Source organism: Chrysemys picta, chromosome 10 (assembly GCF_011386835.1).
Source record: "Chrysemys picta bellii isolate R12L10 chromosome 10, ASM1138683v2, whole genome shotgun sequence".
In the NCBI taxonomy this organism is placed as follows: Eukaryota; Metazoa; Chordata; order Testudines; family Emydidae; genus Chrysemys; species Chrysemys picta.
In genome coordinates, this window is record NC_088800.1 from 15,410,208 (window position 1) to 15,674,379 (window position 264,172).

At 49.0% G+C, this 264,172-nt stretch overlaps 7 protein-coding genes across 17 annotated transcripts; 3 read left to right on the forward strand and 4 right to left on the reverse strand.

Moving 5' to 3' along the window:
* Positions 1-1,101: 1,101 nt before the first annotated feature.
* Positions 1,102-50,895, reverse strand: RHCG (Rh family C glycoprotein). Of its 2 annotated transcripts, none has more exons than XM_065559302.1 (11): positions 50,675-50,895; positions 13,961-14,147; positions 11,595-11,745; positions 8,671-8,818; positions 7,588-7,754; positions 6,529-6,666; positions 6,305-6,441; positions 5,550-5,674; positions 3,141-3,214; positions 2,630-2,707; positions 1,102-1,994 (listed from the first exon to the last, which is right to left on the reverse strand). In XM_065559302.1, the coding sequence occupies exons 1-10, from the start codon at positions 50,718-50,720 to the stop codon at positions 2,639-2,641; spliced, it is 1,242 nt and encodes a 413-aa protein (XP_065415374.1). In that variant the 5' UTR covers positions 50,721-50,895; the 3' UTR covers positions 1,102-1,994; positions 2,630-2,638. The 2 variants fall into 2 exon arrangements, with proteins under 2 accessions (XP_065415374.1, XP_005294956.2); XM_005294899.4 differs by lacking the exon at positions 50,675-50,895 and adding an exon at positions 24,530-24,793.
* A 526-nt stretch (positions 50,896-51,421) lies between these two features.
* On the forward strand, positions 51,422-76,774 carry TICRR (TOPBP1 interacting checkpoint and replication regulator). 2 transcript variants are annotated; one of them, XM_024107519.3, is made up of 22 exons: positions 51,422-52,170; positions 52,886-53,171; positions 54,577-54,815; positions 55,123-55,366; positions 55,675-55,807; positions 56,920-57,083; positions 59,104-59,313; positions 60,725-60,876; positions 62,654-62,754; positions 63,109-63,202; positions 63,360-63,439; positions 64,181-64,423; positions 65,434-65,530; positions 65,757-65,829; positions 66,751-66,897; positions 68,389-68,485; positions 69,064-69,125; positions 70,075-70,230; positions 70,976-71,130; positions 71,529-73,821; positions 75,804-75,914; positions 76,266-76,774. In XM_024107519.3, the coding sequence occupies exons 1-22, from the start codon at positions 51,511-51,513 to the stop codon at positions 76,382-76,384; spliced, it is 5,916 nt and encodes a 1,971-aa protein (XP_023963287.2). In that variant the 5' UTR covers positions 51,422-51,510; the 3' UTR covers positions 76,385-76,774. The 2 variants fall into 2 exon arrangements, with proteins under 2 accessions (XP_023963287.2, XP_008169086.2); XM_008170864.4 differs by having other exon boundaries at positions 56,920-57,062.
* Positions 76,775-77,757: 983 nt separating this feature from the next.
* Positions 77,758-94,647, reverse strand: KIF7 (kinesin family member 7). 4 transcript variants are annotated; one of them, XM_024107521.3, is made up of 19 exons: positions 94,402-94,647; positions 93,085-93,480; positions 90,805-91,005; positions 89,071-89,488; positions 87,682-88,216; positions 86,564-86,701; positions 85,873-86,100; positions 85,308-85,459; positions 84,515-84,624; positions 83,954-84,106; positions 82,843-83,045; positions 82,426-82,623; positions 82,047-82,172; positions 81,218-81,394; positions 80,600-80,815; positions 79,987-80,193; positions 79,321-79,519; positions 78,982-79,128; positions 77,758-78,668 (listed from the first exon to the last, which is right to left on the reverse strand). In XM_024107521.3, the coding sequence occupies exons 2-19, from the start codon at positions 93,410-93,412 to the stop codon at positions 78,271-78,273; spliced, it is 4,134 nt and encodes a 1,377-aa protein (XP_023963289.2). In that variant the 5' UTR covers positions 93,413-93,480; positions 94,402-94,647; the 3' UTR covers positions 77,758-78,270. The 4 variants fall into 4 exon arrangements, with proteins under 4 accessions (XP_023963289.2, XP_042712599.2, XP_065415376.1 ...); XM_042856665.2 differs by having other exon boundaries at positions 77,758-78,671; positions 94,402-94,538; XM_065559304.1 differs by having other exon boundaries at positions 94,249-94,404.
* Positions 94,648-95,252: 605 nt separating this feature from the next.
* LOC101948886 (ras-related and estrogen-regulated growth inhibitor-like protein) lies at positions 95,253-101,022 on the forward strand. 2 transcript variants are annotated; one of them, XM_065559308.1, is made up of 5 exons: positions 95,253-95,362; positions 96,354-96,551; positions 97,157-97,246; positions 97,813-97,889; positions 99,057-101,022. In XM_065559308.1, exons 2-5 carry the CDS (start codon positions 96,413-96,415, stop codon positions 99,480-99,482), a joined length of 732 nt encoding a protein of 243 aa, XP_065415380.1. In that variant the 5' UTR covers positions 95,253-95,362; positions 96,354-96,412; the 3' UTR covers positions 99,483-101,022. The 2 variants fall into 2 exon arrangements, with proteins under 2 accessions (XP_065415380.1, XP_008169087.3); XM_008170865.4 differs by having other exon boundaries at positions 97,193-97,246.
* A 1,648-nt stretch (positions 101,023-102,670) lies between these two features.
* Positions 102,671-119,105, reverse strand: PLIN1 (perilipin 1). Of its 4 annotated transcripts, none has more exons than XM_024107525.3 (9): positions 118,977-119,105; positions 117,834-117,892; positions 116,126-116,212; positions 114,489-114,571; positions 113,618-113,882; positions 112,321-112,502; positions 110,073-110,228; positions 108,114-108,359; positions 102,671-104,680 (listed from the first exon to the last, which is right to left on the reverse strand). In XM_024107525.3, exons 2-9 carry the CDS (start codon positions 117,886-117,888, stop codon positions 104,276-104,278), a joined length of 1,479 nt encoding a protein of 492 aa, XP_023963293.2. In that variant the 5' UTR covers positions 117,889-117,892; positions 118,977-119,105; the 3' UTR covers positions 102,671-104,275. The 4 variants fall into 4 exon arrangements, with proteins under 4 accessions (XP_023963293.2, XP_008169089.2, XP_042712600.2 ...); XM_008170867.4 differs by having other exon boundaries at positions 116,014-116,212; XM_042856666.2 differs by having other exon boundaries at positions 117,834-117,929; positions 118,977-119,103.
* A 2,460-nt stretch (positions 119,106-121,565) lies between these two features.
* PEX11A (peroxisomal biogenesis factor 11 alpha) lies at positions 121,566-127,066 on the reverse strand. Its single transcript, XM_005301688.5, has 3 exons — positions 126,926-127,066; positions 125,188-125,303; positions 121,566-124,277 (listed from the first exon to the last, which is right to left on the reverse strand). Exons 1-3 carry the CDS (start codon positions 126,979-126,981, stop codon positions 123,706-123,708), a joined length of 744 nt encoding a protein of 247 aa, XP_005301745.2. The 5' UTR covers positions 126,982-127,066; the 3' UTR covers positions 121,566-123,705.
* WDR93 (WD repeat domain 93) lies at positions 127,055-147,477 on the forward strand. Of its 2 annotated transcripts, XM_065559305.1 has the most exons (17): positions 127,055-127,184; positions 128,604-128,964; positions 129,731-129,926; positions 131,238-131,302; positions 132,733-132,815; positions 133,672-133,795; positions 134,406-134,444; positions 136,247-136,334; positions 137,186-137,369; positions 137,622-137,692; positions 139,790-139,876; positions 140,713-140,844; positions 141,844-142,039; positions 142,738-142,798; positions 143,355-143,511; positions 144,729-144,912; positions 146,943-147,477. In XM_065559305.1, exons 2-17 carry the CDS (start codon positions 128,698-128,700, stop codon positions 147,040-147,042), a joined length of 2,034 nt encoding a protein of 677 aa, XP_065415377.1. In that variant the 5' UTR covers positions 127,055-127,184; positions 128,604-128,697; the 3' UTR covers positions 147,043-147,477. The 2 variants fall into 2 exon arrangements, with proteins under 2 accessions (XP_065415377.1, XP_065415378.1); XM_065559306.1 differs by lacking the exon at positions 139,790-139,876.
* Positions 147,478-264,172: the final 116,695 nt, after the last annotated feature.

Genomic DNA, 264,172 nt, shown 5'->3' on the forward strand with positions numbered 1-264,172 from the left:
AGAGGCTGCAGTTCTGCTCAGACTGGAAGAGCAAAGTGACCCATTTTCGCAAGGGATCATTGTGCAGCAAAAATATTTCCACCAAGCAGCCAGCACAACACCATGTGGACCCAAACACCGGCAGTTTGGAGAAGCAGAGGCAGGACACCAATGAGCCACAAGGCAGTCCTAGGCCCAGATCATCAGAACCATACAGGTGCAATATCTGTGTGCATGGTTATTGTGATTTCACATGCAGCAAGTACAGCTCTGCACCCAAATGCCCAGCCAGACCTCAAACCAGTCACTGATATGGGCACTGGCTGAGAATGTGAGCACAGCTGGGATGGTTGTGCCTACGGAGTACGGGCCTGATTTTCAAGTGCTCAGCATTTGCCATCAGGGCCAGATTTCCAAAAGGGCCCAGCACCCCGCATGCTGAGCAATTTGGAAAATCTGGCCCTTTATTTTGGTGCCAATGGGAGCTGAGCTCTCTGGGAAATCTGAGCCCATGTAAGTGCTCGGCTCTAAGCAGCTAGGCCCTGATATGTGCCAGGCACAACAGCATTGTCAACCCCTGGTGTTCAAAACACACAACGTGTCTGAAGTCAGTCTGAAACCAGACCATGTGGGCCCAATTCCCTGAGGTGCGGAGCTTCCCAGCTCCCCTGACTCCAGTGGGAGTTGAGGGGAGGGGGCTCAGCACCTGGGAAAAGATGGATTGCAATGTATTTCAGGAACATGGTGCTGGGCCCATAGGCCAACTGGTTCCCCTCACCCCATGTCCTTGGATTTTAGATGCTCGCTCCTTTGTTTTCACCAGCAGTATTCCCATTCCCCGCCCCACTATAGTGGCAGGAGGGAGCTGTTGGCCTGCTCAAGGAGGCTGGTAGCATGGGACTCTGTGCAACAAAAACAGGGATCAACCTGCCCTCTTCCCCCACCCCAAACCTTCCATTGAGGGCTGAAAGATTCCCATGAACCAATCACGTGGCAAGTGAATCTGTCTCTATCCCAGCATCCTCCCACAATGGCTCCCTTTGTATTGCTACTGGGGGAAATGGGGCAACGGCCAGAGTCCCACCTGACTCTCACTGCTCATTACCCAACGGTGCTCAGCGCTGGAAAGAATAACACGGAACTTTTTATTCACACATCCAAGGAGCAAGAGCTAATGACAAAGAGGCAGGAGAGAGAAGGGCAGCCGAATTCCAGGTGTCAGGGACCTGGTGGTCAGGCCAAGAAAGCAAACACTTGTTTTGAGTCAGCGTCGCAAAGGAACTGAGAAAGGGGGTAGGCACCCAGACTCCTTGGTTCTAATCCCTGGAGCAAGTCATTTTCTTTCCTTGTGCCCCTTGTTCCCCATCTGCCAAATGGGGGTAATGATGCTTACCCACCTCACAGGGGTGTTGGGAGGGTTAATTATTAACGATTGCAAAGCACTGGATATGTGCCAAGTATGCTTATCTCCTCTAAGTGTAACAGCGCCCCCCAGCTGCAAGGACGGGCTTCTCTTACCCCCAAACTGGATCCATTATTATTGTCCCTTCATCCTCCACAATCCCCAGCATCCAAGGTGTCGTGGGGCCCAGTTAACTCTGGGCCCAGGCACGGCGCCAGCTGAATTGTTCCAGTGTAAAATCTGGGAACTTGAAACCTGAGAGATCCCACCCAACAAGCTCCTAGTAAAAGAACTCCCCAGAGGTGCTAAGCCCTCTCCCACTGCTGCTGCCCCGGGCAGTGCTAAGGGAGATGCCCCAGTGTCCGTTTCAAACCTCTGGCCCTGTGCACAGACGTATGGCTTCACTGGCTGTTCTCCAGTGTGTTGCTTAGTGTAAACAGGGACTCTTCCAGGCTATCCCACCACGGAGGGGAATGTGGGAAAGGAAATGGGGCTTTTGGAAGCTCTCAAAGAGTCTGTGTCCAGATGGGGATTGGCGCAGGGCACCTCCTTTTCTAGAAATACACCAATGGCTTCTCTGGAGAGCGAGACTGAGGAGGAGTCCGAATGCCACCTAAAGGAAACGCAGAGGGAGAGGCAGGTCAGGGGTCTGTTTGTGACCTCTTAACAGCAGGATGATGGAGAGTATCCCTCCCTCTCACCGGCCACCTGGCACATTCCCCTGGCAGTTGCCCGGCACCCACCCCCCTCCCCGCCATCTGCCTCCTCCCCGCAACTGAGCTAGTGACTGAGCAGCCGCCTTTGGGGTAAGGTTTCACCACGCTGGGCACGGCCTGAGACACAGGAGCTGTGCCGCTTAGCACCTCTCCTTACCCTTCTCCTGGTGAAATCCTGCCCTTTACTGTGATACCAACAACAGGAAGTTAGTACAGTCACACCGCACACCCATATACACCCACTCCCCAACCCCCTTCCTGCCATTCCCACACCAAAGAGGTCTCGGTGCCCAGCATTTCTGCCACGAGGCAAACATGCTGCCGTGGATCCCTGATGGATGAGCCCATGTGTGCATGGCACTGGCCAGTGCCCTGTGCTTGTGTGTTGCCACGAGGGCAACTAGAATCCACTAGTCCCTGTCCATGCAGTGCTTTCAGGTGCTGGGTGCTAGTGCTCTAGGGGCACCCTCTGCCCGCCCAGCTCTTGGGCTCTCCAAGGCCTGCCCTCCCCATGCGTCTCAGCCCTGCCTACCCAGGTGGGTTAGGAAGTCACAGGTTTGAGGGTGGGGTCATGCATGTGGTACAGGCCGCTCTCCTCATCCTCAGGCACCTGCAAAGACAACGAAACTTCCATCAGGCCCCGATGCCCTGTCATGAAGGTATCGACAGAACCTGCTTTCCTGCCAGTGGGGGGTGCCATAGCCACACAGATGGGGAGGAAAACTATAAACAATGATGCGGCGATGTCATGGACAATAGCGCCATCTTGTGACACACCACAACTCCCAAACAGTCCACATAGCTCAGGTCCAAAGCCACAAACATGATCCCAACACCTCCCCCTGCCACTCCCCCCCCCCCCCCCCCCCCCGTCACCAAACCCCATTCCCCCAGCCGAGTGCTGGACACCGAGTCCCAAATCCCCGTCAGCCGAAGGGCACCTGACTGCGACACCCTCCCCCCCACTTTCAGCAAACAGGCCACGAGGCCCCAAAGCCCCTCTGCCCTGGCCACAGTGACAAGGACCAGCCCCCATAGCTCACCTCCCAGTAGACATCATCCTCAAAGCAGTTCTCATCGGCAGGGTCCCCCAAGAACGGCATTTTCAAAATAGCACCTTCAAGCCACAAAACAGAGAGTGAGATGGGAAATGCCTCAATCAGTGAGAAACAAGTGGGCCAGGGCCAGGGGCAAGCGGCCAGGGATGAGTTCCGCTGGGGTGAGCAGTTGGGGCAGGGACGGGTCAGGGAAACTATTCACTCCCAGTGTTGTAGGTGAAGTGAGGTTGGGTCAGTTGTGAGCATGTCTAGCCCTGGCCCTTCATATTGTTTCGGGGAACTTCAATGTTATTCAGTGGAGTTCACAGGCTGGGGGTAATTTTAAAGGGTGAATCATGTGGTGCATTATAGCAATGTGGGCAACCCTATAGGAAACAGCTGGGGAAGGGGCCATCTCCTCTCCTACTATCTGTTAGACCAGAGGAGGGCAAACTACAGCCCGCAGGCCACATCCCGCAAGCCCTTGAGCTCCCGGCCGGGGAGGCTAGCCCCTCCCCCGCTGTCCCCCTTCTCCCGCAGCCTCAGCGCGATGTGCCGCCAGCGCGGGAGGGGGCTGCACTGCGGGGGCAGGGGAGAGCAGGAAGGGAGGCTCACCTGCAGCCTCAGGGGAGCAGACGGACGGTGCGGGTGGCGGGAGCACGGCGAACGCGGGCGGAGGACTCAGGAGGAGCACCGGGCGGCCGCGCAGCCGGCCGGAGAGAGGTGGCGCTTTGAAGGTGAAACCGCCGCTTCTCTCCGGCTGCATGGCTGCCCCTGCTCCTCCTGAGTCCTCCACCCATGTTCGCAGGGCCGCATCCTGAAAGGGGCTTTAGAGGGGGGGTGGGATAGAGGGTGGGGTTCCAGGGGGCTGTCAGGGGGCAGGGGTGTGGATAGGGGTTGGGGCAGTCAGGGAGCTGGGGGGGTTGGATAGGGGGTGGAGTCCCAAGGGGGCGGTTAGGGGCAGGGGGTCCCAGGAGGGGGTGGTCAGGGGACAAGGAGTAGGGGGGTTGGATGGGTCGGAGGTTCTGAGGGGGGCAGTCAGGGGGCGGGAAGTGGGACGGGGCAGATAGGGTTAGGGTTTGGGGAGGCACAGCCTTCTCTACCAGGCCCTCCATACAGTTTTGGAACCCCGATGTGGCCCTCAGGCCAAAATGTTTGCCCACCCCTGTGTTAGATGCTGAAAGCAGAAAAGCGCTTCCTAGAATGGAGACCTGCTTGTGAGCGAACTGCTCTGAAAGAAGCCGAGATCCCTGGGAGGCAGTGGGAGAGGCTTGGGCTAGAATTCTGCCGTACCCCAACCGCCCACAGGATGGTAGCAGCAAAACATCAAATGGGGAAATGCAGAGCATCTGACCGCAAGTGTAACAGCCAATCAGAGGCAGAAAAAATTAGAACTAGAGCTCACCCCTAGCTCAGCACTGAATCAAACCAGACTCATAACTAACCCAACCAACCACAAACTGAACCAGACCCAGTCAGAGACAACCCCAAATGAACCTCTAAGTTGGACCCAACCCCACTCAGAGACAACCTCAAATGAATCCACAGCCACCTCCAAACCGGCCCAAGGGCTCAGGCTGAACCTGCTGAGATTCAGGGTTCTACATTTGCTGGTCTATTTCCTCTCCCCCTTCTGTGCTTGTGGGGTTCAGCTGGAAGCCGAAGCTTTGGGGACCTCACAAGCCTGGGCCTGTTTTCCCTGGAAATGCTCAGCCCTGTTTGGGATACAGAACTGATCCCCTAAAATTGTTATGTTCCCCATTCATTGCAGCCTTCTTGGTTCTTGATAATATTTTCCAGCCCCCCTTTTGGTTCATAACATGCCCCAAAGTCTCATCCTGCCAGGCCTGCCTGTTAAAAGGGGATGGAGTGGCAGATGGGGCTGCAGAACATCTGGGCAATTCCCTGCCCCAGGCTGTCAAAGATGTGCCTTACCCCAGTGTGTCTCGTGGTGGACTATATGCAAGAGCCAGGATCTGCCCATTCTGCTGGGGACCTGCAGGGCACAGAGCAGCGCTGCCGCACGAGGAAGGCCCACCTCCAGAGGGCAGTACTTTTGGAAATGACATCATAGTTTCAACCAATCAATACTTTCCACATGACATCATTACATCTGGAAGTGCCACATGTGGAGGTCGGACTTCCTGCAATGCTGGGGTGGGAGAGGTATTAAGGGGCTGTTGTGATAGGGCCAGTGGGGAACAAAATAGTCTTGGTATGCCACATGTTTGCAAGCCTTAGGGCTCGTCTCAATTTCAGGGGCTGCATGTGGGAGCAGAAGGGTTCTTCTAGCTCAGGAGATGGACCTTTCCTGTAAGCCAGGGTGTGAGCAATTCGAATGGCTGAGCCGGCCACTCTACAACCACAGCCTGGACCTGGGCCTTCTCCTCCATTCCCTGCACCCCACTCACTCACCCACAATGGCCCCCCCAGCCAAGGCCATGGCCAGGGACACGAAAATGCCAGCTGCCTGGAAGCCCCCTTGGACACTGGGCGTCCGATCCTTGTAGTCACCCGTGAAGTCAAAGGCACTGATGAGCCTGCGAGGAGGGGAAATGATGAGACCAGCTGTCAGAGAGACACTCCTCTGAGCCGGGGAGTCCGTGCTGTGGAGGACGGGGGAGCTGCATTCACAGCCCCTTCAAACCATCTCCCTGGCACTGAGAGCTCACGTTCCCATTGAGGAGTGGGGAGATTGTAGCAACATAGCCCAGCCTCTTTGCTTTTATTCCTTCTTTTCCAGCCGTCCCCCTCCCCCAGAGGCCTCAGCCTGGACCAACAGGCTGCAAACTAGGGGGGTCCAAAAACAATGAGACCCGGGGTGGCTTCCAGACCTTCACGGTTTATCCTGGAGTCTGACCCAGAAAAGGAAGCAACAGGGATAAAGAGATGCCCCTTCATGAACCCAATTGCCCCTACTCAGAGTCCTCCAAGACCCAGAATGAAGGTGGGCCTTGGAGTTATAGGGGCTCCCAACAGGGGGCAGCTGGAAGAGGCTGCAATCCTCCAAGCCTGACTCAGCCTTACAGGCCCAGCACCACTCAGGATGCATATCTGTAAGGGGGCCCTCAGCTGCTGCCACTGACTCATCTCTCATCTTCCTCCTGCCCAACACACACGCTGGCCCATAACCCACCCCACTGCCACGGGAGAGATGTAAGCAATCTTACCCTTCCTTTCCATACACCTCTTCAGTGGCTGCAGCTGCGGTGACAGCGCCCACAATGCCTCCAATAAGCCCCGGCATGGCATGTAGGTTGTGGATGCCGCAGGTGTCCTGGATGTGCAGCTTGGACTCCAGGAATGGCTGGAGGGAATGGAGGAGGGAGGGAGAGAGAGATTATTTCCTCTCCCTAAGAGGCAACAGACTGGAATTCCTCTGAGCAGCGCTTACCATGAGGTAGACGAACCCAACGGTGGACACAATGCCACAGAGGAATCCAACGATGAGGGATCCGTATGGAGTCAGCATCATCTCCGCGCCGGTCCCCACAGCCACGCCACCGGCCAGCGTTGCATTCTGGATATGAACCTGCGCAAATAACGCTCATGTCTTACCACTTCGTCTTTGGGACAAGAGAGTTTTAAACCCATTAGTGGCAACATTTCAAGCCAAGCAAGGAGAAAAGCAGGGGAACTGGCTGAGAAAATGTTTCAAGAAAAAATGAAGATCTGGGCCCATTTTCATTTGCACTGGGATTGGCTCCCTGCCCATCACAAATTCCCAATGACTGGATTTGCCTGAAGCCAGAGATTTTTAACCACCAAAAGTTACATGAATGGAAGGAGATTGAAGACGAAATATCAACAGCTGATGGGCTGGGGTATCATTTTCATGTAGTGGAAACAAAAAACTGCATACACACATGCGCATTGCTGCACAGATATGCCCAAAGTTTGGTGCTGGCACAAGCACAGCATTGTATGGGGCCTGCTGTCTCTCACATACACACGCATGTAGCACCCAGAAAACACCGTATGGGCCCTGCTCTGACACACACGTCACTGTGTGGGCCCCTCTCCCTCATAAACACACACATCTAACACCATATGCTTGCATGACACCGTACAGTTCAACCCTGGAACATGCCCACCACCATGGGACCATTCCCACCGGCTCTGCAGCACAGGTATCTGCATGGCTCTGCTGTCCTATGGGTCCACCAGCACACAGATGATCACACATATCCGCTCCTCCATTTGCCCAAGCATGCCTACACACCTGCTTATGCACATACCGTACCGCACATCTTTGCAAAAGATTCATCCCACTAACATGGCTCAAGCTGCTGTTGCATCCAGAGCTCCTACCCTCAGAGGCTTTGCCTCTTCCGCACCCCATGAAATCCAGTGCACACTCAGCAAAGGAAGCAGCCCCCAATCAGACTGCCTGGCCCTTCAGTCATCCATGAGCCAGGAAAGGGCACAGCAGGCGTCTCCAGCCCGTGCTTACCATGTCGAGCTTGCCTTTCTTCTGCAGCAGGCTGGAGAAGGCCACGGTGGTGAGGACACAGGAGGCCAGGGAGCAGTAGGTGTTAATGGCGGCTCGGTGCTGCGCATCCCCGTGGTTTGAAACAGCTGAGTTAAAACTGGGCCAGTACATCCACAGGTACAGGGTACCTGGGAGAGGAAGGGCAGGAGTGGGACAGTGTGGGGGAGGAGTAGGAGGGAGGGGAAGGAAAACAGGGAGCAGGGGGGTTAAAAAGAAACCACAAGAGATGATAGTTCTATGGAGAGGAGGCTAAAGCCGGCTGTGCCCCAAACTCCTAGCTCCGCCTCCACTGCCAACTCTTCCCGAAACACTCCAACCAGGAACTCAAAGCTGCAGTAGCACGTGGAGCCTTTCATTTCTAGGGCACCAATTCCAGTCGGACCCCAGGCTGGGGGGAGTGGCGGGCTCTGGGGTGTCTGGGAATGGCACATGGAACCTCTCACCTCACAGCAGCACTTCCAGTCGGACCCCAGGCTGGGAGTACGGGGCTCTGGGGTGTCTGGGAATGGCACATGGAGCTTTACAATTCTAGGGCACTAGTTTTAATCTTATCCGGCCTTTGGGGGGTGGGGGGAACTGGCCAGCTCTGGGGTGTCAGGATTCGGAAATGGGATACACAGTTTTTCACCACTAGGGCACTGGCAGGGCCGGCTCTGGCTTTTTTGCCTTGCGCGGCAAAAAAGCCTCCCGCTGCCCCCTCCCACCCCACCCCCCAGCGCTGCAGGGGATGGCGCTGAGCCAGGCCGTGGGCCGCTCTCCCCGGCGGCCAGAGCGCCGGGAGGAGGGCAGAGAGCCTGGCCGGAGAGCCCAGCCGGGGCTCCGCTCTCCCCGGCGGCCAGAGCGCCGGGGGAGGGCGGCGAGCCCACTGTGGCTCCGCTCTCCCCGGCGGCCGGAGCGCCGCGCCGCCCACGTCCAGGTGCCGCCCCAAGCACAAGCTTGGTGGGCTGGTGCCTGGAGCCGGCCCTGGGCACTGGCTCCAGTCGGGTTTCACACAGTCTGTGGGATGCAGCTTTCATGAAGTCTCCAAGTCCGCAGTTAACTCACCGATCATAGCAAAGAGGTCGGAGTGGTACACAGAGCCTTGCTTGTCTTTACTCTGTTCCAGGTTGGGCCGGTACAAAATTCTGGTCACTGTCAGGCCAAAATAGGCTCCAAAGGTATGAATGGTCATGGACCCACCAGCATCTTTAACCTGTGGACACAGAGCAGAGGAAAATTCACATGTTGGGAGTATTCTGGCCAATCAACTAACCATCTATCTGTCCAGCCTAGGTTGGGTCACTACAGGAGGGGAACAGAAATGCTCCTGGTCCCTCCAACTGGCAGGCAGAACATCTCAGCCACATCCTTCCAATTAGCCTCCTTTGTGGAAGGCATCATGGCAAAAGGGCATTTCTGGCCCCTCCATCATGTGACTTCATGGCGCATGGGTTCCAACAGCATCCCCAGAGTAGAACTACCCTGAGGTGGCAGGTAAATGGTAGACAAAGAACAGGGCTTTTAAATAGAGTTTATTGCCCCTTGCAACCTGGGGCTTTTAGAACAAGCCACAAAACTCCCAGTAAAGGCCATGAGCAGAGATCAGCAGTTCCAGAACTACAGACCCATTGGCAAAGCTCAGATCTGGATCCAAACTTCCCAGCTGGCCCTTATCTCTCTAAGGGGCTGACTCAGAACTCCAGGTGTAAACACCCCAGAACTTCGGGGGAAGGGAGTAATCAGGATCTGGCCACCGTGAACAATGAAGCCCAGTCATCTCTGTCCTCAGCTCTTACTTGGGCTTTCCTCCTTTCCCCCCCTCTTCCCTTCACTGCTGCTGCCTCCCAGCCTTGTGCTTGTTGTTTTCCCTCCTCTTCTTCGTCCTCAACACAAACACACAGCTGCTGAGATGAACTCTCCTGGAAGGGAGCTTTCCAAAGGCATTCTCCCAAGCTAAGTTCACCCAGAGCATTGGTGTCAGGAGGAACGACTATGCCGATGGAAATGATGGACAGTTCCCCAAAATGAAAAGGGTTGAACGTAGGGTTACCATATTTCAACAAGCAAAAAAGAGGACAGGAGGAGCCCCGCCCTAGCCCCGCCCCTGCCCCTCCCACTTCCCGCCCCCCCAGAACCCCCAACCCTCCCCCCGTTCCTTGTCCCCTGACTGCCCCCTCCTGGGACCCCTGCCCCTAACTGCCCCCCAGGACTCCACTCCCTATCTAAGCCTCCTTGCCTCTTGTCCCCTGACTGCCCCAACCCTTATCCACCCCCCCACCCCCAGACAGACCCCTGGGACTCCCACGCCCCATCCAACCACTTCCCACCCCCTGACAGCCCCCCCCAGAACTCCCAACCCATCTAAACCCCTCTGCTCCCTGTCCCCTGACTGCTCCGATCCCTCTCCCCACTCCTGCCCCCTGACAGCTCCCCCCCAGAACTCCCAGCCCCCTACCCCCCCGCTCCTTGTCCCCTGACTGCTCCGATCCCTCTCCCCACTCCTGCCCCCTGACAGCTCCCCCCCCAGAACTCCCAGCCCCCCACCCCCCCACTCCTTGTCCCCTAACTGCCCCCTCCTAAGACCCCCCCCAACTGCCCCCCAGGACCCTACCCCCTACCTGTACCCTGACTGCCCAAAACTTTCTCCACTCCCCCCAAAAAGCCCCCCCCCGTTTCTTGACTGCCACCTCCAGAACCTTCCTGCCCCCTGGCCCCTTTACCCTGCTGCTCAGAACAGGGTGTTGGGCTCTGTGTGAGCCGAGCCGGACACATGGCTGAGCTCCCCAGCACAACAAAACCTGGTCCCTGGCCCTGCACAGGGCTGCGGGACCGGGCTGCAGGAGGAGGAGCTGCTGCCGGCTCAGAATGCAGGGAGGGGGGGGTGGGAGGAGGAAGCTGCTCCGGAGTCCAGCCCGGGACTTTCCTGCAGCCCTCCCAGCCACTCGCTCTGCTCTGCCAGGGGAGGGAGAAATCCCGGACATTGTGAGTGCTTTACAAATTCCCCCCGGACGCTATTTTTAGAACAAAAAGGAGGACATGTCCGGGTAAATCCGGACGAATGGTAACCCTAGTGAACATCCATCCCCACGCCCAAGCTCCAGTCTGACCCCACCTGCACTTAGGATCGAGGTGAATGGGTTCCCCTTTCAGAACAAATCTCTTTTCCTCCACCAGAGCAAAAAATCTCTTGTATGCTGCCAGAGGCCCTGTGCTCCTTTACCAGACAGCTCTTCACTTTATGGCGTGCTCTGATTTTCTTCAACCAAAGGAATATTACAGCAGGGGAAGGAGCCAAGAGGGAAATACTGTGCAGCCATAAAGGGTCTGGCTACCCCGCGGCAGCGAGTCTCAGAGTCCAGGCCAATGGACCCGGGCTTGCACTACAGGGCTCAAAATAACAGTGTAGATGTTCCCGATGTGGCTGGAGCCCGGGCTCTGAGACGCTCCCTGCTTTGCTGGGTTTCGGAGCCCAGGCTCCAGCCTGAATGGGAATGTCTACACTGTTACTTTTAGTCAGTTGGCCCAGGCTCCGAGTCTTGCTGCTGCTGGGGTTTTCTGTGGTGTAGACGTACCCAAAGAGAGCGTCAGGCCCTTTGTGTGGAGATGCCCTGGCTGTCTTAGTCTTAGTGCTCTCAAGTCACTGCCGCTGCTTGCAGAACCCGGGGAGATTTCCCGTTCCCAGACTAAGGTAGGAGGGAAGCCAAAGGGCGGGGAAAGTAGCCCCGGCTGTTTGCTCATTGATGCGTTTGGAATCTTTTTACATTTCTGCTTAAATTGTTGTGGCTGGAATTAACCCCGTGTGTTTACTCAAACAAGGAGCTGATGGACCTGACTGGAGCCAGGCACTGTACGATAGCCTACAGACAGCTCTGCTGCTGCACCTCACTCCTGACCTGCATCCCCCCCCACCCGGCAGTGACACCCCGTTTGCACTGCCGGAGAGGAAGGGCAGGAGGCTGCCGATTTTGCTGATTCAAGGGGAGCCTTACGTGGAGCAGGCTGATGAGGATGTACTCATTCACAGCAAAGAGCGTGACTTGAAACAACGTCAGGATGAGCAGCTGCACGGGGCTGGTTTTGCCCAGGATGGCCCCAAAGGCGATGCAGACAGAACCCACGCAGAAATCTGCATTGATCAGGCTGGGGAGCGGGGGATGGGAGAGAAAACAACCTGCAAGTTAGTAATGGAGATTCTCCCTCTCCACCATTCCCAAATCTAGAGAGCCTCACCCTTGCCCGGACACGAACCTCATCCTGGCTTCCTCACCAGCACCCCACTTGCTGGGTGTGACTAGAATACTGTCCCTTTAAGGGACAGTACCACTTTTGCATCCCCCTCCTGGTGGGCTAGATTCATAGATGGAAGGCCAGAAGCGACCATTGTGATCATCTGGTCTGATCTTCTGTCTAACACAGGCCACAGAACTTCCCCACAATAACTCCTAGAGCAGATCTGTTAGGAAAACATCCAGTCTTGATTTAAAAATGGCCAGTGATGGAGAATCCCCCACAACCCTGGGTAAACTGTTCCTCTGGTTAATTGCCATCATTGTACTCGGTATATGCATGGCTAAGGGTGAGATGAGTTATGGGTCTCTCTTCACTGGGCTCCCCAGAGGAGCTCCCAGTGGGAAGTTAGGAGCCCCTTTGTAAGGATAAAGCCTTTTTTCTGTTGCCATATTGTAAGGTCTGAGGCCTTTGTCTGCAGCCATATTAGGAGAGCAGCCAGGATCTAAGCAACAGAAAGTCACATCTTCACATGCTATCTAAATTACATTAAAAGAACGTAATATCGGGCTGTTAAGAAGGCGCTCCTGTCCTAATAGTAACCATCATCACCAGATAAAGAACCAGATCTTAAGATGGTTAAAGAAAACTTTGTTTGGTAGCATTCTGTCTGGCAACGTATCAACAAGCTGTGGTTGTGAAATCTCTACTTCTTTATTGTTTTGTCTTTATGGTCCCCGCTTCTCTGTTGTTTATCGGTATGATCTCTTCTTGGCTGGTTTGTTGCATAACGAATTTTACTAGGTGTAAATCAATGAAGGTGGTGGGGTACGATTGGTTAAAGGATTGTTTTACAGTATGTTAGGATTGGTTCGAAAATTATTTCGTAACATTTTAGTTAAATGATTGGTTAAGGTACAGTTAAGCAGGACTCAAGTTTCACTATTTAAACTGGATCCAAAAGGAAGTTCGTGGGAACCAACTCCAGGACACAGCCCCAAGATCAGAGCTGCCAGACCAAAACACCCTGCCAATTATACCGTGCAGAAACTGGAGTCCCCTAGATAACCTGATCCTGACTGGCCAGCTGGAAAAGTTCGTCTGCCTTATTGGGAGTGGTGAACACTGTATGCCTAGCGTGTGCATTCTGTTTTGGTGATTGTTAATAAATAGAGGTTAAGTAGGATATTACTGTGTAAGGCTCTTTCCCTGGTGGAAGACCCCGTAAACCCGCAAAAGATTAAGCCCTGAGTCCACAGGGAACGGGTGTTTGCTCTCAGTCCACAGGGAATGGGTGTTTGCTCTCAGTCCACAGGGAATGGGTGTTTACCCAGAGCCCACGAAGGAGTAGAGCCTGGAGCCCATGGAGGGGTAAAGTTAGGTGCCTTTCGCCTGGAGCCCTAGGAACTGGGAAAGGGTGGAGGTGCCTAAATCAACCGGGTTATGCCTTGAGCCCTAGGAACTAGGTAGAGGTGGGATGTCCTAGAATGTGCAGGCAACAAATTTAGGGTAAAGTTGGGTGCCTTATATTTGGAGCCCTAAGAACTGGAAAAGGGTGGAGGTGCCTAAGTTAACAGGGCTACGCCTTGAGCCCATGGAAGGGTAAAGGTGGGTGCCCTAGAGTGTGTGTAACAGAGGATTTTGTGCGGGTAACACCCTAGCCCTCAGCATGTGGAGAATGGCATAATGAAGTTTCATCAGATATGAGGCTGTTTGTCCAAAAGGACCTGAGCAATGAAAGTCCCAAGACTGAGGGCAAACAATGGACCGGGCACTTGGAGCTTGGCCTGGGGTCTGTGAGAATTGGTCTCATGTGGCTGGTTTCACCTGGCTCCTTCCTCACCATCCACCAGAGCCAGCCACCCCTGGAGTGGAGGGTGGAACCCAGCCAGAAGTACACAGCACCTTGCGCAGCTGAGGAGCGGAGGGGGAATTGAGACCAAAGACCTTTTCTTATGAAACAGGCTCCATGGGGTCTTTAACAGCAGGCAGGGCAGAAGATGTAATATGATCTGGAGCGCCCTTTCTCCACATAGAGCAGGGGCCGAAGCTCCAGGCTGCTTGGTCCCCTCCCTGCATCTCCACTGTCCAGCAGGAGATGGCTTCCATCAGTCCAAAACCCTCTTACTTTTCCACTCCAATGAGTATCTTTCCATTCTCGAAAGAATGGAACCAGCCCTGCATCAGGAGAGCCCACTGGATCCCGAAGGCGGCAAGGAGGAAGTTGAAGCCAACAGCTCCAAAGCCATAGCGCTGGAGGAATGTCATCAGGAAGCCAAAACCCACGAAGATCATCACGTGAACATCCTGGAAAGCTGTGTCGGGGAGGAGAATTCACCATTAGCGTTGGGGGTGGGGGTGGGGGACTCCTCCAGCCTAGGAACTCGGCACTAGCTCTAGTTCAGAAATACCAATGATTTTTCAGGAGAAATGTTGAAAAAAAAATTCATTTTAAATTTTGAACAAACATTTTAAAAACAAACTGAAAAATGAAAAAACTTCAGTTTTTGGAAATGCTTTTTGGTAAAATATTTTGGCTTTGAGGGAAAACCATCAGTCTTTGGAAAGCCCTTTCAGTAAACATCGTTGGTTTTCATTTCACTAAAAATATTCAGTTTTGAAAACAAAACACTTATCAAAATAACCTAAGCTGTAAAGCACAGACATCTACCAACACATTTTTTTCTTTTCAATCTCCATTTTTTAACCAAAAAAGAGACTTTGAATCAGAATTAACATTTTCCGTGCACACTTTTGCTTTACTAACAAACCCTTTTTCATTTAAAAAAACATAAGTTTTGATAATTTTTTACCCAACAACCTGTCTATGCTGGGTCAGAACCCAGTGTCACTGACTGCTCTCCCCCTTCCTGCTCTGGGAACTATTATTATTAGCAGCCATTATTTGTATTATCAGAGCACATACAAATGAGCCCCAGTCATGGACCCAGGTCCCCATTGTGCTAGGCGCTGTACAAACACAGAACAAAAAGACAGTCCCTGCCCCCAGGGGCTTACAATCTAAGTACAGGACAAGAGAGAACAGATGGACAGAGGCACACACTCTGCTCACTTCAATGGAGGGTGAAATCCGATCCCAATGAAGTCAATAGCAAAACTCCCATTTACTTCGGTGGAGTCAGGATTTCACCCAGAGACTTTCATTCTTTGTTTCATTGTTTTCTTAATCTAAAGTGAACCTTCGTCTGACTGGAGGTGCACAGCCGCTTTACTGGACACGTGTACTAAGTAAGCCTGGCACTCAGGGCATGGCAGCTCAGACACCGCTCCATACGTTCTGGCACTGATGAGCCTCTAGAGAGGAATTCTTGATGTGATAAACCTGGAGTGGATGTCAGCACTGCTGGTTTCTTTTCGATAACGATCAGCCCCAACAATGTAAAGTGAAACTTGGCACAGTTATAAATTAAACTATAAAAACCATGTGTGCAAAAGCCTCCTGAGCCCCGGAGTAAGAGGAGGACGACGAGGGCCGGTTCCCTCCGCCAGTTCCCAGGGGGATCCCACAAGCAAACCAGCATACGCTGCACTCTGCCACTGTGGAATGGAATGGGTAAACATGCCATATTGCTCAGGTACGTCAATGTCTGTACTACACAGTGTGCAGAATATTGCACAACAGCATAGCACATTTGTTGTTTAAGTGCTTGGGCACTGTCAGCTTGGCTTAGAGAATGGCTAGCTCAGAGAAAGGAAAACACCGTACAGCTAAATCATGTGGAGTCCGGTCTAGGCTCTGACACCTACAGTGGATTTTCCAGCCCTTTTCCCAGCGTTCAGAGGGAAGGCTGGCTGCGTTTTTGAGGCTAGTTTGCCATCTAGTGAAAGCGCACATCTTGAGAGGTGTGCGACGAGAGTCTGATCCAGCTCCCACTGAGGCCAATGGGATTCTTTCCATTGACTTCAGTGGGAGTCGGATCAGGCCTTGAATGAAGCATGGCTCTGCAGGAGTCCTGGTTTCAGTTACTGTGCACTTTACAAGCTCTACCAAGGTGTGGGGGGAAGCACATGTGGATGGGATCCAGTCACACTGTGCCAGACTCTGGCTTTTATTTGTTCTTTCGGCAAAACCTAGGAAAATCCATACAGACGAGCTACAGGGCCAGATCCGCAGCTGGTGTAAGTCAGCATAGTTCCACTCACTCTAATGCAGCCGTGCTGATTGATCCCAGCCGAGGATCCAGCCCATATAGGTCTCAAATGCCAATCTGCATCCGAAGAAGTGGGCTGTAGTCCACGAAAGCTTATGCTCTAATAAATTTGTTAGTCTCTAAGGTGCCACAAGTCCTCCTGTTCTTTTTGCACTCTCCCCTATTAGACTACCTATCCAACACCATTCTCAAAAAAAAAAGGAAGCAATAAATACGCCTATTGCCAATTAAATAATATTAACTGACATTTCTCACTTTAACGAAAATATTTAGGCAAAAATCAAGATTATGAGAAATAACACAAAAATAAGGCCCAAAAGTCATAGTTCAGGTGTTGAGATGTTAATTATATTATTTTATTATTATTTATCTGTATTGTGGTAGCACGAAGGAGCCCTACTCATAGGCCAGGACCCTATCGTGCTAGGAGCTGTACAATCTCAGAACAAAAAGACCATCCCCATCCCAAAGAGTTTACAATCTAAGAACTTTGTACTTTGTTTGCCCTTGAGACGAGTAATGTGTCTGCGTCTCACATGGGCAGAGTAGGTGTCACGATGCCATTAAGTTTTTATTACATAACTTGGGTTTTAGCTTGTTGTCATTTAGTAACCTTCACGGTTTACTGACAGGAAGAGTATGGCCCCTGGAATACTGTCTACACTGAAGAATCTTTCAGCCCTTCTCCCCCACACTCAGAACAGATGATTCATCCTCCAGGGAATTTCACCAGCTGATTTTAAATTCAAGTGAATTTTAGTGCTGCTGCTGAACGTGGTTGAATTGACAGCCCTGGAAATGGGCACCCCAAAACAGTTATACACCCCTTCTTCCCTGCCCACATTTTTCAACCATACCCAGGAGGAACCATGTCTAGGGCCAGAAGAGAGAGTTTCCCAGGCCTGTTCACTCTTTATCTGCTGCTACTTTGTAAGCACCTTCTACCACTGCACAAACCAGGTCAATTCCACTGTGGTACCAAGGATGGAAACTCTAATGAAAACCATCCCTCAGGCTTTCAACCACCTAGATTTGCTCTAAGCAGAGGTGACACAGAAAAAATGCCAGTGCCCTATCTACACTAGTGTGGCCCTCATTGCCACTACACACATAGCCACACTGGGGCTAATGCCACCATGGGAGATTTTAACAAATAGCTCAGTGTAGACACAGTGGCTACCCCTACACAATGAGCTGGGGTGTCATTCCCAGCTCAGGTGCATATATTTGAACTTGCACCATGAGAGTTAGTGTGCATGACTTGTAGCGTAAACATGGTCAACCTTGGACTAACACTGTTTGGACACATGGTTTTCATAAGTAAATCCTTTTCTGAAAGACATAATCCTTAGAGGCAACTGGGCTGGTCTCTCGTTTCTAGCCTCCTTTGTTTTAACTAGAACACACTGTATTTGTAATGGAAATGTTCTAAACCAGGGGTTCTCAACCCTTTTCTTTCTGCGGCCCTCCCAACATGCTATAAAAACTCCACAGCCCAACTGTGTCACAATAATGGGGTTTCTGCATATAAAGAGCCAGGGCCAGCATTAGTGGGTAGCAACCAGGGCAATTGCCTGGGGCCTCATGCCACAGGAACCCCTGCAAAGCTACATTGCTCAGGCTTCGGCTTCAGCCTCGGGTGGCAGGGCTCAGGGCCCGGGCTTCAACCCCATGTGGCAGGGCTTCAGCTTTCTACCCTGGGCTCCAGTGGGTCTAATGCTGGCCCTGCTCGCAGTCCCCCAGGGGACCTCGGACCCCTTGTTGAGAACAACTGTTCTAAACAGATCCATGGCTCAGTCCCTCATTCATCCTTGGAAACAATCTCCCATCTGGGCAGACTCTTCTGAGCTGCCACCCACCAGGGTGACTCCAGCCGGATGGCTTGCACCGGGGCTCAGGCCAGTCGTAAAGGGGTTAGCCAGCTGAGTGATCCCTGTGGCAACATGAGACAATGGCCCGAGTGCACAGGGAAGCTGCTGTGAGCCAGGGAGGACTCAGACACCAGAATGGGATCAGCAATCCAGGAGAGTTTCTCTAGGAAGCTAGACCTCCCCATCTGAGAATGGCAGGTATTTTGTGTCCCATTTGCCCTAGCTTAGGACAAGACGAATCTAGAAGGGGTTAATCAGTGGCCTAGCCTTTGGCCTTCAGAGCACATCCAGTATATTAAACAAGACAAAACGCGTTTGGCGTTTCAGCCTGGTCGTCACTCCCTCCCTGGCAGACACCTGCACGCCTCCCAGCTTGGTGTGGCATGTCTGCTCCCGCCTCCCTGGGCCTTGTGTCGGTGGCCCTCATAAACTTAACACAAATCTTGCATGCGCTTGGTGACGATAAGGACATGACCTAATGAGGAAGCTGCCAGCCTGAGATGCTTCCTTGGGTTGGGACCTGCAAGCCTCTTTGAGGGATTTGTATCTGAAATCCTCAAGGTCAGCTGCAGTTTGTCACATTTACTGCAGCTGTAATGACAATATTGCAAGGAAGGGGGAGTGTACTACTGTCATCTCCTGGACAGAATCAGAACAGCGCCATGTGGCATAGGTCCCCTACAGCCAACAGACATGCTCTGTTAGTCCAAGTGGTGGGGCTGGAATTTTAGAGAATGCAGATCTGACTCCTAAAGCAACTGTCACTTCGTAGTTCCAAGTGGTCAGCATGTGCAATGCAGGGACCCTCGCAAGCATCTAGGTGCCCACATATTCTGACACACTCCCACCAAGGGGTCCTTTTGTCTCACTGAAATACCGGAGTTGCCCAGGCAGTATGCCTGAAGGCCTTGGATGATCTTGCTCTCTCCCCTGTGACTTGCTCAAACACCAAAGTAATTTTCATTTGCCTTTCATGTCTCCCTGATCTTATGTCAAACAGTCCTGGCCCTGTATTGTACTCCCCTACCGTGTCCTCTCAGGTGGAATTTCCTGTCAACAGAGCTTGGTGGAGTCGGTTTTTTCTGGCTGCAGATGCTGCTGCTGCCCCCTGTCCTCATGCACCCAGTTCACCCTCCACATACCTGCCTCCGTCCCTTCCCCCACTATACACCACAGCTGGTTTGTTCCAGAGAAATGGCTCATCCCCTAGCTGCCTTGCCTATGGGAGGTGTATGCTCTCCCCTCCTCAAGTGATCCAAAGGCTGGTGTCTGTCACACTGTGTTCAGGGGCACAGTCCCTCCCCCTATCTCTGAAAGAGCTGAGTGTCCCACTCCTGGGAGTGCTGCCCGCAGAAGCAGTGCTGGCTAGCTGGTGGCACTTGGCCCTGCTCCCAGTGCTATACTCAGGTGGGACAGCACAGGAAACTGGCTTTGGTTACCTATTGCTGGGGAGAGGGGGCATCTCACCCGCCCCCACTAATCTTCTGATGCCAGCTAAACCCAGAGCAATTGAAACCCTCCCATCTAAGGAAAAGGGGCCCCCTATGACACCGCTTGTATTGCCATGTCCACCCCCCACAGGAGTTCAAATAATACCAACGCCTGAATCTGCTCAAAGGTTTCCACAGAGATCATTTGCACCAGGAACCACCTCACACACGCCCTGAGGTACTGGGGTTCCTTAGGGGACACGCAGAGGAACAGTCTCGGCTCTGTCAGCGGAAGAGCCCTCACCTGGTGCTGGTGTGTCAGCTGAGAGTTTGCCCAAAGCTCTTGGGGCTGGATGTGAACGTGACCCTAATGAATGCTCCTTGACCAGGGAAGACCTTGCCACCTGCCTACGCTGCACCTTTTCCATTGCAGTCCTAATGCAGCTGTGTCCATCCCAGCTGACAGCCCCCTGCTGCAAGTGCCAGGGCGTCTCCTCCAAGCCGTGAGGTGCTGTGCACACAGCCCCCATCATCTGGCCATTTTACACACACAATGTTTTAAATCCTCCCTGTGTTGGCTCCGACTTCCATCCCCATAAGCTCCTGCCACCCTCTCTGCTGCCTGCCTCACTCTCTGGCTTTCCACCCCCCATAGCTGGTCAGCCTCCCACCCACCCTCACCCTGCACCTCGGTGCTACCACTGCGTATTTTAAACCGGCTAGTAAGGGGCTAAGGAGTCCCAACCTAGGTGTGCATGAGGGAAATGGAGCTAGTCCCTATTCGCTAGCTGTAAAAGAGGATACATTGTTGCAGCATATGCTAGGCTGCAGCAGTTTAATTAGCGGGAGCGAGGCTTTGTCAGAGAGCAGAGCGCTGCTGCTTCAGAGCACGCGGAGCTGTCTGGGAGCTGGTGGGACTGGCCCACTCTCACTGTTAGCTCCTGGTTTAGCAAAGCGAAACAAGGGTGTTAAGGCAAAGACCTGAGCTCCTCAGATGTCTCTGCCAGCCCTGAGCGACTGGGAAGGGCCCTGATGCAAGGGAAGGGAATGCCACAAAGACACCGGAGGCAGATCAAACTTCTTTGTTACACCCATGAGTCATTATTGGGGCCCCCATCAGTCATCTCCCAGAATGTGTGCCTCTGTCCTCAGCTGAGCTCAGGGCAAAGCAGCCAGCGTTAAGGACATCAGAGCCCTTCATTCAGCACCTGTTTACTTATTCTGGGTGGCACAGCACTTCCTCATTCTACCCAGCCCAGTGAGCTTGGAGCAGCAAAGGTGTTTTTTGCTACTGCTTGCCCAGAATGCTAGCCTCTGCCTTGAGTCAACTTTCCACAGCACTGAACTCCAGGGAAAACAGCCTTCCCTCCTCCACCGCAAGTGACAAGGGCAGGGGCTGCTCCTGGGAGAGGGGAATCTCAGGGCAGCTAGAGGGCAGTGACAGCTAGAGGAAAATGGAGTCAGGGTTCACTGTGCGGCCCGCGGGGGTTGAGTAGGTGGGCTCACTGTGTGGCCTGCGAGGGGGCGTGAGTAGGTAAGCAGCGGGTGAGGGAGCAGGGCTGAGTAGGTGAGCGGTCAGGCAGTGGCGGGGAGTGAGTAGGCGAGCTGGGGAGGTGGAGGGGGGGCTGAGGAGGTGAGTGGGCAGGCAGTGGTGGGGGGTAAGTAGGCGAGCCAAGGGGGAGGGGGAGCTGAGGAGGCGAGCGGGCGGGCAGTGGCGGGGGGGCAGGTGAGCCGGCGAGCCTGAGGAGGCGAATGGCGAATCGGTGGCTGACCTGTTCTACTGATCTGGTCTGGCTCCCATCCCCTCTCCCAGGGCCAGCTCCAGGCACCAGCAAAACAAGCAGATGCTTGGGGCGGCACATTTCTAGAGACGGCATTCTGGTGCCGGCCATCAAAGGCGCCGACTCCGGGGCATGGGGACAAAGTGCCGCCGCCGCCCCAGTTTGCCACCCCAGCTCGCCTCCGCTCTGCCTGCTCCGCTTCTCCCCGCTCCCTCCCAGGCTTGCTGCGCATGAAACCGCTGTTTCGCGCAGCAAGGCTGGGAGGGAGGAGAAGCCTAGCGGCGGGGTGCTCAGGGGAGGTGGCAGAGGTGAGCTGGAGCGGGGAGTGGTTCCTCTACCCCCCCGTTACTTCCTGTGCAACCCCACCCTAGCTCACCTCCGCTCCACCTGCTCCCCTGAATGCGCTGCCGCTCCGCTTCTCCCCCCTCCCTCCCATGCTTGCCACGCGCCCAACCGCAATTTCACTCAGCAAGGCTGGGAGGGAGGAGAAGTCGAGCGGCAGGCGCTCGGGGGAGGGGGAGGCGGCGGTGGTGGAGCGGAGGTGAGCTGGAGTGGGGAGCGGTTCCTCTACCCCCCGTTACTTCTTGCGCCCTGCCACCCTAGCTCACCTCTGCTCCGCCTGCTCCCCTGAACGCCCTGCTGCTCCGCTTCCTCGCCCTCCCTCGCCTGAGAGGGAAGGGGGAGAAGCGGAGTGGCGGCACGCCTGGGGGAGCAGGCAGAGCAGAGGTGAGCTAGGGCGGGAGGTCGCGGGGGGGCCCGCCGGAAGCAATGGGGGGGGGGGGAATGCAGCACACCGGGGGAGGAGGTGGGGCTGGGGATTTGGGGAAGGGGTTCGGAAGGGGTGGAGTTGGGGCGGGGCTGGGGGCAGAGGGGCACGAAAAAAAAGGGGGGGGTGGCCAAAATTTTTTTTTGCTTGGGGCAGCAAAAATCCTAGAGCCAGCCCTACCCTCTCCAAGGGTTGCAGCTGTCTGGAGGTGTCTGCCTTCCACGCCTTCCTCATTCACACCTCATTCATTCAACAGGGCAATTGATTACAAAGTGGGGGGAAGATCTTATTCTACTTCTAGCAAAAAGACATTTTTCTTTTACCTTAATTATACTACTCTAAGGGCCTGCTATAACAAATTACTGAGGTTCAATACTGCTGTTTCGGTGGGGCGGCGCTGGGGAAGGAGGGTTTGTTTCCGCAGGGCAGGTAGCGCTGAGGGGATTGCTTCAGTGGGGCGGGTGGGCGGCGCTGGGGGGGGTTGTGTTTTGGGGGGGCTGGGTGACGCTGGGGGAGGGTTGGCGGCACTTGGGGTGTTTCGGCCCTCAGCTGTTTTCTTTGGAGTAATATGGCCCTCGCCACTTTATGAGTTGTGCAGGCCTGCTCTAGGGTCTGGCCTGCTGATCAGTGAGGTGCTGCCACACCCATCTCCACTCAGCTCCATGGGGCAGGGTGGGAACATGACACTGGCATGGCAAAGTGCTCCAGTCATAGGGCCTGAAGAGTTTGTGGGAGGCCACACACCTTTGGTGTAACCAGCCCAGTTTCTGGGCAAAAGCGCTGCCCCTTAGGAAGATGCGATAAGTCCTCTCTGGCAGGAATAATGGGGCTGAGGCCAGAAGGGGTGTGGGTGACTCACCAGAGGCAGGGAACCATCCTTTCAATCTGGTGGCAGGATTGTATGAAGCAAGGACTGACGGGCAGCCATGTGCGCTGTCCTGGGCTGGATGTGCTGGGGGGAGGGGAGATGCCACAAGCACCTGTGCTGCTTGGCCAGGTAACAGCCACCAGCACCTTTCCTCCCAAAGGATCTCCAGGCACGTCTGAAACTATATACGTAGAGCAGAGGGTGAATGCAGACACCTCTGGGTATGTGGATCTCTGCCTACACGCGTCCTCACAGAGCTGGAACCCAGCAGGGACAGGCTACAGAATATTAACCCTGCGTCCCACATACCACATTCCAACTGCTATGGACTCATACACAGTTTCCTCCTCTTTTCCTTAGTGCAGGAGTCTGAAACTCGCGGCCTGCGGGCCTCCCCAATGTGCCCCGCGGGGCTCCAGCAGTTTTGGGGCCGGGTCTCTCCCTTGGCCCCACCTGCCGCCCCCAGGCGCTCCCCCCACCCCCCGCAGCACAGCAGAGCTGAGTGGTGTCTGCCTGCGTACTCCACGTGTCTGCCAGCCCTTCCCTGAGGCCCAGGGGCGGGGCTGTGCCTCCGTGCTCTGCCCCCGCCCTGAGCGCCCCTGTGGCCAATGGAGCCCTAGGTAAGACCCCCACCCCCAAACTGCCTCCCAGAGCCTGCACCCCCTCCCCCAGCCCCCAAACTCCCTCCCACAGCCTCCACCCCCTCCCATCCCCAAACTCCCTCCCAGAGCCTGCACCCCCTCCCCATACCCCCAAACCCCCTCCTAGAGCCTGCACCCCCATCCCACACTCCCCAGCCCCCAAACTGCATCCCAGAGTCTGCTCCCCAGGCCCCCTCCCCCACCCAAACTCCCTCCCAGAGCCTGCACCCCAATCCCTTACCCCAGACCTCCTCCCCCACCCAAGCTCCCTCCCAGAGCCTTAGGCAGGTGGGGGGCAGAGTTTTGGGGGGGCAGGTTCTGGGCAGCATGAGTGACATTGTTGGCCCGCTGGAAGGATTTGAGGACTGGCACTGGCCTAAGGTAAATTGAGTTTGAGACCCCTGCCTTAGTGTGTTTCACTGGACAAGCAGAGAGCTCTTCTGATGTCCTACAGCCTGCTAAGCCGGGGGGCCTAGGCTTAGGCTCAAGGATCCCAGCAGTACATAAAACATTCCCACATTCCTTTAGCCCTGCAGTTGCTCCCCTCCGCCCCCGCGGTTGCAGGTAATGCAGATTCACGTGACTGTGAAATGAGCTCAGTCCTACTTGCGCTCTAGCAGGCATATATCTAAATCCCTAAACCAGCCAGTCTGAAAGTCTCTCCCCACAAGAGGTTCGGTGTTTGCTGCAGGTGCACTGGCAGAGCTGGGTGAGCAGCACAGGACTGGAATGGGGGGGGAGCTGCAGGTCAGGACTGAGGTGCACTGGCAGAGCTGGGGGAGCAGCACAGGTCTGGGATGGGGTGAGGGGGAGCTGCAGGTCAGGACTGAGGTGCTCTGGGAGGGCTTTGCTGGGGAGCCTAATACTGGGATAGAACAGGGAGATGTGGAGCAAGATTGGGCAGAACTGGGGGGCAGGGGCAGTGCGGGGGGACTCAGAGCTGCAATAGCCAGGGGTACTGCAGGCTGGGATGGAGGTGCATGAGCAGAGCTGCCGGGGGAAGTTCCCGCAGCACCTGCCTTCACAATCCTGGGGCTGTTTGTCTTGGACTTTCACGAGCCCTTTCAGAACTTCAGTGACATCGGTCTCATTTGCCTCCCTCCTGGCTAGCCTGTACGGGGTGTGGCATTTACCAGTGCAGAGGCTGGTGCTTGCCAGCCGTACTCACATGGATACCTGAAGTAGAAATCGTTCTCTATGTCACTGGTGAGATTCTTCTGGCGCTGCTCCTCCTTCCAGTGCGCATCGGCTTCGGGGTCAAAGCGCACAAAGACCCCAAAGAGGACGATCATAGCGACCTCCCAGAGGAGGCAGACGAGCGGCAGCCGCCAGCGCATGTATGTGTTCTTCACCATCCCAGACCAGCTCGCCTGTTCAGGTGGAGGGGGTCCAGGCACCTAGACAGCAAGAGCTCCAGTCCTGATGCCTGGGGAGACTCAGTCCATTTATAGAAGTCTGGTGATGTGGGGTGTGGTGCTGGGAGCTGTCAGTCCTCACAGCTGCCTGGGGCAGGCTCACATTTCAGTTCATGGCAAGTTTAATAGATTTGAACTCTCTGCTTCCAGCCAAAAGAAGGGGGGTTGGGAACACGGAGGCATATCTCCAGCACCTTCTCTCTGAGGAGCTCAAACCCACCTAGGAGAGTTATACTTATACCTGCTTTACAGATGGGGAAACCGAGGCACAAAAAGGGGCAACAGTCACACAGTGAGTCGGCTGCAGAGCTGGGAACAGAACCCAGGACTCTTGACTCCACCCCCTTGCTCTAGCCACTAGACAGCACTGTCCCACAGGAATACAGCCAGGGAGTCCTGAGCCTCATGTCCCTTGCTCTAACCACTAGATCACTCTTCCTTCCTGGAGTCTGGAATAGAACCCAGGAGTCCTGAACCCCTCCCTGCTCTAACCACTAGGCTAGGGGTTCTCACAACAAATTTTTTGGTGGCCTCGCTGACCCTTGCTGGTAGCCGCACTGACACTTTTTCCTAAAATTATCTATTTTTCCTAAATTAATAAAGTAATATGCACATATATATACAAATCATTGTAATTTATTTATGTAAGGTTTTGGGTTGGGTTTTTTTGCAGACTCAATAATAAAAATAATGCCCAGTTATCTCTATTCTTTACTGGATCTAACAGATTAGAAACACAAATAAGGTGCTTCGCATGTTCTTGTGTTTTTTTTTTATTGTTTCTTTTGCTTTTTTGGTAAAAGTGGATGTACAACAATTCTGAAGTACATTTAAAAATGTTTTGACATAATAGAAGTCCAAATAATAATGAAAAACATATCTGGGTGTCTTGGGTCTGGGGACGGGAGAGGCACGGCTGTGGCTGCAGCTGGCCCCGGGGCTCCTCCGGGCAGGTGGTGGGGTGCGGGGCTTTGGCCAGCCCTGAGCATCTCTGGCTGTGGGCGAGGAGCACGCGCCGGGCTTCAGCCAGTTCAGGGCTCCTCCAGGCAGGTGTGTGTGGGGGGGGGAAGATGCTCGGGGCTTCAGCCAGCCTGGGCTCCTCCAGCCAAAGGGGGGGGGGGGGCGTGCACTCGGGGGGCTTGTGGCTCCAGCCGTAAGGAGGGGAAGGGGATCTTGGCACTCTGGCTGCTGGGGGGAGGGGGGTGGTCAGAAGGGGTGGAGTCAGGAGGCTAGCCTTCCCAAAGACGGGCTCCACCCACTGCCCATGTGCCCGCCGCTCACCTCCTCACCCCCCACCTGCCTCCTGCGTCCCTCCTCAGTCTCCCACCCACCACTCACCTCCTCACTCCCCTGCCTGTTGTGAGAATCCCCGCTCACTGGTGGCTCACTGCTCACCTCCTCACTCTCCCGCTCACAGCCAGACACCCCTGCCCAGCTCCTTACCCTGCTGCTGGTTTGCCGCTTGCCTCCTTACTCCCCCACCAGGCCCTGCCCCTGCCACTCGCCTTGCTGCTTGCCTCCTCACCCCCCTGCCACTTGCCTCCTGCATTCCTCCTCTCACCCCCACACCCGCCGCTCTCCTCCTCTCACCCCTCCCACCCACCGCTTGCCTCCTCACTTGTCTGCCACAGACATTCCCCTGCCTGCCACGAGAACCCTCACTCACTGGTGGCTCACGATGCTCTCAATGAACTCACACAGGAAAATGACAAAAGACAAAAACACCACATCAGCTGTGTGTGAACACTTTTCACAAAGCAATCACTCTGTGTCTGAACTATCAGTCCCCATCCTGCACAACACTTTCAAAAGACGAGCCTGAGACCTTAAATTCATAACTTTGCTAGACACTAAAAATCATGGACTGAATAGAGACACTGGTTTTAAGGCTTATCACACCAATCTAAAACCCACTAACAAACCCCTAAGATGCTTCCCCCTTCCTTTCCACCTTGTGATTGGAGTGCTGTTAACAGGCCCCTTCACCTTGAACGGTCCCTTAAAATATGAGTTAACTACTTATGCCAAACAATCTGTTCCACCTTGTATTGAGCTTTGACATTTAAAATTTCCCAGACCTGAAGAAGAACTCTGTGTAACTCAAAAGAGTATCTCTCTCACCAAGAGACACTGATACAATAAATTATATTACCTCACCCAGCTTGTCTCGCTAAAAGAACCCTTTATACTCCCGAGATTGAGCTAATTAGACACAGCTGGACTGGCTGCCAAGTGAGTCAGCATAGAATCATAGAATATCAGGGTTGGAAGGGACCTCAGGAGGTCATCTAGTCCAACCCCCTGCTCAAAGCAGGACCAATTCCCAACTAAATCATCCCAACCAGGGCTTTCTCAAGCCGGGCCTTAAAAACCACCAAGGAAGGAGATTCCACCACCTCCCTAGGTAACGCATTCCAGTGCTTCACCACCCTCCTAGTGAAATAATGTTTCCTAATATCCAACCTAGACCTCCCCCACTGCAACTTGAGACCATTGCTCCTTGTTAGGTCATCTGCCACCACTGAGAACAGCCAAACTCCATCCTCTTTGGAACCCCCCTTCAGGTAGTTGAAGGCTGCTATCCCCCCTCATTCTTCTCTTCTGGAGACTAAACAATCCCAGTTCCCTCAGCCTCTCCTCATAAGTCATGTGCTCCAGACCCCTAATCATTTTTGTTGCCCTCCGCTGGACTCTTTCCAATTTTTCCACATCCTTCTTGTAGTGCGGGGCCCAAAACTGGACACAGTACTCCAGATGAGGCCTCACCAATGTCGAATAAAGGGGAACGATCACGTTCTTCGATCTGCTGGCAATGCCCCTACTTATACAGCCCAAAATGCCGTTAGCCTTCTTGGCAACAAGAGCACACTGTTGACTCATATCCAGCTTCTCGTCCACTGTGACCCCTAGGTCCTTTTCTGCAGAACTGCTATCTAGCCATTCGGTTCCTAGTCTGTAGCAGTGCATAGGATTCTTCCGTCCTAAGTGCAGGACTCTGCACTTGTCCTTGTTGAACCTCATCAGGTTTTTTTTGGCCCAATCCTCTAATTTGTCTAGGTCCCTCTGTATCCGATCCCTACCCTCCAGTGTATCTACCACGCCTCCCAGTTTAGTGTCATCTGCAAACTTGCTGAGAGTGCAGTCCACACCATTCTTCAGATCATTAATAAAGATATAAAACAAAACTGGCCCCAGGACCGACCCTTGGGACACTCTGCTTGAAACCGGCTGCCAACTAGACATGGAGCCATTGATCACTACCCATTGAGCCCGACGATCTAGCCAGCTTTCTATCCACCTTACAGTCCATTCATCCAGCCCATACTTCTTTAACTTGGCGGCAAGAATACTGTGGGAGACCGTATCAAAAGCTTTGCTAAAGTCAAGGAATAACACATCCACTGCTTTCCCCTCATCCACAGAGCCAGTAATCTCATCATAGAAGATAATTAGGTTAGCCAGGCACGACTTCCCCTTGGTGAATCCATGCTGACTGTTCCTGATCACTTTCCTCTCCTCTAAGTGTTTCATAATTGATTCCTTCAGGACCTGCTCCATGATTTTTCAAAGGACTGAGGTGAGGCTGACTGGCCTGTAGTTCCCCAGATCCTCCTTCTTCCCTTTTTTAAAGATGGGCACAACACTAGCCTTTTTCCAGTTATCTGGGACCTTCCCCGATCGCCATGAGTTTTCAAAAATGATGGCCAATGGCTCCACAATCACATCCGCCAACTCCTTTAGCACCCTCGGATGCAGCGCATCCGGCCCCATGGATTTGTGCTCATCCAGTTTTTCTAAATAGTCCCGAACCACTTCTTTCTCCACGGAGGACAGGTCACCTCCTCCCCATACTATGCTGCCCAGTCCAGCAGTCTGGGTGCTGACCTTGTTTGTGAAGACAGGCAAAAAAAGCATTGAGTACATTAGCTTTTTCCACATCCTCTGTCACTAGGTTGCCTCCCTCATTCAGTAAGGGGCCCACACTTTCCTTGACTTTCTTCTTGTTGCTAACATACCTGAAGAAACCCTTCTTGTTACTCTTAACATCTCTTGCTAGCTGCAACTCCAAGTGCGATTTGGCCTTCCTGATTTCACTCTTGCATGCCTGAGCAATATTTTTATACTCCTCCCTGGTCATTTGTCCAATCTTCCACTTCTTGTAAGCTTCTTTTTTGCGTTTAAGGTCAGCAAGGATTTCACTGTTAAGCCAAGCTGGTCGCCTGCCATATTTACTATTCTTTCTACACATCGGGATGGTTTGTTCCTGCAACCGCAATAAGGATTCTTTAAAATACAGCCAGCTCTCCTGGACCCCTTTGCCCTTCATGTTATTCTCCCAGGGGATCTGCCCATCTGTTCCCTGAGGGAGTCAAAGTCTGCTTTTCTGAAGTCCAGGGTCCGTATTCTGCTGCTCTCCTTTCTTCCTTGTGTCAGGATCCTGAACTCGACCATCTCATGGTCACTGCCTCCCAGGTTCCCATCCACTTTTGCTTCTCCTACTAATTCTTCCCTGTTTGTGAGCAGCAGGTCAAGAAAAGCTCTGCCCCTAGTTGGTTCCTCCAGCACTTGCACCAGGAAATTGTCCCCTTCATCTCTGTGCAGGGTCCTAGCACCTGACACTCTGATTCACTCACACAAGATGCTAAACTTAAACCAGCTCTTTTCATCAAGATTGCATTTGGCTCCAAATCTTCAAAATAAAGGACAGCTATTAACCTTATTGCCTGCTTCTAGACTGCCAATTTAGCCTGAGAGAGTATGGTCCTGTCCTGAGGGCTTGATAGCACCATCCATCCTAAACAATCCCCTAAGATAGGTCCTGCATGCATCGTGCAGCTGCACAGCCATTAACACATTATACCATTATTGCAAATAGCTGTCCTAACACAACAGCTCACTGCGGTGTTCCAGATTGTAACCATACACTGTTGGAGTATTTCTCATAAGGGAGAAAGACCAAAGCAAGCTTGTATATCTGATCACAGCTCCTTCCTCCATGGCTGTGCATCTCCCACATATGATAGGGGCCATTCTGCATCAGGTAGGACCCATGAATGAGAGGCACTGGCACCCAGGCAGATAGCCCAGTTTTTTCAGCCTGGCATAAAAATGGCAGATGGCATCTAATTCTGGGTCTTCCACCTGAGTAAGCTATCCTGCAATTCCTGCACAGATTTGCCCATACTTACAGCTGCAATTATTTCATGCTTATAGTCTTGTTAAATGCCATTGGCCAGTCTGTGATGGAGGCTGATGGCCAGACAAAAATCGGCTTCAAACCCCATTCATAGTCTAGGAAGCCAGCGGATCAGGTACCTCTCTGCACATGGTTGAAGGGAAGGTGATTCAGAAGTGCAGGGAACCTCTGCACATTTCTGTGAGGAGCTGAAAGGGAATTAGGGAATCAATCAGCAAATGCAAAGGCACCATAGAGGGTCACATGGAACCTGTGCAGCAGGTGACGAGAACACATGGCTGACGGGGAACTTGGGCAAATCCATCAAAAGTACACACACACACACACACACACAATTGAGAATCCCCAAGAAACTACATTGCACATTTTCCTTCCCACTCTTACTCCAAATCTGAAATCATGTGGCTCTTCCCCTCTCACTAAAACATCTTCTTAGGGGCCTGGGCCCACTCCCCAGACTCCTCACTTTCACGGGGAGGGGGTCAGGATTTGAACCTATACGCAAATTTCACACCCAGCCCTCTCCCTCTAATGGACTGAACTAAACCCCACATACTTCGAGGGCTTGGTGATGAAGAGAGCTCAGATCCAGGGCTGAATCTGGGGGCTCAGGACCCCTCCAGCTATGACAACATGAAATACTGTGGCTGGAAATTGAACAGTCCGGTGCCAGCTGAGCCAGCTGGAATGTGGTGGCCAGTCTCTGATCCTGGGCTCCTCCCCACACTGCTGCTGGGGTCATCAATACAGGTGGCATTGGGAGCATCCGCAGTGATAATTGTTTGCTTTTTTCCAGTAATCCTTTACTGGAGGGTTTACTCAGCACGTTGTGTGCTTACCCACACATTGTGTTCTGGACTGTGGCTGACAATGGTTTTGAATTCCCCATCTGACTATACCACCCTGACTCCTGTCTATGGTACTGAGGTGTACCTGCCACTTCCTGTCCCAGGGAGTCTGTCTAGCTAGCCTGGGGGTGGAGTAGCCTCCTGGAATGCTACAGCTAGCAGCATCTGTCTTGGCTTATTCCAGCGCCCAGATCACAACATGCATGTAGAGATTGTGTTTGTCCTTTTGCCGGTTCCCACCGAAGGCCAAGCACCTTCCCTGAAGGAGGATCTTTGGAGGACCAGCTTAGTTGCTCTGAGGAGCTGGCACTCCCTGTAGGGAGGCTGTTCAGAGTCCTACCCCTAATGCCTTCATGTGACTCTGGTTGCATTTGCATGCCTGCGCGACACGCATACCTGGAGCTCCAGTGCAGGGCATGACCTGGGCCATGATCCAGACAGAGTTCAGATCCCTTCATGATGTCCCTCCCAGCCAGTCCTGGCAGGCACCTGCTCCCTGCATTAGCTAAGGGAATGAGCACTGGTCTGTAGGATTGTTAAGCCCCCTGTCAGAGATATGGGGGAACCAGCCCTTTGGCCTGCAGCCCAGTCCAGATGTTTTCTTCTGCTGCCAAAGTGACTTCTGGAAGGTCTCTGGTAAATGAGCGTGCAGGGTTCAAGAGAGAATCTTGTAACACAAGGAGTCCTGTCCCAGCTGGCTATGCTGCTGTGAGGCATGGTGTGCGTGACTGCCCTCTAGCTGGGTAGGACAGAATTGCTTGTGTATATCGATTCTGCAAAGCTGGATCTCTAGCTCACCGGGGAAAGGCCTGCGTCCTGGGGACCATCCCGCTGCCTTTGGTAATGATGCTATTGGCTCGGCTCATTAGAGGGTCATTGGGGAGATTAGCTGATGCAGGCAGTGGTATAGAATCATCATTTCCCTGGGCATATAATGACTGCAATAGTCATCAATTGTTTGCCAGGCACCAGCATTGGCATCCTATGGAGTAAGCACCAAAGCGCAGGGCCCTGCGCTACAGGGGACACAAGTGGAGAGGCATTTTTGCAGAGAACTGGGCTCCTTTGGTGCCCGAAGGTGTCAGTCTCTGAGTAGGGGGTTTGAGTTAGGGATCTGCGGCTGTGCTAGGCCTGTGTTCTTTGGCACTGGCACCCAGTGCTAGGCTTCCCTGACCCCTGCCAGCCCTCTCCTGCCCTGGGAGCGAGACCTGGGCATTCCTTTGCGATACCATCCTATGTGCTGTAAGGCACATGCTGGCACCATCTCACTTCCATAACCTCCAGTGTCAGCCTCACGCCAGCTGGGCCAGAAGTGTCGGTCATTGGCTAACTATTGATTCTGAGCCCAATTCTTCCCTGGCACAAGTCCAGCTACATCCATTGAGTTACACCAAGGACAAATTTGGCCCATTGCAGTTACTATAAGAACTTGGAAGCAAGAGGTGCACACGTGTGTGGGGAGAGGGAAAGGGGGAGAAATCAGTGTGATTATACTGCAACTAAGCCTCATGGGTTTGGCTTAGGGCCCATGGGTGCCTCTCCTTGTCCCCATTGGAAACTATAACTAACAGAGCATTAGAAGAATCATAGAATATCAGGGTTAGAAGGGACCTCAGGAGGTCATCTAGTCCAACCCCCTGCTCAAAGCAGGACCAATTCCCAACTAAATCATCCCAGCCAAGGCTTTGTCAAGCCTGACCTTAAAAACCTCTAAGGAAGGAGATTCCACCACCTCCCCAGGTAACCCATTCCAGTGCTTCACCACCCTCCTAGTGAAAAAGTTTTTCCTAATATCCAACCTAAACCTCCCCCACTGCAACTTGAGACCATTGCTCCTTGTTCTGTTACCTGCCACCACTGAGAACAGTCTAGATCCATCCTCTTTGGAACCCCCTTTCAGGTAGTTGAAGGCTGCTATCAAATTCCCCCCCATTCTTCTCTTCTGCAGACTAAATAACCCCAGTTCCCTCAGCCTCTCCTCATAAGTCATGTGCTCCAGCCCCCTAATCATTTTTGTTGCCCTCCGCTGGACTCTTTCCAATTTTTCCACATCCTTCTTGTAGTGTGGGGCCCAAAATTGGACATAGTACTCCAGATGAAAGTGAAGTGACATTTTCTCACAGTCCACATGTCCTAACCCACCTCTTCAGCCCCATCAGGGTGCTGGGAACAGGCAGGGCCGGCTCCAGGCACCAGCTTTTCAAGCAGGTGCTTGGGGCGGCCGCTTGGGAGAGGGGTGGCAGGTCCAGGTATTCGGCGGCAATTCGGCGGACGGTCCCTCACTCCGGCTCGGAGTGAAGGACCTCCTGCCGAATTGCCGCCGCAGATCGCGATCGCAGCTTTTTTTGTTTTGTTTTTTGGTTTTGGCTGCTTGGGGCGGCCAAAACCCTGGAGCCGGCCCTGGGAACAGGGCAGGGATGGGAGGCTCCCGGTGAGGAATGAACAGGCTCTGCAGACTTCTCTAGGGCCTGGCACTTGCCCAGAAAGCCCCAATGCCTCACTTATTCTTCTGGGCAGGGGGTTGAGTGGAGCTTTTATGGAGAGCATTTATTATTGTGTGTATTGCAGTAGTGCCCAGTCACAGACCAGGAGCCATTGTGCTAGGCGCTGTACAAATGGAACAAAAAGGCAGTCCCTGCCTCCAAGAGTGTACAATAAAACTTCAGCTAATTATAGGCAGCTGGGAAGAAAGCATTCAACAGGGCTTGCATGGCAGATCATTTCCATATAAAGGCCCCAAGGGGAGCTGGGTTTCAGGGGAGGAAACGGTTCATTCCATTCACTGCCCTTTTCATTTCTGCTTCATTTTGCAGGGCTGGGCTTACATAATTAGAAGCGGCAACAGCTTTTCACACTGATGAATGTGTGTCACAGGGGCCCGTGCCATGATATGCATCAGTCCTATGAGTCTGTAGCGCAGTGTGTGATGGGAGCTAGGGTGCAGGAAGCATAGCCATTTGGACAATTATGGTTGGATTTATCAGAGATCAACGACGTCCTACAGAACTTCCTGACATTTCAGTGCTGGGTTTCCCCCCCACACAGCTGGGCTGCTGCTCCTCTGTCCTAACCCCAACACCCCCTTATTCTAGTCCTGGGCTCCCCATGCTGCCATCCCACCTCCTGCACTAAGACCCAACACATTCATTTCAAATGTGCCCAAGTCCACATTTGAACCCAGCTACCCTGAAGCGGAAGGCATGACTCACTACGTCATCTCAGTTCATCTCCAGGGCTTTGAACCAAACATCTTTGGCCAGACACTTTACAGAGGTTTTCAGTTCAGAGCCTGATTGAATAGCAGCATCCTCTGAAAACCACCCCGAGATGCTCTCTATCCCTACTGAGATCATTAGATCTGTGCAAACAGCCAGAGAGACACAGGCATTAGCTCCTTCCCTAGACCCTACAAATACCACACTCTGGAATTCATGGATCATAACAGCTTCATTTACTGACCCCCTCTCTTTCCACCCGGCCTCCCCCCTTCCTCACCGGCCGTTTGAGCACGGAGCTCCCATTATGGGAGAGTGGGGCAAAAGGTAATGGCTTTTCCACTGGCCTGATAGTCTCACCTTGCTGCACTGCCCAGCATTCCCACCTTATCAGCCTGCAGATCAGTGCTTTGCCACCAGAGTCCAGTCAGGGCCTGCATGCTCCAATGGCTTCTCTGAACACGTGCTCCCGCTCTCACCTGAAAAGCCCCTATGAATGACTGCTAAAGGGACAGTCTCCCTTCAGGCTTCTAGCCATGGGAACAGTGCTGCTGGAGCGGCTGAAACAGGAGCAGCATTGTTAACTGCTTAAGTGCCGCAGAGCTTGAACAGTCCTGAAAGGGAGAGGTTGTGCAGTGTCACATCTGGGAGGGGGTTCACCAGACAGCCTCTTGGAATCCATGGGCTTGATCAGATTCCCCCTCTCACGGTAGAGATTCTGTCCCTGGCTAGGAGTTCACTGTTATTATCCTCTGCTGTCGGTCTGCAGCATGGAAGCTCCTAAATCAGTGATCCCCAACCTTTTTGTGGCCAGCAGCACATTCATGTTTTCAGAAGGGTGTGGCGGGCGCCAACAATTTTTCAAGGCTTATTTTGTATTTGTACATTAAATAATTCAAAAAATATCATATTTAATATTACATAATATATTAATCCAGAGAGAAGAGAGAAGCCGGAGAGAAGCCGCGAGGACAGAGAACACCGGCGCCCGCAGCCCTGGAGTTCTCTGTCCCCAGCAGGCGCAGGGCCCCAGCTTCTCTCCCCTGCTGGACACTAGGCGGGCCCCGCGCCTGCCGGGGACACAGAACACCGGCACCAGCAGCCTGCAGCCCCGGAGTTCTCTGTCCCCAGCAGGCGCAGGGCTGCGGCTTCTCTCCGGCTTAAGCTGGGGCCCCGTGCCTGCCTGGGACTGAGAACAGCAGAGCCTGCAGCCTGAATTCTCTGTCCCCATCAGGCGTGGGGCCGTGGCTTCTCTCCCCTGCTGGGCACTAGGTGGGTGCACATAAATGGCCCGGCGGGCGCCATGGCACCTGTGGGCACCGCCTTGGGGACCACTGTCCTAAATGACCTCTTCCCCCACAGCAGCCTCCCACCTCTCCAAGACCTAGTTGGCCTCATCTGTTGGGACAGCTCCATCTCTGGAGGGGACACTTGTCATGGGCCAGATTCTGGCCCTCACTAGATCCCCTTTTTGCTGCTCCAGGAGCAGGGAAGAGTGAAAGCTCTGGTGATTGTGTGCTGCAGAGCAGCCTGTCGGTCGGGACACAAGGCGGTCATAGGTTAGAGTGTGCCCTGGAGCATCTCTTATTTACACTGGGAGCTGCACCAGCCCCCAAATCAGCCAAGATTAGGAAGGTGCAAAGATGGCATTAAGGTGCCTTTGCCCCATTCCCTGAGTGACATCTCCTGGGAGAAGCAGCCTGGAATCTGGTCCCTGCTGTCCCACTGCTTCTCAACATGGTCTGTGAATTTGTCTTGGAATAAGCTGGCCCAAAGGCCTCACTGACATGAGAGCTGGAGGATCTCTCTGACCATGGATGAATGCAGGACTCGAAACGGCAGAGGAACAGGGGATTCACTAGAGTGGACTAGACCAACAGTCCCCCTTTCTGAACTCCTGTCTCCAACTGTGGCTTGATCCCATAATGCACCTGTACTGCACCATCCCATGGGATTCAATCTTAAGCCTTAGGTCACTTTGGGTATGTCTACTCTACAATTAGACACCTGCAGCTGGCCCGTGCCAGCAGCTCACATTGGCCTGGAGCAGCGAACCGCGGCCAGTGGGAGCCGCGATCGGCTGGACCTGCGGACGCGGCAGGTAAACAAACCGGCCCCGGCCCACCAGGGGCTTTCCCTACACAAGCGGCGTCCCAAGTTTGGGAAACACTGCCTTACAATATGGGATACAGAGGCTATAAATTAGATTAATGCAGGCAGCAAACTCACAAGCATTCAATCAAGTCTAAACACTACACACATTCTTATACTTCTAATTCCTCTTTTTACAATACTAACACTCAGGTGAGCCAGACTGATTCCAGCCGTGTATTTGTCAGGGTTCCCTTGAGGCATGGGGACCTTGGAATGAGCTGGCACCTGGTCTGCCGGTGTCATAATATGGTATTAGGCTTTTTATGGCAGCATAGCAGCTAGGATTGGGGAGGTTACTGAGGTGGTAATAAGGTGCTAAAAGGTGTGGGTTCCTGCTGCAGGCTATCACCATGCTCTCTGCTCAGGCCTGAGCCAGTGCCCTAGCGTCTTAGCACACATTCCTCTGTGACAGCCTAGGGATAAATCAATCCACCAGGAGGCAGTTTGCTGACTCCAGGGAGTACAGTAATCCCTTGAGGGGAAAGATCTGGTATTTATTTATGGTTCCAGGGCAGGACGGAAGGGCTGAGACAGTTGGAGGACTCTTCAGGTCAGAATTTGCCATAGATCTCATGGGGAAATCAGCTGGGTGACTCTGGCAGACATTGGTCCAAAGTATGGCCCTACCACACAGTTTGGAAATATTGGTCATTTCTGCTCAGGAGAAACAGGACAGGAACCGCAGAAGGGACTGCGGGTCAGGCCTGAGGTTCACTGGCAGAGCTGAGTAGGGGGGGTGTCTGCACTGTGCCTGGCCACAGCTGGATCTCTCAGTCCCTCACTTTTACAAGCATTAAAGTTATTTTAAAAAGAAGATAGAACCCCTCCCCGTTTGCCTGGGGCCAGTGGGTAGAATCCCCATGGAGGCGGGGGAGGAAAGAGGCTCTTCGGTTGGCTGTGAGCTGTCTCAGCACATCCCCTTGCAGTGAATTCCAGGAGACAGAGACTGACAGAGAGAGTGGACCCCAGAAGGTTCATGTGGCAGCAGGCTGCTCTTATTCCAAGGGGACGTGGTGAGCCATGTCCTGATGCAGCTTGCAGGCAGGTGTCAGTTAGGGTTACCACATTTGAACATTCAAAAAAGAGGACACTCCACGGGGGTGTCGGCCCTGCCGACAGCTCACCCCCGCTCCGCCCCCACTCTACCCCAGGTCCCACCCCCTCCCCGCTCGGCCCCGCCACCGCACCCCTCCTCACCCCCTGGCCCACCGCTGGCTTGCTCCCCTACCCACCGCTCGCCTCCTCCCACCTGCCACTGACCTCCTCACTTCCCTGCCAGAAACCCCCATGCCCACTCTGAACCCCCGCCTGCCGCTGGCTCACCACTTCTTGCCTCCTCACCCCCGACTGCCTGCTGGTGGCTCCCTCGCCACTTGCCTCTTCCACCCCCGCTGCCCGCCACTGGCCTTTTCACACCACCACCCCCCGCCTGCCGCTGGCTCGCTGCCCGAACAAGACAGTTTATTTAAGAATGAGGATTTAACTAGAAACAAGAGTGATGGAAACAAAGGATTACACTATAAAACAAAATCATAAAACGTGAACCTGGGCCTACACTTATCAAGAGTTCTCTTTCTTACCTCAAAGTAGGTTCCTCCTCTCCCCACAAAGTTCAGTCTGTTTGCAGAGTTGGCTGGTTTCCCAAACACCAGGATCCAAACATTCATGAAAGCAGCCTTGTTTCACAAGGGGTTTCCTCAGTGAAAGCATACTCCCTCCTCTGTGTTGTACTGAAAACAGCCTTTGTTTTTATTTGCACACAGGGTGAACCCCAGTCCTGTTGTTATGTTTCTTTATTACCTTTAAGGCGTTTCAGTTGTTTGCCATTGCCTCTGATGGTGTCCCATTCAAAGTCTTACTACTGTGCAAAGCTAAACAATTGAGCCTTGCATTGCATCACCAGCCAGGTTAGGCAGGGTGACAAATTCCCCTCGCCCCAAAGGGCCATTATCCCCTGGTGACTAATTTCTACTCCAAGTCTATAAAGCAGACTTTTAAGATAAATACATTATTTCTTCAATATTACCCATGCACACATCTCAAAGATTCTCACTCTTGACAAGTTACCAGCCTTGTGTAGATCCCTTCCACGTTCCTCTTTGTGGGTAAGTGCCCTGTAAGACACGTGTGGGGTGCAGTGAGTTTGTCAGGCCTGTGGTGACAGCTGTTTGTGAAAATCAGGGGCCCTTTGCCAAGGGGTGCTGGTGTCACAGTGAGATTGGGGTGGTTGACAGTATGGGGCAGGGCACTGAGGCTGGTGGGGCAGGTAACACTCACTGGGCTGGGAGGCAGGTGGTGCCGGGATGGGGCAGGGGCAGGTACCTGTCAATCTCCAGCGCTCGGGCCGTGCCAGGGCCAGCAGCCTCTTCACCTCGGAGTATCCCCTGCTTGTCCAGGGGCCGCTCCTCCTCTCGGGCTCCCCGGCTGCTGCCACCGCAGCCGCCCCGGAGGACGCAGAGCAGGGGCGCCGCCGCGGAGGAGACGCAAGGGGCTGGACTCGGCTGGGGCCCCGCACCTGCCAGCCGAGAGCAGCAGGAACCGGGCGCTGCTCGGGGGAGCAGGGCAGCCTGCTCAGTTACCACAGCAGCAGGAGCAGCTGGGGGTCGTAGCCCGCCATGGGGCAGGACAGGCCACGCTGCTGCTGCTGTTTCCTGGCCCTGCCGGGAGGCGCCTACAACCACTGCCCCCTGCCACCCATGGAGCCGGAGCACAGGGCCGGTGGCCCAGCCCCACCTGCCGCCTGCTGATAAGGGCCAGGCTGTGGCTTCCTGCTCATCGCCACAACGCCAGGCCAGGAGTGAACCCAGCCCCCAGCCAGCACCCCCTGCTGCCCCTGCCCGGCTCACCCCAGCAGCCTCCGCTCCCCCCCGCTCAGCCTAGGGTTACCATACGTCCGGATTTTCCCGGACATGTCCGGCTTTTTGGGCCTCAAATCCCCATCCGGGGGGAAATCCCAAAAAACCGAACATGTCCGGGAAAATAGGGACATGCGGGGCTGGGGGTGCTGGACCGGGGACCGGCGGTGCTGGGCCGGGGGCCGGCGGGGCGGGGCCGGTACCCCAGGGCCCGAGCCGAGCCAGGCTGGAGATGCTGGGGCCGGGGCCGGCTGCCGGAGGGAGCTGCTCGGTTGGCGGGGGGGGGGGGGGGGGGTAGACTGGGCCGCGCCTCCTCCCCCACCCCAGCTTACCTGCTGCCTGCTTCAGGCTTCCCGCGAATCAAATGTTCGCAGGAAGCAGGGGAGGGGGCAGAGTTGGGGCGGGGACTTTGGGGAAGGGGTGGAGTTGGGACGGGGGCATGGGCGGGGCTGGGGCAGGGCCAGGGCCCCATGGAGTGTCCTCTTTTTGGACACTCAAAATATGGTAACCCTAGCTCAGCCCCACATCACTTCCACGGTAGGGTTACCATAGGTCCCTATTTTCCCAGACATTTTTACTTATTTAAAAATTCCTCCCGGACGACAATTTAACAGCTAAAAAGCCAGACATGTCCTAGAAAATACGGACCTATGGTAACCCTATGCCAGTGATCTGGGAGGACACAGCCCTGCAGGGCTGCAGGCTCCTGAGAATGAGACCTGTCTTCTGTTTACCATGTTCGGGTGAATTTGCTTCTCATGCAAGTGGCTGGAACTTCCTGCAGCAGCCAGCAATGCAGACCAGGCTGGGGCCTTGCAAAGCACTTTGGAGAGGGAGAACTGGAAGCACGGTGTCCTAGCGGATGCCTGATGCACCTGGGGGATCCCTGCCTGGGCAGCTGCAGCCTTGGCCGCAAGGCAGCCGGGGCATCTCTGCCTGGGCAGCCACATCCATGGCCCCAAAGCACATCCCTTCCCTGGCAGTCCTGTCCCTAAGGCAGCTGGGGGCATCCCTGTGCAGGCATCCCCAGTCCTGGCAGCACTGGCCTGGCGTCAGCCGGGGGCAGCCCTGGCTCAGGGAGCTGGTGGCATTCCTGCCTGTGCAGCCCTTGCCCTGTTTAGCTCTCACTTCTACTTTCATTAACTTCTGATAGCTCCCTGGGATCTGCTGGAATGAGGAGAATGAGGTAAATGCAGCCAAGATCTGAATCTTCTCTGAGCAAGAACACAAGGGCAGATGAGGAAGAAGATAGGGTCAGCATGGGCAGTGGGGCAGATCCTTCCTAGGCATAACTCCAGGGACATCATTGGATTTACACCAGGGATTAATTTGGCCCAGTGTGTTTTAGTAAGACTTGAGTGGAGACTGCTCAAATCCCTTCACAGGAAGATGGTGCTGAATGACCCCCTCTGGGAATTCCCCTTCCCAGAACCTGATTGTTGCATCTGCCTGGATCTGGGGGCCAGGGTGTGGACAGGGTGTCAGTGAACCAGGGATGTGGTAACTGAATCTTCACCCGGTCAGGAGAGGGCAATTGCTGGAATCTTAGTGCCAAGGCAGTTTAGTCAATCCCCCCCACTTGCCCAGTGCCCCAGTTCTTTTCCTGGAGCTCAGTCACACTCACAAGGGACAGGGTTGATTACTTATTTCCTGCCTCTGAAAACATCCAAGAACCTCTTGTCCATTCTGACCCCACACCCCAAAGCCTGACAAAACCCAGCAGCACCCACTAGAACTGGCCTTTGGGCATCAAGATATGGGATCAGATGTGGCCATGGTATAGGTGGGCACAGCTCCATTCAGTCCAGAACAGCAGGGGTGAATGCTGAATGCTCTCCGTGAGCAGGAGTCAGTATCCCTTCATGCACTCATCTGGGGTCAGGAGCCACCTATGATTATTATTTACTACCAAAAGCATCACAAGGTGCCTCCTACTATGGATCAAAGGAATGATCCTTACAGATGAACTTGATGACATGATGCCAGCAGGAGGAGATGGGGAGGGGTGATGAAAGCATGGAGTGGTGGGGGAAGAAGCAGGAGGTGACCCCAAGGATGTTATTCAATTGCTCGGTGAGTGATGATTTGATCTTTGCCCTGCCTTCAAAGGTGGCTCATTTCCTGCCGGTTCTGCACAACACAAGGTCAGTGCTTAATTGTAATGAAAGAGGTGCCGGGGCGCAAGCAATTTTTTTACATTCATAACTGATGCAGCAGGTGCTGGGGCTATAACCCGCCAAGCCTAGAGGTGGCGGGGCTCAGCCCTGGCACAAATTAAGCACTGCACCTGGGTCTTGAGGAGCATCTGTAAAGAGGAAAGGGCAGCGTCCTTGCAGACTAGCATGGAAAGGCTGAGCGTCTCCTAGGGGCAGCATGAGAGAGGCATAGACACAGTTGTGGGAGATGCAGACAAGCAGGCAGTCCAGTCTGGCATCACTGGCAGAGCAGGTGCCTCGCCAAGGGCCAGCTCCAACTCCTCTTGAAGTCAATGGGAGTCTTTCAATTGACTTCTTTGGGAGTTGGCTCAGGCTGTAAAATTCAGGCACAGTTAAGCTGGGAGGGCCAGGTGAGGACAAAGAGCTTGAACTTGGAGAGGGAGGATTCAAAGGTGAGTGGCCAATGGAGAGGATCTTGATGGCTGTGCTTTGTGCGGACCAAAGGAGGGGCAATGTCAGTGAGGGAAGCTAGACAGGAGAAGTTAATGTGATCAACATGAGAGGAGTAAAGAGACTTCAGTGACGCGCTCCAGCAGGATAACTCTGTTGGAGCAGCCCCGGCTCTGGAGGCCACATTAGCCGCTGTGGACTCTGGCAATCAATCCAGGGAGTTTGCAAACAGCATCTTTCAAGGAGACATCCATGAGAAACTCTGTGCTGGGCTCAGCTTGTTTTTCGTCCTCAAGCAATTCCCGATAAGGCAGGTCTTGGTCACACCTCGCTAAGTGCCCTTCTTGAGCTGTTGGGACAGGATTGGCCTGGAGGGAAGCCTGCTAAATGCACACAGGGCACCTTTGCTGGACAGGAGCCATCTGGTGTTCCCATGGGCGAGTGGCGGTTGGTGCAGGGAAGGATTCTGCTACCTGCTGTGGGGTCCTAACCCCACTGTGGGTGTGAGGCTTTATTAACAGAAAGTAAGTGCTGGCTTTTGAGAGGCCAAACACAACTTTCCACGGTAGACTAAGCAGGGAAAGGAGGGGTGGTGGAGCCCATAGCTGCTGAGAGCACAAGGAGCTATAGTATGGCCAGTCAATGACACTCAATCTTGGCTCCGCTGAGAGCCCGGGGAGATTCACTGAAAGCTCAGGTTTGAACACAAGTCACTCTCGCCGGGCTGGGTTTATTGCAGAGATTCTGCTTTAGCCCAAACTGACACCCATGCAGCAGAAAACACAAGACACTTAAGCACCCCCCCACCCCAAGTACAAATCAGACAGGGCAGCTCCTAGGTTCCCCAGGGCTCACTGGCCCAGCTTCTGGCTAGCTTAAACCCCCCATCTGCACTAGGAAAACAAGCCATTGCTGACAACAGGGGCCAACAAGTGGCACAGTTGATCTGGTGCTAAACACGGTTCAGCTGCAACTCTAGCCATGGACAAAGCGTTTCAGCTGTACCTGTTAGTGGCCTCTCTGCAGCTAGCAATGGGTCACATTTCTGAGTGAAACACCCCCTTCTTTTAAAGTGCTTAACTGCATCTAACTAGCTCCCAGCTGAGGGCCTGGTTCATCCCCGGGACAACACTCCATGGTGGACAGTCAGTCGTGGGCAGCCTACTGTGCACACCCATTCCACCAAAAAGATGTCATGGGGCCAGGGGCCCTCCTGTGGCCTCCAGCCCATCAAAATGACTGAATATGGGTGGCGTGAAGGGCCCAACAGCCAATACCCTCCAATAACTTCAAGGGTCTGGTGGGGAAGAAGTGAGGTTCTTACCCACGAAAGCTTATGCTCCCAATACTTCTGTTAGTCTCAAAGGTGCCACAGGACCCTCTGTTGCTATTTCCAGTGGGGTCTCTCCAGAACTACACATGACATTCATTCTGCCACATCACTTAATTATCTGACTGTTCGATGGAAGGGGGACTGTGAATCAAAGTATCAGCACATTGAGCAAGTTCCAAATCCGGGAATCATCTCACCCCTCATTATTACTGCCGCATTTTTCAGAGCAGGACACTGAGGTACAGAAAGGTTTTGCCCACATACAGACAGTGGGCCTGGCTCTCCATTGCCCTCCACCTTGTACAGTCTTTTCCACCAGTGCAAAGCAGACGCCAGACAGCAGCCATTTGGACCTGATCGCATTTGATTCCTGCTTTGCATGGATCAGATCACTCCTCTCTGGCTGAACTCAGAAAGCCATGAATACCCAGTTCCATGCCATGTAATATCTGATATATTCCATGGTCTAATACCAGATGTCATATCTCAGGAGGGATTAGCTTCTCTAGGGAGCCACTTTGCTACATACAAAAGGCTAACAGAGACCTGGTATCCTTGAGTTACTTCTGGCTGGTAGTTTCTTCTTAGCCCCTGACTGGACCAGCTCCTGGTTCTGGGCCATTAAAAGCACCTGCTTCCATAGACAATAATAAATCTGATTGGGCCGTTTACTGCACACTTATCTCTGTTGCTCTATAAATACAACTGGTTGCTGGTGACACCGGTTTAAACTGGGGTGTGCAAGCTCTGGAGAGAAGCAAGGCATAGACATGCAGGTGGCTCCAGTCTGCACCGTTACCTCCTCTCCGATACACCTCCCAGCCTCTCTGTTTCTCCACTGAGAAGAACCATCAGTATCTGGACTGAACCTAAATCTTACTCTCCAGACTGAGGCAGACAGGGTCTGACCTGGGATGCTGAGGAGAGGAGCAATGGAGCTAGAGGACACAGCATACAGTGGGGAGTGGAGTCAGGGGAGGTAGGGTGGACTACAGTGGAAAAAGTGGGAGGGCAGCTGTGATCAGGACACAGTGTATAGATATTACACCGGACTATTCTATTGTACCCTCTCTGGCTCCAACTCACCCATTATCCATTCACCCTTATTTCCTATCCATAAGAACATAAGAATGGCCATACTGGGTCAGACCAAAGGGCATCCAGCCCAGTATCCTGTCTACCGACAGTGGCCAATGCCAGGTGTCCCAGAGGGAGTGAACCTAACAAGTAATGATCAAGTGATCTCTCTCCTGCCATCCATCTCCATGCTCTGACAAACAGAGGCTAGGGACACCATTCCTTACCCATCCTGGCTAATAGCCATTAATGGACTTAACCCCCATGAATGTATCTAGTTCTCTTTTAAACCCTGTGATAGTTCTAGCCTTCACAACCACCTCAGGCAAGGAGTTCCACAGGTTGACTGTGGGAAGAACTTCCTTTTATTTGTTTTAAACCTGCTGCCCATTAATTTCATTTGGTGGCCCCTAGTTCTTATATTATGGGAACAAGTAAATAACGTTTTCCTTATTCACTTTCTCCACACCACTCATGATTTTATATACCTCTATCATATCCCCCCTTAGTCTCCTCTTTTCCAAGATGAAAAGTCCTAGCCTCTTTAATCTCTCCTCACATGGGACCTGTTCCAAACCCCTAATCATTTTAGTTGCCCTTCCCTGAACCTTTTCTAATGCCAGTATATCTTTTTTGAGATGAGGAGACCACATCTGTACGCAGTATTCAAGATGTGGGCGTACCATAGATTTATATAAGGGCAATAAGATATTCTCCGTCTTATTCTCTATCCCAGTGTTTCCCAAACTTGGGACGCCGATTGTGTAGGGAAAGCCCCTGGCGGGCTGGGCCAGTTTGTTTACCTGCCGCGTCCACAGGTCTGGCCGATCGTGGCTCCCACTGGCCGTGGTTCGCCACTCCAGGCCAATGGAAGCTGCGGGAAGCGGCGCGGGCCGAGGGACGTACTGGCCGCCGCTTCCAGCAGCTTCCATTGGCCTGGAGCAGCAAACCGCGGCCAGTGGGAGCCGCGATCGGCCGGACCTGCGGACGCAGCAGGTAAACAAACCGGCCCGCCAGGGGCTTTCCCTACACAAGCGGCGTCCCAAGTTTGGGAAACACTGCTCTATCCCTGTTTTAATGATTCCTAACATCCTGTTTCCTTTTTTGACTGCCGCTGCACACTGCATATGGACATCTTCAGAGAACTATCCATGATGACTCCAAGATCTCTTTCCTGATTAGCTGTAGCTAAATTAGCCCCCCATCATATTGTATGTATAGTTGAGGATATTTTTTCCAATGTGCATTACTTTACATTTATCCACATTAAATTTCATTTGCCATTTTGTTGCCCAACCACTTAGTTTTGTGAGATCTTTCTGAAGTTCTTCAGTTTGCTGTGGTCTTAACTATCTTGAGCAGTTTAGTATCGTCTGCTAACTTTGTCACCTCACTGTTTACTCTTTTCTCCAGATCATTTAGGAATAAGTTGAATAGGATTGGTTCTAGGACTGACCCTTGGGGAACACCACTAGTTACCCCTCTCCATTCTGAAAATTTACCATTTATTCCTACCCTTTGTTCCCTGTCTCTTAACCAGTGCTCAGTCCATGAAAGGATCTTCCTTCTTATCCCGTGACAACTAAATTTACGTAAGAGCCTTTGGTGAGGGACCTTGCCAAAGGCTTTCTGGAAATCTAAGTACACTATGTCCACTGGATCCTCCTTGTCCACATGTTTGTTGACCCCTTCAAAGAACTCTAATAGATTAGTAAGACATGATTTCCCTTTACAGAAACCATGTTGACTTTTGCCTAACAATTTATATTCTTCTGAGTATCTGACAATTTTATTCTTTACTATTGTTTCAACTAATTTGCCTGGTACTGACATTAGACTTACCGGTCTGTAATTGCCGGGATCACCTCTAGAGCCCTTTTTAAATATTGGCGTTACATTAGCTATCGTCCAGTCATTGGGTATAGAAACTGATTTAAAGGACAGGTTACAAACCATAGTAAATAGTTCAGCAATTTCACATTTGAGTTCTTTCAGAACTCTTGGGTGAATGCCATCTGGTCCCAGTGACTTGTTACTGTTCAGTTTATCAATTAATTCCAAAACCTCCTCTAGTGACACTTCAATCTGTGACAATTCCTCAGATTTGTCACCTACAAAGGATGGCTCAGGTTTGGGAATCTCCCTAACATCCTCAGCCGTGAAGACTGAAGCAAAGAATTCATTTAGCTTCTCCGCAATGACTTTATCGTCTTTAAGTGCTCCTTTTGTATCTCGATCATTCAGGGGCCCCACTGGTTGTTTAGCAGGCTTCCTGCTTCTGATGTACTTAAAAAACATTTTGTTATTACCTTTGGAGGTTTTGGCTAGCTGTTCTTTTTTCTTATTACATTTTTACACTTAATTTGGCAGTGTATGCTCCCTTCTATTTACCTCACTAGGATTTGACTTCCATATTTTAAAAGATGCCTTTTTATCTCTCACTGCTTCTTTTACATGGTTGTTAAGCCACGGTGGCTCTTTTTTAGTTCTTTTACTGTGTTTTTTAATTTGGGGTATACATTTAAGTTGGGCCTCTATTATGGTGTCTTTGAAAAGTGTCCATGCAGCTTGCAAGGATTTCACTCTAGTCACTGTACCTTTTGATTTCTGTTTAACTAACCTCCTCATTTTTGCATAGTTCCCCTTTCTGAAATTAAATGCCACAGTGTTGGGCTGTTGAGGTGTTCTTCCCACCACAGGGATGTTAAATGTTATTATATTATGGTTACTATTTCCAAGCGGTCCTGTTATAGTTACCTCTTGGGCCAGATTCTGCACTCCCCACTCAGGACTAAATCGAGAATTGCCTCTCTCCTTGTGGGTTCCTGTACCAAGAAGCAGTCATTTAAAGTATCGAGAAATTTTGACTCTGCATTTTGTCCTGAGGTGACATGTACCCAGTCGATAGGGGATAATTGAAATCCCCCACTATTATTGAGTTCTTTATTTTGATAGCCTCTCTAATCTCCCTTAGCATTTCATAGTCACTATCACTGTCCTGGTCATGTGGTCGATAATAGAGCTCTACTGTTATATTCTTATTAGAGCATGGAATTACTATCCATAGAGATTCTATGGAACATGTGGCCATTCCTGGCCTCATTCCTCCCACCCCCATATCTCAGCCCTTCCAGCTCCTTCCCCCTGCCTCCTATGAGTCCATTAATTTGCTCCCTCCCCCTAAGCCCACCCCCTCAATTTCTCCAGTATACTGTTTCCTCTGGCTGCATTCATCCTCCTCACTAACCATCTCACTTACCCTGGCATATTCAGCTAGTACTGTATTATGCCTCCATTCCTCCTTTTTCCACAGTAGTCCACGCTCCATCCCCTGACTCCTCTTCCCACTGTACGTTGTCCCCTCCAGCTCCATCCCCCTCCCTACTAGCATCCCATGCACTTGGACTCTGCACCCCCACTCGGGTCCCATTTCCTCAGAGCTGCCTGGGGTCAGCACTGTCAGACACTATCCCAGGAGACCTGGCCATCCATCAGATATATGAGGGTGAGCTCTAGGGAGTGGCCGCTCTCCCTACCATGCTACCCCCAACAGGTGCCCCGCAATGGACCTGATTCCTCCCCGCTCTGCAGGATCTTTAGAGTAGCTGAGCAGGGCTCCTTTATTCCCAGCCTCTTTCCGTCCTGTGTCACGGAGATGGAGTACTAGATTATTTCCCAGCTTTGTTCATTAATAACACATGAGCCAGGCCTCCACATGAAAACTGTGAGGATTGGAGTGATGGAGAAGGCCATCTCCATGCATAGGACCCGAGCTCTGATTTTTGAGTGTGTAGTGACCTCTAGTGGGGAACACGTGTATGTTTAAAGTAGCCACATATGGTGAAAGGCAAAGGGAGTAGTATAAGGAGAGAAAATGCCAAAGCAGCAAAAAGGGTGCAAGAGTGGGTAGAAAACAGCGTAATGAGAAAAGCAGTAAAATCACATGCCCAGCACAAAGCAATCCAGAATTTTCTGGTGCCTCGCTCTAGAATGTTATAAAAGTCAAATATCTAGCAACTGGGAGAGGGGACTGTGGCTCTTGGGTTCTCATGTCTGTATAGGCTGTTATGATCCCCAAATCTTAGCAGCAAACTGAAAGACGAAAATAAATTCTGCTGCTGAGCCCATAAGAATCATGGGAGAGCGAGGGAACATGACTGGACCAGCAGGTGGTTCTACAGGTCGAGAGGAAGTACACTGGGAGAAGAGTAGAGGGCCTGGAACTGGATTAGCAAAGGGTTCTGCAGGTCAGGACTGGATTAGTAGAAAAGTCAGTACAAATACCAAAGATCTTGATTCAAACAGTCCAGCGGTTTCAAGGAATACACAATTAGCATTGTTAGAATAGCTCAGCACACCTCAAAATGCTTGATCGTTCAAACAGTCGTGGGTAGAATGACAACATCTAAGAAGCTTCCTGAGCCAAAGACAATTAACCCTGAAGTAGTTACAAAAAAAGCTATATGCCAAGAAACTAGAGTAGAAGAAACACCATGACAAGAATGCCAAGCCTCCATCCCTGCTAGGGGAGAATGTTAGATTCTAAATAGAAGGCTGCTGGCAATCTTCTGCCAAAGTAACAGCTACACCATCCAAACTAAGGTCATTCATCATAGTTACCCTGAGAGTCATGCCTATAGGAACACTGAAGCATCTAAACAAAATCAAGGAGAACACTAGTTCTCTGTTGAGGAAATCCAGAATCCTGCTGACAGAAATAACATACACCCACCCCAGCCACTGACCAGAAATAACATACGGTGCAGCAAACACACATTGCAGGTGGTGGATCCACCTCAGCAGCCAAACAGAGCCCTGCTGAAGGAACTGTTCTGAGAACAAATGACCGTGAGATCACAAAGCCATTGAGAGTAAGAATTGGTGGCTACTGACAGATGTCCACTAAGAGGCAGCATAATCCTCATGCCTCCCCACCCCCACCCCAGTGGGAGTTCAGGTTATCTCAATTTTTCATCTCATTGTACTAGTCTGTGATTATTGTTTCTGGCTGTTATGTTTTGTTTGCCTTTGATTTTTTTTAAAATGGAAAGATCTCCCTCCACCATGACACCAGAGTGTTAGTCTTTGTAACCCTAACCCATGTCACATGGGCTGCATCACTGCTGATCCCAAGTGTTCAAAAATCAGGAGTCAGGCTCCCAAATCATGAAATTATTTTAAAAATCACAAGATTTCAAAAATATTAAATGCAGGATTCTTTTAATTTGCCTCCTGGAGTCGGTGCTTCTAGGGGTCACATTTTCAAGCTTTTCTCCACCAAATATGACAAGATTTGAGATAAAAATCATGAAGGTTGGCAACACTTCCAGGTCGCCAATTTTGGCTGGACGTATTGCTGGGGGGTTTCATCACACGACATAATATTTAAATAAAGATTAATCTTTAATTCCTGGAGACTCCAGGACAATCCTGGAGGGTTGGCAACCCTACAACCAGCTCAGGGGACTCATTCCCAAATGTGACTAGGGTTGCCAACTCTCCTGGTTTTGCCGGGAGTCTCCCAGAATCAGACTCTATTTCCCAGAGGCTACTGAAGCCAAATTTCAGGCACTAAAAGTGTGGTGGCGCAGCAGGGCTAAGGCAGGCTCCCTGACTCTGCGTCATTCCCGGAAGCAGCTGGCATGTCTCTGTGGCCCCTGGGGGGGGCTAGGAGGTCTCTGCACGCTGCCCCCGCCCCGAGCGCTGACTCCGCAGCTCCTATTGGCTGGGAACTGTGGCCAATGGGAGCTGAGGGGCGGTGCCTGCAGGCAGGGCAGCGTGCAGAACTCCCTGACCCACCCCCAGCCCCAGGTGTCGCAGGGACGTGCCAGCTGCTTCCGGGAGCAAGGCGGGGCCAGGGCAGGCAGGGAGCCTGCCTTAGCCCCGCTGCACCACTGACTGGGAGCTGCCCAAGGTAAGCACCGCTCGGCTGGAGTCTGCACCCCTCACCTCCTCCCGCACCCTAACCCCCTGCCCCAGTCCAGAGCCTGCATCCCACACCCAAACTCCCTCCCAGAGCCTGCAGCTCGCACTCCCTCCTGCACGCCAACCCCTGCCGCAGCCCAGAGCTAGGACCCAACACCCAATCTCCCTCCCAGAGCTCGCACCCCATCCGGCACCCAATCTCCCTCCCAGAGCCCGCACCCCCTCCTACCTCTACCCAGAGCCCACCCCACACCCAAACTCCCTCCCAGAGCCCGCAACCCAGCCTAGGGTTGCCAGGTGTCCAGTTTTCAACTGAACACCCGGGGCCTCAGAGAAGAGGCGTGGCAGGGGGTGGGGCAAGGGTGTTTGGGTTTGTGCAATTAGACAATTGGCAACCCTAAATGTGAGGTCACTGAGGGTGCTGTAAACGTTCCCCAGGGGGCTGGGCAGCAAGAGGGCTGGCCCGAGGGGCAGTGTCACTGGAGACCAAGGAAGGCTCTGACACGCCAGTGATGGAGACCATCATAGTGACATCACAATTACATCAGAGTTTAAGAGACCAATGAGCGCATGGCAGCATCCCTGCCGTCCAGGCAGCTAGGGTGGGAAGGGCGAGGGCAGACACCACGTGGTCGCCGAGCCCGGCCAGGGCGGCAGACGGCATAGAAGTCCCTAGCAATTACCTCACCTTTGCCCAGCGATGACGTCATCACACCAGTCTCCGTATTTACCATCCTCGCGCTTCCTCCAATTCCAGCCTTTAAATTTTAAACTCAGGGCAGCAGCCAATCAGTGGCTCTCTCCCACAGGCTGACCCTGTACGTCGCGGATGACGGCCAATCGCAGCCAGAATCCCTTGCGGTCGGACCTATCAACGTGGAGTGGAATAGGGACTCCTGAGGAGACTGCGCCGCCCGGGTACTTCCGCCCGGAGCCTATTCAGCAGGAGCCAATCAGAAGCCCGAGAGGTGAGGACGGGGTCACACAAACATCGCGAGAGGGCGGGGCTTGAGGGGATTCGGCCCAATGCAGAAGCGGGATGGGAGTAGCCGGGAGCCAATGGGAGCACGGGGAAGCTGAGCGCGCGAGCAGTTGGAGTGGGGCAAAAAAGGATTGCAATGGCGGTGGTGGCCCCTTGAGAGGGGCCCGGGACAGCCGCGTGGGGGCGGCGGGAGAGGCAGGGGGGCAGCGAGTACGCGGGGCGACAAGGGGCCCATGGGGTGGAGTCGAGGAGGCCCCTGGGGGAGTCGTTGGCTCTGGGGCTAGGGAGCCCCTCTAGCCATACGGGGGGGGGGGAGGCAGCAGGGGGGGCGCAACTGAGGGACAACAGCCTGTGTGCGTGGGAGGGAGCAGGGTGTGTGCGGGGGAGTAGCTGGGGGGTGGGCAGCCTGTGTACGTTTGGGGGGGCTAGCTTGGGGGGCAGCAAGGTGCGTGCGTGGGGGGAAGGGAAGAGCCGGGTGTGAGCGGGGTTGGGGGGTTGCCGCCGGAGGTGCTTTGTGACCGGACAGCTCTTTCAGTGGCAACATGACCTGTTCCCACAATGTGGTTTTTCTACTGGATGTGGCCAGCTCCCTGCAGAAGAACCAGCTCCAGCTGAGCTGCCTGAGGATTCTGAACTACTTGGGCTGCAGGTTTGGCCTGGCCAAGGTCCGATGGGGTTTCAAGTTCTTTGACTCGCTGGGCGCCCGAGGCAGAGCCTCACGGGTGGGTGATTTCCGTGAGCTTGGGCCCCGCAGCTGGGAAGACTTTGAGGAAGAACTGGAGTCCAGGTTTGGGGTGCAAAGCCACAAATCTCACTTACCTGGGCCAGCACCCAGAGCCACCCTCACCCAGAACGTGCTGAAGGAAACACTACTGGATTACCAATGGGATCGACCTGAGATTACCTCACCAGCCAAACCATTCTTGAGGAGCCAGAAGAGCAGGTTGATTGTGGCCCCAGATGAGCCACTTGAGAGCCACATGCCCTCTGCGGGCTTTGTGAATGCCATCTTTCTTTTCTCTCCCTGCCCTCATTCTCAGAGGGAGCTACTGCAGTTTGTATCTGGAAGTGATGTCCATTCCTGCTGTGATTTGCCCTCTTCTCAAGAGGTGGCAGAGAAACTTTTACCCAAGAGAGTCCAGGAGATGATTGCAGGCCAGAAAATTACCCTGTATTGGGTGGACACTGCTGAATGGTCCAAGGTAATGCAAGAGACTGCAGCAGAGGATTTAAGCCCAGTGATAGTGTACCACCCTCTAGCAGTTATCTAACTGCGCAGGCTGATGTCAGGTGGCTTTATAGTTTAACCTTTTGGTGGGAGATGACTTTCATTACAAATGAAATGAGTAGAATTAGCTGCTTAATAGTTAATGGGCATCCCTGCTCAGCTGAGGCCCATGACTGGAATGGCAATTACCTTTGTTCAGATTTAGGTACACTGGAAGATGGCGAACCATGTCAAAGTGCTTATTTATTAAAGTACCTCCGCTCCCACTTAAGTCAATGGATGAGACATTGACTTAAGTGGGAGAGCAGGTGCTTTAATAAACAGCCTACAGGTGCTTAAATACGTGGGTGCCTAAATTCAGGCATCCAAGCTTGAAAACTGGCCTTACCTTCTTAAATAGGGATGATAATACCTTCCTTGCAGGGTGGTTGTGTGGATTTGCTAGATAGTGATTGTAAAGCACTTGAAAAACCCTGGTGTATTGAAGTGCCAAGTATAATTATGCATAAAAGTTAAGGAGGCAGGAAGCTATATTTAAGAAGGAAAAAGACAAATAGGCCATCCCTCGCCCCAGTACCTTCTTAGACATTCTCTTGCAACATTTTCTCTAAAAACATGACAAATATTTCAATTTCCTCATAGTGATCGTCTTATTGCCAGTACTAATTTGTTTCCTTGTTTCATTTCAGGTGCTAGACTCTCCAGATCATTCTGGGTACTGGACCATCTTTGAACTGATCCGCCTGGTGGGAGGCACCGTTTTGCCATCCGAGACCTTAATTCAGGGTTTGAGTCACCACAGAACAGAAGCAGCCCCTCTCTTTTGTAGAGAGTCCAGCTCCTCTAAGCCACAATTTGTGCCATGGACCGCAATCCTGCCCTTTGCTTCAACCTTGAACTGCCTGCTCTCTAAGCCTTCTGTATTCCAAGCATCATTCCCACAGCAGGAAGGAGCATTATTCCTCAGCAAGCATGGTAATGGAAGGGGTGGCCAGGCTATAATTAATAATGGATTCTGTGTTAAGAGACCAGAGCCATGATGCTTTCCTCTTGCTAAGAGCACATGTAGAGGACTCCAGTTATTTAAGGAGATTTCAAATGATAAAATAGCAAGACAGCACCCTGAACAAACTCCAAAGGGGTCACTCATATGTAAGCCAACAAAACTAGGCTTGGAAGGATTAAGTTTTTACGGGTAAATGTTGGTGAATGTCAGTTTCACCATATACACACAAACCAAAGAAACAATATTTCCATCTATAATAATCAAAATTTACCGATGGATGAAGTATGAAAAATGCTTCTTGAGAACTTCTTAGAGTTTGATTCAAGGGTATTTACGGTGTATATTTTGACATGTGATGTTGATGAATTGTATTATCAGTTATAAAGCTTTAACTTTTTGAATCTGTGTCTGCCATTAAATAATTAGGGTCTGACTTCCTCTATTGCAGGGGTCAGCAACATTCGGCACACAGCTCGCCAGGGTAAGCACCCTGGCGGGCCGGGCCAGTTTTATTTACTTGCTGACGCGGCAGGTTCGGCCGATCATGGCCCCCACTGGCCGCGGTTCGCCGTCCCGGGCCAATGGGGGCGGCGAGAAGCCGCGGCCAGCACATCGCTCGCCCGCGCTGCTTCTCGCCGCTCACATTGGCCCGGGATGGCGAACCGCGGCGAGTGGGGGTCGCGATCGGCCGAACCTGCCACGTCAGCAGGTAAATAAACTGGCCCGGCCCGCCAGGGTGCTTACCCTGGTGAGCCGCGTGCCGAACATTGCCGACCCCTGCTCTATTGTTTGACACCCCCCATTGTGAAAATTTAAATAAAAAATTAAAAATGCTTTAAAATAAATGAATATCTGTTGACATTATAAAAAATACAAATTGAATTCTGCCCAGCCTAAATATAACTGTCGGCCTCTGTTGCACTGTTTCTGAATGAATATAGATAAGTAATGGACAGGAGCCTGATTTGGGACCTTCTGAAGTACCTGTACCTATTGCAGAGCCTTGTGCACATGCATGTGTGTGGGTTCCTGTGTGGAGGTCCCCTCTCTTTAATCTGCACCACTTTCCCTTTGCTTTCCTCTGGACAAAGAGAGCTGAATGGGAGACCTCCTTCAAAGCTGATCAGATCAGCTTGCAGGGTGTAGCTTTCCAAGAGATATGCAGTGCTTGTTTTTCCCCAACATGAGCTGAGCTTGCTGTTTCCACAGTGCTCTCAGCCCTTGTGCTCAGGACCACAAAAGCTCAGATCTTCCCTGTGGTCCCATAGCATACTTACCACAGAGCCACTGCCTGCCTAATCCATGAGCTTTTTGTACACTTGCTGCTGAGTCTTCTGTTCCTTCGCCCATTGTTTGTTTTTTCACCTTGAATAGGAGTAGAGAAGCAGTGGAGATGTGCAGTGATTTTGGAGCCCATAGCCATGAACCAGAGACACTTCCAGAGTCCAGTCAGCATCTTCCTGAAAGGCACCTTGACAGACTGGAATTTGGTGAAGGCTGACAGCTTCCTCACTGAGAGCTGGATACTGCAGAGCTCCCAGGAAGGACAATCCGAACAGGACACATTGTTTCAACAGCTTGTAAGAGGGCTAATTACTGAAGAACTACACATGGTAAATGTTCCTTCCTGTACTTAGCTGTCTAGAATTTGCCAAAAAATAGCAGACACTTGTATTACAGTGATGAGGGCTATCTTAGTAGTTTGATAAATATTATGATAGTCTGCTCCACAAACTAATTTTTTGTTCTAAATTTAGAAGCTTTTTAAAAAAATTCAGTCTCTAACCTAGTTGTGAGCTGCCCCTTCTGCCTTCCGAAGGCTCGGCTCCCTAGAGCTAAGATCAAAGTGTAGTGTCTGTTCTTATCAGTTTAATGTCTGTGTATTTCTAGATAACCTAGATGTCTTTTCCCTTCATACAGATTGCTGAAGTGTCTCCATCTGAAGTTTGGTGCCCCTGCACTGGAATTTTATCCCCTGTCTCTGACACCGTTGCAGTCCTTACCCTATTCTGCACTGAAAAGGCTGCTGAAGTTCAGAGATGTCTCCTCCAAGGAGCTGTGACCGAGAGTTCTTCCCAGGACTATGCCTTTCATCTTCCAGAAGTTGTGAGCAGTGTGTTGAGTCAAGTTGATACTTCAATCAGAGATGATCTAGCTAGTTCTGGTAAGTGTGTAGAATGCAAAATGAATCTCCTTTTCATAGTCCCTAGGTCTGAATTCTTAGAGATTGAAAATTGGTGTTCCTAGTGGAGTGTCTCTGGGCGGTGGGGCTTGCTCCCGCTGATTATCTGCCACGGTCCAAGTTTGCTGGACCCAGGCTACTGTGGTGGTGAGTGTTGTTGACTGAGCATTTGCTTTATTACGCTTATTGGTAAGGCTCGGTGACATGTGCCAGGTAGTAGAAGGCTTTGGGAGTGCTGAGGCCACTTGAAATTTCCTTAGTTTCATTCTAACGTTTGCCTTTCTGTCCAGAAGAGACTTCAGTTCCAGAATGGGTACAGCAAGAACTGTCCTGCACAGATGGCTGGAATCCTGCAGTAGTTGAAGGGTGGTACTCTCTATCGAACATCTGCGGAGCAAGTTCAGATTTAATGGAGTCATTCAGGTAATTCTCTTTCACCTATCCCTGTATATCATTTGGACATTGTTACTTTAGTCCAGGAAATGTCACTTACATTTCTCTAACTAGTCTCTAAAACTCTACATAATTATCTAATACTTGCAATGCTTGTTAAATAGATAGATGTTACTGTACCGGCTTTACAGAGGGGTAAGAACCAGGGCTAGAATCCAGGAATCCTGACTAGACCAGCAGTTCTCAAACTGGGTTGGGAACCCATTTTAATGGGGTCATCAGGGCTGGTTTAGACTTGCTGGGGCCTGAAGCTGAAACTGAATGAAGCCTGAGTCCCACCGCCCAAGGCCAAGGCTGAAGCCTGAGGCCTTCAGCGCTAGGTGGTGGGACTCAGATTACAGGACCCCTGCCTGGGACTGAAGCGCTTTGGCTTTGCCCTGCCCATGCCCAAGATAGCAGGGCTCTGGCAGGCTCAGACTTCAGTTCCCCATCCTGGGGTGACGTCGTAATTTTTGTTGTCAGAGAGGAGTCACGGTTTAATGAAGTTTGAGAACCCCTGAACTAGACCTATGTCCTTTGATGCTGTGATGATCGGTATTTCTAGGACACCAAAATGAGACAGAGATACCGCAGACTTCACCCCTTAAGATTTAGTAAAATCCAGGGCAATACAGTGAAGTCAATTGGCTCATTAAGAAGGAACTTTGTTCCTATTTATGCTTACTGCTGCCCCGTGAATGCTGACTGACTCTAATGAAATCATCCAAAAGGGCTTGCTGTGTGAAATATGCAAAAATACTTATTGAGGATCGGGATATGATTAGATTATCTGAAACTGTGTTCTTGGCATTGGTCAGTGACATGTCTGCTTTATGAGAGGAATTCTTATTTTTTTCTGAGCATCACTGCCTTAGCATAAACTAAAAATGTTTTCCTTTTTCTCTGTGCCAGCACACACACTCTAGGTTTTGAGAGCAAGGGGTTTGGAGAAAGTGGGGGTTCTCTAGTAGGTACTGTGCAGGGGATCAGGCTGAACTTTCCTGAGATGAGGGTGGGTGGGCAACCTGCAGTGGGAGTAAGGAATTCCTCTCGTTCCCTGCTTCTGCTGACATCTGTTTTTAATTGCTTTGACTTCTGTACAGGTTGCTGCAGGCTGTTTCTGCTACTGAGAAGGAAGAGGCCTCCCAGCCTGAAATGGAGCTGACACACTGTCTGTCTGAGTTCTACCAGAGAAAATCTAGTGAAGCATCTGCCACAGCTGAGCCAAGGGACCACAAAAAAAGACGTATGTCTAGACTAGGATTGCGTGAGTGCTGAGCATTTCCCATCATCCTATGGTCTTCTACAATTTGCAGCAACATTCTTGGTAACATGAAATTTGAACACCTGACCTTCCCTGAGCAAAGGCACAGTTCTGAGCTGCCTCAGATGGTGGCAGTGTAGCGTGTTTATTAAAGGGCAATATTATTTATGCATAAAATGAACCCTGCGCCCCAGTTGGAGCCAAGCGAAGCTGTACGGATATTGGCAAAACCATTTTCAATAACCATGCAATATGCAAATCTTTGCACTTTAGTTGCCTATTGCTTTCTGGACTTCTCATCTATATGCCCACAACTACCATGACCTCACATCTTCTCCATTTTGTTCTAATTTTAAAAAATTAAGAAAACATTTTAACCAACTTTCTTCTCACAATATTTAAGCATTAGACATTTCAGTATAATAATTCAGGGATACTTTATGAATCTCTTGGGCTGCTAATCCCCTACCTTTTCAGGGGAAGTTTACCTAGCTGGGATATAGTGGTGGAGTTATATAAATAAGAAACAGCCTCATATTACAGAAATTGAATTCTTTCTGACATAGGGAAGGATGCTTTAGTCTCTAATGCAGAACTACGGTTTTTACCCAGTTAAGCAGCTCCACTCTGGGAGCATCTGAATCATATAATCCCTGTATAGCTATTTCTCAGTGACATTTCAGTTAATATGCAGATTTCCATGCTCTGTATTATAAACCCTCTGCTCTAATTAGACTCTGTACGCAGGATTTTCAAGCTGCTTGCCTGCAACAAATATACCGCTTAATCATCATTCTCTCTTCAGTGAAGCAGAAAATCCCTAAAATGTACATTAAAAATTAAGAGAAAATGCCCAAAAAGCATTGAAAAATGGGGTTTGCTTTTTAAAATTAAAAAACTGTATCTCACTGTTTACAAGTCAGTCGGGCGCTTGTCCCCACCATAACTCCTATACACCGTTACCTCGGTATAACGCGACCCGATATAACACGAATTCGGATACAACGCGGTAAAGCAGTGCTCCGGGGGGGGCGGGGCTGTGCACTCTGGTGGATCAAAGCAAGTTCAATATAACGCGGTTTTACCTATAACGCAGTAAGATTTTTTTGGCTCCTGAGGACAGTGTTATATCGAGGTAGAGGTGTATATGGATTTATATTGTCCATCCGTCACTGTTGGTAAACAAAAATGTATTGAAATTATTCAGAAGACATGAGCCTGACTCTTAAGGAGAGGGAGGCAGGAATGACAGAACCTTTAAAGAATTTTTAATTTTTTAAGCCATTTTCCCCTCTCAATTTGAGAGCTCATTTTGAAACAAGACTGGAGAAGCCTTTTGTTAAGCTGGTAAAATTTATGTTCTGAGCTAGAAACAGTTTAGCTTACAGCCTGGTTTTTAGTCCAGGATACAGCTGTTGTCTTGAAAACAGGAAGCTGAGCTTTCTCTAACGTTTCCCCCACCCCCTCCCCTTGTGTAACATGATACTCTCATCCTTACTCTAAGATGAAGCTACTTACCCTTGGCTCCTTTTTGAATCACTAGTGGGGTTGCCCCTCTAGTACCATTTCTCTTGTAGAAAGCACTGAGCACAGTCCAAAGGCCAGGTGCCCGGAATAATTGTTTGAGAGCAGTGTACCTATACGTTACGATTACGTTGGGTATGTGTATTGCATACGTTCCAAGATCATAATGTGGCAAGCTAACTGAAAACAGTTAGCAGTCTCTGTTCCTTCCTAGGTGAACTGGAGATCCACTCTTCAAAAAGGAGGCTGAGCCTAGTGAAACAGGCAGAACCATCTGCCTGAGTCTTTCCCTCACGTTCTGAATTCTTATTGCCCCATCACTGTGCTGAAGGAAGCTAACGTTGCTGTACTGAAATTTATATTTTAAACAGCCAAAAATGTATTTTAACAATGCAGCATCTGGCCTGTCTCGTGGTGCCAGTGTTCTGCTGGATGGTGTCTTGTCTGAATTCCAACTCCTCTGTGCCAGATGAGAATTTAACCTTTTGTGATCCTGCAGGGGGGGTCCCCCGGACTCCCGTCAGGCAGAAGATGAAGACCATGTCCCGCTCCCTGCAGATGTTGAATGTAGCAAGGCTGAATGTAAAAGCTCAAAAGTTTCAGCCAGATGGAGTGCCACCAGCAGCTGGTGAGAAGGTGCCCCAGAAGCTGTTCCGGAGATCAGATGATAAGCTGGAAGAAAATCGAAGAGTGCTGAAAATCTCCATAGGTACATGTCAGACAGGTTTATCAGCTCTGGTGTTTGTGACGGAGCAGAGCAATTCGGTAAAGTGCACAGCTAGGCAGCAGATTCAGGTTTGGGGCACTCTCTTGAGATTCCATCTCTTCACACCAGTGGGGGTGAAGCTCTTTCCCTCTTGAGGTTTGCTTTGTAGACCTTTATACTGATCTATTGGACTGCATAGTTGTAGCATAGGATGTGGTTAGTTACTCCTCCAATTGCAAAATAATTGAAAACAATGTGAGACTGCATATGGGAGGAAATAAAGATGTCCAAGCATCTAGGTGTAGGTGGAAATATACCCATATTCCTTAGTTATGCCCATGATATGTGAGGCTTTCTTGTCTTAAGCTTTATTCTAAGGCAAAGAAAGGCCCTGTGACGCTACCTCTGGTGTTGATCTATTCCTGTCCTCCCTCTTGGGATTTTGAGGAGGGATGTGACTGGGTGGCACTGAGGCTAAAGCCCCAGGAGCCCAGGCAGGATTTCATTTGAATCTGATGTGTTGGCTTTTGTTTTCATAATTTGGAAGTGAAGGCTGTGCCAGCTATAGTACTATAGCTTTTTACTGCTATTATGTATAGCAGAGGTGGGCAAACTACAGCCCGCGGGATGCTCCTGGCCCGGGAGGCTAGCCCCCGGCCCCTCCCCCACTGTTCCAGCGCAGTAAGGGGGCGGGGAGCGGGGGGGTTCGGGGTGGTGGTCAGGGGGCGGGGTGGTCAGAGGGCGGGGAATGGGTTGAATGGGGGCAGGGGTCCCAGGGGGGCCGTCAGGAAGGAGGGGGGAGTTGGATTGGGGGGCGGGGGGGCAGTCAGGGGCAGGGGTTCTGGGGGCTGTTGGGACAGGGTGTGTGTGGATGGGGCAGGAGTCTGGGGGGGGCTGTCAGAGGGTGAGAAGCAGGGGGGCTTGAATAGGGGGCGGGGCCGGGTCATACCTTGCTGTTTGGGGAGGCACAGGCTCCCCTAACCTGCCCTCCATACAATTTCCGAAACCCGATGTGGCTTTCGGGCCAAAAAGTTTGCCCGCCCCGATGTATAGTAATAGTCCTGTGCACATGTGGGGAGGCTAGCATAGCGCCTGCCACTCCAGACAGTAGGTCTTTCAGGGCCTTGCTGCCCCCAGGGCTTGGTGTCTGTCACTGGCATATTAGAGGTAGTCTGGAAGCCTGTTTTGGTCTGAGAAGGACTAAGAGCTTTATCGGTTCACCTGCCTTGGGCCTTAGTTGAGGATTCCTGAGGGACTTCTTTTGTAAATCTTCTGTTGGCCTGGCCATCATGTTGCAAGAGAACTGCTGTTACAACCCCATTCTGTTACGTGGGCCTGGTTATTGGAGAGGACAGCTATATCTGCCCATTCGTTACCTCTTGCTTACAGTTAGTTTGCTCTGCTTAACTTGCAGATTTCAAAACTGAGGAGGAGATGCTTTCCCATTTAACTGCCAATTACCAAGAGGCTGTGGTTAATGGAGAATTTCTGATGTTTGTGTGTGCACGGAATATGGTCACAGCCATTCAAAGCTTTCTGAAACTAAAAGATGCCAAAGAAAGAGAGGTAGGCAAATCTGTCGACAAATGCATATGCTGAGGCTGTGCTTTCAGTGAACAGGGCTCTCCAGTTACTTCTACATGTGGATAAAGCTCTATGTCTCCAGGCTCTTAAACTCTAGAAATGTGAGTGTTTGGTTAAAATTACATGCCGGGATCACTGCTGAAGTACGAGATTAAAGAAAACTCACTAAATTCTAGAACGGGGTCGGCAACCTTTCAGAAGTGGTGTGCCGAGTCTTCATTTATTCACTCTCATTTAAAGTTTTGTGTGCCAGTAATACATTTTAACGTTTTTAGGTCTCTTTCTATAAGTCTATAATATATAACTAAACTATTGTTGTATGTAAAGTAAATAAGGTTTTAAAAATGTTTAAGAAGCTTAATTTAAAATTAAATTAAAATGCAGAAGCCCCTGGACCAGTGGCCAGGATCCGGGCAGTGTGAGTGCCACTGAAAATCAGCTCGCGTGCTGCCTTTGGCATGGCTGCCATAGGTTGTCTATCCCTGTTCTAGAATTATTTCAGAGAGAGAGTGTGTGTGTGTGTGTGTGTGTGTGTGTGTGTGTGTGTGTAAATGAGCCAGTTCACGCACGCACACACAAAAACCTGAGCTCTTCTGCCTGAACTGGCTCATTTATACAAGAATCAGACAGTTATAAGAAATGTACAGGGGAGTCGCATCTTACGCGGGGGTTAGGTTCTAAAGGCAGCACGTAAGGCGAAAATTGCGTATAGTCAAACGCTCATTGAGTGGAATGGCGGGCGAAATCGCCCGCACTACAGGTCCAGTATTTAAATTATTTTTCTCTTTTTTGTTTTTTGTTTTGCCGAGCGCATATAGTTAAAATTGGGTAAGTTAAATGCGCCTATGATGCGACTCCACTGTACTGCCATGGAGTTCTCTGGAAAATTGTTTGTAAACTAAAAACTGATTTGGTACTGTTTCAAAAGAACATGTATTTAAGTTCATATCTGGAGAGTTGTGGGTTCATAAGGTTATTTAGAAACAAAAATTGGTCAGTTCACAAATAATTGAAGGGGGGGAATACTGTTTGGCAGATACAAAATTCCAAAGTTCTTTTGAGGGTCCTCCAGTCAAAACCAGATCTATGTCTGCATACTTTCCTGCCTCCTAATGCTTACATTAGCTACATTTTAGTACAGATAAGCCCACATGTGTGGATGAACTGCAATAATATTGAATTGGTTTCCTTTCAGACACACCAGATTATTCATAGACATTAGAGATGGAAAAGGCCTATCGTGTCACATTTAGTTCTTCCTCTGCCAGAGGCCAGTGCAGGATTGTTTGCCACAAGTGGTTTGGGTTTTTTTTTTTTTAATCTCTTCCCACTAAAATGTCTGCCACTTCTGTTGGGAATTATTCTGTCTGCTGTTCTCAGTCCGTGGCCCAATCAGCACATAGCTGTGGCCCATGTGACTTCCTCAGGGCTATACAGGTTGTGTATATATTTTGCGGCTGAGGCCCACATAACAGAGAGAGAGCTGCATATGTGGCCCACAATGGTAAATAGGATGAGAACCACTGGTCTAACTGATCTGAGTCTCAGGCAGGTTTTCCTGGTAGTCTAAATTTTCCTTGCTTATTTTCATCCCATTACTCCTTATTGTACATTCTTGTACTACTTTACTAGCTTCAAGACCTGGATTTTTTTATTGAGTTGTTTTCCATAGTACTGAACAAGTTAGAATGAGAACTTCCTGCATGATGAGAGAGAAAGTACCTTGGAGCCCCTGTGCTATGTTTCTGTGTATTTGCAGGTGGCCTGTCTGGACGGAGTCCGAAGTCATCTCCTGAAGACCAGCAAAACCCTCCGACAACAGTATGATGTCAATCCTGACAAGGAAACCAAAGTCAGAGAGTAAGAGGCACAATATTCTATTTACTGCAACTTAAAAACCACTGCCGTTTTGATTAGCTATTTTAGAGGTCATTTTACAGTACAACTAGAGATGTATTTCTATGGGCAAATCTTCTGGGATAATTTCTGTATCAAAGTGAGTGAATATCCACTGCAGTGAAAGTTTTACTACAGCAAGATACTACAGTGTTTGAGAGCATGTCACTCCTTTCAAGGAAAACTAACCAAATGAATTTTGTATTAATAACCTCCCTCTTCCCCCCGCAACTTTGAAAGGTCTAGTCAGTGAGCAGTAACTTGAATGTGACTGTTTGACTAGAAAGAGGGTAATAATTACTTACTGTTTCTGTGTAGGTGTCAGCTTCAGGTATTTCTGCGCCTTGAGATGTGTCTGCAGTGTCCCTCGCTACAGAGCAGCACAGATGAAATGGAGCAACTGGTGGAGGAGGCAAGTAAATAGGGCTGGGCTGGGCTTCTAGATGGGAATGGAAATGTTGACCTGGATCACGTAGCTTTCCCAGCCCAATTTTCTTTGCTCACACCATAAGGCTGGTCTTGGAGTGTTTGATCTGTGACACTTCTCCCCATCTGATCTTCTCTTACAGATGACCGATATGCTGCGCATTTTGTCTCTCACTGAAGACCCAGGGTATCTTACAAAGTTTCTTGAGGAAGTCTTAGTATCGTAAGTGCTTTATGGTGATGATTAAATATTAAATGTTATCCCTGAAATATAGGCTTGGTTAGGTACCTGTCATAGGTAAATGGCAAACTTTTGAGCACGGATTTCAGGTAGCTTTGTAAAGCTGTCATGAAAATGTACTAGCTCAGATGCAATCCACTTGCCATACTTTATCCTGATTGTTAAAGAAAAGACACGTGATATTTTACTTGCCCATCAAAAACGGCTACTTGCCTAGGGCGAGTAGAATTTTAAGTCATGGTAAAGGCACAGGTACAAAAGTTGGAAGTGAAATCTCACAGGGATGGATTTTGTGGCTTTTGCTACCTATTGTGTGTTTGACATGTATTTAGGCTTGGAAGGGTTAGATTATTTTTTTTTCCCCAGTAAATGCTGATTTCACCATAGGCACACAAATTGATGAGAAATATTTACATGGATGCTAACTGAAATTTACAGATAGACAAAGCAATAAACAGGCTGCTTGAGAACTTATTAAAATTTGATTTAAGACTATTTTGACAAGCTGCAGTTCAGCAGTTATAAAGCTTTAACTTTTTGAATTGTATTGGTTGTTAAATAATTGTCTGACCCATCCCATAATTTCCCCCATTGTGAAAATTTAAATAGATTAAAATAAAATGCTTAAAAATAAACATTGATATCTGTCAAAAGTTAAAAGTAAAAATTAAAATTGAATTCTGCCAAGCTTACCTATATTGTATATCTGGTGGTACCTTCTAGATATATAGACTCCATACCGAAGACCCTTGGGGGTCTTTACTACAGTCTGGGTACGCAGATTCCTCCGAAGTTGGCATCTGTTCTGCCTGCAGACTTCTTCAGTGATGACTCTATGACTCTGGATAGCAGATCTCCAACTCTTCCTCCATCTGTGACATCAGTCCCAGCTCACAGCACAGCTTCCTTAAGCACTGAGACGGATCAGTTGGAGGAGCTGCGCACTAGATCTGCCAAAAAGAGAAGGTGATATTTCCTAAGGGAGAGGGTTTTATTTTGTTCACAGCCCTGTGATTGAGTAGCCCCCATCATGGTGAGCTCAGTTGCTGGATAACTAACCAGGGCTGATCTTGGTAAGTATCTAATGGATTAGTTCATGCTATTTAGGCCCTCAGTTAAATTACATTAAAAGCTGTGCCATGCTTCTGGGAATATGGTTGTTTTGTCCATGGAAATGGAACTGTGCTGTGATGGGCTTGTAAGAGAGAATTGTGGCTTGGGCCTTTGACCTAAATTAAACCCAGAAGACACATTAGTTAAAAATTTGTCAAACTACTTTCTTTAAAACTAGCATTAGTCATTAATCCAGATATAAACAACATAATCATGCTCCATGGCTGGGAACAATCATGGCCTACTGTGTAAATTGATTAGCCAGGTAAATGAGTTGGAATCCTGCCTTTGTGATCTGTTGCCCAATTTCTCTTCTGGGAGGGGTTCCATACCCCAGGTTGGTGTGTGTGTGTTTATTTTTTAAAAGAAATCAAATCACCACCAGATTTCTTAGTTAGACTACAATGGAGTTGAATGAAACCCACACAAACAAAGAATTTGCAGTCTAACTCCATGTGTGCTGAATGTTTTGCACACGCTGGGATATCCTGCAGTTTTAATAGTGTCACTGATCTGTACAGATACCAAGTCCATAAGTGCGTTCTGGGCGGAATCACACTGTGCAATATATTTCTTTGGGAACCTGAGGCGTTAAAGACGAGACTGGATTACTTGTTGCAGTGGCTGAGCCTAGGTGATACGGTTTTTTTTAATCAAAACACCCAAAGGCTCCTTGCCGTATAGATAAGGTCCCTGTCCCAAAGAGCTTGCAGTCCTAATACAGATGGAGTCCATAATATGACCTGCCTGCCTCACTAGAAACAAACTCAAGTTATGTTCCATATAAGAACCGATATCAGTAGAGCTGATACTTACATTTGTCTGTCTTTATTGTATCTTTGTTTCTTGTATCCTTTCTAAAGGAATAATGCATTAGCCAGACACAGGAGCATGACAGAAGCATCGCAGAATTTACGCCAGATTGAAATTCCCCAAATACCCAAGAATCCCATCAGAAAGGTAAAGCTTTCCTAGGGGATTGGGTGTGGGTATCTGCTGCACCCTTGCAGCAGCATTGTGATACCACACATGGGTGCATGTGTTCTTTGCCTGCTAAGTGCCCTGTATCAGCTGCACAAGGCCAAAATCATTCTGAGGCAGAATTTTTTGAGAACTGAAACGCTTGTCTAAATGTTTCACACTTATGATTTTGAGTATAAACGAGCAGTGTAACACTTCTTTTCAGGAAAACTCTCACTGTTACTTGGCCACTGAGAAAGCCCAACAGCTGCTTCCCCTGCAGAAGGAGGCAGTGCAAGGTATGACAACTAGCTTCTCCATAGAAAGCTGATTGGTTCCCCACACAGCTGATTTCATTGTACATTGTAGTGAGCCAGGAGTGTTCCACAAATAGAGAGATGGGAAATCTGCAGGGAATGTTCCCGCAGTCTGTGGAAACTTCTGGGAAAACTATTGGCGTTCATGAGTGAATTCACTCAACACGCTGATAGGCCGTTGAGTAAGTTACTGAATAATTTTATAAAAAGTGACTAATTTCAATAAGTTTAGTCTCAAAAAACATACAAAATGTCAGTCTCCCTTGATCTGCCAATTTCCTTAGATCTTCTGTCCTTCTGCGTCACTCCTGCACAGAGGATCAAAAAGATATTTGATAGAACAACCATTGGGCTTCAGTCACCACCCCATTGAGATGAAGGGGGCAGTTCATACTCCATTCTTCTCAAAGCTCTCATATGTGTCATGTTCGGGAGGATATCTTTGCAACTAGAAACTTGTTAATGTCTGTTTCAAAATTCAAGTGTTCTATCAAATGTAAGGTAACAAACCCCACGACCACCTGTGCTGCAGCTCAGATTCTCTATGGTGGATATTTCCCATGGTCCTAATCATGATCCTTTTGGTGCTTTGAATTCAGTCTTCCTTCCTTAGGGTTCCCTTGACTGTAACCTACAGAAAGAGGCTAAGTAGCTGACAAGTGTAAATAAAAAGGAACCCTCATAAGAGAACTCCAGGGTGGGTTTGGGGAAGGGCATAGATAGTGACTGTTTTCACCAGTACAAACTACCTCTTCAGTTATTTGGCTTTTTCACACCTTTGAAAAGTTTTATTTGCTTTCATCAGTGTTGGGTCTGTTTACATTCTTCCTACCTCCAGTGCCCCATGAGAGAATTACCTTTGTGGTATAGCTACTCACTTTTTGCTCTTTCTCGTGCTTTCAGAGGTGACAAAGGTGCGACGGAACCTCTTCAATGAAGAGATGCTTTCTCCATCAAAAAGGTCCCTGAAGAAGATGCCTCGAAGCCAGTCAGTATCGGCTGTGGAAGGCCTGAGACACAAACGCAGCTGCTCTGATGAGGATGGTAGAGGTGGGATATGAGCTTACGCAATTGCCTATGTCTGGGATCTGCAAGAGAATCTTGCATTTACTTCCCCCCCGATCCCCTAACTCCCCTCCCCCCCAAAAAAATTCTGGCATCTCTTGTTACTAGTAAAATGAATTTGCTTCCTGTTATGAAGGAGATGGTGTTTTTAGCTCAATGCTGCAGTGTTTGGGTTGCAAATGGTGCAGGGTAATATTTAAATCCAAACCTGTTTTCATCTGTAAGTTAAATATCTTCTCACAAAGAAAGAAACTGTTAATCAGTTAAGATTGCTTGAAGTGAACACCTATCCACACAAACCCTTACATGCAGTGTTTCCCAAACTTGGGACGCCACTTGTGTAGGGAAAGCCCCTGGTGGGCCGGTTTGTTTACCTGCCACGTCCTCATGTTCGGCCGATCGCGGCTCTCATCGGCCGCGGTTCGCTGCTCCAGGCCAATGGGAGCTGCTGGAAGTGGTGCAGGCCGAGGGACATACTGGCCACCGCTTACCGCAGCTCCCATTGGCCTGGAGCAGCGAACCGCAGCCAGTGGGAGCCGCGATTGGCCGAACCTGCGGACGCGGCAGGTAAACAAACTGGCCCACCAGGGGCTTTCCCTACACAAGCGACGTCCCAAGTTTGGGAAACACTGCTTACATGGATGTTTCCTTTAAGAGATGCTTTAGCGTACCTTAACTCTCAGACATCACATTCAACTTTCACTGACTTCACGCCTCTATAAAAGGGATGGAATCTGTGCAAATAACTGACAGTCCTGTCTTGAAGGCAGATTTGATCTTTTAATCTTTTTTCATGTGTCTGGCTGCTTTGGCACAAGAAAAATGAGAGATGGTCGAATCCTTGTATAGACAGTTAAAATGTGGATGTCTGTGAGGGTACTGTGCATGCATCTGTCCCTAAACTCAATTCAATAGATAGCAGGGTTAGCCCCTGAAGTCCAATGTGTCTGTATTTCTATACTATTAAGTCCCATAATTATACAACTAAAGTTAAGCACAAACCAGACTCCTTTTACATTAATGCTACCTATTATTTCTATAGCACTATAGGTGTACTGGTGCATTACAGATCTATGGGAAGACAAGGTTCCTTCCCCAAACAGCTAACAACTTAAGTAGTTATTGGGGCTATTTGCAAGATAAGGACTTAAATTAGGTCTAATAAATGAGGGAACAAAGGGATATAACATAAAAGTTATGTGAATGGACTGTGTGCCCTGCTGGTTGCAAGATTTTATATATAAAACTCCCCTTTAACTGTAAAATTTATATTGTATGTGAGGTGAACCATGAGAGTAGCGTGGCTGTTGTTTTAATGGTTCAAACTGAAGTGTACAATTGCCCACCTGCCCTGAATAGAGACTAAATAATATGTAGATGTGATCTGTAAGTCTCTAAAATCTTCACACTGCTGGCTCAATCCTATCCAAGCCACCTCACAGGCTTGTTTTAAATGTCTGATTGCGGCTTCATCAGTTTCAGATCATCGCAAGCTACTGACCAAGAGAGTCTCAGAGACGCCGCTGCACAAACAGATCTCCAGGAGGCTGCTTCATAAACAAATCAAAGGCCGGTGAGTGAATGGTATTTGGTAGTTCTGAAATGTTTTTAACCTAGTGCTGGGTGGCCAGGATGTGGACTGCAGACCAAACAAGTACTATGGAATTTAGCAGTGTGGATACAGCAAGACAACTTGTGGAGACTACAGGTCCCAGCATTTAAGTGAGGACAACCACCACTTGCTTCATCGTGCATATTAAGTGCATCTCTCATGCTTGCATCAAGTTGCCATTGTGCTCCTCAGGCAAAGTTGGGTGCCACTTCTTAGGGTTCCCCTACAAAGGCTGGTTTGGTGGTGTTTTATACAGAGTGTTATTAATGAGAACCAGGGGAAATCTCAGCTGAAGTTGGGCCTGTTCTCCTGTCTGTTACGTGTTTGTGCCACAGCTGGAAGGACATCCTGTGGCCAGATTGATCTCTTGATGGGAGGCAATGCCTACTAATCATACATTGAGACTACCCTGCAACTTGTTGATGTGGCCTTGTTAGCAAATGGTGCTCTCTGCAGCTCTGAAAAACAAATGTTTAGTTTACTCACAAACCAGGCATGGTGTTATGGGGAGTCTGAAACATTTTCACTGTTTCTCCAAGGTGTTCTGATCCTGGCTCTGACATCAGTATTGTGGAAGAATCTCCAGAGAAAGCCATGAGTGGTAGGTATTAATTTAATACATACTGATCACTTTCCTTTTTTTAACCTTGCTGCAGTTCATACTAAGATAGCACACTTCAGTCTGGATGATCCCCAAGGACCCTAAACTACAATATATAGAGAACATTGCAACCACCCCTGGAGTGGAAGGCAACAGTGAACTATACAGAGCTTTTAAGAAAAATGAGAACTTTAGGGAGGCAGAACATAATTCTCCAAACTGGCCATATCACAACTATGAACATCTCAACTTTTGCCAGGAGTGCTTTGGGACCTCTGAAACGGTATTTAAAAGACAGTACCTCCTAGCCTTGTGCTGGGACTTCCTCGTTTCTCTCCTCTAATATACTACAGCATAGTGTTTGAGGTTCTACAGAGTGTTAAGTGACCATGTGGTACCAGCTGCAGTGTCTTGCCCCCAGCTAAGGAACAGAACAGCACGGTGGTTTTGGGGTGAGATGAAATGAAGAGCAAAAACCAACAGTGGGATTAACTAGTCAAAAAACAAAACTCTTACTATCCAAAGAAGCCAAAAACACGTTTTCCTAATATTACTTTTCTCTATAAACAACTGTTGTAGTTGCCACAGAATGTTGAATGATTATGAATGGGAGGAGACGTGGCCTAGAGGCACCTGTTTAGATGGGGTGGGTGGGGTCTTTGCTATGAAGAAGTTTGGACTGGAAGGAAGCACATGTTGTCGTATTAGAAGTTCCCACTGAAGTTGGGGAGTTGGGTTTCCTTTTAACCCTTTTCATCTTCTGATTTTGTCGAATGTTCCACAAACTAGCCCCTTCCCTGCCTGAGACAGTGTTAGTGAACAAATCATTGTTGGACAGCTGCAGAGAGATCCCTTCCAGAGACACTTGTCTGCCAGCTGTAGCTTCCTTTGGGAAGTGGTGTGTGTTTTTGAGAGAGAAGGCCCTGATAGTATTACTCTTGACTTCCAGAAGTGGGTTTAAGAAGAAGTCCGCGCATCAAACAGCTGTCGCTGAATAGGACACACTCAGGCTCTTTCTACTCCACTGCACAGCCCAGCTCACGGAATATGCAACGAGTACACTTGGTACAGCGAGAAGTGACATGTGTTAAGCAGGACATAACAGGTACTGGGGTTGGCGATCACACTTACTTACCTGGCATTAACTGCCATAGGTAATCTAGCTGCCAGATTCCGGTGCAGAAGCATTTGCTGATTGGCACTACAGACAGAACTCTTAAGGGTTCTGAGGCATCTGTTGTGGTGAGACCTGCCAGATAGCATCCATTATAGCCATCAGAATATAGCATTTTTGTAATGGGAATCTCTGTGTTAGGAACCACTGTAGTTCCATTCTCCTATGAGAAAAGGAAGGTCTTATTACTCAGCCAGCCAAGAAACAATCAGACCCAAACCAATAAACCGCCTTACCCATTAAATGTAACATGACCCTGTCAGCAGCAGGAGTCCTAAAGCTGCTGCTAAACCCAGGTCTTCTATGTGGGAGCATAATGCAGTGCTTGATGGACTCTTCCAGATTTCCTTCTTCAGAAGGATTATAAACTGATTCCATGGAGAAGTTCAGGAGTTAATTGTGCCATTCATCCGAACAGCTTTGTCCTTGAGGACTTTTTCCACATGTGTATGTTCATCTATTAGTAACAGCTGTTTAGTGTTAGTTATTTTCCTGGGATAGTACAAAAAACAGTAATACTTAGCTCAGGATGTGAAACTTTGGGTAGCCAGCAAAGAGCAAATGGTGCCAATACTGTAGCCCTTTAATTGTCTCTGACCATCTGAGTGCCAGGAACAACTGTGCCCATCACATGTCAATGCTTGGTGCCAATCTAACTGCACTATGCTTTTTGAAGGCATTCCACAGTATCCTGATAACCCAACTATCCAGTCTCCCAAGAGGCTTCTCTTTGGAGCAGTTCTTGAAGGGAGCAGCCCTAAAGTGAAGGAGTCACTTGGAACAAGGAAAACAAGAAACAGCTCAGACTTGGAGGAACCAATTGCCTATCAGGTAAAACATCTTCCCACACTCTCCCCCTCTGCTTGTATGTACTTAGAGAGACAAGGTGGGTGAGGAAATAGCTTTTACTGAGCCAGCTTCTCTTTGGTGAGAGAGACAAGACTCAGTGTAGCTCGAAAGCTTGTCTCACCAACAGAAGTTGGTCCAATAAAAGAGAGTGCTTCACGCATCTTGTCTCTCTAATAGCCTGGGACCGACATGGCTACAGCTACACTGCATACACGTACTTAGTCAGACTTGTGCATCTTTAAATAGCTACTTCTGTTTGTGTGTGACTTAAATTGTGCATCTCTAGTCAAACAGCTTCTATGTTTTTATCGCCAGAAATGAGTGTTAAGATGCCATTACATACTAGTATTAAGCATGTTCTGTTCTTACTCTTTCCTCAGACTCCCCAGAAGCCCCGGAGCTCTGCCAGTAGAATGCCAAGGAAATCCCCTCGTACTCCACACAGAACACCAAAAACATTGGAGAAGATCCCTGGCAAAAGTCCAGCTGCTAAGCAGACTGCAGCTAAATGTTTGGGAAGGTACTTCTCTCCTTCCAGACAGGAGAAGCCACCACCTGAGCCTAATGAAAGGAAGAGGGATCATTTAGCACAAGTAACTCCTCAGAAAGACTCTTCTCCGGTGAGATTTCCCTCCCCTTACAAGGAGGTGGGGTTACAGACTCCAGAAAAGCAGGCTGGGAATGAAGTGTTTGATGATGTTTTTGGGTCACCTCTAAAAGATTCCAGTCCAGCAACTGCTTCATATATAGCAGCACAATTACTTTGTACTACCAAGGAAAAATCTATCACAGACCCACAAACTCAAAGACGCTCCTTGAGATCCTCCCAGAAAACAGCATCTCCAGCTTCTATTCGTAGGCAGACTCTTCACGTGGAGATTCAGAGAAATCCACAGCCAAATTTCCATTTAGAGTCCGTGTCACAGCCAATGGAAGCAACTCCCAGGAAGGTCAGATGTGCAGCTCCAAAATCTTTGAGTCCAGTGGGTGTAGTGGCTGCTGCTTTATCTCCAGAAGCCCAAGCCACTTTGAGAACAGTGTCTTCATTTAATTCTCCTTTTGAATCTTCCATAAAGACTCTGTCCATAGATTCGCCTCCTCACTGTAAAACAAGAGAACTTGACGGGGAGTCTAATACACCTAAAAACCCTCCTTTGAAATCTCAAAACATTGCAGGCACATCCCCAAGGAAAGCCCTAGGGTCTCCTATCTGCGCACCTGAGCACATCAAACCTGGAGAAGAAAATCCTGCTCTTCCGCTCTCGAAGTCTGCTAGAAATAAGCAGAAACATCATAGTAATGGTAACACTAGGCTTCCTGCACAAAGCTCTCTGATCCATGAGCCCAAGGCTTCTGAAAGTGTCCACATGTTAGAGAGAAGTGAACTAGTGGGTACAGATGCTCAGGGCTCTTCCCCAAGAAAGGATCAGAGTTTGGAAAAGCAACTGTCTCCTGAGCTTTCTGCTAAAGGACATGTGCAGATCTCAGATGTTGTGAGTGAGTGTGAGCCCTTAGATTCCTCATCCTTAGGCAGCAGAAAGAGTGATGCCTCAGAAGCTAGAGTTTTGCCATCAGAAGAGCCTAAAGAGTCAAAGACTCTTACTGTTAAGAAACCCTCCAGATCTGATGTTCTGAATGCTTTGCCTGCTACCTCAAAGTCTGCCTCTCCGGCCTATTCATTGCGCTGCACCCCAGACAGAATGCAGCGGGAGGCTGCAGCACGCCTAGGGAATCCTGAACTTCCAGCAAAGTTTTCTACTCCTAAAAGTCATTACAAGTTGGCTTCTGCTAGTCCACCTACTTATGAGGTTGAACTTGAGATGCAAGCTTCTGGCCTACCTAAGCTTCGCATTAAGAGGGTTGGTTCTGGCTCAGCCATGGAAGTACAGTCACAACTGAAAACTGGCAAACCCAGTGGAGAGGAAAGTCCCTTTAGTGAACTTGCCGTGGCCTGGTGTGCTAGACACCCAGGAAAACTAGCAGCTGCCTGTGTTTCACCGTCCTGCTTTCGCTCTTCCAATAGCACGCCTGGGAAGGGTGGAGGGCAGACCTACATTTGCCAGTCATACACTCCAACTAGCTGTGCTTCTAACACCACCTCCCCATCTCATGTGGATGCTGGAGTTCCCTGGACACCGTCTCCAAAGCACAAAGGGAAGACTACCCCCGATGCCATCAAGGACTGGCCCCGAAGAAAAAAAGCAGCAAACAGCAATGCCAATGGTGGGTGTGGTCGATGTGAGAAGCATGTAGAATGTACAGGGAATGTGTCAGCAAGTGAAGAGGGAGGAACAATTTCTGACCAGTGCAGCAGCAGTAAAGCTCTGCTGCTGGCTGACTTTGAACTGGAAGGGGTTTACAGGCTTCAGGACCAGTCACCTACCAGCGACACTGAGCCCAGAGCTGATGACTGTGCTTCCACAGGGACTTTTGGCCTGAAATCCAGGAAGCGGACCTTTGACCTCCTGTCTCCAGAGGAGGAAACCAAATGGGAGGCTAAGAGGTCTTGCACAGCTAGAGACTACCTGGATCTGGTCAGCTCTTCCACAGATGAGAATAGCACAAGCAAAAGGAGGATATCCACAATGCCTCCTGGTAGAACCACTGTGTCTTCAAACAGAACTCCTGGGCAACAAAGTTCCATAGGGGATGACGATGTCTTCGGTGTTTCAGGTAATCAATTGTCAAGTGTTACCCTACTGAAATTCAGAGATGCTAAATTTGGAGGCGCTGTAAGAACAGAATACAGGGGACTAGAAACATAGGCAGGAAACAAAGTGAGATGCAGCTGGGAACATGCAGCTAATACATCAGAAGAAATTTGAAAGGCAGATCCATTGGAATGAGATGGAAGAGTGATAATGGATAGCAAATTACATGAGTCATAATGCCATATTGCAGCTAAAAAGGCCAGTGCTGATTGGGGTGTATATGCAGTCATGTTGTGGACTGGGTAGTTAGCGCTGCAGCATCAGCATATTTGCCTCCGTTGTGGGAAACTCTAACAGAATATTGACAAATTGGAGAGAGATCAGAGAAAAGGATAAACTGACTGGCAGCTGGAGGCTCTTACAGGGAGGGATTAAGGGCTAAAATGATTGTGGAGTCACATCCCTGTCCCTATTCTTAACATAGTGAAAGGGTATTAAAACCCATGATAGGAGAGTTGTAATTTGGGGTGGTAGCAATGTGGTGTAGCTAGGAGTAACGGAGTGGGGAGGAATGTAAGCTGCATATGACTGGGGAATCTCCCTGACATACGTATTAGGCTGGGGTGTAATAGCCTCAGGCCTTGGCCATTTTAAATTAAATTGAGCAATATATTAGCCATCTGGAAGAATGCTGCATTGGTTCATGGGATACAGAGTATGATTCTATGCTTCTCACCCCTAGGCTTGCCTGCTCTGGAACCAATAGCTTTCTTTATTACCGCTCACCCTTTTTCAGCATTATGCATTTCGCTCTTTAAACTCTTTAAGATTTTTTTTTTTTTCTGAAGTAGGCACATGCAAGAACGTATTAATTGTACATGCAAGCATCACAACTGTATGCAGATGGCCATGTCGACAACTGGCCCTGAGCACCTGCAGTTTCTTCTTTTCAGATGCAGTCATGGCAACTGCACACTCAAATAAGATGTGCAATTATATGCACATGTCCTTAACAGACTTGGAAATTACAACTAACTTTATTACGGGGGTTGGCAGTCAGTATGGTAAGCAAGGCCCCAGGGATTTCATGTCCTTGGAATCCATCCCTTGTTCTACAACTTAAGATGTTTTTTTAATAATTGTTTCTATTCCTTATGGTTGCAAAGAGCCCCTTAACGGTGATGCTAGTGTAAGTGATGCAGTGTCTGAGTCTGCAAACAGCCTGAAACAATACGCACTAAAAGTTACAAACTGACCATTCTTCCTGGGTATTCTGTTACCTCGAAAGCTTAGTTATGTGCTTAAGGGAAAAGGGAAGTGTTGCTTACTCCTTCACACAAGAACCAGGGGTCACCCAGTGAAATTAATAGGCAGCAGTTTTAAAACAAACCCAAAGGAAGTACTTTTTCACACAATGCACAGAGCTCCTGTGGAACTCGTTGGCAGGGATATGGTGAAAGCCAAAAGTATAACTGGGTTCAAAAGAAAAATAGATAAGTCCATGGAGTGTAGGTCCATCATTGGCCATTAGCCAAGATGGCCAAGGACACAACCGCATGCTCTGGGTGTCCCTAAACCTCTGACTACCAGAAGCTGGGACTGGATGATGGGGATAGATCACTTGATAATTGCCCTGTTCTGTTCAATCCCTCTGAAGCATCTGGCACTGGCCTGACCGAAGACAGGATACTGGATTAGATGAGCTAATGGTCTGACCCATTATGGTGGTTCTTACATTCTCTGCTGATCACTTCAGTAAAATCATTCACATGTGCATATCCCAAATTGTCTCCTCCTCCTTCCTAGACTTCTCAATTTCCCCTGACAACCTCAGAACAGCAGTTGTTGAAGACCTAGGGCAAAGTAAAAGCCAGCTCTTGACTGACTTGAAAATTTCCATTGTGCCACACCAGTGTGCTGCAGTAACCAGGGGCCTTGGCTACTGCCCAGAGGGCAGGACTTGGTGGGAATGCTGCAGTTTCACGTCTCATTGTGCTTCTCCAGGTTCAACTCCACCACTGAAGGGCTCCCTCTCCGCTAGTGGTCTTCGAGCACTGACGCAGTCCCCCCTGCTCTACCAGGGACAAACACCGTCTCGGAAGAAGTGTGCCAAAGGTAACCACCTGTCATTTCATAAAGCCTTGCACTCAAATAGATTGTAGACCTGCGACCTGCCTGTGGTTAAGTGAGGTGGAAAGAGCACAGGCTCTGTACCCAGAAAAGGGGGTGTGGGGAAAGGGTGGAGGATTTGCTGTCTGTGCCCAGCAGGCTCCTGTTGCCAAGGAGTTTGGCCTTAGACCACGAAGGTAAAACTGAGCTACATTTGCTTGGGATGGTGGGGAAGTAGCTTGGGGCTAACAGGATTTAAAGGGAAATGGAGTTTACTGGTAGTGGGTTTCCTGAGACAGGTGCTGAGCTGTAACCCTGAAAGGGTAGATTTTCACCAACCCTTTCTGCCCTCTCCAGAAGATGAGTTGGACGTCTTTCACAGCATTACAGACCAAGAAGTGTCTCCATTCTCCAACGCAGGCTCCCGGAGGCGGCCCCTTAGCAGGACTTATTCACGGAAGAAGCTACTCAGCTGAATTCTGCAGCCAGAGAAAGAGTACTTGAATAATGATACACAGGTTCTCTTGCCCACTGTGTAGTACATGCTGCTGTCCGTCCCTGAGAGAGCGAGCTTGTTTTTGAACAAATGGGGGGCTCGTTGCTATTGGGAGTTGGCTGTAGCAGTGTGTGGGAATCCCCATCTCCACACCTGTGGGGTTTAATGAGGAATCAAGTGTTTGAATCAGCCCTACAAGCTCCTCCTCCTTCCATGGAGCTGGGAAAGAGGCAGTGGGAACAGGGTGGGCCGCTTAGGGTACACTAGAAAGTCTGCTGGGGTTTGTGCCCCACAGATTCAGTCCGACCAGGTGAAGAGAATGGTCACTATTTTAGCGTTCTTTTGTAAAAATAAACTAATCTGAACTGCTGCTTTGTGCTGTGTTAGGAATTGTGGACCTGGCTCTGGGAGCTTGAAGGGCTGTTGGAGGAGCTAGTGAAGTCTTCTAAGCCTGAGCAGCAGGGGGGGAATATACTGTGTATTGCTCTTACATCACATGCACTTCCTCACCGCGAATCTAGTCTAATAGAAGGCTGACAGCTTTCTCCTCTCCCAAATTTACAATGGGTGCGCTGGCCATAATCATCCAACAGCTGTATTCTCTGAGCAACTATCCCTTTGAGAGGGATACTGCAGGGGAACACTTGAGATTACAGTTCAGACAATGCTACTTCTTTCTACTAAATGACAGTAGAAAGGTGTGCAAATCTCCCTGCCCTGAAAAGCAAGGTGGCTAAGTGCTATGTGGATTGTACTTGTTGTGTGTAACTTCTCTCTCCTGTAAAATCTCATTGTTTGGGGTTGGGGACGATGAAGTGCACTTCCATAGCATGATAGGCTCCTTCCAAGCTCCAGCCTCACTGATTCTCATTTCAGTTTCCCCTGGGTAAGGAAGATCAGATGGCACTTAACAAATGCTATTAGTGGTCAGTCCCATGACTGCTTGGAGATGCTGCACCTCCCTCCCTTGGGACTATGTACAAATAGGGCATTTGTAGCAACTACTCCTGAAGCAGAATGCAATGGATTCTCCTCGGTGGGAGGCTATTCCATACAGAAGGAGAAAAATCAACTGAGTTAAAAGCTTAGGGAAAGAAACAGCTGTGAAGCCTGGACTGTCCTAACCCAGCCTCTGAAATGAATATTCAAGACCCTTGGAGCGATGTTTAACGTGCTGCTATCAAATGGCAATACAAGAAAAAAAGTTTAAGTCAAGTCTGGTCATAAGGGTCAGGTTATGGATAAGACATAGACAGAAGTGTTGCCCTACCATAACTGTTTGAGAGGCTCCATGTTCCCAAGCCAGTGCCTCATCCTCAGGGGTTAAGTAAGTACAGGAGGCTATGTGACAAGTGATTTAATAAAACTCTGCTTTATTAGAAAGTTACAGCAGAAATGTAAAAAAGTTACTACAAAGAGATTGACAAGTCCCCCACACTGGCTGCTAGTGTCAGAAAGCAGCTCCCCCTGCTGCAGCCAATAGAGGCTTTCCCTTGGGGAGACACCCACCTAGGAGCAGGCAGGCTCCAGAACTGTAAACTTAAGTCCATAGTGGTAGAGGCCCTGATCAGAGCTCTGTCCCTCATTCTGCCATGGGACGCTGTTGTGGATTGGGGACAGGGAAGATTGCCCAGCTAACACTACTGTGCTGGGAACACCAAAGTGGAACTGACTACACCTCCCCTCAGCTGCCTTTTTAGCAGTTTTTCCTGGTGGTGAAAATGTCTTAACTCCCACTCCAGTCCTCAGTGAAATGCAGTGTGTTTGTAGCCAAGCTGCCTGGGCAGAGCAGGAAGGTATTTCCTAGCTACACAGGGCAGTGCTTGCTTCTTCCAGGGCCGTGCAGTTAGTGTTCAAAGCTTAAGTCTAGACTGGGTTTCTCCTGACATCAATCATTCCTGGATGGGAGGGCACTGGAGCAACATTGAGGCTGGCTCTGCGCGGCTCCCTCCAGGGTTTGGGCAGAGGAGCCAGGTTCCATGGCAGGGCCATGTCATGGGGCTGCCCCAGTCTCAGCAGGTACTCTGCCTCTCTCTGCTGCATCCCCTCTGTGCCCAAGGGGTTGTCACTGGGCAGTGAAGAGCGCCTCCATGTGGATGGTAAAGGTACATGCACCAAATCCCTATTCTCATCCCGGCACTTATGGCTTCCTTCAGTGACAACCAGCTGCACCTGCTGTTCCACAATACCAGTGCCTGATTCTTCACAGGTCCCAGGTACAGCAGGTGGTCTGTCCCCAGCTCCAAGCATGCTTCTCTCCACTCCTGCTGGAGAAGACAGGTGGTTAGAGAAGTGGTTCTCAGGAGAGTTACTGCTGGCCCTTAGATAAGTCAGGGAAACTCAAGTGTGTGCCAGTTACAGCAAGAGATTGCTGAAGGGCACCCTCCCCTCTGCACTGAAAGAGTGGGCATGGATAATAATCCAGAGGCAACTGCCCCGGCATAGGCTCTGTCCTGCCCCTCAACCTCTTGCTGCTACAGGAATGGGAGTTTCTACCTGGTCACATGCAGGCAAATGAAAGCATGTCTGGGGGGTAAAGCTGCACTCCCTACCCCGCCCAGCAGGAGGTTTCCTCACCTTTGCTCTGTCCTGGGTGGCTCAGATTACTCAGCCTCTGGTTCAGCACCTGGTTTGCCCACATGTAGCGGCTCAATTCTTTTTCCAGCACTTGGATTCTTCCCTCAAACTGTAGCTTGCTGCTGGCCAGCCCCTCACCCATGTGCTCTACCAAGAGAAGGAGCGTTATTACAGGCTGTGGGGCTTGGAAACCGCGCTGCAGTTGCCCTGCAAAGGATCCATGAAGCGGAGGAGCCATTGGGCCACAGAACTCCATCATGGAAGAGTTAACTAAGGCATGGGTATCAATGAGCCCACTTGGCTTGAGGGAAGAACAGGGTCCATCTCCATGGGCGTTACCTTGGCTCTGCTGGAGCAGGAACTGGATGTTCTGCTCGTGCTCCTTCTGTTGCAGGGTGAGCTGGCGGTCCATCTCCAGGCGCTGGCGCTCCACCGCTACCTCCAGCCAGTACACCAGCTGCTGTTGCTCCTCCAGCTGCATTTCCAGCTCAGAGAAAGCAATGTGCTGCCTGTGCTGCTCTTCTCGCAGGGTCACCACCTGCCCCGGGCCCAAGAGCAGGCCACATGTCAAACTCTTACTGAAACCTGGAAGCTTCACTCTTCCCCACTGATCAGGTCAGTTTCTTGCTAAGGAGCAAAAAGGGGCTTGGTCTTCAATAGAGCCCAGCACTTACAAAGGGCAACAGCTGCCTCACTGCCACCAGGGGGAGCCATGCAGCAGCTGAGAGCAACGTCAGGTGGCCAGCTAGAGCAGAGCCAAGCTGGGGTACCCAGCACTTCTGCCCCAGTCAGAGTGCTTGCAACACTGGGGGCTTTTGTGTCATAGGGAAACCAGGCTACAAAAGGAACAGAGGGGGGCTGCCCCCCTCACAGTAGAAAGCCAGCAAAGGACCAGGACTCCTGGGCAAAGGTACAGCAGAGAGCAGGAGGGAAGTACCCTTTGATTAGACACCACGGTCCCAAGCTGAGCGGAGGGCTGGGGCAAGGCACCTCTCTGGATCCTACCTTATCGAAGTACTTGCAGAGCAGAGCTCGGGTCTCTGAGGAGGAGAGGTAGCTGAGCTTGGCCATGAGGTTCATTTCGCACTGGGAGAGCAGGCTGGCCGAGGCCCGCAGGACCCGCTGCCTGCATGTGATTGACTCATTCTTGTACTCGATCGCAGCATCCAGAGCCTCAATAGCCTCGTCCAGCTGGAACAGGATCCGCTCTTCCTGCCGCCCAGGGGGGGGGAAGGGAGTTGCAGTTACTCCTGGGTTAGAATGAGGGGGAGCGGAACCCACCCAGAACAGTCAGGTAGGTGATCTGCAAGCTACACCCGGGCTTCAGCCCTACCAGGGCTCCCATTCCATATCCAACACACACAGAGTTCTGCCAATGCCCCTTACTACAGACGCAGGCCTCCCGCCGCAGATCTGTCCAGCCTCAGGCCTCTTCCCAGGTGACAATTGTACTCAACTGTGCTAGATTTGGAGCGACTGTGATGTGCAAAAATCAGGCCCATCACAGTCTTCTTCCATGTGACCAACGTTGCTCTGAGGCTAGGCGCACAGCCCTTTGCTAGACACCCTCTCACTATCTACACGAGCTGTGGGGTGGGCCCAAAAGGCAGCTGGTTACCTCCGGGGATAGCAGGGTGCCCTGGCGCAGCTTGTTGTCTATCTCCAGCCTTTGTTTGAGCAGCTGGTCCTTCTCCTGGCGCAAGCTGTCAATCTCCTGCCGGATCTGCTGCTGATCGTGGGCGCTGCCATGACGGAGCTGCCCGTTTTTCTCCGTCAGCTCCTTTTCCAGGAGTTCCAGGCGGCTGGACACCCGCACGATATCATCTGTCAAGGCCTGGAGGAGTAGGAGGAACAAGGCCTCACCTGAGCATTTCCCCAAGGGAAACCAGCCCCGCAACTGCCCTCCACGACACCCATACAAGCCAAGGGCAATTAACCCAAACCACCCCCCAAGCCACAGGGAGAGGAGATTCCAAGGCAGGAGTTTAATGGAGAGGCTGATGTGGCTCAGATTAAAGGTCAGGACATAGCAGAGTCAGCAGAAGTCACAGTGTAGGCACTATTCTCTACCCCAAACTCTGCTGATGCTGCCTCAGGCCAGACCACAGCCCTGACCTGGGGGTCCTATCTCCAGCCCCGCCAAGGCACCTCACTCCTGCAAGCGTAGAGCTAACACTCTCCCGCTCCCCATTCCCCAGCAGGTGCAGCTGTGTCCGAGGGACCTCCCGCATCCCACCTGGCTGGAGCGGCGTCTCTTGTTCTCCAGGCCATTCTTCTCCTGCAGCAGCGCTTCCTTTTTGGCCACTATGGCTTCCCGTTTCCTCAGCTCGTCCTCCAGCTCGTCCAGGGCGCGATGCTGCTCAAGGACTTTGTCCATTTCCAGATCCAGCCACTTCTTCTGCTCCTCGATTTTCTGATGGAAAGAAAGGGGGAGGATGGGGGAAGGATGTGGTCACTGACAGGAGGGAAGTTAGGTCGGGGGGGGGGGGGGGGGGGGGCAGAAGCTTCTACTAGCTACTCCTCTGGCCCCATCACTGCAGTTCTGAATGCTTCACCCCTTCATGGAATGATCCTCACACACCCCTCTGAGCTAGGGCAGTGCCTTTGACACCAGTGCACCGAGGAGGAACTGAGGCACGCAGAGGCTAAGTGACTTGCCAAAAGGCACACAGGAAGTCTGTGGCAGAATAGAGACTAGAACCCAGGTTTATGTCCTAAGCGCCTGTCATCCGTCTGACCGACAAGGCTTAATCACAGCTGCTCCATGCCCCAGCCATTTGGGATTACTGGGGCTCAGGAGGGTCCTGGCTAGGACAGGTCAGTGCACTTCAAGTCCCAGGAATATGTGGGGCTCAGAGCAGAGGCTGCATGTGAGCTTTGCCCCATACGGAAGGAGGATACAGTGAATGTTAGGAGATGTGGGTCAAGCTCAGTCTGTCCTTCCTGGGGGGCGATTCCAGGGACAGCTGCCAATCAGGGCATGGGGGCCAGACACCTTTGCTGACATTACCAATCTGGTGCAGGACTCCTCACCCCATTGGAACAGGCGGGTCACCACTAGGTACCTGCTGCTGTTCCAGACTGACCACAGAGCCGTTGCTGCCGCTCCTCCGTTTCCTCTGGAAAGCTGCAATCTCCTCCGTCTTGATGCGCAGGATCTTCTGATGCTGCTCATGCTTCAGTTCCAGCTCCTGCACAGCGGGGGAGCAGCCGTTAGTTTGGGGGTGAAGTGGGGGGAGAACAGGTTGATCCCAAGCCCAGGAGCTCAGACTGACAGACGGGGCTGGAGCCCTCACAGCCTCAGACTCAACTCATTGGGCCAAGCTGTTACTCCAGAAAATTCAGTACAGGCTCCCTTCGGCAACCTGCTGCTGGTGAGGACACACGGACACACACCAGCGCTACCCTCTGCCCTTGGCTGGCCCCCTGGGGTCGAGCTCTTACCTTGACTCGGTGCTGCCGCTTGTGCATCTCCGTCTCCAGGCGGCGTTTCTGCTCCGTCTCCTCACGCAGGCGTCTCTGCAGCTGCCCCTGCTGCCGCCGCATCAGCTGGACGTTCCTTTCCAGCTCCCGCACCCGCTTCTCGCTCTGGGCAGACAGCGACACCAGCCTCTCCGTCACTTGCTTCTTCTCTCGCAGCACCTGCCACGGGACGGCTGCCCTTAAGACTCGAGGCCAGGAAATCGGATACCACCCGGCCCTTCGGAGAACCCGATAGCCTTGAGAGAGAGAGAGCGAGCCCCCAACCCTGCTCCTTCGACAACCCCACAGCCCCGGGGCAAGCAAGCTGTGCTCAGCCTGCAAGTGCTTCAACTCCTCCTAGCTGGGGCAGAGAGGCGAGGACCCCGCGCTCACACTGACCCGGGCCTTGCTCTGGGCTGCTGCAACCCTCGTGCGATATTCCTGCAGTTTGCATTTCTCTCCGGCGTCCTGGGGCTCCTTCCCCTCCAGTTCCTGCAGCTGCTTCTGGCCGCTGCTCAGCTCCGCTCGCACCTGCTCCGCCTCCTGCTCCAGCTCAAAGATCTTCTGGCAGTACTGTCTGTTCATGGCCTGGGCATCCTTGCCTGAAACCACCAGGGAATCCACAGTCACCAACTGCTCTGCCCCCTTCCAGGCGGCACAGCAACGCCAAGGGCCTGTATGGACCTGCAGCTTCAGGCGTTCGCCAGCCCCTCAGGAGCAGCAGTTGTTGCATTGGGACACTGGGCTGTGCTAGAATAGCCTCCGCAGGGCACGAGCTGGTGCTGTCCCAGGTGCACAGACAAAGAGTCACTTCCCTTTCCTGGGGATCAGATTTCCCACCTCGCCCCACCCTTCTCTTGGCTCATCCTGCAGGAAGCCCCACTGCAGCATACCCTGCTGGTCTGATCCCCAGCAATCCCAGCTCTAGCTTTTGTGACAGCTGGTCAGAGTAGATGGGGCTGGATCCTGTGACTCCTCCCCTTCTTCCAGTCAGCCCCCTTCCTTACCTCAGCTCCTCCAATGAGAGACCCTGAGGGAGCTGGAGGAGAAGCCAAGAGGAAGGTGGTGGCAGAAGCAGCACTAGCGTGGACAGAGGGGGAGCGAGATGGCTGAGGGGGGACTGGCTTATACGGCATGCAAGGGTTCAGTCAGTATTTGCTGAGGCCAGGCAAGCAGCTGGGCACAGGGCCCCCTTCCCTGCTGAGGAGAGAGAGTCCCCTTGCTAGCAGTAAGAGCAAACCCCACACGATGCAAGCGAGCATGGCCCAGATCCAGGGAGTGGGGCTATGCTCATGGTAACAAGTATGGCAGGGAAGGTCACTCAGCACACCGCAAACCTGGCCTAATGGGGAAGGTGCACAGGGAGGGAAGCAGAGTTGGAGGAACAGAAGGAACAAGGTCCCTCCAGGAGAGAAGACAGGCAGAGATTCAGCACCTCCTCTCATAGGTGTAATCCCAAGAGCCCCCAAGCCTCCCTGACAGGAACATCACCACACCAGCAGCTCTGCACCTGTCTTGATGAGCTCTGCGATCAGCTCCTCCTTCATGCGAATGTTTATTGCAAGCTCCCGGATCTTCTGCTGGGCTTGCACCAGCCGCCGCTCCGAGTCCTTCCCTGAAAGGCCTTCCCTGGGACCAGCCAGCTCCCTCCTCCTGCAGGCCTCTGCAACACAGAGCGAGCCTGCTTCAGGACCTCGCCCAGGAAGCTGCCGGCCCAAAAGCAAGGTGGAGAGGGGACATCAAGCCAATAATGCTGTGGCCCAGATCTGGCGGAACGCTGTCCATGGTTGCCCTCATCTTTAATACATCGCTACAACCCTCAGAGACTACAGATCCCAGCATGCAATGCTCCATCTTGAGAAAAGCGGCTGGGCCACAATCTGCTCTGTTCTGCACTAGTCATGGTAGCCCTCAGGCTCTGGCCTAGGTTGGGCAGTCTGGATGCCCCTGCACCACCTTTCTTTTCCAGAGCAGAGCACATGGCAGCGGTGAGGAGCCCAGCCAACAGGGGCTGAGGGCATCACCAGCCTTCAGAAAATTCTCCCCTCCGCCGGATACAGTCTCCACTTACCTTTGGGCAGCTCTGGGGACTCCTCCTGCGTGGGCACCGAGTTGCCTCTGCTCTGCTCCTCACACCCCTTGCTGGAAACGTCCTTCTTGCTCCAGCTTCGGATCCCATTTCTAGAATAGCAGCAAATCAGTTTAGCTGGGTGCTGGCTCAGCTACAACTGAGGGAAGAAGGAACCCGCTCCAAGCCTGCCACGTGGCACTAGCCCAGCAGAGAGGGACGAGGCTGCCCTTGTGCTCCGTGGGAACGGGTTTCAGGGGGGCTGGGATCAGAAATGAAGCAGCAGACTCAAATCCATCTCAGTCCACTTCCCAGTGAACAGATGCTCACATTCCCCAAGCCAGCAGTTGGCCAAGGGCTGAATGGCCCCAGAGATGGAGCTCACCTTTCAACTCTAAAAATGGCCCCTCCAAATCAGGGCCGAGATACAGAAGGAGGAAGCTTGAACTGCCCCGGCTTGTGCTGTGCAGGGTGGGCTCAGTCTCTGGGGCCATCGGCCAGCACCTCTGCCCTCCGCCAGCACCAGCCTCGCCGAGCAGTTAGACGCTAATCTGCGTTTGGCCATTACAAACACACGCGCTTTTCCTGACTCCGTAGTTCTACAAGTGCCTCTCGGGCTTAGGGGACATGGCACCCGCCTGGCTAAGGGCTCCGAGGGGGCTCATTTAGAGCCAGCCCAATTCCTGGTGCAGGAGTCTCTGGCTGGCGGTGGGACAAGTCAATAATCAGGGCAAGCAGACATGGTGTTCAGTGAGCGGCCCTGGCCGACGTTCCCGTGCGTGCAGCCTCCGCTCACCTGCGCTGGTGCAGGGACCGTTTCTGCTCCCCCTCTTCCTCCCAGGATGGCTCAGAGTCCTCACTGCTCTCCCTCATCTGCATCACGTCTTTGGCCTCCAGGCCGCAGGCACGGCTTTGGTCCTCCCCCCGGTGGGCTGGGCTGCTGCCGAGCTGCTCGGGACAGAGGAGGGGGGGTCATGCACGGAAAGATGGACACACTGCGCAAGGGCCAGGGCTCTGGAGCGGGCACTGAGTTATAAAGAGGGGAGACAATGTGGAGCTCAGTGGCTTTGTGAGCAGGGCTGGTGAGTTCCTGGACCCAGCCAGCTGCTCCCAGCTGTGCAGCACACAAGGCTTTACCTGCAGCCTGCGCTCGGGATGCGATTTGTAAGTGCTCAGACTTGGTTGAGACCAGTTTTTCCCCAAACTGAGCAAAGGCTCCACAGCTGGGAGGACAACACCCACGCCTAGGGCCGAGATAGAGACTGACCGTGGCAAAGGCCAGCTGCTCTGGTCAGGGGAGCCAGACCAGAAACCAGCCCTTCCCAAGAGCAAGCACCCGTGGAAATGACTTCCACACCCACCTTTCCACAATGGACTCTCCTGCTCTGGCTGGTGAGGGGCAGCCTCGACTGGACCAGGCTGAGGCCATGGGACCGCGCGGTATCCAGCGGGGCCGTGTGAGGTCTCTGGGTGAGCTCCACCAGGTGAACGTTTTGCAGCAACTCGGGCACCTGCAGGTTTGGCATCGCCATCTCCAGGCGCACGTGGAGCTCTGAGATGGCATCCTGCTGCTCCTGCAACTTGTCGCTCTGAAAAACAACGGAAGATGGGGTTTCCCCCACGCGTCTCTCAGGCCTGCTGCTAGCACAGTAGCAAACAGGACATGCTGCACTCTCCCTGATTGCCCGCCCCCGCTGTCTGTGCCATCCAGAAGAGGGGTGGCAGATTAATAGGAGAGATGAGATAGGCAGGGAGATTTGGCTGGGTTTGGCGAGTGTGTGGGGGGCACTAAAAACCCAACAGGAAAATCCCACCGCAGAAGGGAGAATCTACAGCACAGGCCAGGCAGCATTTGAAATTAAAGGCTCCCTAGCTGGGCCCATTCTCTGAGGAATAAAGGTGCGTGAAGGTTGAAAAGGGAGCAAGTGTCCCCAGGAGGGTACAGGGAGGGTTTGCCCATCAGGCCAGAGAGGTGCAGGTTGCAGGCAACAGGAAGGGGAGGGGACGGCTGGGTCAGAGACTCCCCTGGGTATGGGCGGAGGCCAACAGTACCTGCAGTTTGTACTGCTCCATGGCGTCCTCCAAGGCAGCTAGGAAGTCCCGGTTCTCCTCCTCCAGACGCTCCACCTGTCTCTGCAGCTGGGCCAGGTGCTCGTCTCTGGCTGCCTCACGCGCTTGCTCTGGGCTCACCTGCCCCCAGGGAAGGGAAGAGAGACGGCATCAGTAACCCCCCAAATGTCACTGTGCTCCTCTCCCTGCCCCGCACGCAGCACAAACAGGTATGTCTGCTGTACGGTGTCTCACCAGTCAGACACAAAGACCGGTTTACTCCTCCCCGAGCGATTGGGGTGACAGGCCTGAGGGGAAAGATGTTATTTAGACCATTACTAAGTCAGGCTGCACTGGGGGACGCTGCTGGGAGGAAAGAGTTGCAGTGCTGGCCATTCCCTCAGCAGGATGTGCTCCCCCAACACACACACTCCCGCCCCGACTCATTGAAATAACTTCTCTAGCTCTACGGCCGCTTTCCCCACCAAAGGAGTAGGTACGTTCCAAACAACATTTGAAGCTAGTTTAATTTCACGTTTAAAAAAATCCCACCGGTACCCAGCCACCGTTCTGCCTCGCTACCGTCTGCCAACAGGATCCAGGCTTCTCCCTCACTCCCCGGCCACACTCCCTGTGTGGATGCTGCTTTCCACCCCAACAGCAGCTGCCTTTCAGTGAGAAGGCAGGCAGGAGGGACCTCAGAGGGATTGGGAAGCTTTTCTAGTTGATGTCTGAGAAGCACTTTCTCCTCTGTGGAGGACAGGGACTGCTGAGTTATTCAGAGGGAACCGAAACTGAACCTATGTCTCCCAAGTCCCAGGCTAGCCCTAACCATTGGCCCATCTTTCCTCTCTCATAGGGAGTACTACTCCCCTCTACCCCAGGAGGCTGCGCCCGCCCACAGATGGGCTCTAATGAGGGCCTAATACAGAGACAACCTCATCTCATTCTCTTCTTTCCCTCTGTCAGTGCAGCTTTTCCTTTACTGTCCTCCCCAGGGGCTTCCTAGCACTCTGCTCTAGCACCAAGCATCACTGCCTGTGTACCCTGGCCTGGGGCAGGCGATACCATACTGACACTTCTCACTGCCCACTGCCCAAACAAGGGTGACACCCCAATACCTGAGTCCGTGGCAACTTTGAGCCTTGTGCCTTGGGGTGCCGATCCTCTGCCGAGGTGCTCTCAATGCCACTATCCAGTCCAGAGGCAGAGGTCAGCTCGCTCCTCTCGCTCTCCACCGCACACAACCACTCCTTCACCCGCAGGATCTGCTCCACGGTCAGGTTGCTCTCCCCCTGCAGTTCCATCAGGAGCTGGTAGGCAGCGTCCGTGCAAGTCCTGTAGTGAGCGCACTCTGCCAGCAAGCGGGCCGGGTGCTCTTGTGGGCACCGCTTGGCTGTGTTGGAGCGGTTTATGATACGGGTCTCCGAGCGGTGCCGCTGCTCCAGCGCCCTCTGCAGGTTCTTTATTTGAAGCTGCAGCTCCTCTACGTGCTCCGTCTCCCTGCGGCAGTTGACCATGGCCTTGTTCTTGATGTTCTGAGCTCGGCTGGCATAGTTCAGCGTGTTGAGACTCTCATCGAAGTCAGAGGAGGAAGGGCTGACACAGGCGATCATGACAGTCTGGGCATTCCCGCCAAGGGAGTCTTTCAGGATCCTAAGAAGAGCGGAGACATCAGATCAGAGCTAGGGGCTGCAGCCCACACTACAGCAGACATGCCAGGGGCTGACAGGGTATTCACAGCACCACCCCTCCGACAGGGTAAACCCAGGGGTACAAAACGCTTTATCATCAGCTCAGTGCTGGGGAAAGGGGCCAGGACAACAGCCCTGAGTTGCTGTATGTTCCTACGGGAGAGGGAGAGCACAGCCTGAAGCACTGCAAGCATCCCTCATACTGGCGAAAATGCCTCCAGAGCAGCAGCCACTTCTGGGGGTAAGAGGGGCTCCAATAACCTCTGCTGGGCATGCCATAAGGGGGCCGGTTGTGTGATCCTGTCCGGGCTAGGAACTAGACTGAGACCACCTTACAGGCCCCAAACCGCCATCTGATGGGAGCATCTGCTAGTCACTGCTAGGCAGGAACGGATAGGAGCCTCCATACCCCACTCCCAGTGCCCTGAGCCACAGCAGCGCAGGCCACCCAGCCTAATGTTTTACAGAGAAGCAGCATTGGAACAAGCTGGACTTTCACGCTTATCCTTGGCTCCCTGCTTCTCAGCGACCCCCCCAGCCAAACAGGATGGACTGACAGGCCTGGATACCCGTGGCCTTTTGGAGAGATGGCCAGCTGACCCCTTCAGAACCAGTCAGAGAGCCTCCAAGTAAGAGCAGCAGGGACAAGAGACCTGGCAAATTCAACTGTGACAGCCAGGCAAGGGTGGCCAAGACCCAGCCAAACCCCTCGGCATGCTGGGAAGGAGTAAACAAGGCTGGTGTCCTTGCTACGGGGCTAAGAGAGCACCAGCCGGATGAGCAGAGTGATGAGGGTGGCCAGGCACCATGGGGTACCTGGTGATTTTGGAATCCCTGTAGGGAATGTGGCTGCATTTCCTGCGGGGGTCTCCCAAGGCGCTGATCACATTGCCCAGAGCCAGCAGACCACTGTTGATCTGGATACTCTCCTTCAGGCGCTCCCCTGTGTTTCCAGTCTTCACCACCCGCTCTGAGCCCGCTAGGTCCACAAAGTGGAATTTGGAAGCCAGGACTTGGCCGGAGGCCGGAACTGAGGCCCTGTCGTGGAGGGTGAGGTGGGTGAGCCGGCCAGCACCGCGCCGCTGCTCCATGGTTACTGTGAAGATGGTGTGCGAACGGCTCGACTGTGTGTTGATGTGGGTGGCTCCCGTGTGCTTGACCGTGTTGCCCATTTCCAGCAGGCTCAGGACCTCATCCAGCCCCTCCACTTCTGTTTCCTTCACCCCATACAACACTGCAATGAGATAAACACGGCAGTGACGGCGCTGGAACAGATACTCACACACTGCCAGGGAAAGCCACACAAAGACAGCTAGGATGTTCAGCGGGGGTGAAAGAGCAGTTGGGACTCTCAGAAGGGAAATCTGTTTCCTACCCAAAGGGTTTTCCTCCTGTCAGCAGGGTACACCGGTTTGTTATTGTAGGGTTGCTTGAAAGGGCCAGACTGTACACCCGGCTAATTCATCATGGGCCACGCCCCCGCCTTCAGCCATAGGCATCTGTTTTAAGCAACCAATGCTGGCTCATTTGTTTGGGGGACAAACCCTTCCACCCCAGCCTCACCAAATAAATAATGAGCGTAGCACAGATGTAGCGAAGCAGAAAAATGAGGTTGCTTAGCTACCCTTGGGAACAGCCCCAGGACTGAAATATTGGTCCCTTTAGGGGCCTCCACAGCACACCCCGGCTGAGCTTCTCAGAGCCGACGGTGCCTGAGAAAGGCGAGGGGCCACAAATCTCAAGTGTTGCTGAAAATGGAGACCTGCACCCTGAGGGCGTCCCTTTAGACCCCTTCCATGCCGACTGCTGCCCTCACCATCACACGGTGCCGCTGGAACCCAGGAATTTCAGAGGGAACGGACCAGACACACCAGGCAGCAATGCCAAATGCCCTTCAAATATTCCACTAGCCTAAGAGAATATGTAATCCGGAGCTGCCCCTAGAAGACAGGGAACCCACCCCAAGGCTAGTGTGGGTTTGTTTGGCCACAATTACTTTCTGTGCATAAGGTAACTACTGGGCACGTGGCTAGTGTTCAAAGGTGAGAGCCCAGTGCCGATGGGGCTATAGGAAAGCTCTCCTCGCACTGTTCAGCAGAGCCTGCTAGCCAAGGTCAGCTGCATGGACAGCGAGTGAGATATCAGGCGCCAGGAGACTTCCTTTTGCCCCCACGTTAAATGGCCACCTGTGAAATGCATTTCCAGCCCCAGGGGACCTGCACAGCTGAGTTACTGAAGATGTTGGAAGGGATGTTGCTCCACCCACATTTAGAAAAAAAGGCCCTTAGATAAAGCCTCACAGCTGGGACCCCCCAGTCAGAGCACATATTATGCCCCGTATTCAGTAACTGCATGTTATAGTAGCCAAAAACCTGAGTCCCAGCCGTGGTCACCAGTCATAAGTTTCAGAGTAAGGGCTGGGGGAGAGTAATGGAGGCAATCGCTTCTTTGTCAGGGCAGAAGCACGGTGCACTGCTTTGCAGGAACACACGTCCTGCCCTGGCCATGGGAGTCAGTCCAGGAGGGGAGTCTAAAAGCAGTCACATGTACCAATATTGCCCTTGTCGTCCTCACGGATCTGGATGTCCTTGCTGGCCGTTTCCACTTGCAGCAGGTCCTGGAACTCCTCCTTATACACCTCCAGGTAGGAGACTCTGACCGTGTAGTCAATCAGGTCATTCTCATCAATGAGTTTGAAGGTCTCCGCCATGGCACGTGGGATGATGCCCTGCTCATCCTCATTGATAGAAGCTGGCAGGGAGAGACAGACACAATCATCAGAAGCAGTGGATGCCCAGAGAGCCAACTCCAGCGTGGTGTGCAGCAGGGGGCAATCAAAGCAGAGCACATCTCATGCCGCAAGGACAGTATGCCACAGGGACCAGCCTCACACCATCCCATGTGCTCAGCAGTGAGGTCCATATTAAAGGCCCCAAGGAGCACTTCTCATAGGAGGTCCTAGGGTCCTTGTCCAAAATTCTCCTCAACCCACTATTGCATTCCTGCTGCCCTTCACCCAGAGCTAGTGCATCTTAGGGTATGTCTTCACAGTACAGTTAACCTAACCTGGGTGTGAGTGTTCCCACAGCCAACTATGCCCATGTCCTCACTGTTTCTGCACTCGCCCTTGTGTCTGGAGGCATATCCCACAGTTCTTTGTACTGAGATGTTCTAGGATTCTTTCCCAGCCAGTTGTGCCAATTGCAGGAAAATTTGTCTGTCTTTTGGGGGGAATTGTGGGAAGGTACTGGAGGATTATCAACATTCGAGTGATTTAGCCTGAATCCTCTCTGCAAAATGGACAGGCTGCAGCCTAAGTGAAAGCAAGGTCTGGGCTCTAACCCACACCCCTAGCCATGTAAGCTGGTCCAGGTTTAACCTGGGTCCGAGATTTTTCTGTGTGGAAAGTCCTGTGGGGGTTGGGCTAAAACATGGTGAAGAACCCAGGTTAACTGTGCAGTGAAGACACATCCTTAGTGGTACTGCATGTATGGAGCTGTAAAGTGCTCTCTTAAGGAGAGAAAAGTAAATTATAATATCCGTAGGTCGCAACCATTATGGCTGAGGCTGAAATGTGATTGCCTTTGAATCCAGCACCGCTCAGAACTTTCTCCAATAAAAAAAAAAAATGTTCTTCTGGGCTGAGAATTTCTTTAAACTAAATTAAGTTTTACATTGATTTTTTTGGGGGGGGAGGAGGGGGGAAGGATATCCTCCATCTCCCCAAACCATCTGAAGTTATAAGACTCAAACTTGGCATGAAGACTCCTAACTGCAAAAGAAGAAGTCAAGCCAAACTTGAACACATAAAAGCAATTCGGTATTTTATAGCTATCTTTCTGCACATGCGCAGTAAATATTTTAAGGAGCCTTAGGTACCAAAACAGCCAACCCTTCAGTGTAAAAGCATTTATGGAAACTGAACAGCGGAAGCTCAAGAAAAGGGGAAAAAAGGAAATTGCAACAACAAAAACCTACAATGACATTAAATGCAAAACTCCTTCTGTTAAGGCTGAGTTAGGGTCTGTTACACTTAAACAGCTATAGCAGTACTGCTGTAGCACTTCAGCATAGACACTTGCTACAGCGGCGGGAGGGTTTCTCCCGTCGGTCTAGTTAATCCACCTCCCTGAGAGGCAGTAGCTAGATTGATGGAAGAATTCTTCCATTGACCTAACACTGTCCAGACTGTGGGTTAGGTCGGCATCGCTGAGGGGTGTGGATTTTTCACACTCCGAGAGATGTAGCTATGCTGATGTAAGTTTTTAGTGTAGAACAGCTCTGAGAAATAAAGGAAGCAAGGCTCAGGGAAGTCAAAGGTGAAGACACCCTTAGAAAAATCACAAAACAATCTCCTTGCTTGACCTTCCCAAGATAACCAAGTGGCAACCATACTTCATGGGCTGCTCAAACACAGTTATTGATCTCAAGCCAGTGGATGAATAGTTTTGCAAAAGTTACATCAGGTTCCTATGGGAATATTACATCAGACACAGAAAAATACTATGTACGTGCAGTGTCTAGTTTTGCAGCTAAACATAAAAGCTTACTATCAACTGGGCACCAGAAAGAGATGTGTCCTCTCTTGGTACAGGTGCAGGACAAGCTGAGGAGCCTTCGAATTTCCTCAACGTTTTGCCTGCTTCATTTCTCAGCCTTGAGGTTGCACTATCACCAGCTTTTCATGCTATTATTACTAAACTAGCCCAAGAAGTGCCATCTGCCCTGCTCACAACCAGGCCCTGGGCAGTGGATGGAGGAGGGAACCATTGCTACACATGCATCAAGGGGGGACAAGACTAGGAAGGTGCTACTTCTCCAGATACTCACAGACACTTGCTTCCCCAATGGTGTAGGTTTTGCCCGAGCCTGTCTGGCCATAAGCAAACACAGTAACATTGAAGCCTTCAAAGAAGGCCTCGACCAGCGGCTGCACGCAGGCGCCATACACCGACTCCTGGTTTGAGGATTCAGTGAAGACAGCATCAAAGTGGAAATGGCGGTTACGCCCCAGGGTCACCTCGTTGGTCTCTGGGTCTCCATGCAGGCAGGCCTCGTGCCCGTGCAACAGCTCCTTGGGCAGCAGGGGTCGAATGCGCACAGCCACTCTGACGGGAGTCTCTTCAGCTCGAGACTGGGCCTCAGCTTTCAGACCCATGGTCAGCAATCGCAGCAAAGTCAGGAGAGCCCGAAGTCAGGTGCCGGCACCAGCTCTCTGCCCACATGCTGTAAGGAGAGAATCTGGGTTAATGTAGATCCATGCCAGCAATTGCCTTTGAGCAACCATCGAGAAAGGTTCCTGATGATCTGACTGAGGGATGCAGAGTGGGGCTGGAAAAATACCCGGATCCAGCTACCCGGTGTCGGTGCAGGGCTAGGACCTACTGTACATTTACTAGAGCTTTATCCAGTCTTGTTTCACACATGCATTAGTTTTGGAGCTCCCACACATTTCTTGGGGGGCCATTCCCCAGCCAGCTCAACCCCAGAGCCAGGACTTTATCCCCATAGTCAGTCTGCATTTCCACACTGTGAATCTCCACCAGCTCCCCATGCACAGCCTGAACGATGCCTCTCGTCCCTGGAGTTCATCCACTTCACCTTGACTCTGCCCTGATGACATGTGGGTCACTCCCTTCCCCCACTCATCTGATTAAAATGGGGATAGGCTGGGGACATGGGCACAACTGGTAATCTGTGCCTCTTGGTGCCACCTACCAAGGCCTCTGGGCACCACCACTAACAGGGAGGGCAGCACTCTCCATAACTACCCGGGGCCCTAGCAAATCCCCACCCCCGCAGGTACACACAGACCCTTAAGTCTCCCCAAGGGCTTCGGGAGCTGGGGGGGGGGGGGGAAGTGCTGCCCCACTGAGCCAGCTGGAGACAGGAGGGGTGCCCTGAGTCCCTCCAGATGGGAGAAGAGGGTCACCACACTGATCCCAGGGCAGTGGCGTGGGGTGATGCCAAGGGACCCTGGGGTGGTGGGTGTACCATGCTGGGCCTGTACCCCCATCGCAGGGCACTGAGCCCCCTAGGGTGCTGGGCATGACGGGAGTACCGGGCTGAGCCCCAGGGAAGGGGTCACCGAGCGCCCCAGGGAAGTCCCACCCCGCAGCGCTCAGCCCAGGCAGCCCCCGCACTCACCCCGCGAGCCGGCCGGACAATAACAAGCCCCAGGCCGGGCGGAGGGGCCTGGCGCACGGGGATGGCGTCAGGCGCGCGCCCCGGGATGGGGGGTCTCGAGTCCCGTCCCGCCCCGCTAGCGCCGCCCCCACTAGGGGCGTCAACTCCGCCAGCCCGGCCCGTGCTAGGGCCAGTGTCCCCGGCCGGGACATCGACATGATCCCCCCGCAGAGTCCGACTCCAGCATCATCAGCCCCCCAACCCTGCCACCCACCCCCTGCCCTGCTACCCCCACCCCCAGGGTCATCACCCGCCAGGGGCCTGCCCCCCCCAGCCCTGCCATCCCTCGCCAGGGTCATCAGCCACCCCAACCAGTATCATCAGCTTCCCCCAGCCCTGCCACACACCCCAACCAGTGTCATCATCCTTCCCTGCCCCAACCAGGGTTATAACCCCCACCAGCCCTGCCACCCCCCACCGCATCATCAGACATCCTCCTCCCCTCCACTCCTGCCACACCTCCCCAACCAGGGTTATCACACACACACCAGCCCTGCCACCCCCAACCAGCATCATCAGACACCCCCCATTCCTGCCACCCCTCCCCAACCAGGGGTATCATCCCCACAGTCCTGCCATCCCCCTACCAGAGTCATCAGCCCCCTATCCATGCCATCCCCTCCCCAGCTCTGCCAACCCCCACCAAGCCCTGCCACCATCCTATTCCAACCAGGGTCATCAGCTCCCCCAACCCAGCCACCCCCTTTCCCCAACCACCCCTGGTGCCAGCCAGCCAAACACTGCCTGATTTGGTGTAGGTACTCTGGCTGTCAGGAGTGATGGGGCGGGCTCACATGGCGGTGTCTTTGTAGCTCAGTGCAGAGTTGTGAAGGGCCCTGAAGGGTTGGGGCAAGAAGCTTGAAGTTGGTGCAGTAGAGGAGGGGGAGCCAGTGGAGGAAGTCAAGGAGGTGGAGGTGACATGGTGAGAGTGCTGGGCAAGGCAGCATTGTGGACTGAGGAGGGGCGACGTGGGTGAGATTGGCACAAAGACACCTCCTCAATTTGCCATCCCTGACAGGGGTCTGGGAGTCCGCTCAGCCAGTACAAATCCCCTCATTTAAAATACGGTGCAGTCTCGGCCCTGGTGAGAGGTCATGGGCGGGAGTCATAGGCTGAATGACCGCTCTGGACAACTGGGTTAATTGTGCTCATGACACAAGTGACATGAGCTTGGTGATCTCAACTAGTGAGTGTTTGGCCACATCACAGAGTCATTGCACATAATGGCACAATTAGAAGTCCCTACATGTGCGACAGACTAGGTCAGGGAGTGTTATAGTCAGGAATGAAGTGTGCGTGTTGGGGGGCGGGGAGTTGGTGGCAGACTGGAACAGGAGTAGGGAGCTGCATGTCATAACAGATGTATCAGCAGAGTGGGGGCGCGGAGCACTGGAATTGCAGGGAGTGCTGCAGGTCAAGATCAAGGTGGCTTAGTGGAGTTATGGGGAGGAACATACCTGCCTTCCTCATCAGAAACCCCATAATTCATCCTGTAAGAGCAAAGTGGGAAGAATGCAGCCCTGTGATGCCTGCTGGGTGAGGTCCCATGGATGGATTGTCCTTCCAAGTGACATGCCCAATGCCTGGAAGGAGCTGGCAGCCTGCTCAGCTGAGGATCCACTATAGGACATGGTTTGGAGAACAGCTGCTGAAGTCAGACACTCTTTAGCCCCATCAGGCTCCCCCCAGCCCTGCGTTACTGCAGGGTCAGGTTTGGGGTCTTTCTTTTAGGATGATTTGATTGGTATCAAAGTTGGGATTTTTTAATCTTGGGAATCTTACAATGAATGGTTAGGGCTGTCGCTCTTGGTGTGTCACCCCCTGCAACCGTTGAGAATGGTATGGCCCATGCAGATTACTCCCTCAGTGAGGGCTAGAATAGGAAGAGACGGGAGTCATTCTACCTCTATCAGTGGAGAGGACTGGCAGGCAGACAGACAGACTGACTCTGCTGAGAGAGAGAGATCTACAAATGGTTCTCCGAATCCCTCTGCGCAGAAGTGCCAGCTTCACCCCAGACCACCAGCCCTTGATGGAGATGTCCAATCCCACCACGCTGAAAATGGAAGCGAATGTGCTAGTTCTGGGAGCAGACAGCGTGGGGAAATCAGGTGAGAACTTTAATCACCAAAGGAAGAGCAGGGAGAACATGGAAAACTTCCTAGCTGGGAGATCCCTGGAGCTGGGGAAAGCTCCCCCAGGGGAAGGGATATGACTGGGAGCTAGATCTTAGGGACTTTTAAAATCGAACTGGACAACGCTTGGAGAATAACGCTGTAGGGAACAATCCTGCCATAGCCAAAAGACAGCTGAGATGGGACCTGTTTGGTCTATTCCATCTCAAACAGCTGTGATTCCAAGTGGGAAAGCAGAGCGCATCCTCTGAGACAACAAGAGAGTTTCATGATGGGTATGTTCTGTAAGTGAAAATGCTTCCTAGTCGGTTGCAGTCCATTGAAATGCTGGTTTGGGAGAGTTCCTGATCTATTCATCCTTTCTTAGCAAACTTGCTGGTTGGACAATGTGTGAAATAAAATACAGAGATTGTTCACCCACAGCTCAGTGAGAGTTTAATGGATATAGAAATGGAGAGATGGCTCCATTGCAGAGCAGGCTGTCCACACCAGGCTGCGGCTGGTGCTGAGTTGGGCTCAGGGTAGTAATCACTCCGCTAGGGTTTGCAAGGGAACAAAAAAATGTCATTTTAAATCCTTAGGTTTCCCCCCCACACCCCCCGTTCTCTTCTTTGTAGCCTTGACGGTGCGTTTCCTTACCAGGCGATTCATCGGGGAATATGGAGACATGGGTGAGTGCCATGCTGGGGGCTTGCGTGTTAACTTCCCGTTGTTCTTGTGGGGTGTGAATTGACCAATTTGGAAAAGTCCTGATTTGCGTGACTGGTTCTCTGTGTGGGATTTGGCTGTTTCCTGAGCCCCCCCCCCCTTTTCCTCTCCAGGGCTCTTGCCTGCTACCTGCAGGCTTAAGGGTTAAATCTACTCATTGGAACCAGTTTGTGCATTTAGAAGCGTTTCTTGTAGAGATGTGAGGGGCTCCTGTGTGACCCGTGTGGGGCGGCTAGTGGGGATACAGGTGCAAGTGCACTGACTGAAGGACAGGAGGGAGATCGACACCCCGGCAGGCTTGGTTACCGGATGGCAGACTCTGGCTGAATGCCAACATGCTAGGTGTGGCTCGTGCCTTACATACAGCACAAAGGCCGTGGTCCTAGCGCCCTGGAGGCTGATGTCCCACCTGGAGGGGAGGCTGTGTGTGCAGCAGGGAGGCAGTGGGTGGCAGGGTTGTCATCGAGAGGACACGGCTCTCTGGTTGTCTGTGATCGATACATGCAGTGATCTTTGTGCCTTTTGGCAGAATTCATCTACAGCCACAGCCTGGCAATGGAGGGCAGAGAGATCCACGTCCACATATGGGACGTCCCCTGTTCACAGGTGAGGGGCCTCTGCTGCTGCTGTCTCACATTCTTGCCCCAAGGGAAAACTATTCCCCTAGCTAAGAAAACCCAAAGACAAACCATGGACTTGAAGCATCAGCCAGACTGTAACCCCTGCTTCCGACTCTCCCCAACCATGACTAACCTTTGGGCCAACCAGCTGGCTAGTGGGCAACTTGCAGGGATGGGGCCTCTCTCATGCTTCCAGCTGGAGGGTAAAGACCTTGGGACAGCAAAGACTGTATTCCCAGGCTAGCACCCGTGCAGGACTTGCCACCCTGCTCCACTAGTCCCCAGTGGGAAAGAAAGGGGATGAAGCAGCAGCTAGCTCAGTACTGGACCTGACTGAATGCCCCCCCACCCCACCCCCGTACTGGTTCAGTGGACGTGGCAGGGAGTTCCAAGTGAGGTCCTAAGCTGAGAACGCCAAACTCGTATAACCTGCAGCTAAAAGCCCTCTTTGCTCCATGCGATGCGAGGTGAGGATAGTAAGCCTGACTCTAGTCTCTTCCAAAGGGTTCTGGCCTAGCCTTGGTGGGCTCCGCCAGGTATCGCTCCTCCCCTTCCCTTTACTCGGAGGTTGTTGCTCTTCTCATTTCCCCCCCACCTTCCCTGTTCTCTTCTGCCCACTCGAGTGTTCCTCCCTGGGGAGGATGGGACTGCCTGTCCAAAGACGGGGTGTGCTGCATCTCTGCCAGCATGGAGTCAGAAGCCTCCAGCTGCTCTCTAGCCTGGCTGCTTTGCACAGAAGGGCAGGAAGTTGCTGCTAGGTGCAAGCACAGCCTCCTTGAACCAAACTGGTGAAAGGGCCCCTCCCCACCCCTCCTGGGAGTTGGAGGTGGCTGGGTTTGGATGTAGGTTAGGCGATAAAATCTTTACCTTTGGGTTATGGGTGCCAGTCTAGTTTGTGGCCCTGTGCTGGCCAAGACCAGAACCAGTCTCTCTCCTCTTGCAGCTGGTGTTTCCAGATCGGGGTTGATGTGACTGGCAGGGTTACTACCCAGCTGCAGTTGACCTGTATGTTGTTTAAAGGGGAGCATAGGAGCTTCAGTTTCCAGCCCAGCCAGATGATTGTGTGACCTTTGTCAGCACTAACATCCTCCCCAGAGACTCCCTCATTTATCAAACTCCACCCCATCTTCCTGTCCCATCTCGCCTTCCCTAGGACCGGGTGGATGAGAGCTCTGCCAAGGAAAAGCGAGTCCAGTGGGCAGATGGCTTCATCCTGGTCTACAGCATCTGCGACCGTGCCAGCTTCAACGTGCTGCGCCCCAAAGTCCAGGTCATCAAGGCAGCCAAGGAGGCTCTAAGCCAGGAGAAGGTGCCCATCGTCATCGTGGGCAACAAGCGGGACCTGCACCACCGGCGGGTGGTCTCCAGTGAGGAGGGCCGGCTCCTGGCGCTCTCCATGGACTGCGAGTTCTATGAGGTCTCTGCAGCTGAGGCCTATCATGGGGCACTCATGGTCTTCCAGGGGCTGGCGGAGCGCATCTGCGAGGCCAAGCTGGCACTGAAGAAGGGCACTGGGATCCGCAGCATTGTCAAAAGCATGTCGGCTGTGTTTGCTCGGAAGAGGACGGACTCACTCTGAACTGGAACCTGTGTGTTACTTCCCCATGTGCTTCCAGCTGGAAACACCAGAGTGCCCAGCCTCCTTCACTAGACTAACCCCTCCTATCCCAGTGACTGTGAAAAGAGCTGTGTAGTCTATCTGGGGAGTCAAATGGGTTCCCCCAATCTCACACCTGAGAGCCTCAGGAAAATGGCTGAATCTGCCCCTGCTAACATATATACCAGTGCAACCTGGGGCCTTTATAATTCAACACGTAGGAGTCCATACTGTCCAACCCCACGGGGTTGGGCCCTATTATACAGTTACTAGCATGGTGTCCAATCTAGCTATAAATGCGCCACCCCTTCCCTTGAGGAGAGGGTTCCTCAGCCAGGTAGTCTGAATTTTATGTATATTACAATATCATCTAGACACTCCAGTCAGCATTGGGGCCCCATTGTGCTGAGCTCACAGTCGCTCTTAGTTTTCACTCTGCTAAAGAAGTCCCCTCCCTTCCCTAATATTGGAAAACACCAGAGCATCTTTCTGCTGCTTCTGGGAGTATCTTACCTCCCCCAGTTCCTTTGGTGGGGAGCTGTCACTTCCTCTCAGTAAAGATGAGTGGGAAGGACCAGCTGTCCCCTAGCCCTCCGTTCCAATCTCAGCTGGGAATCTAGGAGCAATAACCTGGGCATGTGGCTGTTTGTGTCTGTCTTAGGTACTTATGGTCTCTATCACCATAATATCTGAGCACCTCACAAGACTGCTGTGATGTGGGGCAGTGCTGTTAATCCTATTTTTACAGAGGGGGAACTGAGGCACAGACACATTAAGTGACTTGTCCAAGGTCACACACAGTCTGGTAGATAAGGGAATTGACCCCTGGTTTCCAGAGTCCCAAGCTATTGCCCTGACCCGTAGACCCTCCTTCCTTCCCCTTCACAGGGAGGTGGTACTGGGTAATGCTCCTTGTAAGCCTCTCTGATACTGATGTGCTTCTGGCGTGGCTAGTGGGTGCAGTCTCCATGTACAGAGGATGGCATCTATATCTGCCCCTTGGTGTTTCTCAGCATCTCAGATGTCTGTATCTTCAGCTGACACCAAAGCCCCTGGGATTCAGGGAACGTTGTCAGCCTCTGGTTCTGTTCCTCTTCTCTGTGCAATCTCGACCAGTTACTGAGCTGGCGTTGTCTGTGCCGAGCAGCTTCTCCCCCCGGTTCTTTTGCTGACAGCAGAGGTTTCTGTTGCTTAAACAATGCATTGTCCATGCATATAAGATTGGAGACTTGGCTGGTTTCCAGGACTCCAGACTCTAGCGTGGGATCCAGTGTATGGTAACCCGGTCCCTGCTGGGAGCCACAGTTTGTCTGCCCCTAGATGGTCACCGGGCAGGGCCTGTGAGTTGAAGGAAGGGCTAGGTTCTCCCCACAGATGGGCTGAAAACCAGTAAAATTCCTCTGAATGTGGAGCGGGGTCTCTGCTCCTTCTACCACAGCCCCTCCCCAGCACCAGGTTGAGTGTAAATAACAGGGTGCATCTGTGTAAACAGTGATTTCTACTGCAATAAACCCCCTTTGTATAGGAAGCTCCTGGCTCATCACGTCTGTGGTTTCTGTGCAGGGGAAGGGAGAACTCACCTCTGGAGGAGGTGGCTGAGGAGAACTGCCTTTTGGCCTAGCCGGCCCTAGAGTGTGACAGACCAAGGGCAGAAATCTGGGCACTGCTGCAATTTGGCTAAATCTCCCTCTTGCTGTAGTCCCAGGCCCTTCACTATTAATCCAGCACACAGTCAGCTCAAAGTGTCTGGGTGAACATGGGCCTTTTGCTGGCAGCCCAGCTCATGCAGCCGGTTTGATAGCTGGACAAACTGTTCTTTTCTCCCTTGGCTTTTGTACGCGGCTCCTGGTTTGGATCAGAGTGCTACGGAGCAGCATGTATATGATGAGCTGTGTGTGATTATTATTGGATTGGCATTGCAACGCGAGGGGCTCAGCCCCTTAGGACCGTGCCCCCCAACCTTGTGCTGCTGCGTGGCACTAACGTGTCAGATTTGAACTAGTTTTGGGTTTCAAATCAAACCTGTGAGAGCGCTGACAGAAGGCAGAGCCTGGCTCGGGCTAGTTGTTGCAGCGCTGGAGGATGAGTTGGACTGTCCCTCTGTCCACACTTACAGAGTGGGGCCCATTGCCTGGATTTGCAGAATCCCCAAATGTCTTGGTCCTTCAGCTCTCTGGGTCTGGCACTGGGAGCCAGGGCTCGGGAAAGCCCAGCTGTAGGAGCGGTTGCTGCCTGAGCTTTTCCCCATACAGAGTAGTGAAGAAACACTACAGCAGCTGTGCTGCATGACTGTGGAGTGCACGCTAGGGCAGACAAGGCAGGAATCTCGTGTCCCTGCTCTACAGCAGCTCAGCAGAGAGCTCCAGGGGGAGCATGTTTGCCTGCCTATGGCTGGAAGGTGGCCACAGCAGCTCCCAGCAGCGAGGACAGGACAGGACAGCTACGTCTGGCACTGCCCTCTTGTTCCAGGTCTGAGTAGGTTAGTCACATCAATCGGGGCAGCCCCAAGCCTCCTGAAAATAGTCACCCCTTCATAAAGACAGAGAGCTGGAGGGGAGGAGCATCTCCAGCTAGGCCCGTTCCCTCCCATCCCCTAGTGAGTGGGCTGGGGATAAGGTTGAGGGTGTGGGCGAGGGGCATCCCATCTGATAAATGAAAGGGCCCAGCCTCCAGCCAATTGGCGGTTCAGACCCTTCTCTCCCCTCACTGACACCCTGGCGCAAACTCCCCTTTGCCTAAGGCCAGGAAGTGTAGGGCACTAGCCAGCCTGACACAAGGCACTGACAGGTTGGGGGGAGCTGGCATGGACTAGTCACGATACTGCAGAACACGCAGCCCTTCCCCAGCTGCTGGAGAGAGCAGCTAGCCCCAAAGGCCCAGATGCTGCCTCCCCTGCCAGGACCATGCACAGCACCACCCCGCCCTGTTTACAGGCTCATGGAGAAGCCAGCTCAGCAGCAGCTCTGCCCCAGCTCATGTCATGCTCTTTGGGCTGCAGCAGCCCCCAACCCCGTCTGTGGCTGTGCTGTTGGGATCAGGTCTTTGGACCTGTGCCGCCCCCACTCAGGGATGCAGGGACCAAGACAGCTGCAGTTCGATCCATTTTACTGGGGACGGCCTCAGTGGCACAATCTCACTCGCCCGGAGGAAACGAGCATACCAGGCACTAGACAAGTGGGGAACATTTATTATTGCAGTAAATAGAAGAGCCGGTTGCTCTGATTGGGGGATGGGGAAACACACAGCTGGGAGGGGGATGCAGCTCACCTTCCTGCAGGGAACCTACCCAGATACTGAGCTGCTCCTACAGGACAGGAAGAAAGGGGCTCCAAGAGCTTCCCAATGCCATAGACTGCATAGCACATGCCTTGTTACTGACTCCACAAAGCCCTACCACCAACCACATGGAGGGCCAAGGAGATGGCCTGGCTTCTGGGGAGCTCCCATCCATGGATCCTGCCCCTGGGTCTCAAGTGACTTCTGCAGAGGAAGACTAGGCCAGAGGAAGGATTGGCCTGCGTGGGGTAGGGGTGGGAAGGAATGAGGATGGGAAGCCACGTTCCCCCCTCAGACATTTATAAAGCTGCTGTCTGATGGCCCTGGAAGGAGAGGGGCTGGTCTGCAGCAGAACTCAGCTCCCCCAGCCTACAGTGCAAAGACAAGTGTCCACCTCAGCTGCTGCCCACACAGGGTACATGCCCGATAAGCCCTATTGAGCAAGGCCCAGCCATAAGCAACATGGCCTTCCAGCTCCTGCCCTTTCCTGCTCTCCTTTCCCACTCTTCTCTGCTCCCTCTTCCCCCTCCTCCTCTCTGCTCCCTCTCCCATCTCTGCTCCATCACATTAGAGCCTGCTTCTTCCTTCATGTTCCTGCTTCCTGTCCTCACATTCCCATTCAGGAAATGCTCTCTTACTGTGTCGCTGCCATTCAACCCATCACAGGCAAGAGAGGACCAGAAATTGCCCCCTGCCCCACACTAGGGCTTGCTTATTCCATCTACCTCACAAGGCAGTTTGGGGGAAAAAAGCAACCCAGAATGACACATATTGCAAGCCATGTAACTACAAGGACCAGTGAACCTGGTGGAGAAAAGCCATCTTTGCTAAGGATTCAGCACTTTGTCCCTTCAACTGAGGGCTGAGAAGACGCCCAGGATAATACAAAAACCCCAGTGGCTCCCCCGGTAAAACCAGCACAGACCAGCCCTGACATTCCTGATACGGCTGCTGTAAAATACCAGCAGAATTAGGGATTGAGGGCCCTCTCTGACCTCTCTTCAGAAAGAAGCCAACAGGGCACAACCCCATTTCTTTCTCTGTGGGGTCACTTTGGAGGGATGGACATGACACAAACTGCAACCCTGCCCTCGCTTTCCCCCCCATGGCCATAGTAATACTGCACTGCAGGCCTCCCCACTAAGCAGGGCCTCAAGTCAGTCTCGGTCTCCGTGCCAGCTCCCCTCTGGGCAGACACACAGAAACAGGCCTGAACGCCCCCGACCTGCTGGGAAAGGGAATGAGCTGGGACCATCAAACTCATTTCACTCCTGGCCTCAAGCTGCACTTGACCCTGGTGCCAGAGGTGAAGGTAAGTCCCCGTCCCTGTCCCCTTGTCTGTGCTGGGGCTGTGCAGAAGGAGCACTGCTTTGAGATTAACTCCTCAGGGTCCTAATACTGAAACCAACAGCATGATGCTCGACAAGGTGCTAAGCGCAGCAGGTGCAGGCTGGCATGTGTGAAGCAGGGAGAGAGTGAGCTCCGGCCCCTGCCCCCACTCAGTCCTTCTTGAAGGCCGTGGTGTAGAGGTTGCTATAGTTAGCCCTGGTGTACACAGGCTCCGGGCTGTAGCGGTATGAATTTTTGCTTACCCTCCTGGTGCTGAGCCCCTCCCTGTAGGGGGAGAAGGCGGATTTGCGGGACAGGGGGTAGTCGGGCTCGAAGGTTGGACTCCGCTGTGGAGTCTGGCGCTGGATGGAGATGGGCTGCAGGAAGAAGGGATCCTCCAGCCCCAGGAAGGAGAGGGGATGGTGAGCTCGGTTGGCGCGCCAGTCTCCTCGCAACTGGGATTTCTCCGGGGACGGGGGAGCCACAGGCCTGGAGCCCTCCCGACTTCGTTGTGGCTCAGGAGGGGGCTCGCTCTCATGCGCCGGCTCCTCTTTCTTTGCCAGCAGCCTGGGGAGCTGAACAGCGAGAGAACACGTTAACACCCCTCCTGCCTATGGGTGGCCTGAAGCACCGCCCTGCCTCTTGGCCAATGGCTGCCAGAGGGACATCTGAGTACTGAGGAAACTGCACTTAGCTCCTGTCTGCTCTGCACCGTAACTAAAGGAGCCCCCGACACTTATCAGAAGAGTTGCCGTTTGCCCCCACGTCTGGACAGAATCCACTGCCGCACTGTCCCCACCCCAGAGGTGGCTGCATTTCAATGGTGCAGCATGTGCAGGAAGATGCTATGGAAATAAACAGAGGAAGGGCATGACTGGCCCTCCATCCTCTGCCTTCCTTCCCCACTGTTCATTCCCAGAGAGGGGGAGGAAACCCACCCCACAGCCCTGCTCTGTGAGGCCCAGCCTCCCTGTCCCCTCGGTGGGTGCAGAGTGTGAGGGGGCTGCATGAGCCTCAGGCCAAAGAGGCCTCCATCTGGACCATGCTGCCCAGAGGGAATTAATCCCTTTAGCTAAATCCCCACGCGCTGGGCAGGGATGAGGAGGCTTCACTGCAGCTCTTACACACCGAGTTCAACCCAACCTGGCAGGAATAAAAAGGCTAGGAGGGGGCTGGGGAGCTGGCGCAGTGGCCTTGGGGGGTAAGGAATGCCAAGACTGCAAAGCATGGCCCCCGCAGACGCCCTCCCTGGCCTTCAGCATCCTCCCTGCTTCCCCTGCAGGAGACGGGGCAGCAGGACCAGCCGCACCAAACTCATTCTCTGCTCAGTGGGGGGGACCCTGTGGGGTTAGCTCCCCCTCCTCATCCCACACATTCCTGCTTCAGATTGGAGCCAAGCAGCCTCCCCTCCCCACAAGTGACTGCTCCCAGCCTAGGAGGTCACTCTGCTCGTCCTGGGACAGCATACCAAAGGGAGAGCGGCGCACTGGCCGAAGGGCCCACGGTGGCCCTCAGGACCAACTCAGGTCTGGAGATACTGCAGTGCTGCTGGGCCCAGACCTGCCGCCAGGTTCTGCTCAGGCTCCAAGGGACCTGCAGCTAACCCACCCCTCCCCCTCGGGCTCCAGGGGACTCTTCCCTCCTCAGGCCCGAGGCTCCAGGGGACCAGCCCTGCTCCCCTCCAGCCCTGCTCAGTAGCCAGGGGACAGGCTGCTGCAGCAGCTGGGAGATGCTAGAGGAGCACAGCTAGCTTCTCTAAATGGTTGATTCTGACTTGTCTCTCCAGCCAGGTGGGCACCGGAGCCCAGGTTCAGGCCCCTTAGCTCGGGTTGTCTCTCCCTGTCCAGATGAAGGATGTATTAGGTCTGGTTGGTCTGGTCTCGGCTGCTTCTGGGATTTTCACTGCAAGGCTTTTCCAAAGGCCCCCTGGCCTCAGGGGTGGAGACCCAAGGGGGCTGAGTGTTCCCCACCTCGCTCATGTGCTCAAAGACAGAGGGCCAAGGCTGCTTGGGGATGGGGAAGTGCACAAGTAAAGCCTCCGGAAGACAGGACCAGGTTGGCCCCTAGACCCAACCCTACTCCATCCCCAGCCAGGATCTGCCCTGTAACGTGCAGGGAGGATGGCTGCTGCCTGGACTCCCAAGTGGAGTCTGGCCCAGGCACCAGACACAGCAGGGTGACTGGTTCAATGCTGGGGCTGGTCCCCTTTGCCATGTTGGCTTCTCCGCCCCAAGCCAGGCTGCCGAGCTGTACGGAAGGGTATGAGGAGTTGGGTCTGTGACCGGTCCCAGGACAGCAAGTGCTGCAGCCATGGGAGCAGGGACCCAGAGCCAGGTACCTCAATGTGACAGGAAGAGTCAGGGTGAGACGCCCTGGAGAGCAGTGCTTGGGGGGGTGACATCAAGGCACTGAGGCTTTTCCTGACTGCTGAGCCAGCCCAAGGGGTCTGTCGACAAGGAGGCAGTTCTGGCTGGATTCCCAGCAGCTACTGGGACTGACGTAAGGAGGTGTCTGTGCTCTCGCTGGGCTGGTGTTTGCAAGAACCCACCTCCCCACACCACCACTCTGCAGAGGTGGCCCCTCCCTGCCAGGCACCTGCTCCCTTCACTCTGCAGAAAGAGCGCCAGGAGGAGACTGCAGAGCATCCCCTGCCACCAGGCGAGGGCACCTCCCCTGATCCTCCTCCCTCCCACCCAGTGGCATTTTGAGTCGTAAGTATAGTGCACACTGGAGAAAGATGGGACCTCAGGCTCCCACTGGAAAGCAACCCATTCTGGGGGACCCCTGCATGCAGGGGACCGCCTTGTCCATGGACTATTACTGACACAGTCACAAACACTGACCAGGTAAGTAGGTGCCAGACACCAGCCCGCCCAGTGGGGCTCTGCACCGGGAGCTGCTCAGAGGGCCTTGGGTCGTTATTCCCCAGCACACTGATCTGACAATACTGCCTGCTCCTCAATGGGTCCCTCTCCCTGCCCCTCCCAATCTCTCTCTTCTACCCTTCACAAAGCCCTGTATCCTCGAGGCTACTCAGACCTTACACCCACCACGGAGCTGGGGCTCCCGGCCACTCCTGCCCCACAAAGCAGAAAAGCCTGCAGCTGAGAACTCGACTCCAGACAGGTCCCCAGGGGGTGGGCAGTGGAGCCCAGTGGGTTCAGGGGGCAGTCTGCGTCTCCATGGACACATGACTAATGGGCTGAGAGCCCTGGGTCAGGCGGGGGGGAGGGGCAGGAGGGGAGGAGGGAGGAAGGAATCAGCTGGAGGGGAGGTGGGTCACTCCCTGAACTTTCACCTTGCCAGGAATTTCTGGTCACAGACCCAGACTCTCTCAGCTGGGATTTCTTAGGACAGTCCATGTGAGCAGCACTCCGGGGGCCTGGCTGCAGTCGTCTGGGAAGGACAGACCCCACATGCAGTACGTGGCTTTTGGGCCAGCCAATCTGAGAGGCCCACATTAGCTAATGGGTGTGCCTGAGCACGTGGCTGTGCCCCTCACAGCTGACTGGCAGTAGCCCCTGCTTTGGGGCTCCAGACAACGCTCTCCAGTGACCATCAATCATGACTTTGGCTTCACAGGTGGAAGGGGGCAAAGGACTGGACTAGCAGGGGGGCTTCACGTCAGGACTGAAGGGCACTGGCACAGCTGGGTGTGAGGTGGCCAAGACTGGGGTGCATCAGCAGGGCACCCCTCTGCACCATGGCCCGTGTAAGCAAAGCCAAGAGTCCATCACTTCCCCAAGCCCAGGGAGGGCCCCTGCTCCATTCTGAGCTGAAGGAGCCATCTCTCACATGGCCCAAAGGAGCCCCAGACTGGCAGCGAGTCTGCTGCTGTAGGAACCCTTGGTAGGATTCCCAGCAGGGAGGGGCTCCAGCCAGAGGTGGGGGAAGATACAGACCCCAGGCCAGAAGGGGCTGATCCTGGCCAAGAATGTCCTGCCCTCACACATCCCCCTCTCTCCTGCAGTGCAAGAGGGGAGCTCTCAGCGGAAGGGACAAACTCACCGGCACGTAGTGAGAAAGGGTCTCCACCATGCTCCCAGTGACGCTGCGTAGGGCATCCCCCAGAGTGCCCACCTTCTCTCTGGCTATGGAAGCTGCCTTGCGGGGGGTGAGTTGGAGCAGCTCCCCAGCTGTCCCCCAAGCAGCAGAGGGGACCCTCTTCACATTGGAGATGGTGGAGAGATAGGCAGTTTGTAGGCTCTGGGCCATGCTGCCCAGGAGGCTTGGAGTCTTGGCACCCTCAGCCATCTGCAAAGAGAAACACGCCCAGACGCTCTGGTAAGTGCCAGGCACAGCCCATGCTGGGGAACAGCAGGCCCCAGGCACCATCTCTGTCCTGCAGCCCTGTCCTTCCCTTTGAGTGCCCCAGCCCCCAGCAGCCCAAAGACTGAACAGATGATTCGGAGCCAGTGCCATTGGCCTTGGGCTGAGCAGCTTGCACTGGGGCTTTATCCTGTCCTCTCTCGCCCAAGCCCCCAGGCCTCCAGAGACAAGACAAGCCTGCTCTCCCCTCCGTCTCCCCCATCCCCAGCTATTTGATTCCAGGCTGTGTTTCCGGTGGATGTTTGTCCAACTCCCCTAGTTGTACTGAGAGTGGGGAGGGCAAAGGTGCAGGGCTCTCACTTCCCTTCTTCCTTGTCCCAGCAGACCTCCTACTAGGGGAAAGCTTCCACTCAGCCATTTCCACAGCTTGAACTCCGTGCCAGGTTCTTGCCCCTGGTCTGGCAGCACAAAGCAGCTGTGAAGCTGGTGGATCTAGCCTCCCAAGGATTCCCCTGCAGAGGTGAACCCATCCCTAGGTGTCAGCGCTTCACCAGTAGTGGGTCTATGCCATCCCCTCTGTGCCCAGTGCAAGGCCCTGTGCCCTCTAGGGCAAAGAGGGGTGTAGCAGGGCATCCCTACTCACCAGCCAGCCCTGGCTGCCTAAACTGCCCCCTAGGACTGTGGGCCGAAAACTGGACGTTTGAGCAGCTTCCCCTGCTCCCCACCCCTCACTGCAACAAACAGAGCTCAGCCAGGCCAGAGACTCCAGGCCTCTGCATCTGACAGGCCTGGAGGCTGCCAACTCCCTTTTCAAGGGTAGTGGCTGAGGACAGGGGCCTCTCCAGAGCCTCCACCAAGTGAGGGAGGCTAAAGACCCTCACTTCCTGCCCCTCTGCCAGGGCTTCCAAACCCTCAGCTTGCAACAGCCATCTCCACCTGGGAGGGCACAAGCAGAGGGGACCCTTGAGAGCTGCCCAAGGTCACCAAGCCTGTTTCTTGGGAATAAAGACCAAGTGGCAGAGGGGCACGGGGAGCATGGCCCATGGGATCACAGTGGCTACTAAATAGAACTGTTTCCCTTTATGTGGCAGTGTTATCTAGCAGTTATTGCAGGGGGCTGGGAGCCAGGACTCATGGGTTCTGTACCCAGCTCTGCTACCAATTCCCTCTACAGCAGGGGTCAGCAACCTTTGGCACACGGCTTGCCAGGGTAAGTACCCTGGCGGGCCGGGCCGGTTTGTTTATCTGCCGCGTCCGCAGGTTCAGCCGATCGCAGCTCTCTCTGGCCGCGGTTCGCTGCTCCAGGCCAATGGGAGCTGCTGGAAGCGGCGCGGGCCAAGGGACGTACTGGCCGTCCTTCCCGCAGCTCCCATTGACCTGGAGCATCGAACCGCAGCCAGTGGGAGCTGCGATTGGCCGAACCTGCGGAGGCGGCAGATAAACAAACCGGCCCGGCCCAGCAGGGTGCTTATCCTGGCAAGACGTGTGCCAAAGGTTGCCGACCCCTGTTCTACAGCCTTGGGAGAATCACACACCCTTCCCTCCCCCACCTCCCTGAGCCTCAGCTTTCCCTCTGTACCTGATCCCTGACTGTACTAAGGGCCACAACTGCTGCCTTGGCCCCTGGACAGGGCCTGCAGGGGGCTTTGTAAAGATTCCCTCGCGGACCCCTCAGAGCAGGTGTGCCCCTCTCTGTACCTCACTTGCTTTGGTTTCTTCTTTCTTCAGCTCCTCCTTCTCTTGCTCCTGTTCTGACTCCTTACTTTGCTCCTTGCTCAGCCAACCAGCTGCTGCATTCTGCACATCATGCAAGACCTGCTGGGCCTTGGCCGTGCTCTGCCTGGCCACGGCACCCTGCAGCGAGAGAGAGCAGAGAGCCCGTGCTCACAGCTGGGATCTCGCCAGGGCCACCATGGAGCGGGGCAGCTGCTGCATTTCATGACTGCATCCCTTGTGCTTGAAACTGGCTCCCGAATCCAGGTGTTCTTGCAGCCCACCCTGGCAATGCATGATGGCCAGCACAAGGCTGATGAGTCAGAGTTCACTGCCCCTCGCCAGGGCTCCAGATTTCCACAGAAAAGCACTCAGCTAGCCTGCAGGCCAGCATCAAGGGAGGGGGAGCTGCACTAACACACAGCATAACACAGGACCTTTCCATGCGAGGGCCTAACTGTGCTTCATGCTGGGCAAGCCACCTCCGAGCCACGCCTGTTCCCACCTGCGCATGGGGGACAGCGCTGATGGAGCTGCGAGGCTAGGCCCGGTGCTGCTTTGCAGGCTCAGGTACTACAGTGAGGAGATGAACGCTAAGGGGAAAGCCTAGCAATAAATACGTTAAAATGCCAACATTTCCTCTGTCAGCCTCCTGCGATAGAGCTGAGGGACTCACAGGGAACACTCACCCACCACTAACATGCTGCCTTGTCTGGGTGCAAAGCAGCAGCTGTTTGACTGATCCATAACAAAGCTGCACACCAGTTTAGGACAGAAAGTAAAGAGAATTCCAGAGCCATTAAAAACCACAGGAGGGATTTGTCGAGTCGAGATGCAATTACCCTGGATGGAATTTGGCCAGAACATAGGGGTCAAAACCCTAACTCTTTCCAAAAGTGACTTAAGATCTTTAATAACCACAAGTGGCCCAGTCCTTGGAGTTAGGTACCATCCGATTCTCTCCCCTAACACCGCTCCCTGCAGCACAGCACCCCTCGTGTCATGCTGGGGCACTGTGGTCAACGAGTCACTCAGACCCCATCCCTTGCAGCAGCTCCATGTTCCTTGGAGGTCTCCCAGCCAACCCAGGCCAGCCTTGCTTAGCTTGTGAGCTCTAATCGGAATGAGTGGCTCGCAGGATCCATTCTGGGTCAGGGCTCTAATTGTGACGGGATGTCCAAGGGTCAGAGGACATAGAGACACACATGGGAAGAAATCCCAAAAAGGCAGGGGGCTGTGGGGTTCTGGCGGGGGTGGTTTCCAACCCCAGGGGAGCAGAGTGGTGAGACGGTGGGTTGGAGGGGGCTTTTTACTCCTGATTTTATCTGTGCTTCCGCTGGGGCCTTTTGCTTTGGGAAGGATGTTATGTCAAGACCATTAATTAACATTCTAAATTTAGAGCCAGTTAAAAATAATCCATCCTGCTAGCTTGGTGGGGGCCTTGTGTGCACTGATGCCACAGAGATTATAAGGGGCCAGGACCCTGCCTGCTTTGGAGGGAGAGTGAGCAGCTAGCAGCAAAGAATGAGCCAAAGAGCCACTTGGCTCTTCCCATGGAGCAAGCAAAGAGAAATATATTCACCGCCGCAATGCCCAGCATCCTGTTCTCCACCAACCATGAGACCCTGAAAAGTTCTGGCCTGGCTCCTAGACAGGGCAGTAGTGGATGGGCCTCAGCAGTTAGAATAGGATGTTGGGTGGCAGGACACCTGGGTTCTGCTCCTGACATGAACTTGCTGTGACCTTGGTGACTTGGGCAACTGTGTCTCAGTTTCTCCTCAGTGAAATGAGGATAAAACCCCGTCCTACCCTGCTGAGAGGCTTAACTGATTAGGGGGTGTAAAGCACTCAGAGCGCCTTAGAGACAGAAATAGACAGATGCAAAGATGAGAAGGGCTTTTAGTATAATTTAGTATTACTTATGTTTATTTCCCTGTCTCTGTGCCAGCATCCTTCAGTATAGTTCAGGAGATGGGGATTGTGCAGTAACGGCTGCTAAACCAGCAGGGGGCCCCAAAGCACTGTTTTTGTCTAGGTCCTCCATTAAACATTGGTTGTCGTTTGTGTGGCTTGGGATCCAGCAGCGAGCCGGACTTTTTATAGATCCAAGGGGCTATGTTTTACGCCCATGTTTTACGGCAGATCAGTCCCGGCACTAAGCTGCTGCCAGGTTCCCCAGGAGTCACTGCATCAGGTTCCCCTTAGCTATGCAGTGCAGGGCGGGGGCACTCACCAAGCCTGGAATCCATGTGGTCAGCTCCTGCCCTCTGGCTCTAGTGCGCTGGATGGTTCTGGCTGTCTGCTGGTAGGCGCGGTGGGAGATGGTGCTGGCCAAAGCACCGATCCTGGTGAAGGTGCCAGGATCTGGCTGGGAGGGCGTCACTTCAGATCCATGCATCCTTGTGGGCTTATGACCTACGGGCAGAGAGGCAGAGCCAACTGGGAATGGGCATGAAACCAGTATGGGAAGAGGTGGGAACATCACACATGGCCTGGGATTCACCTGACCAGCTCTGCACCCTCGGTCCATGGGAGACTTGGCATGGAACTGCTCTCCTGGGATCTCTGGGGGCAGAATTCTAGTGGTGCACAGGAGCAGGTCTTTGCGTCGGAACTGCCCCGCTACACCAGCTGTACCGCAAAGCCCCATACAGCTCTGTACAGTGCCTGGCACCCTAGGACTTTCATTTCTGAAGCCCCTTTTTCAGTCCTCCAGGCCTCCCCCTCAGCCCCAACCACCCAGCCAAGTGCAGTACCTTGCTGAGGAATAATCAGCCCCCCCCCACCTTTTCTCTTCTTTCAGGCTCCATCTGCAGGAGGCATCTGACTAGGGTGACAGCGCCACCTTGTGGAAAGCTCAGCAGCTGGCACCCTGAGAACTGGTTGGTTGCAGGAGGCAGATCGTACCTGCGTTGGAAGGGCCCATCATGTGGGCCCCCTCGCACAGGTAGAATCACTGGGCCATTTACTGTGTCCGAGGACATAACAAGGAAGAAGGAACAATAACCTGGGTATTCACGGGGCCACCCCTCCCTCCCTATTGCTACTCAGGACACCACCAGGGGATCTCCCGAGCAGGCTAGGTGAGAGAGAGGAGACTCTACCCTACCCCAGTGCACATAAATCCTCACACGTTCCCACGGAGGCATCCGCCAGGTGTGCGGGGAAGACAGCACAAAAGGGACATTCTCCCTCGGTCCTGGCCAGAACCAGCCGTAGTGCAGACAGGCTGGAAAAGCTGCCCGTGGACCTCAGTCTTGAATGGCAGCAAACTCTGCTAACCTGACCTGGAACTCCCACCCCCTCCACACTACCCCAGGCCTGCGCGTCTCCTGAGCAGAGGCCTGACAAACCCACTGAACTGGGCAATCTTCACTGTGCTGTGACCCAGGCAAAGGCCATCCGAGCCATTTTCGTGTGAAGCCGATTTGAGGCCAGGTCTCCCCAAAGGGAAAGGCTTCTGCATTAGCACCCAGTGCCCCCCTCCCACTCGTGACACCATCCATTGATGATTGAGGAGGCAGAGTCACCTGGCTCATGCTCCTCTTCTGGCAGGAGAAACTCCACCAGCTTCTCCAGCTGTCCCAGGGCTCCATCTACCCCAGCTGCTGCCATCTGGCTAACCCGGCTGCTCCAGGTGTATTCTGCTGTGCGTCTTGCTGTGCTCTTGCTCAGCTCATAACCCTCAGCAGTCAGCCCCAAGACCCTGTCCAAGGTGCCAGCTATGGAGTTGCCAATGGTGCTCCTGGCACTTTGAATGGGGGTGGAGATGGAGCCCTTCAGTTCAGATGCAATCTGCACGAGGCGAGATGGAGAAGAGACATGCAACATGTGACAGTCACCCAGGTCTTGCTGCGGGAAGATACAGTGACCAATGGAACCCAAAGCATGGTTGTGTGTAGATGGTTCAGAGGCAGCTCCACAGGAGAGGAGCATCCGCGTCTAGATGGTCTCACTCTGGGTTGAAGGATGCTGAAGGGAAGGGGCACGGGGAGCAGCATGCTCAGGTGTGACATGAGCAGGTGTGACATGGCCCCACTGGTCTGCATGGCTTTAGCAATGACCCTAGGCCCCCCATACACTCACCCCTAGCTGTGGATGACTCTCTGGGGGCCCAGAGGAGACCAGTGGCTCCTAGCATGTTGCCCTATTAGCCTCAGAAGAGCCCATTAACAGCCAGTTATCACCCACATGGAATTAGGAATGAAGCCAATGCCCCCACTGTCCCATGACAACAGAGCTCTCCCCCGGGAGATCTGTGGGGTGGGCAACATCCAGGAATGGATGGGTCCCATGGGGTGGGGGGGGCAGCAAGAATGGATGGGTCCCACGGTGGGTGGGGGGCAGGAATGGATGGGTCCCATAGGCTGATGGGGGAGAGGGGTTGGGTCCGTTACTTACTTTCTCCACTGGGTACTGGAGGGCAGGGATCTTCTCCTCCAGGCGATCCAAGCCCCTACAGGCCAGGATGTTGGCAGCTGTGACTGAACCAGACAAAGCCTGGATATTAGCATGGTGGTATGTGCTGCATGGAGGGGGGTGGATGACTCAGTAGGGGGTTCCCTTTTCTGTGTCAGTGCAAATCCTGATACCCCACCAGAAAGCTGGCAGACTCTGTGCTGCAGGGAGGGGTGCAGGTGGCACAGTAGAGGGCACCTTTGCTCTCTGAGTCAGTACTAAACGCAATGCCCTGGAGCAGCGCTGAGGCTGGGGGCGGTGGGAAGGGGGAAGTGCAATGCTTCAGAAGAAGACTTAAGTGCAGTGCCCGGGCCCCTCCTCCCCGACAGGCTGAATGAGTTCATACTGTTTGGAAAGTGCTTGGATGGTGCAGGCAGGCAATATAGTAGAGCTAGTGCTGACGGATTCTACCCTCCCTCTGCCCTGTCCCCTGGCGGCTGCATCAGCACCCTCCCGCTCCACATCTAACCTGCTGTGTCCTGGGGAAGTGCAGGACACACATGGGTCAGAGGGGACAATCAAAGGGGTGTGTCCAAGTCCACAACAGACTACAGCTCCTGCAGGCCTGTGTCATGTTCCCTGCTTAGCGCCGCAAGGGCGGGCATTGAGTAGCTGAGCTCTGGCTGGAGGCTGGGTGCATCTGGGGCTTTGCTGCTCCAGGGCCCTGGCTTTGGCAGGCCGCAGCCAGTCAGGGAGTTAGCATTGGGAAAGAGCTGGGAAGGGGCCAGCTGGACAGAGCACTCCGGCCTCATGCTGAGCTGCTGACTTTGCACTTTCTTTTCCTCCCCCCTCCCCACCATGGGATGGAATCGGGATGATCTGGGAGCTGCAGACAGACCTGGACTTGACCTTCCACTGATTTCCCCACAATTCATTTCTGGAGATGCTGCAGGGGCTTTTTCTTTGGGAAGGGAGGCTGGGCTAGAGGGGTGGCCAGGCCCTACTAGCAGGTCTGCCCGGGGGAATCCACAGCTGCCAGGCCCAGACACACTGCTCTGAGGGCCAGGGTAGGTCCTAATGTTCCAGATGTGTCCTAGAGAGAGGAGGGGCTCTGACTCGGAGACCTGTGTCTATAACACAGCAACAAAGAGCTTAAACCAGCCCAGGCAAAGCTTGAAGCCGAACTGCCTACCTAAGCCTATGTGGGAAATGTTTAGCACATGTACGGGCACTGTTCATCCTTCATTAACCCAGCACAGGGAGGGCTGACAGAGTCACATGCGCAAACTGAGGCAGGATAGTTACGAAACTTGCCCCAGGCCATGGAGTGAGTTGGTGGCAGGGCCAGGCATAGAACAAGGTGTTTTCAACTCCCAATCTTGTGCTTTGGCCACTAGAATCTCTCCACTGCAGCCTTCTTTTCACAGGCAGGGGATTCTCTGTGGCCGCTCCCATGTGCTGACAGTCCCTGGTTCCCACATGCTCCCTGTGCCCCACTCCCCTGCAGCTGGGAAGAATCCAGACTCACACTGAGGCTCCAGTCTGCGCACCACAGGCTCCATGCTCCACGCAGCCAGCGAGCTGGCCCCCTTGACTCCTCTCTCATAGGCCTCACATACCGACGCCACGAGTGGGTGTACCTCTTTGGTGCTGGTGTACGTCCTCTGAAGGCTTTCGCAGGTTGCGTTCACCACCGGCAGCTGCAAGACCCTTTGCAGCACGTTCTCCTGGGTTCAGCAAGAAGGGGACAAGTTAGGGGACCATGCACAGGAGAGAGCCCTGCAGGAAGCACTTGCTAATATGGGAGCAGGAATCTCAGTGACACCATTTATGTAGCAACGGCCACACAGGTCTCCCCCATCAACTACAACAGTCAGTGTCTCAGCTCCTGCTGCAGCTGTGAGAGGAGACCCGGGGGCTTGTCTTTTGTTTCTCTGCAGCAATCAGGGTTGTGGGTGGGGGGTAGAGACGTGTTTATTTAACCCTCTTCTCCATGCATCCACTGGGACCTTACCCTTAGGTTCTAGCACATCCTGTCACCATAGTGGTGGGTGAGGTATAAGACCCCGAATAGAACAGAAAGGAGGTGAGTGGGACAATCTGTAAAGACACAGGACAGCCCCGTTTAAGAGACAGCACTCTCTGCGGAAGAGCCCTGCCATGTGCAGCTCACAGACAGCATGTTGGGAGGCCGGGCACTGTGTGCCTCTGCCCATGACCTTGTTTGCATGGGCTCTGCAGTGTGGGGTAATAATGCTAACTCCCAGACAACAGTCAGTAAGACATTACAGCTGGACAGAGTTCTCTGAACTGAAAGCACTGTTAGAACATTGTGCTCATACAAAGCAAGCCCTAAAAAAAAAAAGACATTCCTAGTTAAGTGAAAACACCTTGGCTCTGCCCCTTTATCCCTGGCCCCCATCACCCAGTGCAGTACATGAGTCTGATCAGGACATTACGAAGTGGAGCGGTTCTCCAAGTCACCTCAGTGTGGGAGGAGGAATGGGGTAGATTGGGCTAATCAACACTTGGCGAATGGTGGCTATGAGGCAAGTGCTGTTTCTGGAATGCATGTTGCAGAGTAAGAGGAGATATTGGGGTTTCTAGTGATTTCCAGGGTGGGTGGGGGTGGGGAGGCGGGGAGAGTGTCTGTGTTTGGATTGGTGCCCATATATGTCCTGAGCTGATTATAGGTCTGTTCATACAATAAATATTGTAGTCGATAGCATTTCCAGGGCTAGCAATCACATAACTCCTACACTGAGGCCATCTCAATGGCTCTGGTTCGTTACATTTGTACTGTATTCTTAGCACGGTAGCAGGTTTGTGGTCCGTACTGAAAAAGTGGGTAAGGTCAGTCACTGGGCATAGGGATTGTTGATATATAGGCAGTTAAAGGGTCAGAGTTAAGGTTGCTTCTGGACTCTGAACTACTGAGTTTCTAGACTTTAATTTTTTGGGCTTCTTTGGTTTTTGGGGGGACGAGGAAGCTGGGGTTTTTAGTAACTACAATTTTCTAACCATGTTGTTTAATTTAATTGCTATTTACAATATTGATCGAATCAAAGATTTTGTCAGAATTTTTTAGATTTTTTTTTAAAGAGAAAGCATTTAAAAACACAGCTCTTGCTAAAGATTATCATTGTTTTCTTCCAGCAGACACTATCTATTGCTCTAATTACAGATCTGTTGCATAGACAATGCAGACTTGTTCAACGGAACACAATACAGCATAATATTTGAATCAAATACTCCACTGGCAGCATTAGCAACCTCCTCCTCCTCAAGCCAGTCTGATGTTGCTCATACACAGCTGTCTTTGCCTCTCCACCTCATGCCCACACTCACCTCTGTGCTTCCATTCTGCATTTTCTGGCTCTTGTTTGCTGCCATCACGATACATCAGTCTGCAAAGCAAAGTTCAGAGCCTCGTCAAGGAGCTCCCTGGAAAAACAATGCTGGAAATGGTCTCAGTGCCTGTCTCTAGTCAGCCAAGTGGCTCTGATGGAGTCTCAAGCTGTATGGTACATTATGACCTCTTGCATCCTAGACTGGCAGGGGCAGAGAGCTACGCTGAGGCAGCACATGCCTCGGGTGGGTGAGACCTGGTATTGCTTAACAGCAACCCATCTATCCAATTAAGCATCAGAACTGGTGGTTCAAAGAAGAGTCCCAAATGATCCTCCCTCAGCTAAAGAAAGCGCCTGCAACACAGGGACTCAAAGAAGAGGTTGAGAGGCATCAGCAAAGCTGGGGAACCCAAAATTGGAGTAACAGTCCTGTGAGCCAGGGCTCCTGGATTGCAGAGCAGGGGGGTGGGAATTCGGGATATGAATAGCAGGGGTGCTGAGAGTCATGATTGAAGTGCAGCAGTACAGCTGTGCAGGGTGGAGGTGGAGGGCTGGGGTGGGGACTGCAGGGGCATTAGCAGGACTGTGCAAAGAACCCAGGAGAAGAGTAGCAAGAGATGCAGCAGGTCAGGATTGAGGCACACTGGCAAAGGTGAGGATAATGGTCAGGGCTGGATTAGATGGTGCCGTGGTGGGTCAGGATGAAGCAGCATTGGCAGGGCTCAAGAGTGAAAGAGCACAATCCACTCACGCCGTGCCAGCTCTGGAGCGCGCAGGTGGCAGACACACTCCACCTACTCAGGAGCACAGCTCAGTGCTAGTTCAGATACAGATTCCAAGACACCTCATTGTCATGTCCAATGCATTGCAACAGCACAATGCTTGCTCCATCCACTGTGGCCAATGCATCTCAAAGCCATCTCAGGAAGGAGCCTATTTCAACCTCCAAAACCCTAATGCCACCTCAGGGGCACCCCTTCTGACATCCCCTATTGCCACTTCCAGCACAGATTCCTTCTTTCCCAGCCGATTAAATGCAGAACCATTAAGCAGAACTGCTTCGCCAGCTGTCCCCCGCCCCTCCCTTCCCTAGCATTAGGGAGACTGTACACTAGGCATTTGCCTGCTGTTGGGTACTCACGGAGCAGCAGTCGGACGCTGTCATCAGCAGGGTGCCAGGAGCTGAGAGCGTCTGGTTGTGCTAGCCACAGAGCAGATACTCTGACAAAGATGCATCTTACCCCAGACAGTACCGCCGCAAAGCCCCACCTCCCAGCTGCACGGGTCAAGGAGTCTGCAAGTTGCTGTGGTAACATGATGAATGGCTCCCTCGGCCATATCAAATTCAAAACAGATGATTGCATGACCAGTCTGGAAAATGCCCCCCCCCTTCTCATTGCAGATCCTAGGAACTGAGACACAGGACCTGTATCTAACCCGACCCTACCAAAACAACGTAACAAACGGGGAGAGAAAAGTCCCTCGACATTAACACCTAGAATGGAACCATGAGCAATAGGCAGCCTGGAGGCAGTCAGGAAGAATAAGAAAGCTCTCGCTGGCAGGGTGACAATGTTGGTGGATGGATGGAGTGCAGTAGGGCTCACATATTTGGGACTGAAACCGTAGCTCACAAAATCTTACTTGAAAACTTAGTTCATTGGACAAAGACACTGCTGTGTGGATTGAAAACAGGCTACAAAGGAGAAAGATAAAAGGGATGTATTGAGTTGGGAGAGAGGGTTAGTGGGGAGCACAGAGATCACGGTTATGATTGGATTTATTTAACTTCAGTTGGAAGTGGCACATCAGTACAATTCAGAGAGACTGAGTCGGAAGGAGTGGTGAATGCCAGAGGACAGAGAAATAATGCAAAGGGTCCTAGTGAGGTGAGAAGCCCAGAGGTACTTAATGGGAGGGAGGAATCCAGGGGTCAGCAAGGGCTGAAAGATACTGGTTGTTTGCAGACATGATGCTGGGGTGTCTTGAAACAGCCAGCAGCAGATGGGCAGGGGAGGCCCCTTGCCACCATAGTAGAAAGCCCTCTATTTGCTGAGTGGCTGCTTCATGCTTCCAGCTCCCCCAGCACAGCAGATGGGGCATGACGGTGCAGGTCCTTGAATACCCAGAGTTTCACAGCCTCCCTCAAGCTGGAGAATGAGGGAGGTGGGAATCAGACACATACACAGACCCTGCTGACCCACCCACTCACCCTGGTTTGGGGGTATGGGGAGCAAGTTCCTAGCAAAGATATTCCCAGGCAGACAGGGCTATGGGGGAAAATCAGAGGCCGAGCCTTCGGGAAGACATATTCCCCATGCTAAAGGTGATAGAGCACACAGGGAGCAACCTGCCCCCACACGCACACCTCAAGCTGCATGAGGCTGGCACTTCTACATTCCTGGCTGAGCTCTGCACCCCATGGAGGTGAAAAGGGAAAGGCAGCATAACCCTGTGTAAACTTTCCAGGCCATCCCCGTGATGAGTCATGGCTCTCCAGACAGCAGGGCAAAGGGCAGCAGCTGCTCCAGAGCTGCAGCTCATGTATTTGGCAATGGGCTTCCTGCTGGATCTTGCTAGTCTTAAGTAAAAGAACAACTGACCTGAACAGGAGGGGGAAGCATGTGGCTGAGCCGCCCTCCCTGTTGGCCTTAGCGGGAATTGAGACACAACACAACCTCTGCCCTGCTAAATGTCTTCATTTCATATCCCTCTCCACCCTACTGCAGGGAAAAGGCCACCCCAGCACTGTCCTGGCCCTCTGTCCATCCCAGCCCCGCTGCAGCACAAAGCCCTCATCAAAACATCCCCATCCACATATCTGTTCTCAGACCACTGCCCCTCTCCAGCTAGCCAGGCATGCTCTGTCCATGGCCCAGGAAACATCTCTACTCCTGCTGACTACAGCTAAAGCTCACATAGCCAACTAGGATCAGAGAGTGGGAGCCTTTAGAAGCTTAGCATCTCTAAGTCTGAGATTACAGGGGAAAGGGGTTGAGCCAGATCTCAGGAGACACAGGGATCATGGATATTGTAAAATTTCTCAAGGAGCACGTGGCTGCTGGTGATGCAGTCGTGGAAGAAACTTTCTTTCTAAATCAGCACTGAACTCAATGCCTTGGACGTTGTTCAAGGGCACCATGCTGCTGGAGGTGCCATTTTCAAGCTGTTTGTCACTCTTGTGTTAGCACCAAGGGCCCACTTAAGGCCCAGTTTTAATTATTACACTGTGCCCCATCTCCCATTTCAATTGGCAAAGTTATTCTTCATTCCCAGTCCTAAATGGTTATGCGTTATTAAACAGCTGCTGCAGTTCATCCTAGAACTCTGGGACCCGTCTGGGAGAAGGGTAGCGTATACACAGAAGATACTAAGCACCCGTTGATGACAGTAGTGGTGCCTGTGTTGGACAGAAGGCCTCCGGCCCTCAGGACCTGCTCAGTGGCGGTAGGTCAGATCTATTTCCATTTCACATAGACCCTCTCACAGAATTTGCCTTGGTGCATTTCGATACCCAAGATGTCAAGCACCTGGAGGCATATTTGCTCCCCCACCTCCTTTCTAAATGAAATCTTGCTCATTTCAACCGTGAGGAGGGTGGCTGGGCTTCCCCCTTCCCAGTGCTCCTAAGAGGAAATGTCTGTAATCCAGCTGCACACATAGGCAGAGCATCTCTACTGATTCCACCTTCAGCCACCTCCTCTGCACATAACCCTGAAACAGACGCAGATTCAAACTCAGCTTCAGTTTATTAGTTGTGTTTCCCTAGACGATGTACAACAGCAGCAGCCCTTATTCCAGGAGCCTGAGGAGGTTGACCTAAAGAATTCTCTCCTTTTGGTTGATTCTCCAGCTTTAGTTAGATTAAGCTAAATTAAATAAATTAAACCCATAGCTTCCAGCTCCCAGGGGGAATCGCAAGTATTAGCTTCTAAAATCCAGTGACCTGCCTAAGCAAAGGACTAAGACAGGCCTGTTGGGATCCCATAGCAGTGAGCCTGGAAGCCTAAGCATCCTTGTCAGTCCCAGGTGGTGGTGTTACAGGTCAGCCCCTGGTGGGGGAAGGCTTTGAAGAGGCCAGCCAGCCTGAAAACCTTTCCTCACTTATCCCCCTTCTCCGCACAGGAGAGTTTTTTCACTCTTAGGCTGTCTCTCCTGGAGTCAGTGTGACTAGGCTGGCCCTTCCACGGTCCCTCTGTACCAGAAAACTACTGGGAAAGTTTGTAAACTCACCACCCTGCCCTCCCAGCTGTGGGGCGGGGTGAAGTCTCTGCATTGGTGGTGAGCGGAGATCACAGATCAGGCTCAGATCCAGAGAAGGGACCGTTTTGGCTCTTGCATCACAAGTAGATTCATTAGCATCTGTGGCTCAGCTCCTGTAGAAAGGTGGCATGTCTGTAAAGTCAGTCCCCCTCACCCAAAAGGATGTCAAACAACACAAATCATACACATTAGAAAAGTAGACAGTATTTTCTCCCATAACCTGTGTAATAATTCAAAGCAACATTCTACCTAGATGGCTGGGAGAACGAAAGGGACATTAGAGTGGTAGAACCCACCCAAACAGAGAGGTGACATATGAGAAAACCACATGTCCTTATCCAAGCAGGTGGCCATGATGGGGAGGACTCTAGAGAGGGTCAGATAAAAGGATTCTCTTCTTGCAGGCGCTTATCAAAGGAATTTGGCATCAGCAAGCTCATCCCAGTCCAAGAGTGTAAGTTCCCTTTTCTGACAACACCCATTCCAGCTCACTCACCAGGAGCCTTGGGGCAGGTTTCTCTCAATAGCAGGAGGATTTAAAACTGATAGTTGAAAACTTTCAGCAAAACTAAAGCAATATCAGTGCAAAAGCTGCTTCAGAGAGTCCAGAAATTATCACCCTCCTGGGATTGCCAGGGTTTGGTGTGTGTAGTTGGCAGAAGACTAGTGCTGGTGAATGGTGCCAGATCAGCAATCGTGGAGACTGAAATCCTTTGCTTATCCCCAGCGTGAGCAGCACTGCAGTAAGCTACCCCCATACACTGGAAAAAGACAGTGTACCTAACCATGACCTGGAAGGACCCTTCTAGAGAGGAATTCAGATTCCATGGCCCAAGCAATCCTTGGCCTTGTATTGTCAACGAGGAGGGCAGATGGGGGGGTGGTTTCTGGGATATAGACATCTATTCACTAGGAACTGGATCTAGTCCCACCAATACATAGTCAATGGTGGCCACTATAGCACCAAACAGTAGCACTCTTCAGTTACTACCAGCCTGGGCTGGATTTGAACCACTGCCTAGAGATGAAAAGCTCCGTATAACCAATTACCAGTCCCCTGGCATCATACATCCCCTCACAGAACTCACGATCCAGGCCATTTGAACTACAGTTCCCAAAGCCTTCCTGGTACCAACATGCTTGAATGTATTCAAGAAAGACAAATGATTGTATGAACCCTCATTGGTGAATTCTGCCTTTCCAGTGTCTGCACCACTACTTATGGCTTTTTATACAATTTTAGTTGTCTATGCAGCTATTCCACATGTCTATATTCAAATACAGGAGACAGCAACATGTCCTTAACTAGCAGCAATTTGTAAAGTCTTGATTTCCATGTTTCACAATATTCTTCAGGGATGTTTTGCTCAGTCCTTGCTCAGCCTCTTCACCGTTCTTCTCCATCATGTAGTATGTCACAGCACACAGCAGCCCCTCACCTGAGAGGATATCAGGAAGGAGGAGGAGGAAGTAAAGCTGACTCCTCCAGAGAACAAACCACATATGAAGAGTGATTGTCAAATGTGTTCATTTTTAAAATACCATCCTGGGAATGGAAACTGTCAGGGAAGCAAACCTGCCAGTTCACCGTATGTGATGCTCTCAGATCAGTACTTCAGCTTCATATGTGGCCTTGCCACTGTGAGGATCCCCACCAGGGACGAGAGGAGGCCACAGAGCCCAATAACTCCTGGGTTGGTTTTGTAGATTCCCAGCTGGTCAAAAGGACTAGAGAGATCGCAAAGGTTCTTCACTGTGTCTAGCAACAAGGGAGGGTGTTTCCTCAGGGTGTGGTACAGCAGGAGGAGAAAAGGCTGCAACCCACCTGCATGGAAACTGAACAGATCCTGATCTTGTTCATCACAATGAGAAGAGTTCTCCTTCCTTGCCTTCTCCCTTTGAGCCTCCTGTTCCATCTGCCAGGAGATCTCATACAAATCCCTGGTCAAATTCATCAGCAGTGAATAGTAATAGCATTTGGTAGCCCAGTTCCGCCACGTCTGCTTGTCAATGTCAGGGATGAGTCCAACACTCTTCACCCACAGGACTGTGTCACAGATGAAATACAGAACACGGTTGAGGTTGGAGGCTGTCAGGCAGAGACGGGGCACCAGGTCTGGTAGCTGGGTAGTTCGCCTGGCTGCTACCATGGCATGCACCATGTTGCCCAGTCTGAACACTGCAAGAGAACCCAGAGAAGTTAGCATGGCTCACTCCCTGTAGGCTGCCATCCAGTTCTGCTTTTCGACAACTAATTGCTCTTCTGGGCCTTGTATATTTAAATATTGTCTTTTCATTTGAGGATAACTTTATATTTGCAGAAGTGAGAGGCTGGCAATAGTAGAGCCATGTATAGTAGACAGATACGATGCAAGCTTCACCCATATAGTTTTGTTGATGCACCTCAATATTCGCCAGCATCCCCTGCCATTCTAGTCCTGGGACATCCACACAGCTCTGCCAATGCCCGCCTGTCTGTCGTGACCTAGAACACCCTCCACTACTCCAGTCCCATTCTGGGGTCTCTTCTGAACGGGAACTACCGATCATGCTAAGTTCTAAGGTGTAAGTGAGAGAGCGATACAGACAGACACTCTGCTGTAACCTGAAGAGGATTTAACCCAGCTTTCTGGAAGGAAGGTGCTAGTGTACCAGTCCCATTGCACCTCTGAGCTACACCCTTTCTAAATTATTCTCGAGGGCTAATGATTCAGTCTGACCAACTCAGAACAACGCCTTTTCTCAGCTGCACATTTTTAGGGGAATTATGCTACAGCTAGTTCCCTGCCTGCAGGTGTCATATTTCAGTTCACAGCACCGATTACAAGTCTGCTTTCACTTACTCCACAGCATTGACTCCATCATGTGTATTTTCAGCAATACTAACCATACAACACAGCAGGTAATAAAGTGAGTGTAATTCTGGGGGGAGAAGGGTGTATCTACAATTCCATGACTACGCAAAATGAGGTCCTGTGATCCAAGGCTGCATGGTAATTTAACTACTTAAGAGCTGGCATAACTGGCATCTGCTTAGCTGGAATAAGCAATACGAACAGGGACCATCCCTCCGGATATGGGGTACTTACATTTACGGCCAGAGCGCATGCTAGATTCCAACTTCTTGAGCTTCATTATCATCATCTCTTTGTCAGCCTTACGCTCTAATAAATAGCTAAGCAACATGCATGTGTGTTGAATGGCTCTGGAATGGAAAAAATGAGGAAAATGGTTGACAGGAGACACAAGGACCATTCGGAGGGGAGAGAGGGGAAGGGGGAGAAAGGAACAATTTCTTCCCAAGTTAGGGACTCCCTATGGACCATACCCATGCGACAGCACTGAGAGGTATAGAGATCACACGATATTACTTGTTAGGGTCAGCACTTTATGACATGAAGTGTAAGAAGCAATGCAAATGCAGCGTGAACATGACAATGGGAGACCATGCATCTGAGCAGCAAGCAGCCAATAGCGGGTTTTGTTGGGCACATTTGGCAATGCAATTGAATACTGCCTGAAACATCCACAGGCAAATACTGCAAAAATGCTAGCTTGCAGCAAGGCTCTGGGTCTATGAAGGGACAAAGCCAGTTTCCCTGACGGATCAAGATGCAGATCATTAGAATTTTTTGTTTTTCCAGAGTCTGTTATTTGTATTGTGTCCTCAGCAATCACTAAGCAGCAATACAGACCCATTGGAATGGGTAGAATATGGAGATACCCCATAAAAGGGGTAAAGCTTCATAAATCACCTAACCCACTGCTGAAACCCAGCCAGCTCTGGGGTGGATCACAGGAGCTGTGTGAGCACACACTAACATTGCACAATTTAGAAGTGGAAGTGAAAATCAATGTCTCCAATTGAATCTAGTAGCTTACAAATGAGTAAAGGAATTGAATTGAAACTGGAGGGAGGTTATACAGGAACAATCAATTAACTTGAGACAGACGGTGGCCGGCCATTGGGACAAACACCCCGCCACCTGGGGAAAGTGCTCAGAGATCACTAATAGCCACAGGAATCGCGGACCTGACTTCTACTTTTCATCCAAAGGCTGGTAGCTCCCTACAGCACAGCACCCCACTGGGGTCAGCACTGACTGGGGGAGCATGCCCCCTACTGAGCCCCACAGCACAGCACCCCCAGCACCACACTGGGGTCAGCACTGACTGGGGGAGCATGCCCCCTACTGAGCCCCACAGCACAGCACCCCCAGCACCGCACTGGGGTCAGCACTGACTGGGGGAGCATGCCCCCTACTGAGCCCCACAGCACAGCACCCCCAGCACCACACTGGGGTCAGCACTGACTGGGGGAGCATGCCCCCTACTGAGCCCCACAGCACAGCACCCCCAGCACCACACTGGGGTCAGCACTGACTGGGGGAGCATGCCCCCTACTGAGCCCCACAGCACAGCACCCCCAGCACCGCACTGGGGTCAGCACTGACGGGGGGACCATGCCCCCTACTGAGCCCCACACACCATAACACCCCGTGGCACCGTGCTGGGGTCAGCACTGACTGGAGGAGTGTGCCCCATACTGAGCTCGCACCCCACAGCACCCTAGCACCGCGCTGGGGTCTCGAGTCAGCACTGACTGGGGGAGCGAGCCCCACCCGGCACCGCGCTGGGGTACTGAGGTCAGGCGCCGAGTCAGGGCTGGCTGCGCGGAGGCCCCGGCAGTGGCTCCCAGCGCTCTCAAGGGAGGCTCAGGTAAACCTGCCGCCCGGCTCGCGGCTGCAGGCGGGACCGGGCAGAGCTGCCGACAGCCCCCGACCGCGGCAGGGGCAGAGCTCAGCCCGAGCCCCCGGCCCCGCTCACCGGAAGAGCCGGTCCCGGCCCTGGGTCTGGTTGGTGAAGTTCACAAACGCCTCCATGCTGCCGCGGGGGGGGAGGGGGAGACCCCCTCAATCTCCTGCCGTGCTCGGGCTCGGGACGCCGCCCGGGACACACAGACAGGCTCCGCCCCGTGGAGCTGGGCCCGGAACCCTCCGCCCTGGGGCTTGTCTCCACCCGGACCGAGATCAGACTGGACCTAGCGCAGCAGTTACCATAGCAACCGATCAACGTTCGATTACAGGTGAGTGAGGGGGAGGGGACTAATCGCGGGGACGTATCCTCAGCAACCCCCCCCCCCGGGAAAGGGGATCCCCTCAGCAACAGCACCCGGGAATGGGGATCCCCTCAGCAGCACCTCCCAGGGAATGGTTATCCCCTAACAGGGGAATGGGGATCCCCTCAGCAACACCCTCCCCAGAAGTGGGGATCTCCTCAGCAACAACCCATCCCCATGAATAGGGATAATTAATTCCAGGAGCCCCCCTGGAAATCCAGTGGCTGGGCCTCCCAGCTTTAAAAATTAAACCTTGTCGTAAGACTCAGCACTTACCCCAGAATCACTTAGTCTTCAGGATCACATCAAAGCCTGCCTCTCATTTATCTATCTCCCCCACTCTCTGTCCCTTGGCATGCCCTTCATTGTAGAAGGTAGCATGGATCCTGATTTGTACCTAAGCAGTTCTAGTTGTTTTGTCTAGGACCTACTATCTGCTCCCAGGCTTGTTTGTGGGGTGGTAAATGGCACCCCTGCAGTTGCCAGCTCACAACACTGGTGGTTCACCCCATTTTCTCTGTATGAGTGGTTGAGTCAAGATGGCCTGCGGTCCCGAGCCAAATAAACCTGTACGGCAAGTGTTTAACTGGTGACATTTTAGAACTCCTCCAGCAGAGTGGAGGAGAGTGGAAAAGCTTATATAACTTGGGGTGTGGGTACAGCTCCCTGTAACTTTTCAGGAAAACGACTCTCTTGTGCTGGATTTTTTTACGCTTGTTTTCAGCCCAAAGGGGAATTTTTGGTACAGTTCCATTTGGCCCTTTCTGAGTTGTGTCAGTAGGAAATGTTTTGTTTTCCAAGTGTTTGTATATTATATTTCTGTGCGCTGATCATTGAGGTAAAGCCCCAAGGCCACCCAACAGGTCTGGAGCATCATTGTGCTAGGCAATGTACAAACATCTAGGAAGTCAGAGGCCCTGTCGGTTAATTTAAGAGCTACTAACTTTCCATAAGCTTAGTTCACAGTGACACAGGCCTTTGACTAGTGCAAAGAAACGTGGTTTAGAAATAAGCAAAGTTTTAAGCAGTTTGAAAAATGTTCCTTTGAAACAAATCATATCTGTGACTTTCTCCAGGCTGGATAAGCAGGGAGACAGGCAAAAACCTGCCTACGTGTATCTTAATCTATGTGTAACACCACACCCAAAACGTGTATAACTAGCTGTGCATTTTAGATGTCTAATCACTTGTGTACTTAACCTGCATATATCCACATGGATGGTACACGCATGGCACAGCACTGAGCTGTACAGGAGACCATGGGGAAAGCAGAAGCGAGTCCTACAAAATAGATATAGTCATTTCTCCATATAAAGATAGGAAGCTTCCTTCTTTGTTATAGCTAGATCCTAAGTATTTATCATCGTTTCCTCCCATTATCTCCAGGATCTATTTACGGTAGGATTTCCTGGGTCTCTCCATCTACTGTGACTACTGTGTAGGGCACCTGTGTTGTCATCACACCAGGGAAGGCAGAAAGATGCCAGTATATATCCGGAAACATCCCCTGGAGATCCCTCCACCTTCTGAAAAGGACTGGATTAAGAAGGATGAGGAAGAAAATTTCTTCCTGCAGGATCCCGATCAAATCTTTGATTCATTGCCTCAGCCTTTCCGGATGATCAATAAACTGGTGACCTTAGTATTCGAGCAGGCCTGGGAAATCATTGAGAAGAGGGAGGCACTCCGAGAGGCACAGACACTGAAGGTCAAGCCCACGTTGTACCTGCCCACAGCTGAATTCCAGGTACCGAGACCCTTCACAGCACAGCTGCCACCTGTCATTACAACAGTTTGTCGAGGCAGTGTCAGTTCAGTTCCTTTTGCTTTCTTCTTCCATTGTCACCCCTCTGCCCATTTAAATTCCCGAGACTCCATTAGCATTTCCCTCACTTTCAGTTTTATTCCACAAGGCTACAGCTCTAAGCTTGCTCATCTGAGAAGTACAGGACATAGCCCATTTCAGAGTCCATCACACCTTCCTGTAAGAGGAAAGGTGGCATTAAATCATGTCAGGCTCACCCTCTGCTTCTCTGAGCCAGACTGACCCTAGCACTTGCTTATTGTGGAGAAGTTGATGAGCCTATTGCTATCGTATGGACAAACTCAACTGTGTTTTAAAAATAATACTTTAGAAATGGTGCAGAGCAACATCGAATGCAGCTGCACGGTGCCCAGGCACTGCATGGGCTTCCTGAGCAGAATGTCTGCATTTGCGCCGCTCTCCCTGTGGGGGTAGCTGGGTGTGGGGAAGCTCTACTGCTGCTGAACGGTGCCTGGAGATTGAAGGCTTCTGTTTATCCTTAGCCCTGGCGGTGGCAGGGCGAGCTTCCCTGGAAGATGTGCCTCACCCTTGATATTGGTGGGATCTTTCTGAGATTGGAGCTAGACTTCATGACCTAGTGAGATCATGGGATTTTGCTGGCAAATGGCTGGTGCAGCTGATCAATCCCCCTGTCAGGGGTGGGAGGGCAGGGTCATGTTCTCTTCTGCTTTGTTTTTCATCTCTGCAGGTGATGGGAAGAGCCAACTGCCTTGCAGCCTCTGGACAGCATGTCTTTGTTGGGCTCTCCACAGGGCTTGCAGTTTTCAACATGCCCAGCTGTAAGCGGGTCTGTGCTTGGGAGTCAGCCAAGCTAGAGATTTGTGCCATCCGTGCCTCCAACCTTGGCAATGAGACCCACCTTCTCGTTACTGTTGATGAGATGGGTAGGTGCCCCATGAGCTTCCTCAAGTCCCACATGGGGAGAACTTTGAGGACAAGCTTGTGCACTATGATGGAATGGAGGTGGTGGGTGGCGGTGGGGAAAGTGGCATCTACTCAGTAGAAAAGAGCTAAAGCAGGATGGAAATAAGCATGACTAACTCATTTCTGAGAGGGTCCTGCAAAAAATGGGGACTAGTCAACAGATTTCAGAGTGGGAGGTGGCCCCATGGCAAGTGCCCTCCCCTGTGGCGCAACAGAGGTTGGTCACATGGGGGAAGCAGTACACTCAGCACCTCTCACATTCTGTAGCAATACCCTGGGCCAGTCAAGGAGTAATGTTGCTGAGCTTCAAGGCGGGGGCTTTCATCCAGCCCTTCCACTTCAGGGACAGTCAGTGTGCTGCAGTGTGGAGGTTCGGATGAGAAGAAAAGATCTGTCAGTTCCATATTGAGTCCAATAGCCCCACCATGATACTAGTGTTTGCAGCAGTCCCAGAAGGGTCCATTGGCTTCTGGTTGAGTCCAACACTAATGAAGTGGGCTTTAGTTCTCTTTCCATTAGAGAGAAGAAAGTTGGATCTGAGCAAATCCCCTTGGAGCACAGGCCATCCCAGGGTGTGCGTGGGGGAGGACGTGTGAAATCCCACGTCCTGGGTGCTGCTGTAACACCCCTAGCAAGACAGATGCATAGATGCTTTCCAAGTTCTGAGCATCGCTGCACTGACCCCAATAGCTGAAAAGTGCATGAAAATGCCTGGGGCTCCCACCCATCTTCCCCTTTCCCATTTGAAGCTCTGTTTCCTTGGGGAGGAGGGCTGGATGCAGGTCTCTCTGCTTATGTCTACACTGCAGCTAGCAGCAAGCCTCCTAGTAAGCAGACAGACCTCACACTAGTGGGGCTCAAGCTAACACTGTGAAAATAGCAGTGTGGATGGGGCAGCAAGAGCAGCAGCTCAGACTAGCCACCCGAGCTCAGCGCCAAGGGGTCGGGTGGGCTTGAACTCGGCCAATAGCCTGAGTTCCCATCTGTGCCACGACGTCCACACCGCTATTTTTAGCGTGCTAGCTGAAGTGGAGCGAGCATAAGTCTCTCTGCCCAGTCTGGGGAGCACACTCCCGCCGCAGTGTGGGTATTCCCTTGGCTGGGGCCATCAGCACTGCTCTGTGTGTCACTAGACAGCACGCTGTGGCTGAGTCTTCTGAGAGCCACAGAAGGCACCTAGTCCTAGTGCTGTTACTGCATCCTCCAAAGGAGCTGAGCTGCACCCCTCACTCTCTTCCCACCCACCTCTCGCCTCTGTTTTTCTCTTCCAGGACTTGCCCGACTCTTTTATTTTTACAGGGACAGCCTGCTGCTCATTAAAGTCCTAAATGAAGTGGTAAGTCCTCTGTGTGTGCCACGGGCACTGAGGCGAAAGCCTCTGTGTAGTAAACAATCATGATTACTAACAGCACTCAGGAAACACACTGCTAAGGGCAACAGCTGGAATGGAGATCAGAGGTCTTGTTAACTGGGTCAATGGTGCATAACTCACCTGCAATCCTCTTTGAACCCATATTATCCCTGGTACAGACCCCAGGTTATGCCCAGAATCTTCTCTGAGATGTCAAAATCCCAGGGGTGCATCAGCATTCAGCAACAAACTAGCTCAACACCAAAGAAGCCTGTCTTCAAATAATGTGGAGTCTGACTCTGGCAGACTGAGCCAGAACGACTCAGAGACAGGGATAGGAGTGCTGGGCTGGAGGGGCTCGGGAAGGGGGCTCTGGGCTGGAAGGGCTCAGGCAGAGGGGTGGAGGGGCTCTGGGCTGGAAGGGCTCAGGTGGAGCGGGGGGTGCTCTGGGCTGGGGGACAGTTTGTACTTGTTTCCCCTCTTTAGCATTTTGAAAAGCCCTTAGCCCTCCCAAGCCACTCACAGGGGGCTGGGCCTTGGGCTACAGCTGCATATCAAGGCTTTGGGGACTCTGGCCACCCAACAGGTTCCTGGCCCCCCTCCCCCTCTGTGCGCTGCACATCTCCTTTGTGACAAACCCCACAGGGCAGCAGGACGTCCCATTGCTGCCATCCCTGGCTTCAGAGCATCCCTCAGGCTGGGCAGCAGGCACACGGACCCTGCAGGCCTGCTCTCTGCAAACACCCCCACTGCCCAAGGCTAGCCTTACAGGGATTACAGACACCCTGGGTGGCCCACGGCCAAAGGCCAGGGGAACGAGCCTTTGCTCAGGCTTCAGGAAGAATGTCTCAGGGCTGAAGACTCCCCACTGAGGACCCAAACCATAGGTGGCTGTAGAGATTCCTGTCCCAGTCTACCCCCTGCCAGTCTGTGCTCTCAGCTCTTTCTGACTTTATCACCTTTGCTCTGCCCATGCCACTGCTTCCTTCTTGCCTTTCTCCCATGCGCCTCTCCCTGCTGGTGCTCGTGGGTGGCTTTCAAGGGTAGCCCAATGCAGAACCCGCTGCACAAAGCCAGTGGAGGCATGACTCTGATGAGGAGTGGAGCTGAAGGAAATGGACACAGCAGTTTAGCCCAATGCGCACACAAAAAGGCACCTCTGGCCACCAGCCCTACCTGAGAACCCTGGGGCACTGTGGGGTGCTGGAGCAAACCCCCAAGAACAAGGGCATCGTCTCCTCCTCCCCTCCTGCTCCCACACCAACCCTCTGCACATGGAACGTTCTTCCCGGACCTGTTCCCAGGGCGCCTGCCTCTTTTCAGTCAAATTCCCGGCTGCATTAGCAATAAGGGCGCACCACGGCAAGCATCACTGTTCCAGCCTTTTCTGATGCCGGCATACCTTTCTTTGGCAGGAAGAGATCAGCAAGAGAAACACCTGTGTGGAGGCAGAGCTCTCCCAGGGGGGCGATTATGCAGGCATCCTGCTGCAAGGCAAGTGCCAGGGGTTTGCAGTGTATCTAATGCTGGCTGCCCTGCTTCAGTGGGTGGGGCCTGCAGCTCATGTAGCTTTGTAAAACTTACTCACCAGTCTAGGGAGCGTCCTCTGGATTCCCCAGTGCTCTCCTGAGTCAACCCAACCTGTCCTTCCAGCCAAGGAGAGCTGACACTGCTCCTGCCTTTCATCTGCCAAAGGCCCAGCAGGGACCCAGCCCCTGCGGCCAGCTAATGGAAGGCAGCTCGCTCTGGGGCTGGTCAGTGGTGCCTCTGGGTCTGCCAGACAGGCCATTCAAAGCAAAGCAGACTCCCTCCTCCTGCTCTAATCACCGACCCCAGCTCCTCAACTCTGTCCCCAGGCCCCACATTTACACTGGGAGCATATGGGCCTGTATACTGAGAGGCTCTCTGCTCTGACACAGGCTGGAGAACTGCACAGAGATGCCCTCCCCAAACCTGCTGCAGCAAACAACCCTCGCCAAAGCACAGGAGTTTCTAGTCACAATTCTAGTCTCAGAGCAGTGAGGGCCACGTGAATCCCCCTTCTGCCCCAGCAGGGTCTCTGTGCCCCACAAAGGGGCTCTGCTGGAACCTTGAGGGCTAGAAAAGCAGAACATGTGACACCCCACAGGCAGCCAATAGAAGACCACTTTGCAACATGACCCAGTGAGTATAGCTACACTCCCTAGATCAGCATCCGTGACGTGGGGCTTGGTGGGGATATGAGCTGGGGGATCCTATATTTGAAAGGGAACCCTAATCCCATTCTTGTGGGTACATAACAGCAGAGTCCTCTTGCCTGAGAAACCTTTTCGCCTCCTTTCCAATTGCTCAATGCAGTTTCCCAATGCAGGCAGCACAGAAGCTTGGCTGGAGATCTACCGATTGCCTAAGGATTCCTGGCTGAAGGAGACAGACCATTCCCAGGCAGCTGCAGCAGTGTCATCTTTCAGGGAGAGGCGGTTCAGCCAGGCGTCGGCGGTACAAAATGTTTTTCTTTCCTACTGAGATATCTTCTGTCTTGTCCTTTCACCTCCATCTCTTTCCATAGCCCTTGTTCTCACAGCTCCACTGGCTGCACCGACCAGGCTGAGTGGGTTTGTCAGCACATTGATGGGGAAGGAAGCGGGGACGTTGTCACCCAACCCACATTTCACAAGCCCCTTATATTGTTGGGCCACTATTGTCACTCACAAGACAAGTTTTCTAAGGAGGTTCCTCTTGATCAGAGGCCATGATTCAATGTGCTCCCCTCCCAATAAGTGTTGCCCCCAACTGGGGAGGGGTCCAGTGCAGGGTGGTTTCTCAGGGAGCCATTTCTACCCCCTAAAATGCCCTTCATACTGGCAGAATGGCCCAAAAGGGCCGTAGTATAACTGAGAATTGGGTGCGGTATCTCCAAGTGAGAGTCAGGGAAGCTGATTCTCCAGTCTGGGCTTCTTTGAATTGGCTTCATTTTTCAGTCCCAGGCCAAAAAGAAGACCTGGCTGTGTGTCAGAGCCCCACTTGCTCAGGTGGAGAAGGGGATGCTCTGGATTACCATGACCAGCTTGTGTGAACTAACCACAGCCTCCTTCTATTTCCTTGGCAGAAAAGTCTGGAACTGCCGGGAGAGGGCTCTGCAGAAACGGTAACCAAGGCCTGAGTGAGAATTTAGCAAGTTCTCCAGGCAGATTATAGATGTTGAGTTGGTGGTTGCACCTTGAACCCCCTGCATCCCAGCTCTTGGGGAAGAGCGCCAGGAATCTGGGACACATTCTTTGTTCTAAGCATCCAGTGGATCTATTCCAGTGTTCACCTGGGCTAGTCCCCTCCAGACCCCAGATCAGCAGAGGCTGGCCTTGCCATTTAACAGGAGCTGCTGTTCAGCACTGATAGACCAGCTCCCCACCCCCAATGGCTCAGACCCAAGGCAAATGAACACCTAACATTCCCCTCTCTACTGCGCCAAGTACTCATATCAAGAACTTCCCTTCCCCCTTGCATACACCTAGGTATTCAGTCTCACTAATCCACATGCAGGTACCTAGCCACGTCTCTGTGCAAGGACCAGTGCTGAGGGCAGGAAGCTAATCATAGAATATCAGGGTTGGAAGGGACCTCATCTAGTCCAACCCCCTGCTCAAAGCAGTACCCTGATGCTGTCCTCCTGCTTGTGGCAAGTGTCCGATTCCCCATTCCCAACCAAGCAGAGGGGATTCTACCCTGTCACAGGTACCTTGAAGCCCACATTGGTTCTTGTATTCAGCAGCAATCTGAGTATCCCTGACCCCTGGTTCTCTCTCATTGGAGCTTGAAGACATCACATGCTGTTACCAGGACCATTCTGCATCCAGGGACCTTTGGGGAGGGATCCCTAATGGTAGCTAGGCAGAGATGAAAGTACGCCAGTCCGGTCCGGCGTACTGCAGCAGCCGGAGCCCAGGGCCCTTTAAATCTCCTCCTGAGCCCCGCTGCTGGAGCCCTGGGGTAGCAGCGGCAGGGCTCTGGCAGTGATTTAAAGGGCCCGGGGCTCCGACCACTACGGGGAGCCCTGGCCCTTTAAAGTGCCACCCGAGCCCTGCCACTGCTACCCCGGGGCTCTGGCATTGGGGCTCGGGCGGTGTTTTAAAGGGCCAGGGGCTTCCTGCAGTGGCCAGAGCCCTGCCGCTGCTACCCCGGGGCTCAGGCAGCAGGGCTCGGGCAGCGATTTAAAGGGCCCGGGGCTCCCCGCCACCGGAGCCCCAGGCCTTTTAAATCGCCACACTAGCCTGGCTGCCGGAACCTCGGGGTAGTGGCGGCAGGGCTCCGTTGGCAATTTAAAGGGCCCAGAACTCCGCTGCGGTAGCGGTGGCCAGAGCTCCGGGCCCTTTAAATTGCCCCTGAGCACCGGGGTCCCAGCCGCCTCTGCAGCTGGTAGCTCGGGGGTGATTTAAAGGCCCCGGGGCTCCCAGCCGCAGTCAGAGCCCCAGGGCCTTTAAATCTTGATTTAAAGACCCCGCCTCTTCTGGTTGAGGCCACGCCCCTGCTCAGGACTCCAGCGTACCGGTAAGTCCTTTAACTTACTTTCACCTCTGTAGTTAGGGTACCCTAAAGGGTAAGGTATTTGGAACACTGGGTGATGGGGCATCTGGGGAAGAGCTGAGGGTGGAGCGCTAATGAAAGCAGGATCCCATAGGGCAGTGCGTGTTTCCCTTCTGATGGAAGCCATGCTCTGGCTCCATCCCTCAGGCCGGTGGGGCATGGCCTGCGTCGTGCACCCAGTGATAGGGGAGCAGCATGCTGGAAGGGGAGAGTTGCGAACCCTTCCTGGGAGGAAGGTTTGAGATTCCAGGGAACAATTTTGCAGATTTCAGCTGTGACAACTTTGTTGTTGGTAGCATGAGACAGCACAGGCCACAGAGCAGCTCCTGGACATGCCGGTGCTCAGGGTGGCTGTCTCTTCCGTTGTAGGAATCACCCATGTCTGCAAACAGAGTTGAAACTAAGCTGAGTCCTCCAGTGCTGCTGCTGAAGGTCAGATCGCCCAAACCTCTGACAGGTCAGGCCCCTTCTCTTGGGACCTTTGTTTTTGGTGGGGAAGTAGGAATTTACTCAAGTCTGGTTAAGTAATAAGGGTTGTGCCTCTCTGCATATCAGTCTCTCTCTTTGGGTGCTTGCATGTGTCTGTCTCTGTGTGTTTGTGTTTCTCTGAGTGGCTGGATAGCAACATAACGATAAAAAATTACAGTAAAATGCCCACTGGCCCCACCTTGCCTGTGGCTCATCTCTGATCCTGGAGTGGGACTTGCTGCTTACTCCGCTATTAGTATCCCAGCTGCATTAGTGATGCATCACCTCTATTAATGATTATTATGTATATTACACTGGTGCCCAAAGGTCCCACCCGTGACCAAGGTTCTATGGCAGTGGGGTGCAGCGCACACACATGCAGATACAATCCCCCTACGATCTCTTCCTCACTGCCTGCTCTTAGTGGCCTTTCCTCTCCTCCACTCGTATTCTTACCAACAGCAGTGCCAAACCCAGCCTGTCTGTCTGAGCCCACATGATCCCTATCCAATACCAGCTATACAGGGGTAGAGCAGCTGATCAGAGAGAAAAGCACAGAGGGAGGCAGCCTGGGATTTGGGTCCCTTCCCCTGAGATAAGTGAGGCAGAAAGCAGCCACCATTGCTATTGTAAAAGGAGCTGGCTCCTGGCCAGGGACCTGGGCCTTATGCTAGGTCAAAGGCCTGGGAGAGGTGGTTCCATCCAAAGGAGGAGAATGGTATGACCCTACATGAAAGGGGAAGGGTTACCCCTTCCCCAAGAGCTTTCCTAGATCTCAATGGATTCTGCTTCTTCTGGGGTTCTCTCTCTCCACCCCCCCCCTTGGTGTTTACCATCCAGGAAGCACTTTTAAAAGCCCTTTGGAGGCCCTGATGAAGATTGATGATGGCAGTGTGATCGGCTTGGGACAGAATCACATGATCAAAGACTACCAATGGGAACAGCAGGACGCAATCTTTCGCCGCACCTTCCAAAAGCATCTGGAGAGAGAAAGTGAGCCTGACAGCAAGGAGGAGAAACCCAGGTGAGAGGGATGCAGGAGTGCAGCTCCACCCCTTGCATGCTGGCATTTCAGCCCAGGGATTCATAGGAGTTGCCATCACACACCGCCATCTCCAGGGCATTTCCCAACTGTTACTCTGAACCGTGGCCCAAGAAGTTGGCTCCCTGGTCCCAAGCCATGAGGGTATGGCCATAGCCACTCCCGATCATGTTGAATTGCTCTGTTTATCAAGGTATTTCCATAGCATGTATTTATTATCCCTTCCTTTCTCAGCCATGCTGTGTTTCATTTTCTCCTGCCTGGCCGGATACTGCAGATCAGATCTGAAATCAAAGCACAGCCAGGTAATATAAAGCAGATAGACAAATGCATAATTAACCAGTGGAACTCACTGCTGCAGGATATTGAATTTCAAACTAGATCAGGCATTGTTATGACAAAGAATAGCATCTGCAAAGACATAAGCTAGGATGAAAATGATAAGGGCTATCAATCCTCATGCACTAGGCATATGCAAAATGCCAGTTGGATTTGTAAGAACTTGCCCCGTAGTATATTACTGCACAAGTGAAGATTTATATCCTCCTCTGCAGCATCTGACATTGGTCACCTTGGGAGGGATGATGCGGGACTAGATGGATGACTGGCTACTTTTCTGTGGTTCTAACCAAAGCAGGGTAAAGTGGGCACTGCCATAGGCCAGGAAGTACTGTGAGTGGGCCAGGGGCAACAAGTGTCATTGCTTACTGCCTTCCGCCAGTTCATGATTCAGCAGTGAAGCTCTCTGTCCATGTCTAGCCATCTTTGTTTATAATTCAGCAGCCACAGAAACTGCTGCAATGGATGTTCCCAGTCAGTGATGTATGGAGAGCTGGCTCTCTTTCTTCTTCCCAGAAGAGAGAAACAGGGTGGGGATGGGAGGAAGAGAAGAGCAGAAGGTACCCATGAAGTTAATTGTCCCTCATGAAGAAAAGTTCTTATTGCACTAGAGAAGCCTAGTAACAGGTTGACGACTCACCCTGCGGCACCTCCTGCTGGTCATCCAAGGAATTGGCGCTCCAGTCTTTGGAGTGCCCTCTGCAGGCCCAAGTCTTGCCTATTACTGACCCTGTGTCCCTCCCAGACCCTGGTGCCCCTTTCCCTTGGGTGCTCACTGGGGCAGACTGCAGTGTACATACCATTCATTACTGGCAAAGGGAGGTTTGGACCTGCTGCCTTTGTCTACCTCAGGCTACCCCTCTGTAGCCCTAGTACCTGTTCTGGCCTTTAGCAAGGCCTGCAGCCTGGGGGTTCCCCAGGCTGGAGTGCCCCAGCTCCTCTCACCTTTCCCCAGCTCTGCTCCACTCTAGGTACCTTCCTCAGCTTCTAGGCAGTCAGGCCCTTCTCCCTCAAGAGGGAGAGTCCTCTCAGCTTCTGGCTTCACTGGCCTTTATAGGGCCAGCTATGGTCTGATTGGGGCGTGGCCACAGCTGTGGCTGTTTCCCCAATCAGCCAAGGCTTGCTGCTCTCCCGAGCAGCAGCCCTCACGCAGCCTCCGCCCTGTTCCTGGGGCTGATTTCAAGCCCTTCAGGGCAGGAGCAGGTGACCACCCCGCTACAAGCCCCAAATCCATAAATGCTTTCCCCTGGTACTCTATCAGATGGATGCTCTGGGTTTGCGAATGACAGAGAGGCAGGGCCAGGTGATGGGAAATGGGAGGGGAGGTCTCCTGAGTCAATCTCCCTGTTAATATGTGGCTCCCACTGTGAACACATTTGAGAACACCCCGTGCTACTGACTGGTTGAGTCACTGTGACAGCTTGGCTGCTGTGGAATTCTGGGATGCAGTGAAAGAAACAGCCTTCCTCTCGCTGAACCAACTGGTGTCACCAGCATTTTAACCAGCAGCTCCCGTCCTCAGGCAGGTCAGCAAGTGGCACCAGCGCTTTAGCCTACCATCTTTGTGCCAACGTCTCATCACTCAAGCCAGCTGTGTGGCCCAGGCCCCAAGGAAGTTGTCATAGGTCGGGTGCCTGCTGCTCCCAGTATATGCTGGCACTGGGGGCATGGCTGTTGAAGGCAGAGCGACATAGTTCGCACACCATTGCACAGCAAATTTCTCTCTCCAAACACTTCTATGTGCCCAGTCATTGATTGGGTTTCCTGCTGCCTGGACCACCTCTTGTAATGGGGACTGCCATGGGTGGGGGAGAAGCTAGTGGGGGAGGGGCTGACATAGGCAGTCAGAACAGACAGGCAGGTAAAAAATATCACCAGGAATAAGAACTTTTGTTCTATTTCTGGCTCTGAATGAGCAACTCCAAGGGATGCGGAGCCCAGACAAGTTTCTCCAGTGGGCTGATGCAGCTGGCACAGGAGACTTCTCTGTGTAGCTCGGATTCCCTCAACCCAGGCTTTCGAGCTGCCCACTCCCCTCTCCTTTCTCTGATCTCCTCTTCCAGACTTGCCCACTGGCATCAGTGTGCATTGGAATGGAAGCCACAATCTCTGCCTGTATTTACTCACTCGGCCATCAAAGGAGAAAATGGGTAAGAAGCGAAAGGAATGGGGGGCAGGAGGGTACTTATTTTCAGACTGCTGCTGTAGATTTAAAAAGAAATTGGTTTGTACTAAAAGGCTTTTCCCTTTAACCCTGCACTGGCAGGAGATCTTCTGACCTTTCTCAATAGGGCCCCCCTAGGATCTTCCTGATCCGAGAAGGGCCCCCACTGTCAGGCTGACATTTCCCAGAGGGCATGGCCGCTGACCTTTGCCATACCTTTTGCCCTGGTAGGGCACTGTGTATTTGTCCCCATGGAGCTCAGTCTCCCACAGCCTCAGCATTTCTGAGTCAGTAATTCACAGCAACCAGCAGTGAGCTCACAGCAGGGAGGGAAACTGGGGCTGACCTGAGAGTGCTTCCACCCTGCCCAGGTATGAGGAAGAAGCTTAAGGGCTAAAAGTCTAATGACACCAGGAAGGGGATTGTTCTCCCAGACAAGCTGGGATGGGAACCCTGTAAAGGCAGCATCCTTAGCCCCATGGCTGGGGGGCAGGGAGTACTTTATTTCACTCTCCGTTGGCCAATGCTGAGAGGGGGCTGAGCCAGCTTTCCTTAGCGAGAAGAAGTAAGACATAGGAGAGGAGAGGAACTGGCCCCATGGCTCACATTTCTCCATTAGGCCAGGGTGGCAGTTGGATGGTGAGGATTTCCAGATGGACAGTGTCCCAAGTGAGGCTACTACAGCAGGCGGCTCGTGACCTGCACCCATTGTACTCAGCCCAAGAAGGCTAACACACACCAGAGGCTGATGTGGGTGGGGGGGACTCCCCATCTCCCTGAAGATGAGGCTCAGCTGTTCAGAGGCCATGCTTCTCCCTCCAGATGCTGAGCTAAAACCTGACACTGTCTGGCCATGTGCCGCTCCAATCACCTGCTCAGCTGTCACCTCCTGCTCCTCTTACATGGCTCTGGCATGTGAAGATGGGACGATAACGGTGTGGGACAGATGTCTAGGTGAGCTCTCCCATTGCTGGAATTGATGGGTACCTGTGGGAGGCTGACAGGGGGATTTTCTCCCTAGGACTTGGGGGTCTGGATGTGCCAGCTGGGGATCACAAAGGGGTTTTCAAGAACATTTTCCAAAAAACCCTGCAGGCTCACTGGTTCCCTAGCAACAGGTGGCCAAACATCCCAGGTGCCTTAGCTGAGAAGCAGAGTCTCTCATGTCACATGGCCTGAGTTTTCAGGGGCCAGTTCCAGTTCTGACAGAACTATCCCCTGTTCTGCAAGAGGACAGTGAAATCAAAATGTCTTTGGGGCTGGCCGACAGTTATGTTTGCAGCAGCTAAGGCTATAAGTGCCCTGCATGAATGTTTTTGGGACATTCCCCCCTTCGGACAACATAGCCTCAGGCTATTTGTGGGACTGAAGCAGTGTCACCACATCATGACCTTACGATTCACCATGACAGGTTCACAGCATCACTGGGCTGTGATGCAATGACTGTCCCAGAGCAAAATTCAAGAGCGTGCCCTACTCTGTACTTGGGCCGGTCCTGTGACTGCACCGGGGCAGGCCACAGTCCCACCCAAATCCATTGGTGATGCAGTGTCAGCACACTGTGATACTGCACCGCCACATGGCAACATAAAGATGGGGTCCCTCAGGCCAAAGCTGAGAAGGTGGCAACCCTTCCATGCTGCGCCATAGCCAGGAGGGCTGCAGGCAAAATGAGCCCAAAACAGAACCTGGCCCAGTTCCTAGCCAAGCCAGTAAGATGGAGCTATGCTCGACTTCCCTCCCATACAAGTCACTAGCTCTCTATGGTACTAACAGAGGTGCCCATTAGTTCAGCATGGGTGGGGTGAAACCATGCTGAGCTTCCCTCACATGGAGGTCACCTCCTTGGTGCCAGGCTGAGTCTCTCTCAGGTGGAGGCCAGATTCAGTGCTGGCCCCTGTATCTCCAAATCGCTGTTTGTTTCTGACTGTTGGGTGCTTGTGCCTTTCCCAGGATTCCCACTAGCTGTGACTGCCCTTCCAGAGGGATGTCTCAGCCGCACCATCCACTTCCTGCAGACATCTACAGCCCCAAGGGACCAGCTGCCTAGGCCCAAAGTGCAGCTTTTGGTGCTGTGTACGGATGGGTCTCTCCACCTGGTTACAGTATCAGGGCCCAGAGAGTCCAGGACTGTGCTCCTGGCAGACAGGTGAGGTGGGTTCTGCTAGGCCATAGGGAGGTTGGTCACAGGCCAGATCAGTTGTCTCAGTGGCATGGTGGGGGTTCCCCTTCGCTAGAAGGGAGTTGCGAACACTTCCCCTCCCCTTGGGAGACCCCACCACTGTCTAGGGAGGTGGGAATCCACCCAGCAAACTCTCCCACCCCATTATCAGTACCAAACACTCAACCTTAGCAGCAACACTTTGCAGTCACTTTGTTTAGCAATACACAATCACAGTCCTTCAGGCATGGATCGGGGCATCTCCTTCCCTCTGACCTCTGGCTGATGCACAGTGCGACACGGGCTCATGAGCCCACAGGCTCAGGCTGCCCTTTGGCTTGTCCCTACAGCCCTGCCTGGAGCCATATCTCAGCCAGCATTGTCCCTGCAGTAGCCACCACAAGGTGTTGCTGGTGCCTGCTCGGTCTTCTTCCAGGAGAGCTTGGAACAGAAGTTGGGGTGGAATTCCCTGCCTTGTGCCTGCCCAACTCCCGTTTGCTTGTGCTCCTGCCGATCAGAGCTTCGAGGGTAGGGCCAGCTCCCAGTTTGCTGATCTCAGTAGGGCAGCATTTGGCCTAAATCCCCCATGAACCCCTGCATCATGCACTGCAGCTCTCGCTCTCCTGGTTCCTCAAAGCGCTAGGTCTGCTCCCAAGCAGCTTCCTAAGGGTGGGTTTATTTTACAGGTCCGAGGACCCAGATCAGACCATCAGCGCAGTAGCACCGATTCCAGCCTTACCTGGTGCAGTGAGTGTTGCAAGTCACCCCCTCTAGGGCCCTGTGTCCTCTGAAGAGCATGACAGTGCAGTAGGGCCTGGGGGGCACAACACTAGCAGCTGGCCTGAGTCACCAAGTGCTGAGGTGAGGGCTGAGTGGCAGGAAATCCCAGACTTTGGAGGTGTGGAGAGGTCACAAGGCAAGTCCAGCCCACCCAGTTATAAACTCCAGGGGGAAAGTGGAACCCTGTGACCAGTAGAGATGGACAGCCATTTCAAAACAAGCACAAGGACCTTGTGGAAAATAAAAGAGTTAAAAGCATCTGGCTGGAGCCAGCCCTAGTGCAGCAATCGCTGAGCAAACTGCGCTTTGCTGTTCACCTCAATCCTGACCCACAGCATTTCTGCTATTGCAGCCCTGGGTTCTCCACACAGCTCTGGCCCATGCACCTCATTTCCAGTCTGCAGGGTTCCTGCATCCTGCTAAGGCTTTCAGGGCTTTCTCCTGCCCCAGTCCCAGCCAAGGGAAATGGGAATGGCCCTGCAAATGCTCTCCCTGCAGCTTCTGTGCCCTGTTGCTCTTTCAGGTGCTGGTGTTCTCCTGGAATGGCACAGTGTGCCTCACAGACACTGCCACGCCACAGACTGTTTGCCACTTCATCACCCCACCCTCTCACACAGTAGCATCCCCCTGGCAACCGGTGTTTACCGTGGATACCACTAACCAATGCCTGCTCCTCCGAGGTAGGGAGTCTGACACAGAAGGGAACGGGTGGCGGGAACTACCTGCTACCATGCACTCCTGTCACAGGTGGGAGGGGGAAGGGAGCCCTGGGTCTCCAGCTCCTGCCAAGGAGTTTCAAGTTAGCAAGTCCCAGGAGATAGAAGGGTCAACTCACAATATGAAATGGGGGTGGGGTTTCCCCGTGTGGCTGCCAGATCTGCACAACCTGCCCCAGACACTAGGCCGATTAGCATTGCTGTGCGGCATCTGTGCACTGGTATCTGCAGGCTGGCCCCACTGAAAGCTGCTCACAGGTCGTACGCTGGCCTTTCAATGCCTCCTACTGGTGAGAGGCAGCAGGACTTGTATGGGGAAGCAGGGACTGAAAGCTTTAAACATCATTGCTTGGGCCCTGGGGACTGCAGTGTGCGTGCCATGCTGCAATTGCTGTACAGGCTGAATTGGGCCAAGGTAACAGACTTAGTAGACTGGCTGCCTCCCCTTTCCCTGAAGCTGGTCTCCTGGAGAAGAGGGCACTGGAAATGCTGGTTTTGCTAGGATGAAACAGCAGCCCTGGGGCTGAATTTTTGGTTGACTTTGAGTGCTTGTATCGTTCCCCATCAGCTGGTGCAGGGGTCCTCAGCCTTACTCATAGGGTGGGTAACATACTAGTTGAGGGAATGTTTTCTAGACATCTCCCATCCTACTTGCCATCAGTTGGTTCCTGTTAGCCATCACCTGGCCCCTCCCATTTGTGATCCTAGAACATCCCTTCTGGTAGTTTCTCAGGTAGCCCACTGCTGCAAGTAACACTGGGAAAGTATTGATGTATTAGTAGCTTCTCCAGGGTGATGTAGCAGCTGGGAACACGGGGCAGGAGGAGCCAGCACCATGTGCATAGCCAGCTCTCTGCAAGCCCCAGCAGGTGCTGTGCAGGCCATGATGCAAGAACATCCATGCTGGTGGATTTCTAACAGAGCCCACGCCAGATCTTGGCCTGTGTGGCCAGCTGGTGGCTCAGGACTGTTTGGTCATTCATGGTGATCGCCGCTCTAAATGAGGCCATTCGCTTCTTCCCCAGCTGAGTAGCTTGACATCAGAGCAGCCTTGAGAACAGTGTACGCAGATTGGTGCAGCCAGCTCTATGGTGGCCTTGGGTCACTCTTGGCCCCTTATGATGGTTCTGCAGAATGTGCATCCTACTGAGATACCCTGTCCTCTCTTCTCTGGCACACAGGTGATGAACAGCAGCAGCAGGCTGGTCCCCCGACACAGACCAAAGACAATCAAAGCTCCATCTTCCTTTTTTATTTTGATTCCTACCAGTCCATGGAGGTTTTCCCAGCAGTACCGGAGCCGCCTCCTGACTCCTTGCAGCACCTGCCATGGGACGAGAGATGTGACATTTTCCTCCGTGACAGGTAAGCTTTTCCCACCAGGAAGTCTGGAGCGTTGGAAGCTGGGACTTGGCTCACCCTCCTGGTAGGGCAGGTGCCACCCTAGAGCACAAAGGGCCCAGTGAGATTTCAGAATGGCCTGAGGCAGGATTGTCACTTCAGGCAGCTGGTATGATTTGTTCTTGTGTATCACTGGGGTGAGACTGGAGTAAACTCTGGGCTATACAGGGGGAGCTGGGTCTCTGCCAAAGAGCAGACAGACTCCACCTCAAGCAGCCAGCTCTGCTCCTGGGGACACTGCTCCGGCCACAGCAAGGGAGAGATTGTGGATCTCTCCAGATGATTCTGTTTCCCCATGCACACAATTGCAGGGCAGACTCCTCCTTCATTGAACATACACGGTAGGTTTCTCTGCTTGAATAGGAACTATTGCATCTTTGATGCAGGAATTCCACCTGCGAGGCAGAGACTTTGCTCTCTCATATTGTCACTAGATGGCAGTGTTGCATCGCTTACTGGATGACCTGTGTCTTGAGCTGTTACTTTTGAGAGCCTGTCTGATCCCAGTCAATGGGAATCCTTCCATTGACTTCAGTGGGCTTTGGATCAGGCCTTAAGTTTGAGAGGCTGAAGCTAGGGTTACCATATTTTGTGCCTCCAAATGGAGGACACTCCAGGGCCCCGGCCCCGCCCCCCGGCCCCGCCCACACCCCAACCCCGCCCCTTCCCCAAAGTCTCTGCCCCCTCCCCTGCTTCCCGCGAACATTTAATTCGCGGGAAGCCTGAAGCAGGTAAGGGGGAGTGTGGGGGGAGGAGGCGCGGCCCAGGCTGGCCCCCCGGCGGCTCCAGCCTGGGTCGGCTCGGGCCCTGGGGTGCCAGCCCCGGCCGACCACCCCCGGCCCGCCCAGCACTGCCGGCCCCCGGCGGCCCGGCGCACCCCCCGGCTCCCGGCCCCGCGGCCCAGCGGACCCCCCGGCTCCCGGCCCTGCGGACCCCGCGGCCCAGCGGACCTCCCGGCCCCGCGGGCCCGGACCGGCTCCCGGCCCCGCGGACCCCCCGGCCCAGCGGACCCCGCGGCCCAAAGGACCCCCCCGGCTCCCGGCCCAAAGGACCCCCCCGGCTCCCGGCCCAGCGGGCCCGGCCCGGCCCCGCGGCCCAGCGGATCCCCCCGGCCCCGCGGACCCCCTGGCTCCCGGCCCCGCGGACCCCGCGGCCCAGCGGACCTCCCGGCCCCGCGGGCCCGGCCCGGCCCCGCGGGCCAGCGGACCCCCGGCCCTGCGGCCCAGCGGACCCCCCGGCCCGGCCCCGCACCGGCCCCGGCCAAAGAGGCCCCGGCCGAGCCCTCCCGATTTTTCCGGACATGTCCGGCTTTTGGGGATTTCCCCCCGGACGGGGATTTGAGCCCCCAAAAGCCGGACATGTCCGGGAAAATCCGGACGTATGGTAACCCTACTGAAGCCTAGCGGGGGGGAGGGGGGGGCAAAATGGCCTAGCAGGTTTCTGTTGCCTAGCACCTTTCTCTCTTCTCCTTCTAGGCCTAAGCCAGGGGAATGGCAGGTAGCGCAGGGCACAGAGAGTCTTTCATCTCTATAGCACCAGCTCAGGAATGCCTTCCCTCCCCATAGATCTGTCCCAAGGAAAAGCCTTTCCAGCTTGCAGCTTTCTACTATGAAAATTGGGGACCCCCTTAGCCCATTGCTCTGACAGTCAGAGCTCAAATCACCAACCCATAGAAGTTCAGGTCTGTAGCAGACCTTAGCTTAGTCCACAGCAGGTACACATGCAGCACCCTGATTTGTGCTCACACAGGCTATCAGATGAGAGCACAAATGTGTGGGGGGGGAGCAGGTTGGCTGCTGACACTCTGGTCTATAGCAGCCCATCTCCGTGTCCTGAATGGCATGTGAAGAGGTGTCTGGCTGTTCTAGATCTCGATCTGCGCTGGAGGGTGGTGGTGAATTTGCACGGATTTATTTTTAATTGGTTCGGTAGAGCCCAGAGGGCTCAAGGATGGGGAAAAACCAAAGTCTGAGCCCCTGCATTCTCTTTGTTAGGCTGCAGCGCCTGCCAGGAGTCAGCCAGCAGGTACCCAAGTGCTGGAGCCAGCTGCGGAAGCATGCAGCCGCCCTGCAGAGGGAGAGCCGGAAGAAGTGATGGGGGCAGGAGGAGCTATAGTTCAGATCAACCTCGCAGCCCTGGGTTGGCACTAGGCCCACAAGCCTGGCCCAGCATTGGCATTTTAACTGCAGACTATTTATTTTAACTGACTCATCTCCACCTCAAGGCAGCTCATCCCACTGACTGACTTCCCCCACTCTAACCCAAGCCCACCGATCAGCCCATGCCAGCAGGGAGCAGCTCCTCCTCTCCTCATTCACCAAGGATACTTGCACCATATTTGGGGGGGCATTCTGATAGCAGTGTCTGCTCATCACAGGGAGGGACCCAGCAGCCCAAGCAGTTGAGCTAGAGAACGTGCAGCGCAGCTTTGAGTCCCCCACGGACGTGGAAAGTCCGAGCCTAAGCAGAAGCTTCGTGAATGCAGTTGGGTCCATGTCTCTCCCTTTCAGTAAAGGCCTTCACACTGTTTGTATGTCTGTCTGTGGTGCTTCAGAGCATTGGCACTGAAGTGGGATTGCTCTTCTACCCCATCAGCTTTGGGGCTCCCCACAGGCTCATCCCCTTGCAATTTAACCAGCATGGTGCCTGGGGATGGGAGAGAATAGGACAGTGAATGCAGATGGACAAAGGCACCATTGTCCCACACGGTATTGGTGGCCTTTAGCAGCAACAGGGAATCCAGATGTTCCCCTGAATCTCAAACTTTATTGACCAAGGATGGGCCAACACAGCGTTAGAGGCCTATGCTGGCACTGGCTATGCCTCTAGATGCTTCTTCCAGCCAGCATCACTTCTCTACCCAAACCCCACGCGAGGAAAGTGTTGCTCTCCATCAGGATCTTCAGTCAGCCCAACGAGATCTACCCATTTATCTAGGTTCTTGGCACTATGGTATCTGGACCCCTGCCATGGGGAAAGGATGAGGAGAACAGAAGAGAGGGGAAGGCCTGAGAGAGATGGGAGGGAGGAGCAGAACAGTGCTGGGGGTTGGTTTGATTTCTAGTCTCGCCTCCTTGCATCCACCCTAATCCTGCCATCAAAGCTGGGAATTATACAGAGCAAAGTCATTATTCCTGGACTTTGTCACTTGTCATGTCAGGGAAAGGGGGTACCTGCAGCCAACAGAGCTGCCTCTGTGACACTGCTGGGACTGACAGGCTGTAAGAGTAGGACTCTGGACTTGAGTCCTATGCGATAATGGAGAAATACTGACCACCTTTGGCCAGGAAATTCAGACTCCATTCCCAGCAGTCCCTGGAGGTGCTAGTTATTGTTAGGACATATGGGGGGTTGGGCATTGCCCTCACAAACTACCTCTGCTGTTACAATCCCGAGAAAGTAACTTCTACACTGGGCCTTGCTGGATACCCAGAGCCAGGCACACCTGACTGTGCTTAGGATTTGTTCCTGTTTGATCACCAATTCTGCCTGGACCCAGCAGAGTCAAGGGAAAGGGTAGGGACGGCTTTGTGGCCTGCAACATGCAGGGGGTCAGACCAGATGATCATAATGGTCCCTTCTGACCTTAAAGTCTATGAGTCTATGAGCTGTTCCTTGGGGAATCAATAAGAAGACCGGATCACTCTGGACTAGAGAGGCTGCTAAAGGATTCCTGGGGGCTGCATGGGTCGGGGAGAGCTAGAACCACATTCATCCACACTGCGGGTTGCTTAGAACAGTGGTTCTCAGAGCTGGTCTACCGCTTGTGTAGGGAGAGCCCCTGGCGGGCCGGGCCGGTTTGTTTACCTGCCCCATCCGCAGGTCTGGCCAATCGTGTCTCCCACTGGCCACGGTTCGCTGCTCCAGGCCAATGGGGGCTGCGGGAAGCGGCGGCCAGTACGTCCCTCGGCCTGCACTGCTTCCCACAGCTCCCATTGGCCTGGAATGGCAAACCATGGCCAGTGGGAGCCGCGATCGGCCGGACCTGTGGACGCGGCAGGTAAACAAACCGGCCCGGCCCGCCACGGGCTTTCCCTGAACAAGCGGCGGACCGGCTTTGAGAAGCACTGGCTTAGAAGACGTTGAGAAGAGCAGCATCACGTCCAGTATTTGTTAGATGACTCCATTGAGCAGCAGAGGGAGCTCAGAGAATGTGTTTTGGTTTGAGCTGATCTATGGCCCAGGTCTGCATTCCTTGTGTACCTGCAACTCCAACTGACTTCAGCAGGCTTTGAATCAATCAATCAGTCCTTAGTTCTGGGGGTAAGTTTTCCAAAAGGCTGAGGCCCAGCCTACGTAAGTTGGAGGCACAATTCCATCACTGGGGCACATGGAACAAGCACAAACAGCCACTGCGAAAGGGAGGTTGCCCCTTGGGATAGTCAGCCCTTAAAGATTTAACACTAGACAGTGCCACTGCTGCCTCCTTGTGGTCAGCTGTTGTCACTAGAGCAGTGGGCTGCAGACTGCTGCGTGCTTTGACTTTCAATAAGCAATCTTCCCCTTTGGAGGCAGGTGATAGATCCGGGGAGAAGAGACCAACATCCTGCAGGGTTATGCGACAGCACAGCAGGCAGGGCAGCAGTCACATTGCGTTGCAGTCAGGTTCCAATCCCACAGGCTTTCCTCAGGCAGTTCTCCCTTGGACTTCAAACTGGGGCGTTTTGCCAAGTGAGGACCAAACCATTTTGCCTTGAATGTTTGTGGCCTTCGTGACCTAGGGGAGTAACATGCAATGGCTGGTGGGGCCCATTTCATCTATGGGGAATTCCCCAGGAAGGTGGCAATAAAGCAGCACACTAACCGTTGACTTTTTAAGCGCAGCATTGTCATAAATTACATCTGTGGCTAGTTCCTGGACTCTGCACAGAGATTGTGACTCAACAGCAGACATCCTTCTGTTCCTAGTGCTACTCAGTTTGCATATGCTTCTAGTTACAATGCATCTTAAGCGTATGTGGCTCTTTACCGAAGACTTGAGCTCAGACCCTCAAGGGTATTTAGGCACCCAGCTCCAATTGACATCAAAAGTTTGTGCCTAAAAGCCTTTAAAATGTGGCCTTTAGGTCTGATCTTTTAACCACTACCACAATGTGATTCTCACGACCATGGTAGTCCTGTGACCAGATGTCCCGATTTTATAGGGACAGTCCTGATTTTTGGGTCTTTTTCTTATATAGGGATCTTATTACCCCCCACCCCCTGTCCTGATTTTTCACAGTTGCTGTCTGGTCACCTTGGCTTCCAGGAGTAAGCAGCAAAGGGGTGGGGCCTCAGATCATTAAACAGAAGCTGGGAGAGAAGCCCAGCCTCTACAGAACTGACCAAGACCCCAGAATGCTCTTGCAAATGCAGGAAGTCAATATAAAACCTAGATCTGTATAGAACTCTTCCCTGTGAATCTCCCCTATGTTAGCAGCTTGTAACTGTTTGCTCCCTCTAGTAGCTAATTTAACCCCTCCAGATATTAGTTTTCCAAAACTCAAAGGCTCAGCATAGAATTATTGTGGCTCTCCAGTAACACCAGCCCAGTTTGGGAGATGCCCATTTTCACTGCAGGCTCCCCCACAGCCTCCCCCTGGTGTTCAGTCACTTATCACTTGCCCAACAGGACTCTCTTTTGGCCTAAGTTTTCATGGGTGGTTTCAGCAATTTTGGGGGGGAAAGTGTAAAGAAAACCCATTCAGCTAGCAAAGCATAGGGCACGAGTAGGAAAGAAAACGATCCTTTACACACTTAGAGAGAGGTTCAGATGTTTGTTTTGCCTTTCAAAACTCATTTAGATTTAACCATTCAAAGCTGCCACCCTCACTGAGAGGTGTATGTTACTAAGTGTTGGAAATAATAATGTTATTTGAAATTAATATTGCTGTGGGAAACCAAACACTAATTTAACCATACATTCCTTTATTAAATCCAAAGGCCAAAGGGTATTTATACAATTGCTCGAAATGTGCCTACAAAGCCTAAATAATCCACAATTTACTACACCCAATACAGTAACAAAAAGTATTCATAAGCATGTGATCAGTATACTTACAAATAGGCCAGACCTAGGGATGACAGTCTCATCCTGGCATACTCCCGCATGATAGTAGGGTCTGACAAAGAACCTTCAAATTCATAACTTTCATACCCTGCAACAAACATCAGAGCTAATTACTGCATTCAAATCACTTGTTAGCTAGACAACTCATCCTAATTTTGATCCAAATAAGATTTACAAGCCCCATCCCCCGCCCAGGGTCTTTCCTCCTTAATCTCTTCCCCTCCTTCCTGCTGGCCAACAGCTTTTTCATTGCACCTGGGTTCACATAGGATGGAGATAACACTGGTCTGTGGGGTGGGAAGGTCCACGTCGGCTCCTTTTATGAGAAATTCTTATTGAAAACCATCTGCAGTCAGCCCAATCAGTCAGAGGCCTTCTTAGAAGCTTCCCCTTATTCCATTAGTTATGCTTTGAACCAGACATCCTCCCTACTGCATTCCCTTTGGGCCTTATAACTCATTTTCAAGGCCATCCTTCTACCTCCTACGAGGGCCTCTCTTTACAACACACAGATATTTCCTTAATCCAAACTTAAACCAACTCGAATTATTTTTTTTAATCCTACACTAAGTTAGAGTAAGGGTGGGGGTGGGAGGGGTAAGAAATAAAGAGCCTGACTCTGCAGCTAAACATTGTGTTTCCTTTGTGCAAGATTCCCCATCCCCACCTTGCTTCCTGGGCTGCGGAATGGCAGCAGAGAGGATATGTGGCCACTACAACAGCACTAAGGCTAGATCAACCCTCCTACCATAAACACACACTGACAAGGATCCATGGCTGGGAAGTCCACATGCCCTGACGCTGTCCCCCAAAGAGCAATTATGGCTTCACAGCAGTCATCCCTGGAAGAGGGGGTATGATATGGGGGCAGATGTATTCACCTTTTCAATAGGTGGTCAGTTTGTTTGAATGTATTTATTCCTAGGCATGCTTATTAACAAACACAGAACTGTCATGAATAAAGCCCCACTAATGTGTCTGACCAAGATAACTAGGGGCGGGGAGACACCATGCAGAACAGAAAGGAATAACCAGTTGCAGGATGCTGATGAAGCGTCTTAATTTTTAGTCATGACTTTAATGCAGGTCAATTGTCTCCCCTTTCCCCTAAGGCCTACAGAATTGTTGGCATGATCAGCTATTTAAAATGTACATTGTGCTTTGGAGCACAGTAAACAGCTCTATGAACATTCTGGAGAGGATCGTAGGTAGTTAATCTTCCACTATTAAGGGGAACGCCTTCCACTCCCACTGCCTCAAAGTACTTGAGCCAAGCAGCTAGGGTGACTGCAGAGCTGGGGACATGATCCTGCTGCCACCACTGGGAGCTAATGAAAAGCCTTGTAAATACCAATATAAAGTAGAGATATAAATCCATCAGGGTTTTGATTGCTCTTTTGGAGGGGCTGAAATCTGTCCTCAGTGAGGTCAAAGGAGCTTCATGGGTTTAACTGAGTGTGGAACTTGGCCATCTATGATTTTTTAAAGAAAAAAAAAAAAGTATAGTGAACTCAAAGGATTATGCAAACAAGCAAACTAACAATGGCACCAAGATCCACATGGGGGAGCTCAAGCAACATCATTTGGAGAAAGCAGATTGTTACAAGCTTTTATTCCATGGGGTGATTGTTTTTATGGGAGATGGTTTTCTGCTTTCATGTCACTAAATTGTCTGCTACACCTTCTGAGAAGCCAAACACACATCCTGTCTGTTTCCTCACTCAGCTTTGCTGCAGTGATGGGGAATCTGAGACTGATCCAGTTCGGATTACGTTCACATCTGAACACAAAGGGCAGGTCCATCTAAATATTTACCAGCCAAGGGAAAGGTGGGTTCCCCATGACCTCTGTGGTGAGTGTTGCAAACACAGGTGAAGAGGGAGAACTAATGCAGACAGCTGGATGGGGTGGCACTCCTCATATCCTGGGGGCCAGGAGGAGGCCAGGACCATTAAACTGGAGACCTCCACATTCTGGCCCCCAATGGTGCTCCTGTTGTCCCTGGCAGCATTTCGCCACTGGAAATATTCATGGATTCCAAGGCCAGAAGAGACCATTGTGATCATGTAGTCTGACCTCCTGTCTAACCCAGGCAACAGAACTTAAGAACATAAGAATAGCCATACTGGGTCAGACCAATGGTCCACCTAGCCTGGTATCTTATCTTTGGACAGCGGCCAATACCAGATGCTTCAATGGTAATTAACAGACCAGAGCAATCAAAGTTATTGCTGTCATCCAGTCTCAGCATCTGGCAGTCAGAGGCCTAGGGACACTAAGAGCATGGGGTTGCATCCCTGACCATCTTGGCTACTAGTCATTGATGGACCTAACCTCCATGAACTTATCTAATTCTTTTTTAAATCCAGTTATAGTTTTGACCTTCACAACATCCCCCGGCAACGAGTTCCACAGGTTGACTGTGCATTGTATGAAGAAGTACTTCCTTTTGTTTGTTTTAAACCTGCTGCCTGTTAATTTTGTTGGATGACCCCTGGGTCTTGTGTTATGTGAAGGGTAAACAACACATCCTTAAAAAGAACAGGAGTACTTGTGGCACCTTAGAGACTAACAAATTTATTAGAGCATAAGCTTTCGTGGACTACAGCCCACTTCTTCGGATGCATATATAACATGGCTGCTACTCTGAAACACATCCTTAGTCACTTTCTCCACACCATTTATGATTGTATAGACCTCTATCATATCTCCCCTTTGTCATCTCTTTTCCAAGCTGACCAGTCCCAGTCTTTTTAATTTTTCCTCCTATGGAAGCTGTTCCAAACCATTAATCATTTTTTTGGTGCCTTTCTCCGTACCTTTTCCAATTCTAATATATCTTCTTTGAGATGGGTTACCAGAACTGCATGCAGTATTCAATGTGTAGGTGTATACAAATCCATGGTAGAGGCATGATATTTGCTGTCCTTTTATCTATCTATCTATCTATCCATCTCTTTCCTAATGGGTCCTATCATTCTGTTAGCTTTTTTGACTGCCACTGCATATTGAGTGGATGTTTTTAGAGAACTAGCCACACTGACTCCAAGATCTCTTTCTTGAGTGGTAACAGATAATTTAGACCCCATCATTTCATATGTATAGTTGGGATGTTTTCCAATATGCATTACTTTGCATTTATCAACACTGAATTTCATCTGCCATTTTGTTGCCCAGTCACCCAGTTTTGGGAGATCCCTTTGTAACTTTTTGCAGTCTGCTTTGGGCTTAACTATCTTGAGTAATTTTGTATCATCTGCAAACTTTGCCACCTCACTCTTTACCCCTGTTTCCAAGTCATTTATGACTATGTTGAACAGCACTGGTCTTAGTACAGATTCCTGGGGGACACCACTATTTACCTCTCTCCACTGAGAAACTGACCATTTATTCCTACCTTTTGTTTCCTGTATTTTAACCAGTTACTGATCCATGAGAGGACTTTCCTCTTATCTCATAACTGCTTACTTAGCTTCAGAGCCTTCGGTGGGCAACCTTGTCAAAGATTTACTATAAGTCCAAGTATACTATATCCACTGGATCATCTTTGTCTACATGTTTGTTGACCCCCTCAAAGAATTCTAGTAGATTGGTGAGGCATGATTTCCCTTTTCAAAAGCCCCGTTGACTCTTCATTCACATAAATGAATATGATTTGTTGGAACACTCTGTTCTTTACTATAGTTTCAACCAATTTGCCTGGTATTGAAGTTAGGCTTACCACCTGTAATTGGCAGGATCGCCTCTGGTGCCCTTTTTAAAAATTGGTGTAACAGTAGCTATCTGCCAGTCATCTGGTCCAGAAACTGATTTAAGTGATAGGTTACACACCATGGTTACTAGTTCTGCAATTTCATATTTGAGTTCCTTCAGAACTCTTGGATGAATATCATCCTGGTGACTTATTACTGTTTAATTTATCAATTTGTTCCAAAACCTCCTCTATTGACACTTCAGTCTGGACAGCTCCTCAGATTTGTCACCTAAAAAGAATGTCTCAGGTGTGGGAATCTCCCTCACATCTTCTGCAGTGAAGACTGATGCAAAGACTTCATTTAGCTTCTCTGCAATGGCCTTGTCTTCCTTGAGCGCTCCTTTAGTGCCTCGATCCTTCAGTGGCCCCACTGATTGTTTGGCAGGTTTCCTGCTTCTGATGTACTTAATTTTTTTGCTGTTAGTTTGAATCTTTTGCTAGTTGCTCTACAAAATTCTCCCCCCCCCCAAATTTTCCCTTTGAACTACCACATATCCTTTAGAAAAAGCCATCTAATCTTGATTTAAAGATTTCCAGTGATGGAGAATCCACCACCATCCTTTTTCACTTGTTCCAATGCTTAATTACCCTCACTGTGAATATGCTACCAGCGTATCCCCCGGCCACAATTGCCTCCAGAAACACCCCCTTCAAAGGTGGCCCACAGCTGAGGAGGTACATCAGAAAGGGTAACAGTCCCAGGCTTTGATATCTTTCCCTTGAGGCACACGAGGGGACTGGGGAGGAAATTGCTCTGTAGGCAGGAGAGCTAACATGGAAAATAAATTACACAACGCTCTTTGGGGGCAGGGACTGTCTTTGTTCTGTGTTTGTATAGCGCCTGGCACAAAAGGGGCCTAGTCCATGTGGTAATATAGATAATAATTAAGCCAAATAATCTAAGACAAAGACAGTCAATGGGGAAGCAGACTAGGGGGATAGTGAAGGGCAGATCAGTTGTGCTTTAGATATGCAATGCAGCAGCAAAGTCCCAGACCCGTTTTGGGCTGCACATAGAAAGCATCCAGAGCTCATCATGGAGCAGAGAGGTGATAGCTCCTCCCTACGGGCCCAGTTCTACTCCCCTCACTCATCACAAATAGCCCCACTGCTAGGACAGAACCATAGGAGATGGAAGAGGCCTGAGTTCATGTAGCCCATCACATTCCCTATGGCTTTGTACAGCCTAGTTTCATCATGCAACTCAACAATAGATTCCTGGTCCCAGCACCAGGCTACATGGCTCTCTCCCCTTCCCTTGTGCTTAAGTTCTTGAAGTGTTTGTAGACAGTTATAGTACATCACTCAGCTACGCTCTACACATTTCGTTCATTTCACTCCCCTAATGCTCTGGGCCAGTCCTTCCAGCCCCTCCCCCGTTTTCAGTGAGTTTCTCTGAACTCCCCCGCAGTTTGTCTGTGTTCTTGGGATTGAGGTGTGCAGAACACGCCAGGTGTAATCTGCCCCTAAATCACATAGGGCCTGATTCAGCCACCCTTTGGGCTGGATTCTGATCTCACTGACACCAGAGGAACTCCATTGCCTTCCAGGGAGTTACTCCAATTTACACTGGTGTGAGAGAACAATCAGGCCCGGGAATAGGGAGTCAACCATGTTTGCTGGCAGGCCAGAATTCTTGAGGACTGTAGCCAACCAGAGCAGAGGGATTTGTGACAGCTGATCAGAGACAGACAGACTTGCATGATCATTAGGATGCAATTGTGAACACGTTTCTGTAGCCCTGTTAATTCTCCATGGCCCGTCAGAAACATGGTTAAAGACAAACAAGGCACATGCCCCAAAGATCTTACAGCCTACAGGGGCCGAGTAACGGGGAAAGGAGACTGGTAATGAAAAGAGGATAAATTACTAATGGCTAACAAGGGTCAGGCTGGAGACTCTTGCCTACATGCTCGGGGTCTTACTGATCGCCATATTTGGGGTCGGGAAGGAATTTTCCTCCAGGGTAGATTGGCTGAGGCCCTGGAGGTTTTTCGCCTTCCTCCGCAGCATGGGGCAGGGATCTCTAGCAGGAGGGTTCTCTGCCAATTGAAGTCACTAAGACACTGGAGTTGGGGACTTCATCAGCAGAGACAAGGAAGGGTAGGGACGGTTTTGTGGCCTGCAGCATGCAGGGGGTCAGACCTGATGATCATAATGGTCCCTTCTGACCTTAAAGTCTATGAGTCTATGAGCAAGTAAGAGCCACCCCAACCCCATATGTCTATGTTTAAATTGAGAACTCACATCACTGCAGGGCTGCCTAATACACAGCACACTATCTGAATGGCAAGACAGTCTTGGTTGACTTGTATGAAATGATGCTGTTATGCCAAGCTGCTCAAACTGAACAAAGTTTTCTAGAAACTGTGTGTCTATGCAACTGAGCAAACGGCTATTCTCCTTGGGCACCAATACCGATGGGCTTCATTTTGGGGTGGGGAAGGGGACATTAAAGGAGTTTACATTGGGAATCAAGGTCTGTGGGGAAAAGACTGTCCTGAGGAAAAACAGCGATAAGACAGGGAAGAGAAGTCTGCTATACAATAGTTGGCTAATGACAAATATGAAATCCTCTCCAGTCAGCGTGGCTGAGAAAAATCAACCGATAATGCAGTGGGGAAATACAGAAAGACAACTGGGATTAAGGGGGGAGATTTGTAAAGGCACAAATGGGAATTAGGGCCAGCTTCCATTGACAGCGGGCACCTATATACAAAGGAGCTTTTCCCAAGGGTGAGAGAAAATCCTGGCAGAGATTATTGCCGCTACAAGAGTGGATTAGGCTTCATCAAACTGATTGTCAACCCAGCCTCATCCCAGAAAGTTCAAGCCACTGCAATAGCACCTCCCTTTTATAGCACTGCTGTCCATGAGAGTGGTCTGGGGGGCTCTATAGTTTTGATCTGACTGGTTCTTCTTTTGCCTTCACCCATCAGAGTGAGGGTCAGAGTGGTTTGTTTTTAAGTTTTGGTAAATAGAAAGTTTATTGGCATTAGTACTGATCTGAAAAAAACAAAACTATGCTGCTCACTTTTAAAGGCTGCACACCTGGCGCAGTGCAAATCAGGAGTAGCGCCACTGCAGTCAATGGAGTAACACCGTGTAAAGCTAGTGTGAGCAAGAGGAGAAGCAGACCTGGAATTTTTGCTACAATACTCTCCCCCCCCCCCCCCAAGATACTCCTGATCACTATTTTTCAGGAACAAGCTGTATTTTGATTCTTTTCCATGTATGTTGTTGTTTAGTCATGGGAGGTGCTCAGATTCTTTGGCAATAAACCCCAAACATGAGAACTTGATAATAAAAATAGGGAATGCTAAGTAGTTTCTTAAAACGGGCCTGAATCAAAAACCTTGCTCTGTGCAACCCCACTTTTTGTGACAGTCCAGATGAAGGTCTGACCTTTGTCTCTCTAAAAATGGGCTGATGCAACCACCCAGAAGAGAAAGAGAGAGAGAGAGTGTGTGTGTGTATATATTATATATATGGGGGGTGGGGGAAAATATGGATCCCAACTTTGTAGCTTGGGTCCAGCTCTTTCTTATGCATCTTCATTTAAGGTACCACCCTTAGAATAGATTTCCCCAACATAATACATGAGGGCAGTTTCACTGCAGCAATCGTTTTGCTGACAGACACTCATTTCAGAGTCTTTTGAAGAGAGCAAGTATAGTTTGCAATTTGATCATTGTGACAATTATTTCCCAGACTTGCTTGGAAATATACTTTCATCCATTACAGCTACTGTAGAAGCCCAGCTTGCTATTTCAAAGAACATCTGGCAGTTATAAAGCACTGGCAAAAACGACTGGATGTGACTGAACATATGTGCAAAAAAAGCAGCCTTGAAAATCATCAGTGAAAAGGTCAGATTAAAATTGTAGATGTCTTTCCAAAACGGACTTACTCCTGAGCTGAAGATAGATCAAGCACTGGGATGAATTTCAGAGTCCTCTACACAGATTTTAAAATGTACCATCCATCTTAAATTATGGATTCAGGAAGCACTCCAGCCATTGTTTTCCTGAGGATGAATGGTTCTTGAACAAAGTTTCCAAAGCATTACTCAGGCAGGTTCTCTTAACACCAGGCATCTGCCTTTTATGTCATCCACCTGTTCTAAAATAATTGTTTCAGCAAATCTACTTATTTATTAGCACACAAGAGTGTCTAGCAGTAGCTGGAGTTTCAAGTTAACATGAGCCTTTAGTTAATACATGTGGGTACAGAGGGTGGAAAATGGTAAGTATTCCTCACTGAATGTTTTGAAAAGGTTTGTTTAAAAAAAAAATTTCCTTCTAAGTTTTCCCAGGTTTTCAAAGAACCCCTCCACACTTTTCATTCCCCAACCTTTTTTGCCACTGAAAAACCTTTCATTCCCCAACCTTTTTTGCCCCCCCCCCTTCTCCCCTGCTTCCAGTTTGGGGTTTTTCTATTAAAAAAAAATGGAAATGTTCTAAAAAAAAATTTTTTTTTCAGCAAGATTTTTATTTTAAAAACGCTCCCTCCCACCCCCCCTTGAAATAGTTTTTTTGGACAAAAAAGGTCAAACCAGCTCTAGGCATAGGGGTGTTAAAGGCAAAGAACTAAGGTCATGATTTTCAGAAGTTACTAGTGATTTTTGGGTGCCCAACTTGAAACACCTTCAAAGGGACTGAGTTTCAGGAAGTGCTGAGTTTCCTTCCCAACTTCTTAAAACCAGGAACCCTTAAAGTGTTTCAGATTGGATGTCTAAAATCTTGGCCTTGATGCTTTGCATACATAAAGCTTAGCCAGCCGTGTGCCTGGAAACAACTAACACTCTAATGGGTTGTGGCAAGGGCACGTTCCACTCCTGCCTCTTTCCAGACAAACTATTCAGAGTCCTTCTTCAGGTAGAACACCCAATGATTGATATACAAAGTTCATTCCCACCACCATTACAGATCGTGCACCAGCTTTAACAGTATTCGGCTGGGCGCAGAGCCTAAGCTCTTCCACTTTCTCTCTTCCCCCTTTTTCACTTCCTTCTTATGCCTTTGTACCTTCTGAGTTAATGAAATGGTTAGTCTGGAGAGAGAGAGATACAAGATACAATCAGTCTAGGAATATGGCACAGTTCCCATTTTCACATGTGCCCAGGTAACTAATTGAAGTTGCAGTGATCAGAGTGCTGGATCAGCTGCCTAGTCTAGTTTAGTCCCAGCATGCTCTAAATTTGCACTGAGATGATTCTTTAAGGGCTACTTTGGCTTAGATTGTTGCAAAGTCCTGCTTGGGAACATGGAATATGCTTTCCCCATGTCCCTTTTGTAATGACAACACCATCACAGGTTGCTGCATTGTTGCCAATCACGAGGTATAGGGCCACCTTTTCAAAGCAGCTTCTAAAAATGCACATGCAGTCCGATTGATCATTTAGATATTCATATGCACATGGGTATAAGCACGTGCAGTTACATGTTCCTCCTCTACAAACGTGTGGCTTTGCACATTCCAATGTGTGAGCTTACAAAGCTTGTGAATGCATTTTTCAGCACCTGCATTAAAAGTTTGGCCAAAGTCTTCAGTTGGAGGGAAGTTTGAATCATAGAATCATAGAATATCAGAGTTGGAAGGGACCTCAAGAGGTCATCTAGTCCAACCCCCTGCTCAAAGCAGGACCAATTCCCAGCTAAATCATCCCAGATGGTTTGCATGGGTTACTACATATTATGGGCCAGATCCTCAGTTGATGTAAATTGGCATAGCTCCATTGAAGTCAATGCATCTGGCCCTATGGAATTTCCCACACTAGAGACCTTCTGAACACACAATGGCTCAGTCCATGGAGAGGTATTTCAAAATGTTCCATTTCTTACCTAGCAATCAGTAGTCATCTTTAAGACAGTCATCTAAGGCAATTACATAAAAAACTCCAAGATTTGGCAAGTAAAATATCTTGAAAATAGGGATATTGTAGGTACATTTGGAAGGTGTTTTGTTGACAAAGGTACAATATAGAGAGTATTATGGTGCACTTCAGCCAATTCTACTCTGTTGTTCTCACAACCTCAATATAAATAATAGCGTTGAAAGCACTGGCTCTTGGATCCTACTGTGCTAGTGAATACAGAAATGGGCCAAGGTAAAATGAGCAAAGATAAAGATACTAAGCGGAAACCATTCTTGATGTAACTGCATTGACTTCACGGTAGTGGCACCAGGGATAATTATGTCTCATTCAACCCCCTGGGCTGCCTTCAGTTATCTCCAGCCATAGTGTGGGTTTGTAAGTGAAGACAAAGTTTACTGAAAAAGCACCGCGCTCCCAGCTGTTATGGAGGGTTGTGTCACTAATACAGCTGCTAAAAGATTCTTCAGCCATTGTGGTCCAATCAGTGTAGTAAGCGACTTAGGCACAACGGCAGATATTGCTTTATATAATGCCACAGAGCTCATTAGAAAAGGTGAGACCTAATGACTGGCCAGTAAAGTGGTTTTTAGTAGCACAGTCAAGCTACCCCCAATACCAAAGCAGATCAGAGCAAGCAGTGTGACTATGTCGTAGTGTCCCCTGTGGGGGCTTGGGGCAAAGTTAAAACTTGAGGCCAAATATTTGCTGCAGACACATTGAGTGGGGTCTGGGGCCGGAGATCAGAAGATTTTGCCATAACTTTGGCTGATGACACAGGCAGCTTCTCCTGCAGTTGCTCCCCCTGCAAACTCATCTGAGAGGTGTGAGAGAGACAGACAGGTCTATGTCACAACTGGGCCCTGGTAGACAGACTCGGCAGAAGTCAAGGATTGACTGGATCATGCAAACTGAACTCCCCTCATACTTAGTAGGGGCAAGCCAGCCAGACAAGGCAGTGACTGATCAGCTGGGGAGGATGGAAGGCCTGCTTTGGGCCCACGTTTATACAATAAAGCTGCCCTCCCCTTATGGAGCCCTTAGGGGAGGGGTCTGGTGGGACTGCTGCCTGCCCTCTCGGGAGCGAATGCCTTTACCCAGGATTTCTTTCCCCATGGCCTTTTAGTGATCATTTGAATCCTCCTCTTGGTTGAAGAGCCCTCCCTGTCCAGGCTAGCCTGGGCTGATTATTTGCGTTATGTCCTAATCTCCAGTGAACAATATTGCTGTTATATTTAATGGGAGATAGGGTTATTACAAGATGATCTGGAATGAGCACTGTACCATTATGGTTTGCTCTGTACCTCAGAGCTAACTTTAATTAAAACTGCCAATAACTTTCCAGGTCTTTGACATCCTGGGCTAAACAAAGCAACGAGGGCACCTAGGTGGTTTAGTTTTTATTTTAATAACAGTCCATCAGCAGCAGGGGGTGGGGAATCAGGTAATAGAGACAGGCTCCCCAGCATCCCTACCACATGGGGATTGCTAGATGACCCCTGTACACACAGGTATGCTGATAGGGCCATGGGTTTGCTCTGCAGCCTTCAACAGGAGGAGATGTTATGCCATGCTATTGGTGAGGCTGCTTCCTTCCAGAGCCACCTGTTGGAGTTTGGTTTGTACCAACCCTTCTGCAAGATTGTGTCTTGCCTGTCTTCTCCTGTGGGCAGGTGCAGTCAGCCCATTGGACCATAAACAAACAACAGCTGGCCCTCTAACACTGAATCACCATAGCCCAAGTTCTGATACTCAGCATGAATAACTAACACGTTGAGCGGTCCACTGACTTCAAGGGAACCCAATTCAGTGGATCAAGTATTATTCAACTCGAGGAAGATTATCGAAAAGCTTTATCCCTTTGGGTCTTCTCTTCAGCTTCAATAGACCTGAGCTTCAGGTCTCCAACCCATTATACTAGACTACACAGTTGCATGTTTCCCTTTATTCATAGGATCTGCTTATGTCTATGAAGAGCCACACAGGTGCAATAGTGAATGACTGAAACGAGCATGCACTTAGAGACAGAAAAATATTTCTAACAGGAAAGTGCTTTGAGACACCAATAGCCCAACTACCATGAGTCCTCCTCTGCACTGCAAAGCAGCACCACAGATATCAGGTTTTGAGAGTCCTATAATAGATTGGGCTAATCTATTTTTATCCAATACCTGAAAGTTGGTGCAAGCGACGTGATCTTCTTTACTTGTACCTGTGCCTATGACCTATACAATCAATACAAGCACCTTCCAAAGGTGATCTCAGGCGGGCGACTGCCATTCAGTGTGGTTTTCAGTACAATATTGATCAAGTTCTTGGCTCTAGGTGACCCCATTTGCCATGTGGCTTCTCAAGCAACCTACTTTGTGAGAAAGGTTATTCTAGAGATGATGAAAACAGAGCAGCGTGTGATCTATGGGAAGCTGATCAGAGAGGCTCACATGTTTGCCCAAGGAGAGCACCTTGTTGAATGGTCCAAGCTATCAGCTCTATTCTTCCCAAGACTAAAACCAAGTCACATAAAGAAACAAGAAACTCTGAATTAGTTTTTCTCCCCAGAGAACACACCGGGCACCGCACTGTGCTGCCAAAAAAAAAATATAAAAAAAATAAATCATTCTTTGAGCCCTGATTTTGGCCCTTCACTCTTGTGAGCAGCAGGGCCTAGACACACTGGATAGGGAATGCCTTGTATCAGTCACACCACCCTGCTCCGCCAGACTCACTAGCAGTCTTGACTTGCTCAGAAGCAGGGGTGTATCAAGCCCAGCCTAAATTCATATCGCTCCTGCCTTCTGGGAGTTTTGAGAGGGCAGTGACACAGATTTCTCCCCTCTGAGTAGACATTTCACAGGAATCTGATGACAGACTTGCACACAGAAAGGGCTCAGTCCATAGTGTCTGCAGCTCTCAGGTCCATATACACCTTACCAACCCCACAAAGTGTATGCACACTGCGAGCGGCTCCTACTGGCTGCCACAGCAGTGACCATTGCTAACTCGTGTGAGCCTGGGGGACAATGCAATGCCAGCCTTCCAGCAGTGTGGGAGATTCTGCAAGACAGGCCAGTCCCATCAATGCCTGCAGCCGGGGCTCAAGCCAGCCAGAGCAAGCAAAGAATCATGTCCGAGACCTCCTCTGTGAATTCAGCCTTCACAATCTGGCCTTCTACACTGCATTACCCAGCCAGTTGTATTTGTTCCCCCCTCCTCCCCACTCGGAGATGGGTTGATCTAGGTTCCTGTGGCGCAGCACAATAGCATTTCTTAAGATGAGATCCTGGAACTCATGCAGAACCTGTAATAAAATCATTCCATTTTCTCATGAATGCAGGGGGGGGTGGGGGAACAGTTTTCAAGAAAACTAGCTGCGGGGCTCATTCTCTCCCTATTCCCACAGCAGGTGGATGGAAAGGCTCACTGTCAGCTCACACACATGTCTTTTTCCTAGTGCATTAATACCTACAGCTCGTCCACAGACACGAGACCTCTAACCTGATCAGAAATGCCAGTGGAGTTACATCACAGAGTAAATTTGATGCACTGGGAAGAACTCGCCCTCCTCCTAACCCATAGACGGGCTATAAAAGCTTTTTATTAGCTGGGGAATCTCCCCCGGGGATGCATGGCATAGGGCAGACATAGGCTGCCTTGGGCAGGCCCCTTACAAGCCCCATTGTAGGGGATGCACTGGGACAGGGGTAGCGCAGAGTGCTAGAGAGATTCTTGGGCAGCCACCTGGAGGCAGCCCTGGGGAAAGCTGCTGTAACTTAAAGCAGTGCGCAAGCTACGCACAGGAATCATTTTGGCCATTCACCAGCCCAGAAAGGGAGGCGGTAAAGGTGGATTAAAGTCACTTTTGCCCCTCACCCTATGTGCACTCCCCTCCTGGAGCCACGTTACACAATCCTCATTATATGTAAGGATTTTAGACCATCAGATGATCTGCAGTGCTATTCCTCCCTCCCTGCCCCCAGGAGGGATCAACAGGAGGACAAAATCCCTGCTTCCTAGAGATAATCGAGATAAAATGATATTCCCCCCCCCCCCCATACACACACACATACCTACATAGAATCACAGAAGCATGGGAATGGAAGAGACTTCGAGACCATCTAATCCAGCCCCCCCAGGCTGAGGCAGGACCACATATTTGTCTAACATGTTCTTAAAAAAAAAAAAACCCGCCGATGACAGGGATTCATTGGAAGCTTAGTTAAGCTCTGGACTATCTTTATAGTTAGGAAAAACTTTCTAATATCTAACCTAGATCTCCTGCTACCCAATTAATGCTCTGACTATTATGGTCTCTGAATGGAACAATCAGTGCACATAGCTTACAAGTGATCCCTTTCAAGGGAGGGATAGCTCAGTGGTTTGAGCATTGGCCTCTTAAACCCAGGGTGTTGTGAGTTTAATCCTTGAGGAGACCACTTAGGGATCTGGGGCAAAATCAGTACTTGGTCCTGCTAGTGAAGGCAGGGGCTGGACTTAATGACCTTTCAAGGTCCCTTCCAGTTCTAGGAGATAGGATATCTCCATTATTTTTTTATTAGGGCAGATGCACAGAATTCAGGAGAGTAACATACAGTTTTAATGATCTGGAACTCTACCAACTCACTCCATTGCTGCAATGATGCGATTACAAGCCTTTGTACATGCCCATGTGTACTTTGGCTTTATTTATTTATTGTTGGCCATCTACAACAATTTTGACTGGATAGACGTTAATCCTGCCTCAGCACAGGGGGATGGAGTAGATGACCTCTTGAGGTCCTTTCCAGCCCTAGGTTTCCAAGTTAGCACAATAATAGAAGGAAACAGACAGCAGATATTGTTTGCTACCTTCCCCCATCCCCCCCACCCCAAAAGTATTTGAGTGATGTCCATTTACAGCTGTCACAGAACCATTTATATGCACTGCAAAACTTTATCCTTGATTTTGATTGCTGACCCATTTTGTTCTCTCGGGATTCCCCCTTACAAATCATTTACAAGCTATTTCAAAAGCAGGTGATTCTGACTCCTGTTGGGAGGCTCCACTGGTCGATGATTTGTGTTGTTTGATTCATTAACCCCCCCTCTCCTCCCGCCGACCCAAAGTCACAGCCAGCGCAGATTGAAATTTTAAAAAGGTGGTGGAATATGCCCCAGTCTCTCCTCAATCAATACTAGGCTAAATGACTGCAAACCTGGACCCGTGGTGCATGTAATACATCATTTGATAACCCCGTAAATCACTTTCAGCCACTCTTTTGCCAAGATCAAGAGTAGCACCATGCTCTGTCTGGGATTGTCACAGACCCTGATATTGGGTGATCTCAGCTGCAGGGCCGGCTCCAGGCACCGGCTGAGCAAGCTGGTGCTTGGGGCGGCAGATTGCTGGAGGCAGCATTCTGCCCGATCCTAGGGCGGCATGGCTGCTTTTTTTTGTTGTTGTTCTTGTTCTGCTCCGGCCGCCCTGTAGGGGGCGGCGGCGCGGAGAACCAGAGCGCCCTGCAGGGCAGTCCTCTTCCTTCCCTCCCCACCGACCAGAGCGGAGCCCTCGCGGTAGGCGGCAGGCGGCGGCGCAGCGGGAGGGGCCGCATGGCAGCGCCCCTGCTGTAGCCCTGGCCGCCCCCTTCTCTCTCTCTCTCTCTCTCTCTCACCTGCTCCCTCCCCCTCTCCCCCCCCAGCCAGTCCCCCTGCACCCACACCGCAGGTTTTTTTTTTTTGCTTGGGGGGGCCAAAAAGCCAGAGCCGGCCCTGCTCAGCTGAGCCTCTTTTCTTTCTCCAACTACTAGATCCTAGTAATTTATAAATTGCTTTGAATTGCCTCCCTTTTGCAAGTTACTATTACAGCAAAAGGCTTAGCACTTTCTGGCCATGGATCTCAAAGTGGTGCACAGGAATTAAGCCTCAGCGACATCCCTGGAAGTATGGATGTATTCTTCTTCTACTAAAGAGGAGGGAAGTGAAGCAACTTACTCAAATGTCACACAGCAAAGTAGTGTCAGAGCCCTCCCAGGTTACACAACTCCCAGTCCCCTGCCCTAACCCCTAGGGAACACGGCTCCCAATTACCATTCATTCACAGGGAGCTAGTTTAGCTTCGAAGCAGGTGCAACAGCCCAACCTCCTACTTGGATATTTGACTGACTTGTGCCAGGATGGATGGCTATTAACATGCGCTGGTCTAGCTAAAGCAAGTGGAGCACTTGTGTCTGTTCCCACTAGGGAGGCACCTACGTTACAAAAGCCACTAACACAGCTGCCATTAACTAGCAACTTTGACAGCTGAGAGACCAAAATCTGAATGGGCACAAAAGCTGGACTTCCTTCGAAACCCTCCTTAAACCACACTCCTTCCATCAACCCTTCCCATAATAATCCACCCAGATAGTTTAAAATCAGGCATATTTTTAGACAGAAGCTATTCCAGCGTAACAGAGAACAGGCCATGATCTCCTGTCTGCATGGAAACTACACTCCTAAGAACTGGAGTCCTTTACTGTGGTATTTTCTCTCCCACTCCCCTCATTGGTTGGGAGAGTCCCCCTCCCTCCAGATCTCAGAGGTTACTGATGAGTCACAGAAGGAGATTAAATAGAAAGGTTGAAGGTGACTAGGCATGATTAGACCCCATCTCTTCAGGGCCACTCCCAACAGATGGAGTGCAACTCTTGGAACAGGTTCACTTACTAAATTCAGACCCACAAGAAGCTGTGGAATTGCCCTAAGGGCTAGAGGTTGATATGGCAAGGCAGACTTAGAACAAGTATAACTTGGTAACTGGGAGACTCTGGCCCCCCGACTTGCTAAGGGGATTACAGTGAGTCACAGAAGGAAATTGCAGCTTAAATCCCTGGTCTGGAGGGAGAGGCACAAGAGTTCCCACCCCAAGAGGAGTGAAGGCTGGAGGTCTGAGAGGGGATGCCATGAAGCGGTCAAAGAAACAGTTATACCAGAACGGAGACAATCATGTCTGTTCTCTGTGCAAATGGGTGAAATTTGTAGACTGACTTGTTATAAGTTAGCTGCTCAACTTCCTTTTACACAGAGCCTAATAGCAGAAAGCACAGCATTCAAGCAGTGTGGTTTCTATCAGCTTCCCTTTAATGTGCTCCTTCTCATTCTGGAGCCACAGTTCCACCACGGCATGAACCATTTAACTACCAGCAGCTTGTATTCCTCTCCCCCAAGTTAAGAAGCCACTGAAAAGAGAGCTATAGAATAACATACTTTCTGGATACAAGGCTGTCATAACTATAAAGGGAAGGGTAATAGCTGTCCTGTGTACAGTACTATAAATCCCTCCTGGCCAGAGACTCCAAAATCCTTTTCCCTGTAAAGGGTTAAGAAGCTCAGGTAACCTGGCTGGCATCTGACCTAAAGGACCAATAAGGGGACAAGATACTTTCAAATCTTGGGGGGGGGAAGGCTTTTGTTTGTGTTCTTTGTTTTGGGACGGTGTTCGTTCTCCGGGAATGAGAGGGACCAGACATCAATCCAGGTTCTCCACATCTTTCTAAACAAGCCTCTCCTATTTCAAACTTGTAAGTAAATAGCCAGGCAAGGCGTGTTAGTTTTCCTTTGTTTTTCTCAACTTGTAAATGTACCTTTTACTAGAGTGTTTATCTTTGTTTGCTGTACTTTGAACCTGAGACTAGAGGGGAGTCCTCTGAGCTCTTTAAGTTTGATTACCCTGTAAGGTTAATTTCCATACTGATTTTACAGAGATGATTTTTACCTTTTTCTTTAATTAAAAACCTTCTTTTTAAGAACCTGATTGATTTTTTCCTTGTTTTAGATCCAAAGGGGTTTTGGATCTTGATTCACCAGGAGTTGGTGGGAGGAAGGAGGGGAATGGTTAATTTCCCCTTGTTTTAAATCCAAGGGGTTGGATTTGTTTTCACCAGGGATTTGGTGAAGGTTTTTCAAGGTTTCCCAGGGAGGGAATCCATTGAAAATGGTGGCAGCCGAACCAGAGCTAAGCTGGTAATTAAGCTTAGAAGTTTTTATGCAGGCCCCTACATTTGTACCCTAAAGTTCAAAGTGGGGATCTCAGTCCTGACAAAGGCTCTAAGGTATGTATGGACAATTCTGCACCTTAGGCATCTACCTCTTCTCCCTCAGGAGAAGGCTTCTGACACATGCAAGCCAGATCTGGTGTAAACTGGCATAGCTCTTGTCAGGGTTCCTTCCCCCTCTGAACTCTGGGATACAGATGTAGGGACCCACATGAAAGACCCCCTAAGCTTATTTTTACCAGCTTAGGTTAAAAAAAAACAACAACAACTTCCCCAAGGCACAAATTCCACCTTGCCTTGAACAGTATGCTGCCACCACCAAGTGATTTAAACAAACATTCAGGGAGGGCCACTTGGAGCCCTACCTCCCCCAAAATATCCCCCCAAGTCTCTACACCCCCTTTCCTGAGGAGGCTGGAGAATAATATCCTAACCAATTGGTTACAAAGTAAGCACAGATCAAACCCCCTGGGTCTTTAGGACACTGACAAAATAATCAGGTTCTTAAAAGAAGTTTAATTAAAAAAAAATCACCTCTGTAAAATCAGGATGGAAGATAACTTTACAGGGTAACAAAAAGATTCCAAACACAGAGGATTTCCCCTCTAGGCAAAACTTTAAAGTTACAAAAACAGGGATAAACCTCCCTCTTACCACAGGGAAAATTCACAAGCTAAAACAAAAGATACTCTAACGCCTTTCCTTACTATTTCTGTAATATTAGATGTATCATTTCAGTAGAAGCTGGATTACTTGCTTGGTCTCTCCTTTTGTCTCCTGAGAGAACAAAGGACAAAAACCTTCTCCCACAGATTTTAAAGTATCTTCTCCCCTTATTGGTCCTTTTGGTCAGGTGCCAACTAGGTTATCTGAGCTTCTTAATCCTTTACAGGTAAGGAGGGATTTTATGCTACCCTTAGCTGTATGTTTATGACAGCTCTAATGGAAGCATTGGAGCTATACTGATTTCCATCCACTAGCAATTCATCCCCTAATGCAGATGCACCCTAGAAGGATCACAGCAGTTAGCTGTATGTAAGTAGTGTAGCTTTCTTGTTCGCTATTTCTAAGTGCATGTCTGTCTCCCCCCTTCAGTGGCTTTTCCTACAATTAGAGATTCAGCCTCAACATGCGGCAGCTGTTCTGAACACAAACAAGGCAAGAGTGGTTACCCTAGTGACCTACATCTAAGCACCTCAAACAGCTGTTCTCCTTGCAGCCACTGAAAACAGAAGCCTCTGATTGGAGCCAGAAATTCAGCTGTCCCTGTCACCCTCCATAGGGGATCCCTGAACCCTGTGGGGATCAGGAGCTAATGCCTCAGGTCCATGTTTCTCCCTGGAAGGCTCTGCCCCTGATGGGCTCCCAGTAGGTGAGGCACAATCCCTTTTCTAACCTGGATTACAGCTATTGAGCTTCACCTGCTCTGGACTCCAGCCCAAGTCCACAGAATAGTCCTGTTTCTCCATGCAAGGGTTAAACCCCGCCACAGATGGGCACTTGGTGGAGAAGAGAAATGAACATTTGGGGATAAGTTTGAGCGGGAGCAGGTAGAAGAATAGATTAAAACAAACCCAACGGTTTTATCAAACTGTCCTCATAAGGCTTGATTCTATAAGGCGCCCTGTCAGCAGTCCTACTGAAATCAATGGGGCACCGACCATTCATGGTAGCAAAGTTACACACACGTTTAAGGACTTGCCTACACTACAGGATAAGGTTGACATAAGCTGCCTTGTGTCAACCTAGCTGTGGAATTTGGCTCCCACCAATGCAAGTGCCCCTCTGCACTGATTTAGTAACACCACCTCCCTGAGCGGCGTGGAGCCATGGTCGATGTAATTAGGTCAATGCAGTGTCAGTGAAAACACTGCGTTGTTTATGTAGACTGTTACTGGCTTTCAGGAACCATCCCACAATGCCCCACCTTGACAATACAATTGAAACAAGCACTCCTGTGGTGGTTGTATGCTGACAAGTTAGATCAATATAATTTTGTAGTGTAGACATGGCTTAAGTATTTGTAGGATTGGTGCCCTAAATGAACCCCAGGGCAGGCTGCAGGTGTGGCCAGAGTGTACTCTGCTACAATTATTCTCTGCTTCCCATAACCCATCTGTGGCAGAGAGGCAGAATGGAAGTTGGAGCAGCCTTTAGGCTGCTCCAACTTTCAAAAATGGTAGCCAGATGGGCACCTGGATGTCCCAGATCATGGGGAGTGTAGAAGGGGCTTAAAGCCACCATCTTCTCTATCCCAAGCACATGAACAGAGGAACTGCGAATTGGGACACTTAAAAATTAAGTCAAAGTCATCATTCACTCTATAATGCTCTGCTAAGAGTGCTCCAGGGGATAAAAAGACAGTTTTGCCAAAGCTATGTATACAAATATGGTGCTTTAGTGATAGTACAGATTTGGAACTCAGATCTCTATATATACACATACTATAGTTATGACCTGAATTTTAAAGTCTAACAAAAAACCCACCTCAATTATTTTAACCACTTATCCACTGTGTTCCAGTATTGATTTGGAAGCATACCAATAATTTAAGTCAATTGCCTATTAAAATTCATTTTCAGTTAAAGGTCAGACCTACAGATTGAAACCAGATGCAGTACATAATTCCTAGCAGGATTGTGATTTGCACACAAGTTCATTGCTATGTTTCTGCAGAAGTAATTTCTCCTGTCAAATCTGGCTCCATATGCTAGCATAGCTATTACACCCTCGATTAATTAAGAGCTTTTTATTACCATTATCAGAAAGTTTAAAATACTGCAATCTTAGTTAAAAAGGCACTGCAGCTTAAATACCTATAGTACCTAATTCCCATCATTGGTAGAGGAAGAGGAAAGGAATGGAGTTTAGATCTGTGTGGGCATTTCATTTAATAATGAGTGGACCTGAGAAGCTTTGAGGTTGTTGTGAAAAACAGTCTATATCCTTCACTATGGAGACGTTTTTATGAACTTTGTTCTACACACTGGGCTGCATACGAAGAAGCTACTTTCTTGGGCAATTTCCAATACTCCCTGGTATTAACCAGGATGGAAAGGCCACAAGGACAGCATCTTGTGATACCTTGGAACGTCTGCTGCCAGCTGGTGCAGGGTAACATGGAAGTATAGGAATGCTGAAAACAATCCGAAGGAGTCAAACTGACATTGCTGACTCACACAAAGTGGGAGTTTCTGCAAATTATTTCTTCTCCGATGCCACAGACAAAGAATGGCAGCAAAAGCCCAGCCTAGTCAGCCAGTTAAGAAGGCCAGGTTTGAAGATTAAGAGGTAGGTTTGTAGAGGCTGCTGATCAGCCTCTTATTGTGTGCTTGTACTCCCCTGTCTCCACCTGTTGCCTCATCTTATACTTTGGTTGTAAGTAACTTGGGGCAGGGACAGACTGTTCTGTATTTGTACAGCACCTAGCACAATGGGGTCCTGGGCCATGACTGGGGCTACTAGGTGCTACAGTAAGACAATACTACTACTACTAAGATGCCTAAGCAGCAGTGTGGTTATCTGATATTTCGAATGACAGAGGATACTGAAAATACTAACCCAAGAAGGACGTTTGAGGATTATATCACTGGCATGTAGGTCTTTCTAGCCAGCTAAATGCTAAATGCATTAGGGGGACTGGTTTCTTATGGTATAAAGGGTTGGAGCAGAGATAAGACAGATAATCTGTACTATACCCCTTACAAGATAGATGTGCTTTTAGGCAGAGTCCGAAGTAAGGGGTAGCGAGTAGGCACGTTATGCTGAGGGAGAGGTGAACATTGTGCCTCAGACACCATGGCTCCCAGAGCTCTTCTCTTGCACTGGGATGGGCAGTAGTTTCCTACACCCTTTTATGGCGTGCACCCTACCACTTTTCTCCACCCCAGGCATCCCACCAGCTCTGCTCACCAGAGCCTAGAGGGGCACAGCCACAGATCTGTCTACTCCCGACCCCTCCACATTCGTGTGCTCCCCAGGGAAGGATGTGCAGCACACTCCCTGCACACCTCTGAATGTTGGGTGTCAGAGTGCAGGTCACCCAAGCCTGGTCATATAGTGGGAGAGAACCCATCCTCCCACCCTCTCCTCCCCTAAGCAGGCACATTAGGGAGAGGAACAGTCTAGCCCATAGCAGATACATCACTGTGGTATGATTAGAATAATTGACATCCTTTACTGGGGCACCCTGCCTGGCTCTGCCATCCAGTGGGTCTTTCCCATCTCCTGCTGCACCAGTGGTCCCCAAACTTCAGGGGAACACTCTCCTTACTCCTGTCCACACATACCCCTGGAGCTGGGGTTGGGAGCAGGGCTGTGGCTCCTGGGGCAGGGGAATGCAGACAGGGGTAAGGGGCTGAGGCTGGGGCCGCAGCTGGGGGTGAATCTGGGGCTGGGAAGCGCAGGTGCAGAGCCGTGGCTGGGCCCAGGGCCGCGGCAGAGCTGGGAACGGAGTGGGGCTTGGTGGTGCTCCCTCCTCACCACCCTCAGCGGCTGGCCTGGGCCCCACCATGCTCCCCTGAATGGTCCTCCATGCCCTCCTAGGGGGGGCATGCCCCACAGTTTGGGGACTTCTGTGCTACCACAATGCCAAATACATTAACAAAGGGGAGCATTCATATTGGGCCCAACTCTGCCACCCTTTATGGTAATGACCTGTACCTTACTCCAGGCTAGACTTGTTTACCCCTATGCCGCACGGGAGGAGCAGCTGCAGAGCGCAGCTATGCCACTCCAGGAGCAGGCCAGAGAATGAATTATTTCCCTGCTTCTCCCTCCCTGCCCCTCAAGGGGTGAGTAAATTACTTCATCATAGAATCATAGAATATAAGGGTTGGAAGGGACCTCAGGAGGTCATCTAGTCCAACCCCCTGCTCAAAGCAGGACCAATTCCCCAACTACATCATCCCAGCCAGGGCTTTGTCAAGCCGGGCCTTAAAAACTTCTAAGGAAGGAGATTCCACCACCTCCCTAGGTAATGCATTCCAGTGCTTCACCACTCTCCTAGTGAAATAGTGTTTCCTAATATCCAACCTAAACCTCCCCCACTGCAACTTGAGACCATTTCTCCTTGTTCTGTCATCTGCCACCACTGAGAACAGCTGAGCTCCATCCTCTTTGGAACCCCCCTTCAGGTAGTTGAAAGCAGCTATCGAATCCCCCCTCACTCTTCTGGAGACTAAACAATCCCAGTTCCCTCAGCCTCTCCTCATAAGTCATGTGCTCCAGACCCCTAATCATTTTTGTTGCCCTCCGCTGGACTCTTTCCCTTTGGTGGGGCTAGAAAGTGGGGAGGAGGAAGGGTGCCAGGACCCCTCATCCTTGCCTGGGCCTTCCCAACCACTTGCTTGCTGTGGGACATATTGGCTAACTAGCCCCTACTCTTCCAGCCCTTACTCTCCTTTCCTGTAGCCAGAGGGACAAGGGAACTTTACCCGCCAATCTAGCCTTTGTGAGCAGCATAATTGGTTCCAATCAAACACCTGTGAATCAGATGCTACCTAGCCTATAGATGGCAGCATTGGGGCCATTAGAAAGGTGCAATTTTTTCTTTAAAGTTTAAGGAGACCAAGGGCCAGATGGCGATACCAACTACTCATATTAGGGAGCACCTTACTCCACCAGTAATCCCGCTCACCTCAGTGGAATTATTTATGGAACCAGAGGCTATTCAGATCAGAATCTGGTCCCAAAGAAAGGAGATTTGCTTGGTGGCCTGCACGTCTCCTTTGGCCCGCAGTGAAGGGTTGATTAACAGGGTCACAGCCGGGACCGACTATTTCCATTGTCTACACACATGTACTACCATTTCCTAGTTTAACTGTGTGCCACTAATGTGCCAAATGCAAAGAGCTTTAAAACAATAAAATGCCCCTTAATAAAAATGTTTGCTCAAGTCCTTTCTTTGAACATCTGTGAACTCTTGAGTATAACTGGCTGCAGGTGGTGCTTAATGTTTGTGAAGAGACCGGGGAGTTACTAATTGGCTGCCTTACCACTGCTCAGGTGTCTTCTTCCCCCCACTTTACAGCTTTATTTTATGCAAAGGGTACAAGGGATTTAGCTCTGTGGATGAACAATCTGCAGCAGTGACATTCCCTGGAATACAGGAGCAAATATGGGGTTTCCATGCAGCAATCAGGGGGAGGGATAGCTCAGTGGTTTGAGCATTGGCCTGCTAAACATAGGGTTCTGAGTTCAATCCTTGAGGGGGCCACTTAGGGATCGGGGGCAAAATCAGTACTTGGTCCTGCTAGTGAAGGCAGGGGGGTGGACTTGATGATCTTTCAGGGCCCCTTCCAGTTCTAGGGGATAGGTAGATCTCCATTTATTTATATATGGACATATAATGTATGCATGGGGTTGGTTGTTCTTTGAACCATAGTAGAGCTGGTTGAAATGTTTACTCCAATAGTTTTCCATCAGAAAAATTCAGTTTTACCTTAACTGTAATTTTTCCACAAGGAAGTCTCAATTTTGATGAAAAAGTTCTTGGTTTTCCCCACAGAAGAGTTTTGAACAGGTTCCAAATAGAAATTTTCATTTTGAAACATTTGAAGTTGAAGCTAAGTGAACATTTTCCTTTCAAGATGTCAATTGCAAACAAAATGCTTTAATTCTGAATTGGTTAGCAGTTTCCTGTGGGAAACTTGATATTTTTCCTGCCAAAGAGAGTTGAAAAAGAAGGTCCCCCCCTCCCCTTTCAAAATTTCAGCTTTGACCAGCTCTGGGTAAGACATTTGAGAATGTTTGAACTGCTCATGCTGTAGAGCACAGACGCCTACAAGATGTTCAGCCCAAACAAGCCAATCTTAAAAGGTGTTCTGTGTCCCCCAAGGCATTAATGGGAAATTTCAATCTAGTGAGATAATACTCGGCCCCATGTGTGCCAGCCAAGAGAGGGAAGCTCTCGCAGGCCTGTGTGCTGCCCATCTGCTCACACTAAGGCTGAATTTTAGTTCTAGCTTTGCCCTCATAATGCATAGAAAATCTTGGAGGAAGTAACAAAACAGAACCAAAGAAAACCAAGCACACACATCAAGTGTAGTGCCCAAGCCACATTGGGCACATGCGTTAATATTAGTTCGGGGTTCATCAGGCACTCACAGACTTCACAATTTACCCAGGCAAATCCTTTTTCTTAAAAGCTCCTATTATGTCATAAAATGATTCTTCTTCGGGGCTCTATAAAATGTTTTAAAACTTTTAAAAATGTATACACCAAAGAAAACACCCTTCCAATTCCTGGCAATTGTCCACTTAGACCTTTAAACTAAAGCAGATCCAAACAAAATATCATAGGTAATTTGTTTTGTGGGGGGGTATCTATCATTTTAGAATGCTTTCCCACCTGAATTGCTTATTCTTTTCGCTAGTATGAATCTTTTGCTGCTGACCAGCACTTTTCATTTTCTAGTGGCATTTATAACAGCCATGAGGTGGCAAAGTTTACGTACAGGCAAAACAAATTCCCCTTTTCTGGAGATGCAGTACAATACATCCCCAGCACTCACATGACTTACCAGAGCAATATTTGGGAAGGTTTTCAGGTGCATTCATTTTCCCAAATGAGAATTTTTTTAAAAACAATGCATGCTCCAGTTTGCATACTATGGGCCAAATCCTGAACTGTGTGCATTTGGAGCAAGCTAGGGTGGTGGAAAAGGTGTCTTTTGGCCATCTTTATGGCCCCCCAGTCCTGGAACCAGCTGGGCACAAGGCCGGTGCTTGCATCAATTAGATCAGGGGTCGGCAACCTTTCAGAAGTGGTGTGCCGAGTCTTCATTTATTCACTCTAATTTAAGGTTTCGCGTGCCAGTAATACATTACTAACATTTTTAGAAGGTCTCTTTCTATAAGTCTATAATATATACTAAAGTATTTTGTATGTAAAGTAAATAAGGTTTTTAAAATGTTTAAGAAGCTTCATTTACAATTAAATTAAAATGCAGAGCCCCCCGGACCGGTGGCCAGGACCCGGGCAGTGTGAGTGCCACTGAAAATCAGCTCGCGTGCCGCCTTCGGCACCAGTGCCATAGGTTGTCTACACCTGAATTAGATGTTTCTTGCTGACTGCCCACAGCTCTCAAGGGCTGTTCTGGTAGCCAGGGATTACTTGGATGCAGGGAGGTTCTAGTCGTGCTTCCTTTCCTTGACCATACCCTAGTGCTAGGACACAGAATGGTATAGGACAACAACAGCAGCTCCTAAATAGTGGGACCTACATAGGTTGAATCTGGTTGGTTTACGGCTGCTATATAGCGGTGGTCCAGTGCAGAGCAAACAAGAATCCAGGCCTATAGTTTCTACTGCAGCTTTACGCAGGACCTGTGTTAGACGCAGATGCTGAGCTGTACGCCACTGGCAAAGTGGATGGAGGCTTTCTACCAGTGGAGGGAGGAGTCAGACAGAATGGAGCAGCGTCACAATGGGATAAATGCAGTTCCGAGAAGTTACTCTAGATTGACATCAATGTAACAGAGAGAATCAAATCCAATGTCTCCAGGGGTGCACGTGCCGTATCTCTGTGTGGGTTGTCAGCAGTGGGGGACGGACTACATGGCCTTCTGGGTCAAAAAGCATAACCCCCTGCTATCTGAGCTACCCATCTCTGTTAATGTAAAGCAGGTAGCCCATTCAGACAGCTATGTGGTCCAGGCACTAAGGGGGGCAGAGAGCCACTCTGTAAGCATGGGTTACACACATTTAGGATATCTCTACATTGCACACTCCTTACAGAGAACACACTGCATACCCCCTTAGCATGGGTATAAATAGCCATGTAGATGGCGAGGGACTGCTTAGGTGAGTAAAGACACATCTGAACCTTAGGGCACATACCCTACACAGCTTTCTATGCACCAAAGCAGTGCCTCCCACCTGGCTATTTTTAGCAGTGTAGCATCCTGCTGCAGGGACAGGCTCCGGCCGCTCTGGCATCTCCCTGCAGCAGAGAAAGGCTCCGGCTGTGGAGCCTTTTCCTGCTGCCTTCCCACTGCCAGAGCCTTTCACTGCAGCATGTAGCTACACGTACCCTACGTGCTGCCACCGGCATAGACAAGGCCTTAGAATGTCTCACGCCTCCTTTTAAAAGGCTTGGGGCAAGGTCCTCAACCACGCACTAGTGTCTTGGTGCCACTGAAGTAGCACAAAGAAATGTTAAACCAGCATCTGAGGATTCCCCTGGCTTTATACCACCTACTCCATAAAGGATGGAAAGGAAACCTGTTGGGGACAGAAGGAAGCACTGCTGTGACATGGGAATGGCCCCCAGGCAGTTTGAGTCAGAGCAGCTGTGAGGCTGCATTCCCCTCCCCTCACCGTAGGGTTGAGAACCAGACAGGTGTCTTGGTGCCACCTCTCCGCCTCCCCACTCAGCAGTGCTGAGCTGTTTTGGATCTCATCTACACTGGTTTTACTCTCCTGACTGTAGTGGGGTTATGCTCAATTGACACCAGTGTAAGTCTGTGAGGGGGTCCACTTACGTCACGTGAGCGCCTCCTTTTGGGTGTGCGTGCTCTTAGCTTTTGCAGTGCTCTCTACTGAGAGTTTCTCTTTTTCAGGCGCATTTTCAGTGACTCAGCCCTCCATTGAGTCACATACAGTCCATAGGCAAAATAAAATAGACCCTTTCCAGGGTAAACAGTCTAACAGGGCCTATCCCAGTACCCTGGTTGGTCTTCTGCAGCCCATCCAGGGCTAGTTCTCAAATAGTCCTTGTGCTGGAAGGGAGCAGTTGCCCCAGGGCTTCCTCCCTGGAGACTCTTCACTCTATAGTGAGCCTCAATCAACCCCAGCTGAGTCACTGTTTCAGTTCAATTCATCCCCTTTTTGGAGTGTAAAGTTCAATACATACCAACCCTTTTTGGGTCTTCAGTCTATTTCCTGAGCCTATGTAAACTCCCTTCGTAGGGCACTTGGCCACTTCCCACCAGCCACAGGTGGAAACCCAGGCCCACCCACTATACCGAGTCCTAACCCAGGGACCCTACAAATAACAGCCACCCACTGCATCCCTTTAACTAACTCATTGCTGCTACTATTCCCTGGACCACTTACCCACAGCGCCAACATGTTCAGCTTCACCCTTACCTCAGGCTGAAGTCTTGCTTGAGTCCCAGTAGCCAGCCAGGAACACCTTCCTTGCTCCCCTGGTCCCTGCTAGTGATGGCTCTGTCCAGATACTGGAACTGCTGCAGCCAGGAGCACCTTTCTTGCTCCTCTGACTCCAGCCAGCAACTGAATCTACTCAGGCCCAGCAGCTCCTTTTATATGAGCCTGCTGGGCTCTGACTGGCTGCTTCCCACACAGCCTCTCTAAGCAGCTTGGAGGACTCACCTCTTCTGCTCTTTTCCTAAGGCAGGGTTTGGTAGGCTCACAAGGCCTCCAGCAGGTGACATTCAGGCCTGCTACACCCAGTCACAAAGTCAAAGTAGAATCAGGCCTTAGAAGGGCAGGTATCAGCCTTTGCCCGGGAGCCAAGGGTAGGCGGGCATGACCCTGGCTACATCTCCAACCCATCCAAACATGCCTCCTGAGATATAGACCACTGCCCAAGATAGTCCTCTGTCACCACCCCCAACTATACTCAGGGCACCCTATTCACTCTGTCCTGTGGCCACTTTACCAGGCTCAAGTGCTACAAAGGGGCTAAAAGGCAGGTATAAGCCCTCCTTAGGTGATACCCCAGGTACTGGGAGCCCCTATACCCAGTTCCACCATCTCTGAACTGCCTCTCCAGGAGCTCCACGCACACGTGGCACACTTGGGCAGAATGGAGGGCACAGGAGGGACATGGCCAAGATGGACCTTCACCCTGCCAATTCTGAGCTCCATTATGGCCTTGAAGCAGGAGGGCAAGTTAGGGCATCTCTAAGGGCTGCCTTAACCTGTACCAGGGACCACTTTGGCCACCAGCAGTCTCTGAATAAGGGGGAGTACAAGCTGCCTCCTCTCTGTCTCCACTCTCCATAATAAGTGCTATTACAGGGAAGAATCTGCCCCAGAGAAGGCAAATGTTGTAATTCTGATTGACAGCAGCATTCCAGCATGACCTCCCCACCTCGACACTAAGTCAGACAGAGTTCAGTCCTATGCAAGTACCATGCTGGAAACTATAATTTAAAATACCAATAGTTAAAATTGATTAAGATCCCTGGAATCAGATTCCATCTCAGTTAAACAGGTGTAAATCCAGAGCAACACCATTGGACTAACAACAGCTAGCTGAGAGGAGAATCCAACTAAATAAATGCATACATACATAAACCACTGACACGTTTCCCTCCTGTTTTCATATGCTCTTGGTCTTCGAGAGTTAGATTCCCATGGATGAACTGTGCAGCATCAAGCCATTATTTTCTGTTTTTGACAACCACTTTAGATTTTTGTGACTAATAAGGGAAAGAAACGGCTTTAAAACAGGCCAGGCAGGAGCTGATGAAATGTGGGGGGAAATGCACACCACAGTTAATTTTAAAAGTTGCAAATTCTACTGGAAAAAAGCAAAATTGTTTAGCTATATTTGCTGTCAAAATGGGATGGCTGCCCACTCAAATATTTTGTGATGCTTCTGTAAATACATTTCACAGGTATGATTGATATAGCAATGTATCATGATGCCAAACAGCTGTTCCACTCAGTGACTGTAATTTGATCCTGATGTAAAATAACTTCTCTAATATTATTTGCCCAGGATCTTCCCCCTTTGCAAAGAAAAGGAATCAGAGTCGTGCAATGTGTAGTAATGCTCCTGGTTAATATTTTGCCTAGCAGTCTCTTATTTTGGGGTCACAGTTACAGAGTATGAGAAAAATTAAAGCAGTAGGCTGACCGTGGATGGATCCGATGGCGTTGAAAGAGCCTAAGGGTATGTCTACACTACAAAATTAGGTCGATTTTATAGAAGTTGATTTTTTAGAATTCCATTTTATACAGTCTATTGCGTATGTCCACACTAAGCACATTAAGTCGGCGGAGTGCGTCCTCACTACCGCGGCTAGCACTGACTTACAGAGTGGTGCACTATGGGTAGCTATCCCACAGTTCCTGCAGTCTCCGCTGCCCATTGGAATTCTGGGTTAAGCTCCCAATGCCTGATGGGGCAAAAACTTTGTCGCGGGTGGTTTTGGGTACATGTCGTCAGGACCCCTCCCTCCTTCCGTGAAAGCAATGGCAGACAATCGTTTTATGCCTTTTTTCCGGGGTCCCACTGCTGGTCTGGGGCTCCGTCCCCCGGCTCCTGCCAGCCGGGGTCCCACTCAGCCCCGCTCAGCTGGCAGACCTCAGTGAGGTCGATCAGGGGTGCCTGGACAGACATGGCTATCCTCCTCTTAGAGCACCGAATGGAGTGATTCCAGGTCATTCTCTTCTTTAAGTTTCGTCTCATGGATATTCAGTTCTACCTGGAATATCATGCGAGCTGGAGGCTTCTGCCTCAGGCTGCTCTCCCAGCCGGCATTACCGCGCGGTCACACCTACCCCAGCCTACCCCTTGCTCTCATGGCTCATGAAGCCTGGGCAGTAGTAAGGAGCAGTTCAACTTGTGGAATGACAAATCCAGAACGAAGGATTGCACTCTATGGGCCACGTTAAGATTATTTCAGAGTCCTAGATAGCATTAGTCCCTATAAAAGGCTTCATGAAAATTTCCCCCTGCCCCTAACAAAAATGTTAATTTATCAGAGCAGCTGAAAGGGTAAGGAACCCGGGACTATAACTTAGCGAGAGCTTCCATATTATTTAATTCATAATTGATATAATTCAAAGTAAAATTTCACAGCGCGGTCTGTTCTAAGACTAAAAATGCAGGAGGGGAGTCAGAAAAAGGAACAGTGACCTGTTTCTGCCCGGTTTTGAACCAGGGACATTTCATGTGTTAGGTGAATGTGATAACCGCGACACTACAGGGCTTCTCTTTTTTTGCTACAGACTTTGCCGAATGCACAGGAATGTTTTCTCTAGCTACAGAAGCTACCTAATGCAATGTCTATATCTATGGCCTTCCTGCTCCCAAAGCAGTCATGCCCCTGCCCAAGGCTGACACAGCACGGAGTGCATGTGACACAGCGACCTGGCTCGGGCAGGATCACTAGCGAGGCATGATACTTTTGCCATTAAGCAAACACAGCAATTCTTTCCTGGCCTCTGCCACTGAATGCCTCCATGCATTACGATGTGCCCTATCAGTGCAGGAGGACTGCATGAGCTCGGAAAACATATCATCGCGAGTGTGGGTTTTTTGCCTTCTAATCTGGGATAACCTCAGGGACGGAGATGATAGGGGGAGCGTAGAAACATTCTGGGGGGACTGCATGGTCACCTGTGCTGCTGAGTTCGCCACGCTGGCCAAACAGGAAATGAAATTCAAAAGTTCCTGGGGCTTTGCCTGTGTACCTGGCTAGTGCATCTGAGTTCAAAGTGCTGTCCAGAGCGGTCACAATGGAGCACTCTGGGATAGCTCGTGGAGGCCCATACATCGAATTGCGTCCACACTACCACAAATTCAACCCAGCGATGTTGATTTCAGCGCTAATCCCCTCGTTGGGGAGGAGTACAGAAATCGATTTTAAGAGCCCTTTAAGTCAACAAAAATGGCTTCGTCATGTGGATGGGTGCAGGGTTAAATCGATCTAACGCTGCTAAATTTGACCTAAACTTGTAGTGTAGACCAGGGCTAAGGGAAACAAGTGTAGCATTTCCTATTCCAGAACCCAGCCAATCCTCCACAATGTATCCATCACAGGCTGCCTGGATAGCTCTGCCTTCCACAGCCTGAAATCTGGTAGGATTTAAGACTTACTGTGGAAAATGTCTCCGCATTGTTGAACAGGCTAGCAATGAAATCTCTCCCCAGGGGTGGAACTGACAGCCTGGTGAAAACTAATCATTACAGACCCCAGGACTGGTCTCGCAACCTTTACTCACACAAGCAGTCCTTATTCATGCAAGCAATCCCATTGATTTTAATGGGCTTACTCTTATTTATGCAAGCAATTCTTACACTCAAAAGGGTTGCAGCTTTAGGTTCTCTCTCTCTTAACTTTACAATGGAAATACTTAGTTAAGTTACTGTATATGTGAGCATAGGTTTGCACAGTGCTTTGTAGAAAGTGCATTTAATTCTGTTATCTTTCTGAAAGTGCACCACTGCCTTGACAAAATTCAGGGTCTTTTTTTTATTAAAAATGATTAATGTCTACAAATTTAATCAACACATATTCACACAGCAGCAGCTTTACCCTACGTTTCATTTTAAACAGCTTGTGTCCTGACGCATGAGGTATATTATATCATTTGACAGCAGTGACATTTATATGTGTAATTACTAAATGGTGACAATCCATTGGTAAGCCCGCCCCACTTCAGGAAACAAAACGGATATAAGGGTGCCATACCAAACTGTGCTAAGCGTCACAATAAATCAATGGATTAAAAGATTAAAGAGCAACTACAATGTGACAACATTCTCCTGATAACAAAAGCCTATGCACAAGAATTAAAGCAATTTATTTTGGAGTCCATATGATTTTCTTTCCTCTACTGGTGTGACACAGTTGCTGTTTTATTTCAGCAGCTTCAGAGCAGCGGAGGTGCTGCACAGAAGAAATCACTGTGCTCTGGGGAGTTGATTATAGAATACTGAAAAATTGGTCAGTTCAAGATGGAATATAGCAGCACAAAAATGCGATATAAATTTTGATAAACTGTGCAGGAAAAATAAGGTACAAAGCAGGTTTTTTAAAGACACAGTGCATCAAATTTAGCAAGCATCTTCTACATGTTATGAGCCTACAAATGCTATTTTGAAAGCCGTTTTAGATCATTTAATATGTTGCAGATACAAACCCTTCCCCCTGCAAGATCAGAAACAGCATATCAAACAGTGTAAAAGCAATTAGTGTAGTGGGGAAAGAAGGGATATCTTCGGGTCTGTTGGTAATTAATGGTACTTATTAACTGCAGTTAAAGGAAGCTGTCAGGTGAGATTTGCTACCCAGATTGTCCAGATGTAGTACACACATGGAACTTTAAATAAAATCCATGATTTAGCATCCTATGGTTGGTGTCATTAGACATAACCCTAGGTAACTCGGGAGGGTGGAAGACCACGAGTGTCGATGAAGCCTTCCTGCACTAGGCCTAAATGAACCAAAGTTCTTCCATGTTTAAACTCTAATCGACCCAAAAGCCAGATGCAGAAATTGGAATGTGTAACAGCCAGTTATCGGGTGCAACAGGCTGCATACCAGTGCCAAGCGGTAATAATGAGGCCTGCATACTTCTGGCTGAAAGGCAAAATAACAAATCAAAGGAAAGGGACAAGATAATAATTCAAAGAGAAGTTACTAACAAGCTGGACTTATAGCCGCCAAGATGACTTAACTGCTTAAATGTAATTGCTTGCTACTTGCTTAATGTAAACTATTACAGGGGGAACGGGGGGAAGAAGGGAAAAGCTTAGCTGCAAAACGAATAAAAAGGGAAAACTGCTTGTCTCAGTGTGCTTGATCTGAGACGTGCCAGTCTCCTTGCACTGCTTTGAGATCTCAAATAAACGTTGATTGCTTCTCCACCCTGGTGTGTTCATTGGCGCGAAGCACACCGGGCAAGGAACCCCGCTGTTGCTTTCCTCGGGCACTCTGTGCCAGCAACACTATTATATTGGTTTATGCTATTGCTTGAGATGTATAGTGATTCTGGGCCTCGTTCATCCCTAGCCTAGCTCTATTAGAATTTGTGGAGTTACACCAGAGAAGAGATTCCTCTGACCTTTCCCATTTGTGGGTCCTATTGAAGTTAGTAGGTGTGTGAGAGTGTGTTTAAATAAGAGGGTAGAATTCAGCCTTGGGGGGGAAAATTGCCTGTTTTGGACTAATAAAAGCAAAGTGTAACTTGCTGGAAATCAGAGCAAATTTTTCTGAGTTTGTTGTTCAGAAGAGGTTTTAAATCCACCTGAATACCCAGTTTCAAACTCTTGCTGCTATTTAGGTTGGTTTAATCCTTGTAGGATTGGGCCCTGTCATAGGGTGAGGCTGGGACTCAACTGCACATGACAGGCATAGCTAGTCTCCCCAGATGAAGGAAATGAGTGGAGTCATGTGACTCGCAGATCATGTGACTAAAGCCAAGGGTTCTCATCTTCATTGCACCGCGACCCCCTTCTGTCAACAAAAATTACTCCACGACACCAGGAGGGGGAGCTGAAGCCCGAGTCCAGCCACCCTGGAGGGGAGGGGGAGCAAAGCCAAAGCCCAAAGGCTTCAATCTCTGGTGGGGGACCTGTAACCTGAGCCCTGCCACACACGGCTGACGCTGAAGCCCAAGCCCTGCCTCCCAGGGCTCTGTCTTCGGCCCCAGGCCCCAGCAAGTCTAATGCCAGCCCAAGTGACCCCATTAAAACTGGGTCATGACCCACTTTGGGGTCCCGACCCACAGTTTGAGAACCGCGGGACTAAATGATGTTTGCTGGGGGAACAGGAGTAGCTTGTGTGGAGCCTAACTCCAGAAAGAGCATCTTTGGGAATCAGTGGTCTCTAAAAGACCAGAAGTGCTGGGAGTCTAGGAAGAGGCCCTAAGAAGGAGAGACAGCATGGCTGAGGCTACTGGATGCAGACACTCAGCTGTGGTAGGGTTTTCAGGGCTGGGAAACCAATGGAAGAGGATGGATATGGGTTCCCCTTATACGGTCACCTGGCTATTGGAAGCAGTGACCACAGAACAGAATTTTCTCCTTCTTACATCACACAAGGGCAAGGGGCTCTTTAAGGGCTTCGTTTTACAGCAAGGCAGAGCTCATGCTGTTAGAATACAGGCAAAACCACCTGCTGTTTCCCAAAACATCCATAGTCACCTGCTTGCATGTGCAAAAAAGGTCACGGCCCACAAAACAGTCTGCGCATGCAGATATAGATTCTGTGGAAACAAGGCTGAAATTCACCCTTGTGCTTGGGGGCCCTGGCCGGTACCTCATGACTATGCTGAAGCGGATGGGCAAGATGGCACCAAAGGAGTAATCATGCAGCTTTGGGCTCTTTCTCACAGGAGAGGGAACCTCTAGTCTAATGGCTCTCAACCTTTCCAGACTACTGCACCCCTTTCAAGAGTTTGATTTGTCTTGTGTACCCCCAAGTTTCTCCTCACTTAAAAACTTACAAAATCAGACATAAAAATACAAAAGTGTCTCAGCACACTATTACTGAAAAATTGCTTATGTTTTCATTTTTGCCATATAAATTATAAAATAAATCAATTGGAATATAAATATACAATATCAAGGTGAGTTGATGTACCCCCTGGAAGACCTCTGAGTACCCTCGGGGGTACACGGTTGAGGTCCACTGGTTGAGAACCACTGCTCTAGTCTGTAGCAGCCCTGCATAGGTTGGTGGGGTGGGCGGAGTTGAGGGAAGGGCTGGAGTTGGATCACAGGACTGGCCATTGAGTGTCCCTAACTCCTCGTGCAGAGTCAATACATGGGCAGGAGTACTAGTGGCAACGGCCAGGCTGCACCTCTGGCCTTAGGGTTGGAGAGTATGGATTTGCCTTGCACTTCACCTGAAAGACACCCAAGTCCTCCTCACCTGCATATGGAAGTCTATACATGTTCCATGAGTGCGTGCACATTTGAGGAGTGCATTCTTTTTGCCTGACTTTGAACATTCATGCAATGCACAAAACATTGTAAAGGGGAGTTGCAGGTGGAGAAGAAGAAAAAAAAATGCTAATTTTCTGTAAGCACCTGTATGAAAATATTACCCTAGCGCACTCCATTTTCAAGCCAATCAACTTATTGCAGCCGGGCACTGTTATCACTGCTCTACAGCCAAAATGCTTCTGAAATAAATGTAGTCAAACTTTACTAATTCTGGGTCACTGAGAATGAAAATGATGCTTAAAATTGTTGATTGGCTTTAGTTTTCAAGATATGCTATTGGGTCAGTATATACGACCCTTGACTTGGGAATGGCGGAGGATAAGTGAGTTATAAAGGGAAGGGATCTCAATTTAAACCAGAAATGACTAAAATACATCTTTGACTGGATCTATGAATAAATCTATGACTGGGTTTGGACAGTACTTGCTTTTTAGGCAAAGCAATGAATGATGCAATCTGAAGCTGGTATTACGTCATACATGATATGAATTACATCATGTTATTCCTAGAAGTCATGGATGATGTAATCATAACGAAGCTTACATCACTCTGCTGAACAAATTGCTCTATATCAGCTCTAGAAATCATACAGTGTCATGCTCTCTTATTTGTCAGTGTTTGATTTTGCAAAGGGACACATTTCTGTTTAGCCAAAGTGAGCAGAGATGCCTCGTACTTGTGTGAACAGTGCAGATAACTTCTGCTATGTTTGTGGTGAAGTGACTTTTGAATTACAAAAGCGCAGTATAACCACTATGGTTAAGAAAGCCTATCACCTTTATTTTGGCTGCAAAATTGGAGATCAGGACAAGAGGTGGGCCCCACACATATGCTGCAACACTTGTGCAACAAATCTTCGCCAGTGGTTGAACAGGAAAAGGAAATCTATGCCTTTTGCAGTGCCAATGATTTGGAGAGAGCCAACAGATCATACCAGCAATTGTTACTTCTGCATGGTGCCTCCAGTTGGGAAAGGTCTGTCAAAGAAGAAAAAGTGGACTGTGCATTATCCAAACATTCCATCAGCTATACGCCCAGTACCCCACGGAGAAAGACTGCCGGTTCCTGATGCACCAGAATCATTCTCTCTTGAGTCAGACGAGGAAGAGGAAGAGGATGAAACTTCTGGTCCTGAACCATCAATGTCACAGAACCAACATTTTCTCCCATCGTCCTCCTCTGAACCACACCTCATAACACAAGGTGAACTGAATGACCTTGTCAGGGATTTGGAACTACCCAAGAGTAAGGCAGAGCTGTTGGGCTCCAGACTACAGCAGTGGAATCTCCTGGCAGGTGATGTTAGGGTTTCCATGTTCCGTGACCGTCAAAAGGATCTTGTCCCATTCTTTTTCATGGAAGGTGATCTTGTAGCCTGCAACAACATCGATGGTGTGATGGCAGCCCTCAACATCGTTCACGATCCAGATGAGTGGAGACTGTTCATTGATTCATCGAAGATGAGTCAAAGCTGTTTTACTGCATAATGGCAATGTTTTGCCATCAATTCCAGTTGGTCATGCAGTCCATATGAAGGAAACCTATGACAACATGAAACAACTTTTGAGGTGCATAAACTATGACCAGCATCAGTGGCAGCTTTGTGGCGATTTTAAGGTTGTTGCTCTCTTGCTTGGTCTGCAGACTGGATACACAAAGTACTGCTGTTTTCTCTGCGAATGGGATAGTCATGCAAGAGATTCCCACTACATCAAGAAAGATTGGCCACTCCAACAGCCATTGGAGCCTGGGAGGAAAAGGGTTCAGCATCCACCACTTGTTGAATCAAGGAAGATTTTGTTACCACCCTTACACATCAAGCTGGGTCTGATGAAGAACTTTGTCAAGGCCATTGACAAAACACAAGCAGCTTTCAAGTACCTCCATGGAAAATTTCCAAGGTTAAGTGAAGCTAAGATAAAGGAAGGTGTCTTTGTTGGTCCTCAGATTCGTGAACTTCTTTGAGATGATGCATTTGACCATGCACTGCGTGGCAAGGAAAAGACGGCATGGAAAGCCTTCCAGTTAGTGGCTTAAATTTTCTCGGACACAACAAGGCAGACAACTACAGGTTGTTGGTGGAAAACATCCTCAAGGCATACAAAAGCCTGGGTTGCAACATGTCACTAAAGATACATTTTTTGCACTCTCATCTAGATTTTTTTCCACCGAACAGTGGAGCAGTGAGCGACGAGCATGGCGAGCGATTTCACCAGGACATTGCAACAATGGAGAAACGCTATCAGGGCAAATGGAGCCCATCAATGCCTGCAGACTATTGCTGGACAGTGACAAGAGATGCTCCATTTAATGAATACAAGAGACAAGCCAAGAAGCGCCGAGTAGACACTGAATAGGACTAAACTATGTACATAATCGTTTTTTGCCTTTTGTTTCATAATACATTTTATTTATATAACCCTTTTGCTGATTTTTAAAGTGTTACATAAACAGGACAGGTGAAATATTATCATGTAAAGCAACCATAAACACATGAAAAGACCTAGGTTTACAATTTATGATTAAAGTACTATCTACACAATATACATAGACATAAAATGTAAAAACTTAAATATCTTAGAAACAGTAGCCAATCAGTTGTTTTAATTGTCATATTTGAATTCAGCACATCAAAATACATAATAAATAGCACATTTTATCTCTGAAGCAGACGACTTCTCAAAAATTGTAGACCAGTGTATCAGGAAAAAATATACACGATGCATTGTATTGTGAAACTTGCTTGTATTTGAGATCAGGAATTTTACTCCAAGTGCAGACTGAAGTCATCTTTTCCACTTGATATTTAGTAAAGGAGAGTCCCTTTAGTGACAGTGCTGTATCCACATTTTTATTACATTACATGTTATAGAAATGGCAACCAGACATCCGGGGTGCTGGAAAAATTTTAGAGTGGGGGTGCTGCTGATGGAAACCATGTATTTGCTGTTATTACTACTTCAAGCCAGGGGGTGCGACAGGACCTCTAGTTCCAGCACCACTGCCAGACATCAGCGTTCCTATCAAGAAGGTGTTTTCTGTAAATCTTTCTCCAGTTATTGCACAAACAGGTCTCACTGAGACTTCCCCCAAATGAACTGTAGATGAAAGAATCTCTGATTTCCAAAAGATAGTTTTGCATTTGGGTTTGTAGATGATCATAATAGATTCCAGTGCACAAGGACAGAGGTGGTTTTATCCTTTACTTAACACTGTAATTTATACTGATTGCAGTCCAGCAGTCATGCATCTTAGTCTGCCTCAGGGTTTCTCAGACTCCCCAGTCTTCTGAAGCAAATGTTTATTGACAACTATCTCAATGAATTACAAAATACACGCTGTACGTGTAGCACTAAAATTCTGCAGAACAGCTAATCTCGCACATATTCACTGACTGTGACTAACAGTTCTATCCCAAGCAAATGTTTTATTACATTAAGCCAACAACTGCAAAAGTAGCACAGGACTCATATGATAACACTCGTAGTCAAAATAAATGTACTATCAAACTTATTTAAATGACTCATCTGACATTGCATAGATTCTTCAGTAGATGACAAAGTTGTTCATTAGTTAAAGCCTAAGTTTTCCCCAGTGTTTTTCATTTTCTTATCAAAATTATGCCATGCAGGAATGATTTATAAACTCTGATGCTATTTGTATAAAAAGAGGTTCATAATTCAAAGAGAAGAAATGAAATATTTAGGGAAGATTAATCGTGAGTGCACCACTACTCTAGCTGTCTAATCATTCATTTTATGACACAGCAATATTTGTTCGGCTAGTAACTCTTCCTTTGGGGGGAAAAAAATCTAGTGGCTCATATGTTGCTTAATATAGTCAATGGGAAAAAACAAAGCAAATCTCATTGAGGGAACTGGAAAACAGTATGAGCCTTTAAACTGACAACGCTTTAAAAAGTTAGCAAAATTTATACATTTACTACACCTTTGCCTGTGTAGATACAAATAACTATTAATAATAATAATGAGGTATTATGGTAATGTCTAGAGGTCCCATCCAAGACTGGAGCTCCAATACGCTAGATGCTATAAAAACACGTAGTAACTAGGCTCTGTGCATGGGTAATTAGGTGAAATTCTCTGGCCTGTGTTATACAGGAGGTTAGAGTAGATCAGGGGTCTCAAACTCAATTTACCTTAGGGCCAGTGCAAGTCCTCAAATCCTCCCAGCAGGCCAATAATGTCACTCATGCAGAGCCGGCTCCAGCATTTCTGCCACCCCAAGCAAAAAAAAAAAAAAAAACGGCGATTGGCGGCGGCAATTGGAGGAAAAGAAAAAAAAATGCCGCGATCGGCGGCGGCAGTTCAGCGGCAGGTCCTTCGCTCCCACAGGGAGTGAGGGACCTGCCGCCCCCGAATTGCCGTTGGTGCCGCCCCTCTCCCTTGGCCGCCCCAAGCACCTGCTTGTTAAGCTGGTGCCTGGAGCCGGCCCTGCACTCATGCCGCCCCGGCTGACTCTGCCCGGAGACTAGTGACACTGCCTCCAGGGCTGACTCTGTCCGGCAACTAATACTGCCTCCATGGCTGACTCTGCCCAACAACTAGTGATGCTCTCTCTGTCCCTATCTCCCAGCCAATGGGAGCTGTGGGGGGCAGCACCTGCAGCAGACAGAGCTGGCATCCTGGCTGCATGGGTCTCTCCTGCCTGCTCCCCTCCTTCCCCCGCCCCTCGGCCAGCAGCCATGAGGGCTGGATGAAAGAACTTTTTAAAAAGTTTCTGCAGGCTGAATTGGGGTGGTTCTCGGGCCGCAGATGGCCCATGGGCTGGGACTTTGAGACCCCTGTAGTTGATGATCTAATGGTCCCTCTTCTGGCCCTAAAAGTCTCGCAATATATTAAAGAAACAATCCTTGCCCCAAAGATCTTGCAATCTAAGGCCCCAATCCTGCAAACACATATACATCAAATTTTGGCAAAAAGTTGAAATGGGGGTGGGAATCCAGAGAAATTACAATAATTTTTCATGATTTCCCTCCTTAAAAATCAGTTAAGGTGTTGGTCAATTATTAATTTAAAAATGCAGGATTTTTTTTTAAGACATTTTCCCTTTTTTCAAAGCAACTCTATCCCTACATTGATTGTAATCTTAATATACTAAGAAGATTGTAGAAAAATCTAGAAAGTACAAACCTCCAAAAAAGTCTGTTTGACTCTATGCATGGGCAAGTGCCACAAATGGGCATTAGACATCCAGCTTCCAGTTCATTGTCATTGGCAGGTAGGTACTCAACTGCCATTTCGGCCTTTGAAAAACTTCCCCAGAATTAACGAGCATTTGAAAGCTAGTACAAGACCTTAGGTCAGAAGTGGGCAAACTACAGCCCGCGGGCCACATCTGGCCTGTGGGACCATCCTGCCTGGCCCTGGAGCTCCCGGCCGGGCAGGATAGCCCCCTCTCCCTCCCCTGCTGTCTCCCAACCCCCACAGCCTCAGCTCACCATGCTGCCAGCACTCTGGGCAGCGGGGCTGCGAGCTCCTTCCAGGCAGTGCAGCTGCGAGGGCTGCTTGTTGTAGTGTATTAAGTTGCTCCATGTAGGAATGTGCTACTTACGGAGCACCAGGACTGGCAGCTGTAAGTAGTACATGGTAAGTAGCACATTCCTACGGGGAGCAATTTAATACACTACAGGTCCTTCCCGAGACCCCCCGACCCTAACTGCCCCCCTTGGACCTCATCTTCTCCCTGTCCCCTGACTTCCCCAACCCCTATCCACACTCTCTCCCCCTGACAGGCACCCTGGGACTCCCACGCCTAGCCAACCCCCCTGTTCCCCGTTCCCTGACTGCCCCCCTCCAAACCTCCGCCCCATCCAACTACCCCCTGCTTCATGTCCCCTGACTGCCCCCTGGGATCCCCTGCCCCTTATCCACCCCCCCCCCGCCCCCCGCTTCCCGCCCCCATACCATGCCGCTCAGAGTACGAGGACTGGCAGCCGTAAGTAGTATATTGTAAGTAGCACCTTCCTACGGTGAGCAATTTAATACAGTTTCGGAACCCCGATGTGGCCCTCAGGCCAAAAAGTTTGCCCTCCCCTGCCTTAGGTGAAATCCAGAACCTGAGGATAACTTTAAGGAAAATTACTAGGGCTGTCAAGTGATTAAGTCCTCATGGCACTGTTGTAACCGGTATCGCAAGATATTTACATGCCAGATGCGCTAAAGATTCATATGTCCCTTCATGCTTCAACCACCATTGCAGGGGACATTCATCCATGCTGATGACGGGTTCTGCTCAGTAACGATCCAAAGCAATGCGGACCGACGCATGTTCATTTTCATTATCTGAGTCAGATGTCACCAGCAGCAGGTTGATTTTCTTTTTGGATGTTCGGGTGTTGTAGTTTCCGCATCGGAGTGTTGCTCTTTTAAGACTTCTGAAAGCACACTCCATACCTCGTCTCTCTCAGATTTTGGAAGGCACTTCAGATTCTTAAGCCTGGGGTTGAGTGCTGTAGCTATCTTTAGAAATCTCACATTGGTACCTTCTTTGTGTTTTGTCAAATCTGCAGTAAAAGTGTTCTTAAAATGAACAACATGTGCTGCGTCATCATCTGAGACTGCTATAACATGAAATATACGGCAGAATGCAGGTAAAACAGAGCAAGGGACATACAATTCTCCTCCAAGGAGTTCGGTCACAAATTTAATTAACACATTATTTTTTTAACGAGCGTCATCAGCATGGAAGCATGTCCTCTGGAATGGTGGCCGAAGCATGAAGGGCCATACGAATGATTAGCATATCTGGCACATAAATACCTTGCAATGCCAGCTACAAAAGTGCCATGCAAATGCCTGTTCTAATTTTCTGGTGACATTGTAAATAGGAAGAGGGCAGCATTATCTCCTGTAAATGTAAACAAACTTGTTTGTCTTAGCAATTGGTTGAACAAGAAGTAGGACTGAGTGGACTTGTAGGCTCTGAAGTTTTATATTGTTTTGTTTTTGAGTGCAGTTATGTAACAAAAATAAATAAATCTACATTTGTAAGTTGCACTTTCACAACAAAGATCGTACTACTGTACTTGTATATGGTGAATTGAAAAATACTATTTCTTTTGTGTATTATTTTTACAGTGCAAATATTTGTAATAAAAATATACACTTTGATTTCAATTGCAACAGAGAATACAATATATATGAAAATGTAGAAAAACATCTAAAATATTTAATAAATTTCAATTGGTATTCTATTGTTTAACAGTGTGATTAAAAATGTGATTAATGGCAATTAATTTTTTTAACCGCGATTAACTTTTTTGAGTTAATCGCCTGAGTTAACTGCGATTAATCGACAGACCTAAAAATTACCTTTCCACACCTATCTGTTTAGTTACTTACCAAATATGATCCGCGCTCTCACACACACACACCCCTCCATAGAATCATAGAAATGTATGGCTGGGAGAGAGAACAATCGATCACTGTTCTCATTTTAACAACCTTTTACATATCTGAAGAGGATTGTGTCCCCCTCAATGAGTCTTCTCTTCCCAAGACTAAACATGCACAATTCTTTCAACCTTTCCTCATATGTCTGATTTTATAAACCTTTTATCATTGTAGCAACTCTCCTCTGGACTCTGCAATTTGTCCACGTCTTTCTTACAGCGTGGTGGCCAAAACTGGACACGGTATTCCAGTTGGGGCCTCACCAGTGCATGTAGAGCAAAACTATTACCTCTCACATCTTATATATGACACTCTGGTTAATACACCCCAGAATGACATTTGCCTTTTTCACAACAGCATCACACAGTTGGCTCATATTCAATCTGTGATCTGCTATAATGCCCAGATCCTTTTCTACAGTACTGCTGTCTAGTCAGTTATTTCCCATTTTGTATTTGACCATTCCTTCCTAAGGGTAGTACTTTGCACTTGCCTTTATTGAATTTCATCGTCTTGATAAACTGGAAAATTGATCTGAAATAAATATAATTTTGAATTCTAATCCTGTCCTCCAAAGTGCTTGCAATCACGGCCAGTAGGTGTCATCTAAAAATTTTATAAGCATACTCTCCACTCCATCATCCAAATAGTTAATGAAAATATTGAATAGCATCGTACACAGAACAAATCCCTACAGGACCCTGCTTGACATCCATCTACAGTACTAGCTTGAAAAATAGATTTAACAATGTGTATGAAGGGATATTGTGGGAAAGCCAAGTCAAAGAAATGGCTTTTGCATTTATAGCCAAATGCAGGTACCGTAGAAATCAACAGGAGTCTTTCCATTGGCTTCAGTGGGAGCTGGAGCAGGTCCCTAATTCTGCAAACTGTGAGGTTCCTGGTTGGGCCTCTTGTGGGAGTAAATTCCAGAGTCTGACGGTATGTCCACACAAACCGCTACAGCAGCACTGCAGATGCAGCACTGTAGCGTGCCAGTGAAGACACTACCTACGCCAATGGAAGGGATTCTCCCACTGGCGTGGATACTCCACCTCCCCGAGAGGCAGTAGCTAGGTCGATGGGAGAATTCTCCCGTCAACCTACTGCTGTCTATGCTGGGGGTTAGGTCAGTTTATCTGTGTCGCTCAGGGGCGCGGATTTTTCACACCCCTTAGTGACGTAGTTATACCAACCTAATTTCCTAGTGTAGGCCAGGCCTGAGCCAGCCTTCTGTGAAAGTTTTGTCTCTCACACTCACAGGTCTCCCCTATTGGTCAGCAGTTGTATCGTTCGAGTGTTAACACAGGGCAGTCCCCTGGAGGATTTTGCACATCAGTACAGAGTCCCTGAGATTTATCCCTGTTTGTGATGGAGAGTCAGCAGAGAGACAAGGTAATTGTCCGATAGGAATTGAAAGCCAACTCTTCAGACTTTTAGCATAACTGATTTATATAAGATGACAAACTTAGAGTACTCTTAATCTATTTACTGCACAGGATGAAATTGCACAGTGGCTTGAACCTCATGTTAATTGCTTTACTTAATACACTTTTATTTAACAGTCCTAAGATAAGATGTTATTTGGCCTACTTACCTACAGTACTTTCAGATTTCAATAGCCTGATCACTTTTGTGGTAACCTTGAACTTAAGTTGTTTCTAACCTTGCCAATAGTTCCAGCTACAATTATGCAACTGAACTGCTTAGGAATGCATAGCTTGTATCAATAAAGGAAACTAAATTAAAGAATTTCTTAAAACAAAGGAATGCTCCACATTTTAGAGAGCCAGCCATTCCTTTTCTGGTAAGCCTTTCTTAGTTACGTTTTTTTAAACCATGTGATTGGAATGACATTGTGGCAATAAATGTTTGCATTTATGGATAGATGTCAAAGTCTGAGATTTACGAATGGAAAGATTGCTGTATTTCAAGAGTTACTACTGTTAGAGTCTAGTAATCACCCTTTGAAATAAATTTAAAGAAACCTGGAAATAAAGGGATGGGACATCGTAAGTGTTCGTTGAGATTTAGTTTTCATAAGAATTAGCTGGTACCTAGATAACGGCCAGAGGGAACAATGTTACAGAGTACACAAAACTCACCATCCCAGAGCACCCCTCATGGTATAACCTGGTGTTGCAGCCTCTCCACTTCATTCTCTTTCTCCAGGCCCCTGTGGCCTGGGGTGGTGACTTGGCCCTCTGACCAGGTCTCATTTATATTCTCATCGCTTCTAGCATAACAGAGTCTTAATCCAAGTCCAAAAACAGCATCAAAAAACTCTTCAGCTCCGCCTTCAGTCCCCTTCCTTGCAGGTAGGCCCTAGCAGCAATGGCTTGTCTTATTGCCTAACTAGCTCCAGTCAACCTGACAATCCCGTTCAGGTCTGTCCTCCTACCAAGGGCCTCTGGCAGGCTGTAACCTTCAGACAATTTTTAGCCTGAGTCAGGTTTTTTGCCCCACACAGGAACAGCCTGTCTGCTGTCTTCCCCAGTCAGCCCCCACGACTGCAGGGCTTTCTTCCTCTCAAGTCCAACACCTCCTACAGGTGTAGGATGGTGGGACTATTTGAACAGGGCTGACAAGCCTCAGGCCTCCTGGCCCTTAAAGTAACAGGGCAGCCTGCCCCACAGAGTTTATACACATTTGGAATTCCCCACCTCAGGTCATCCTAATTTAACCAAGATATAGCATGAAACGATTAAAAAAGGAATGCCTTACCAGTCCCATCAGGCAAGGCAGTTGATTATCCCTTTTGCTGCCTGGAATCAGATGCAATTCTAGGAAGTATCCAGAGATTTAAATATAAATAGATAAAAATCAATCATTTGTATAGTTCAGACTTGAAAACAGGGAGAAGACCAATGACTAACTTGTGTTCTCATCAGTAATGTTTGATCATTTCAAGTTTCTTATAATTAAGAGAATAACTATTTGCCAGCTATAGTTGTAATATGAATGCAAGAAGAATAAATGTGTTAAAATAGCATTAGGTGCCTGACAATTTACACAGAAGGAATATTTCATATTTAAGGCTAACGTGAATGGGCATTTTCAGTCTTGTCTTATGCCACTGTGCAATAAAAGAAATGAGGCAGACAGCCATGTGCATGAAGGCAGCACAGTACTTACATCTTTAACTGAACTGGTCGATTTTAATAGCCCCAAAAGGAATTTTATGGCTCATCAGGTTAATTCATGGGCTGCACATTGACAGTAAGGGGTATATAGGTACGGGGAGGGGCTGAGGCTTAACCTCCTTTTGTGGGTATAATTTGTACCCCTAAAATGTAATGAAACATCTTTAGATCTGCCACAATGAACTGCAGGCACACATTTAGATGCTTAGACTCACTACTTGATTGGTATGGATCAGACACTCAGAGAGGCAAGCACTCAGATGTGTCTGCATGTGAAGGAGTTTACTCACTGCTGGCACTAATTGTCAAGGAGGGGCATGGCAGGCACTCTTTTTTTTGTGGCATCCTCTGTTGATGGCCTATAGCCCTGTAGTGGTCTGTCCCTTCTTTGACTCAGCCCTCTGGCCAGGTCACTCATTTGTATCTGGTATATAAAGAGTCCAGCAATGGGGTAGTCCTCTGGGTTACGCGAGTGACTTCAGGCTTCCCCTTGGATCAGGATCTCATGGTCCAGACCCTTGTATCTGCAGAGCCTTCCCTCAGTTAGATTCCTCACACCCAGAATAGACTTCTGTCTTCAACACTCCCTAGATGTTAGTAAGGGAACCTGGGCCCAGCCTCTCCACCAGGTTCCAATCCAGAGCCCAGTTGTAGGTAGGGTGACCAGATGCCCCGATTTTATAGGGATTTTATATTTTGGGGGCTTTTTCTTATATAGGCACCTATTACCCCCCACCCCCGGTCCCAATTTTTTACACTTGCTATCTGGTCACCCTAGTTGTAGGCAGCTAAGTCCTGCACCCCAAAGTGCTATCCTGCTGCCTCCACCAGTCCCCCTCTCTTCTTAACAGATAAAGTCAAGTCATTAAATAACTGAACTCAAATAAAGTCTCAAACCTTCAAGGAGTCGCAAGTCCTTCCTTTGTGGCCTTGACCAAGTCACTCTAATCAGACCTCAGGCTCAGCGAGTAAGTCCTTTCATCTCCACTATCTGTCTACCTCCAAGTGCGCTGTTCTGCTGCCTTTTAAGCTCCTTCACACACCTCACATGATTCATCTTGTACAAATTGCATCATAATTATGTCATAATCATATCATCATCATACCCCCATAATGAATACGGGGTGTAGTGTCACAGAAGCAATGCTCGTATTTAGCCTGGCCTTGTCGAGGCGGGAGTGGGGACACAACCAGGCCAAATATGAACGTTGCTGTGACTGTACACCAGGAGCCATAGCACATCAAAAATAAAAAAAGAGCTTCTCCAGCCCACACATGCTTTGCTGGTCTGATAGGGTGGAGCTGCCTGTCTCCAAATTTGCTCTTTAACCGCTTCTTTTCCAGTTTGGGGGCTGTACACCCTGTCACACTGCACAATTCCTTGTCAGGAACAAAGATGCATGCATATGTTTTGTGGCATGCAAAAGGGAATATATTCCTGAAAATATTCCCCATTATCTCTATAATCCGGCTAGAACCAATCATAGTATGGGTAGGCAACGAACAAGCTTCCCTGCAAAGATTTGGTAGCATAGTACACAGCTCCTCCCAGTTCAGTGCTGGATCTTGATTAGTCCAATTTGTTCCTGAGTGGGTGCTGGTTTTGTGTTACTGACAAATGTGGTCTGTGAACTACTGCAAACTACTGTTTAAACACTAACTCCAGAGGGTGAAGTTAATGCAGTAATTTGCTTCACCACCTCCCTCAGAGTTAACTTTTCTTTACACCTTGCTTGCTACTTGCCCAGGAAACAGACAGTTCTATTATAACTTTGAATTTAAATTCATTGCACCGTGATATGTAAATCATACCTTCATCATTACAGAAGGGCTAGGTTCATATAGCAATAACAACTACCGCCTCACATTCTGCTTGGTATAATATATAATCTTCTGTTAAGTTCCATGAGCAATGGAGCCATGGCATATCAAGTGTAAAGCAGTGCATATGAAATGAAGAGCATCTGTTTCCTCAAAGTCTTTCAATATTTTAGCCTTTGGGGACATTACTTTCAATGCGGTAGTTTTCATCTCAGCTGTCTTGGTATTATTTTTTTTCCCTCAGGTCCCTTCCTACGCATCATAATGTTTGCTTTGACAATTGAACTGTGCTTTCTGGAGTCAGATCCAAAATATGCTACAATTCCCTGATCGGAAGGTAAATGGGAGGTGAAAGAGAGCCCCAAGTGTAGTGATTTTATTAGCTAGTGTTTTACTGTGAATGTAAAAAATAGCCCACCTATTATGGAACTGTGAAAAATGTAAGTATTGTAAAAAAATAAAATACCAATAGGTACCAGTGTGACATTGAGCTGGGATTCATTAGTGGGTAAGTGGCAGATAGACTGAGGAGGGATAGTATAGCAATGAGGCCCTTAGACTTGTCTAGGAGGGGTTAATGGTGACCTTGGCAACAGCAGAATAGAAAACAGGTTGGAGAGGGATCTAAGAGGGAATTGGAAGAGAGGAGTTTGCGGCAGCAGGTGTAGCCTGCACGCCTGAGGAGCTTGGAGACATAAGGAAGAAGAGAAACAAGACAATAATAGGAGAGGCAAGTGGGACTGAAGGAAAGTTTCATCAGAATGGGGATATCCTGGAAGTCTTAATCACTGCAGGAAAGGCGCCAGAGGGAGCGTGTGTCGGGGGCGAGCAGATGATCTGAAGGGATAGAGCAAGGGGTCATGTCAAAAGATTTATATATAGAAAGTAAGAGACATACCCAAGAGCAGGGGTCGGCAATGTTCGGCATGCGGCTCGCCAGGGTAAGCACCCTGGTGGGCCGGGCCAGTTTATTTACCTGCTGACGTGGCAGGTTCGGCCGATCGCGACCCCCACTCACCGCGGTTCACTGTCCCGGGCCAATGGGGGAGGCGGGAAGCGGCGCAGGCCGAGGGATGTGCTGGCCGCGGCTTCCCGCCGCCCCCATTGGCCTGGGACGGCGAACCGCGGCCAGCGCCCCCATCGGCCTGCCGCGTCAGCAGGTAAATAAAACTGGCCCGGCCCGCCAGGGTGCTTACCCTGGCGAGCCGCGGGCCAAACGTTGCCGACCCCTGCCCAAGAGTGAGACACTAAAGGAAAGGAGGTTAAGGAAGAAGGGAGAGGAGGGGAAGCTGTAGGGAGTTTGTGAAAGCGATGAACTACATCAATATTCCCCTGGCAGTCTCAGTGTGACTTTGGGCAGAGACGGAGGCTAATTAGAGAATTGTTCTCCTGATAAATTTCCAGTGAGGGATTCTTCCTCCAGCCCAGCCACATAAGTTGCTGCTTCCTCTTGTCACCCTCATACATCCTTCCAGCTTCCATCCTGGCTTTGCCATTCTCAGAATGCCCTTATGCCCGGGATTCTTCAGGCCTCTGTCTGGGGAGGATTCCCTTATGAGGCGAATTCATTACTGCTGCCTTTAGGCAGCTTTAAGTCCCCCTTGTACCCAGGGCCGGCTCCAGTATTTCTGCCGCCCCAAGCAAAAAAAAAAAGCCGCGATTGCAATCGTGACTGGCGGAGGCAATTGGGGGGGGGGAAAAAAAGCCGCGATCGGCGGCGGCAGTTCGGCGGCAGGTCCTTCGCTCCTAGAGGGAGTGAGGGACCTGCCACCCCCGAATTGCCGCACGTGCCGCCCTCTCCCTTGGCCACCTGCTTGTTAAGCTGGTGCCTGGAGCCGGCCCTGCTTGTACCACTAGTTCAGTGAGAAAGGGACTTATAAGTGGCTGAAGCTCTGGTAGACGGAGACTCTAACCTTTCCAATTTGGTTGGAGGTCGTTTTACACCCATTTGCACTGTTGTGATACCACAACGTGCAAAGCAGGAGAATCAGTGAATTTAAAGGCACTGTGGTTCCTTCTTATGATTTATATGATCAGAAAGAACACTTTGGTGCAAATACTTCTTGGGATACAACTGCAGCCAGTGGGATGGAGGTTAGGTCCATCAATGGCTATTAGCCAAGATGGTCAGGGATGCAACCTCATGGTCTCAGTGTCCCTACCCTCTGTTTGCCAGAAGCTGGTGGATCACTCAATGCTTTTCTGTTCTATTCATTCTCTTTGAAGCACCTGGCACTGACCACTGGTGGAAGGCAGGATTCTGTGCTAGATGGACCATTGGTCTGACCCAGTATGGCCGTTCTTACGTATCACATTTACAGCACCGTACTGTTCAGCAAGCTTGACCTATATCCTATGTCAAAATCCTTGGATGATGCAGGACTCCAGCATAGCAGACTAGAGATAAATTAAATATCTGAAGGTTTTATTGGATTAAATATGAATCATAATCAGACTAGCACTGCTTGTGTTATGTGATTTAGCATTAAATTAAATTTATTTTATTCTGCCCCATAATTTTTGATTTTCAACATGCTGGAGATTTGGTTCCACCTCTGCAGCAAATGCAGACGTGTCTGGTGGAAATGTTCAAGGAGAAGAAACTAGAGTTTTTTTGAGGCTGAGTTCAGGGCAATTGGGACTTTTGGCATCCTGAGGCAAGTGGGTGGCAATTTGTGATTGTGGGATAAGTACAATAACTGGATGTTTCTGCTGTTCAGGAAAGAACTCGAGTACATGCTTGAATCCAGCCCTATTTAGGACATCACTAAAGAATGTGCTTCACTGCAAGAATGTGCTTAAATACTGTCCTAATAAGGGATGCTTTCCTGAGTCATCATTAGGCTTGAGAGCTAACACTCAATTGAAATGACAGCTATCGTTTCAGGCTGTGTGCAGACTCCCGGGGACACAACTGCACTAGTTACATTTGTTTGGAAGACAATCTTTGCAGCAAGGAGCACTAGGAATATAAGGCGAGATTCACTGGTACACGCTGGCTGTTTTGTGCCTCTCCAGCCATCCAAAACAGCAGTGTTCAGATGGATATACGGATGCATGCTTGGTCAGAGAGGTGCAGTATAGCTGGAATGTACCTGTCAATTTTACCCTTTAATTAAAGCTAAACATTGGAAGCATGATTCCAGGGCAATGCTTAGTTTCACAGCAAATGCCACAGCTACAGAATCACTCAGAGCATTTCCACTGAAGCCCTGAAGGTGGAAGGTATCATTTGCTTAAATTTGGTTCAGCTTCTTCTGCACCTGGTCCTAGAAAGCAGCTGGGGTGGTTAGGCCACAAATGTATATGGTAATTAAATACACTAGTTTGAGTGTGACGTCTACCACAATTAATCAGTCACTCTGCATGGCATGCAGACTGTACCCTTAAAATGGTCTTCCTTTAGGGAATATATGTTACAACGTGTTCACATCCATTTTTTGAAGGGCTTGATGAAAAATCCATTGGAGTCAATGGAAACCTTTCCACTGACTTCACTGAAATATGGCTCAGGCCCAAGTTGAGTAGCTCCATAATTCCCCCTCCCCCATTTTAAATTGTCACACCATGGCTATTGTCATTCCTACAATGTCAAATGAAAAGCATTTCAACTGCATGTGTTGTATTGTCCTTTTTTAAAGTCTATTGCTAATTCCAGCTATCCTTCCTAACATTCAGGTTAAGATTGCAACTCAAATGCCTAATTCTAGTGTTGTAACAGCTATTCACTGTCAATTGCAACCACCACATAAACAAACAGACAAACAAAAACCCTCCAGGACAACATCATGCACAAGGCATTGTCTCATTAATCACCAGGTATATTCTAGTAAAAGAAAAATTGTGGGTGTGGCCAGGTTATCGTCAACTGATTTGATAGCAACTGCATATTAAGAGGATCTTTATACAAGCCACTTCAACCTTAATAAACCCCAAATTAAAAAAAAAGGCAACTCTGAATTTTCCAGATGGCTACATGGATTCTTAATTAAAGGCAAATTCTGTGAAAAATTTATCATCGAAGAGAATTCCAATCAATCAAGTTGTGGTGAGTGTGTTTACAAAGTACTGCAATAAAGGAGGAGGAGGAAGATTGTCAAGATGATGTGTCAGCCATGTGTGGTAGGCAGTTTAAAAGTTGGCTATCAGATGAATTGTTAATGCTTATTTACAGATGTGTTGAAGTCTTGAGTGTTATCAATACAAGAGGGACCATGGAAGAAATCCCTAGTACTCTGCAGCAAGAAATGCTAATTGATTCAGCTAAGTCAGGCATTTTTCTATATCTACAAAACACCAGTTTTCCTTTTCTGGGGTTTATTGAGGGTTGTTTAGAAATCCTTAACCACTGTTTATGACCATGCATATCTTATAATTCCTAGTTACACAACAGATATTGTATATGACAGATGGAAATACACTAGCTTGCATTTTGTAACCTTTGAAATGTTCCAAGGCCCAGAGCCTGCAATGACTTATGTGTATTTAGCTTTATGCACTGTGAATAGTCTCATTTACTTTATTTGGGCTACTTGCACTGTGTAAACTTTAAAGTTAAGGATGTGTGCAAGTCTTTGCTAGAGGGCAGGTCTATCCTACTGCTTAAGTAGATCTAACTTACATTGCTTAGGGGTGTGAAAAAGACACCCCCATGAGTGACACAAGTTATAGTGACCTAAGCGCTGTCCACACCAGCGCTATGTCTCGCGGAGGTGGAGTAATTATGCCGACGAGAGAGCATCTTCTGTTGGCATAGAGCGTCTTCACCAGGTATGCTACAGCAGCGCAGCTGCGCCGATGCAGTGCTTTTAATGTAGACCTGCCTTAAGTGTGACTGGATGAACATTAGCTAGTAGAAGCACTGATGGCCTAAGTTTATATCCAGTGCTTACTTTTCATCCAAGAGGTAGATTTGTTGGGCGTGCTTTGCTTTTTCTTATTATTTGTCAATATAGTGATAATAGCTTAATGTCTCCGAGATTGCCTCTCTCCTCATGTCTCCAAGGAGGCAGGGTATTCTTGGTGGAGTATCTTCAACCAGTATTTGCTTCCCCAGTCAGTTCAAAAGAGACAGAATTTGTTGCTGTTCAGAACACAGTACATGGCTTATTTATTTCTGCAGGCTCTTGTCTCTGAATGGGAGCCTTTCCCTTCACTTCAATGGACTTTGGTTCAGGCCTCAAAGGAATAATTTATTCTAGAAGAAACTTGAACTTGACTTCCCCAATCCTTTTCTTTTATGGAAGAGAGAGCTGAGTAGGAGGTGTTTGCCGGACCCTTTTCTCTGACACTACGTACTTTCCACCGGCTTGGAGGAGAGTGCATGTGTGGTGAGGGCTGCGATTTAAGAGAAGGAGGTGGTATTTTAAAAACATCTATTCTTTTGACATGAGGCATCAATTTCCTGGTTGGCTAATGTTAGTTCTGGAGTTGAGGCGAGGCTGCTGGATTTCACGATATTTGTAAGCACTGTGCTTTCTATATTTACCAAAGCCATTTACAGCACTGGCTAGGAGGAATTCTTATTATTTGACATGTCAATCAAAATAACAAAATGAATGATGTGATTTTCTTTGTGTGTATGCAGTGAGAGGTTTCCAACAGCGTTATTCTATGAAGCAGAAAATAAATGAGAAGAGATTGCAAACTGAATGTAGTGTGGCTGATTGGTCATTATTTTTTAAATTCCTATTAAAAATAGAAATTAGGGTTAAGGTATCTTTCTATCTCCTTTTCCTTCCTGGGTCCAATCCAAAGCTACTGGAATCAGTGGTCCATTGACTTCAATGCACTTCAGATCAGTCCTTTAATCTACCTGGAAATTATTTCTATGCTGTGAAATATAATCAGGGTGTTTACAACCTAATTTGAGTATTGCTGACTAGCAATCACTTGCACGCCACAGAAACTAACTACCAGTGAATATGGTTAGAGGGATAATCACTCAAGCTAGCTAGCATCTCATCTTCACTGATTACTGTTGGAGTTCGATGCTCTGGTTAGGACTTTGGGGAAAGTTTCATACTATAGGTTCTTATACTGCAGTCATCACTATTGTACCTGAGTGCCTTCCAGTAGTTAGTCATGTTGCTTATTTCACATCTGTCAAACCGGGGAAATTCAGCATTCACTGGCTTGGGGGAAAAACGTTTTAAAAGATTTCCCCCCTCCCATACTTTTGTTACAGTAGCTGAAAGCAGTTTTCCAGGTATGAGAACCGATTTCCATTAGAGGAAATGGAACTTGTCCATCATCGTGAATAGGGAAGCTGAAGTCACTGGTGCACAGTCACATTGTCTCATTCACTTAGACATGGAAGTGGAAGAATTCAGACTTCTGCTGCACTCTTTGTAATATGGATTTTTTTTTTAAACTGGAGGAGAATAGATCAAAACCCCAGATCTGAAGAACTCCAAACTTTTGATCTAGATATGAATTTTATGGCTTAACCTTAAGCACAGAAATGAGGCTCTCTCAGAATGCAGTACACGAAATAGACAAGAAAATGAGAAAGTTATCTTGGCTTGCATGTGACTTTATAGTGTCCTGTTTTACCAACACTGGGTCAGAGTCCGATACCCTTACTCAACTGAAAGCAGTGCCTTATCTCTCAGGTAATCACAGTGTTGCCAACTCTTGCAACTTTATTGCAGGTCCTACTATATTTACTGTATTTCTTAAAGCCCTATCGCCTGCAGTTATGAGATTATTTGAGAATCAGAGTTTTAAAAAAACAATAGTACATTTCTAGCCCTCATGCTGACAGAGAAAAGCCTGAAAACATGGACTGAGTGTATCCTAAAGGTCCCCAAACCAGAAGGTGAATGAAAATAACTCTGAATGTCCTAAGATTTTTTAAAATCTGACTGGTTTGGGCTTTACTCATGATTTTTGAGCATTTGGGGTTGACAATACTAGGACTCCTAGAGCCAGGAAAGGGATAGCAGAGACGGCACATTAATACATTTTGGTTTCCTTAGTTCTCTCAGTAAGTGATCAGGTACATTCAGTACTGACTGCAGGTGAGCCAAAGTTTCCTAGGCAGGCCAGCAAATGCTGCTAGCTGGGCTCTGGGTAGATGGCAAGCTCATGACTGAAATACTCAGCAGCTCATCCACTGGCTGTGATCTTAGAGTTCTACAAATGCTAAAGGAAACGGCCCTCACACCAATGTATGTTTTCAAAGGAAGGTGGATATCAGACCACGACATCCAGGTTCTTCAAGGTCACATCTGCACAGACTGTGGTTCTACATTGTAATGGAGACGTATGGTCCCCGTTACTGCTCAAGAAGGTTCGTATCAGAAACCTCACCCCAGTGCCCCAAAACCTTCATTCCATTTTTAAGAGGCTTGTATGAGTGATACATGCACATTTCTGGCACTGTACAGCTAATGACGGGGACTTCTGCTGCACAGCAATTCATTTTGCGCTGGGAAAAACTTAAACCAATATATCCGAGCTGTCAGGAGAGCAATAGATAAGGGAGAGGGTACGATCAATGGGATAGGAAGCGGTTCCTTTCTAGCAATCAGTACTGTATATACTTACTCTTTTTCAAGAACATCTGAATAATAACAACCACAATTGTTTAGCAGGCAAGTCAGCTTCCCTGTAGTCCGATAAGTACTCTCTGCAGGCTCTGTAGCCTCACTTCCTCAACTGGAATGCTGCTAGCCATTTACCAGCTGTTTTCTCTGACCTAGAGTAACGGATGTATTTCAGAGCACTGTGCTTAAGAGCAACAAACTCGGGATCTAGCAACAACCATGTAGTCTAAAGCATCACTCAAAGATCTATTAGACAAACCAAGCAAGGCAATGGCTGAGGCTGAAAACAACAGCCTTACATTTCTGATCTTAACAGCAAGAGAGATGTTAAAGTGTAAATCTTAAAATTACATGAGAAATAGGAATCATAAGCTATAATGCATAGACCTAGGATTAAAAGGAGAGTCTGTTGTACTAATGTTGACCAGAATTACATGAACATTTAGCAAAGAAAACAAACCACAACTGGGCTTTTAAGTGAATTACTAATAGGAATAGCTGGACTACTATGAAACTCTGTACATCCCGCAAGCCAAAATTTAAATATTGCCTCAGGTTCTTAATTCAAAATTTGTTTGGTTACAGCTCCCAGCAGCCACTGCACACAAGAGCATGCAGCATTTTAATTCAGACAAGCACTGGCTCAGCAGAGAGGTGCTGACAACTGCTAGGCCCTGCCGTTTTAGTAGCAGCCATTGGGAAGCTGTGGGAGAGCCTTAAAGGGGAAATAAGATGATGGTTATGGGAAGGTTGAGGCTGAGTGAAATTTTTCACACTAACTTTTGGGGGGGGGGGGGGGGGGCAAAACAATGCAGATTCAGGGACACCAGAACATTTTGCAAATTTTTGTCAATTTCACTGAGTTGTTCACTTAGAGGAAAAAAACTAAAAAAGGTTTTTTGTGTGTGTGTGTGTGTGTGTGTTTTTTTTTAAAGAAATCAAAACTATTTTTTTTGACATTTTGAAAATGAAATCTTTTGAGTTTGATGTTTGAGACAATTTCAGTTCAAAATGTCCTTGAATTTTATTCCATTTTTAGTTTTAAAATGGCATGTAGTACTGTATAGTTGCCTTTTCCCTATGCTGTCCGGGCCACCCAGCCAGGACTCAGAATCAGGAGGCCAAGAGCTGAGGTCAGGATACCAAGGAGAGTCAGATACCAAGAATCAGGAAACCGGGAGGTCAGGAGACAGTAGCGCTGGATAAGCAGTCCAAAGAAGGGTGGAGCCTAGTTATACAAACAACTTCCTGTTTCTCCTTCTGGCTTAAGTAGGGGAGCAAGCCAGTCGGGAACTCCAGAATTCACCAATTGGGGCCCCAGGGTGGAGCAGTCTATGTGAGCTGGGTTTCAGCTAGCCTGATCCTAACACATGCCAATGAGAATCAAGTGAAGGTTGGATCGAGATGACGCCCAGGACCCTGCAGATCAGGGTTTGAGATCTAGGAGTCATGACATATACACTATCCCAACGCAGTGTACACATGATGATAATGGTTATTCCACACTGGCTAATAGAGCCTATGGAATCATTTGACACAAGCTGCCTAAATATCCTATTGTTAACAGCAAAGGCTACAGAAAGAAAACCAAGATTTTACCTTGTTGTTGAAACCCTTACAGTAACAATTGTATTCTCTTTGATCAGGTGCTTCACCAAACCACCAGCAATTTTTATTGTTGCTTCCAGTAGAAATGTTCTTAGAATCAAAATTACATTCCCAGAACGAAAAACAATTTTACACCAGTGTTCACTAAAGGGAGAGATTTTTTGGGGCGGAGATTCATGTCCTCTCATTTTTACAATGGCTGCTTGCTCCCTTTGACCAGCTGCTAAATCCACCCATGTGTTGTCACCATACATTCTCCAGCCTGCCCGAATACCACTTACATTGGATATATTGAATAAAAACAAATACCATGGGTGGAACTGTCCATTATGAAACAGTCAGATACTGCACAGTTCTGAGTCCCCTCTGCATCCAATTGCTTGAGGCCATTGGGCCCAATTCAGTTGTTCTACAAGTTGGTTAGAAGAAAAACGATCCAGTGGCTAGGGCAGGAGATATAGAGTCTGTTCCCCACCCTGCTACTAATCTCCTGGGTAATCTTGTCAAGCCAATTTCCTCCTCTGAGCCTCCATTTCCTCTCCCTCCCTCCTTTTGTCTGTCCTGTCTATTTAGATTGTAAAGTGTTTGGGGCAAGGATTGTCTATCACTATGCATTTGACAGTGTCTAGCACAATGGGGCCTGAGATCAGATGGGCCCTCTAGAAGTTACCATAATCCAAATAATATATCAGGGGTTGGCAACGTTTGGCACGCGGCTCGCCAGGGTAAGCACCCTGGCGGGCCGGGCCAGTTTTATTTACCTGCTGACGAGGCAGGTTCGGCCGATCCCGGCCCCCACTGGCCGCAGTTCGCCGTCCCGGGCCAATGGGAGCAGCGAGAAGCGGCGCGGGCGAGCGATGTGCTGGCCGCGGCTTCCTGCCGCCCCCATTGGCCCGGGACGGCGAACCGCGGCCAGTGGGGGGCCGCGATTGGCCGAACCTGCCACGTCAGCAGGTAAATAAAACTGGCCCGGGCCACCAGGGTGCTTACCTTGACGAGCCGCGTGACGACCGTTGCCGACCTCTGTAATATATCAATGCAAAGTGAGTGCCCAACAGTACCAGAAGAGTAGTGTTGCACCTGCTTTGCACTAGTGTAAATGATGGCACAGAGCAATGGTGAATCAGGCCCGATGTGTTTCCAGAGTATGCAGCATCCCCACACTATTCTGCCCTTCATTATTACCACTCATTACTGCCCTTCAGTTACTACCATGTTTAAATTGGTACTTTAAATGGGGCTGCTAAAGAACAGGTTTTGTGGCTGTCCATTGTCAAGATGGCAGTGACCCTTTTGGCTGGACTGGGCTGGAAGCTTGAGAATTGCTTGCTGCTGAGTGTAGGACAACTTGCTTAACATATCCTGATTTGGGACTTAATGCTGCAAGGTGCTGAGTGCCTCCTGCACTGTGTCCAGCCTCCTCAGTTCCCATGGGAGTCAAGGCTGCACAGCACCCTGCAGGAGGCACCCTTTATCCCTTGTGTATGGCAATGACTTCAGAAAGGATTCCTGTTCATTTTCAACATCTCTAGTGGTATCGGGAAAAAAATCCTAGGGAAATTGATCCATCAAGATAGCCGGGAGGGATGAAAGATTCAAAATGTTCTTTCCAAAAGAGTCAGACGCACGGACAGATTAAGAAGCAGCAGCACTTCTAACCATTTTAAAACTCTGATAAAAATGTAAACTACTCTCCAAAATTAACAGCATGCACAAATTGAATTAGCAGTCAGGAAAGAGTGAAGACAAATGAAGGATGTAATTGCTTGGGAAGAAACCTAAATTACAGCAAAAGCTGTCTAAGAAGCCTGATGATCTGGATGATGTAGTCTAGTAAGCGTTGGCCTAAGAGAGCACTGTGCTCATGGGGAACCCAACAGGATTCTCAGTAAAGAGAATGAATTGCTACAAATATTGACTTAGTGTCAGAATGAAAGCTAGGTAAATACTGCAAAATAATTACACACGACTGGTCCTCTCCCATTTCAACTGAATTCACTTCAGCCTTGCTCAGAACCCTCTGCTTTCCACGAATATTGGAGAAATCAATTTTTCCTGGCATGAGTATTAACAAATTTTAAACATGCACTCAAGTGTTTGCACTGGAACTGCTTGTACATACATCAGATCAGGGACTAGAAATGATACCATGTAATTTATCTGACCAATCCCTGCTAAGCAACACTGTTTGATTTTCAAAGATTTACTGTACATTCACAGAAAACGTTGCCATGAATCTAAAGATCAATCATTCCAAATTACTCCACACCAGATGGAGAGGGCCCATAGCAAAAAGTAAGCTGCAAATTTCTCCTTCACTGATCGGGTCAGCCATGCTCACACCTGCATCAAAGTATTGTGGTACCTATTTGTATTATGGTAGCAAAATGCCCCACCCAAGATTCCAATTGTGTGAGGCACTTTACAAATGCCTAGTGAGAGACAATTCCTGTATCAAAGAGCTTAGAACCGAATCCAGATTTCCTGAGTCCCAGTCCAGTGCCTTAGCCACAAAAATGTCCTTTCTCTCACTCCATGTTCAGCTCTGGCCCAAGCCACCACGGCTGCTTCCTGTCCGGCTGGTGGTGAGAGGAGGTGGGGCTGACAATGTGCTACAATTAGGAGCCCCAGCCTGTACAAAGATTGCATAGTAGCCCTGAGATGCTGCAGAGCTACATGGATCTCTCTTCTGGTTGCTGCAAACTTGAGTCAGGCGGTGGTTTATTATTGCACATGCTATCATTGTGCTCTCCTCGGTTAACTTTCTGATAGTCCTTTTTTTTTTTTTTGCTTTTGCTGTCCTCCTCGGATTGCTTTTCAGGGAAAGCTGATTATCTTCCACATCTCTGTTTCCCGGTTGTGTGTGCTTCTTTGATGGAACAGTGATTATCCCCCAACACAGGACAACTAGATGCATGAAATTAAAAACTGCAACGAACCCTAATTTATTACTATCGATTCAGATCAAACATTTCTGAGGTCATTTGGTCTTCCTGTGCTAGGCCATTAATGATCTCAAGTTCAGTTACCTCCCCCTTGAAAGGAATAAACAACTGGGTCAGATATAATTATGTAGTTTGTATTTCTAGCACAGTCATCTTTGTTTTCTCTCATATGTCTCTTTACTCATTTGATCAGATGCCTTTAACACCAGGGCAGCATAACAAAGTGCAGTTGACTTTTTCCAGGGACCAACTTCAAGGGTTAGATCCTCAACTGGGGTAAATTGGCATAGTCCTTTAGATCTCAGTGGAGATCCATCAGTTTACACTAGCTGAGGTTGTGGGGCCAATTATAGGTCTCCTTCTACACCTGTTACTCTGTTGACCTCAGTGGAGTTACTTCTTTTCTCCCACATGGTGTAAGTGAGAATAGGCCCAGACCCATTCACACAGGGTGAAATCCACGAAGGGATATAGGATGTCGCAATGCTGAGCATCACTGCACCTAACTTTTAGGCACCTAGATAAATCTCAGGAACAACTAGGGTGACCAGATGTCCCGATTTTATAGGGACAGTCCCGATTTTTGGGTCGTTTTTTTATATAGGCTCCTATTACCCCCCCACCCCGTCCTGATTTTTCACATTTGCTGTCTGGTCACCCTAGGAACAATACTGGGGTCCAAAAAGCCTGAGTTCCCCCTAAGGCTCCCTGTACAATTAATGGAGAGAAACAGGCACCTTAGAATGTGATCCACAAAAACCACTGAGCTAGGGATGGAATCGCCTAAACTAGCCAATGGGACATGCGGCCAAGACGGAGGTGTACCCTCCACTCTCTCAGAGATGGGCGCCCAAGTCCAGGCGACAGGCAGGCACCTATCTACAAATGAGAACCAGCTGCCTGGAGTCAGGCAGCTTAGATGCCTAAGGTGTTTGTGGGAATGAATTAGGTCCCTGCCTCTGACCACACAAAATAGCTGGAGGAGGAAGCACCTGCTTTATAATGTTTAGCCCAGTGGTTAGAGCACTCAGCTGGGATGTGGAAGACACAGGTTTGATTCTCCCAGCCCTGCGAGAAGGAGCATGGGAGACCTGAGTTCAAATCTTAGGTGAGTGCTGTAACCACTGGGATACAAGTTATAAGCTGGGGAAGCACCACCTCGTTGTATCCCAGTTTATAACGAGGTGGTGCTTCCCCAGCTTATAACTTGTATCCCAGTTTATAAGTTATAAACTGAGGGAAGCACCACCTCATCCTCATATTTTGCCATGGTCCCATTCAGACATAGTGAAGATCATGTTGTTTCATAGTGAGGCCTTCTCGCCTGTATCACTAACTCCTCCCTCTTCTCTCTTGCACTTGGGTTACTGAATATCTCCTCTGCAGGCTCACTAACTGACCACTCGTGCTCTCACGCCAGCCTTGCTCCAAGTCCTCTTCACTTCTGCAGAAGCAGGCAAGGAATATTTTTTTAATCCGCAATTGCTTGTGCACATAGCCCTCGATATAGAGGCTCTTGGGTAACTGATGCCTTATATAGAATGGTACATTATTACTGGTCTGCCACATAGAAAGGGCTGAGTTCTTGCTTATGCCAGTAGGGTTGCTATGCCCAAAGTCAGATTTACACCGAGTGGTGGGAAGGTGCCAGTGTGTTTGCCATCTTCCTACTCAAGTGATTAGAGGGGTTCCACAAGAACCCTCCTGGCTATTGCTTGGGTGGCTTGGTCAGGCCCCTTCCCTGGGCAGAACTATACACTTTCTGCTCTGCACCAGCAGGCTGTGGGCCCCCAGATGGAGCAGGGGTTGGTGATGCTATCTGCCACTGCCAGCCTGCACTCTGGGCACTGCTCCTATTGATGACCTGGTGTTTGGGTTACACTGGCAGACCCCCAACTTTAATTGTTGTCTGGCCAGAAAGGGCAAACCTCTGCCCTGTTACATTGCAGTAACCCCATTGAAGTCAACAGAGTGACCCTCAGCTGACCATTTAGGGCTGGTTTAAGGTTCTATTCCATTGCTCCAGAAGTGCAAAGAGACATTAGTGGGTGGCAAGGGTGTTAAATCTCCACTAGTAGTGACTGACACAGTGCTAGTGCAAGTCCTTCCGTCTCAAGCAAAGGGCAGCAGGATCACAAAATATTTTACCTTTACAAACAACCTTAACCGAGCCTGACAGCACCCCTGAGAGGTAGGTAAATGTAACATCCTTCTGGTCTATTGTATCATTTTATGGGACAGAACCTCAGTAATACCACACAGAGCCGCTACCCCATCTAACTGCACTGACGGATGAACCTGAGCTCTTTGAGAGAATGATTGTGGTTGTGTGATGATTTGCCTTCTGCTGTACTGATTTTCTCTTTTCTGTTATGTTTGGTCCAGATTTGTAGCCCAAGGCAATGAGTTAGGAAGAAGAGAGCTTCTTTGAGGTACCACTAGGGCCTGTGGAAAACACCACTAGTGGGACAAATGGAAATGGTAGGATGGTGTGTGTTCCTTGCCGTGTGCTGCAATAAAATCTATATCTACTGTCAGGTGCACTCAGCAGTACTGCTGTGCTTGGCTGCTGTCTTAATGAGGCATCATTGCCAGAGCCTTGAAATATACAATAGGGCCTCTCTGATCTGCAGTTTTCAGTTTGCACGTAAAGGTTTAAAGCAGAATACTGTAATGACATTGAAAAACAAGATGCCGTAGTAAAATGCAAACTGTATTACAGCACACTTAATAGTACCTGATAAGCATTATAATAACTAACTACTACTAAGGGCCAGATTCCTCAGATTGACCAACCTTGTGTATCTTTACATCGCCAGCTAGCTGAAAAAGACTATTCAATATGAGTGGAGTGTGCCCTCACTGAAGAAATGAGCACAAATTTTGGTATGGCTATATAGGTATGGCAATAGTTGTCACTCCCAACCTAAATTAGAAAGCTCAGGAAAGCCCATCATTCAATGGAAAGCTTTGCCTTGGCTGTAAATATTGGAACTTCAAAATAAATTTGTATCTCGGGGAATTCAGTGGAACTTTCCAGGAGGGATATTCCCACCATCTTTAGATCTTCCTTTCAAGCAGTTAGCTAGCCACACCTCAATTCTTTATAATCCTTCCTGATGGTACAGGTTAGCTAGCTTATAGAGGCTTCTTAAAACAACAGTGAAACAACGTTGTCCTCTTTCATAGTGGGAGTGCTCACATATCCCATTGAATTCAATGGAAGCTAGTTTCTCAGCTCTTGCGAAAGGCCACTTTTAATTTGCACACGTACATAAAGGGTTTAGGATCTTAATTGTAAGCAGCAAGGTATGAACATTTTGGCCAAGGATTATTTGAATGTAAAATGCTCTTAGTGATTAACGTAACACCCTGTACACTTCTGCATGATTTACACATTTTTGATCGTTCCAGAGGAGGATGTTTAATTGATTGATTGATCTCAGATTAAGTCAAATAGCTATTCATTTAACAAGGCCATCTACAATAGGGCAAGTGGCAACTGAGGCCCAGTTCAGTATGAATTGGGGCCTTAATGAACGCATCATGATTATTTACTTTCCTGCTTAAACTATGACAATCAACTTCAAAAAGCAAGCAGAACCCTTGAATTCAAAGAGGGAATTTATTTTTCTTCTTTTATTAATCTTTAATCTTATTTTACTTGAAAGATCTTATTACTCTTCTTTGGGATACAAGGTTACTCCAGAGATTTGTTTTTGCTTTTTCTCTAAAGGACACAGTGGGAATGCTATTTCTCACCACAACAAATTTTAATGATAAGAAATGCCCATAGTTACTTTCAAACTATTAGAAGTGCTGTCGAGGTACGAGAAAGAAATGAACAGCAGAAAAATGTACTGAATAAGCTTTAATTATTTTAAGTCCACTAAACGTGTTATAGCTTATTTTCAAGAGAGAGACAGTTAAGAGAGGATCCAGACACATTTAGCTACTTATCTGCTTGTTTCGACCCATTATTCACTGTAACCAGAGTTAAAAAGGGATTGGACAGAACATCTTTCTACTCAAGGGAAAAAGCAAACAGAAAATAGTTAGCTGTCTTTTCAAAAGTTTCTCATAAACTGAAATCTTGGGAAGTCTGACAAGGCAGAGAGTCAGATATCTCTGTGGAGTATCTGCAGCCTGATCCAAAGTGCTCAGAAGTCAACGGCACTCTTTCCATTGACTTCAGTGGGCTTTGGCTCAGGCCCTTTCAGCAGCAAGTGTCCATGGAGGCAGAGGCCGGTTTAATAGTCCCCAGAAGATTACGGGAAAATTTTATCTCAGTGAAAATATTTCACATCATGTGGAGAATTTGCATGAGTTCCAAAGCATTAAACTCACCAGGGTAAAGACTGTGTCTACTGGTATGTTTGTACAGTGCTTAGCACCATGTGTTTCTAACCCTGACTGGCACCTCTGTGTGGCAATACAAATAATAATTATAGGGGATTGTGACATCTCACTTGTCTTGGGCCTGAATCTATGAAATCCACTGGACTCGAGGGCACTCGGCATTACACAAGCGGTGCTTAGTGACTTCAAGCCAAGCCCCAAAACTCCTAGAAGGAGGTTTTCAAAAGCACGTAGCGGCTTAAGGAGCACGAGCGCTTTGGAAAAAATCCCCACTCCCCCCCGCCCCCCGGTTCAGTTAGGATGTTTGGCTTTCCAAAACCATTTTGCACACTGCCTTTAAAAAGGTGCTAATCATCAAAGAGACAAAACCCTTTTCACATTGTTCATTTTACTTTCAGCTGCTGTAGCAGTCTTCAAGATTTTGTAACTCATTCTTTGATGATCCTTCTCCATAGCTATCAGCTATCTTTAATTAATACCTGCTGGACATTTAATTTTAGTGATCAACAATTAATATTCTTGTTGCTCACACTTAGCTGTTTTTAAATCAGTCTTTCAGCATTCATTCCCTAGCTATAGAGAATACTCTAGTCTCAAGAATTTCAAAGAGCCATTTTTTGGTTTAAACCCTATTCTCATTTATTTTACATTTTTTTTTGAAGGAAGAAAAAGAAAATAGCCATCTTCTCTTGAGTCCAAATCCTGCACTAAGAATGATTTGCTGATTCTGTCATAATACTGCAACTCATCTAAACTATGCCACATAGTTATGGACAACCAGCCATTACCACTGTCACAGATTTGCTTGATAATTGAGTATGATTCTCCACAAAATTTTCTATAGTAAAAGCCAAAAATTATGGTGACAACTGACCTACTCCTGCTGAAGAATCTTCATCCATTAGTTTCAAAACAAAACTGAGTTTGTCATAAATGTTTTGCTTCCATCACAAGGCCCCTCATCAGCACTATGTGCTGAGTAAGAAAAATGCATTTCACCATATATTAGGAAGAATAAGCAATTATCCTTTGTCAATTAGAACTTCAATCAGTGCATTATAAACAGCTGGTGATGCATAACCATCATCTTCATTTAAAATTAGAGAACCTTTTCTGAGATCTTGTTAATTTCCATATCTTTATGTATTTTTCTTCACATAAAAATATCTTGTCTTCTTTAAAAATCTGTAACTTAATCTTCTCTTGGTCTCCAGGGCAAGTGATGTATTTTTAGGCGAGAATAATTAACGAACATGTGGAGGGTGATTTTTTTTTTTTAAAAGCAGCTCTAAAAAAGGTGCTGCCATTTGAAACATTAGGATGATGGTTATCAGTTGTAATGCCTCACCAGCTGTTTCAAGCTCTGTGATTGACACTCCACAGGGTCCCATGCTGCAAAGTGCTGAGTTCTCTCAGCTCTCTCTGATCTCCGTTGAGAGAGCAGATCACCAACTGATTCAGGCCCCAAATGCTGAGGGCTATTTCCATCTCGATGTATCAAGTGGAGAGGCCTATCCCTTTGTGAACATCAATAATAAAAAGCAATTATAGGGGATGCATGAAATGCATGCTGGTTAATTTTGGTTTTAATTTTATTTAATAGTTCATAACATTTAATCTCAATATTTAACTATCTAAAATGGAATGAACATCTTGTGCTAATTGGCCATATTTTGCTTTTCACTGGTGTTGTGCATTTAAGCCTTTTAAATCTCTTCCTTCACTTTAATGGACACAGTTCAGGTCTTGTGCACTAGTAGAACCAAACCAACATGTTTTCTGGTACAGAGGGCTGGTTGGGAAGTGATATTTGTTTGCTGTGGAAAATCCAGAAAGCAATTAAAAAATTGTTTTTTTCCTTCACCAAAATGTTCACAGAATGTTCTGGTACTCCAGGAAAAATGGGGCTGAGGGGTTACTTTTGTTTTTAATTCCAATAAAAAATAGAAAATTTCATAAAAAGGAAAGTTTTCTGCAAAATTATTTTGTTGAGTGTCACAGGGTCCACTCATCTCCTGCGGCACCTCCTGCTGGTCGCTCCGGTGATTAGTGCTGGCCAGGCATTACACCCTCCTCTAGCGGGGTCTCTCCCATCATCCTCTCACCCTGTGGACCCCTCTCTCTCCAGAAACCACAGCCTCCTCTTCATGACTTGGCCCTCTGGCCGGGTCACCATGCGTGTCCCCCAATTCCAGGGTATCAAAGTCCCTCTTGACAAAGGGGCTCAGGCAGTGTTCCTGCACGCTGCCCCACTGGTGTCACTTCAGCAGCAGTTGCTAGGGGGCCCAGGCCTGCCTTCTGCTCTGGGTCCCGGCTCAGTAGCCTTCTCATCAGCAACCAAGGTTTGACCTACCCCATGCTTCCCTGCTTTTCCCCTGAGCCTTGCCTACCTCTCTGGTTCTCCCCATTTTCTGGGCTTGCCAAACTGCCTGCCTCCCAGGGAGTGACTGAAGACTCCTTCTGTCCAGCCCCGTTCTGTTGCCAGTTTCTTGTCTTAAATAGGCCCCGCTTCTTCCTGCCCAGCTGAGCCTGTTCTACTTAAATCCCTACTCCCTGTCTCCTTCTCCAGGTGCAGCCTGGGCAATTAATTGGCCCACTTAGCCATCTTAACCCCTCCAGGCCTTGTGTGGGGTGAACAGCCCATCACATTGAGAAAAAAGGCTCTTTTTAATTGACTCTTGGGAACTATCCCCCTGTTTCCTTCTTTTTCACCCTGGCAGGATCTTGTAAACACTGTGGAGCAAATCCAGTTTTTTAAGGAACACGCAATAGAGGAGAACAAGCATCACGGAGCATGGAGCTCTGGCCCTGATTTGAAGGGGACAAGAAGCTGGCTCTATAGATAGGGTGACCAGATGTCCCGATTTCATAGGGACAGTCCCAATATTTGGGGCTTTGTCTTATATAGAAGCCTATTACCCTCCACCCCCAGCCCACTGTCCCAATTTTTCACACTTGCTATCTGGTCATCGTATCTACAGCTGAGCTCAGTACCTGCTGCCTCCATTCCCACAGCTCCCTTCATGGATATGAATCCATGAATCCAAGATTCCAAGGCCAGAAGGGACCATTGTGATAATCTAGTCTGACTTCCTTTACAACACAGGCCATAGAACTTCCCATAAATAATTCTCAAAGCAGATCTTTGAGAAGAAACATCCAATTTTGATTTTAAAATTGTCAGTGATGGAGAATCTACTATGACCCTTGGTAAATTGTTCCAATGGTTAATTACTTTCACTGACAAAAATGTGCACCTTTTTTCCAGGCTGAATTTGCCTAGCTTCAACTTCCAGCCATTGGATCATGTTATATCTTTCTCTGCTAGATTGAAGAGCCCATTGCCCATTATTAAATATTTGTTCCCCATGTAGATACTTATAGACTAATCAAGTCACCCTTAATCTTCTCTTTGTTAAGCCAAATAGATTGAGCTCATTGAGTATCACTTATAAGGCACGTTGTCTAATCCTTTAATCATCCTCATGGCTCTTCTCTGAACCCTCTCCAATTTATGAACATCCTTCTTGAATTGTGGGCACCAGACCTGGACACAGTATTCCAGCAGCGGTCACACCAGTGCCAAATACAAAGATAAAATAACCTCTCTGCTCCTAATCCAGATTTCCCTGTTTATGCATCCCAGGATCGCATTAACATCACACTGGGAGCTCACGTTCAGCTGATTATCCGCCACAACCTCCAAATTTTTTTCAGAGTCACTGCTTCCGAGGATAGAGTCCCCACATCCTGTAAGTATGGCTGACATTCTTTGTTCCTAGATGTATACATTTACATTTAGCCATATTAAAATGCATATTGCTTGCTTCCGCCTAGTTTACCAAGCAATCCAGATTGCTCTGAATTAGTGACCTGTCCTCTTTATTATTTGCCATTCCCCCAATTTTTGTGTCATCTGCAAACTTTATCACTGAAGATTTTGTGTTTTTTCCTAGGTCATCGATAACAATGTTAAATGGCATAGGACCAAAAACTGATCCCTCACTGGAAACCCACTTGATGATTATTCTCCATTTACAAATACATTTTGAGACCTATCATTAACCAGTTTTTCATCCATGTAATGTGTACCATGCTAATTTTATATTGTTCTAGTTTTTTTAATCAAAATGCCATGTGGAACCAACTCAATGCCTTAGAGAAGGAAAAGTTTATTACATCAACACTACTATTCTTAGCAACCAAACTTGTAATCTCAAAAATATATTAGGTTAGTCTGACAGGATCTATTTTCCCTAAACCCATGTTGATTTGCATTAATTACATTGCCCTCTTTTAATTCTTTATTAATCCAGTCACACATCAGCTGCTCCTTTATCTTGCCCAGGATTGATGTCAGGCGGACAGGCCTCTAATTACCTGGGTCATCCCATATCCTTTTTAAAAACTGTCATAACATTAGCTTTCTTCCAGTACCAATGTGAGGATTCTTTTTGTTCCTAATCAATTTAAAAAACTTATTGTCATTAACTCTGCCCAGATTTCTCCTTGTTTCCCTTATCAATTTTCTACAATTCCTACTTTATATTCTTTACTATCAGCTTCCCCTTTCTTCCATTTGCTTGAGAGAGAGAGAGAGAGAGAGAGAGATTTCATTTTTATAGGTGCCTTCACTGCCCCTCTAAACCAGGTCACTCTTTTAACCAGCACAGCCTTCTTCCTCAGTCCTGGGATTGTGGCTTTTTGAGCATCTAGTAAGGTGTTCTTAAATGATTCCCAATTATCATTCACATTTTGGGGATAAAATTCTTACTCCCATCTGAATTGGTTCCTAGTTATTTTCAGCTTTGTGAAGTTGGTCCTATTAAAGTTCCAGGTATATATATTACTGGGCTGGACTTTATTCTGCTTGCATAGTATAAATGTGATCAAGTCATGATCACTTGTATCTAACTTACCATTAGTTTTTAGTTCTGGGATAGGTAATAAGACAGAAAATAACATAATGCTTCTATATAAATCCATGGTACACCCACATCTTGAATACAGCGTGCAGATGTGGTCACCCTGTCTCAAAAAAGATATATTAGAATTGGAAAAGGCACAGAGAATGGCAACAAAAATGATTAGGGTATGGAACAGCTTCCATATGAGGTGATATTTACAAGATGGGAACTGTTCAGCTTGGAAAAGAGATGGCTAAGAGGGGATATGATAAAAGTCTATAAATAAATAAATATATGGAGATATACCTATCTCATAGAACTGGAAGGGATCCCGAAAGGTCATCGAGTCCAGCCCCCTGCCTTCACTAGCAGGACTAAATCATGAATAGTGTGGAGAAAGTGAGTAAGTAAATGTTATTTGCTCCTTCACATAACACAAGAACTAGGGGTCACCCAATGAAATTAACAGGCAGCCGGTTTAAAACAAACAAAAGGAAGTATTTCTTCACACAATTCACAGTCAGCCTGTGGAACTCGTTGCCAGGGAATGTTGTTAAGGCTAAAACTATAACAGGGTTCAAAAAAGAACTAGATAAATTCATAGAGGATAGGTCCATCATCAATGGCTATTAGCCAGGATGGGCAGGGATGCAACACCATGGTCTGGGTGTCCCTGGCCTCTGCTTGCCAGAAGCTGGGAGTGGGCAACAGGGATGGATCACTCAATGATTGCCTGTTGTGTTCATTCCCTCTGAAGTACCTGGCATTGGCCACTGCTGGAAGAGAGGCTACTGGGCTAGATGGACCATTGGTCTGACCCAGTATGGCCGGTCTTATGTTCTTATGGGATCAGTTCTTCTTTGCCTGCTAGGACAAGGTCTAATAAAGAATGCCCCCATGTTGGCTACCACACTTTTTGAGTTAAGAAATTGTCATGTATAATGTTTAGAAACTACAACGATATTTTAGAACTGGCAGCATGAGACCTCCAGCATATGTCACTCAAATTGAAGTCCCCCATGATCACACAGCTTCCCTCCCTCCCCCACATTATAGATAAGGTCATAAGGAGGTGGTCATCCTGGTCACTATTGTGATTTGGTAGCAGACATCAACTAATACTCCATCTTGTGTTGTTAGGACATTGCACCATAAACATTCAAGATACTGATAACTCACAAGAAAATTGACTCAGAAACAGAAATGCTATTTCTGACATGAGTGCCACTCCTCCTTCCTTTTTGCCCACTCGATCCTTCCTAAATAGGTTACAGCCATTGATTTTAACATTTCAGTCACCCCACCAGCTTTCAGTATTACCAACTAGATAGACTTTATGCTCATAACTGTACAGCAGCTAAACTGAATCAGCTAGTAGAAGTCTATGGGGAATATGCCCCCCAGAATTCTCCCCCAGCCCCACAGTAAATTTTCTTAGCCTGACTGCTAGCTGAGAACATTATTTTTCTCTCTGGGAGCCTTTCCTCGTCAAAACCTTATATTAACTGCCATCTGATTAGAAAAGTAGCCAAAGAACTTTTATTCTGCCCATATCCACACTCACTTAACACCCATAAAATAAATTAAGTGCAGTAAATGGACACAAATCGGACATCAGGAATGGTAACAGACATAGGCCAGTAAGTGAACACTTCAATCTCCCTGGTCATTCTATTACAGATTTAAAAGTCACTATCATTGAACAAAAAAACTTCAGAAACAGACTTCAAAGAGAAACAGCAGAACTAAAATTCATTTGCAAATTCAACACCATTAATCTGGGCTTGAATAGGGACTGGGAGTGGCTGGCTCATTACAGAAGCAGCTTTTCCTCTCCTGGAATTGACACCTCCTCATCTATTATTGGGAATGGACTCCATCCACCCTGATTGAATTGGCCCTGTCAACACTGGTTCTCCACTTGCGAAGTAACTCCCTGCTCTCCATGTGTCAGTATATAATGCCTGCATCTGTAACTTTCACTCTATGCATCCGAAGAAGTGAGGTTTTTACTCACGAAAGCTTATGGCCAAATAAATCTGTTAGTCTTTAAGGTGCCACCAGACTCCTTGTTGTTTTTGTAGATACAGACTAACACGGCTACCCCCTGATACTAGTATCCATCCTAATAGACTATAGCATATTAGAGGGTCTAATTGATACTGGCAGCTCTTCTACATAACTCATCAGTAGGCTCATGCAGGGTATATTACAATCACCTTTCTCCAGGGTGTCTATAAAAATATGGATATGTAGTCTGTGCTCATCATTAGAATTGGAGGTAGCAGGTCTCATTGCTTCTCATGGGGATTGCAGGAGTACGGACTATGTAAACTCATTTGCACCAGAGAGAGGTTATAGGACATATCTAAAACTAATTCTATCACTGAGGTTAATATGTTGTGATAGATGTTGATAGCAGAATGATTGACTGAGGTTGATTTATCTCCTGATTGAAGAATGTAGGTATTTTAAGCACTGGTAGATGGCAATGTCATGAATTACATAAATACATACTCTATTTATATTCATTAGGACTGCCGCATTCTTGATAATTTACTAGTGGGAGGAGAGCTTTAGCGCTAAGACAGAAACAAAACCGCACCACCACTTTTTTCTTCCATCATGCCAGGTCCTGCTCCTTGGATCTGGTCAGGTTGCACTCAGGATGGGACCTGAAGCGGAGGGGGACATACATGTGGTTTTATGTTATCTCTCTGCTCTCCCAGTTTCCATGGCTCCCTGGGGATGGTTTAGCCTCCAGTATAACTTCGAGCACTGTTAGAGCTGCTTTAAATTATGGTGGTTTATATTAGCCCACTTTATGCTGGCCAAGGCTTGCAGAAGTACAATGTGCTCTGACCATGCCAACTCCCTTCCCTAGCATGAACCCTCCCATGCTAGGACCCAGGCTAGGGTTCTAGGCTAGCCCCATGCCAGGGAATCCTCAGCTGCCCTTTCAGGCATGATTTTTAAAACAGTTCCACTCTCACTTAGGTAAGATAGGCAAGGGCTGAAGTGGCCAGACTTTCAAATGTGCTCAGAACTCACAGCTCCTATTGGTCTCCATGGCAAGCTGCAGTGTGCTGAGAACTTCTCCAGGTCTGTCCACGTGAGCAGTTTTACAGCCCCTTTGCATCACTGGAACAGTGCAAAGTGGCTGAATCTGGGGCCAGGGGTCAGTATAGGGGAAGGGGATGTCTACATTGGATTTAGGAGTAGCCTAGCTTTTAAATAAGGTTTAGGTCTGTAAAGATTCAGTATCACCTTAAAGTGAAAGACAAGCAGTCATCCTTTGAATCTTGACCTGCCCCTGAGCATATCAAGTGTTTAGTTTTTAGTGTGAGTTTGTCTCCATAGTGTTTAACTAATATGATAAAGTGGGGGAATGCATCAAAAGAGAGAACAGATCATTCTTTTTGCTCTCCTTAAATTATGTAAAGTCCAGTCTAGCTCCAGTGCAAATTGATGTTAAATCCTATATTGAGCAAGCAATGCATAGGTGAGGCAAGTTCTACAGGCTGGTGAGTGAGTGAATTTTTTTTAAGTATGTTAATCCTAATTCTTGCATCATATCATCACTGCAGTCTTTTCCCAAACAGGCTCCTGGAAAATCAAAAACAAAACCATTTCTAAACTTTGAACACAATAAAAGGAGTTAAAGTGTTACTTATCATTTAGGTCCTGGTTCTGCAAAGGACTTCTGTATTCCACAACCCACTTAAGTATGTGCTTAATTCCCATTAACTTCAATGGGATGTAAGCACATGCTTAAAATTAAGCTCACACATAAGTAGTTTGCTGAATAGGAGCTCTATATAGTACCTTATGTATTGGAAGCATTGTGCAGACATTAATCAATCTTCATAATATGCCTATGCAGTAGGAGGGTAAGTAGTATAATCATCCCCACTTTACAGTTAGGAAACTGAGTCAGAAAGGTAAAGTGACTGTCATTACGCCACATGGCAAGTGAGTAGCAGAACTGGGAACGTACCTCATTACTTCCTGATTCCTAAGCTGTGCTTGTTCCGCCAAACCACTCTGCCTACTCTATGCAAATCTCTGGCGGCAAAGTATTGTCTTTAATAAACTTTTCTCCCCATCATTCTTCCATGGTCCATAAGCAAACCCTACGGAAGCTGTACAAGAGTCTTTCATACTGGCAAATACATTATTAAACAGTTTAGCAGCACTGATTTTAGTGTTTGGAGCTTCCCTGAAAACCAAATTCATACTGTGCTTAATTCTCACCCAGAGAATAGAAAGCATTTCAGATAAAAGAGAGGATTGAAGCATGCCATTTTAAGCCATTTGTTCTCTACGGGAAGCAGTGTTAACAGAAATTGGAGTTTATAAAACACCATTACAAAATTATTTAAGTGTTGATTAGTGTTTCTCCAGCTCTTCTTCTTTAAGGACTGACTTACGGTTGATGTTCTGCTTGGATTCTGATGTGACCAGATGACCACTACCATAAGCAATAATAATTAACAATTGCTAAACTGAAAATGTTTTTATGTTCCTCATTGAACTGTATTTATCTACCCAAGTAGGTGCAGAATAATAGCAAGATACAACTAATATGCATATTAAGCACTGAGTGAACCACAGCCAAAGGATATGTTTCTGGGCTGAGTTCTCTCATTTCCCACAAATGATAACTCAAAAGAAGATCTGTTAGTGATTACAATGGTTTGTGTGTTTCCTTCAAAACGAAAGGATTTTAAAGTGAATCTGACTCTATTCAAATTGCTTTTGAATGGGAGTTGGATGAAAATGGTTTACATTAGAATCTTGATCCTCCATTTTTTCAATTCCCCATATTCCAGCATTTCTGCCGCCCTCTAGGAGCGGCGGCAGTTCAGCGGCAGGTCCTTCGCTCCTAGAGGGAGTGAGGGACCTGCTGCCCCCGAATTGCCGCAGGTGCCGCCCCTCTCCCTTGGCCGCCCCAAGCACCTGCTTGTTAAGCTGGTGCCTGGAGCCGGCCCTGATTCACACTAATACACAAAGCATTCAGGGGCAAGTCCTAGGAGCGTTTAATGATTCAGCAGATGTGAGATTTTGGACAATGGAAATATCTTCTACAAATGGGCCTTATTTGGGGATTATTTTACACTAGAATGGTTCTTAATGTTATTTGTGGGCCTGACGTTTTGAAACATTTCATCAGATTTTGCACCTGGAAATAATTGTGGGGGAATTTTATAGATGCAAATGATTGTGGGCAGAGCTTCCTGGAGTAGATCCCTCAGATATGCATGAGCGCTGTGTGGTGTACTTTGAGCAGGGTATAGGGCATTCCGCTAGCGGGGAAAAAATTGCTCTGGTACAATTGCCACTGATTGTTGGCTGCTTCAGTTTCATAGTGTTTGAAGGTGCGAGAGTTTCAAAAATTTGCTAGCGTCCTGCTTGACATTTGTTAGAATGAAGGGCAAATGTAAAGAAAAGGATGGGTCAGGTTTCCCATTAGAACCAAGAATTCTACAACTCTCACCATTAGGACTAATTACCTTACTGTACCCATCTCCCTGCTTAGAAGGGCTCATTCAAATGTCTGGCTGGCAATGGCATTCAACAATGACTATTCACTGCTGTGCGTGGGCAAGAAAACTGAACCATAAAACCAGTAGGAAGGGAAAGAACTCAGGCTTTTAAAAATATGGTACTGTGTCAATGACTACTAGGGGGATTGTATTGCCCCAGATCTATGCCTGGAGCCTTTATTAGTGTCAGTGGAAGTGCTAAGTGTGGAAGCCAGGGTGGGAACATTCCTCATGCAATTTAAGAGATCTACTGAAACAAAGACACATCGAGTGGAAGCTAAATCATTCTGGAAAGAAACATTTGATGTTGGGAGAAAGTATTTTGGATATTCCACAAAGAGCTGGAGATCAGCATAAGAAGGTGGTTAAGGGATTATCTCAGCGATACAGAAAAACCAACCAAAGCCACGTATAAGGTTGGCTAGAAGATACCAAATAGTTGAGCAACTGGGTAGACAATAAAAAGCCTAATTTTCAGAGGTACTGAGCTGCTGAAGTTCATTGACTTCTGGTGGGGTTACAGATGCTCAGACTCTGAGGGTACAGGGTTAGCCAATCAGATCACAGATACTAAAGTGGGTATTCCGATTGGCTACAGACATGCTGAGCAAAACTATTATTTATCTTTGAGACAATCAGATGTCATTGAAATCTCTGCTTCCTGATTGGCGTTTCTGAATGCCTAATAAAGTTCCGCTTTAGAATGTTTGTTTCTGAGGAAACATTGTTGCATTTTTTTAAAATTTGTGGCTCCAATGGAAAGAATTCCAAGTATTTCTGATAAAGGAGACATACATCATGTACGTGACAAGTACATATACTGACTTCTAGTTGTAATAAAATTAAGATTTATTGCCTTTTGACTAAAATATTGATTATAATCAATATTTACCTCTCAGGACAATAAGTGTTGATATTCATCTCCACAAAAGTCAATATTGCATTTTACGATCATGTTACACTATAAAATGTTTCCTTATATCTCCTAGTTCTCAGTCCCCCCCCCCCCGTAAACTATTTGAAATATTAATATTTGCCTGTTCAAACCATAATTTATAAAATCAAATGGTTGCTTTTTTTGAATTTCTATTCTTTTCGATTGTGTGTAGCTAGGATAATTTCTTAGACCTTTACCAGGGACATTCAAAGGACCATTTTTCTGAAATACGTCTTTGTTTTTAAAGATTTTCTCTAAATACTATTGTGGAGCTAACCTCAATTCTGTCATTTGTCCAACTTCATACTGCAATCACTTAAAAAGCTGTCACTGCATCTGCCTTATCCTAAGTACGAGTGATATTTGTAATGGTGGAACATAAACTGTTTACCTATTGTTTGAATGTCATACTAGATTAAAAAGTGTAGATTTATGAAGTTCTTTCCTTAACAGTGTCTGAATCTGATCTGTTGTACTTGTAATTATATGAAATGGCTTCACTTTTCCTGTCAGAAATGATCATCAGTGTGGGGACAGGATTGCAGATATTTTGTATCCATAAATTTGATTACTACTTTATTCCTTTTACAGAATTTAAATGTATGTTCTTTAAAGATAGAATGTCTCAGGATGCAATTTAGACTTGGTCTAGCCAAGGCTTTCAGCCACCTTCCACAGGAAATGGCAGTTTCATCATTATTGTCATAATATAGAGTATAGCTCTCGTTCAGAGACACTGCATCTCATTCTAGAATGATTAAAACTTTTGTTTCAGCTAAGGCAAGGCTGTGAGTCAGCTAATGCATATTTATGAGCCTGCTTAAAACAGAGTTAATTCATTACAAAGTATGCTTGGGTTGAACTTCCTTGTGCTGCAATTGGAAAGTTGACTCATAACTTTTGTAATCTGTATCTTTCCATTCACGTGTGCTTTCTAATTCTGCGATTTCCCTCCCTGCCCCCACAACACACACACACACACACACACACTTTATGTCAAGAGCATATAGCTCGCACTTATATGGAAATCCTACGGAACAATGAGATTGAAAGTCACCCCTCTGCAGATGGCTAACCCAAGGCCTATGCACCACTTAAGCCCTAGTTTGAGTGCCCAAGCGATAGCCCTCTGCAAAGAGGTAATGTCACATTTAGCGTGTAACAAGAGAACACTGACTCAGAGTGTAACTATCCATGGCTGCTGTTTGCCTACTGAAAATTTCCACTCATTTCTGTAAGGATCATTTCAGATGAGTGTCAATATATTAATGGAAGAAATGTTATCTGGCATCTGAAAGGCCAAGGAAATGACACAGCTGACCCACCAGAGATAATTACAACCAATAAAATGCCTTCTAGTGGGGAAACCTGAGTCAAACTAACTGTGCCCAAACAATGGCATTCTGGGATTGCATCATAGTTTTCTGTTCAGATTTAGTATTAAACTAGATCGGTTCTTCAAAAGTAAGAAAAATGCAGAAATAAAATTTAAACTAGACCAAGAGTTGCTAGATTCTGTCTTAAACCCGTACCTAACTTCCCCTCCTCCCCCCAGATAAAGGGAAGGGAAGGGGACAGAGAAAGGAGAGATAGAACCACACTGCATGAGCCCTCCCATCCTCTGCCCCATAGAATGCTTGGCTTGCTCAGGGTTATTGTAGGCTAAAGTATCCTTCGTGGAGCACCACAGCAGATGCACCTGCCCAGCACCTAAATGAGTGACTCAGACTGGCTTGAAGGATTGGCTTTGAATGTTTTACCTTAAGCTTAGTTACTCCAGCGTGCTTATAGAAATCAATGCAATTTGAAGGGAGATCAATCTGGAGATTCCACCTAAAACCACATCCTCCCACAGGGCTGGCTAGTTCACTGTCTCCAGTAAACAGTACTCATCAACGTAACTGTATGTCCTAGATTTGCCTTCTCTTTATGGGCCTGATTCTCCATCCCCGTGCATTAATGTTGTCATTTGACACTCCCCTTTGAATGGGGATGAACCGATGGCAAGAATCAGGGACATAGAGAATCAGCCCCAACATCTTTAAGTGAGTGATGTCTTGTAAGGCTTGATTGTGTGGCTAACATCTTGTTTGTTGTATTGCGTCTCCTCTGCCCCCCTCCTCCTCCCAGTGATTGGTTTGTATATTAGCACATATAAGACGTTATGTTTCTGGTGACAGAGCTAGTTAGTGTCACTTAGCACAAAACTCAACCACAAAACTCAACCATGTTGTTTGATAATCTGCTCGCCTCACTTTTGTCATGGATTACAAACAGCAACTGAACCCAAGATCAGGCTGATTTTGATCAAAAGGTGCTGGGACGGGCCAGAGAATGTGCCTGTTTCATGCTTCCAAAATAGGTAGCCTATTAGCACAGCCATTTGACAGCCTTGAGACGGGAAAATGATGCATCATCTCTCTGGTATTTTCATATTGTTTTTCTCTACAGCTCTTGTGAATCACTTTCATTTAATAATGATGCTATGGGGGGCAGGATTGGTACCACACTCTGCAGCCCTATTTGAATTTTATAGCGGTTTAGTGCCACTTGGTGTGCAGCCTTGATTGATTTTACTTTTTAATAGCCACACAGCTGCTTTCATGCTGCTGAAGTATTTGCTACTTTGCTAATAGGGGGACAAACTGTGTCTTTAAGGCACCAGCCAGGGCTTGTGGCATTGAACAGCCACATTGCCCAGGAGGAGCTCAGAGAGGGACTGTGCTCCTAAATGTGAAAGGTGGGATGTACCGCTGAGAATGGTGCAGCCTTCTCCTGTTTCCGTGGATGGCTCATCCGATGAGCCATTGGGCATGGCAATTGCTCTCCCACTTCTGGTCTCTAGGGGTGCATGGAAGTGGCCATTTCATCCTTGCATGTTCCTAACTGCAGGGACTACAGTTGATTCTGATATGTGCTTGGGGCATGCAAGTAGCCTTGTACTCTCCTTCCACAGCACCTCTGCACAAAAACTAGGGTCAATCTGGCCCATAGTGTTTTGCCTGGGAAATTGGTCCACACTAGCGTCTTAGATTGTTTGCTAAATAACAGTTAGTCCTAGTGTGGGGATAGTAGGTAAGTAGGGAAGGCACTGGAAGTCAAGACTTGTGGTTTCTATTTGTGGGTCTGCTGCTGATTCACCATGTGACAACAGAAAATAACATAACCGATCAGTTCCTCAGTGTTCCAATCTGCAAAATGGGTACTGCCAGCCGATACTCAAACTGTTTATACTGGATTTATGGGAGGTTGGATGACTAAGGAGATTGGAACCAACAAGCTATCAAGGGAAAGCCCAGTACCTCATTACCACTGAAGCCCATATCCATAGGGATTCAAAGCTTTTACCGTCTGATGGCTGATTAATAGTCTGAGCCCTGTTGACAGGTGTCAACATCACAAAAGCCTCCAGTCAGAGCACAAATTAACACGATCCCCTGTAGACTGAGTGGACATGGAGATGACCTAAAAGACTGTCAAAGGCTCGTCCTGGTTAGGACTGAGGCTTCGGTGGAGGGAACCGGATATTGCGGCTACTCATTCAGTGGTTGTTGGGTCAGATTTTTACTGCCCAGCCTCTTTTGGTGTCTGCAAGGCACACATTTATGCAGGTACGGTGCTGTGCTCCCTCTTTGCCAGCACGGGTCGTATCACCGTGCCAACCTGATTGAACTCCCACAACTGTGGAAGGCAGAGGGGGAGAGAAAAGGGAAGCTGGGCTGAGGTCATATTAAAAAAACAGGTCTGTTTTGTGGCTAAAAAGAAGGCTCCAGTCATGAGGCGTGTCAAGCCATCACCCTTTGTGAGGATTAAAATTCACACAAAATCATTTTAAAAATTCACATCAACTTCACTTTAGTCAATGTTCACCTTAAAGGACCATACATCTTAATATTCTGTGAAACAAGAAGCCAAGCTGTGCGAAAGGCAGCTGTTAAACACCCAAAAAGCTAGGGTAAAAATTGATCTATCAGCAAAAACTGGCAGCGCGCTTAATCCTTTTAAATTAATATTTAGACAGGAGCTTAAGTTAGCGGTCCAGAGAAAAAGAGTCGGGATGGAAATCAGCATCAGCCAGTTAGGATGCAGCTATTTGTGTACAAGTTCCGATTGGTGAACAGCGATTCTGACCTCAATATTGTCCTCTGAAGAGATAATCAAAATGTGCTGACTCGACACATTGCTGAAAATAGCAGAGCATGAATCAGGATTTTCTTGTAACAATAACAATACCTACCTGATTAAGCGCTGGTTGCAGCGTTGTAGCTGTGTTGGACCCAGGATATTAGAGGGACAAAGTGGGTGAAGTCATATCTTCAGGACCTGAAGCAGAGCCCTGTGTAGCTCTGAAGCCTGTCTCTCTCACCAACAGAAGTTGGTCCAGTAAAAGATATTCCCTCCCCCACGTTTGTACCTCATTCGGGAGTGTTTAAACTGAACTAATGGATGCCAAACCTTTTCAATTCCTCAGCTGACAGGTTAATCAGAAACAGGAAGGTGGTAATGCTTTTGGATAAAGCACTGGTGAGGCTACTACCAGAACACTGTGTCCGGTTTTGCTGTCCATACTTCAAAAAGGATGTTGAAAATCGCACAGTGTTCGGAAAATGCTAAAAGAATGATCTGAGGACTGGAATACATGCCAACACGTGAGAGGCTTAAGACGATCAAGCTCTCTAGTTTATCAAAGAGGAGGTGAAAAGGCAACTTGATCATGGTCTGTAAGTATCTGCCTGGAGAGGAGATTGATAGTAGAGGACTCTTTAGCAGACAAAGGCATAACAAGATCCAGTAGCTGGATGTTGCAGCTTGACAAATTCAAACTAGAAATAAGATGCAAATTTTTAACAGTAGGGGTAACTAGGTACTTGGGATGTGGTGGCTGAAGTCTTTAAATTGAGACTGGCTCTCTTTCTAAAAGATACGCTCCAGCTTAGCCAGAGGTTATTGGGCTTGCTGGAAGAATCGTTGAGTGAAGTTACATGGCAAGTGTATGCAGAATGTCAGACTAAATGATCAGCACGGTCTGGCCTTATCAAAGGCAATAGCAAAACTCCCATTGACTTCAATGGGGCTAGGATTTCACCCTATGACTATATAAATGCACCATAGTTTTCTAGTTACTATTTTGTCCACTAAAGCTCCAAGCTCTACTTTGAATGAAGGAGGGCACAGCAGCAGGAGTCCAGCAGCCCCAAGACCGGTGACACAGCATTTTTGCCATACATTCATCATCAGTCCCAGGAAATTTCTTGGGCTGCAGTGACAGCATGCATGTCATATATGTGTGTTGTGTATTTAACTCTTGTGCTTCCCACCACGAAGGTAACTTGCTGCAGTGAATTGGCCCTGCAGCTAAGTCATTAATAAAAGTCCACTCCTGCCAGGGAATCCCGGTCCAAATAACACAGTCTTTGCCACACTCTCAAACAGGGCCCACCACCTCCTTCCCAAGGGGTCTGTCTTCTTTCCTCTGCATCAAACACTCTTCTGCCCAGTCTCTTGGCACAGCTTTCACCCTTGCCAGGCTCCTGTAAGCCTCTTCCTTCAGGGTTCTTTTGGGTTTGGCTCCCTGCTATTTCCTGAGTAGCCACACCTGGGTCTTCCTACCTGGAGTCTCTCATAGGCCTCCACCTGCCTTGTGCTCTCCTCCAGCTCCTCACTCCAGCCAGCTCTTCGCTGCTGGGCTTCCTTCCTCGAGTCCCTTAGGCTCAGTCTTTAAAAACCTCCCCAAGTCTGGCCTCACCAGCCTCCTCCTAACCCAGCTTTGGCTCCCCAGCCCCTCAGTTCCTCAGGCTAGTTGGAACAACCTGTCCATCCTCCTCCCCAGCCACCGCTCACCTGCTGGACTTTGCTTCTTTTATGCCCGACACCCTAGCAGGGTGGGGCTAATTGAACAGGGCTGATCAAGGGCCAGTCCACCTTGTTACAGTAATTCTGAGTGACAGTTATATGGATGTTCTTTGTGCACTGAGAATCAGAGCTGGACAGGTTAGCAGGAGTCCTCCCCTGTGGCTAGCTGTGGCAGAAGTGCTAAACAGACCTGAAGGGGACCATGACTAGCTTGGCTTGGTCACCAGTGGCCTGATCCTAAGCCTGTTGAACTCAGTGGGAATCTTTCCTTTGACTTCAATGGGTTTTGGATTGGGCCCTAGTACAAGGGCACATAGAATGGGTCAGGGAATAAAAGAAAAGGAGACAATGGACCAGAACCCAGAGGGACAAGCAATTTTCCACCGGGAAAAAAAGGTGTTTTTCATTAAAAACCAATGTAAGATACCAGCAGGTGTTAGTGTGTATGAGAGAGAGAGAGAGAGTGAGAGAGAGAATGCTGAGCCCTGAGTGAAGAGCAGGTGGGCAGCCAGAACAACTTGCCTAAACGCTGCTTTCCATTTTCCCTTTTCCTCTTATAGGTTGTATGCTCAAGATTTTTACCACTGCGTCTGTGGGAGCTGGGGACTTGCACGAAGCTGCAGCACTAGCAGTGCCCAGGGCACATTGCAATTAGGCAGCTTTCCAGACAGTATTCACTTATTTAGAAATGTATATTTGGTAACGATCACCAGGACAGTTGAATGCATCCGTGAACAATTAATTGCTTGTTAAGTAACAAGACAATTAATTGCTTGTTAAATAACCCACCCTCCCCTTTTGATTAGGCCAATCAAAGGCCTTTCCACACAAATAAGTCTTACACTGTGTGTGATAGAGTATGTTCTCTCCTCTCACATTTTCTTTAGCTCTGTGCCCTGCTTCTTTAGAGCCAAAGTACTACATATTCTTAAGGCATATTCTAAATGAGTGTCTGAATTACAGCATAGGGACACAGGAATTGCCAGACTGGATCAGACTTGTTTGTGGACCATCTCATCCTGTCTCCAACACTGTGTCAGAGGAAGGGGCAAGAAACCCTGTGACAGGCACGCATAGAACAACATTCTCAAGGAAAGGTTCTTCCAGGCCCCCATTAGGTAGAGGCTAGATTATGCCCTGAATCATGAGGATTTATATCCCTTCCTAAATGCTTGTTTGGGGGCATTCAAAAAATATGTGCTAGTACAACTCTGATTCACATAAATGTTCAATCCCTTTTTGAAATCTGCTAACCTCTTGGTCTCAGTGATAGCCTCTGGAACTCCCTGCCACAAGCTGATTCTGTCTTGTGTGGAAAAAGTATTTCCTTTTAATAGTTTGAAATAAATTGGCTACCTCTCAATGTCAAAGATTATCCCCGTTCTCGTATCATGAGAAAACATAAACAGAAGTTCCTGATCTCCATTCTCCAGACCAATCTGTTATGTCCCCTCTTCTTTTCCTCTACAATAAACAGCCCCAAACTTTTCAGTCTCTTTAGTCACAAAAAAAGTTTTCCTAAGCAATCCATCATTTTCATCACCTGTCTTTGAACCAACTCTAGTCCTACTTTCTCCTATTGGCGACAGGATGATTCTAACTGAGTACGGTATTCCAGGTGAGGTGGTGACATTGATTTATATAGCAGCATTAGAACATTTTCTATATTATTTTCCATCCAATTTCATATGCACTGTAAGGATGAAATCTCAGCCCTGCTCAAGCCAATGGGAGTTTTGCCATTGACTTGAATAGCGCCAGGATTTCCCAACATTTTATTTGTAAAGTACTGCTGCACATTGAGGAGATACTCATTGAACTGTCCAGGAGGACGCCCAGATCTTTTCCCTAAGAGTATCTATCCATCCCACAAGTGGCAGTGCTGGTGAAAGTATTATTATTTGCTTTAAAGCAGAGCTTAGGAGGCCTAGTTACAGACCAAAACAGCATTTTAAAGAGGGGCCTTGGGTAAGGTGGTTCTCCTGCTCACTGTGGAGAGGGGTATAACTTTGCATCATGGGATTCACTCACCACAAGTGGTGCCTCCTCCTGACCGCTCGGGGATTAGCTCTTTCCAAGTCCAAGGCCCCCCTGCTGCTGCTCACTGCACCCCCTACTGCTGCTTCTCTCTCTCTCTCACCGTCTGCGACTCAATGTGCTCTCTCTTGGTGACTTGGCCCTCTGGTCAGGTGACTACATGTGTTTCCCCCTTTCGGGTATCAAAGCTTTTCCTTACCAGCAGTCTTCTCATTCACTGCCCCATAGTGTCACTTCCTCAGTGGCTAGTAGAGGAATCCAGACCCATCCTCTACTCCAGGGTCCAGCTCAGGCACCCTCTAATCAGCAGCCAAGATCTGCACCATCCTGAACCTTGCTACCTTTCCCCTAAACCTTTCCTACTCCTTCTGGCTCCCTCAGGTTTGCCAGCCAGATTTCCTTCTCTCAGGAAGTGACTGCAAACTACTTCCATACAGCCCCTTTCTGCTATCAGCATCCTGGCTTTAGAGAAGCCCAGCCTGTTCCTGCACAGGTGAGCTTCCCCTAATTGGGGCTTTTCTCTCAGCCATAATTCCCCCAGTTTACAGCCTAATAGGTTAATTGTCCCTGGGGCCTACATTAACCCCTTCAAGGTGAGTATGGGAACACATCCTATCACGCTTTGTTAAATTGTTTTTAAAAGAAGACGAATACCATGAAACAACCATGTTCATTGAAACACTTTTAAAGAACAATGCGTTAGAAAGCAGTTTCTTAACACGATGGAACATGTTGTGTAGACAAGACTGAAGAGCCTTGTCTCTTCCAATCCCTTTCTATGAGCAGGATCAGTTCCTTTTAATCCCCCTTTGATTTTAGGCCACTTTTGCACTAATTGGAAATGCACAATGGCCACAATTAAAATGGCATTAGCAAGTAACTAATTAGGGGGATTGTGGCATTGCTATGTGAAATCATTTATCCAGAAAGGGAAAGCGCCAAGTGCCAGCAGTGTTTGTTAGGCGAGAGTGAAAAACCAAAATAAACTGTAAAGATGTTAATGGCAGCCACTGTGATCAGATCAGTTTCTGCTCCCTGTTACACCAGTGTAGATCTGCAGTGATCCATTAGAATCAACAGAGAACAGAACTGGACCATAGTCTCAGTAAAAATCACATTGAACAGACATCATTCAAAGGGCTATGTTAAAAGGTGTAATTGCCAAGATGCCAAGGGTGGGATTCATGAAGGGACTTATGCAATGTTGAGTTTCACAACACTTAACTTCAGGTGCCTAGAAAATCCAGGAACTACAGAGTGATCCACAAAGCTGAGTTAGGTGCCCATGCTCCCTATACAGCAAAGGGATAGAGATAGATGCCTGCCTTGCTCCACAGAAAATGATCAGACGAAGAGGAGCCCACCTTATAACTCTCAGTCCTCTGGTTAGAGGACTCAGCTGGGTTAGTGATATTTGGGAGATCCAGGTTCAATTCATCCATGTCTTTCAGAAGGGGGAGAAAGGCTCCCAACAGGCATCCTCCCACATCCCAGCTGAATCCTCTAATCACTGAGCTATGGAATATTTTGATGTAGGATTCCTTCAGTCTCTCCAGCTGAAGCTGTTCCACTGTGGCTAAATAATGAAAGAGGAGGGGGACTGGACCCAGATCTCCCACCTCCTAGGTGGGTGTCCTAAGCACTGGACTACAGAGTCATACCCCCTTGCTCTAGAGTGAGGCAGCAGTGAGGATGCCCACAGGCCTAGGGAACTCTTATCCTGAAAAACTTAAGCCCAGAGTAAGGCTAAGTCAGTGTTTCTCAAACTGGGGCCGCTGTTTGTGTAGGGAAAGCCCCTGGCGGGCCGGGCCAGTTTGTTTACCTGCCCCGTCTGCCGGTCCAGCTGATCATGGCTCCCACTGGCCGCGGTTCGCTGCTCCAGGCCAATGGGAGCTGCGGGAAGCGGTGCGGGCCGAGGGACGTACTGGCCGCTGCTTCCAGCGGCTCACATTGGCCTGCAGCGGTGAATTACGGCCAGTGGGAGCCGCGATCGGCCGAACCTGCGGACGGGGCAGGTAAACAAACCGTCCCGGTCTGCCAGGGGCTTTCCTTACACAAACGGCAGCCCCAGTTTGAGAAACACTGGGCTAGGTGCCTATGGGATTTGGCAGGCATTTGGTGGATTGTAGTGGAGCCAAAACTGGGATTTAAGGCAACTAAAACAGGGACTTAGGTGCCCACGCACTTTTGTGGATCCCACCCTAGAGTTCTAGTAGGTTGTAGAGATTCCCTAATCTCAAAAGGTTTGTTACCAGCTTTAACCGTGTACCATATACACGCCAGCTGTGCTCAGTTACCTACAAAAAATGAGAGGGAGAGAACGCTTTGTATATGTCAAATACAGTCAAAACTTTTTGGGGTTGGGATTTAATTAGTTAGGCCCAGATTCTCTGGGTCAGCCAAGCTGTGCTCAGAGCAAAAGGGGGTAGACAAAGCTCGCTTTAAGCCACCTATGTAACATCCCCATCCAGGGCTATTCAGTGCCAGTCCTTGGCATAAATTAGAGCAGGGGTCGGCAGCCTTTCAGAAGTGGTGTGCCGAGTCTTCATTTATTCACTCTCATTTAAGGTTTCGCGTGCCAGTCATACATGTTAACGTTTTTAGAAGGTCTCTTTCTATAAGTCTAGAATATATAACTAAACTATTGTTGTATGCAAAGTAAATAAGGTTTTTAAAATGTTTAAGAAGCTTCATTTAAAATTACATTAAAATGTAGAGCCCCCCGGACTGGTGGCCAGGACCCGGGCAGTTTGAGTGCCACTGAAAATCAACTTGCGTGCTGCCTTCGGCACGCGTGCCATAGGTTGCCTACCCCTGAATTAGAGTTACCTCAGGCTTCTCTAGTGTATATATAGTAGGGTGACCAGACAGCAAGTGTGAAAAATCGGGACGGGGTGGGGGGTAATAGGAGCCTTTATAAGAAAAAGACCCAAAAATCGGGACTGTCCCTATAAAATCAGGACATCTGGTCACCCTAATATATAGTAGTTGCCAATGGCTTTGAGGAATTCTGGCATCTGGGGATTAGCAGAGCATAGGGATGCCTGGGCTATATCCATTTTTCTCCAGACTTGCCCCCTGTGCTGGGTAGCAGGGGTGATCGCATACGAATTGCTATGATAGCTCGTTGCATCCATAATTCCTTGTGTGGGGAAAATCCTCCACTGGTTGGATCTGCTGACTTTAGGACTGCTTTGTGCTGGGACACTAGTGCAACACTGCACTAAAGGCCCAATTCTGCATACCTTACTCACAGCGGGCACTTACACAAGTAGCCTCGGTGGGACTATGCACGTGAACGAGGATTGCTGAGTGTGAGCAAGGACTGCAGAATCAGGCCCTAAGTAAAATCTCTTATTGAAAGAAAAGGTTCAGAGCCACACTCCGCTCTCAGCTATGTTAGCATAAGCCTGGAGTAACTCCACTGATTTCTGTGCTTTCTGAACAGAGCTCTTCCCTTCTATTTTTATCTGCTTGGAGACATTTGTATCCTTTTTTACTGCTATACAACACACTGGTAAGTCATCTGTGTTTTTCAAACATCACTAACCCTGCAAATTAAAAATGGACCCATGATTAATGAGGATTTCTTTTCTCCTTTGTAAATGGAATTAGTGTCTGTGACAGCTGGAAAATGCAGGTGTTTTCGATCAGATTCTGCAGGTCCCAAAGGTCCCAGAGTGCAGGCAAGAATGTTCTGAGACACAGATTTCCTCGGATTCCCTGTAGAATATTTTTCTCTGTTTTTTTCCAATTGTCTCTGTCTACAAAGATTATAAATCCAGTTCAGTAGAAGCAAGACCATTTTTAATGGATTTTTTTTGCTAAAACTAATTAAACATCTGCCTCTCCCATTGCCACAAATGGGCAGAAGATTAACTACAAAATAATGACTGATTTGGATTGCAAACAAGGAGTTCTGAAGACTTAATAATTCACTTACATTCTCTCTTTTGTAGGTGGTTAAGTTTTCTGCCCAGTATAGGAAATTACTGGCAACCTAAGGCTCCAGGGTCAGTTGGAAACAGCCTGAAGAATGTATTTTATATTGGCTGTCATTCAAGAAATGGAAACTAATTGATTAAGACCACCTCCACAGAAGGATTTTTATTCACTTCATCACATGTTCATCTTGTGTGGTCTGCAGATAACACTTGCCTTCATAAATCACAGTTACTGTCAAAATATCACATTTTCTGCTACACAGATATGCAGCAAAGCACTTGAGAGGAGTCTGATGAGACATCTTTATTTGCTATCTATGACACTTTGTGCAGAAAAAGCCTAATTAAGTTTTGTGAACAATCGCCTTGCTAGTCTGTTTAAAGCATTTTTTTTTTATGGCATGGTGTCTGCACATTACATAGGGTGAGGCTTCTGCCCAGATAACAAGTCTTTAAAAAAAAACAATCCCCCAGTATCTCTATTAGATTGTTACACAGGCCAACTTCCCTTCATTTTACCGGCTCTTCCTGATTGTTATAGTTGTTTTCTGCTCTATTAGTCTCGGTATCTGTTAATTGCCTCTGGCATGTTTTACCTAAGGCTTAGAGTTCTGGAGTGCTTTAAGAGGCCAGAGCCAGCCAATGGAAAGACTTCAATGTGAGCTGGATCAGGCCCTCACACAAGTCCAGCTTCATGTTTCTAATTGGTACATACATTCACCCTTTGTTCCTAGTGGAAGGAAAGGGTGATTGTCCATAAGACGAGGCCTGGGCTTGATTCTGATCTCCTTTGCTCCTGGTTTACTTCACTGGACTTACCCCCTGATTTCCACCAACACTCGATTAGACTCAGACCCCAGTATTTAAAGACTGGCATCTAGGGGGCTGATTCTCTAATGCCTTCTACCCTGAGTTGTCATTCATACTTGTGGGAAGTGATGTAGAATGCTGCCAGATCAGAATTCTCTGCTCAAGTTAGTGGTAGTGTTTTACACCCACTTTACACAGGTGCAAATGTAGAGGCAAATCAGGCTCCTACTGTGCACTCAATAATTACAGCTGCCATGCAGAAAGTCCAGGAGAGCGCTCACCTGGAGATTCCTGGTCTCAAAGCAGATGGAGGTGACATGAGATGCCAGATTGCTGTGGGAAAGAAAGGAGTGGCTGATCTATCCCTGCTATAGTCCCAACCAATGAAAAGAGAATTCACCTCTAAAATGTATTTCTTTGTAGCAGGGGTCAGCAACCTCTGGCACGTGGCTCGCCAGGGTAAGCACCCTGGCAGGCCGGGCTAGTTTATTTACCTGCTGACGCGGCAGGTTCGGCTGATCGTGGCCCCCACTGGCCGCAGTTCGCCGTCCCAGGCCAATAGGGGCTGCAGGAAGGGCGGCCAGCACATCCCTCACCCGCGCCACTTCCCGCCACCCCTATTGGTCTGGGACGGCAAACCGCGGCCAGTAGGGGCCACGATCGGCTGAACCCGCCGCGTCAGCAGGTAAATAAACTGGCCCGGCCCGCCAGGGTGCTTACCCTGGCGAGCCGCGAGCCAGAGGTTGCCAACCCCTGCAGCAAGTGAGACTGGATGGCTCAGGGCCTGCAATAGGGAGCCTTTCATCACAAAGATGAACCCTGCTTTGGGTTTGTCCCAGTGATTGGAAATGGTTGTGATCCGATGCTTGTTCTGTGGGCCGTGTGAAATGAATTGGCGCTTCAGGTCAGTCTCTTTTGTACTCATGTCCACGTCACAAAACTCACCCTCATGACTAGAACACCTGCCTTAGCAGTCTCAGCCCAGGAAAGGCTGCAGAGACTAAATTCCCCTCCCGAACGGTCCACCAACCGGCCTTCAAGAAGTTAACTTGTAGCCAGATTTTGGTAGAAGTGTCAGACTTTAATGATTAGTTATGGGAGTTGTTGTCCCGCCGCCCCTATTGGGGGCGGCGGGAAGCGGCGCGGGCGAGGGATGTGCTGGCCGCCCTTCCTGCAGCCCCTATTGGCCTGAGGTTGCCGACCCATAACTAATCATTAAAGTCTGAGATGTGAATTCTCTGCTCCTATCCAATGCAGTTGTATTAGGAAATTCTCTATAGGTTTCTAACTGCCATAAAGCTGTCCCCCCTATCTCTTCCCCCACAGCATTTTGGGTTGACTTTATTTGGTGAAGTTCAGAAATAAACACCATCTGCATTAACATGAATGTGCCCAGGGAATCCATGATAATGAAGTTCTACTGGCAAGTTCCTGTACTGGGGGAATCAGCGGCCATAGAATCTACTCCCGCTCCGAGACTGCAGTAGCAGCTATGGCATTGCTCCATTAGTGCTCTATGGTCTGGAGGAAGGATTCTGTCCTCTCTTGCCCCAATCTCACCTCCTGTTTACTTGGCTGTGCTCAGAGAAAAGGATTTGGCCTATTATGAACAGTGTGCATCAGTAAGTCATCTAAGTAGGAACATTTGTTTTTCTTTTAATGCTTTCATAGAGGAGTGGTAACTCAAATGCATTTATTAGAACTGTTTAAAGTCTTTTCATCTATTAACAACATCTAATGCTTTGGGATCTCAAATAAGTTTCCTGAGACAGCATTTCAGTTCACCTTTAATTTTGTTTTTAACTGTTCAGCCCATTGGTTTAGCACTTCCTATTCTTTCATTCCATACTTGTTTCAGATGTGAAAGTCTTCCAAGTGATTTTGGCAATACTGCATATTGGCTCCATATTCTGCTCTGTTTTCTATTTGGAGGTAAATTTTCCCCTCTCTTTTTCTTTTGGCACCTCAGCCTTCATTCATCCAAGAAAGAAACTTTCAGAAATAGAGAATATTTCTTGTTTATAACATTGTGAGTAAATGAATGTGAGCCTCACAATTAATGTGTCTCGTATAATTTATCATCGTGGAAGAAAAATTGATTTGTACTCATTTCTAGAGACAATATACAGGAAGCAGTAGATGGAGCCTTCTGGGGGGGGATATGGTGGGGGGAGGGAGAAGGGAAAGGAGAGAAATAAAAGGACCAGAAACTTTTAAATGCAGAAAAGGAGTTGTACGAAAGAGATTTAACAGGAAGCTTTTTACACAGGGATTTTCCTAAAGAGAGCCGGGCATCTAACACCCTTAAATTCTTTCACGGTCTAAGCCCTAGATTTCTTTATGCTTTTAAATATAGTGATACACGCCATGATATTTAATACACAACTGCACCTAGTTTGCCATTTTAATAGCTGAACTAGTCATGAGAGGGAGGTGTAACATGAGCCAAGACATTTTTGGGACTCAGCCATCTTTCTTTGATTGCCTCTGATACACTTTTACCAGTAAGTGGCACTATAGCAACACACATCATTACAGGCAGACGAAAACCAGTTCTGCTAATGGAGCAAATGTGGCATTTATATTGTGATAGGGACTCATTGTGGTCGGTGCTGTACAAACCTGTAGAAAATGAGAACCCTGCTCCGAGGAGCATACAGTGCCTCAGCCCGGAAGGAAGGAAGGTGAAGGTAGCTGCTGTTAAATGGCTTGAGCTTGTGGCTAGAAGTCAGAAGACTCAGGTTTTATTCCTGACTGCCACTGACTCACTCTATGACCTGGATCAAGTCATTTACGGTAACCTCCGCGTGCCTCAGTTTCACCATCTGTATTCAAATCAGCAGGGCTGGATGCTATTCACCCCAGGGTGCTAAAGGAATTCCTGAAGAAATCTCAGCGCCACTGGCAATAATATTTGCAAACTCGTGGATGACAGGAGAGCTCCCAGAAGACTGGAGAAGGGCTAACACAGTGCCCAACTTTAAACAGGGGGGAAAAGGAGGAGCCAGGGAACTATAGGCCAGTTAGCCTGACCTCGATATCTGGGTAGCTACTAGAGCAAAGTATAAAACATTCAATTTGCAAATACCTGGAGGATGAAGGGGTAATCACTAGCAGCCCACATGGATTTACTAAGAACAAATCATGCCAAACCAGCTTGATTTCCTTCTTTGACAAGGTAACTAGTTGGGTGGATAAGGGGAATATGGTGGACATAGTATACCTGGACTTTAGCCAGGCTTTTGACACAGTCCCACATGACATTCTGATAAGTAAGCTGGAGAAATGCAGGCTCAGTAGAATTACCATTAAGTGGATACATAATTGGTTAAACAACCGCAAAGAAAGAATAATTATGAATGGAATGATGTTAGGGATCTGTTCTGGGTCCAGTGTTATTTAACATCTGTATTAATGCCCTGGATGTAGGAATAGAGAACATATTGATCACATTTCAGATGACACAAAGCTGGGAGGGGGGCTGCAAACACTTTGGAGGATAGAGCTAAAATTCTTGATAAATTGGAGAACTGGACTACAGACAACAAAATGAAATTCAACAAAGACAAATGTAAGATGCTACACTTAAGGAAGAAAAACCAAATGCACAAATACAGAATGGGGGATAACTGGCTTGGCAGCAGCACTGCTGAGAAGGATCTAGGAGTCGTGGTGGATCACAGCCTCAACATGAGTCAACAATGCAATGCTGTTGCAAACACACACACACACACAAAAGCAAATACAGTTTTGGTTGCATTAACAGAGGCATAGCATGCAAGTCACCGAAGGTGATAGTACCACTCTACTCAATACTGCTTAGGCCTCAGCTGGAGTACTGTGTCCAATTTTGGTCACCACTTGTGACGGTGTGCATTCACCTCTGTTGGGTGCATGCAAACCTGAACTCACCTCTCTCTCTTTTCGTGGTGCCCCCTGTCAGTGGTTGCCCTCATTAGGCAGGCCTTCATTGGCTCAGCCCTCCAGCTAAGCCACACATAGTCTAAACCCATGAAGGAACCTCATCTGGGGTGACAAAAGTCCAATAGGGCCTATCACTGTACCCTGGTTGGTAGCTGCAGCCCTGTCTCTGGGCTCAGTTCTCAGACCCTTCTGGCCTAGCTTCAAGTCCATCCCTGCCCTGGTATGAAGCAGTGCTCCCAGGGCTTTCTCCCTGGAGTCTCTTTACCTTATTAGTTGTTCTCACCCCAGATCTCCAGCCATGTTACTCCTTTAAGGTTAGTCCCCATCCCAGGGTAACAAAGTTCAACAAATGGTTGAATGGCGCTCTGCAGGGTCTTCACCCCCATCCTGGAGCCTTTAAACAAACAAAACAAAACTTGTCCCCTTCTTAGGGCTGTGGCCACTCTGCCAGCCCACCCACTACTCTGGGTCCCAACCCAGGGACTCTATAAATAGCAGCCACGTGCTGCTTCCTTTAATAGTTGCTGCTGCTATTCCCTGAGCCACTTCCCATGTAACTCCTTCCTCTTCACCCTTACCTCAGGGCTGAAATTCTCCACTCCTCTCCTTCCTCACTGAATGCCAATGCCACCAGAACCCATCTTCTGGCTCTCCCTTGAGCTTCCACAGCCAGCAAGGAGCCCCACCTCCTTACTCCTCTGGTCCTAGCCAGGAACTGACCTGCTCAGGCCCTGCAGCTCCTTTTATCTGTGCCTACTGTGCTCTGATTGGCTGCTTCCCTGCAGCCTTTCTAGGCAGGCCTGGAGGACCCACCTTCACTGCTCCTTTTCTGGTTGGGTGGGAGGGGGAGCAATAGGACCATGAGGACCTCTATCGGGGGCCTCAAAGGGCCTGGTACACCTTGTCACACCCCTGTAGAGAAAGGATGTAGAGAAACTGGAAAAGATCCAGAGTCGAGGGACAAAGATGATCAATGGGATGGAATGCAAGCCATATGAGCAAAGGCTGAAGGAACTGGTATGTTTAGTCTGGTATGTTTAGTCTGAAAAGAGGCGATTAGGAGGGGGGGAGTCGGGAGGGAGTCGGGGGGGGGGGAGATGATAGCAGTCTTCAAATACTTGAAACGCTGCCATAAAAAAGATGGAGAAAAATTGTTCTCTCTTGCCACAGAGCGCAGGACAAGAGACAGTGGGTACGAACTACAACATAGCAGATTTAGATGAAATCTCAGGAAAAACTTCCTAGCTGTAAGAACAGGAGGACAATGGAACAGACAGCCTAGGGAGGTTGTGGAAGCTCCTTCACTAGTGGTTTTCAAGAAGAGACCGGGTAGCCATCTGTCTTGGATGGTTTGACACATAACATCCTGCATTTTGGCCCTTGTGGTCCCTTCTAACTCTGTGGTTCTATGAAGGCGATAACTCCCCACCACCACCGTAAAGCACATTGAGATCTCCAGGGAAGAGGTGTTCTGCACAACTGATCATTGTTATTATATTGTTTTCTGTTATCTGATGGTGTCAGTGAATCAAATCCCACTCAAGATGCTGGTAACTAAAGCCATTGTCACTTGATATCTGTTAGGTGGCCTAAGTGAAATGGGTTGGTGATGTCTATTCAGATCCTTGCTGGAAGACTCCTTGCACTCCACAAAAACCATCACAACTGGCAGCAGCATCCTTCCTGGGCATCTCAGCAGAGAGCAGTGAAGGCACAACAAAAGTAAAGCTCATCTGTGCAGGAGACAGAACTTTCTCTGAGGATGGTCCGTGATGATGGAATGAACTCCTCCAGGAAGTAACGACTATTACAGGGGTAGGCAACCTATGGCATGCGCAGTAGCGTAGCTGGGGGGGAGCAGGGGGAGCACCTGCTCCCCCGAGCCCAGAATTCCCCAAGTGGCGCCTTTTCCAGCGCCGCTCCGTCTTTCGGTGGCCCTGCGCATGCGCCGCTCCATCTTTTGGCGGCATTTTGGCGTATGCGCAGGGCTACTGAAACGCCGCCAAAAGACGGAGCGGCGCATGCGTAGGGCCTCTGAAATAAGAATAATTTCGGCGGCCCTGCACATGTGCCGCTCTGTCTTTTGGCGGCATTTTGGCGCATGCGCAGGGCTGCCGAAATGCCGCTGAAGGACATGCGCCTTTTTTCTCAGCCGCTCCTCCTCGGCAGCAACCCTGGCTATGCCACTGGGCACGCGTGCCAAAGGTGGCACGCAAGCTGATTTTCAGTAGCACTCACACTGCCCGGGTCCTGGCCACCGGTCCGGGGGGGCTCTGCATTTTAATTTAATTTTAAATAAAGCTTCTTAAACATTTTAAAAACCTTATTTACTTTACATACAACAATAGTTTAGTTATATATTATAGACTTATAGAAAGAGACCTTCTGAAAACATTGAAATGTATTACTGGCACGCGAAACCTTAAATTAGAGTGAATAAATGAAGACTCGGCACATTGCTTCTGAAAGGTTGCCGACCCCTGGATTATTACAAACATTGACACTTTCTGTTCCAAGTGCAAGGTGCATTTCTTTGACCGTGTCTTTTTAATATAAACACACAGCAACAGGTATATTTATATAAACACATTTAGAAAAAACCCTACAAAACAAGACAATCCACTCCACATGCTTCTCCCTCAGGGGAGAGGATGACAGGACAACCAACACGGGACAGATGTGTAGTCACATTGCTTAATACACAACTGGAAGGCACTCAGATACTACAGTGATGAGCACAGTATACAAGTGTATATAGAATAGACATGTGCAAGGAAAGTGGCCTCCCATCTTGCTATGAGGGAGGTCCCTCCATGTCATGCTTGGAGCATATGGGGAAGGATGGCAGTATGTGGGAAGCTTGTCCTGCCACTACCCATCATGGCTTACCTGAGGATTTTCATCTCCAAGGCTCTCATTCTGGCACTGGTCAAGAGGGATTCATTGAAAAAGGAATGAAAAAATAAAGTCACTTCAGTAGAGCAGGTGCTTTGACTAATAAAAACCAGTAACATGGTGCCAAGATGGAGTAGATCCAAAACCTGTAAAAACCAAGCCAGAGCCAAGATCAATGTCTTTGACGTTCTACTCCGTTCAGCATGGAAATCACACAGGACATTCAGTTAACAGGATAAAATTAGGTTAAAATGGCTAGCTGAGAAAATAATGAGGTAATTTGCAATTTTTTTTAATCCAAATTCAATTTTTCCTGCTGTGAAGGCTCTCAGCGTTGTTAACGTCTGACCAAAGGCCTGGGACTGAACATCTTTTATTTAAGCAGTTGCTACGTAAGACACAGATGCTCTATAAGGCCAAACTCAGAAAGGAGCCTAGGGGTCAGATTTTCTTGTTAAGCCACTGTCTTTGGAGCTCCCTTATCCTGAGGCCACTAGCAGTACATCCACACTGCACCTGAGAGGAAGCCTCCTAGCTCAGATAGACAGATTTGCGCTAGCCACCTCAGCACAAGCCAACTCAATCCCCTAGGCTTGAGCTTGGGTGACGAGACTGAGTCTTTGCCGGAACCTCACTGTCCACACAGCTATTTTTAGCATGCTAGCTTGAGCCCTGTTAGCATAGGGTGACCAGACAGCAAGTGTGAAAAGTCGGGACGGGGGTTGGGGGGGGGTAATAGGAGCCTATATAAGAAAAAGACCCCAAAATTGGGACTGTCCCTATGAAATCGGAACATCTGATCACCCTCTGTTAGCATGAGTCTGTCCACCCGGAGTGGAAGGCTCGCTTCCAGCTTCAGTGTAGACATACGCTGCAGGGTTGGTTTGGCCCCGGCGCAATTTAAAGAAGACTCAGGGCTGCTCTAATTTATGCTCAGTTGCCTGTGTCCCATGAGGGCTGTTCTGGTGTCCGAGGATCACCAGGTTGTAGCAGTGGTTGGGCCATGGACCCTTTTCTTCCACCATACCCCTTTGCTGAGGGGATTATAGGGGAAAATTGAAGTTTAAGATGGTGTAATTTATACATTTTTCTGGCTTTATCATGCAAATTACACTCAGACTCTCTTATAACTAGGCTCCTTTAGACTCTCACCAGCTTACCATCATGTAACTTACACTCTCTTGCTTATCACCTCTGAATGTGGCTTATAATAGAGCCTAAATTGGTATAAAGTATCAGGGGGTAGCCGTGTTAGTCTGTATCTACAAAAACAACAAGGAGTCTGGTGGCACCTTAAAGACTAACAGATTTATTTGGGCATAAGCTTTCGTGGGTAAAAACCTCACTTCTTATCTGAAGAAGTGAGGTTTTTACCCACGAAAGCTTATGCCCAAATAAATCTGTTAGTCTTTAAGGTGCCACCAGACTTCTTGTTGTTTTTGTAAATTGGTATAAATTACATACTATGGGGACTGGAAGAAGGTGTAAGTTACTCACCTCTCAATTTGGACCATATTCTTTAACTCATACTGACCCCTATCAAATCTATATTATTTTAACGTTGCAATAGTCCTTCAAAGAAAGAGTTACTTAGAAATATTATACATGCCACCATTTATCTGCTATCATGAGTCACTTAGTAACTTTTGCATTAACTTCAAATGGCATTGCCTTTGATGGAAATCACTGAGGATATGCCTTAATCCAGGGGTGGCCAACCTGAGCTTGAGTAGGAGCCAGAATTTACCAATGTACATTGCCAAAGAGCCACAGTAATAGGTCAGTAGCCCCCATTAGGCCCCCCCACCTCCCCCAGCACCTCCTGCCCACCGGCAGCCCTGCAGATCAGCACTTCCCCCTCCCTCCCCGTGCCTCCTTCCCGCTGCGATCAGCTGTTTCACTATGTACAGGGGGCTCTGGGATGGAGTGGGGAGGAGCAAGGGTGCAGCAGGCTCAGGGGAGGGAGTGGAAAGGGGTGGGGGCCTTGGGGTAAGGAGTGGAGGGGGGCAGGGCCTGGGGTTGAGCAGTGGAAAGTTGGCACCTGTAGCTCCAGCCCTGGAATCAGCACCTATGCAAGGAGCCACATATTAACTTCTGAAGAGCCGCATGCGGCTCCAGAACCACAGATTGGCCACCCCTGCCTTAATCTTTGTGAGGAGCAAGACTTGATATCAGAAACATTCTGAATAATCAGCGGAAGCATATAAGAGTAAAATTCATATAAGCATAATGTCTCCAATCCATGGTACTGTAGGAACGAACCAATAATTTTGTAACCTACTGAAATAAAACAGCAGCTAATTGAGCCATGCACACAAAATACATCTGAATATGCCTAGAAACGGGCCTTCATATGGTGGTGGATTCTTCATATCTTGAAGCCTTCAAGACTGGATAACTTTCTATACAGGCTGCTAGGCTCAGGAGTGGAGTAAGTGGATGAAATTCTATGGCCTGTGTTATACATGAGGTCAGATTAGATTATATAATGATCCCTTCTGTCCTTAAAATCTATGAATCTATGGATATCTCCATCTGTTCAAGCCACGTTGTGTCAGCAATAAGCTATTTTCCCACACACAATCATACGGGATTTTCATAAGGTTTGGAAGTTTCTCAGTTTTGACTAAGCATCTACTACTTAAGATATTTAGTTGAGGTTTACCTGAATTTATCCAAAACCTCAATGATCTGGGAATCTCAGAAGAATAGATTTTCAAGAGAGTTAAAGTAGTTACAGGCATTTTAGGCTCTAATAGCATGGGGACAGTCTTTCTTATGGTATTGCAGTATTCGCATGTCTGCAAAGAAGTTAGCAAAGAAAAACCTACAAAATTTCAGCTCATTTTTTCCTCAAACCTCATAAAAATTTGGGGATGTGGTTCAAATATTGGTCAGAGTTCAGCACTGGTTGTTATTTTATCTGAATATCTGACGTTCCAAGCCATTGTTCTTCAATGCTGATGACATGACTGCACCTTGCAGGGCATACCATATGTAGTAGTGCCAGACTTCTAGTTCACTGTACTGTGTTTACAAGTCCCAATGGAAACTAGATCTGAACATGCTCAGATTTTCAGAGATCTTTGAAATACTAATCTAGACCCTGGTGTGAATTTGCATATGGCCTCAAGTTGGGAGAACGAACCAGAAAGCTAGCTTGGCATTGCTTGCTTCACATGCCTTAAGCCTCTTTCGTTACATTTATACCATGTTGTAAAAAAGGATGTTTAAATTAATGCACTGCCTCATTAAAAATACTCCTTCTGCCCCATGTGATAGTCACCAATATAATCCACAATTGATTTTCAATGATTTTTTGTGTGCCTTACTGCTTTGATTGTGACTAATCTCTTTTACTAGCAAAATGCAAACAACTCCTCTCCAAAATAACATGTTTCTTTTGAGAGATCTTTCAGACACATTATACATTTAAGAACAAAATTGTTCCAACAACATATTGCAAACCCAGCTGAATTCTCTGACGTTGCTTCCATATTGTATCTTTTCTCTCCATTTAACAGCTGTTTCTTCATCCTTGTGAAATGTTTACCCAAGAGAGAGAACCTTTTTAAGAACCACCCAGCCATCGTTCATTTCACGGTTTTATTAACCCCTTCGCTGCCTTTGAATCTGCAGTGTCAACTGAAAGATAATGTGGCAAATCTTTATAGTTGTATACTTGCTTACATCTCTGCTCTCACTTCCTCCTACTCCATGCTTGGCCTCATCCTCTCTTGTAAGGGTTCTTGTGACTCCTTTCCACACTCTAATTCTTGTGCTGTCCTGTTAGGCTTTGAACATCCTCTAATTCTTCTCCACCAAGTGCCCTCCCTTTCCTCCTTCAAATCCCGCCTTAAAACCCACACCCTTTGTGAAGCCTACCAAACACGGACAGTGTGCTCCTCAGAGCCATCCCTGTCCCCCTGCCTGTTCTGTGTTTCTGTCTGTTACATTTGATTTAGACCAGGGGTCGGCAACGTTTGGCACGCGGCTCGCCAGGGTAAGCACCCTAGCAGGCCGGGCCAGTTTATTTACCTGCTGACGCGGCAGGTTCGGCCGATCACGGCCCCCACTGGCCGCGGTTCGCCGTCCGGGCCAATGGGAACGGCGGGAAGCCACGGTCAGCACATCCCTCAGCTCGCGCCGCTTCCCGCCGCCCCCATTGGCCCAGGACAGCGAACCGCGGCCAGTGGGGGCCGCGATCGGCCGAACCTGCCGCGTCAGCAGGTAAATAAACTGGCCTGGCCCGCTAGGGTGCTTACCCTGGCGAGCCGCGTGCCGAACGTTGCCGACCCCTGATTTAGACTGTAAACATGCAACTTGAACCATGGGTGTAGATCCATTGACTTCAATGGAGCTATGCCAATTTACACCAGCTGAGGAACTGGGCCCATGTCTCGTATAAAGTGTAAAGCACTATGTGTGTGCGTGATACTCCATTAGCAATAATAGCTTTGCAGACAATTAACTTGTTTATGTTAATAAAATGTGAGCAATCCCTCCATTTCTTTTTAGCTAGGAGCTAATAATCTCTGGTGGTTTCCCTCAATCAGTTTGTAAAGAAATCTTATTATAGAAACCACAAGCTATGGAGACACTCTTACTCTCGGCACAGAGGCTACATCTGTGTGAGGTAGAGAACGCAGCTAGAGCTGTTTTAGTGAGTTATAGTAAAAGAGCAAAATGCCATGCCCACAGTTCATTATTGGCTGTTTCAGGGAGCCAATTATTTATCAGGCAACAAGTTGTATGGTTCTTGATGTAACCAGCCATCAGCATGCAACGGGTATTGTTTTCAAAAGCACCTAAGGGACTTAGAAGCCTAAGTTGCATGGGACTTGTAAGTGCCTAAGTCACCTGAAAATGGGACGTAGGTGTTTTTGAAAATGTTATCCTGCAACTAGTAGGTTAGAAATCTGGCTGTGGCTAAAGAAGCAGCAAAGCACCTTGGCTTCATTCGAATGCAGCAATGTCCTCTTCCAGAAGGGCCAAAGACCATCTGGAGAAAATGGCACTGATAGCCGTGATTTCCCTTGTGCGGTTTAGATATGTACAGTTTCGGTCTGTTCGTCAAGGGTGCTTCTTAAAGGAGTGAGAGGAACAATTGCACACAGGTGATGAATTGAGAGTTGACAGGCTCAGCCATAATACAAGAATGATTTGTGACATGTGTGTGTTTACAAGTGCTCTTGACTTGGGCTGGCAGCTGGGAGTTCTGTTTACTACTGTCAGTTGAATAGTTTATGAGGAAATGTGCGTGTGTGAGTGAAACAGAAAGCTCTTCTCCCTCATACAGTCGACTGAGAGAGTCTGTCAATGACGGGTTTAATCACAATGGGAAACGTGGTACTATCTATGCCAGCTTCATGCTAGCTCTCTTCCCAGGCTCGGCTGGAGTTGGTGGAGCAGCTTATGAGAAAACATGCAGGTGGCCGAAGGAGACAGATGGCCCAAATCCAGTAACAGGTTCTGATAACAGAACTCCTCAAATCATCTTGTTTAATAAAAATTGATTATTTTTTGTTCCCCGTGAAACAGAGAGAACAATAGAAAATGAGCCCTTGCTCCCACAAATCATTTGCAAAGGAACAGTGCAGTGTGGATTGGTCCTTTTTTTTTTAACTTTAAATACATCATTCTAATGATCATTTTAGCCCGATCTATATTTATTCTGAAATCACATTATTTTTCCTTTAAGGTGCTGACATAATTTTTTCCCTTTAATAGAATCTTTATATCATGCAAGGGGGAGAGAAGAAAGAGCCAGTAATCCGCAAGTAATATCTCACTTACATTACACACCCTTGTTTTCTATACCATGGATTCCCATTATAACGAAGTCATTTTTTCCCCCACAACACAACCACGTTGAGCTTTTCATTTTGCAGTGCATTGGGGAAATAATGAGGACCTGGATTTGTTATACTTACTTTCAGCTTCATTCTCAAACGAACATCTCTATGTCCAATTTCCCTGTGGGTCAGATCCTGGCCCCCGCTTACGTCAATAGCAAGACTTCTATTGGCTTTGTGGAAGAAGCAGCAGGTCCTTTAATCAGGTTCCAATGTAGTCCACAAGAACGGCAACTTTTAGTGCTCTGACTGTGAGCCAGGCATTCTTGGGTGGGATTTTCAAAAGGGCTGTCTGTGCTTTGAAGTCAGTTTTGCCCATGTCAATGGCAATAGAATTAGGCCAATAAGGGGCACTTTTGAAAATCTCAACCAGTGTATTTTGGACTCCAGTGTTAGCATCAGTGATATTTGTTATTTTCTTGTTTGCTCAGTTTGGTGATACCAGAATAAAAGATTTTTTTTTTTGTATTTTGTTTGCTTACTGCCGTACACACTGACTTCAGTTCTTGTCAACGGGCACTGCCCTCCCGAATTGAGAGCAATATATGGCATTGCAATTTCCACTTTGCTCACTGCATTCCCTCATTCTACAATTAGATCTAGAAGGAAACTCCAGACACTTTGGAACTTTTGGATTCCCTACTGTCTGCTGACACATGGCCGCATTGCTGCATGTCTTGAGGCATCAGACACTACGCATTTAGCATATTTAATCATTAACCAAGATGCCCATCATGTATCGTGTGTGTCATGTGTGAGAGTAAGATTAAAGGGCTAAGATAGTTTTGGAACAAATATCCTGTCCATTTTCTTTACATAGAATAATGCACATTTCAATGCACAGAGTAGGTGTTTGAATGGATCTATTCCTTTTCCAAATGTTTGTTCATTGCACAAATAAAATCTGCTTTCATACACAGGAAATCTGGAGGGTTTCAACTGAAAATTAATTGTGTTTTCTGATACACAGTATGATTTTGCATAGAAATGCACTGGGAAAGATCATGATCTGCATAAAACACCATTCAGTTAGAAAGGTCAGATGCAGATTCATTGACTGGCAAAAATATATGTTACTCTTGATTTATTCTTGGGATAAAATTAATAAAGATCAGTTATGTTCTGTATTAAAGGAAATGGCTCAGCTGGTGCAAATAAAAACCATAAACTTAATGATAGAAATGGTAATATCAGCCCGAAAGATGATACAAACAGTAGGAAGCCATACAGAAATTAATTGTTAATGTCCAGACTAGAGGACTACATTTCCTATACACATTTAGGACTATATAATCTCATTTAGATATGCAGCAGAGGTCTCATAGACCTCTGTTACTATCACCCCATTCTCTCAAATGGCAATATATCCAAAAGTTTGTGCTTATAAGGTTGGCTCATTCATTGCCAGAAGATCAGAAGCTGCTACCCAGCTTGTGATGTTCAAGAAATTAAATGCACATATCTCAGGAGTTATGCATCTAATTTTACCACACATTGCAATGAAGATGTAAATACAAAATCCTGCGTTTATCCTGTGTCTCTGAATCAACTCTGTTCTGATAATGGAAAAATACCCCAGAAAATGACATGATTGTCCCAAGAAAAAACTGTTCGGGGAAGAGAAAATGATTAAATACATTGTCTGACAAAGGAAGGAGCTTTTTAGCACTTGGTGATAATTTGCTGTGATGAAAGCTTTAGAACCACTTTAGATTAAAAAAACAAACAAACAAAAACGACTTCCCGGATTGTTGTGGTAACCCACAGGAAGGCAGTGTGTTCTAGTGGTTAGAATAAGGCCGTGCTGAATCAGCAGATATGGGGTCTATTCTTGGCTCTGCCACTAATTTGCTGAGTGACCTTGAGCAAGTCCCTTAAGTCGCAGCCCTGTAAATCTTCAACAAATCAACTCAACTGAGTAACGATTATGAACATACATGGTGCAGGACGAGGGCCATCCTCTTTCTTGCGTCTCAGTTTTCCAAGAATTAGCACTGTGGTAAGAATTGTGTACGTTTGTAAAGCGCTTTGAAATTCTTATATGAATGGTGCTATATAAGGGCATGTTTGCTTATAATTTTGCATAATGTAGGGGAACCTCAAAAAACGATTCCTGAAATGTAGGGCTCAACGGGCTTCATGCAGAATGATTTCAGAAGTAGCAGCAGGAGGAATTACACCCATTAAACATCAGAGGGGTAGCCACGTTAGTCTGGATCTGTAAAAAGCAACAAAGAGTCCTGTGGCACCTTAAAGACTAACAGATGTATTGGAGCATAAGCTTTCGTGGGTGAATACCCACTTCGTCAGATACATGTAATGGAAATGTAAGGTGCTCCAATACATCTGTTAGTCTTTAAGGTGCCACAGGACTCTTTGTTGCTTTTTACCCATTAAACATGAGGCTGGACTGTATCTTCCCGTGATCAGAGTTAGTTTAACAAAGCTAAACAAATAAGTTCAAGTCATCAGGCCTTTTATAACACTGCAGGCAAATACAACCGCTGCAGTGCTTGTTGTTTTTCCAAACTGCATAGATGTAGCATAGCTTCAATATATAATATAGGATGGAGTCTCAATGGCTGCACACTCTGCCACCTTGAAAAACAATCATGGAGGGTATTATACAAAAGCATAGTGAGGAGAACGCCTGCAGCAGGGTTTGCAGTGAGCCAGCACCGAGTAGTTTTGTATCACTGAGAGGGCTTGTAATTAAAGTGGAGTATCCAATGTGTACATACCAACTTGCATCATTCTTCAAAAATTGAGAGGCAGTAACTGAACTAGTATGATAGATGACTGCATTATAATTGAATTAGCCTGGAAGTGTTGACTTTTTGATGTATAATGCCTCTGAATGTGAACAACAAATACAAAACTAAGGCTTTCATGAATTTGCTGGGTGAGTTAGTCATCAATTGACTCATGATAAATAAGACATTGTACATTCCACTAAATAGAAAACATGTTTGCAGGCTTTAAGTTCAATTTTCTGAAAACCTTAATGTTAGCGCCATTGGAATGCATTGCCCAATAGCAGGGGGAGCCTAGGTGTGGTTTGTCCATACTGAGCCTGCATCCAAACATTAAGTCAGATCCTCAGAGGACATCACACTTTCTAGCTAATGATAAGCTGAGCAGCTAGTGTCCCCTTTTAATTGTTTGCTTCCTTACTGTGTGGCCATCTTAGCTGCCAGTCACCCGAGGAGCTTTCTGCTGTTCCTTTTACACCTCTTCTTGTCAAAGTGGATGTAAATCAATAGATGTTAGCTTCTCAAGCAATGGAAGAAATGTATTTAGATGGGAAATATAATTAAAGGAGATTAAGGCATCTTCAAAGCATTCATGCTGTTGTTACGCTAAGTGCTTCTACTTCCTGGTTTATTTCGTTTAGAGAACGGTGAAGGGAAAAATTACTCTTTGCAGTTGGTTTATCTTCTATTTCAATTCAGATTTGACAGAAAAACCACTATAGCTCTCGTGGGACATTAGTGTTAGTGTTTATTTGATCATTATGAATCCACATCGTGCTACTGGCCACTGGAGCCAAAACAAATAATATTCAGATGGACTGGCTGGGTGGGTGTCAGTGCCTTCTACCTCTTGGGTACTGAGTAGGGTGACCAGATGTCCCATTTTAAAAGGGACAGTCCTATTTTGGGGGACTTTTTCTTATATAGGCACCTATTACCTCCCACCCCATCCCATTTTTTCTCAGTTGCTCTCTGGTAACCCTTGTACTGAGTCCAATATGCCCCTGTTCAGAAAAGTCTAGTCTGAATGACATCAGTTAGGTGGTTTTATGCAAAATGAATTGTTGCATCTCAGCCCAGGTCCTTGTGGCTAGAGATCCTCCTTGCAAAAGCCTCTATCACAATCAGCACACAGTGGCATATGCCTAGAGCAAACAGGTCCCCATGTTCATGCTACTCCTTGTGACCTCTTGAACTTTTCCCAGGACATCGGCAAACTGTAGCCAGCAAATTTATGGCACCTTTGGGAACTGGTGCCTTTCTGCCTCATGCTTTTAAAGCACTGCTCCAGCCGAGGTCCCTTTTTATGCACTCCCTGCTTCTGCGCTCCTGCCACTTCTCTCACTAGAGCTCAGAGGTTCCTTTCCTCTGAGAACAGCTCAGAGAACATACCTTGGAGTTGGAGGTAATAATTAAACTATTATCTTCAACACAACCTGGTTTAGTCAGGTTGGAGGAGAGAAAAATCAAAGTGAGTGGTATAAGCACATATCCAATCTAAGGCCTGGCTAAGAGCCTCACGCACAGGGTGGCATCTTGTAGTTATATTGATTTAGGCAAAAGTATAAGACTTACAATCTTACAGCATGAGTCTGTCTTTAACCGACAGTTTCTCTCCCTCTATGGGAATCAATTACCTTCTTATTCTTAGAGGTGGTATCCAGAATCTGAGGCCTGCTGGTGGGTCACTGGAAGACAGGAAGTGCCAGAATGGACCATCTAGACCAGGGGTGGGCAAACTTTTTGGGCCAAGGGCCACATCTGGGTGGGGAAAATGTATGCAGGGCCGGGGCAGAGGGTTGGAGTGTGGGAGGGAGTGTGGGGTGTGGGAGGGGTTGTGGTGTGCAGGAAGGGGCTCAGGGCAAGGGATTGGGGCAGAAGAGGGGTGTGAGGTGTGTGAGGGGGCTCAAGGAAGGAGTTGGGGTGCAGGAGGGATGTGGGGGTGTGGCAGGGGGCTCAGGGCAGGGGTTTGGGGTGCACAGGAGTGCAGGGTGAAGCAGAGAGCTCAAGGCAGGGGTTGGGGTGCAGGAGGGGTGCAAGGTACAGGCAGGGGGTTCAGGGCAGGGAGTTGGGGGTGGGATACAGGAGGGGTTCGGGCTCTGGCCTGGTGCCGCTAACCTCAAGAGGCTCTGGGGTGGCAGCGGTGCTCACCGGGGCCAGGGCAGCCTCCCTCCATGCCTGCCCTGTCCCCGGTCCCGCTCCCGGAAGCGCTGCGGCCCCTGGGTGAGGGGGGCTCTGTGTGCACTGCCCTTGCCACGCCTCCGGGTACCTCCCCCGAAGCGCCCATTGGCCGCGGTTCCCCGTTCCCGGCCAATGGGAGCTACGGAGGGCAAATGCAATGCATGGAGACCTGAGACATGGTGCCAGCGGCGCCGCGGGCCGGATTCAAAGCCCTGAGGGGCCGGATCTGGCCCATGGACCATAGTTTGCCCACCCCTGGTCTAGACTAGTATTCTGTCAGCAGCCATGGCCAGTAGCAGATGTTTCAGAGGAAAGTACAAGAAACAATTGTAGGTGGAAAGTTCCTCTTTAATTCCCCCAAAGTTAGAGGTTGGCTTAAGCCATGAAGCATTTGAAGGGTTTTGGGGCCAGATTTACAAAGGTATTTGGCACCTAAAGATGCAGATAGGCACCTAGTAGGATTGACAAACATGCCTATGTGAGTTAGGTGCATAATGCCCATTGACTTTCTCTATCAAACTCATGGCCTTGGCTATATATTGTGGCAATGAGTTCCACAGGCCAATTGTTCAATGGTGTGGGGAAGTCTGCATTGCTGATGGAGAACTTAGGTCTCCAAGGTAGTCTCTCTGACTTCTTTCACAAGCTCTACGTTCAGTTAAAATATTAAAAAAAAAGTCTCTCTCTAATACACAACTGCAAATTTAGGGGCAGACTGTGCCTGGCCTTTAGTATGGGAGGGCAAGTAGGGAGCATTCCTCTCTAGTGCAGCCTCTATGGAGGTTAGGCAGAGTAGCAGCCCTTGTGCTCAAGGCAGCCTAAGGAATGTTCTCTTCCTGCTCAGGCAGGCCCAAAAAGGAAGGAAGGAGGTGGGACTATAGCTCTGACTCTCCTAGCCAGCACCAATGGAAGAGGGTGGGGCTACGGCTCTTTCCCACGCAGCCAGCCCCAATGGAACAATAGCAATTTAAAGTGGTGACCATGGAGTATCACCTGTCAGGAGCAAAACATAGTTTTCTCCATGTAGCTAATATGGCCCTGATCCTGCAATCAGCTACATGCAAGTAGCCCCCTGCATGTGCCCATATGGAGATCATTGCAGGATGGGGCCTAAATTCAGGCATGTCAGATCCAACAGAAAGCAGTGGGATTTTGCCGTTCTTTGTTTGTACAGAACTTGATGACAGTGAGCTCATTAAGTATCATTTCTTTCCAGCCAAATGTGCCAGAACATTTTGTGTCAAAGCTGTCATCCAAAAGATGGTTATACAAGGTCCCTATTGATAAAGCAATTATGGAAGAGCTATACACTTCAATGTGTTTTATCTTCAAAGGGCATATAATTCTCCAGATATTAAAGGAAGAGTTGTAAGAACTTGAAATAACCCACCTGGGGAGCAAACCTTGCAATTATAATTAAATTCAGCAGACGGAAGAAAGGTCCATTGATAACAGGGGTAGGTGGTGGAGGAAAGGGAAAGGAAAGACTAACTTTTGGAAAGACTCTAAGCTACCTATTATATGACATCTTGTACAATAATCTGTTTATTACATACTACCCTAGTGATCTATATTAAGTAAACAAAACTTTATTGATATAAAGCATATGGTTTCATGACATTATATTGTTTAATGCATCAAGCAGCTGCTAGGTCAGGAGTATAACACAGCAGGAAAGAATATTAGAGAAAGAAAATTCAGGATGGAATTCTATAGCCTGTGTTATGCAGGAGGAAGTCAGACCAGATGATCATGATGATTGTCCCTTCTGGCCTTAAAGTCTTTGAGTGAAATCCTGACCCTAGTGAAGTCAATGGGAATTATGCCATCGACTTCAGTGGAGCCAGGATCTCACTCTATGAATCTCCTTTTAAAATTGCTAACTCCTTCCAAACTGTGACATGGGATTTAGGATTTCCCATCCTGCATCAGATTTTTGGACAATCTGGTCTAGCATCCTGTCTTGGACAGTGGCCAGCAGCAGCTGCTACAGAGGAAGGTACAAGATGCTCTGCAGAAGTAGTTATGCAATAACTTGCCCACTGAGTAGCTTCTTCCTAATTTCCATTATTTAGATATTGTCTTATGTCCTGAAGCAGGACGGTACATATCCCTTCAAAAAACCCTTGAGGCAAATCCTCAGCAGTTTATTTGAAGTCAATGGAACTATGCCGATTTAAGCTGAGGATCTAGTCCTTGCCTTCCCCTCCTCCCCACCCACGCTTTACTTTTGTAATGCAAGAGCAAGAGCAATCTGCAAGGAGAAGGAGGAAAATTGGCCACAGGCAGATCCAGAGGTCGCTGTTAAAACACATTATTATTTGCATAGTGATAGTGCCTAGGAACCCCAGCCATGAACTATGACCCCATTGTGCTAGGTGCTGTACAAACACAGAACAAAAAGATAGTCCATGCTCTAAAGAGTCTACAGTCTAAGAAGCATATGGGTCATGCCCCCAAGTCCTTTACACTACCCTAAATCACCCCTCAGTGGCTCACTACGCAGAAGGTCAGCAGAATTTCGCCTCTGCAGGAAGACCTGGAGCAGGGCTTGGCATAACAGCCATGGGCCACATTTCCTTTTGACTATCTTTTTTTCCTTGAAAGATATATGATGGAGCCATCTGGAATGTGGCTTTTAATCAGGGAAAGCCTGATATCTATTCTAGGCATCTGGGTGATGATACACGAGGCTGATTCCCACAGGTTTAGATGCAGTGATGATGCAGGAAAGGATATAAAAATAAAATCGAGGAAGATAAGAGACTGATCTTAAGTGATGAAGATTGGCAGGAGCATCCCTGTTCGCAATCATTTATGAGAGGCCCAATTATATAGAGATGGGGGCAGGCTTTCTCCTGCAGCACTCTGCAAGTGAATGGTAGGGAGGGTGTCAGGAAACTGGTTATGGCTCCCCGATACTGAGGGCCAGTTTGCATTGGTCCCAGTCTGACGTACAGCAGCCAAGGGGCTGCTCTGACTGATGACAATAACACATGGTCCCATGCCAGCTGAACAGCAGTGTGGTAAAGCAGATGTCTACCCTGCCTCTTCCTTCCCCCTATGCTGGGGGAGGGTAGTTAGCACAGGCAGACACTACTTTGCAGGTTTTACAGCCGCTTAGTCACTCCATCCCCCAACTAGGGGAATTATCAGCTAGTCAGTTATGGCCAGAACTGGACTCCTGTGCACTACCTGAGTAGGGGAGCAGACCCTAACTGAAAGTCTGGCCCAATATCTCTAGAAATAGTGTAACCTCCAAAGCACATGGCTGAAGGTATCTGTTGGGGTGCGAACCAGTTTATATTTAAAAAGGTTTTAAAGACAGTTCTGAAGGGGGAAAAAATAGATCTGTTTCAAGGAAGAGTATCATTGCCCAGCCTGGGGTGTCAGTGGTGATCTTGTCCAGTCTGCAATATACAGAAAGACGATCAATAAGAGATATTGACACTGGCCCTTCTATTGTGCCTTTCAACTGCAGATCTCAGGGGATGTGACCAATTGGTTTTATTCACACACACTGTCAATGAATTGAAGTGAGACTGAACACTACTATATTGTAAGTATCATTGTTCACATCTTTAGCAACAGGGGAAACTGAGGAACAGAGGCCTGTGTCTGAGCGGTCACATAGAAGGCTTGTGACCAAGGTGGGACTAGAATCCAGCTCTCCTAACTCCTTGTGCTTCAGCTGCAAGATGAGCCTTCCTGCCAAAGACAGAGAGGGGAGGGGAGCCCACAGAGTCCAAAACAAGCAAGAAAGCAACCCTGGGAAAATCAAGTAAAACTACAGGCAAATTTCAGTCCTCTCCAAAATCCTTGCAGTGCTTGGAATTCATCCTCTCAGTCAGAACTTCCTCCTCCAGGAAAGTACTTGCTTTTTCTGGGGCCTGGGAAATAAATACCTTCCCCTATATATAGGGGCGGCTCTAGCTTTGCCACCCCACGCATGGCAGTCAGGCAGCCTTCGGCGGCTTGCCTGCAGGAGGTCCCCGGTCCCACGGATTCGGAGGCATGCCTGCAGGAGGTCCCCAGTCCCACGGATTCGGAGGCATGCCTGCAGGAGGTCTGCCGGTTCCGTGGATTCAGCGTACCCGCCGCCGAATTGCCACCGAATCTGCGGGACGGTGGACCTCCAGCAGGCATGCCGCCGAAGGCTGCCTGACTGCCACTCTCGCAGGGACCAGCAGGGCGCGCCCCGCGGCTTGCCGCCCCAGGCACTCACTTGGAGTGCTGGAGCCTGGAGCCGCCGCTGCTTATATACCTCAGCCCATTTGCTCACATGGGGACTATCATATTCATCTGCTCCCTGTTCATTTGCAAAGGCATTTCCTCATCTTCTTAAAGGCAGGGCTGAAACCAGGTGGAAAGGAGGCTGGTCCTCGAGCCAGCAATTGCAGAATAGTCCCAAACTTTTCAATGCTGTCATGTGATGCTCTAATTTTGCAGCCATAACTCTGAGAGAACACTAGTAGTAATGAGTCCCTTAGCTGTTGGAGCCGGTCATGGGGTTCACTCACCAGTGGCGCCTCCTGCTGGCTGTCATGGGAATTAGCTTGCTCAGCCAGCATGCCCCCTCCTGGTGTACCTCACCCATCCTTGTCACTGTCTGCAGACCTGCCTCAGTCCAAGAACTGCAGCATCTTCTTCATGACACAGCCCTCTGGCCATGTCACTGTCCATGTTTTCCCCCTTCTGGGGCGTGGGGGAGAAAGTATCTTCCACTCCATCCATTTTCACAGTGGCAAGTGGGGGAGACCCAGGTCTACTCACTACTCTGGGTCCCAGTCCAAGGACCCTGTAGTTAGCAGCTCCTGCTGCCTCTCCTTAACTTCTCCACCAGTGCTGCTTAAAGTTCCCTGGACCACTTCCCAATGGCCCCAGCACATTCTTCACCCTCTTCTCAGGTCCCCAAGCCTGCAAGTCCCAGCAGCCAGCCTTGAGCTTTCTCTAGCTCCCCTGGTCCCTGTTAGCAACTGCCCTGTCCAAGGTGCAACCTTCCTGCAGCCCACTAGGAACCCAGTCCTCTCCCTTGGGCTCCTTACTATAACTGACTATATCTGGCCCTGCAGCTCCCTTTTATATGAGCCCACTGGGCCCTGATTGGCTACTCCATGCACCCTACAATTGGCTGCCCCTGAGCAGCCTCCCTAGGCTGCTTTTAAACCCTTCCTTGCTGGTATGTGGTAAACATCCTATCACAGAGCCCATCAATGTAGTGCATATAGCAGTTTGAATATTTGGGGCATTCTGTGGTAAATATATTGCATTTTTAACCATGAGGTCGCTTAACCAGTAGAACAAACTACTAAGGAACGTGGTGGATCCACCAAGTCTTGATGTCTTCAAATCAAACCTGCATGCTTTTTTGGAATATATGCTTTAGTCACACACAAATGATTGGTCTCAACAGTGGGGTAACTGGATGAAATTCTATGGCCTGAGTTAACCATGGGATCAGATAGATGAGCTGAAGGTCCCTTCTGGCCTTAAAATCTATGAATATTGATGAGCATCTTAAGATAATTCTATAAAAAGTTCCCAATATATCATTAAAACAGAGCAGGAAAAGATCAAGATGGTTGTAAGGTTCTAGGAGACCACAGGGCTTTTGAAAACTATTTAGCTCCTTTACATGGTTGTAATGCAGCAACATGGGTTTGGGGTGTCAAGTGGCTCTCCCCCTCTCTGCTGTAGCTCACAGAATGAGCCTCAGATTCCTTAGGGGTGATCCTACATATGGCAGCTGATTTATAAGAGGCATTAACAGGCTCTGAAGGAGCTGTAATCCAGTCCCCCTTAAATGGTTGATGACCATAGGGCCTGATCTTAAGTCCACTGAAGTTAATGGAAAGACTCCCATAGATTTCAACAGACATTGGATCATACCCATAGGGCAGACAATTATGGAAGGGATGAAGGTGATGGGGATGACGAACATTTCATCTGTGGCATGGAGGACTTTCCTGGAAGTAGTTGCTTCCGTCATATTTTAACTTTCAGTGGAGGGTTATTTTTATTTTCTTTTAGAAGATCTTGATGTGTAGGATTTGGTGATGAGTCAGGAAGCCACTGGGAGACAGATTGCAACAAAAATTCACCTGAAATCAACTTCTACTTCACACAACTTAGAAATATTTTCTCTCTCCAGTCCCCAGTATGGAAGTAATACCCTCCAAAGAGCTAACAAGAAACAAATATGTCTGTGGCGCTGACTCTCAAGATTTTATACAGCTTGTTGTTTAGCTGTGGTCAAATAAATCTTGCAAGTGGTTACCTGTCACTCTAGCCACTGATTTAATGCATCAGTCTAAGAGGAACCAATGTCTAAACACATAAAGCAATGTCTGGCCACGGTTCGCCGTCCCGGGCCAATGGGGGCGGCGGGAAGCGGTGCGGGCAAGGGATGTGCTGGCTGCGGCTTCCCACCGCCCCCATTGGCCCGGGACGGTGAACCGCGGCCAGTGGGGGCCGCAATCGGCCGAACCTGCCATGTCAGCAGGTAAATAAACTGGCCCGGCCCGCCAGGGTGCTTACCCTGGCGAGCTGCGTGCCAAACGTTGCCAACCCTGGTCTAAACAGATAAATGCTCTGTCTGGGGAGCTTTTCAGTATTCAGCTAAACTCTCATTCCCTCACAAGGGCTGAGTTGGAAAGACAGCCCCTAATTTGGTAGGTTCAATTTTTCACCTGGTAATTAATTGCACCAGTATTTGTGTGCCCACCTGTTAACTGTGATATGATGCTGATGTAACCTGATTGCACCTGGCAATGAGGTGACTAAATCCAATCCTTCATACTCACAGTTACCTGTGGGTGCAAAAATTATGCCCAGTGTGGGGCTCATTTATAAATGGACTGATCACCAATATTCAGAATTTGAGCTGTGATTGGTCAGACAAGTCACATTATAATAATTCTCTGCCCTGATTGGATCAGTCTGCAACCACTTTTGGTTCAAATCCTTGCATGTGTGAATTTTAATTTCTATTCCTACAAACACTCACTCCAGCAGCATTGTGATTTACTTTCTGCAGACATTTGTGCCAATCAGTCAGCTGTCCGTGGGAAGTAACTACAAAGGAGAGTCAACACGGCAGAAAGAAACTCTTCAATTTACACTGATGTTCTCAAAAATGTTTTTTGTTATTCACCTCGCTCTAGAGTTATATCCTGCTTTGTTTAGAAATATTTTGGAAAAAAAATTCACTCCTGCCTAGAACTGGCACGAAGTACTGTACTTTCAAGAATTTGGCATATTCTTCAATCAGCACATCTGGCGGGGCGGATATCATTCAATAGATTGATTTTTCAAGCAATGCTATGCCAACAAGCCTTTAGCTGATCAAGAACTTGTGCCCATTATCACTCACTCACTGATTGCTATTGCCAACTCTAC

Coding starts and splice junctions, on each gene's coding strand:
- KIF7 (XM_042856665.2), bottom strand. CDS start 93,412: ATGGGTCTGAAAGCTGAGGCCCAGTCTCGAGCTGAAGAGACTCCCGTC. Junction 81,395..82,046: donor TCAGTCTGGAACAGCAGCAG/GTACCTAGTGGT, acceptor TCTTTCCATCAG/AAAATCGAGGAGCAGAAGAA. Junction 79,129..79,320: donor CCTGCTCCAGCAGAGCCAAG/GTAACGCCCATG, acceptor TTCTCTTGGTAG/AGCACATGGGTGAGGGGCTG.
- TICRR (XM_024107519.3), top strand. CDS start 51,511: ATGACCTGTTCCCACAATGTGGTTTTTCTACTGGATGTGGCCAGCTCC. Junction 63,440..64,180: donor CTTGAGGAAGTCTTAGTATC/GTAAGTGCTTTA, acceptor GGTACCTTCTAG/ATATATAGACTCCATACCGA. Junction 66,898..68,388: donor CTCTGATGAGGATGGTAGAG/GTGGGATATGAG, acceptor CGGCTTCATCAG/TTTCAGATCATCGCAAGCTA.
- PLIN1 (XM_008170867.4), bottom strand. CDS start 117,878: ATGGCAGCAAACAAGAGCCAGAAAATGCAGAATGGAAGCACAGAG. Junction 110,229..112,320: donor CCACATGGATTCCAGGCTTG/GTGAGTGCCCCC, acceptor CTCTCGCTGCAG/GGTGCCGTGGCCAGGCAGAG. Junction 108,360..110,072: donor AAGAAACCAAAGCAAGTGAG/GTACAGAGAGGG, acceptor TTCTCTTTGCAG/ATGGCTGAGGGTGCCAAGAC.
- PEX11A (XM_005301688.5), bottom strand. CDS start 126,981: ATGGAGGCGTTTGTGAACTTCACCAACCAGACCCAGGGCCGGGACCGG. Junction 125,304..126,925: donor GGCCGGGACCGGCTCTTCCG/GTGAGCGGGGCC, acceptor TTTCCATTCCAG/AGCCATTCAACACACATGCA. Junction 124,278..125,187: donor CATGCGCTCTGGCCGTAAAT/GTAAGTACCCCA, acceptor GTTCTCTTGCAG/TGTTCAGACTGGGCAACATG.
- RHCG (XM_005294899.4), bottom strand. CDS start 24,716: ATGGTGAAGAACACATACATGCGCTGGCGGCTGCCGCTCGTCTGCCTC. Junction 6,442..6,528: donor TTGGGTTCGTCTACCTCATG/GTAAGCGCTGCT, acceptor CATTCCCTCCAG/CCATTCCTGGAGTCCAAGCT. Junction 2,708..3,140: donor AGGATGATGTCTACTGGGAG/GTGAGCTATGGG, acceptor TTGTCTTTGCAG/GTGCCTGAGGATGAGGAGAG.
- WDR93 (XM_065559305.1), top strand. CDS start 128,698: ATGCCAGTATATATCCGGAAACATCCCCTGGAGATCCCTCCACCTTCT. Junction 136,335..137,185: donor ATCGCCCAAACCTCTGACAG/GTCAGGCCCCTT, acceptor TTTACCATCCAG/GAAGCACTTTTAAAAGCCCT. Junction 139,877..140,712: donor GCCATCAAAGGAGAAAATGG/GTAAGAAGCGAA, acceptor TTCTCCCTCCAG/ATGCTGAGCTAAAACCTGAC.
- LOC101948886 (XM_065559308.1), top strand. CDS start 96,413: ATGGTTCTCCGAATCCCTCTGCGCAGAAGTGCCAGCTTCACCCCAGAC. Junction 97,247..97,812: donor CGGGGAATATGGAGACATGG/GTGAGTGCCATG, acceptor GCCTTTTGGCAG/AATTCATCTACAGCCACAGC. Junction 97,890..99,056: donor GGGACGTCCCCTGTTCACAG/GTGAGGGGCCTC, acceptor CGCCTTCCCTAG/GACCGGGTGGATGAGAGCTC.